Raw genomic sequence first — 216943 nt, 5'->3', positions numbered from 1 at the left:
GATGTGGTATATATACACGGTGTAACACTACTCAGCCATAAAAAAGAATGAAATAATGCCATTTGCAGCAACATGGATGGACCTAGAGACTATCATACTAAGTGAAATAAGCCAGACAAAGACAACTACCATATGATATCACTTATATGTGGAATCTAAAAAATGATACAAATGAACTTATTGACAAAACAGAAATAGACTCACAGGTATAGAAAACAAATTTATGGTTACCAAAGGGGATAGCAGAAATGGGGGAGAGATAAATTAGGAGTTTGGGATTAGCATATACACACTACTATATATAAAATAGGTAAACAGTAAGGACCCACTGTATAGCACAGGGAACTACACTCAATATCTTGTAACAACCTATAATGGAAAAGAATCTGAAAAATAACATATATATGTATATATATATGTATAACTGAATCACTTTTGTTGTACACTTGAAAGTAAGACTACATTGTAAATTAACTATACTTTAATTTAAAAAAAGATACCTTACAAAACTCTCCTGTATTTCTAATAACTGGTCAGTAGATACTTCAAAGTTTTTTTTATAGAGACAAATCATCTGCAAATAATAACAGTTTTATGTATTCTTTTGTAATCCTTAGCAATTCATTGATTTTTCTTGTCTTCTTTTGCTGGTTCGAACTACGAATAGGAAGTGGTGATTGTGGGCCTCATTGGCATTTTTCTAATTTTAGAGGCAATACCCCCGACATTTCTCCTTTTAAGACACTGTTTGTTGCATGATTTTTGTTGATTCCCTTTGTTCAGATTAAGAAAGTTCCCTTCTATTCCTGGTTTGCTAGAAGTTTTCAAGGAAAAAAAATGTGCTGAATTTTTATCAAATACTCTTGTATTTATAATCTTATGGCTTTTCTCATTTATTCTAACATGTAGTAAATGTCATTGAGAGATTTCTTATTATGAGTTTATCTTTGCATTGCTGGAATAAGCCCTGCTTGCCAATGGCATATTGTACTTTTAGACACTGTAAGATTTAGTTTTCTAAAATTTCATTTAGACTTGATGTATCTATATTCATAAGTTAAATAGGCTTTTGCTTTTCCTTTCTTGTACTGTTCCATTGTGGTTGTGATATCAAAACTATTCTAGTCTCATAAAATGAGAAACTGGAAGATTTTACATAAAATTGGAATGATCTTTTCCTTAAATGTTAGGAAGAACTGTCCTATAAAACTATCTGGTTTTGTGTTTTCTTTGTGGGACGATTTTAAATTCCTGCTTCAAATTTTAAATGGCTCTATAGATCTAGTTGGAATTTCTGTTTTTTTCTAGAGTGAGTTCCATTAATTTCTAAAAAGTGTTCCATTTCATGTGAGTTTTCAAATTTAACTGTAGTTAATCCCCTTTCTCATTCATATTATTATTTCTTCATGTCTCCTTTTTAATCTTTATTTTTTCAAAAAGTTTACATTCTTGGTTAATTTGTTTAAAAACCAAAATTTGGCTTTGTGTTTTTCTCTTTTATTACTTGTTTGCTGGCAGTTATTTAAAACATAAATTAGCCTAGAACTTTATTAAATGTATTATTAGAGTCATATGAGTTAACTCATTTAGACTATTAATATGTTAAATTATATAGACAGGTTTCATGATATTGAATCATCCTTCTATTCCTGGGAAAACTCATAGTTGATCATAGTGAATGATTTTTAAAATATATACTCTGGTTGGTTAATTAATAATTTATTTTAAAATTTTGCATCTATACTCAGTGAATTGGGCTAACACTTTTTCTTACTTTGGTTATAGTTTTGGAATCTATAATATTAGTGCCTTATAAAATGAACTGGGCAGATTTTGCTCCTTTTTATTGGAACGACTTGTATATAATAGGAATTTAGAGATCTACAAAGCTTGGTGGAACTTGCTTGTAAAACAATATGGACCTGGAGATTTATGAGAGGGAAAATTTTTACTACCACTTCAGTTTTGTATGTGTTAGTTATCTTTCTTTTTGTGACTATTTTGGCATTTTATAGATTTCTATGAGCTTATCTATTTCCTTTGTGTTTTCAAATCTATTAGCATGTAATTGTTCACTGTACATTTTTATTGTTTTTAATCTCTGTTGTATCTTATTTAATCTTCATTTTATTTACTTGAGCCTAATTTTTTAAAAAATTAGTTTTGCCAATTTCTATCTTCTTTTTTAAGAACCAATTTTCATTTTGTAAATCTTATATGTTGCTTTTCTCTATTTCATGTTTTTATTCTTATTATTCTTTCTTTATATTTTCTTTATGCACTTTTTTCCAGTTTGTGAGTTGAATGTTCAACTTTTTTTTGTTTTTAACATTTCTTGTTTCCTGATCAAATAATTTAATACCATAAAATTTGACCTATATACCTATATAACATTTTCAAGTGTGGCCCCCAAATTTTGGCATGTACAGTTTTATTATCATTCTATTCTAGCATTTCTTAATTTTCTTTGTTTCCTTTTTAAACAAAGGGGTTATTTATTAATATGTAATTTTATTCCCAAATATATATGAAGCTATTTGCTATCTTTTAAAATTAATTTCTAATTTTAGTGCATGAATTTTCATAGCAGCATTACTCATAATAACCCCAAAGAGGAAGCAATCCAAATGACCATTAACTGATGAATGGATAAACAAAATGTGATATGTCTATACAATGGATTTTATTTGGCAGTAAAAAGGAATGAAGTACTGATTCATACTATAAAATAGATGAACCTTGAAAACATTATGCTATGTGAAAGAGGCCAGACAGAAAAGGTCACATATTATATGATTTTACTTATAGGCAATGCCCAGTATAGGCAAATCTATAGAGGCACAGTAGATTTATGGTTGACAGAAGCTGGGAGGTGGTGGGTTTAGAGGGAAATAGAGAATGACTGCTAATGAGTACAGGGTAATTTTTTTGAGGTGATGAAAATATTCTAAAATTTATTGTGGTGATAGTTGCTCAGCCTTGTGAATATACTAAAAACCATTGAATTGTACATTGTAAATGTATGGTATGTGAGCTATACATCAATAAAGTTGTTACATAAAAAAAGCCTAGGGTTGTTGCAGCAAAGTATTGGTTAGACATGAGAATGACAGAAGTTTTCAGTTATCTCAAAATGGTTATTTAAGGATCTGAAGAATGCACTGTTTCATATTTGTTTAAAGTTAAATTGTTCCAATTTACTGTTTATTGATAAAAGCAGGATAAAAACATTAAATATCAATGTTTTGTATTTTTCTTAATGTTTTATTGATTTATTTTTGTTTTACTAATATAGTTTAACAAGGCAGTTTTACATAAGCTCACATCAACCACAAAAAGTAGTAAGAATTTTCTTAGACACATGGTGTAAAATTTTATATTTGGTTCCACTTAAATAGTCTAATGCCTCTTCCTAAATTTCCTGATCAACCAAACTCTCCCCACATTTTTGGGTTCAGTGAGTTTTTTTTAATGTTATTGCTGGCTACAGAAAAGCTTGGTTTTGCTTTGCACAATCTCAAAATAAATAAATCAGGAATATGAAAATTATTGTTTGAGTAGGGCAAATAAAAATTTAATTATGTGAACTAGTAGTTCATTGGGAATAAAACAGAAAAGTTGTATTAAAACGAATGAGCAAGAGACCCAACTTTTTTTTTAGTTCCCTAGTGAATTAGATCAGTTTTTGTCAAACTACAGGTCATAAATCATTACTGGTTTGTTAAATTAAAAAATAAAGAGCAAAAACTGAGTGAAAAAGTTTTACTGCCAAGCAGGGAACCCAATTCAGTATAGTCTAGGCAGGTTCTGGGATATGAGGCTGGGAATAGGAAGAACGGGATAAATCTTTTAAAGTCAAAAAATCATAGACTGTATCATCTGTCCTATTTTAGGAAAGCAAAATCTCTGAGTAGTGTTGATTGGCTGGGAGTATCTGAGTTTGTGGGTTAGGTAAACACTGGACTGGCTGGAGATGGTCTGTTTGTATAAGTAGGCCCCCATCTGGATTATGGTGCTTAATGGGGTCTGTGCCCATGTCCGCAGGACAAGTCGAGGTTTACTTTGGGATGTGAAATCATTTTAGTGGGTAGTGATGAAAGATTTTTTAAAAAATGAAATAGAGTAGAATAGAAAATAGTAGAGCACAGTGTATGCAGTATTTTGTGAAACTTGTTTTAGTTATTTGTATGTATGTTCTGGTCTATGATGTACTGTATTTCTTACTATGTTCATGGTCTAAAAAGTTCTAATGGTACTGAATTAAATGATGCTTCTTGAGTTTTTGTTTTTGTTTCTTGTCTTAATTTCATTCTTAATAAGATATGCTCATAGTAACAATTCAAACTGTTCAGAAGGGTGTAAAATGAAAAGTCCCACCCCCCCCAATCCCATTTCCACTTCCCCAAATCAAGACCATTAAAATTATTTGTGAACAAATACATATACAAATGTACCCATTCCCATTTTTATTGATACAATTTATATATATTACAAATTATAATATATAATATAAAACACACAAAATGATCATACTCTAGATACTAATGTGAAACTAGTTTTCAACCAGTTTTATTCACTTACATACCTTGGACCATACTAATTCATTCTCTTTATGTGTGCATAATCTCCCATTGCATGGGTGTACATTATTCGTATATTCAGTCCCATAATGGTCATTTCAGGGATTTCCAGATTGGCTACTACAAAATAATGCTATAGTGAATATGCTTGTCCGTATCTTTTCATGCTTCTGTGGTGAAATCTATAGCACAAATTCCTAAAAGTAGAACAGCTGGGTGAAGGGGAATATGCATTTAAAATTCTGGTAGATCTTTCCAAATTGCCTTCCAAAATGTTCATACCAGTTTCCATTCCCACAATCCGTCTACAAGAACGCCTGTCTCTCCTTGTCAGCACCAGTGTTTAGCAAGATTTTAAAGTTTGCCCAATGTAATGAAAATGATATATCAGCACAGAGGCAGGCTAACATGATAGTTAAGAGTGAGATGCTGGGGTCCCAGCAGCTAGATTTGATTCCCAGCTCAACCACTTACAAGCTGTGTGACTTTGGACAAATTACTTCAGCTTTCTAAGCTTCAGTTTCCTCATCTGAAGAATGAGGAATGACATTCCTGCCTCAAAGGATGATTGTAGTTAGAATGGTTAAGTAGGTGTCTTGGACATAGTAAATGTTAATGTTTTCTCTACCTTTCAGTATTTAACATTAACTTAAAATTCAAAGTTGTTCTTCTTAAGACTAAGAAGTAGAGTAACATAGTGGCCTAATCAAGACTTTTGAAGGTTGAAATGTGAATTCACCCACAATTCATTTTTAGTAAGTTTCTGAAACCACTTTCCTTCCTGTGGTAATGTTGGTTTAACAAAGAGAGAAAATGAATGATTGACATGTACTGGGTCCTTGCCGAGTATTGTCACCATACTGTTGCCTTCTTTAGACAACCACCTTGGTGTCCATTGTGTGCTGTGTCCATTTATAAAATTACTAACGTTAAATTACTCCTAATTTTGGGAAAAGAACAAATTTACATTGTTCTAGAGCACTTTATTAAAATATTTTATATCTTAATATTTTACTTTAAGTATGAATGCATATTCACTTGCAGGCAGTGACATGTTATTCTGAACATTTGTCTACTGCTTCTTTTATTGACGAAAAAAAGGAAGAGATTTAAAGATTCAAAAGAATTGCGTGTTTTATCTCATGTTGTTTACTTAAAGAGAAACTAAAAGAACTTTGCTAGGCTCAATTGTCTGAAGGCTTCTTCATGGCTTATCACCCTCGAGACCTGAAACCCGTTGGAAAATATTTTGATTGTTTCATTTTCCTCAAGTTATCATTCTAGCAATTCTGTTAAAAAGTATGTAAGGTAATATGTGCTATGAGTAAAAATGACCACGTATAAAATGTTACACACACACAAAAAATATGTTACACAAATGCCACAGTTATTTAATCACGTTAATTTAAGTATTAGCTTAGAATCAGATGTAAGATGAACTAATATGGAAGGCAGAAAGCCTAACTGCTGCCAAAATGAGGAGTGGAAACTTCTACTCATGTTATTAATCAAAATCACTGTTGTATGAGGACTCTCATTTCTCAATCAGTGCTTAATAGATAAAACCCTATATCAATGCATAAGACTGGATGATTGGGTTGTGGACTCCCTTCATCAGAATCATGTGTGGTACTTGTTTAAAATTAAGATTTCCCAAGGACTCACCTAAGTTCCCCTTACCCCCATTTTCTTATTCCTTATTATTTCTAGGCCTCAGTCCATATTACCTGGCCTCAGCCCATACCTGAATCCATATCATATCATCAGACTCACTGTGAGAGACGGGTGTAGGAGAATCTACATTTTCAACAAGCACCTTAGGTGATTCTTATGCAAACCAAAATTCAAGGATCATTAGTAGAACATTATGATTTAGGTTCCACTATTCAGTAGGAGCTTCCAGGAATGGTTGGTAAGTTTCTGGCCCCTCAGAAGATCATACTACCTTCTAAGATCCTGGAAAATGGGATGTACAGCAGGCTGTACTGGGATGGCAGTATAAAAGTAAAAGTATAGAAGTTTCTGGGAGTATAAAAGTATTTAGCCATGTTTTCACCATCCTTATAATGTAGCTAATTGGGAATCAAAATGGACACAGAAAATGGCCACAAGGAGAAAATCCACAGGTTCTTAGCAACAGACAGCTTTGATATGGACTTGCTAATATGAAAGTGTGATGAAAACAGTGAATCCTATGAATAAAAAGTTTTGGTGGATAATCACATAGATTAAAATAGATTACATTATTAAAGCTAAAATTGATGGATTTTTTTCACCAAAAAACATCATAAGGGGAGACCTGAAGGGGGAGGATAAGTGGAGAGTTGCATGTACAGAAACTATGAAAATGAATTTTCCCTTCCTTCAACCATTTGTCACTTATAGCTCCTAAAATCTTGGCTTAGGCTAAGGAAAGAAACTAGGCCAAGTCTAGTCAAAGCAGAGAAAGGGCCAGAGTCAAGAGTGGGGCTGGGAATGGGGCCAATAGTAGTACAGGATTTAGGCGAGGCTAGAACTAGGGGCAAGGCTAGCCATGTGGTGGGGTTGGGGGGAGCTGATATGCACATTGTCTTATGTTCTATGCATTGCAAGTCTGGAAATTCTAGAGGGTTGGACATATATAGCATGAGAGCCAGAAGTGACAGCTAGCTCTTCAGAGACGTTAAACACAATGCCCTTGTTAACTTTAAACCTGGGATAACTTAAAATAATTTGCTGCAATTATCAATGACCCTGAACTATTTTTTCCATATTGTGGTACTAAGTACATAAGCAGGAGGGAATAGAGTCACATAAGCAGGAGGGAATAGAGATTAGATATTGATGTATTAGACTGGAAGGCATTATAATGCAATGGCAAAAATGGCTTCAGATTCAGACCTGGATTTAAATCTCTGGGATATCATATATTTTCTGGGTGACCTTAGCCAAGCAGCTTACTTTCTCTGAGTTTCAGTTGCCTCGTCTGTAAAATGAAGGTGACAGTAGAACCTTCCTCACTGAGTTGTTATGCAAAGTAAGCAAGATCATGTATGTAACATGCCTGGTTTAAGAGAAATCATCCATCCATGCTGCCCCCTCTCCCTCCACTTCTCATCCCTATTTCCCCTCAGTCCCTCTTCTTGTTACTGACATAGGCCAATTAACTTCTGTATCTTCTCTACTTTTTTGTGAAAGAAAGATTGTAACATCTTAGGACAAAAACCTTCAGGATTTGTTATAAGAAACACAGGGGTTATAATATATTACTTTGTGTCTTTAGGATAAAACTCTTTTTAAACACATCTCGTAAATTACTAAAGCCTAAAAAATGTCGTTTGGAAAATTACCTTTCTTTGCAGGCTCCCAGACCCTTTTAAAAAGAACTCATTTTACTTTTTCATGTGTGGAGAAGAGCAAATGATTAATGAGCACTGTAAAGAAATGTTTTAATGAAGCTAGCTGTGGTCTCAGATGGGAGAGATGAAACAGAAACCGGCATATTAAGTTAATATTGGATATTTATTTGGTTTTCTTGGGCAAGTACATTGCCTTTCCTAAAAATCTATAACATCTGGTTTCTTTACTTTCCCTCACTTCTGATTCCCTCTGGTTCTGATTCCAGCATGAAGGATGGACAGACAGACACATGAAGCTGATAAGCTCCTATCCTGGATGACCTGAGCTGAACATTGTTGAGACTTTCAGCTGTCCTGCAACTCCACCTCAGAGTAACCCACTAAAATGATTAACTCCAGAATTTCAGGTTCTAGTTCTTAAACCCTGAGAGTCTTGGCCATGTTGCAAAGCTGCAGACCCCATGAGTGGCCTGAAAGTTGAGATAGCATATTAACTATACCACAAACTAGACTAGAGTTTCTATGTGAGTTGAAATGTAAATTACACTGGGGGACTTCCCTGGTGGCGCAGTGGTTAAGAATCTGCCTGCCAGTACAGGGGACATGGGTTCGAACCCTGGTCTGGGAAGATCCCACATGCCGCAGAGCCCATGCGCCACAACTACTCAGCCTGTGTTCTAGAGCCTGCAAGCCACAGCTACTGAGCCCTCGTGCCATACCTACTGAAGCCCGCGTGTCTAGAGCCCATGCTCTGCAACAAGAGAAGCCACCGCAATGAGAAGCCTGCACAGCGCAACAAAGCGTAGCCCCCACTCGCCGCAACTAGAGAAAGCCCACGCGCAGCAACGAAGACCTAACGCAGCCAAAAATAAATAAATAAAAGCAATAAATTTATTTAAAAAAAAGTAAATTACTGTGAACATGGCTTTTTAGTTTCCTATGATGGTAATGAACAGGGATCAAGTTCTGCTATCATATACATAGTAATGTTTTTCTAGGAATATCATTGTGAGTAATCTGACTCCTCCGTGCCTCTGGTGCTGTCCATCAGAACAAGCACAATGAGAAAGCATTAGATTCAACCAACATTTATTGAGGAGTTATTATGTGCCAGGCACTTCCACATACATCATCTATGGTTAATCCTTAGAAAAATTTGTGAAGAAGACACTATTCCAAGCAGAGTTTACATGACTTGCTCCAGGTCACAGAGCTTCTAAAGGGTGGAGTCAGACTCAACTTCAGGTCTGTATTACCTGTATTTCTTCAAACTCAGTATTCTTTCCACAGCATCACAGCTTAAATAGAATGATTCTTTAGGGAAGAGATATTTGTCCTGAATTAAGACTGTGGAGGTGGTGTTACCTTGACATACAAGAAGCAGGGGAAATAGAATTTCTGTCCCCCCACAAAATTTTAAAGTCTTTATTTTTGGAGCAGTTTTAGGGTTACAAAAATTGAGAGGGAGGTACAGAGATTTCCCATATACCCCTGCCTCCAACACATGCATAACTTCATCTCATTATCAAGATTCCCCACCAGAGTGGCACATTTGATGACCTACAATGAAACTACATCATAATCACTCAAAGTCCATAGTTTACATTAGGGTTCACTATTGGTGTTGTACATTCTATGGGTTGGACAAATGTATAATGAAATGTATCCACCATTATAATATCATACAGAGCATTTTCACTGCTGTAAAAATCCTCTGGGACTCCACCTATTCATTTCTCTCTCCCCTCCCCACAATCCTGGCAACCACTGATCTTTTTTCTTTTTTTAATTTTTCTTTTAACATCTTTATTGGAGTATAATTGCTTTACAATGGTATGTTAGTTTCTGCTTTATAACAAAGTGGATCAGCTATACATATACATATATCCCCATATCTCCTCCCTCTTGCATCTCCCTCCCTCCCACCCTGCCTATCCCACCCTCTAGGTGGTCACAAAGCACCGAGCTGATCTCCCTGTGCTATGCGGCTGCTTCCCACTAGCTATCTATTTTACATTTGGTAGCGTATATATGTCAGTGCTACTCTCTCACTTTGTCACAGCTTACCCTTCCCCCTCCCCATATCCTCAAGTCCATCCTCTACGTCTGCATCTTTATTCCTGTCCTGCCCCTAGGTTCTTCATAACCATTTTTTTTTTTTTTAGATTCCATATATATGTGTTAGCATCCAGTATATGTTTTTCTCTTTCTGGCTTACTTCACTCTGTATGACAGACTCTAGGTCCATCCACCTCACTACAGATAACTCCATTTCGTTTCCTTTTATGGCTGAGTAATATTCCATTGTATATATGTGCCACGTCTTCTTTATCCATTCATCTGCTGATGGACACTTAGGTTGCTTGCATGTCCTGGCTAATGTAAATAGAGCTGCAATGAACATTGGCAACCACTGATCTTTTTACTGTCTCTGTAGTTTTGCCTTTTTCAGAATATCACATAGTTGGCATCACACAGTATGTAGTCTTTTCAGATTGGCTTCTTTCACTTAGTAATATGTGCATTTAAGTTTCCTCCATGTTTTTTCATGTCTTGATAGCTCATTTCTTTTTTTAAAAAAATTTTTACTAGAGTATAGTTGATTTACCATGTTGTGTTAGTTTCTGCTGTACAGCAAAGTGAATCAGTTATACATATACATATATCCACTCTTTTTTAGATTCTTTTCCCATATAGGTCATTACAGAGTATTGAGTAGAGTTCCCTGTGCTATACAGTAGGTCCTTATTAGTTATCTATTTTATATAGAGTAGTGTGTATATGTCAATCCCAATATCCCAATTTAACCTTCCCCCCATTTCCCCTGTGATAAGCATAAGTTTGTTTTCTACATCTGTGACTCTATTTCTGTTTTGTAAATAAGTTCATTTGTACCATTTTTTTTAGATTCCACATATAAGCGGTATCATGATAGCTTATTTCTTTTTAGTGCTGAATGATATTCCATTCCAGGGATGTACCACAGTTATTTATCTATTCACCTACTGAAGGATATCTTGGTTCCTTCCAAGTTTTGGTAATTATGAATAAAGCTGAAAGGGAACCAGTTTCCAAATCATCAAATTCCTTTAGTACTATTTGCTAAAAATGATTTGCCTTTCCCACCTCTTTTTCCCAGTCTCTAAAAAGAAAAGCATACTTTTCAAAGGTCAGGAATCTTACTGTGATACTTTGACCCAGCCTGTAAAAACCCTTGGGTCTAAATAAAGTAACAATTTCAAATATTCATGTCCAGAAATCTTCTTTAACTAAAGGCCCTGTAACCTACCTCTTCTTCATCCATCTCACTAACAGATGTATTTCAAATAAAATTTTATATTTTATGTTTAATAATAATCACAATGTATAATATCTTCATGCTATTTTTACCCATTATGTATGCATAATAGTTGCAACTATAACTCAATCCAGAGGACTTTTTATACGTGGAGACTTATGGTCACGAGGAAATAAAAATAATTCAATTTCTATTTATGGACATATTTTGTTGCAGAGAAATTCAATATGGAGATCAATAGAGGACTTTCAAGTATAAAAATATTATAGACTATGATTCTGTAGGGAGAATGTAATAGATATTTGATTTCAAGATGAAGAAAGAAACAATGTATATTTTCTGAAGGTTAAAGAAAAGTTTACACTTTTGTGTTTAATGTTTGATGGTGGGCATCAAATTGCCTTGGTTTCTAGAATCCAATGAATATCTTTAAACATGTAATATAACAGTTTTATTTTAAATTGTCAATATGTATAGTATGCTGGAAATTATACCTCTTGCAACTGTTTAAACAAGATGAAAAAAATCTAGATGTCAACTTAACATATGAGGGAGTACATAGCTTCTCAAAAAACTTTTAGGAGTTATGTGAATAAAAATTTGAAGACCCCAGTCCTATCATGCTGTCAGGTGTTGGGTATAACGTGTGCAAAGCATCTAGAATAACACTCAATTAATGCTGCTATTATCTGAAGGACTGAGTTCTAATTTTAACCCTCTTTCTTCCTTGGTATTTGGTCCAGGGCACTTGTGTTCCTCTGCACTTTAGTTTCATTGTCTAGATAAAGGATAACACGGATGACTGTAAAACACTTTTGAGTATAGGGAGGTAGATGATACCTAACATCGATAATGTCAATGATAATGTTCATCATGATGAAAATATAGGCATAGGCTGTATAAGTCAAGGCATATAGCAGGTGTTCAATAAATGTTTGTTGAATTAGTTAATGAATGCTATAGGGAACTTTCCTAGAATGAAAGACCATGTACCCATTCATTGGGCATCTTCCCTTAGTACCTGCATTGGTGTTTATAAAGAAAATGGACATTTTCTCTTAAAGATAAAAGAGTAGGAAATAAAATCCTTTCCTGGTATGTGGCTGCCTATTAATGCTCAGAGAGTGTCTCCTCATTGGACTCTTGACCATTACTGTGATATAGTGTAGTGGTTAAGAGCAGGGTTGGCTCAAGTTCAAACTAGCTGTGTATCCTCGGGCAAGTCACTTAACCTCTCTTCAACTCAGCTATCTCATCTTCAAATGGGTATAATAATAATAATAATAACCTGATAAGATTGTTTTGAGGAATAGTGAGGTGGGTTATGGGATTATAGATTGTGTGGAAGGTAAAGAATGTTACCCCCATAGTTGTCCATGTCCTAATCCGTAGAACCTGTGACTCTGTTATCTTACATGACAGAAGGACTTTGAAGATACAAGTTAAGGATCTTGAGATGGGGAAGATTATCTTGGGTTATTCGGTGGGTCGTTATAAGAGAAAGAGGGAGGCAGGAGAGTCAGTGTCAAAGTGATGCAGTGGGAGAGAGACTTGATAGGCCATTGCTGGCTTTGAAGATGGAGGAAGGGGGCTATGAACAAGGGGATGTGGACAACTTCCTGAAGCTGGAAAAGGCAGGGAAATCGGTTCTCCCCTAGAGCTTCCAGAAAGGAACACAGCCCTTCTGACATCTTGATTTTGGCCTACAGAGGTCTATTTTTAATTTCTGACTTCCAGCACTGTAAGATAATACATCTGTGCTATTTCAAGTCATCAAGGTTGTGGTAATTTGTTACAGCAGCAATAGGATACTAACACAGGTGGGGTAGCCATTAGTACTCTGTTTACAATCCCCTTCAGTTCTGGCTTTTCTTGGCTTTCTTCACAGGGCAATGTAATCTAAACACTGCTCCAAAATTAAAATGAATCTTTTTGCCCATGTACACACTATTTCCCAGCCCCTAGCTACTCTTAATCTCAAGGCATCCACCTGTAAAAGTAGCCCCAGTTCTCCTACAATAGACAATGGACAAGAGGCCTCTCAGGGAAGCTGCAAGACAATTTATAACATCCTCTTCATAGCTTTTTCACTTACATATGGAAAATCATGTGCTTTAATCAACAGCCGATGAGATGAGTTGGATCACAAAAACCACGCTCTGAGGTCCTATTCAGGGAAAATGAACTAGTTATGGCCTCCCTTTCTCTGGCAGGAGGTTCTGAGCTTAACATGGAGATCCAAGGGCAGGAGTCAACCCTTCAGGTAGAAGGCCCATGGGAATTAGAGCTCTAGGACCCGTAGAAATGGGAAAGGGAAGAGGAAAAGAAGTGGGTTGGTCAGAGGGAGTCTGGAAAGAGAGGAAGGAAAAACCACAAACAGTCCAGCCAAACAATGAGAAGTGAGAGACAGCCTCCCACAGTCGATCCCTCCCGGGTTCTTGCTCGTTCCCGTTTTGGAAGCTTTCCAGGTAGACTCTAGTGCGGTGCACCTGCCCCTTGATGCTGGGCCGGGACAGCTATTAGCTGGGGCGGGCTGGGAATGCCTTTCGGCGAGAGCCATCGCCCTGGCGGGGTGGTGGGGAGATCGCAGGGAGGAGTCACCGGGCGCGAAACGGAAAGACTACATCTCCCAGGCCGCCACGCTTTCCAGCTGGAGTCTAGGGCGCTGACTGCTCCCCAGTTTCCGTAGGGAAGCGTCGGGCTACTGCAGCTATTGTGCGTCGCGCCGTTGCCCTCCTCTTCCCGCTTGGGCGTCTTTGGAGGAAGGCTACGTTTCATTGCCGTCCCGGCTTAACCCTTCCGGAGCTTAACAGGACAGCAGGCCGGCTCCCTTGGACCAGGAAGAATTTTGGGAGACGGAGGACTCTGGTAACGAGACCCTAGGGTGCAAGTAAGATACAGTTGAAGGAACCCGAGTCCCCAGGCTCGGTACGAGGGCTTCACCGGGGCAGGGCGGAGGCGCTGGCTTTAAGAAGGGGGAGGGGACAGTGCAATTAGGGTTGCCCGCGGAGTTCGGCAAAGGAAATCTTCAGCTGGCTCCGCCACTGGGAGCAAGGAGAGGCACCTCCCACCCCCGGCGCTCACCCCCGCCCACACCCTGGGCGGGCTGAAGTGTCACGTTTGCAATTGCTCAGGAAGGATCTGGCCGGTCTCCGGAGGAGAGCTGAGCTGCAGTTTCTGTCGCCGGTCAGGGGGGCGATGACTAGGGGGCCAGCTGCTTGCTAGGCAGCACCCCGCCAGGATCCGACTGCGTTAGTTAGCCCTCCCAGTCACCTGAAGCAATCGCCAGGCCGCCCGTTTCCGGTACAGACCAGCCAGCTGTCCCCAGGAATCTCATCTGAACAGGTACCTGTCCTCTAAAGGGAGGGAGGCTACAGCTTCCTGAGCGGGTCCTGCACTCTGCGCACCCCATCTTCTCCCTGTACTGTGCCACTGATGCTCTTGGTCTTTGTGTCTTTCCTCTCTCCTTCCAATCCCCGCCATCAGAACCATGGGGCACCCCCCGCTGGAGTTCAGCGACTGCTACCTGGACAGCCCTGATTTCCGCGAGAGGCTCAAGTGTTATGAGCAGGAACTGGAGAGGACCAATAAATTCATCAAAGACGTGATCAAAGACGGCAACGCGCTTATCAGCGCAATGAGAAGTAAGTGGAAGGCTTCGATGAGCAGTTTCCTCGAGTCGGTGGCTCTGGCCTTTGAGCTCTTCCACACCACGGGGAAAGGGGGGATTTAGGGTGATTCCCAGCCCAGGTGTCTGAGGCGAATGGGTTTCCGGACACTTTGGAGTGGGGTCAGTAGAAGTGGAAGGTGGTGGCTGCAACTAGAATTGGGGCTTTTCCCTTTAGTGTCCTTGGCTTTATAAGACAGGATCTGTAGCTGTCCCAGGGACCGTCTTGTTCTCCAACTATCCTTTCTTGTCAGACTGTTGTTCCGAAGGGACAGTCTGCTTGTACTGTCAGACATGTTTCTACCCATGTATGAGGCAAAGGGACATCCAAGCTGACTGAGGAACTGCCCTAGGACCTCCTAAAGAATTGGGAATTCAGGCCAGCAGCTTGAGTCAGGGTTTTGTTCCTGCCTGGCCTCTGGTTGCTATAGGTAAGTATGGGGGCAGTAAAAAAATTTCAGATGGCAAGTTATTTTCTAAGGAAAGCACCTTTGCCCCAGTGATTTTTTATCTTTAAGTTACTGAGTTATGGTTCTGGTCAAGGTCGGTGTAAGTTCAGAATTATTAAATGACATCACATGCCACTGAATTCTCCTCGAGGGTGGAACAAAGACCTGCCTAGTCCCTGGCAGGAGGAACCCGGCCCCCTGGGAGCATAGTAGAGAGCTCAGGTTGGGAGTCATCTGGCTGAAGGAACCTCACCTAGCTTGGCTTTCCCAGTGGTCACGGTTAACAGCTGTGGGACCGTCCCCTGCTTCCCCACTGTGTATGGAGTTTTAATTTCTGCTAGTTGGCAGAAGGCTTGGGGTAGGAGAAAGAATAATAAACATCCCCAACAAGAGTGCAGGCAAACCAATCCATTGTGCCAAAGTATATACCCAGAAGAATGGAGGTTAGTGAATGGGTGGATATAATTCATTTTTTCTCTTCTTGGTTGAAAGATGATTATGAAAAATAAAGTCAAAGTCACTGGCAAATATATTCTGTATGCCTATAACTTTTTTCTGAGTGGATTTATCCCACAAATACTGTGTCTGGTCCAGCGTGGGGACCTTAAGGCAAATGCAGCCAACCAAGAGCAGAGAGAAAGGCTTGGGAGCCGCAGCGCAGGGGTGTTTGTTGTGTAGCTCTCTTGATTTGCCCCTTGGAGTCTGTGCCTTCCCTACATATGTTGTCTGCCCACTTTGGTCAGAATAGAAGTTTTCCAGGTTCCTGCTGGTTGTTTGACTGAATTCGATCATATAATGGTTTGTCTTATTGCAGTCTGAACAAGAGTAAACTCTTGGCAGCACCTGAAAGATGGGGTATTTGAAATGCTGATCCTTAGAAACTTTAGGCCAGGCTTTGGGGTGTGTTGCCACTTAATAGAGTTCATTGAGAGGTTAAACATATGCAGGTTGTGCCACAAAGGTAGTTAGAAAGGTGGGGGTTCCTGAAAGGAAAAGGGGGAATGTTTGGATTTTCTTTTTATTTACTTGTTTCAGTAAACTGCTTGGTGCAGTTTAAGCCCCTGGAAGGGACTGGCTTTGTGAAGTGTAGGGTAAGCTGAAAGTGTTTGTGCTAAAAAATGAGCAGCTGAGGAATATCAGAGAGATTAGGATTCTTAAGAGAAAATAAACAGTTCAATAAAATGTTTGAGGAAGGGCAAAAGTTTTCTAAGCGAGGGGCAAGTTGCGGTTTTTATTCTTTCCTTTTCTGAGATTAAACGTGGTAAGAGTCAACAATTATGCAGGCTTAAACCTTTGCATATGGGCAAAAGATCCAAGAGTTATTTTGGTTCAGGGGGCTTCTTGATATTTATGGTGGTTTTCCCTTTCTGAGTATACATAGAAAGCCAAAAATAGGACAGTTAGGAAGTAAAACCCAGCAGCTAACCCACACTCCATTTCTTTCCTTTAAGTTGCATGATTCTAAAAATGTGATTAGCTAGAGGCAAAGGCGGGATGTTTCCCACTGTCTTGACCACAGTAATGTTTATACTCCCACTCTGTTTCCTCACACTGGGCTAGCTGGGCGACATTTTGAGAGTAAGTGAGGTAGATGCAAAACAAAGGTATACTTTTGCTTTGTGTGGAGGAAAAAGGAAGAGAGAGCACTGGAAGTGGATTTAGAAGACCTGGGCTACAATCTTGGCTTCACCATTTTGGGATAAGAAGGCACAAATCATTTACTTCATATATAAAATGGGGGTAATTATACGCACCTCACCGAGTTGCTATGAGGCTCAAAGGAGTTAATGGATTATGAAGGTATTTTGTAAATGGAAATGGCTAAATATTGTAAGTTGTTGATAATACGTCTTCAGGTTAATAATACATCTGCTGGTGAATGTGTACTTTTCGGTAGATTTCTAAAGGGAAATACATAAGCAGAAGTAGTTGGAAACATATTTTTTGCTGTCATCTTGTTGGAAAATGTCATTCCCTACATTGGTGTGTCTCAGCAATTAATTTTGTATATATGTGTGTGGATTCATTTTGTCATTTGGAGTCTGGCATTAAAAGTAAAGAAGAATTATTGGCACCTTTTTATTTAACTTATTAAATTGACCATCAAATCAACTGGCTAGTGTTTCTAGGAACCAGTGAAACCTAGTGCATCATGCCACAAAAACCAGCTGCAGTTTTTGTTAAAGTTGTTAAGCTAGTTGGAACTTGATTTCCTGCTTGTGTCTGATTTTGTACAGAGCTCTAGATAAGGTTTTAGTCACAACTGTGTATGATGATTAACTTATTAAATATAGGTCCTGTTTGGATATTTAGATTTTCTTAGATCTGTGCTCAGAGGTAACTGATGTTATGAATGATATTCAATATGTCTTCCTTGGGAAAGTGATTCATTCCCTCCCCCCCTTAAATGTGATCTATTCATAATTGTTGGAGTACAAAATGGTGATTATAACTTAAGCCAGTGAAAAATAAAAACACTGGCACTCTGAAAGGTGAATATACTGCACACTCTTCTGTTTGTTCTTTGTTTTTATATAGGCAGCTTTGATCCCTGGCGTTGTTTGAATATTTTCTACACACTTAGGCTAGGTATTATTTAGAACAAGTGATATAGCCTCTGCTTATATCCCGACACAACATGATACACCTAATAAATGTTATATAGTTCAGTGAACACATATCATTCATTCCATAAATACTCGTGCACATACTAAATTCAAGCCATTGTTCTCAGGGCTGTCACAGATGTGACAGAGTAAGTCACAGATGGGATCCTGCCCTCAAGGAGGTCCCAGACTAGTAGGGGAGGTAAGATATATGTAGAGATCACCATCATATAAGGTAGTAGATATGGATCAGAGCCATAGAGTGAGACAGGTGGACACCATGGTATGCGACATTAGAGGGAGAGGTCATTTCCCTGTGGAAGGACAAGGAAAAGCAAAGGAGGAAGTAGCATTGTAATTGGACAGAATTAATAACACTTATCACTTGTTTAGTTGTTCCTATATGCCAGGAATTAAAATCTTGTAAGAGCCTTAGGAGGCAAGGATTATTATTCCCACTTTATATATGAGAAAACTGAAGTTCAGAGGCGTTAAGTAACTTTCTCAACTGATAAGGGCAAGAGTGAATTAGAGCCCAGACCTGACTCTAAAAGCCCTGCTTATTTTACTGCATGGAACTGTATTCAGGACAGGGCATTTCATGTAGTAGGAATGACATAGAGAATGTAAAAGGATAGCAAATAATTCAAGTCATCTGGGATATATGGTGCAGGAAGAGAAGTTTGGGAGATAAGGTTGGAATAGAAGGTTGAGGTCTTGACTGTGCAGGACCTGTTAAGTACTTCAGACTTTTCTTTATAGGCAGGGAGTATTAAAAACATTTTTGGTAGGAGAGAGACATGGTCTGAGCTGTGTTTTAGGAAGATTCATCTGAGAGTGATGTGTAAGATGTTCCAATTCTAAACAAATATTTGTGACTTTTTAGCAGTTTATTAGGAACTTTAAATTTTCTTTGATATAGCTCAGGGGTCAGCAGACCTCTTCTGTAAAGGGCAATATTTTAGGCTTTGAGGGCCATTCAGTCTCTGTGGCAATTACTTAACTGCCGTTGTTGTGAGAAAGCAGCCATAGGTAATACGTACATGAAATGAGAGTGGCTGTGTTCTAATAAAACTTTATTTATTGACATTGAAAAGTGAATTTCACAAAATTTTCACGTCACAAAAATATTGTTCTTCCTTTGAATTTTTCAACTGTTTATAAATATAAAAACCATTCTCAGCTCATCTGGGGCGGGGGCATACAGAAATGGCTGTGGGCTGGGTTTGATTCATTGGTTGTAGTTTGCAGACCTCTGATACGAGTAGTTAACCTAAATGGATTTTTTTATTGGTAAGGCAGTGAATATAGTTATTGCTAAAACATAATGCCACATTTCACATTTTCCATCAACTAATTTTACTCTGGTGTGCTGCTACTTATGCCTGTTCTGGATTCAGGGTTTGCAGGCCCAAATGCTGTCAGTGGCCAAGGAGAAAACAGAAAAGCATGAAGCTATTGGAAGTGGGTTAATAGGGCTGGAGTGATTGGGGTAAAATACAGCAGCCTCATCCCATGTAAAAAAGCCTTCGCTTTCTTTAAAAATGTGATAGCTAAATGAAATATATTTACAGCCTGGATTCAATCAGGTTGCAACTCCTGAGCTAGATGATCTATTTCTAACAGTCTAGGAGTCTTGGATTCTAATGGGCTAGGAAAATAGAAGGTGATAGTCTCCAGACAGAGATTTCTCTAGGGAAGCACACTAGATGCTGCAAATGAACAGAGGCAGAATGATGGTATAGTGGGAAAAAACCCTAGACATGATGGGTATGGTGATGGTTCTGCTACTAATGGGGTCTGTGACCTTGGTAAGTCATTTGCTGGGGCCCTTGGTGAGGAGCCCAAAGGTAAGGGTGGGTAGGGGATCTATAAGCCCACTTTCAGATCTAACATTCCATGATTTTTTTTTCATGCATATTGTAGTTTAACCATTTGGGAAAGGAATGAGTAACCTCATTATAGGATCTTAATTTATACCTACATAAATTTTTACATTATATTAGTATATTGACAGCATTAATTAAATATAAAAATTTAAACAAAATTTTAAAATAGCCTTTCATAAACCAAGGATAACTTACTTTATATGTATGTATGTTTATATGTATAAAACAGATGTCAGAAAAAAGGAATTTTATCATTAAGCCCACACATACACATGCACAACCACAAATACACAGGCTGTCTTGGACTAAAGAAAACTTATGTCTTAAAAGAATGCAAAAATGTCACTTTCTTACATTCTATACTTTTAAAGATAAGAGTTTTAGATGTTTACGTTAAGGTTACTTTTTAGGGTACCTTTTCAGCTCTTGCTTTGGCAACCGGAGCACCTATTTGGTAAGTAATTGCTTTCCTGAAAGGATGGGTCAATTCCATCTTTGAGGCAAATTTGATATTGAATATATTTAGTGGAGCCATCTCTAGCTTTGCACACAGGGAACCTGGGTACTAGTTCCAACTGTGCCACTTCCTAGCTGTATGACTCTGAGTAAGTCTTTAGTTTTGCAAACCTAAGTTTTCCCATTTCTAAAATTAGAAGTTTGGTCAGTGAGCTTTAGGGTTCCTCCTGGCTTTCTCATTCTGTTTTCTGGGCTGCCACTGTCTTGCACAAATAGTCAAGCAACCTAAATTGATTCCATCGTAAACTTTGGAGCCAGTTCATCTTTACTCTGGGAGAGCGGGCAAAGGGAAAATCCAACTGATATGTCCAGTGTGAGTAGATGACTTGAATCATGCTAGCCTATTTGATTATCTGCTTGGTGAATGCTTCTTGAGAGGTGCCAACCTGGTGCCCTTCAGTTCTGTCCTGAATAGCTCTATAGTGAGGGAGACCAAAGCTTTTAATCCCTTTGGACTGAGTGTAGTGCTATGGTGTGCAGGGAGGAGTTGGTGATATAATATACATTCTCAGTCAACAGATATCCTGTCATTATCCTGGTGATAGTTAATCAGTGACTTGGAGGACATGAAGTTGCAATCGGCTCTCTGTATCTGCAGGTTCTGCATCTCTGGATTTAACCAATGGGGGATCGAAAATTCCAGAAAGTTCCCAAAGCAAAACTTGATTTACCACATGCTAGCAACTGTTTACATAGCATTTACATTATATTAGGTATTATAAGTAATAGGAGGATGTGGGTAGGTTATATGCAAATACTACACCATTTTATATAAGGGACTTGAATATTTGTGGATTTTGGTATCTGCAGGGGTCCTGGAACCAGTTCCCCACACATAATGAGGGAAGACTGTATTTTAGATATTCTGTAGAGTCACTCAGATCAATGTAATGAGTATGTCGTATGGTACTGCTGTTAGTAGATATGAAGCAGTGTCAAATGGAATTTGGTGGAGGCAATATTACCATATTCATAGAAGGTCCTCAGAAGACCAGATTCCACAGTAGCTGGACTGGAGTGCTGTGGGGACTAGGGTGGAAAAGTGAACCAAGCCAGCCTTTCAGTGTGACCATTTACGAGAAGCTGGTAGGTTTTTTTCTTTTTTTTTTTTATGGATGGTGAATGGTATAGGGTTAGGGTAGGGAAGATTATGGCTTGATCTTCTTATTAAGGAAAGTTTTTCAGAGTTAAGAATTATGAAGGAAAATTACTTTTCAGCTTCATTTTTATAGCATCATTTTTTAAAAGCATAACCCAAAACTTCTGTTTAATCTGGCACCTGCTTGTCTAATCAGTAACTGTAGAAATTTCCTAAAAGCCCACGATGATCTGGAAAGATACATGCTTTTCCAGGAGAGTATCCTGGAAATCTTGAGCTGATTTTTTTTCTAGTGGGATGGAGGGCCCTCATGATACGTTATTGGGCTTGCATCAAGTGCTAAAGCCCTACACGATGTAAAAATAATTAATTTTAATTCAACAAGGATTTACGAAGCACCCACTATGTGTCAGACAACTGGGCAACTGGAGATATAATGGTGAATAAGGCTTATATGGACTCTGCCCTCTTGGAGCGTACGTTAAACATCTGATTACCCACTTAAATAATTTAATTACAGTTGTGAGAAGAGCTATGAAGAAGTTCAGGATATGATATATATTCTATCACATGTTATTAAGTGGGTCTTTGTGGGGGGAAAAATGAGCTAGACTGTGAGGATGCAACTGTCCATAGGAAAAAAAAATAAACTGAGAAGGAAGAGTTCCTAAGTCAAAGCTATCTGTTTTACTACTGTGGTAGTTAATGGCCCTGATAATGAGCAAGATTCTTTAAGTGAATGGAGAGTTTGTCAGAAATAGGGTGTAGTATATCTCCTGGGGTCTTTGGCTGTGCTGTGTGGCTTGTGGGATCTCAGTTCCCCAATCAGGGACTGAACCCAGGCCACAGCAGTGAAAGCCCAGAATCTAACAACTAGGCCACCAGGGAACTCCCCTCCTTCTTCTTTTATAAGTATATTAAAAACGTTTTTTGAGTAAGTAACACATGAACATGGTACAAAATTCAAAAGGTCCTCCTTCTGTGTCCCAGTTCCCCAGTTCTTCACACTAGAGGCAACAACTGGCAACTTTTTGCTTATCTTTTAAAAAGACTTCTCCTGGTGCTTTTTTCAACTTCTGCTTCCACAGGAATGTGTTCATTGTGGGCAAATTCTCAGCCACACTGGGGCAAGATTTCTTTAGGATTGTACTTGGAGCGAATGGTAAAGACCTCATAAAATCAGCTCCTCCATAAAAGCAAAAAGGACACTGGCAAAAATTGTCAAAATCAACTCTTTCAGAACTCTGTAAATTAACCAAAAGGCTTGCAACAATCTGAAGAATGTTTATTGATGGAAACATGTTGAACCTTTGTAACAGCAGGTTTTGTGGCATTTTAACTTACCCTGCCTCCCATTCCCTTCTCCAGAGCTTTGTGGTAGCCTTGAAAACCCACAGCCCCATAACCATAGTAGCTGTGGAAACCAGTAGCCTTTAGCATCTGAGGGAGAAGAATGGGTTTGTAGTTCCTCAAAAACTCACAGACCTATAGTCTTGTCACTATCTAACCTGTCTCGAAGCTACCTAGGAAAGCCCCATTCACACAGCTTCTCATTACTTCATCTGATTTAGAGCTAGCTCAGTGGGAAAAGTTCTGACCCCGAGGTGTTTAACATCACAGGTGACTGAGACTGAGACCAGTCAGGGCAAGCAAAAGCCTGGCCAAAAACATAAAAGGGGAATGAGATGTCTACTGGGGGCTTTGAAAAACTCTGACATATTCCAGCAGATCTAGAAGGCCATGTGCATGCCCAGGGCTGTGCATGTGCCTAGAAAATACCTGAGAGGGCCCCAGTTTCTCTCCTATGGCTGAACTTGAGGCAGAGTTATAAACTGCTTGGCTGAGTGTTGAAGAAATGACCCAACATGCACACAGAACCCCTCAGAAAAAAGTGGAAGACTTAATGGTTCAAGACATTTAAGGAGATCTCTGAACAGCTACCAGCTGGCTACTAAACTAACCAAGCAGAGACTTTAGGGGCCACATACTACAAGGAATACAGACATTACAGAATTTGTCCAAGAAATATGATAAACAAACAGCAACAAAAACAATGACAAAAACAACAATAACAACAGAACCTGGGGGAATCTGATTTCCAGAAGTACCACATTACATTGTCTAAAATGTCCCATTTTCTACAAAAAATGATCAGATATGCAAAGAAACAGAAAAGTATGGTTCATACACAAGAAAAAAGATGTCAGTAGAAACTGTCCCTGATGGAGCCTAAATGTTGGAATTTAGACAAAAAATTAAATCAGCTAATATAAATATATTCAAAGAACTAAAGGAAACCATGTCTAAAGATTTAAAGGAAAGCCTGAGAACAATATTTCACCAAAGAGACAAGGAAAGCCTGAGAACAATGTTTCACCAAAGAGACAATATAAAAAGCTAAAAATTATAAAGAAGAGCCAGATAGAAATTCTAGAGTTGAAAAATAAAATAACTAAAATGAAAAATCCATTAGAGAGGTTCAACAGCAGATTTGAGCTAGCAGAAGAGTCATAGAACTTGAAGATAATCCAGTCGGGGATTATCCAATCTAAGCAAAAGAAAGATAAAAAATGAAGAAAAATGAACAGAATCCCAGAAATCGTGTGACACCATCAAGTGTATCAACATATGCATAATGAGAGTCCCAGAAGGAGAAGATAGAAAAAAGCAGATAGAATATTTGAAGAAGTAATGGCCAAAACTCCCCCAATTTGATGTGCAACGCTAATCTCCAGATCCCAGAAGCTCAAAAAACTCCAAGTAGGATAAACTGAAGAAGATCCATACCTAGATACATTATAGTCAAACTGATGAAAACCAAAGACAAAGAGAGAATCTTGAAAGAAGGAAGAGAAAAACAACTCATCAGGTGAACAGAACCCTCAATAGGATTAAGAGCTGATTTCCCATCAGAAACCATGGAGACTGGAAGGCAGTGGACTGACATATTCAAAGTGCTGAAAGAAAAATAATGTCAATCAAGAATTCTTTATTCATCAAAACTATTCTTTTAAAACAAGGGAGGGACTTCCCTGGTGGTTCAGCAGTTAAGACTCCATGCTCCCAATGCAGGGGGCCCGGGTTCGATCCCTGGTCAGGGAACTAGATCCTGCATGCCCACAGCTAAGAGCCTGCATGCTGCAACTAAAAGATCCTGCATGCTGCAACTAAAGATTCCGCACGCTGCAACTGAAGATCCCGCATGCCGCAACTAAAAGTTCCTGCATACCACAACTGAAAAGATCCCACATGCTGCAACTAGAGATCCCACATGTCACAACTACAAAAGATCCCACATGCCGCAACGAAGATCCCGCATGCCGCAGCTAAGACCTGGTGCAGCCAAATAAGTAAATAAATAAATATTTTTTTAAAAAAAGGGAGAATTAAGACATTCTCAGAATTAAAACAAAACAAAACAAAACTGAGAATTGGTCACTAGCAGAACTGCCTTACAGGAAATACTAATGAGAGTCCTTCAGGATGAAATGAAAGAATGATGTATGGTAATTTAAATCTGCACCAGTAAATGTAACTACATAGGTATATATGAAAGACACTATAACTGTCTGTTTTTTAGTAACTCATTTCTTCTCTATTTGGTTTAAATGACAGCTGTGTTGTGTAATAGTTATAAAACTGTTGATCTTATGATATATAAAAATGCAATATGCATGCAATACAGCACAAAGGATGTGGAGGAAGCAATTATATTGTAACAATGTTTCTGTATGCTTTCTAAGTTAAGTTAAAATTAATATGAACCATATTGTAATTTTAATCTTGAGGTCAGCCACTAAGAAAATAACTAAAAAATATATAGTGAATGAAATAACACGAGAATCAAAACAGTACATTACACAATATCTATTTAACACAAAAGGTAGTAATGGAAAAATAGAGGGAAAAGATGACAGCTAGAAAACAAAGTAAATGGCAGACATAAATCCTATCTTATCAGTAATAGTAAATGTAAATGGAATACACACTTCAGTAGAAAGGCAGAGATTGGCAAAGTGGGTAAATTGATCAAAAATGGATTAATTGATTGAAATATGTGCTGTCTTTTAAGAGCTACATTTTGTGTTCAAAGACACAAATAGGTTGAAAGTAGAAGGATGGAAAAATATACCAGGCAAATAGTAACCAAAGAGACTTAGGATGGCTATATAAACATCAGACAAAATATATTTTAAGACAAAATTTTTATGACATTCAAACAAAAACATTTTATAATGGTAAAACTGTCAATATATCAGCAAGATATCAAGTTATAAACATATACACCTAACAACAGTGCCCCAAAATACATGAAGCAAAAGTGGGCAGAATTGAAGGGAGAAATAGGTAATATAACAGTAATAGTTGGAGACTTCAATACTGTACTTTCAATAATGGGTAGAACTACTAGACAGAGCTCAGTGAGTAAATAGAGGAATTGAACAACACTATAAACCAAGTAGATCTTCTACAGACATCTGTAGAACACTCCACACAACAGCAGAATACACATTCTTCTTAAGTGCACATGGAACATTTTCCAAGACAGACCCTCTGATAGGCCACAAAACTTGCCTGAATATATTTATTTATACAAATTATGTTCTGTAGCCACAGTGGGATGAAATTACAAATCAATAGCAGAAGGATATTTAGGCAGTTCATAAATATGTGGAAATTAAATATCACACTCCTAAGTAACCAGTGGGTCAAAGAAGAAATCACAAGGGAAATTAGAAAATACTTTGGAATGAATAAAAATGAAAACACAATGTGCCAAAACTGATGGGATGCAGCAAAAGCAGTGCTTAGGGGAAAATTTATAGCTTTAAACACCTATGTTAGAAAAGAAGATCATAATTCAATAAGCTGACCATCCACATTAAGAAACTAGAAAAAGAACAAACGAATCCCAAAGCAAATAGAAGGAAAGAAATGATAAAGTTAGAGTAGAACTAAATGAAATAAAGAATAGGAAAATCTATTTTCTCTATTTAAAATAAAGAAAATTAAAAAAAAATCAAGATGTGGTTTTTAAAAATAACAACATTGAGAAACCATTAGCTAGACTGACAAAGACAAGAGAGAAAAGACTCAAAATATTAAAAGCATGAATGAAGGAGGAGACACTACTACCAAACTTACAAAAGTAAAAAATGAATAAATGGGAATACTATGAAAACTGTATGCTGATAAATTATATAATTTAGATGGAATGGACAAATATCTAGGAAGACACAAACTACCAAAATTGACTCCACAATAAATGGAAAGTCTGTGTAGACCTATAACAAATAAAGGCATTGAATTAGTAATCAAAATACTACCCACAAAGAAAAGCCCAGGCCTAGATGGCTTCACTGGTGAATTCTTCCAACCTTTAAAGAAAAATTAATACCCATCCTTCTCAAACTTCCAGAAGTTAGAAGAGAACACTTCTTAACACATTTTCTGAGGCCAGTAGTATCCTGATACCAAAACCAAAGATATCACAAGTAAACTATTGACCAAATTCCCTTAAGAATGTAGATGCAAAAATCCTCAACAAAATACTAGCAAAACCAAATCAAGCAACATATAAAAAGAGTTATACACCATAACCAAGTGGAATTTATTCCAGGAATGCAAAGTTAGTTTAACATCTAAAAATCTGTCAGTGTAATAGTATATATAATATACCAGATAACTAGAATAAGGGAAAAAGCATTATTATATCAATAGATGCAGATATTTTTAAAAGTCCGCTACTTTATTATGCTAAAAACACTAAGCGAACTAGGTATGTCAGGTTAGTGATTGTCTAAGTCTGGGGGAGAGGATCGGGACATGTTGTGACTACTAATGGGCAAAGGATTTCTTTTTGGGGTTGTAAAATTTTTCTAAAATTAGATTGTGATGTTAGTTGCACAACTCTGTGAGTATACTAAAAACCACTTAATTGTACACTTTAATAAGTGAATTTTATGGTATGATTGTGCTTGGAGAAACAGAGGTGCTTGGTTTATGTACTGATACCTTCCTTTGGCTCTTCCTTATAGAACAACAGAACTGGGAAGTTGTTTAGAAAGCTTCACATCCACTCTGTTGAGTTTATATCCAGGGAAAGGAAGCCAAGAGAGAGAACTGACTCTTCCAGGGATCTAGAGCTAGAGTCTGAATTGGGACCAGAATCAGATTTTCTGGTTTCCCATTCCAAGGCTCTTTCTGCACTGTACTCTAAAGCAGGTACCTTGCATTAAAACCGTGTGGATGTTCTTTACTGGGGCTGGGGGTTCTTTTGTTTGAAGTGGCCCAGTTGGCAGTGAAGAACTGTGCTAGTGGAAAGTTTCCTTTCATTCTCTTTCCTCCATTATCATGGCTGGGATCAGGTGGTTTCTGTGTTGAGCAATCTAGCCCCATTTTAATTAGGGCCTGGTTATGTTTTATTTTTGTCACAGAAGAATGACAGTATATTACATCTTGGTGGTGTGCCACCTGTCCTCTTTGTTTCCTGCTCCAAGAACCTACACCAGCTGGTTGGGCAGTTCCAGAGGCCTTCCCTCTTCTCTGCTCATCTGTTGACTTCTTACGGCAAATGCAGCTGCTTTTCACATAGTGGATAGTGTATATTGGGAAATATGTGGCGTTACTAAAGGGTGACAAAGTCCTCCCCCCATATTATTTTTATCCCTAGGCACCATGGAATTTCTCACTAGTGGCGAGCAGTAGGCCTAGCACTATAGTACCGTATTAGGAACGTCAAGGCTGTTCTTTGCAAGAGGTTTTCATTAAGGACTTCCCAGAAGCAGGAGGGCCACATTTCAGCTTCCAACTCTCTTTCCAGCACCAGGCTCTCGTGGAAAAGCCTTTCCCTGTGATTGGAAAAGTATGTATTATGCATGTGGCAGTTGACAGATGGAGACTAATCCTGAATTCATCCATCCTGAATTCATTAGGTGGGGGGAGGAGGGTGGGTAACAAGCCAGAGAGGTGTTTTATAGCTGCCCCTTACAACTTTTGCTTAAAGCAGGAAAAAAAAAAAAACTGGAAAGAGAGTTCTGAAGAGAATGTCTCTGTCACCATTATCACCATGCTGAATTTCTCTTGTTCTTAACATGGGAAATATTGATATCTTTCCATATTTGGTTTATCTGGAGTGATTTGTCTTCTAGAATCCAAGCCCAGTGTTTCAGGGTTTTTGGAAGGGGTACCAGTGTGCTAATTGGGTAACAGCTCAGCCAGGGAGTGTATGGCTGCACCAGCAGAATGAAAGGGGAGGGAAAGCTGGGGTTTCTTGTCATTTTGTTTGCGTTTTCTTTGTGAAAAGCAGATGCTGTTTAACTGTTCCCTTTTCTTTTTGATTAATGGGCAGTATCTTGCTGGGAATGGACTCATAGAGTTCTAAGGGACTTAAGAGAACATTTTGTTTAACTCTTCCATATTTCAGATGAGGAAGCAAACCTAAGAGGGGGTGTTCCTTGTCCAAGGTCACTGAGACAGTTAATCACAGAGCCAGTACGGGAACCCAGTAATCAGTCCCACTCTTGGGCTCTGTGCAATGTCACTGTGCCTTACGAAAACAGCCTCTACCCTTCACCAATCTCTTTTTGCTGAGCCAGTGATTTTTTTCAGAATCACTTTCAGCTTGTGAAAGAAAAGAATTGTTTTCTCTTCACTGCCTCTGGCCAAGAATGCACCTCCAGTGTTGGTCTGAAGGCAGCCAAGCATTTCACAGACCTGCAGGAATGGAGTAGGGGAAGGTCAGGAAATCTGAAGTCACTGCTGTACTTTTTCTGGTTGGCCCTTGCCTAGTAGGAACTTGATGAAATAGAAGATCAAGAGACAGACCTTCTATAATAGAACACTTACCCCTAGATGTGTGGAATTTAGAGAATGCAATTATGAATGAGGAAGAAGCAACTCTAATACAAATGGAGTTGGGATTTAGGTTTGGTACTGTTTGTGCTGGGCAACAGCAAGGCTGGGATCTGTGAACATGATCTCACTCAGGTTGACCAATTACCTGGATGCGGGCATAGATATAGATATGGGCATAAGCTAATATTTACAGAGCACTTTATAATATACAAGGCACTTTCACATACATTATATAACTTAATCTGGGAAGAAAAGTGTTATCTCTATTTTATAGATGAGGAAACTAAGGCTTACAGAGTTTAAGAACTTTCATGCTACTAGTCAATAGTAGAGATAAGACTTAGATTTTCTGAATATTTCCACTGTTCCACTTTGATTTTATTTCCTTTAATGATGAAAGAGAATATAAGTGCTGTTCAGAGGAACAGGTAGTTCAGAAAGTAGAGTTAATGAAGAAGAGATATGGGGTCTTCTGTAGAGAAATGGGAACAGCCATTAGTACGCATCTCCACAGGAAGTGGCCATTAGGAAAGGTTTGAAAGCTGGAGAACAGCAGTAGAGGAGTGGGTAGCTAACAGGACCGATACACCAGAGCTTGTGGTAGAGTTTCTGGCGTCATCAATCTTGGGCTATTCTGTGAGCTCCTGTGGAGAAGACTGTCTAGACCAAGGTAGAAGCCTTAAAAGCAGAATTCTCTGAAGCCAACGGAGGTGGCTAAAAGGAATTAGGGAAGCTTCATATTGTGATGAGGGAGAGGGTGACCCTAGGCCTTTTTAATTACATCTTTAGGATGGAGAATAAACCTAAAAATTGTAAATTAGTTAACAAGGAAGAAAAATAGGGGCGTATTTTAGTAGGCTGCTCGGTTTTTGAGTCTGAAAGCTTCATAGGTGGTACAGACATTATTTAGCCCAAGTTATCCGTGAATGTTGAATTTTGGGGCTAATACACATCTTGTTTAAAACCAGTTTCATTCTTAGATGGAGTTATGTGTTTGCACTGATGCCATACATAATACTGCTTCATAAAAATAATGAAAGTATAACATCTTTCTTAGTATTTTTCAGTTCACCAAACAGTTTGACCTACAATCTCAATTTGATCTTTAACAACAACCCTATGAGCCAATCAGGCAGGGTACTATTAGCGTTCCTCTTATGTAGGTGAAGTAACAAAGGGCAGATAATGGTTTCACAGTTTTACAGATGAGGAAATTGAAAATCAGAAGTTAAGTGATTTGCTCAGAGTTACTCAGCAGTGTGTGGCAAATAGGGGTCAATACCCAGATCTTCTGGCTCCTAAGGGCAGCAGATTTTCTACTGTATTCTGTTGTATGCTCTGTTGAAGGGGGTCAGTGCAGGGTGAGTCAGTGAAGGGGGCCTTGCAGGGTGAGTATGGGAAGTCTGTGCCTCTGGGCTTTCCTGTATGGTCCCTTCCTGTGGTAGTTGCCTGATCCTTCCCGATGTCTGGCTCAGCTCTGACCTGGCTTTGCACTCAGCCCTCTTCTGCCCCTTGAGCCTTTCCTCCTAACACCATCTCCTGTGCAGCTCACTCTCTGTAAAACCCTCTGTGTTGCCTGTTGCCAGTTGCCGTCTCCTTCTCCCTCCCTCTCAGAAACCTTGCCTTAATGTGCCTTGTTTTTTTGCCTGGTCACCTGTCCTTGCTCTGATGACTCACCTGCCATTCTCCAAATTGTGATTTAAATTCTTTTGGACCCCCTCATGCCATGTGTTAGGCAGCCCCCATTCAAAGGAGCTCATAAATACTGGTGTGCCACGGCGATATTTAGGACCAATCCTTTTGCCTTTCTCTTACCCCTGTGCCTTTAATCAGCTTCTGCTCCCCTGCCAGTATGGAGATAATTGTCATGTTTCTTAGGCAGAGCCCATTATATAGATTTCCTTTACAGCAGGCAATTTTGCCCTAGTCCATATCTGGCATTATTACCAAAGCTATTGCTGTTGTTTTGTCAGGTCTAACAAGTCCAGCAGGATCTGGCTGATTGAAGCCTTGAACCAACCACTGGGTAAGGAGGCACTTGCTTGGCAAGTCTCTCCAGAGAGAACTCTTTTCTTTTGGTAATGGTCTCACCCTCAAGGAGTTAGTAGCCCCCTTCAGGACTGACTTTCCCAAAGTGTGGCCCTCCAGGAGCTTCTAGGTGTTCTGAAGGCTGCTGGCCAATTGTGGCTTTGATGTTTTTTATGGGATGCTGTCTGAGTTTCTGCACCAGGCAGGAATTAATAGCATGATGTTTAATAAAAACCATGTGTCATCCCACTGGCACACCAGAGAAAGTATCTCTGGTCTCTCCATTGGACAAGTGAAGATTTTTATTTTCTAATGGTGACAAGTACAAGTAAGTAGAATGGATATTCGCAGGTCTTGTTTACTTTGAAGTGTTTTGTAGCCTCTAATTTTGAGAATAACTGATTGAAGGAAACTTTCTAGCCTTGCACCTTTGCTCTTTGTTCCTTCTCAGGAGTCCTGGGCAGAAGGGCGAGGGAAAAAGGAATAGAAACTTGATTTCTCAAAGGGGTCTCCTTGCTTTATATGAACTAAAGCAGGGGTCAGCATACTAGGGCTCATGGGCCAAATCCTGCCCACCATCTGTTTCTGTAAGTAATGTCTGTTTTTGTAAATAACATTTTATTGGCACTTAGCCACACCTACTTGTTTATATATTGTCTACAGCTGCTTTTGCCCTAAAATGGAGGAGTTGACAGCGAGTATAGCCCTTAAAGACTAAACTAGGCTGTTCATTAATTGGCTATTGTTGAGTACAGCAGGACATTGAGTTCCTTGAGTGTTCCTTGGACCTTCTTGTTGTCCAGCTTCAGCTGAGTGTGTGTAGAGAGGTATGCAAGGAAGTGGTTTTGGAAATAGCCTACTTCCTCATACATAATGAAGATTTTAGAATCCTTATGGTGCTACTAGGTGTTTTCCTGTTTGAATGGGCAGAGTCTCCATTACCAGTGTTGCATCCCTAGTACCTACCCCAGGGCCTGACACAATCTCAGCTCTGGTATCAAGAAGCTATCATCCAGGGCTTGCGCTTTCCCCAGTGGCCAGTCAGAAACACACTGCTTTTCCAGTGCAGAAACAGTTTGCCCTTTTTGACTGTCTTTTGATATTTGGTCATGAACCCCTGTTTCTTTCCCATTGTAGACAGTCATTGGGATTTTTTACAAAGCCCTTGAATAGTTTATAAGCATTTGTTGATTTTGTATTTTGAACTGGTATATTAAGCCCTAAGGTATATGGTACAACTAAGTAATACATAAGTAATGTATGGCTCTGCTGGAAGGGAAACCCATGATTTCTGACGTATTATTTATCATAAGAGATAAATAAGATAACAGGAATCTCTTTCTCTCTGCCAGATTTGGGAACTTCTGGTTCATTAAAGGGGCCAGACCAGCATTTCCCTTTATAGTTACCAATGATGTAATATACCAAGTGGTGAAGGCCACAGGACAGGAACCACAAAAGTCACAACAGGCCATGTTGTCCAGTCAGGCTTTCTCCAACTGGTCAGATATTTCACTGAGGTCTAAAGAAATGAAATGTTATGAACAGGAGTGCCTCTCAGCTTTCCTGGTTCTTATTTATTCCTTGTGATTGATTGGTATGATTCTGGTATTTTGCTATGATTATTTTGGTATGATTTAAAAGGAATTTTTAAAACGTGGCAGTTGTTAGATGAAATTTCATGTTATTGGTGGTACTTTTACTAAAATGGATTAATTTGGCATCTAAAACCTAGTTTTATAGTTTTACAGGTTCTCCTATATAAGTAGGGCAAAGAGAATAAGAACTATAGTGTTAGAGGGGGTCTGGGGGTTCATGGAGTCAACTGCTTTGTTTTCCAGCCATCTAAACCAGCCAAGATAGGTAAGAACTAGAGAAAGAATGGAATTAGATTGTTGCCTTGGGGATGTTTTTCATCATTAACTTCTGTCCTTTGGGAGCACTAGAAACTAGTTAGGGAAAATATAACTTTTGGACCCCAGGACTTTAATTAAGTCTCCTATTTTTTTTGTTTTCAATCTAACCTACATGACACTTGGGACTAAGTGGTTAAAGATATAGTCTTGGTTGAAGCTATGCTACTGAGTTTAGGTTTCAGCATATTCTCTATCTAGGAAGGAGAGCTCATCAGCAAGGCAGTATGGTGAAGCTTAGCACAGTGGTTGCTGCTGTGGGAATAAGTGTTGTCATTGGAGGAATACAGACCTGGTTTCGAATTCCATATCTGCCATTGACTAGTTGGGTGACATTTGGCAAGCTACCAGCCTCTTAAAGTCTCAGTTTCCTCAACTATAATTGGAGACGGTAATACCAACATTGGTCATTAAGTGTATTAATAAAATAACATATTTAAAAGTAACATGCCTTTAATAAGTCTCTGTTATCTAAGCGTTTTCTTAAAAAAACATATTTTTTATTAAAGTATAGTTGATTTGCAATATCATGTTAGTTTCAGGGGGAAAGCACAGCAATTTGGTTTTTTATATATATATATATATACACACACACGTATATACACACACACACACACACATAAATATACATATATATATCCCTTTTCAGATTCTTTTCCCTTATAGGTTACTGCAAAATATTGAGTATCGTTCTCTGTGCTATACAGTTAAAAAACATATTTATGGCAATACTTGTGCCATAAATAAATTTTATCAGTAGTAATCAGCAACTTGGTTGGAGTTTCGACGTGGGTGATTTCTTGAGAATTCAAGAATACGTTTTACAAAGAGAAGAGCAAAGAATGCGTCACATTGCTTTCTGTCATACAGCTCTGCGGATACTCTAATGAGAGTAAAGTAGGGACTGATCAGAAAGCCTTCTAGTCTGGCTTATGAAAGCAGTTTCACTCACAAAGAAAATATCGGTGTGCCTGGTCTTGGTCTCTTTTTCTATAATAACCATTTGAGAAAGATTAGCATTGTTATTTGTAGTGTCCTTCAGTGTGATGTTGTATCTTTGCTTTGATTCTACTGGCACTGAGAAAGGGAATACTAGTTAGGGCTGGTCAAAGTGCCTAACACAGTGCCTGGCCCTCAGTATTCTCTAAGTATTTTATTTGAATTGAATAATGAGATCTTATTTTATAGCAGATAAATTGAGACACAGAACAGTTAAGTGGCTTATCCAGGGATTAACCTTGTGGCCTTGTCCATATGGGACCTGGTCTCCTGCCTTGGTTTCTTAACACAAATCCTTCCCTTTCCAGCCTTTCTCTTGCTCCAAGCATATTGTGCAGTGTAATGTAAAGACTTCCTTCCCCCTTACCAGCTGGTGATATGCTTCTACCTAAATTAGGAGAGTGGGTTAAAAATGCAGTGAGAGTGCCATATGGCAATTCAAATGTTTTATCTAGGATTTCAATAGTTGTTGAAATTACAACAAATAGGGAGGACTCTTTTTTTTTTTTTGTCTGTTTCATCAGAGCTGAAGTTGAACAAAGGGGCTTGGGTTGGGGTGTGGGGAAGGATGGGTGGCCATGGCATAAATTTTATAGGCAGATGGTGTTGGCTTGGAAGAAAAACAAACTAACGGTGATGTGTGGGTGTGGGTATAGAGAATGTATCTCCTTCTACAGCCTGAATCTTTGAATCTGATTACATTCCCCAGGGACTTCACATTGATTAACAAAGTTCATTATTCTGATAGAGAAAGTCAGGGGGCAAGGCTAATGTACATTAGTGGAGCTGTGTGTGGAAATCTCTCCCTGAATATACAGACATCCACTGTCTCTAGAAAGCTGGCCTCTGTTTGAACTTCTCACTATGCCCCAGTTGTTGCAGAAGTAATTTAGAAACCCCAGAAGAAATACGTAAACAAGGTCTATTACACACTGGGCTTAAACAAGTTGGAGAGGAATAATTTCACATTTAATGGCAGGCTGTTTGGCTTGTTTGTCTTTCCTCTCCTTTTGCTTCCTGTCTGGCGTTGAGTCACTGCAACAGCTCTTTATGATTGTAGGGAGCCTTGGCCAAGGAAGGAATAGAGCCCAGGTATTTTGATTCCTGATCTGACATCTGGACTACCTTTAGAATGCTTCTGGAACTTGTATAAATGAAGAAATGCTTTTAAGATTAATACTAGACAAAAAATAAACACTTCCACATGAAAAGCCAGCTTTAGTCGCTTAGTTGTTTTCTCCCCTTTTCAGGTCCCAAGTGCACAGCTGAGATGAGCTTATTATCTTTCTTTCTATGTACTGTTTTAGACAAGTTCTTCTCTGTTTATAAAATTTCCTTCTGATTATCAATACTCCTTGTGAGGTCAGGAAAGAGGTATGTTTAATAGAGCCTGAAAAATAATTTGAAAATTATTTTTAATTGTGGTAAAATATGTATAACATAAAATTTGCCATTGTAACCATTTTAAGGATACAATTCAGTGGTATTAAATAAATTCACATTGTTGTGCAACCATCACCACCATCCATCTCCAGAACTCTTTGCATCTTCAAAAACTGAAGGTCTATACCTATTAAATAGTAACTCCCATTCCTCATTGCCTCAGCCCCTGGCAACCACCATTCTACTTTCTGTCTCTATGAATTTGACTATTCCAGGTACTTCATATTATGGACTTACACAGTATTTGTCTTTTTGTGACTGGCTTATTTCACTTAGCACAATGTCCTTAAGGTTTATCCATGTTGTAACATGGATCAGAATTCCCTTTCTTTTTTAATTGAAGTATAATTGAATTACAATATTATATTAGTTTCAGGTATATAGCACGGTGATTCGATATTTTTACACATTACAAAATCATCACCACAGTAAGTCTAGTTGCCATCTGTGACCATAAAAAGTTATCACAATGTTATTGACTATATTCTCTATGCCATACATTAATTACATCTCTGTGACTTATTTATTTTATAAGTGGAAGTTTCTGCTTCTTAATTTCCCTCACCTATTTCATTCATCCCCCCACCCCACTCTCCTCTGTCAACTACCAGTTTGTTCCATGTATCTATTAGTCTTTTGTTTTGTTTTATTATGTTTGTTCATTAGTTTTGTTTTTTAGATTCCACATATAGGTGAAATCATATGGCATTTGTCTTTCTCTGTCTAACTTATTCCACTTAGTATACTACCTTCTAGGTCCATCCATGGTGTTGCAGATGGCGAGATTTCATTCATTTTTATGAGTGAGTAATACTCCACTGTATATATATTCCACATCTTCTTTATCCATTTGTCTGTTGATAGGCACTTAGGTTGCTTCCACATCTTGGCTATTGTACATAATGCTGCGATAAACATAGGGGTGCATATAGCTTTTGAAATCAGTGTTCTGTTTTTTTTTGGAAAAATACTGAGAAGTGGAATTTATGGATAGTATGGTAGTGCATTTTTAATTTTTTGAGGACCCTTCGTATTATTTTCCACAGTGACTGCACCAATTTACATTCCCACCAAAAGTGCACGAGGGTTCCTTTTTCTCCACATCCTCGCCAACACTTATTTGTTGTCTTTTTGACAGTAGCCATTCTGACAGGTGTGAGGTGATACCTCATTGTGGTGTTGAATTGCATTTCTCTGATGATTAGTGATGTTGAGCATCTTTACATGCATCTGTTGGCAATCTGTATGTCTTCTTTGGAAAAATGTCTTTTCAGGTCCTCTGCCCATTTTTTAATTGTGTTGTTTGTAGTTTTGATGTTGAGTTGTATGAGTTTTTTGTTTATTTTAGATATTAACCCCTTATCAGGTATATTGTTTTCAGATATCTTCTCTCATTCACTAGATGGCCTTTTCATTTTGTTGTTTCCTTCACTGTGCAAAAGCCTTTTAGTTTGATGTAGTCCCATGTGTTTATTTTTGTCTTTGTTGCCCTTGCTTGAGGAGACAGATCTAAAAAAATATTGCTAAGAATGATGTAACAGAGCTGCCCATGCTTTCTTCTAGTTTTATGCTCTCAGGTCTTAAGTTTTTAATCCATTTTGAGTTTATTTTTGTAAAGTTTTATTTTGTGTATGGTGTAAGATAGTGGTCCAGATTCATTCTTTTGCATGTAGCTGTCCATTTTTCCCAACACCATTTATTGAAGAGACTGCCTTTCACTGTTGTATATTCTTGTCTCCTTTGTCATAGATTGACCATATATGTGTGGGTGTAATTTTGGGCTCTCTATTCTGTTCCACTGGTCTATGTGTCTGTTTTTGTGCCAGTACCATAGTGTTTTCATTATTATAACTTTGTAGTACAGTTTGAAGTGATTCCTCCAGTTTTGTTCTTCTTTCTCAAGATAACTTTGGCTATTCAAGTTTTCTTTTGTGGTTCCATACAAATTTTAGGATTATTTGTTCCAGTTCTTTGAAAAATGCTATTAGTATTTTGATAGGGATCACATTGAATCTGTAGATTGCTTTGGGTAGTATGGACATATTAACAATATTAATCCTTCCAGTCCATGTGCATGGGATATATTTCCATTTCTTTGTATCTTATTTAATTTCTTTCATCAATGTCTTATAGTTTTCAGAGTACGGGACTTTTACCTCCTTGGTTAATTTTTTTTTTCTTTTTTTTTTCTTGAAGTATAGTTGATTTACAATGTTTCTTCAGGTGTACAGCAAGGTGATTCAGTTATACATATAAGTATGTATTCGTTTTCAGATTCTTTTCCATTATAGGTTATTACAAGATATTTAATATAGTTCCTTCTGCTATACAGTAGGTCCTTGTTGTTTATACAAACTTATTCTTTTTATGTAAAGAATTAGAAACAGTAAAAAAAAATTGTGACATAATCTAATTTATATATTTCTGCTTTGTACTATTATTTAAATGTTTCCAAACATCACCTCCTTGGTTAAATTTATTCCTCGGTATTTTATTCTTTTAGATGCAATTGTAAATGGGATTGATTTCTTAATTTCTCTTTCTGATAATTTGTTGTTAGTATATAGAAATTCAATAGATTTCTGTATATTTTGTATGCTACAGCTTTATCAAGTTCATTGATGAGTTCTAGTAGTTTTTTTTTTGTGGTATATTTAGGATTTTCTATGTAAGGTATGGTGTCATCTGCAAACGGAGACAGTTTTACTTCTTCCTTTCCAGTTTGGATTCCTTTTCTTTTTCTTGTCTGACTGCTGTGTCTGATTGATAGGACTTCCAATACTATGTTGAATAAAAGTGGCGAGGGTGGTCATCCTTGTCTTATTTTTGATTTTAGAGGAAATACTTTCTTCAGCTTTTCACCATTGAGTATGATGTTTCATGTAGGTTTGTCATATATGGCCTTTATTGTGTTGAGATATGTTTCTTCTATACCAAATTTGTTAAGAGCATTTATCATGAAAGGGTATTAAATTTTGTCAAATGCTTTATTATGCATCTATCAATAGGATCATATGATTTTTATCCCTTATTCTATTAATGTGTTATATCAGGTTCATTGATTTGCAGGTGTTGAGCCATCCTTACATCCCTGGAATAAATCCCACTTGATCATAGTGTGTGATCCTTTTAATATATTGTTGAATTCATTTTGCTAATATTTTGTTGAGGATTTTTGCATCTATGTTCATCAGGGATATTGGCCTGTAATTTTCTTGTAGTAATTGGCCTGTGGTGTCCTAGTCTGGTTTTGGTATCAGGGTAATGCTGGCCTCATAAAATGAGTTTGGAAGTGTTCCCTTCTCTTCAATATTTTGGAAGAGTTTGAGAAGGACTGGTATTGTTTCTTCTTTAGATGTTGGGTAGAATTTACCAGTGAAGCCATTTAGTCCTGCACTTTTGTTTGCTGGGAGGTTTTTGATTGCTGATTCAATCTCCTTACTAATAATCAATCTATTTAGATTTTCTGTTTCTTCAAGATTCAATCTTGGAAGGTCCTCTGTGTCTAGGAACTTAAGACACTTCTTTTGGGTTGTTCAATTTTTTGGCATATAATTGTTTATAGTAGCCTCTTATGATCTGTGTATGTCTGTGGTGTCAGTTTTAATGTCTCCTTTTTCATTTCTGATTTTATTTATTTGAGCCCTCTTTTTTTCTTGGTGAGCCTAGACAAAGGTTTGTCAATTTTGTTTATCTTTTCAGGTCTCAGTTTCGTTGATATTTTCTGTTGTCTTTTTAGTCTGTATTTCATTTACTTCCACTCTGTTCTTTGTTATTTCCTTTCTTCTACTGACTTTGGGCTTTGCTTGTTGTTCTTTTTCTAATTCCTTGAGGTGTAAAGTTAGACTGTTTATTTGAGATTTTTTCTTACTTCTTGAGGTAGGCATGTATCACTATGAACTTCCTTCTTAGAACTGCTTTTGTTGTATCCCATAAAATTTCATATATTGTATTTCCATTTTCACTATTCTCAAGGTATTTTTTGATTTCCTTGTTGACACATTGGTTGTTTATTAGCATTTTGTTTAGCTCTGCATGTTTGCATTTTTTTCCATTTCTCTTCTTGTAATTAATTTCTAGTTTCATGCTGTTGTGGTTGGAAAAGATGCTTGGTAAGATTTTACTCTTTTAAAATTTTATTGAGACTTGTTTTGTGGCTTAGCATGTGATCTGTCTTGGAGGTGCATTTGAAAAGAATTTGTATTCTTCTGTTTTTGCATGGAATGTCCTGTACACATCTCTTAAGTCCATCTGGTTAATGTGGTGTTTAAGGCCAATGTTTCCTTATAGATTTTCTGCCTGGATGATCTATCCATTGATGTAAGTGGGGTATTAAAGTCCCCTACTATTATTGTGTTATTGTCTGTTTCTCCCTTTAGGTCTGTTAATACTTGTTTTATATATTTAGGTGCTCCTATGTTGGGTGCATATATAATTAAAATTGTTATATTTTCTTCTTGGATCGATGCTTTTATCATTATCTAATGTCCCTCCTTGTCTCTTGTTACAGTCTTTGTTCTGAAGTCTATTTTGTCTGATATATGTATCGTGACCCCAACTTTCTTTTGGTTTCCATTTGCATGGAATATCTTTTTTCCATCCCTTTACTTCAGTCTGTGTGTGTCCTTACCTCTGAAGTGAGTCTTTTGTAAGCAGCATATAGATGGGTCTTGTTTTTTGTATCTATTCAGCCACTCTGTCTCTTGATTGAAGGGTTTAGTTCATTTACGCTTAAATTAATTATTGATCTGTATGTACTTATTACCATTTTGTGTATTGTTTCCTGGCTATTTTGTAGTTCCTTTCTTTTATTTTATTCTTTTCTTGTTCCCTTCCTTTGTGGTTTGATGACTTTCTTTAGTGGTATGCTTAGATTCCTTTCTCATTTTTTTTTTATATATACTATAGGTTTTTGCTTTATGGTTATCAGGAAGCTTACATAGAACAATCTATTTTTATAACAGTCTGTTTTAAGTTGATAACATTAACTTTGAACACATTCTAAAACTACATGTTTACTCCCCTAACATTTTGTGTTTGTGATGTCACATTTTACATCTTTTTATCTTGTGTATCCTTTAACTATTTATTGTACTTATAGTTATTGATATTTTTACTACTTTTGTCCTTTAAGCTTCATACTGGCTTTATAAATGATTAATCCACTACCATGACCATGTTTATCTTTTCCAGAGAGATTTATATTTTCATATATTTTCTTGTTAGTAATTAGCACCCTTTTTTTCCTCTTAAAGAAGTTCCTTTAAAATTTCTTGTAAGGCCAGTTTAGTGGTGATGAACTCCTTTAGCTTGCTACCACCATTTGACTATTGTGAATAACACTGCTATGAACATAGATATACAGATATCTCTTTGAGACCCCACTTTCAGTTCTTTTGGTTATATACCCAAAAGTGGGATTTCAGAATTATATGGTAATTCTATTTTTATTTTTTTGAGGAACCTGATAAATAATTTAAATATTTTCTTCAGGATCCATAATATTTTCATGAACTGAGTCATAAAAGCATTAGTAACACCACTTTGATTCAGACCCATGATCTGTTCAGCCAGAGGTTTCTGGACATTGGACATTTGTTTTGGGCATTAAGAGATGGTTTATGGGATGAGTGACATCACCTCACAGTTGTTAGATACTAAAAAAATCTAATTTCTCTATGTCTTGATCCCATATTAATTTTTTCTTATAATTGCATTCCACATAACTTGGAGTAAAGAGTTCCCTAAGTCTACCACATGAAAATATTGATATGATATTCTTTAATTAGTCCATAAATTGATTTTTTGAAACTTCAAGAGGCTACCTCCTTAACTTTTGGGTTTTTAGACTTGCTAAGAAACAGATATTAACATTTCCTTACCTTGTGTGACTCTAAAGATTTCTATTTTCAGCCATCAGCCCATATCTTTTCTGACAAAAGAATTGTAATTTTTCTATTAGCACCTCATTTTAAAACATATTAGTTGCTTGGCCAGTTTTTTGTCCTCTTTCTGGATCCTCTCCAGCTCTCATATGACATTCTGAACATTGTCCTTAGCATTCCAGCTCATTGCCAAAGCCTAGGGAAGAGATTTTGGTCTGCAAAGTTTATAATCCTCTGCCTGGTGATGATCACCATTTTGTTTGGCTTGTATTTTGGGGGAAAGAGTCCATACCTCCTCCCCTCCAGGATTGTAGCTGATAAAATGTTCTTCAGAGATACTGCACTTACAGATATGCTCCAGTGCGTTTATAAGAGTCAGCAGCATGAACACTGGCCTGGGATTCCTAGAACTGGGATTCAAGTCCCAAATCTTTGCTAACCAGATTTTAGGTACAGCTAATCTTTTAGAGCCTCAGTTTCCTTATATGTGAAATGGGATTTAGAACACTTGCACTGTTCACCCCTCGAGATTATTCTGAGAATCAAGTGAGATCATAGAAGTTAAAGTATTTTCTTATTAAGTGCTGTATGCTTGTAGGAAGTGTTGATTAACTGAGACTTAAATACTGTAGGGTGTATCAAATAATTTTGCTTTCCTGGCTTAATTTATTCTTATTTGTAAGCCCATGGACCAGTTGCTAATTAGAATAACAAATTTATTATGCATAACATTGCTCATTGCCTCATTACAGTAATAGTACTACGCATTTGAAGGTCATTTTTCTAACCTCAACATCCAGAATATAACTGGGAATCTACAGAGGTTAGCCCAAAAAGGTCTCAAATAGCTAAAGTGGTTTTCAATTGGCACTCTACTCCATGGTAGAGGATGTGGTTTCCTACCCCTGAGAAATTTAGAAGCAGAAACTAGGGATGTGAAGGTGAAGTGGGAAGAAGTCTAGAAATAGAACTTTGATATGAAAAATGATTGGCAATTGAAGTGAAGTTAGGGAGGAGACTGGAAATACCTGAAAAACAGATATAAAGTCTATAAAGCCTTGTGCTTTGGGCCCATTTTGTGTAGGAGTCAGTAGTTCTACATACCTGAACATTCAACAAGTATATGACAAACTCAGATTAATTGGTGGTGTCATTTGATGAAATTGAGTTATCTAAAAGTCATTTAAGAAGGTAGGAGAGTATTAAATGTTAGCTTTCCATTAAAGTGGTTAAAATAAAAAAAATTCTCAGTGCTTAAAAGGATAAGCTTTATTTAAGTTGAAAATTAATTTTCTTTAATGGTTTATTATCTCATAATGCTGAATAAATAGGCTATCACTATACTAATATTTTATTAATCATTATATTATAAAAGTATTTTTATTTCTCGCAGTTGGATAGTTTTGTATCATTTTACCTAATGTATAGGTAGAGGACATTGACGAGGTATTGTTATGCCAAATTTATAGCATCATTTATAGAGGAACACATGGTTCTTATCTCTAATGGTATGTTACCAAACTCTATAAATTGGATAGGGCTTTCCTATAGGCATAGTCTCATTTTACCTCCACAGCAATCCACTGGGGTACATATTGTTACTCCCATTTTACAAATGGGAATACTGAGGCTTATAAGATCAAAGCAATCTGATCGTATAAGTGGTAAAGCACTGGATTTAAGTCTTGTCTTTTGACTCTATAGCATTTGTTTTTACCAAGTCTCCCAGCTCCCAGTGGTGGAGCTGAGACTTAAATCCAGGTCTTCTGACTCTGCATTCAGTATCTCATTTCCTCCTTTTTAGTCCCCTGCTTGTGCCATCCCTCCAGTGCTCTTGAGATGTGATTATGGCACTTCCCTTTCAGAATTTTCCTTGATCCTACGTGGCACAGCTGTACCCTTTGCTCAAGAAATGCCCCACCCATCAGGCATTGTGTCTGGTACAGTTCCTGACTTTGTAGAGGTCAGAATGCTGCCTCAGTTGAGATTCATCACTGCTCCTTTGCCTTACGCTCTTGAGCCTGGGATTGCGTACAGGGCATATATAAGGAAGCAGCCAATTGGCATAGCTCTTTCAGCAATAGGGAGTTTTCCTTTTTTAGAGTTGAAAGGCACAATTGGTCTTTGATTTAGCTGCTGAGCACTGAGTCTCCCCTTAGATTTCTGCAGATTTAAAGCAGATATCATTTCAACATCAATTCCTCCAAAAATATCTTACATCTGCACTCATGCAAAATGATTGCTGATCTGTAGGGAAGAGTGACAGTTTGAAAAAAAAAGCAAATGATTTTTATATTTCAATTGTAATAATAAACACTATCCTTCTCTCTGGGAATGCTTCCTATGAGGAGTTGTGTCTCCCTGAGTTGAGTTTTTTAGATTTGGTTTTCATTTTATTTGGTGCCTTTTTCTCCTTCTATAAGTATCATCTCAGTAACCTATTGTGCTAAGGTTAAAGGCACTTGAGGCTGGTTCTGTATCTGGGCTCTGAGGCAGTGGTGTGAAAGCTTCTAAGATAAGACCTCTGAGTCATAGATTCCTGAATAAAGTGTCCTACTGGAGTCCACAAACTTGAAACATTTGGTGCTGTGCTCCTTTTCCTATTCAGCACACAGGAACAGTTGGCAGCTTGGATTGTATCTTAATTCTCTGTCCTAGACTTTGTTTTCTTCATCATCTTTCCACCTCACCCACTTCATGCTGGCCTGTTCAAGTTCCATCTTCTAGGAAACTGTCATTTTTCTAGGCAGGCTATCAAAATGTTGAATCTTTAGAATTTTGTGGAAATCCCCCAATTTTATATTTTAATGTGTGAATATGTGCTAATGTATGTTTTTCTCAGGGAGCAAGTCTATAGTGTTCAATCAATTTCCAAAGTTTAAAAACTACTGGCCATATTCAGAAGGGAGTGGTATGATATATGTAAAGTGATGAGAGGAAAAAAACCTACAACCAAGAATATGTACCCGGCAAGGTTTACATTCACATTTGAAGGAGAGATCAAGAGTTTTACAGACAAGCAAAAATTTTAAAAGGTCAGTACCACAAAACCAGCTTTATAAGAAATGTTAAAGAAATTTCTCTAAGCAGAAATGAACAGGCCACAACGAGAAATATGAAAATTATGAAAGGAAAAATCTTCTTGGTAAAGGCAAATATACAGTAAAGGTAGGACATCAACCACTCGTAAAGCTAGAAGGAAGGTTAAAAGACAAAAGTGGTAAAGTCATCTATATCCACAATAAGTAGTTAAGGGATTCATAAAACAAAAAGATGTGAAATATGATGTCAAAAACATTAAACATAGTTGGGGGGGCAGTAAGAATGCATTTGAACTTAAGAGATCAGCAATTTAAAATAATCACATATACATACAGATTGGTATATGTAAACCTCATGGTGACCACAAACCAAAAATGTATAATAGATACACACACACAAAAAGAGTAAGGATTTTAAAAATAACACTAAAGATAGTCATGAAATCACAAGGGAAGAGTGCAAAAGAAGAAGAGAGGAACAAAAAAGAAGTACAAAAACAACCCCAAAACAAGTAACAAAATGACAATAAGTACATACCTATCAATAATTACTTTAAATGTAAATAGGCTAAATGCTATAATCAAAAGACTGAATGGATACAAAAGCAAGACCCATCTATGTGCTGCCTACAAGAGACTCACTTCAGAGCCAAAGACACACACAGACTGAAGTAAAAAGATGGAAAAAAGACATTCCATGCAAGTGGAAACCAAAAGAATGTTGGGGCAGCAATACTTATATAAGACAAAATAGACTTTAAACAAAGACTGTAGCAAGAGACAAAGAGGGTCATTACATAACAATAAAAGGATCAATCCAAGAAGATATGACAGTTGTAAATATATATACACCCAATGTAGGAGCACCTAAATGCATAAAGCAAATATTAACAGACATAAAGGGAGAAACTGACAGTAACACAATAATAGTAGGGGACTTTAACATCCCACTTACATCAATGGACAGATAATTGAGACAGAAAATCAATAAGGAAATACTGGCCTTAAATGACACACTAGATGAGATGGACTTTTTATTTTTATGTATAAAACATTCCATCCCAAAGCAGCACAATACACATTCTTTTCAAGTGCACATTGAACTTTCTCAAGAATAGATCCCATGCTAGGCCACAGAACAAGGCTCAATAAATTTAAGGGATTGAAATCATATTAAGCATCTTTTCTGACCACATTATGAGACCAGAAATCAATTTCAAGAAAAAAATTCCAAAATACAAACGTGGAGGCTAAACAATATGCTATTAAACATCCAATGGGTCACTGAAGAAATCAAAGAAGAAATAAAAAAAATACCTGGAGACAAATGAAAATGAAAACACAATGATCCAACATCTAATGGATGCAGCAAAAACAGCTCTGAGAGGGCAGTTTATGGTGATGGAAGCCTAACTCAGAAAACAAGAAAAATTTCAAATAAACAACCTAAACTTACATCTAAAGGAACTAGAAAAAGAAGAACAAACAAAGCCCAAAGTTAGTAGAAGGAAATCAATAATAAGATCACAGCAGAAACAAATGAAATAGAGACTAAAGAAAACAGTAGTAAAGATGAATGAAGCTAAAAGCTTGCTCTTTGAAAGATAAAATTAAAAATATTTAGCCAGATTCATCAAGGAAAAAAAGAGAGTGGGCACAAATCATAAAATCAGACATGAAATAGGTGAAGTTACAACTGACACAACAGAAATACAAATGATCATGGGATTACTATGAATAATTATATGCCAATCAAATGGACAATGTAGAAGAAATGGACAAATTCCTAGAAATGTATGATCTCCTAAAACTGAACCAGGAAGTAATAGAAAATATGAACACACCAATTACCAGTGTGAAATTGAATCAGTAATAAAACAGCTCCCCAAAACAAATGTCGAGGACTTGCTGACTTCACAGGTGAATTCAGAGAAGAGTTAGCACCCATCTTTCTCAAATTATTTCAAAAAACTGCAGAGGAAGTAATGCTTTTGAACTCATTCTGTGAGGCCAGCATTACCCTAATACCAAAACCAGAGAAAGATATCACAAAAAAGAAATTTACAGACCAATATCACTAATGAACATAGAGGCAAAAATCTTTAACAAAATACTAGCAAACCAAATTCAACAATACATTAAAGGGATCATACACCATAATCAAGTGGGATTTATCCCAGGGATTCAAGGATGGTTCAATAGCTGCAAATCAGTCAAAGTGATACACCACATCAACAAGTTGAAGAATAAAAATCATACGATCATCTCAATAGATGCAGAAAAATTTTTTGAGACAATTTGACATCCACTTAGGACAAAAGCTGTCACAAAGTCAGTATACAAGGAACATATCTCAACATAATAAAAGCCATATATTCATTGCAGCTCTATTTACAATAGCCAGGACATGGAAGCAACCTAAATGTCCATCATCGGATGAATGGATAAAGAAGATGTGGCACATATATACAATGGAATATTACTCAGCCATAAAAAGAAATGAAATGGAGTTATTTGTAGTGAGGTGGATGGAGTTAGAGTCTGTCATACAGAGTGAAGTAAGTCAGAAAGAGAAAAACAAATACAGTATGCTAACACATATATATGGAATCTAAGGGGAAAAAAAAAGGTCATGAAGAGCCTAGTGGCAAGACGGGAATAAAGATACAGACCTACTAGAGAATGGACTTGAGGATATGGGGAGGGGGAAGGGTAAGATGTGACAAAGTGAGAGAGTGGCATGGACATATATACACTACCAAACGTAAAATAGATAGCTAGTGGGAAGCAACCACATAGCACAGGGAGATCAGCTCTGTGCTTTGTGACCACCTAGAGGGGTGGGATAGGGAGGGTGGGAGGGAGGGAGATGCAAGAGGGAAGAGATATGGGAACATATGTATATGTATAACTGATTCACTTTGTTATAAAGCAGAAACTAACACACCATTGTAAAGCAATTATACTCCAATAAAGATGTTAAAAAAAAGCCATATATTACAAGCCCACAGCTAACATACTCAACTATGAAAAGCTGAAAGCATTTCCTCTAAGATCAAGAACAAGACAAGGATACCCTCTCTAGCCACTTTTATTCAACATAGTATTGGAGGTCCTAGCAATCAGACACAGCAGTCAGACAAGAAAACGAAAGAAAAGGAATCCAAATTGGAAAGGAAGAAATAAAACTGTCACTGTCTGCAGATGACACTATACTATATATAGAAAATCCTAAAGATGCCATCAAAAAACTTCTAGAAGTCATCAATGAATTTGGTAAAGTTGCAGGATACAAAATTAATATACAGAAATCTGTTAGTTTCTATGCACTAACAATGAAGTATCAGAAAAAGAAATTAAGAAAAAATTATCATTTACAATCACATTGAAAAGAATAAAATACCTAGGAATAAGTCTAACTAAGGAGGTAAAAGACCCATACATGGATTACTGTAAGACACTGATGAAAGAAACTGAAGGCGACACAGATGGAAAGAAATGATGTGCTCATGGATTGTAAGAATTAGTGTTAAAATGACTATACTACCCAACACAATTACAGATTCAGTGCGATCCCTATCAAAATACCAATGGCAATTTTAAGAGAACTAGAAAAAATAATTCTAAAATTTGTATGGAAACACAAAAACTGCAAATAACCAAAATAATCTTGAGAAAAAAGAACAAACCTGAAGATATCATGCTCCCAGATTTCAAACTACATTACAAATCTACGTAATCAGAACAGTATTGTACTGGCACAAACACAGAGACATAGATCAATGGAACAGAATAGAGAACCCAGAAATGAACCCACACTTATGTGGGCAATTAATCTATAACAATGTAAGCAATAATATACAGTTGGGAAAAGACAGCCTCTTCAATAAGTGGTTTTGGGAAAACTGGACAGCTACATGCAAAGGAATGGATCTCGAACACTATCTTACACCATATACAAAAATAAACTCAAAATGGATTAAAAACTTAAATGTAATAAATGAAATCATAAAACTCCTAGAAGGAAGCATAGGCAGTCAGTTCTTTAAAATCAGTTTTACCAATACTTCTTATGATCTGTGTCCTCAGGTAAGGGCAACAAAAGCAAAAATAAACACATGGGACTACATCAAACTCAAAGGCTTTTTCACAGCAAAAGAAAATATGAACCAAATGAAAAGGCTCTCTACTGAATGGGAGAAGATATTTTCAAATGATATATTTGATAATGGGTTAACATCCAAAATATACAAAAATCTCATGCAACTCAACATTAGAAAGCAAACAACCTAATTAAAAATGGGCAGAAGAATTGAATAGACATTATCCCATAGAAGACATACATATCGTCAACAAACACATGAAAATATGCTTAACATCACTAATTATCAGGGAAATGGGAATCAAAAGCACAATGAGACATCACCTCACACCTGTTAGAATGGCTATCATCAAAAAGAAAACAAAAATCAAGTGTTGGCAAGGATGTGATGAAAAGAGAACCCTCATGATCTTTTGGTGGGAATGTAAATTGTTACAGCAATTATAGAAAAGAATATGGAGATTCATCAGAAAATTGAAAATGAACTACCATACTCTCCAGCAATTACACTTCTGAGTATTTTTCCCAAAGAAAACAAAAAACACTAATTGGAAAAGATATATGCACTCCTATTTTCCTTGCAGCATTATTTACAATAGCCAAGATATGGAAGCAACATAAGTGCTCAGTGATAGACAGATGGATAAAAAAAATGTGATAGGGAATTCCCTGGTGGTCCAGTGGCTAGGAGTCCACGCTTTCACTGCTCAGGGCCTGGGTTCAATCCCTGGTTGGGGAACTAAGGTCCTGCAAGATGCACGGTGTGACCAAAAGCAAAGAAAAGAAAAAGGATTAAGAAAAAGAAGATGTGATAAATGTATACAATGGAGTGTTACTTAGCCATAAAAAAGAATGAAATCTTGCTATTTGTGACAACATGGATGGACCTAGAGGGAATTATGCTTAATGAAATAAGTCAGACAGAGAAAGGCAAATACCATATATTTCACTTACATGTGAAATTTGAAAAAACAAAAGAGCTGAACAAGCATAACAAAACAGAAACAGAAAACAAACTGATGGTAGCCAGAGGGGAGCAGGATGGTAGAGGAGGTAAGTAGGCGAGGGAGGTTAAGAGGTACAAACTTTCTGTTACAAAATAAATGAGTCACAGGCGTGAAATGTACAACATAGGGAATATAGTCAATCATAATTGGAATATCTTTGTATGGTGACAGATGGTAACTAGACTTATCATGGTGATTATTTTGAAATGTATAGAAATATCAAATCACTATGTTGTGTAACAGGAACTAACATAGTGTTGTAGGTCAATTATACTTCAAAAACAAACAAACAAATTCATAGAAAAGAGATCAGATTTTTGGCTACCAGAGGCGGGATGAGGGGGAGGGGGAATTAGATGAAGGTAGTCAAAAGGTACAAACTTCCAGTTAAAAGATTAGTAAGTACTAGGGATGTAATATACTGAATGAGAAATATAGTTAACACGGCTGTTTGTTATATATGAAAGTTAAGAGAGTAAATCCTAATAGTTATCGCAAGGAAAAATACTTTTTTCCATTTCTTTAATTTTCTATCTGTATGAGATGATCGATATTCATTAAACTTATTATGGTTATCATTTTGTGATGTATAAGTCAAATCATTTTGCTGTACCCCTTAAAATTATACAGTGCTGAATATCAATTATATCTCAATAAAACTGGAAGGAAGAACCATAATACTAACCCCCCACCACCACCACTGGCTGTATGTGGAACCTATCTTGGCCCTTTTCATTATGAAAATGTGTGGAATTATTTGCAAACTTGATCTTACAAGAACTCATCTGAATATCTTATCAGGGCTTATTTCTTTGGTCTCTAGTTCTTGGTGTAGCACTATCTATAACTCTTATTGGGCTGTTTGAAGAGAACAGATCATGATGCCTGTCGACATAAGGTATGCAACAGGATTTATTTATACCTGGGGTTTAACGTTCTGATTTATGCTGACATTTACTCATCATTTACTTTGAGTCAAAACCCAGCTATGCATTTTCCCCACATCCTGCTGACTTCCTTATTTTGGTTCATGGCATCCCCAATCCTGCAAGTTGGCCAGATTTGAAACCTTAGACAGCTGCTCTTTCTTTCTCCCATGAACCTCACATCCAATAAATGGCAAAGCCTGGGAGGTTTATTTTCAGCAGTGTCTTTTGCATTTATCTCCACCTTTCTCTTGCCTTCCCCCTCACACCACATTTCAAACCCCTTTTTCTTTTTGCCTGAGCAAAAACTGGTCCCCAGCTGTTTATCTCTTTTTCGTTTAGTTCATCCTATAGCAGTTCCAGATGAATAATTCCAAACCAAAGCACCCATCATGCCATTTCCTGTGCAGATACGTTAAGTGGCTTCTCATTCTGTGAACTTCTTTTTTTTTTTTTTTAAAAAAAGGAATGTTCAACCTGACCTTCAGCGTTTTCCAGATTATGCACTCAACTGTCTTTTTCAGCCTCATCTGCTACTTCCATTTCTATCCTTTGCTTTCAAGCTAAATTGGACTCCTCCGTGTTCTACAAACCTGTGCTCAGCTGTGTTCCACTTCAGTCCTTTTTGCTCAGGCCATTTATTTTTCCTGGAATGCTGTTACCTCCATCCATCTCTGTTGTAATCCTTCCATCTTGCAAGGCCCATCTCAAATCTCACCTTTTTGTATTCCTCCCAGGTACTCCCAACTGAATGTGATTTTTTCCTCATTTGAATTGACTATCTATGTCACATGATGCTTGTGTGAGCCTTGATGTTAGGTATTTATATACTCATCTTCATTGCTACATTGGTTACTGTCCTTGGAAGACAAGAGTTATTTCTTAATAATCTTTGTATTACTGAACAGTATGAGGCCTAGACCTTGCATATATCCAGCTTTCAGAAATTATTTGTGCAACTGAGTAGAGTTTTCTTTATTGTTTCAATAGTCTATCTCGAGTCTTTGTAGACCAGTCCCCAATACCACCTTCCCAGTTAGAATTACCCCCCCCCTTGATGGTCACTTATATGTTGTTTATACAGTCATCTATCTTGTTAGCCATATTTGTGAATATCTTCCCTACCTTCCTGCGGGGGGGTGGTTCTGACTAATTTTTGTATATCTCATGCCACTTAGCACGGTACCTGGCTCACAGAAAACATTCAGTGACTTAGTTGAATTGAGTAACTCAATACAATTATCTTAAAGTTTCTATTTTGTGCTCACGTTTCTTTTCAACATAGGTATTCTTGTGACCAATGAATTTAGGTGAAACAGTTACCTATTGCAGTCTTGATGGTTTGTCCTTAGGTGGGAGCATCCCTGTGCAGACTGCATGTGCCCAGTGCCTTTGGTGGGAGAGCTGGCTTTGATGTGGACATAAGTCATGTCTTTCTTCAGGGTGTGCTCGCAGCGATCACCTTTGTAGGGGATGGGGCTGAAGATGGAGGGGCTGTAGCTGGATCTAGGTGTGAGGTGGGACTTCCCCTCTTCGCAGTGGCCATCACCACCCTATCAGGGTGTAATCTGATCCCAAGTTGCTGGAGCAGCAGTCCTGAGGGCCAGGCCCGAGCTGGCTCAGTTTCCTTTAAGTGTGTGCTTTTCCCTCTCCCAGCACTGTGACCCTTGCCCCAGAGTGAGTAGTGCTGAAGCAAAGGTGGCCCATGTGGGCTCTCCACTCATGTTGGTTTAGACAGAGTTCCAAGCTGTCTCTGATGTGCTGCCTGTACAGGTGCCAGCGGTTGTTTCCCTCACTCTGTTCAGGTGCAGCCTTGTGTCCAAGTCCCCTTTGTCCCTCACAGCCAATCACTCCCCCCAGCCTCTGCCACCCCTGCCCTGTTTTGGAGCCGAACCACAAGGCAGGTGGGCCCCACGTGGACTCTCGGCATATAATGGGTCATGAACTGTGGTGACCGGCCACCATCAGTGTTCTGGGCTGTTGTTAGCTCTGCTTGAGTATGTGCCAACAATGGCGGCTGCCTCCTCACCCAGATGCTACCCCAGTACTGAGTCGCCTCTGTGTTCCACAGCTGAGATTTTTCCTTGGTCATTGCAGTCCTAGATCCAGTGCTGTGCTGTGTTGTTAAGTAAGCAGGACTGGGGTGTGCTCCGAGGCAGTCACAGGTACCCTGGCAGCCACTAGAGCAGTCTTCAATCTGCCCTGTCTGCCCTGCTTCAGGGGGAAAGCTAGCACGTTTATGCTCCTCACAAGTGGAGTCCAGCCTTCCACAGCCCTTCTGGTAGTCCCGGTGGCCCTCCAACCAGCCAAGGGAGCTCATCTCCCCTGTGTAGGACCACAGAACTGGGGCGCCCAATTTGTGGCTGGAACCAGTCACACCCCAGGGCGTGTCTCTGCCCGTGTAATCTCCCTTTTCCTCTGAGTCCCCTCCAGACAGAGCACAGGTGCCAACTTAATTGCTTTCCTTCTCTTCCTACCCGATTACTTGTGGATTTTTCTTGCAGCCTTGGTTGTACAGGAGTCCTTCTGCCAATTTCCAGTTAGTTTTCAGTGAGAATTGTTCCACATGCAGATGTATTTTTTGATGTGTTTGTGGAAGGAGGTGAGTTCCATGTCCTCCTACTCTGCCATCTTGATCAATTTCCCCAAAGGTTTATTTATTTTTTATCATGATGCATGTCCTTGGAGGTTTGGCTGGGCACTCTGCTTATCAGGGACTGAGGCTGATGGAGCTCCATTTTTATACATGCTTTCATGATTACTGGGGCAGAGGAAAAAGAACATGAGGGTTTGCTTTGTGGCTCTTAAAGCTTCTACTAGAAATGACACATAATCACTTCTGCTCATATTTCATTGGCCAAAGTAAGTCACATGGCCATAGCTGCCTTCATAGGAGGTGGGGAAGTGCAACCCTAGCAGATGCCTTGATGGAGGAATCAGCAATATTTGGTGAATAGCACTAATATCTACCACATATGGTAATAACTTCATGAAAGGAATATCACGAAAACCTAATTCAGGATGCTTGGGAAGGGCAGGGGAGACAGATAAGAAGTGTTTAGCTCAGTCAGAACTAAGTCCTTAAGAAGTACTTATCGAGCACCTTTTATATACTAGGCGCTGGATAGTGTGGTGAACAAGACTAACATGGTCTCTGCCTTCAGGGAATTTATATTCCAGAGGCAGGTAAACAACAAATAAGCAAACAAATAAAATAATAGTAAGTTGTGATAAAATTGTGAGGGGAATAAACAAAGCCTGAGAGAATAACAGAGGGAGGCTTTCTTTTCATAGTGTGGTCAGGGAAGGCATCTTAGAAGAGGTGATGTATTTTTAAAAAAATATATTTATTTATTTTAAAATTTTGTCTATTTTAACCTTTCTTTTTCTTTCTTTTTTTAATATCTTTATTGGAGTATAATTGCTTTACAATGTTGTGTTAGTTTCTGCTGTATAACAAAGTGAATCAGCTATATGTATACATATATCCCCATATCCCCTCCCTCTTGCATCTCCCTCCCACCCTCCCTATCCCACCCATCTAGGTGGTCACAAAGCACCGAGCTGATCTCCCTGTGCTATGCGGCTGCTTCCCACTAGCTATCTATTTTACATTTGGTAGTGTATATATGTCCATGCCACTCTCTCACTTTGTCCCAGCTTACCCTTCCCCCTCCCTGCGTCCTCAAGTCCATTCAGAAGAGGTGATACTTAAGTTGAGAAATGAATGATAAGAAGGCACCAACCACACAAAGATCTGGGCAGGGTATTAGGAAGAACATTCCAAGCAGAGGGAACAGTGTATGCAGAGACTCTGAGGCTGCAAAGAGCTTGGGTTTTTTCCCTCTTCAAGATACTAAAAGAAAAGCAGTATGGTTGGAAGGGTAGGCCAGGTAGGGAGATATAGTATGATCCCATCAGAGGGTTTAAAGCAGGAATATTCAAGTGATGTGATTTATATTTTGAGCTTACTCTGGTTGCACTGTGGAGAGTGACTTCAGGATGGGCAAGAATGGATGAGGGGAGACTGATTATTAGGTGGTAGTTGCAGTAGTACGTATGAGAGATGATGATGTCTTAGATTAGGGTGGAAATGGAGAAAAGTGTATTAGAGATATACTTATGAGTTTAAATCAATGGGATTTGCTGATGGATTGGATATGGAAGGTGAGGGAGAGGGAGATATCATGGATGACTACCTGGTTTCTAGATGGATGGTGGGGCCATTCTATGAGATGAGAGATTCCTGGAGAGGACCAGTTTTGTGGGGAAGATTGGACATTTGATTTTATATATATTGAGGAGTCTTCCCAAATCACAGTCTGAGGCAGAACACTGTCTCTTGGTTAGCACTGTAGCTCTCTGATACTGCATAAATGTTACCCTCATTCAAGGCAGGGGTACCAGAGCAAGTTACGTCTTTACAAGCCTGGCAGCCCTGTGTTCCTATGTGGTTTCTTTTCTACCGTTAAATGCATCGTCACCACAGGAATGGAACACATAGAAAGAGTTGGAGAACATTTTTGTGGGTTTGAAAATTTCAAGTGAAAAATGTTTTGGCTTGAAATATTTGGAAACCATTCCATAAGGTTATAGCTGCAGCTGACATCAATTAATGGAGCAGCAGATGAAAATCCAAAACATCTAAAGATTGTTCAAGCACTGGGGCCCTGTTGAAGAGGGTGATCTTTAGGTGGACCTTTCTCCCATTGGATAGAGCATAAGTTGAGGAAAATGTATACACATGCAGTCATGAGCAACTATAAAAGTATATCCTAAAAATAATAGCAAATAAAAGCTAGTAAATGGAGATGGAGAGAAAAGGCAGGAGGCAACATAAGATCAAAGTCAGCTCCAGTTTCTTTGCAGTACCTTGTGCCCCAATCTGGTAATTTTCGTGCACATGCTATAGTCTGGAAACAGCTGGCTTCTCAGTCTTTCTTCAGATGCCCGCCTCCCCCTGCAACCCCAAGCAAAATCATTGAATTATAGTTTTGTTAATGTTACAGTGTAGAAGGAGCCTGATCTGAGAAGAAGCAAAAAAAAGTAGCAAGGAAGAGCAACGTTAGATATACCAGTGCTAAAAGAAAGATGGTGGTGATAAAGAAAAAAAAAAGCCCTGGGAATTACGAAAGGGTTAACTAGTTAACCTAACATAGAAAAATAAAAAGCCAAAAGAAACAGGCTCTCAGGCTGTGTTGAGGCCATAATGTGGAAATTTGTCAGGTTACCTGAAAATCTGCAGATTTGCAGTGAAATGTAATTGGCTTCACTGATAAGAGGCCTGGGGCACTGGGGGAAGCCTATTTTGTAAACTTGTTGGGAATCCTTTAGCAAAAACCTGTGGTCCCTAGTTTACAGCCAATTAGAAGTTAGAAGCAAAAAACCAAAAAATGAAGGTTGTTGACCTTGCTATGATTTTGTCTAAATAGAACTTGCATTACAGGTAGAGAGAAGATTAAAGAAATCTTGGTGAACTGTGCTGGAGGCTGTTCCAACACAGCTTTTGCTAAGCAGTCTTGGTATTGTGCCCAAGGTGAGAGCTACTCACAATGGGAAGATAGTTTTCACTAGCCACACAGAGAAGATTAACCACAGGATGGAGTTATTTGCACTTTCCATGAGCCCTTCAGTCTAGAGACAGTTACATGCCTCTGGGGGCAAGTTCCCCTGAGAAGGTGGGGAGTGATGGGTAACCTTCTAGCCAGTTACTATTGACCGGGTGCTCAACCTGCAAGACAAGGGTGTTCATTAGTATTTAGAGTCAGGAACTCCCTAGCAGTCCCTCACACAAAGTCTCAAGCCCTAGATATGAGGAGAAGGCATGTGGATTTACCTAGCCTCCCCAGCCTTGATGCTTATTGGCTGTACAGGGAAGTCCTGCCTTATTCTGTCTCAGGGAGGAATGGCAGAGGGTCCTACCAGCCAACCTCCACCCTCAGTAATCTTTTGGTTGAATCCTTGAAATGCCTTCAAAGAAGGACCCTAGACTCCTCAGGTATCCTGAAATCATCCTGAAATTGCCTTCATATAAAATAGTAACAATCAGAACATATAATGGAAGGAAAGACCCCATTTAATTAGCAACAGACAGGAGAAAATACCTAAGAATAAACTTAACAAACAATATACAAGTTCTACATGAAGGAAAAAAATATTAGTGAGGAACACCAAAGAAGACTTAGACTAATAGAAAGATACATCATATTCTTAAATGGAAAGATAATATAAAAATATCAATTCACTTAAGTAAATAGGATAAATTAAACTCAGTTCAAATAAAGATACATATTTTTGTTAATATGGTTGTAAAATTCATATGTAAAAACAAGCATGAAAGCCTAGAGAAATTAGGAACAGGGGAGTAGTTAAGGGAAATTAGTTTTATCAGAGATTAAGAATAAAATGTCATTAAGCTGCAATAGTTAAAACAGTGTGGTACTGGTACATCTGATAAAGATGGCATTTCAGATTAGTGGGGAAAAAATGAATTATTTAATAAAGGTTGTTGGGACACCTTGGTAGACATTTGGGAAGAAGAGTTATTTCCATACCTCATACTTAACACCCAAGTAATTTACAGATAAATCAAATAATTAAATGTGAAATATAGGGCCATAAAACTACAAAACATGGGAATGGTTAAAACTAATTTTAGAGTGGGGAAGGATTTTTAAAATATGTTATAAAATTAGGAAGCAATAAAAAGAAAAGATATCTCTGAGAGCATGAAACTCAAACTTCTGTATGGAAAAAGAGCATTATGAGTAAAGTCAAAATTGAAATGAGTGTCATTCATACATTGCTGCAGTAGAAATTGGCACAACCTCTGGGGAGGGAGTTTGGCAGTTTAAGTCAAAATTTAAAATGCACATACCTTAACCCAGGAATTCTACTCATTTGATTTTATTCTATAGCTATACCCAATATATCCATACATGTGCAAAAATATATATATGCAAAGATCATCTCCATTGCCACTGTAACAAATTACCACAAATTTAGTGGCCTAAAACAACACAGATTTATTATCTCATAGTTCTGGAGGTCATAAGTCCAAAATTAGTTTCACTGGGCTAAAGTCAAGGCATGAGCAGGACTGGAACTTTTTGGAGACTCTAAGGGGAGAATCTGCTTCCTTGCCTTTTTCAGCTTCTAATGGATGCCTGTATTCCTTGGCTTGTGGGCCCTACCTCCATCTTTAAAGAGCATCACTCCATTCTCTACTTCTGTTGTCACATCGCTGCCTTCTCTCCCATTAACCCTCCTGCCTCCCTCTTAAAAAGATCCTTCTGATTATATCTGGGCTCATCAATCAGTGACAATCAGTGATAAATGCCCCATCCCCAGATCATTGAATTAATCACATCTGCGAAGTCCCTTTTGGCATGTAAGGTAAGATATTAATAGGTTCTGGGGATTAGGACATGAACATCTTTGAGGGAACATTATTCAACCTACCATAGGCATGTTCTTGCATACCCTATCTCTAGAAGAAGAAGAAATTGCTAATGATAAATGCCTTTTGGAAAGAGGAACCTGGGGACTGAGGGACAAGAGTGAGACAAAGACACTTTACTGCATACCCCTTGTACTTTTTGTGTTTATGTATTTGTATTCTCTATTTTTAAAAAAGTGACATATGCTCATTGTAGAAATTGTAGAAATTGCAAAAAAGAGAAAAGCATAAAATATTAGTCATAATCCAACCATACAGGCTGAACAACTGTTAATATTTTGGGTATATTTCCTTCTATCATTTTTTTCTATTCATAATTATGTCTGTGGTAAACAGAATAAATGGCTTCCCAAAGATGTCCAAGCCCTAATCTCCAGAATCTGTGAATATGCTGCTACACATGGCAAAAAGGACTTCTGTAGTTGTAAGTAGGGATTGTGAGGTAGGGAGATACTCCTGGATTATCTGGGTGGGCTTAATGTAATCACAAGGATCCTTATAAGGGTGGGGGCAGGAGGGTAAGAGAGGGAGAGAAGGTGATGTGTAAAGGGAACCAGTGGTCCAGTTATGCATCCAGGAGCCAAGGAATGTGCACAGCGTTTAGTAGATGAAAAATGGAAGGACTGAATTCTTGGACTTCTGACCTCTTTAAATGATAAGCATTTCCCCACGTGCTTTAATGTTTTTTGTGCACACTATAATGACTCCTTACTTTAATGTTATTACTTATTTATTTATTAGCATTCTTTTCTAGACTATAAGTTATACAAGGGCAAGGACCATTTATGTCTTTTCCCCCAGCTTTATTGAGATATTATTGACATATATGTATGTTTAAGGTGTACAACATGATGATTTGATACATGTATATATTGTGAAATGATTACCACAATAAGGTTAGTTAACACCTCCATCTTCTCACATATTTTTTTTTGGTGTGTGGTGATAACATTTAAGATCTACTCTGCTCACGGCTTTCAAGTATATAATACAGTACTGTTAATTACAGTCACCAGGCTGTCCATTAGATCCCCAGAATTTATTCATCTTATATCTGGAAGTTTGTAGTCTTTGACCAACATGTCCTCATTTCCCCCAGCTCCTAACCCCTAGTGACCACCAATCTACTCTCTCATCCTTTTTTTAAGTGACACATCCAGCTGTATTAAGTCAGTAACAGGTGAATTCATATTCTGACACTTTTTTTATACCTAGTAGTTTGTACCTCTTAATCCCTTTCCCCTATTTTGTCCCACCCCTCACATCTAAACCCACTGGTAACCATTAGTTTGTTCTCTATATTTGTGAGTCTGTTTCTGTTCTGTTGTATTCATTCATTTGTTGTATTTTTTTATGTTCCACATATAAGTGAAAACAAAGTATTTGTCTTTCTCTGTCTGACTTACTTTGCTAAGCATAATACCATCCAGGTCCATCAATGTTGTTGCAGATGGCAAAATTTTCTTTTTTATGGCTGAGTACTATTCCATTGTGTGTGTGTCTGTGTGTGTGTGTGTGTGTGTGTATCACATCTTCCTTATTCATTCGACTGTTGATGGACACTTAGTTTGCTTCCATATCTTGGCTATTGTAAATAATGCTGCTATGAACATTGGGGTGCATATATCTTTTTAAATTTGTGTTTTCATTTTCTTTGGATATATACCCAGGAGTAGAATTGCTGGATCATATGGTACTTTTAGATTTTTGAGGGACCTCCATACTGTTTTCCACAGTGGCTGTACCAATTTACATTCCCACCAACAGTGTACTAGGGTTCCCTTTTCTCCACATCCTTGCCAACATTTATTGTTTGTTGTCTTTTTGATAATAGCCATTCTGACAGATGTGAGGTGATATCTCATTGTGGTATTGATTTGCATTTTCCTGATGATCAGTGATGTTGAGCATCTTTTCACGTGCCTGTTAGCCATCTGTATTTATTCTTCGGAGAAATGTCTATTCAGGTCCTCTGCCCATTTTTTAATTGTGTTGTTTGTTTTTTGATATTGAGTTGTATGAGTTCTTTATATATTTTGGATATTGACCACTTATTAGACATATCATTTGTAAATATTTTCTCCCATTCAGTAGGTTGTCTTTTCATTTGTTGATGGTTCCTTCACTATGCAAAAGCTTTTAAGTTCGTTAGGTTCTATTTACTTATGTTTGAATTGACTGAGGAGACAGATCCAAAAAAAATATTGCTAAGACTTAATGTCAAAGAGTGTGCTGCCTATATTTTCTTCTATGAGTTTTATGGTTTCTGGTCTTACATTTAGGTCTTTAATCCATTTTCAATTTATTTTGTATACGGTGTGAGAAAATATTCTAATTTCATTCTTTTACATGTAGCTGTCCAGTTTTCTGAACACCACTTATTGAAGAAAATGTCTTTTCCCTGTTGTATATTTTTGCCTCCTTTGTCATAGGTTAATTGATCATATATATGTGGGTATATTTATGGGCTGCCTATTCTGTTCCATTGATCTTTTGTAGGTATTTTATTCTTTTGATGTGATTTTAAATGGGATTGTTTTCTTGCTTTCTCTTTCTTATAGTTCGTTATTAGTGTATAGAAAAACAACAGATTTATGTATATTAATCTTGTATCCCACAACTCTACTGAATTGGTTTGTTAGTTCTAATAGTTTTTTTGGTGGATACTTTAGGGTTTTATATATATATATATATATGTATATATAATCATGTCCTCTGCAAGTAGTGACAGTTTTACTTCTTCCCTTCCAATTTAGATGCCTTTTATTTCTTTTTCTTGTCTGATTGCTGTGGCTAGGACTTCCAATACTATATTGAATAGAAGTGGTGAAAGTGGGCATCCTTATCTTGTTCGTGATTTTAGAGGAAAAGCTTTCACCTTGTCACCATTGAATATGATGTTAGCTGTGGGTTTGTCATAAATGGTCTTCAGTATGTTGAGATATGTTCCCTCTTTTACCACTTTTGTTGAGAGTTTTTATCATGAATGGATGTTGAATTTTGTCATGTGCTTTTTCTGCATTTATTATCATGTGATTTTTATCCTTCCTTTTGTTAATGTGGTGTATCACATTGATTGATTTGTGAATATTGAACTATCCTTGTGTCCCTGGAATAAATCCCACATGATCATGGTGTATGATCCTTTTTGTATATTGTTGAATTTGGTTTGCTAATATTTTGTGAAGATTTTTACTGCTATATTCATCAGAGATATTGGCCTCTAATTTTCTTTTTTGGTAATGTCTTTGTTTGGTTTTGGTGTCACGGTAATAGTGGCCTCATAAAATGAATTTAGGAGTGTTTCCTTTTCAATTTTTTTGCAATAGTTTAAGAAGGAGAGGTATTATGTTTTCTTTATATGCTTGGTATAATTCCCCTATAAAGACTTCTGGTCCTGGACTTTTGTGTTTTGGGAGTTTTTTGATTACTGATTCAATTTCAATCCTAGTAATTGGCCTGTTCAGATTATGTCTTTCTTTTTGATTCAGTTTTGGAAGATTGTATGTTTCTAGGAATTTATCCATATCTTGTAGGTTGTCCCATTTGTTAGCATATAACTTCATAGTATTCTCTTATGATTGTTTGTATCTCTGTGATATCTGTTGTAATTTCTCCTCTTCCATTTATTATTTTGTTTATTTGGTTCCTCTCTCTTTTTTTCTTAATGAGCCTAGTTAAAAGCTTATCAGTTTTTTTTTTTTTCAAAAAACCAGCTCTTGGTTTCACAGATTTTTTTTTTTTACATCTTTATTGGAGTATAATTGCTTTACAATGGTGTGTTAGTTTCTGCTTTATAACAAAGTGAATCAGTTATACATATACATATGTTCCCATATCTCTTCCCTCTTGCGTCTCCCTCCCTCCCACCCTCCCTATCCCACCCCTCTAGGTGGTCACAAAGCACAGAGCTGATCTCCCTGTGCTATGCAGTTGCTATACACTACCAAACGTAAAATAGATAGCTAGTGGGAAGCAACTGCATAGCACAGATCTTTTTTTTTTTTTTCTTTTTTTTCTTTTGGTCTCTTTTATTTATTTCCACTCTGGTGTTATGTCCTTTCTTCTGCTGACTTTGAGCTTTGTTCTTCTTTGTTAATTCCTTTGGATGGTAGGTTAGGTTGTTTATTTGAGATAGGCATGTACTTATTGCTATTTTGTTACTTGTTTTCTTGTTGTTTTTGTAGTTCTTCTTTGTTTTGTTCTTCTTCTTTTAGTGTCGGTCCCTTGTAGTTTGATGATTTTCTTTTGTGTTATGTTTGTGTTTCTTCCTCTCTAGTTTTTGTGTATCTATTGTACATTTTTGATTTGTGGTTACCATGGGGTTTTAAACTGAAAATCCTTTAAGTTCAAACACATTCCAAAAGATCTACATTTTTTAGTCCTGCCCTACATTTTGTGCTTTTAATGCCGTATTTTACATTCTCATGTCTATCCCTTAACTGTTTATTGTAGTTATAGTTGATTTTACAATTTTTGTCTTTTAACCTTTGTACTAGCTTATTTAAGTGAGCGATCCACAGTTTTTACTATATATTTGCCTTTACCTGTGGGTTTTTTCCTTTCTTATAATTTATTTCTTGTAACCTTTTCTTTTTCACTTAAAGAAGACCCTTTAACACTTCTTGTGAGGTGGTTTAGTGTTGATGAACTCTTTTAGTTTTTGCTTGTCTGAGAAGCTCTTTATCTCTTTTTCAATTCTAAATCATAATCTTGCTGGGTAGATTATCCTGGGTTGTACATTTTTTTCCATTCAGCACTTTAAATATATCATGCACTCCCTTCTGGTCTGCAAAGTTTCTGCTGAAAATTCAGCTGATAGCCTTATGGGGGTTCCCTTGTATGTGACTTTCTGTTTGTCTCTTGCTGCCTTTAAAATTCTCTCTTTATCTTTATCTTTTGCCATTTAAATTATGATATGTCTTGGTGTGGGTCTCTTTGGGTTCATCTTGTTTTGGACTGTCTGTGCTTCCTGTACCTGGATATCTGTTTCTTTCTTCATGTTTGGGAAGTATCCAGCCTTAATTTCATTAAGTACATTTTCTATCCCTTTCTCTCATCTTCTTTAGGGACTTCTATAATATGAATGTTAGTGTGCTTGATGTTGTCCCAGAGGTCCCTTAAATTATCCTTCTTCAAAAATTTATTTTTCTTTTGCTGTTTTGATTGGGTCATTTCAAATATTCTATCTTCCAGTTCACTTATGCATTCTTCACTATTACCTAATCTGCTATTAATTCCTTCTTACGAATTTTTTAATTCAGTTGTTGTATTCTTCAGCTCTGAATGGTTGTTTTTTATATTTTCTAATTCTTTGTTAAAATTCTCACTGTGTTCATCTATTCTTTTCCTCAGTTCAGTTAGCTTTCTTATTGCTATTGCTTTGAACTCTTTATCAGGTAAATTATGTATCTGTTTCATTAGGGTTTTTTTCAGGTATTTTCTTGTTCTTTTGTCTGAAATTATTCCTCTGTCTTTTCATTTTGTTTAACTTTCTCTGTCTCTATGATGTTAGGTGAAACAGTTACCTATCCTAGTCTTGAAAGGTGTTCTTTTGTGGGAGCATCCCTATGTAGTCTACATGTGCCCAGTGGCTTTGGTGGGAGAGCTGGATCTTAAGTGGGCACAGACTGCATCTTTTCCTGGGGTGTGCTGGCAGCAGGTAGGGCTGGAGTTGGAGCAGCCAGAGCCAGAGCCAGAGCCAGGTGTGAGTCAGAGCTTCTCCTATTCTCAATGGCCATTATTGCCATATTGGGGAAAGTGGCAGGGCCTGAGAGGCTGGAACAGGAGCCCTGAGGGAGTTGGGTTTCTCCTGGGTGTGATGGTAGTCTCTACCTTGGTTGAGGTCCTGGTTGGGGCTTGAGGGCTTGGGGCTGCACTTTTGTGCTGGTTTCACTTTTTCTCTGATGTGTGTGCCTTGGTTAGAGACTGGGTTGGGGCCAGAAGAGTTGGTGCCACACTAATGAGCTGGTTTCCCTCCTGCTGAAGATGGCGGTCTCTACCCTGGAGCTAGGTTTGTTTCTCTGTAATCTTGGTAGGGACTCGTGCACTGGCAGTGGCTGCCTCTGCCCTGGTTAGAGGCAAGGCTGGGGTCTAAGCTGGCTGCATTCCCTTTAAGTGTGTGCACACTCATTGGCAAAGGCAGCCTCTGCCTTAGTCGGTAGCAACATCAGAGAAAGAGGGCTGGGGCAGGATCCTGGTGTGGGTTGGGTGTGTGTAGTGGGACAGTCCTAGCAAGCTGCCAGAGCCCCAGGCAGTTTTCAGCCTGCTGCCTCTGTGTGCACGTTCTTCAAGAGTGGAGTCTTAGTTTCTTCCAGCCTTTTGGTAAGCCTCACTGGTTTTCAAACCAGCTAAGGGGGCTCGCCTTCCCAATGTTGGATCCCAGGGCTGGGGTGCCTAATATTTGGCTCAAACCCCTCACTTCCCAGGGAGGATCACAGAGCCTGTGATATCCCCTTCCTCTTCTGGGTCTTCCACCATGGGTGCGTGTCCTGACCAGATCACTTTTCTTCCCTTCTTACCTGTATGGATCTTCCTTTACAGTCTTAGTTGTAGAAGAGCTGTTCTGCCAGTACCCAGGTCAATTTCACATGTAGTTGTATTTTGGATGTGTTTGTGAGGGGAGGTGAGCTCAGCCTCCTCCTGCTCAGCCATCTTGATCTCTCTCCCCTACTCTCTATTTCTGAGTTCGCCTTTTTTAGATTCAGCATATAAGTGAGAGTATATAGTATTTGTCTTGCTCTTTCTGACTTATTTTACTTAGCATAATGCCTTCAAGGTCCATCAATATTGCTGCAAAATGCAGGATTTCATTCTTTTTAAATGGCTGATTAATATTACATTATATTTATCCAGGCAACATTAGGTTGTTTCCATGTCTTGGCTATTGTGAATGAAATGAACATGGGGGTGCAGATATCTCTTTGAGATAGTGATTTCATTACCTTTGGAAAAATACCCAGGAGTTGAATTGCTGGATTGTATAGTAGTTCTATTTTTAATATTTTGAGGAATTAAATAATGTTTTCCTAAGTTGCTGCACCAATTTACATTCCCACAAACAGTGCACAGGGGTTTCCTTTTCTCTACATCCTCTCCAACACTTGTTGTATTTTGTCTTTTTTATAATCGCCATTCTAATAAGCATGAGGTGATATTTTATTGTGGTTTTGATTACATTCCATGATTAGAGATATTAAGCAGTTTTTTCATGAACATGTTGGGTATTTGTATGTCTTCTTTGGAAAAATATCTGTTCAGGTCCTTTGCTAATTTTTTAATCAGGTAACTTTTTTTGCCTATTGAGTTGTTTGAATTCATTATACATTTTGGATATTAACTTACCAGATGTATACTTTGCAGATATTTTCTCCCATGCTATAGGTTGTCTCTTCACTTTTTTGATTGTTTCCCTTGCTTTTGCTTTGCAAAACTTTTTTAGTTTGATTCAGTCACATTTGTCTAGTTTGCTTTTTTTGCTTTCAGTTTTATTGTCATATCAAAAAAATGTTTTTAAGACCAATGTCAAGAAACTTTTCCCCTCTGTTTACTTCTAGTAGTTTTACAGTTTCAAGTTTACATTCAAGTCTTTAAACCATTTTGAGTTAATTTTTGTGAGTGGTATAAGATAGGGGCCTAATTTCATTCCTTTGCATGTATATATTGTTTTCCCAGCACCATTTATTGAAGAGACTATCCTTTCCCCATTGAGTATTCTTGGCTCCTTTGTCAAATATTAGTTGACCACATATATGCATGGGTTTATTTCTGGGCTCTCAATTCTGTTCCATTGGTCTATGTGTCTGTTTTTATGCCAGTACCATTCTGTTCTGATTACTATAGCTTTGTAATAAAGTTTGAAATCCAGTATTGTGATGCCTCCAGCTTTTTTCTTTTATCTCAGGTTGCTTTGGTTATGGGGATCTTCTGTTGTTCCATAGCCTAAAAACAATTTTAGGATTGTTTTTTTCTATGACTCTGTTTATGACTTTGGGTAGTATGGACATTTTAATAATACTAATTCTTCCAATCCATGAACAGGAGATATATTTCCATTTATTTGTGTTTGTCAGTTTTTTCATCAGTGTCTATAATTTTCAGTTTAGAGGTCTTTCATCTTCTTGGTTAAATTTATTCCTAATTATTTCATTCCTTTTGATGCTATTGTAAATGGGATTGTTTTCTTTATTTCTTTTTCAGTAGTTCATTGTTAGTGTATAGAGATGTAACTGACTTTTATGTAGTGGTGCACACAGCTGCCTTCTGTTTATGTCTTGATCAGCATTATAGTTCCACTGTCTTTTCCACAGTGGGCCCTTAATAGCTGTTCATTTAAATTTTTTTTTTTTTAACTTTGGGTTTATTTATTTATTTATTTATTTATTTATTTATGGCTGTGTTGGGTCTTCGTTTCTGTGCGAGGGCTTTCTCTAGTTGTGGCAAGTGGGGGCCACTCTTCATCGTGGTGCGCGGACCTCTCACTGTCGCGGCCTCTCTTCTTGCGGAGCACAGGCTCCAGACGCGCAGGCTCAGTAGCTGTGGCACACGGGGCTAGTTGCTCCGCGGCATGTGGGATCCTCCCAGACCAGGGCTCGAACCCGTGTCCCCTGCATTAGCAGGCAGACTCCCAACCACTGCGCCACCAGGGAAGCCCTAGCTGTTCATTTAATAAGTCAATGAATTTGTCATATCTTACCATTATTTTAGATATTAAGATATTAGATATTTTTTCCAATGTTTTGCTTTTTTTAAGTAGCTCTAGCCAAATACAGCTGATACTACTACTACTACTACTACTATTATTAATCTCTTTAGTGCTTTAATTATTTTATTTCAACTTAATCTTTACAAAATCTCATGGGGGTAGACGCTATTATTCTCTCCCTTGTCCTGGGTCACACAGTTAGTAAGTGGCAGAAACCTAGTTCTGGCAGACTCCAGATCTAGCACTATTGATTGCTCCATCCTACAGCCTGTACAAAAAATTGGATCATACTGTATATGCTCATTTTGATAACTTGCTTTTTTACTAAATTACACATCATAAATATCTCCCCATATCATTACAAAATTTTTACCATCATGTAAAAATGTTGCTTAATATTCCATTGTATGTATCTACTATAGTTTATAGGTCCAAGATCTTATTACGAAATATTTTAGATTTTTCCATTGCAAATGTAATGAAATTTGTTTCCAGTTTTAACACGGAAAATTTTTAATATACACAAAAGTAGAGAGGATAACATAAAGAACACCTATGTACCCATCAATCAGCTTCAACGATTACTAACATATGGCCTATCTATTTTATCTATAACCCTCACCCAGTACTTTCCCCCAGACCTGGATTACTTTGAATCAAATTTGCAGGCTGTTACTTCATCTGTAAATACTTTAGCATTAAACACAGTTTTTATACTATACAATTATAGTGATAGTATCCTAGTAGCTTACTAATTTAAGTTACCCTAGAAATGAGTATTCAGAGACAACCTGGAAAATGAGTAGAGCTAATGATCTCACTTGGGTTGGGAAAAGCACAGCTGGATGTCCATCATCAGTGATCTGCAAATGATAATTCTGTGTATTCCAAGAGGGGAAAAAGTCCAGATCTACGGTTCTTAAACTTGGCTGAACATTGGAAATACCTGAGGTACTTTCAAGGTACTGATGACTGAGCCACTCCCAGAGATTCTGATGGAATTGGTCTAGGATGGGGGCCTGGCACTGAGAATTTTTTGTAATTTTGGTAGAATATACATAACATAAAATGTATCATTTTAACCATATTTAAGTGTACAATTCAGTGGCATTTAGTATATTCACAATGTCATGCAACCATCACCAACCCACATTTCCAGAACTTTTCATTATCTCAAACAGAAACTCTGTACCCATCAAATAATAACTCCTTGTTTCCCTGTCCCCTCAGCCCCTTGCAATCACCATTATTCTTTTTGTCTCTATGAATTTGCCTATTTTAGGTATCTAATATAAACTGGAATCATACAGTATTTGTCCATTCGTGTTAGGCTTGTTTCACTTAGCATAATATTTTCAAGGTTCATTCACATTGTAGCATGCATCAGAATTTCATTCCTTTTTGAGGTTGAGTAATATTTCATTTATGTATCACCACATTTTGTATATCTGTTCATCTGTTGATGGACATTTAAATTTTTTCTGCCTTTTGGTTATTGTGAATAATGCTTCTTTGAATATTGGTGTACAGTTATCTGCTTGAATTCCTGCTTTCAGTTCTTTTGAGTATGAACCCAGAGTGGAATTGCTGGATCATATGGTAATTCAATGTTTAGTTTTTTGAGGAACTGTCATACTGTTTTCTACAGTGACTGCACCACTTAATTTTCCCACCAGTAATACACAGGGTTCCAGTTTCTCCACATCCCTGGCAATGCTTGTTCTTTTCTTTTCTTTTTTTGATAGTAGCCATCTTAATGGGTATGAGGTGGTATATCTGGTTTTGATTTGTATTTCCATAAATGGCTAGTGATGTCCAGAGTCTTTTCATGTAGTTATTAGCTATTTCCTATATCATTTTGAAGAAATATCTATTCAAGTCCTGGGCCCATTTATGAATTGGATTGTTATGTTTTTTAAAAATTTTTATTGGAATATAGTTGGTTTACAATGTTGTGTTAGTTTCAGGTGTACAGCAAAGTGAATCAGTTATACACATACATATATCCACTCTTTTTTAAGATTATTTTCCCATATACACCATTACATAGTATTCAGTAGAGTTCCCTGTACTATACAGTGGGTTCTTACTAGTTATCTATTTTATATATAGTACTGTGTATATGTCAATCCCAATCTCCCGATTTATCCCTTCCCTCCTTATCTCCTCGTAACCATAAGTTTGTTTTCTGCATCTGTGACTCTACTTCTGTTTTATAAAAAAAGTTCATTTGTGCCCTTTTTTTAGATTCCACATATAAGTGATAACACATGATATTTGTTGTTCTGTGTCTGACTTACTTCACTCAGTATGACAATCTCTAGGTCCATCCATGTTGCTGCAAATGGCATTATTTTGTTCTCTTTTATGACTGAATAATATTCCATTGCATACATGTACCACATCTTCTTTATCCATTCCTCTGTTGATAGAGATTAAGGTTGCTTCCATGTCCTGGTTATTGTAAATAGTGCTGCAATGAACATTGGGGTGCATGTATCTTTTAAAATTATGGTTTTCTCCAGGTATATGGCTAAGAGTGGGATTGCTAGGTCATATGGTACTTCTATTTTTAGTTTTTTAAGGAGCCTCCATACTGTTTTCCATAGTGGCTGTATCAATTTACATTCCCGCCAATGGTGTAAGAGGGTTCCCTTTTCTCCACACCCTCTCCAGCATTTATTGTTTGTTGACTTTTTGGTGATGGCCATTCTCACCGGCTTGAGGTGATACCTCATTGTAGTTTTGATTTGCATTTCTCTAATAATTAGTGATGTTGAGCATCTTTTCATGTGTTTGTTGGCCTTCTGTATGTCTTCTTTGGAGAAATGTCTATTTAGGTCTTCTGCCCATTTTTTGATTGGGTTGTTTGTTTTTTTGATATTGAGCTGCATAAGCTGCTTGTATATTTTGGAGATTAATCCTTTGTCAGTTGCTTCATTTGCAAATATTTTCCCCCATTCTGAGTGCTGTCTTTTCATGTTGTTTATGGTTTCCTTTGCTGTTCAGAAGCTTTTAAGTTTCATTAGGTCCCATTTGTTTATTTTTGTTTTTGTTTTCATTACTCTAGGAGGTGGGTTATAAAAGATCTTGCTGCGATTTATGTCAAAGAGTGTTCTGCCTATGTTTTCCTCTAAGAGTTTTACAGTGTCTGGCCTTACATTTAGGTCTTTAATCCATTTTGAGTTTATTTTTGTGTATGGTGTTAGAGAGTGTTGTAGTTTCATTCTTTTACATGTAGATATCTAATTTTCCCAGCACCACTTATTGAAGAGGCTGTCTTTTCTCCATTGTATATTCTTGCCTCCTTTGTCATAGATTAGGTGGCCATAGATGTGTGGGTTTATCTCTGGGCTTTCTATCCTGTTCCATTGACCTGTAGTTCTGTTTTTGTGACAGTACCATACTGTCTTGATTACTGTAGCTTTGTAGTATAGTCTTAAGTCAGGAGCCTGATTCCTCCAGCTCCGTTTTTCTTTCTCATGATTGCTTTGGCTCTTCTGGGTCTTTCATGTTTCCATAAAACTGTAAACATTTTTTGTTCTAATTCTGTGAAAAACGCCATTGGTAATTTGATAGGGATTTCACTGAATCTGTAGATTGCTTTGGGTAGTATAGTCATTTTCCCAGTATTGATTCTTCTAATCCAGGAACATGGTATATCTCTCCATCTGTTTGGTCACCTTTGATTTCTTTCATCAGTGTCTTATAGATTTCTGATTACAGGTCTTTTGCCTCCTTAGGTAGGTTTATTCCTAGATATTTTATTCTTTTTGATGCGATGGTAAATGGGATTGTTTCCTTAATTTCTCTTTCGTTTTTAGTGTATAGGATGCAAGAGATTTCTGTGTATTAATTTTGTATCCTGCAACTTTACCAAATTCATTGATGAGCTCTAGTAGTTTTCTGGTAGCATCTTTACGATTTTGTATGTATAGTATAATGTCATCTGCAAACAGTGACAATTTTTACTTCTTCTTTTCCAATTTGGATTTTTTTAAAATTTCTTTTTCTTCTCTGACTGCCATGGCTAGGACTTCCAAAACCATGTTGAATAATAGTGGTGAGAATGGACATCCTTGTCTTGTTCCTGATCTTAGAAGAAATGCTTTCAGGTTTTCACCATTGAGAATGATGTTTGCTGTGGGTTTGTCATATATGGCCTTTATTATGTTGAGGTAGGTTCCCTGTATGCCCACTTTCTGGAGAGTTTTTTATCATAAATGGGTGTTGAATTTTGTTAAAAGCTTTTTCTCCATCTATTGAGATGATCATATGGTTTTTATTCTTCAATTTGTTAATATGGTTTATCACGTTGATTGATTTGCGTATGTTGAAGAATCCTTGCATCCCTGGGATAAATTCCACTTGTGTTATTTTTTGTTGTTGTTGTTGTTTTTGTTCTTGTCATTAAATTGTAGGAGCTTTTTATGTATTCTGGATATTAATCACTTATCAGATAAATGATTTGCAAACAGTTTCTTTCATCCTGTGGGTTGCCTTTTCAATATCTTGATAGTGTCTTTTAATATACAAAAGTTTTAAATTTTGATGAACTCTGTTTTATCTATTTTTTCTTTTGTTGCCTGTACTTTCTGTGTCATATGCAGGAAATTGTTGCCAAATCCAGTGTCATAAAGATTTCCCCCTGTGTTTTCTTCTAAGAATTTTATGATTTACGTTCTTACCTTTAGGTCTTTGATCCATTTTGATATAATTTTTGTATATAGTGTAAGGTAAAGGTCTATCTTCATTCTTTTGTATGTGGATATCCAGTTTACCCAGCACCATATGTTGAAAAGACTGTTCTTTCCCCATTTAATGCTCTTGGCATTTATATTGAAAATCAGTTGACCATATATGCAAAGGTTTATTTCTGGGATCTGTATTCTGTTCCATTGGCCTATTTGTCTGTCCTTATGCATGTACCAGATGGTTTTGATTACTATACGTTTGTAGTGCGTTTTGGAAACAGTAATTATGAGTCCTCCACATTTATTCTTCTCTTTCAAGAATTATTTGGCCATTTTGGGTTCCAAATTGAGGCCATTCAGATCTGTTATGGGATTTTTCTGTTTCTGCAAAAAAAACCACTATTGGGATTTTGATGGGTCTTGCATTGAATCTGTAGATTGCTTTGGCTAGTATTGCTATGTTAGCAATACTACATCTTTCAATCCATAAGACTTATTGGTCTTCTTTAATCTCTTTCAGCAAGGTTTTATAGTTTTCAGTGTAGAAGTCTTTTACCTCCTTGGTTAGGTTTATTCCTAAGTATTTGATTTTTTTTTTGATGTTATTGTAAGTGGAATTGTTTTCTTAATTTCCTTTTCATCTTGTTCATCACTAGTATTTAGAAATGCAACTGATTTTTGCATGTAGATTTTGTATCCTGCAACTTTGATGAATTTGTTTATTAGGTCTAACATTTTCTTGTGTGGAATCTTAGGATTCTCTAGATATAAGATCATGCCATCTGTGAACAAAGATAATTTTACTTCTTCTTTTCCAATTTGGATGCTTTTAATTTCTTTTTATTCCCTAAATGCTCTGGCTAGAGCTTCCAGCATTACTTTGAATGGAAGTGGTGAAAGGAGACATCCTGGTCTTCTTCCTGATCTTAGAGGAAAAGCCTTCAGTGTTTCATGACTGAGTGTGACGTTAGCTGTGGGCTTTTCATATATGCCCTTTATCATGATGAGGAAGTTATTTTCTACTCCTAGTTCTTTGACTATTCTTATCATGAAAGGGTGTTGAATTTTGTCAAACTTTTTGCATCAATTGAGATGATGATGTGTTTTATTTCTTCATTCTGTTAATGTGGTGCATTGCACTGATCGATTTTTAAGTGTGTTTAGATATCCTTGCATTCCAGGAATAAAACTTATTTGGTCATGGTGTATAATCCTTTTAATATGCTGTTGAATTTGGTTTGCTTGTGTTTTGTTGAGGAGTTTTGCATCAATATTCATAAAGGATATTGGCCTGTAGTTTTCTTGTAGTGTTTTTATCTGAGTTTGGTATCAGGTTAATGTTGGCCTCATAAAATCAGTTAGGAAGTGTTATCTCCTTTTCTGTTTCTTGAAGAGCTTAAAACGGATTGTTCAATGAGCATTTTAAAAGCTCCCCATGTGATTCTAATAGGCAGCTAGGGTTGATAACCAGTGCTCAGCAAAGTGTGGTCCCTGTGCCATTTGCATTGACATAACATGGAAGCTTATTAGAAATGTAGAATATTGGGTCCCACCCTACACCTACTGAGTCAGAATCAGTAATTTAAACAAAATCCCCAGGTGACTTCTATGCATATTAAAGTTTGGGATGCTGGTGTTTATTAGGATTGTGACAGGTGTCTCAGATTACCTGATAAGACTCATCGGGGTAATTGTTTCCCAGGCCAAGATAAGATTCACTGAATCAGATTCTGGAGAGGAGGAGCCTGCGAAGCTCTCTTTTAAAATATTTTAAAAAGGACCGCAGGCAATTCTTATTTTCTGTGAAATTTTGGAAAAACTGCTTAGGTGATGGAGCTTAGCAGTGCAGTGATTTTCAACCTTGGGCATTCTGGAGCAAAGGGACATAGTTGAGGGCAGGGTGGTGGGAGGTAGTGGGGGAGTGGTTGTAGTTCTTGATGCAGGAGATGGGAAGAGAGACATGCTTTTAACTCATACCCTTCTGTACAGGTTGAGTATTTTTTCCCCCCATGAACATGTATTGCTTTCAAAGTAAAAAAAAAACAAACCTAAAAGATAGTTTTTTTGACTTATATTCTGAGAGGTTTAGATTCAATAGTTCTGGGGTGGAGCTAGAACTCTATGGTGTTTAAAAAAAAATCTCGCAACTGAATTGGTAGCAGTTTTCAATTGTTCTGCCTACCTCCAGTTTCTTCCCCACTTTAGTGCACTCTTGCCCCTGTTGCCTGGGTTATCTTCCTAAAAAACAAATCTGATCAGACACTCAATAGATATTTCTTGAATGGATGAATCCCTTTTACTCTTTGCTTGCAGTTGACTCCCCATTGTCTATAAGAATTAATACCATACTTTTTAATAAGGCATGTAAGACCCTTTATAATCTGGCTGCAGCCCACATCTTCAAACTTCTTTTCCTATCATTTTCTCATCTCTTTCTATATATTTTCTATTCCACCTACCAAACTATTTACTGTTTCCTGAACATAGCTAGAATTCTTGTGCCCCATGTCCTTGCTTAAGACTCCATTCTTTGCCTGTGCTGTTCTCTTTTCCTGCCATGCCACATCACACATTTTCTCAGTCTGGAAAATGCACTCACTCTTCAAGTTACAGCTCAAGTTTATTCTCACCTGTGTAGCTTTCTGCATCTCACCCAAACACAGTCAGGAGACTACTCTGTATTCTTCCAGTGCCTTCCAGTGATTTATCCTTTTTTTATTGCATTCACAGCATTCTACTGTAATTATTTAATGTCTATGTCCCTCCTATGAGCTCCTCCAGGTCATGGACCATGTCTTCTTTGTCTCCATCACACATAGCACCTAGCACAGTTTTGTCAGACAAGTGTTCACTGACAGTTTATAGAATAATCATTTATTCATTCATACTGAAAATATTTATTGAACATCTCCTGTATGCCAGGCACTGTTCTAGTTGTTGTAGATACAGTGGTGAAAGAGACAGATCAAGTCCTTTCTCTATGGAGCTTGAATTTTAAAGGGGAGAGACATAAAATACACTAGTAAAAAATTAAGATATTTTCTGATAGTTATTAGTTCTATGAAGAAAATACAACAGGATAATGGGATAGGGAATATGATATATTTTATATTTTTAAAAGATAATTCTGGCTTCTGAGAGTTTAATGGATTATAGGAGTAAGAATGGAAGCAGGGAAATCAGTTCCAAGGCTATTGCAATAATCTGGACAGGAGGTGATGACGGCCTGGACTAAAATGCTGGTGGAGGTGGTGAGAAATGCCTCGGGATTCAGGATGTACTTAGAAAGTGGAGCTATCATTGCTTATTACTTGCCAATGTATTAGATCGGGGGGTGGGGGGAAGGGGAGGGGAAGGGGGAGAGGAATCAAGGATGAGTCATAAGTTTATTTGGCTTGAGCACCTGGATCGTGTGTGTGTGTGTGTGTGTGTGTGTGTGTGTGTGTGTGTGTGTTTGAGAGAGAGAGAGAGAGGGAGAGAGAGAAGAAATATTGAGAGTTCTGTTTTAAAATTTGAGATGCCTATTTGAAATGAATAAAACAATGTTACCTTTTGTCAGTCTAAAATTTCTATCAGCTGTGTAGCATGAGCAAAACTTCATTCCCCTTTGCTTATTGTTCTCTGATTTGTGAGAGCAGAGGTGAGCGAAGTAAGCATATTGACAGTTAGAAATCAGTTTGCTGAGGCATGAAAGTTGCTAGAGTTTACCTAGGTTTTTCTTATATCGTACCCTTTGCAAATATTAGGTGGAGACAAGATGTTGTTTGCCCCTCCCCTTCCTTATTCGGTTTACAAAATAACCTGACCCACACAACTAGCCTTTAACAAGGGCTATGTATCAATAAGTCTGTGAAGGTTAATAACAGATGTGGATAGTATTAACTAGGATAGGTTAACTGGTGTGTGGCAAGGAAAATAGCTGAATTGTCAGAGTCAAATATGGGTATTATATAGTTCCCCCAGTATAGATAAGAATTTACTGGTAGCAAAATATTCTTAGAAGTTAGACACTGCTAAACAGTAATGATGATTGTCCAGTATTGGGTTTGGCCTTATTTGAAACATTAGACCCTAGAGTTTGGATACCAGCCCAGTGAGGCCACTGGCAAAAACTACTAGCACAGACTCAGGAGTTTTAAATTTCTGGGACTCGAGGCTATATTCTAGGAGACTGCTGCCAAGGTGGGGCTGGCCACAGAGGTCTGCTTTTTCTACCACAGAAAATAACTGCTTTCTGAAATACATCCTTAAAAGGAAAGGATGGATTTTTTCACTATAACCTCTTGACTAGTTTCAGGAAGGGGTTAAATTTGGCTTAGATAAGCAATGGGTTTGGATGGAGTTACTACAATTTGTGTCCAGAAAAATCAGAAGACCTATTTTTTCTCAAAGCCATCTTCTCAAAAGATTCTGTTTAGCAGTTGGCCCTTCTATTGGGGTGTGAGAGGCTTTGATGTTCTCTCTCTGGCTGCTGGTATTGTATCAGTGAGTTAATTGCCAGTTTACAACAGTTTGTAGTTAAGATCCTGGGATTAGAATTTTTATTCCAACTGATTTACTGTCAGATTGATAAGAATGAGACACAAAGAGTTCATTGTTTCTAATCCATAAGGCAGAGTACACTATGCAGATTTGTGGGAAGAATTTCAGAGCAGGCATTAAAAATAGTAAATTATATTAATAAGCAAAGCTTCTTCAACTCCACCCTCTTGACTCTTGGGATGAAGCTGATAAACAACCACTCACACTTTTTTTTTTTTTTTGAAATTGGACTGAAACACATGGATCCAGCAGGGTGAACATTTTGCTGTTTTATGAATACTTTTCCAAACTTCTCTTACTTGCCCCTAACTCAGACTCACTTGGATTTCAAATGTGAACAAGAGTCTAATGGAATTCACTGTTTGTGGTTTTTTTTAAACAAATGGTTGTTAAGGAACATCTGGTTACAGTTAATAAAGTTCCTTGTGTATGTGTGTGTGTGTAATATGTCTCCAGTTGTAAGGTTCATTTCATTGCCAGACTCAGATCTTCTTATTGCACTGGGTTCTAGAAAAGGTTTTGTTAGTTACACATTTTAGAGCATGATGAAATGCAGAGTAAAATTTTCTTTTTCTTTTCTTCTTCTTTACCAAGCAAAAGATGACTGATGTTTCCCCATTCTTCAGACTTAATAGGACAATCACAATGTAGCGGTATTCTTTGTTACCTTGGCCAATGGGACAAAGGATTTTTAGGGGTTGATGAGATCTTAAATTATTTTATCCAGTTATTTCTGGGAGGGGCGAGTAATATACTCTTGACATTTTGGACAGCATAGTTCTTCATTGTGTTTGTCTATGTTCTGTACATTGCTAGCTGTCTAGTATCCTAGCTGTCCCTCCCTCCCCTGCAAAAAATGCCAGTAGTGTTCTCTGAGTCATGATGCCAAACCAAATCACCTCCACACCTTTCCAGATGCCCCCTGGGAGTAATGCTACCTTGAGATTGAGAACTACTGCTCTACTTTAAACCCCTCATATTTCAGAGGAGGAGACTGAGGACCAGAGAGACCTGCTTAAGGTATACAGCTATTGACAAAACTGGACTGAAGCCCAGCTCCCCTGAATCCTCGCCTAGTGTCCTTTCTTGCAATGTATTTTGTAGGGCTCATTTGAATACTTTCATGCCGATGCCTTTAGTGGTTTTAGGGAGTTTTGACTGGTGGTAAGGTATTCCTAGGCATACATATTGTCAAAGGACAGTAGAATCTGGAATTTAATTAAAGAATAATATACTCTAATTTTATTCATCAAAGAAATTTTGTGCATGTCTGTTGTGTGACAGTTTGGAAAAATGGTACCTCTCATAAGTCTCTACTCTTGAAATAATATAAATGGGAAGGGATGGTGATATGAAGAAAATTCCTGAAGCATCTAGACAGTGATCTATTTTAAGTTAATATGCAATGAAATGCTTACAATCCATTTTCTCCTTTCCTCTCCATAGGTCCTTCCCAGTATTCACTAGGAATCACTAGCATTTTTTCTTCAGTTATTCCTCCCCCATAAGTTGTAGATGATGTACAGATTTCTCCTCATTTTCTAGTTATTTAGTCCAGGTCAGAGTGTGGACTGATCAGGTGCCTGGCAAAGACTGTGGTTTCTGGGTCCTGGCTTTTTCACCAGTAAAACTGAGGCAAAAGGACTTCCCTGGTGGTGCAGTGGTTAAGAATCTGCCTGCCAATGCAAGGGACACAGGTTTGATGCCTGGCCTGGGAAGATCCCACGTGCTGTGGAACAACTAAGCCCAGCACCACAACTACTGAAACCTGCATGCCCTAGAGTCTGCACGCTGCAACTACTGAGCCCACGTGCTGCAACTACTGAAGCCTGCACTCCTAGAGCCCATGCTCTGCAACAAGAAAGAAGCCACTACAATGAGAGAGCCCACGCACCACAACGAAAAGTAGCCCCCGCTCGCCACAACTAGAGAAAGCCCACGTGCAGCAACGAAAACCCAACACAGCCAAAAAACAAAACAAAGAAACAAACAAACAAAAAAATTGAGGCAAAGAAGTAAACACAGAACAGTCTTCTGTATCATGAGGTTTCTGCCTGAGATTATTAAATGTGTTTAGATCTCTCATGGAGGAGAGAAAGAATTGAAAGTACAAGTTGGAGCTTTCTGAGGATCCCTGGGGACTTATCCTCTTCTGGACAGCCTGCTGTTTTTCTGTTTCTTTTTTCCTTGTTTTCCACGTTCAGCTTCCCTTTGGAGGATTTTTCTCTAACACTTCCTGTTTAATTCCTTTTTGATCATGCTGAAACTTTTCCTGAGTGGACTTAGGCAGTCTGTATTTGGTCTGAGATGAGAGGTGATCTGTTTCTCCCCCTTCATCTCTGATCCCATTCAGGAGCATTTTCAATGTAAGTTCCATACCATCATATGTTCCATAAGTTCCATCATACTTCAATGTAAGTATGATGACCCTCCCTCTTCCTAGGTGGGCCAAACACTACAAAGATCTTGCCTGCCACGAGAAAGGAGAGTAAACCTCATGGATTCTATAGGCTTTGAGCAAATAGTGTTAATAACTTGATTTTGAGGAGAGACCTTTTTATGTTCTACCTTCTGTTCCAACTCATCAATAGCTCCAAGGCCTATTCTTTTTTGGGGGTTAATTTTAAAATAGCTTTATTTAAATATAATTCACCTATCATATAATTCATCTACTTATTGTGTACCATTCAGTGGCTTTTAGTATATTCATAGAGTTGTGCAACCATCACCAATCTTAAAATATTTTCATCTGTCCAAAAAGAAACTTTGTACCCATTACAAAGGCCTACTTTTTAACCTAGGTCAGTGTCAATAGTAATAGCTAATATTTGGTGAGAGCTTATTCTGTGCACTGGGCTGAGTACGTGCATGTGTTATTTCATTTAATACTTGACACAACCCTGCAAGGTAGGGACTGATATTACCCCCATTTTACAGATGAAGAAACTGAGGCACAGAGACATTTAAAACAGTTTATAAGGATTCAAACCCAGGCCATCTGACTCCATAGGTTTTTTAAAAAATTAATTAATTAATTAATTAATTTTTGGCTGTGTTGTGTCTTCACTGCTGTGCGCGGGCTTTCTCTAGTTGTGGAGAGCGGGGGCTACTCCTCGTTGCGGTGCACGGGCTTCTCATTGCAGTGGGGCTCTAGGCGCACAGGCTTCAGTAGTTGTGGCGCATGAGCTTAGTTGCTTCATGGCATGTGGGATCATCCTGGACCAGGGCTCGAACCCGTGTCCCTTGCATTGGCAGGCGGATTTTTAACCAGTGCGCCACCAGGGAAGTCCTGACTCCACAGCTTTTAACAACTCATCACACTGTCACGTTTTGGTCATGTGATAGGACCAAGCACAGTTCTCCCTCCTTTTCATCAATATGAACTATGATTTGAGATGTTCTATCATAAACAGGTGAGTGATTCATTATTTATTGATTAGGCACTGTGACAAAGCAATGTGGCATGCAGAGAGGACTAAGACAGAGATTGTGTCCTCAAGAAGCTTGACTGTTTTTATAACGTAGGGCCACACTTGAGAGATGCCATATATGCACCACAGATGGTCGATATTGTTAAGCTCAGTGGAAGGAGATGTTAATGTGGACCGGAATGATTAAAGAAGACTTCCAGAAAGAAGTAGGTTCTAGCTGAATCTGGATGGGAATAAGATCAAAGGCATAGGGTTAGGAATGCCATGAAGCATGTTGGGAGGACCTTGAGATAGGTTGGAGATGGGGGAGGAGGGGGAGACCATTGTAGAAGTCAGACTATGAAGGGCCTTGTATGTCAGGCAAAGGGTTCATTCATTTATTTTAACAGATGTTTTCTGAGCACTTATTATTTACCAAGCACTCATATAGACACTGAGGGTAGAGCAGTGAGCAAAAGACAAAAAATCCCTGTCTTCAAAGAACTTGAACTCTATTTGGGGAAGTAGATGAAAAACGAGTCAGTTTTATGACCAGATGGTGTGATCAATCAAAGAAAGGGGGATAGGGAGTGTCAGGTATAGTGGATGGTGGCTACAGATTTAAAGAGTTTGAACTTTTTCCTTTAGGTAGCAAGCAACCATTGACAAACTTCACACCTCATATTTTGGCATAGCATTTATCCTTGGGATTGCCTAAGAGAAGAGTGCTTTAGAAGTGAGATGTGAGAGGCCTGGAGGCAGGTAGGAATGTCAAGGGCAAGTGGGAGCTAGGCCTGACTTCTCTGAGTCTAGCAGCTGTGGTATAGTGGAAAAAGCACTGGATTTGGATCCATATGGTTTAGACTCTGCTGGTAACTTTAGGTCACTTCACTTTTGTAAGCTTTTTTCCCCTTCGGTATTTTAGGGACAGAAATACCTAACTAACAAGAGTGTTATTAGGATTACTTGAGGTAATATGAATGAAAACTTCGTTAGTTGTATAATACTTTACAAATGTGAAGAGTTACTATTATGGATAGTGCCTGTGAAAACTGCATTTCTGTTCTTTTCAGTCATTCCAGGATTCTGATAGCAATTTAATTTTTTGTGTCAACTAAATCATAAATTAGGATTTAAAATAACAAAGTACAGTTTGTGCCAGGCGTTCTATAAGAGGTACTGTGCTAGACACTGGGAGTGCAGTGGTAACCACAACTGCGTTTACCCCAGAAAGTTTTCTTTCTGCTTTGTTCAAGACTGCCAGCATGAAAGAAGGGAAACTTCCCTGTGGAGGAGGTACTACATGTAGAACTGGCCACATTTCTCCTGCAGCCTTGCCCTGTATAGCAACCAGCCCTCCCACCACACACTAAACCGTGTATCACTGAACCCTGATATCTCTTTCAGTCTCTGTCTCTCAGTACTTGTCTCTCTCTGTCTCTCTCATTCATTCATTTGCACATATATTTCCTTCTGCCTGAAGTGCCCTTCCCTGCCATATTTTCCTGACAGACTCTAATTCCACATCCTCAACTCATGTCTCTCCTCCTCTAGAAAGACTTCACTGATGTCTTTCACACTGTCAGTTACTGCGCTGAATTGCAGTTGTTCCATGTGAGTGTCCATTACCAGAATGAGCTCTTTGAAGCCAGGATTATGCTTTGTCTCTCTCTGGGTCGCTGGTGCATAGTACTGGGAGTAACATTAAGGAAATGCTTACTGACTGAATCATAACTATATAGATACTTAAACCTGACCTAGGAAATCCTTCAAGAGGTCTGTGTTTTAAAAAAAGTTTCCAAAGTGGTTGTATTATTTTATATTTGCACCAAAAATATATGGGAATTACAGTTGCTCCACATCTTCAAATTTACACTTGTTATTGTCAGTCTTTTTTATTTTAATTGAATACAATATTATATTAGTTTCAGATGTTCAACATAGAGATTTGATATTTATATACATTACAAATTGATAACTACAAACAGTCAACTAGCCATACACTATACAAGTTATTATAATATTATTGACTGTATTCCCTATCCTGTACATTATGTTCCTGTGACTTATTTATTTTATAGCTGGAAGTTTGTACCCCTTAATCCCCTTCACACACCCTCTTGCCCCCTTCCCCTCTGATGACCACCAATTTTTTCTCTGTACCAGTGGGTCTGTTTCTGTTTTGTTTTGTTTTTTAGATTGCACATGTAAGTGAAATCATATGGTATTTGTGTATCTCTGCCTGACTTATTTTATTCACTTAGCATAATATCCTCTAGGTCGATCCATGTTGTTGCAAATGGCAATATTTCATTCTTTTTTTCATGGCCGAGTAATATTCCATTGTATACATAAATACATAAATATCTTCTTTATCCATGCATCTGTTGGTGGACAGTTAGGTTGCTTCCATATCTTGGCAATTGTATTGGGTTGGCGAAAAAGTTCGTTTGGGTTTCCCGTAAGATGCTATGAAAAACCCAAACGAACTTTTTGGCCAACCCAACAAATACTGCTGCTATGAACATTGGGGTGCATGTATCTTTTCCACATTTTTCTGGATATGTACCTAGAAGTGGAATTTCTGGGTCATATGGTAGTTCTATTTTTAGTTTTTTGAAGAACCTCCATACTGTTTTCTGTAGTGGCTGCACCAATTTACATTCCTACCAACAGTGTACAAGGGTTCCCTTTTCTCTACATCCTTGCAAGCATTTGTTGTTTGTAGACTTTTTGATAATAGCCATTCTGACGGGGGTGAGGTGGTATCTCATTGTTGTTCTGATTTGCATTTCTCTAATAATTAGTGATGTTGAGCATCAATTAGTGATGTTGAGCACCTTTTCATGTGCCTGTTAGCCATCTGTATGTCTTCTTTGGAAAAATGTCTATTCAGGTCTTTTCTCCATTTTTTGATTGGGTTGTTTGTTTTGTTGATCTTATGAGCTGTTTATATATTTTAGATATTAACCCCTTTCTGGTGACATTATTTGTAAATATTTTCTCCCATTTAGTAGGTTGTCTTTTGAGGTTTATATATAGCAGTGTGTATACATGTATATATGTATATATAATCATATATGTACATACATGATTATTTTAAGTTGCTGATCTCTTAAGTTCAAATGCATTTTAACAACCCTACATTTTTACTCTCCTCCCCTCAACAATTACCGGCATCATATTTTATATCTAATTTTTTTTTATCCCTTAACTCTTATTGTAGATATAGATGATTTCACTACATTTGTCTTTTAACCTTCCTACTAGCTTTATATGTGGTTGATGGAGATGGAGGGGATAGTGCCAGTGCCAGTGCCAGGTGTGAGCCAGGGCTTCCCCTCTTCTCAGGGGCCATTGCTACCCTATAGGGGCAGAGTAAGGTCCTAAGTTGCTGGAGCAGAAGCCCTAAATGGTCTGGTCTGAGCTGGCTCAGTTCCCTTCAAGTGTATGCCCTTCCCCTTACCAGCACTGGCACCCTTGCCCCAGAGGGGAGCAGCAGTGGAGCAAGAGGGGCTGGTGTGGGTATTCACCATGGGTCAGGGCACATGCTGTGGCACTCTGGCCATCATCAGAAATCTGTTCTGCCTCTGATGTGCCACCTGTGCAATAGCCAGTATTGCCCTCCTCCTCCCTGCTCAGATGCCACTTAGGGTTTAGCTTGGGTGATTTGCACTACTCTCTCTTCCAGATGGCTTATTTGCTTTCTGTATTATCTAATCTACCTTTGGTTCCCCTAGTTTATTTTTCTTTTTCAGCTATTGTTTCAGTTATTCTTCAACTCTGATTCTTTTTTATGTATAACTCATTTTTGAAGTTTTCACTGTGTTCATGCCTTCTCCTGAATTTGGTGAACATCTTTATGATCATTATGTTAAACTTTTTATCAGGTAGATTTATTTTCTTCAATTTGTTTAGGTCTGTTTCTGAGATTTTGTCTAGTTCTTTCGTTTGAAACATATTCCTCTGTCTCCTCATTTTGCCTAATTCTCTGTGTTTATTTTTATGTACCTGGTAGGTCTGTTATATCTCTCGATCTTGTAGACGTGGCCTTATATAGGAGACGTCATGTGGGGCCCAGCAGTATACTTCCTTCTGGCCACCAGAGCCATGTCCCCTATGTTGGCTGTGTGTGCCCTTCTGTTGTGGTGAGGCTGACTGCTGCAGGTATGCTGATAGGTGGGGCTGGCCTCTGGCCGAGGGTTGTGAGGCCCTCCTTTGCACAGTTGCTGCAGGCATGCTGGTGGGTGTTGCAGGCCCCTGGCATGACTGAATGTGATGCGTGGTGGCATCACTCATCTTCCCTGTGCAGAACCTCTGGGCTAGGGAGCCCAATATGGGGCTCAGATCCCTCCCTCCTCAGAGAGGACCTCCGCAGTTTGTGATATCCCTCTCTCTCTTGGGTTGCTGCACCGGGATTGCGGATCCAGAGTAGACCGCGTCTCCACCCCTCCTATTCATATTGTGTTTCCTTCTTTATAAATTTTATTTACTTTCTCTTTATGGATCATGCTTATGGAGTCATGTGTGAGAAGATGTCACATAACCCCATGTCACTAAGATGTTATGTTTTCTTGTAGAAGTTTTATAATTTTAGGTTTTACATTTAGATCTATGATCTATTTTGAGTTTATTTCTGTATAAGGTGCAAGGTTTAAGTTGAGCTTTTATTTTTATTTATTTGGGTTTTTTTGACCTATGGGTGTCCAATTGCTCTACACCATTTTTTGAAAACCTCTGCCACTTCTTAACTGTGGCATTTTGGGAAATGACTTAACCTCTCATGGCCTCAATTTTCTTTTCTCAAAAATGGGGATAATAATAGGTCCTACCTCCTAAGGTTGAAGTGAGGATTTCAGACTATATGTTTAACTGCCTAGTACACAGTAGATAGTAGTAGCCATTATTATTATTTATTTTATAGAGTTTCAAATTTTGAGATTTTACTTTATGATTTATAAAATTTGAGAACATATAATACATTATTCCTTTTAATCCCTTCAAAGGATGTTAGGGTGCATGGGTCAGTGCTGAGGTAGGGTTCTGGCAGATGGGTTCTATTGAGGTGATGACTGAAATCACTTATAGTCAGGAAGTGATAGCAATTTCCAGTTGGGAGGGGAGCTGAGCCCAAGGCCAGTTCAATACTGTATAAGGCAAGAGTGTGTAGTAAAAAACAGGAAATGAAAAGTGAATTCAGATGTTGTGGAAGTCAGGAGGAATTCAAGAAGTTCTTCCTGATTAAATAGGTAAGGGCAAAGGAGTTTTGGACCCCGAGTATGAACAAAGCAGGATACTGAGGTACCCTCTTGTGGAGTGCTTGCCTCATAGCTTAGTTTAAGTGTGTTGGTCTTGGTTTTTCACTTTAGGATGGTTTTCACTAGCTATGTAGGAAGCATTTTGCCCTCTGTTCTCGAAACGAATCTAGTCCAAGACTGCATTTTGCTGTGAGCACAGTTGTTTTGGTGCCAATAGCCTGGTGATGTGCCAGGTTCCCTTTGGGTAGCATTTCTAAAACATACTGCTCAGGAGAGCTGAAAAGGCTGAAGAACCCTCTCAGGAAGCTGATTGTGCCTGTGGTAGGTCTTGGTCTGAGAGCCATTTCAAAAGCTGCATACCACTGCCACTTTGTTGATCCTTACTATGGTCTCTGGCACTCCATGCCATGTTGGCCCCCCAGGAAGTCTCCTTAGTCTCCCTGAGAAAGAGCTGGCAGCTTCAATGTTTGTTTGTGTGTGTATGTGTGTGTGTGTATTTTACTTCCTCTTTGATCAGTGTTATGAGATCCTTAGGTGAATTAATCTTTTGTGACAAGCATGTGCAAGATGCCTTGAAAGAAAGTATGCTCTTAAATGGAAAAGTTGTAGTCACAACCAGTCTGACCAGAGATCCTTATCAGTCTGGTCAAGTGTAAAGTTTTACCGCTTGGAGTGGTGTCATTGGAAACTGACAGTGCTATTGAAATTACCTCTGAGCCCCAGGATATGACAAAACACATATGTTTTATTGCACAGTGCTGAAGACCAGCTTCATGTAATGGTTTATGTATGAACCTCCAAGATAACAGTAGCACTTGACTTTAGCCCTTTGCAGTTTAGAAAGCCCTGTACTGTTCTTTATTTAATTTGATCCTTACAACAAGTATGAGAGAGGGAGGACAGGGATTATTATTTATATTTTACAGATACAGTGCTGTCAGTGTGTTCCAACTGGAGGGGCCTGGGATATCACCCATAGTTGTCAAGAGCATAGGCTCTCAGGCAGATTGCTTATTTAAAACATTTTAAAAATTTTGGTAAAATATATATATAACATAAAATTTACAATTTTGAACATAAGTGTACAATTCAGTGGCATTAATTACATTTGACATGTTGCATAACTATCACCACTATCTGTTTCCAAATTTTTTTCATCACCTCAGACAGAAACTCTGTAACCATTAAACAACTTCCCATTGCCCTGTCCCCTCAGCTCATAGTAACTTCTGATCCACTAACTATCTGTATGAATTTGCCTCTTTTATATATTTCATATAAGAGGAATCATATACTATTTGTTTTTTTAATATATGGCTTATTTCACTTAGCATAATGTCTTCAGGGTTCATCCATTTTGTAGCACACTTCTTCTTATTGCCAAATAATGGATATTTTATACACACATACCCATGCACCACATATTGTTTACCCATTCATCCATTGATAGGCATTTAGGTTGTTCTACATATTGGCTTTTGTGAATAGTGCTGCTATAAACATTCCTGTACAAGTTTTTGTTTGAATATGTTTTCAGTCCTTTTGGGTATATACCTAGCAGTATATTTGCTGGGTCATATGGTAATTCTGTGTTTATGGTTCCTTAGCAGCTGCAGCATTTTACATTCCCACCAGCAATGTACAAGGTTTCCGACTTCTCAATATCCTCACCAACATTTATTATTCATTTATTTGATAATTACTGTAGTAGTTATGAGGGGGTATATTATTATAGTTTTAATTCTCATTTCCCTAATGATTAAGGATGAGCAGCTTTTCATATGTTTATTGGCCATTTGTATATCTTTTTTGGAGAAATGTCTATTCAAATCCTTTGCCCATTTTAAAATTGAGTTACCTACCTATTTGTTGTTGGGTTGTAGGAGTTCTTTACGTATTCTGGGTATTGACCCTTACGAGAATCATGATTTCCAAATATTTTCTCCCATTCTGTAGGTTTCCTTTGTACTTTTCTTCACAAGAAAATCACATTTTGTTTATTAATTTCCATTATTGATATAAAAGAAATGATTCATTGGCTTTTTTTTGGCACTTTCTTGATGATGTTCTTTTGTTACCGAGTCCAAACACATTCTGCTCACTGCACAACAGGCCAATAAATCGGGAGATGAGGTGTTGTGGCAAGGAATAACAACTTTATTCGGAAAGCCAGCAGACTGAGAAGATGGTGGACTAATGTCCTAGAGAATCATCTTACCCAAGTCAGAATTTAGGCTTCTTTTATATACTAAAAGGGGAGGGGGTGTGGTTGGTTGTTGCAAACTCCTTGGTGTCAGAATCCTTTGTTCTTGCAACTGTCCATGTAGGTCAGCTCACGATGTTCCTGCAAACCTCCAACAAGACAAATGTTATTCTCTGTTCTGCAACTTTTTATCTCTATATGAATGGAAAAGTGTTACACCTCTAAAGGTCAGAGCCATGAGAATGGACTATCCTGTATATTTCAGGCTATAGGCAACATTCTTAACTGGAAGCAAAAGGGTTAGAATACAAAGGTTAAAGTAAAAGAAACAGATCCAATATGGAGTTCTTCCCTATTATACTTTGATGCATGAAAGTTTTAAATTTTGATGGAGTACAGTATATATATTTTAATTTTTTGCTCATAATTTTGTTACCATATTATTCATTTTTATGGATGAATAGATAGATCCATTGTAGATATATACCATGTCTTCTTTATGCATTCATCCATCAAAGGACACTTAGATTTTTTCCACATATTGGCTATCATAAACAATTTTGCAATGAACATGTGGTGCAGATATCTTTTGAATTAGTCTTTTCATTTTCTTCAGGTAAATACCCAGAAGTGGAATTTGCTGGATCATATGGTAGTTCTATTCTTAATTTTTTAAGGAACCTCCACACTGTTTTCCCTAGTGGCTGCACCAATGTACATTCCCAGCAACAGCACATAAGGGTTCCCTTTTTTTCACATCCTCACCAACACTTGTTATTTCTTGTCTTTTTGATAATAGCCATTGTAACAGTGTGAGGTGATATCTCATTGTGGTTTTGATTTGCATTTTTCTGATCATTAGTGTTGTTGAGCATCTTTCCATTTGCCTGTTAACCATCTGTATGTCTTTAGAAAAATGGTTATTTAGATCTTCTGACCATTTTTTAATCAGATTGTTTGTTTTGTTTTTTTGCTGTTGAGTTATATGAATTCTTTATGTATTTTGGATATTAACCCCTTATCAGATATATGATTTGCAAATATTTTCTCCCAGTCAGTAGGGTGCCTTTTCATTTTGTTGATGATTTCCTTTGCTGTGCAGAAGTTTTTTAGTTTGATATAGTCCCACTTGTTTATTTTTCCTTTTGTTGTCTTTACTTTTAGCGTCAGATCCCAAAAATCATTTCCAAGATCAATGTCAAGGAACTTACTTCTAGGAATTTTATGGTTTCAGATCTTACATTCAAATCTTTAATTCATTTTGAGTTAATTTTTGTGAATGGTGTAAGGTAGTGGTTCAGTTTCCTTCCATCACATGTGGTGGTGCAGTTTTCCCAGCACCATTTATTGACGAGACTGTCCTTTCCCCATTGTATATTCTGGGCTCCTTTGTCATAAATTAATTGGCCATAGATGGATGGGTGTATTTCTGGGTTCTCTATTCTGCTCCATTGATCTATGTGTCTGTTTTCATGTCAATATCATACTCTTTTGATTACCATTTACATGAATAACTTTTTTCCATTCTTTTTATTTCAATGGCTCTATTTCTGTCTTTGGATTTAAAGGGAGTCTGTTGTGGATAGGATATAGCTGATTCCTGTTTTTCAATCCTTTCTATGAAGCTCTGCCTTTTTATTGGGGTGTTTAATCCATTTATACTTCAAAAAAATTTTTTTTAATTTTTAAAAATTAAAAAAATTTGTATTGGAGTATAGTTGATTTACATTATGTTAGTTTCAGATGTACAGCAAAGTGAATCAGTTATACGTATACATATATCCACTCTTTTTTAGATTCTTTTCCCATATAGGCCACTACAGAGTATTGAGTAGAGTTCCCTGGGCTATACAGTAGGTCCTTATTAGTTATCTATTTTATATATAGTAGTGTGTATATGTCAATCCCAATCTTCCAGTTTATTCCTCCTGCTTAATCCATTTACACTTGAGTAATTATTGATAGGTAAGGACTTACTTCTGCCATTTTGATATTTATTTTCTGTATGTCTTACACGTTTTTGTCCCTCATTGTCTCCATTACTTCCTTCTTTTGTGTTTAGTTGATTTTTTGTAGTGAACCATTTTTATTCCTGTCTCGTTTCCTTTTATGTATATTTTTTACATATTTTATTTGTGGATACCATGGGAATTACATTTAACATCCTTAATTTATAACAAACAAGCTTGAATTGATACCACCTTAACTCCAGTGGCATACAAATTTCTGCTTTAAAGTTCTGTTCCTCCTCTGTGTATTGCTGTTGTCACAAATTACATCTGTATACACTGTGTATCCAATAACATAAACTTATAATTATTTTTATGCATTTGTCTTTTAAATTACATAGGTCATAAAAAGGTGGAGTTACAAATCAAAAATACCATAATTGTAGCTTTTATATTTTCATATAGTTACATTTACAGGACATCTTTATATCTTCAAATGATTTTGAGTTACTGTCTAGTGTCCTTTCATTTCATCCTAAAGCAGGGGTCCCTAACCCTTGGGCCATGGACTGGTACTGGTCTGCGGCCTCTTAGGAACTGGGCTGTGCAGCAAAAGGTGAGCAGCAGGCAAGCAAGCCGCTCCCCATCACTCCCCATCGCTCGCATTACTGCCTGAACCATCCCCCCGCCTCACCCCCCTCCCTGTTGGTGGAAAAATTGTCTTCCACGAAACCAGTCCCTGGTGCCAAAAAGGTTGGGGACTGCTGTCCTACAGGACTCCCTTTGGCATTTCTTATAGAGGAGGTATAGCGGTGATGAACTCCCTCAGCTTTTGTTTATCTGGGAATGTTTTATTTTCTCCATCAGTTTTGAAAGATAGCTTTGATGAATGTAGAATTCTTGGTTGACAGTTTTCTTTTTGTTTTAATACTTTGTGTCATCCCACTGTCTTCTGACCTCCCTGGTTTCTGATGGGAAATTGGATGTTAATCATAATGAGGATCCCTTCTACATGACCAGTCAATTCTCTCTAGCTGCTATCAAGAGTCTCTCTATATTTTTGGCTTTCGGAAGTTTGATTACAATGTATCTCACTGTGAATCTCTTTGAGTTTATCCTTCTTGGAGTTTGTTGAGCTTCTTGGACGTACAGATTTATGTCTTTGATCAAATTTGCCATGATTTTGGCTATTATTTATTCAAATATTCTTTCTGTACTTTTCTCTCTTTACCTTCTGGCAGTCCCATAATGCATATTCTCCTCTGCTTGATCATGTCCCACACATCTCTTAGACTCTGTTCATGCTTTAATTTCTATATCTTTAATGTATTCTCATTTTGTTCATACATCATACTCCTGATTTTCCTTAGTTCTGTTTGTTTTCCTTTAGCATATTTAAGACAGTTGTTGTTTTGAAGTCTCTGTCTGGTAAATCTGATATGTAGATATCCTCAGGGACAATTTCTGTTGGTTAATTTTGTTCCTTTAAATGGGCAATACTTTTATGTTTCTTTGTTTTCCCTGAGATGTTGTTGTTGTTGTTGTTGTTGTAAACTGAATGTTTGAATATTATAAGGCAGTATCTCTGGAAATAAGTTTCTCTCCCTTCCACAAAATTTTCTTTTTCCATTTTTATTACTACTTTGGCAAAGACTATATCCTTTGTCCTTCTCCCGTGTGGTCACCGAAGTCTCTGTTTCTTAACTTATGTTCAGCTAGCATTTTGATACAGATTTTCTTGTCTGCCAGGAGCTAAAAACAAATAAACAAACACCTCTCCAAGTCTTTCCATATTGGTTCTGTGCCTGGATCATCCTTTAGTGGTTAGGGAGGCTTCCACTGAGACTAGGGATTGGTCCAAGGTGAAAGCTTAGGGTCTTCTCAGTTTTTTTCTGAGTATGCATCTTACCCTGGGCACGCATGTGGTTTCTTAAATTCCTCATATACACAGTCGCTTTTAAATATCCTAATTTTCTTTTTTTTATACAGCAGGTTTTTATTAGTTATCTATTTTATACATATTAGTGTATATATGTCAATCCCAATCTCCCAATTCATCCCAACCCCCCCCACCCCCCAATTTCCCCCTTTGGTGTCCATACGTTTGTCCTCTACATCTGTGTCTCTATTTCTCCCTTGCAAACCAGTTCATCTGTACCATTTTTCTAGATTCCACATATATGGAATCTCTCTTCCCTTAATCTCTCTTTCTGATCTTTCATTGTTAGCATATAGGAATGCAAGAGAGTTCTGTGTATTAATTTTGTATCCTGCAACTCTACCAAATTCACTGATGAGCTCTAGTAGTTTTCTGGTGGCATCTTTAGGATTGTCTATGTATAGTATCATGTCATCTGCAATCAATGACAGTTTTACTTCTTCTCTTCCAATTTGGATTCCTTTTATTTGTTTTTCTTTTCTGATAGCCATGGCTAGGACTTCTAAAACTATGTTGAATAAAAGTGGCAAGAGTGTACATCCTTGTCTTGTTTATGATCTTAAAGGAAATGCTTTCAGCTTTTCACCATTGACACCAATGAGTATGATGTTAGCTGTACGTTTAGTCATATATGGCCTTTATTATGTTGAGGTAGCTTTCCTCTAAGCCCACTTTCTGGAGAGTTTTTATCATAAATGGGTGTTGACCTTTTTGTTTTACTGGAGTATAGTTGCTTTACAATGATTTGTTAGTTTCTGCTGTACAGCAAAGTGAATCAGCCTCACGTATACAGATATACCCTCTTCCTTGGATTTCCTTCCCAGTAAGGTCACCATAGAGGATTGAGTAGAGTTCCCTGTGCTATACAATCTGTTCTCATTAGTTACCTATTTTATACATAGTATCGATAGTGTATATATGACAATCCCAATATACCAATCCATCCCACCCCTGGTAGCCTTCCCCCCTTGGTAGCCATATGTTTGTTCTCTACGTCTGTGCCTCTATTTCTGCTTTACAAATAAGTTCATCTATAGCATTTTTCTAGATTTCACAGATGTGCATTAATATACGATATTTGTTTTTCTCTTTCTGACTTCACTCTGTATGACAGACTCTAGGTCCATCCATGACTCTACAAGTGACCCAATTTTTTTCCTTTTTATGGCTGAGTAATATTCCATTGTATATATGTACCACATCTTCTTTATCCATTCTTCTGTTGATGGACAATTAGGCTTCTTCCATGTCCTAGCTATTGTAAATAGTGTTGCAATGAACATTGGGGTGCATGTATCCTTTTGAATTATGGTTTTCTCTGGGTATATGCCTAGAAGTGGGATTGCTGGGTCATATGGTAGGTCTATTTTAGTTTTTTAAGGAACTTTGATACTGTTCTCCATAGTGGCTGTATCAGTTTACATTCCCACCCACAGTGTAAGAGGTTTCCCTTTACTACACATCCTCTCCAGCATTTATTGTTTGTATATTTTTTGATGGTGGTCATTGTGATAGGTGTGAGGTGATACCTCATTGTAGTTTTGATTTGCGTTTCTCTTATAATTAGTGACGTTGAGCATCTTTTCATGTGTTTGTTGGCCATCTGAATGTCTTTTTGGAGAAATGTTTATTTAGGTCTTCTGCCCATTGTTTGTTTTTCTAGTATTGAGCTGCATGAGCTGTTTGTATGTTTTGGAGATTAATCCTTTGTCAGTTGCTTCCTTTGCAAATATTTTTTGCCATTCTGAGGGTTGTCTTTTTGTCTTGTTTATGGTTTCCTTTGCTGTGCAAAGGCTTTTAAGTTTCATTAGGTCCCATTTGTTTATTTTTGTTTTTATTTTCATTACTCTAGGAGGTGGGTCAAAAAAGATCTTGTTGTGTGATTTATGTCAGAGTGTGCTGCCTATGTTTTCCTCTAAGAGTTTTATAGTGTCTGGCCTTACATTTAGGTCTTTAATGCATTTTGAGTTTATTTTTTGTGTATGGTGTTAGGGAGTGTTGTAGTTTCCTATTTTTTACATGTAGCTGTTCAGTTTTTCCAGCACCACTTATTGAAGAGACTGTCTTTTCTCCATTGTATATTCTTGCCTCCTTTGTCAAAGATTAAGTGAGCATAGGTGCGTGGGTTTATCTCTGGGCTTTCTATCCTGTTCCATTGATCTATATTTCTGTTTTTGTGCCGGTACCATGCTGTCTTGATTACTGGAGCTTTGTAGTATAGTGTGAAATCAGGGAGCCTGTTTTTCCCAGCTTCATTTTTCTTTCTCAAGATTGCTTTGGCTCTTTGGGGTCTTTTGTGTTTCCATACAAATTGTGAAAATTTTTGTTCTAGTTCTGTGAAAAATGCCAGTGGTAGTTTGATAGGGATTGCATTGAATCTGGAGATTGCTTTGGGTAGTAGAGTCATTTTCACAACGTTGATTCTTCCAATCCAAGACCATGGTATATCTCTCCATCTATTTGTATCATCTTTAATTTCTTTCATCAGTGTCTTATAATTTTCTGCATACAGGTCTTTTGTCTCCTTAGGTAGGTTTATTCCTAGATATTTTATTCTTTTTGTTGCAGTGGTAAATGGGAGTGTTTTCTTAATTTCACTTTCAGATTTTTCATCATTAGTGTATAGGAATGCAAGAGATTTCTGTGCATTAATTTTGTATCCTGCTACTTCACCAAATTCATTGATTAGCTCTAGTAGTTTTCTGGTAGCATCTTTAGGATTCTCTATGTATAGTATCATGTCACCTGGAAACAGTGACAGCTTTACTTCTTCTTTTCCGATTTGGATTCCTTTTATTTCTTTTTCTTCTCTGATTGCTGTGGCTAAAACTTCTAAAACTATGTTGAATAATAGTGGTGAGAGTGGGCAACCTTGTCTTGTTCCTGATCTTAGTGGAAGTGGTTTCAGCTTTTCACCATTGAGGACGATGTTGGCTGTGGGTTTGTCATGTATGGCCTTTATTATGTTGAGGAAAGTTCCCTCTATGCCTGCTTTCTAGAGGGCATTTATCATAAATGGGTGTTGAATTGTGTTGAAAGCTTTCTCTGCATCTATTGAGATGATCATATGGTTTTTCTCCTTCAGTTTGTTAATATGGTGTATCATGTTGATTGTTTTGCATATATTGAAGAATCCTTGCATTCCTGGAATACGCCGCACTTGATCATGGTGTATGATCCTTTTAATGTGCTGTTGGATTCTGTTTGCTAGTATTTTGTTGAGGATTTTTGCATCTATGTTCATCAGTGATATTGGCCTGTAGTTTTCTTTCTTTGTGACATCTTTGTCTGGTTTTGGTATCAGGGTGATGGTGGCCTCGTAGAATGAGTTTGGGAGTGTTCCTCCCTCTGCAATATTTTGGAAGAGTTTGAGAAGGATAGGTGTTAGCTCTTGTCTAAATGTTTGATAGAATTCGCCAGTGAAGCCATCTGGTCCTGGGCTTTTGTTTGTTGGAAGATTTTTAATCACAGTTTCAATTTCAGTGCTTGTGAATGGTCTGTTCATATTTTCTATCTCTTCCTGGTTCAGTCTCGGCAGGTTGTGCATTTCTAAGAATCTGTCCATTTCTTCCAGGTTGTCCATTTTATTGGCATAGAGTTGCTTGTAGTAATCTCTCATGATTGTTTGTATTTCTGCAGTGTCAGTTGTTTCTTCTCCTTTTTCATTTCTAATTCTATTGATTTGAGTCTTTTCCCTTTTTTTCTTGATGAGTCTGGCTAATGGTTTATCAATTTTGTTTATCTTCTCAAAGAACTAGCTTTTAGTTTTATTGATCTTTGCTATTGTTTCCTTCATTTCTTTTTCATTTATTTCTGATCTGATCTTTATGATTTCTTTCCTTCTGGTAACTTTGGGGTTTTTTGTTCTTCTTTCTCTAATTGCTTTAGGTGTAAGGTTAGGTTGTGTATTCGATATCTTTCCTGTTTGTTGAGGTAGGCTTGTACTGCTATAAACTTCCCTCTTAAACTGCTTTTGCTGCATCCCATAGGTTTTGCGTCATCGTGTCTCCATTGTCATTTGTTTCTAGGTATTTTTTAAATAATGTGATTTTTTAAAAAATTATTTATTTATTTATTTATGGCTGTGTTAGGTCTTCGTTTCTGTGCGAGGGCTTTCTGTAGTTGCGGCAAGTGGGGGCCACTCTTCATCACGTTGTGCGGGCCTCTCACTATTGCAGCCTATCCTGTTGCGGAGCACAGGCTCCAGATGCGCAGGCTCAGTAATTGTGGATCACGGGCCTAGTTGCTCCGCGGCATGTGGGATCTTCCCAGACCAGGGCTCGAACACGTGTCCCCTGCATTGGCAGGCAGATTCTCAACCACTGCGCCACCAGGGAAGCCCCTCTAGGTATTTTTTGATTTCCCCTTTGATTTCTTCAGTGATCACTTCGTTATTAGGTAGTGTGTTGTGTAGCCTCCATGTGTTTGTATTTTTTACAGATCCTTTCCTGTAATTGATATCTAGTCTCATAGTGTTGTGGTCGGAAAAGATACTTGATACGATTTCAATTTTCTTAAATTTACCAAGGCTTGATTTGTGACCCAAGATATGATCTATCCTGGAGAATGTTCCATGAGAACTTGAGAAAAATGTGTATTCTGTTGTTTTTGGGTGGAATGTCCTATAAATATCAATTAAGTCCATCCTGTTTAATGTATCATTTAAGGCTTGTGTTTCCTTATTTATTTTCATTTTGGATGATCTGTCCATTGGTGAAAGTGGGGTGTTAAAGTCCCCTACTATGATTGTGTTACTGTTGATTTCCCATCTTATGGCTGTTAGTATTTGCCTTATGTATTGAGGTGCTCCTATGTTGGGTGCATAAATATTTACAATTGTTATATCTTCTTCTTGAATCGATCCCTTGATCATTATATAGTGTCCTTCTTTTTCTCTTGTAATAGTCTTTATTTTAAAGTCTATTTTGTCTGATATGAGAATTGCTACTCTAGCTTTCTTTTGATTTCCATTTGCATGGAATCTCTTTTTCCATCCCCTCTCTTTCAGTCTGTATGTGTCCCTAGGTCTGAAGTGGGTCTCTTGTAGACAGCATATATACGAGTCTTGTTTTTGTATCCATTCAGCCAGTCTGTGTATTTTGGTGGGAGCATTTAATCCATTTATATTTAAGGTAATTATCGATATGTATGTTCCTATTCCCATTTTCTTAAATGTTTTGGGTTTGTTATTGTAGGTGTTTTCCTTCTCTTGTGTTTCTTGCCTAGAGAAGTTCCTTTAGCATTTATTGTATAGCTGGTTTGGTGGTGCTGAACTCTCTCAGCTTTTGCTTGTCTGTAAAGGTTTTAATTTCTCCATCAAATCTGAATGAGATCCTTGCTGGGTAGAGTAATCTTGGTTGTAGGCTTTTCTCCTTTATCACTTTAAATATTTCCTGCCACTCCCTACTGGCTTGCAGAGTTTCTGCTGAAAGATCAGCTGTTAACCTTATGGGGATTCCCTTGTGTGTTATTTGCTGTTTTTCCCTCACTGCTTTTAATATGTTTTCTTTATATTTAATTTTTGATAGTTTGATTAATATGTGTCTTGGCGTGTTTCTCCTTGGATTTATGCTGTATGGGACTCTTTGTGCTTCCAGAACTTGATTAAGTATTTCCTTTCCCATATTAGGGAAGTTTTCAACTATAATCTCTTCGAATATTTTCTCAGTCCCTTTCTTTTTCTCTTCTTCTTCTGGGACCCCTATAATTCGAATGTTGGTGCATTTAATGTTGTCCTAGAGGTCTCTGAGACTGTCCTCAGTTCTTTTCATTCTTTTTTCTTTATTCTGCTCTGCAGTAGTTACTTCCACTATTTTATCTTCCAGGTCACTTATAAGTTCTTCTGCCTCAGTTATTCTGCTATTGATCCCTTCTAGAGTATTTTTAATTTCATTTATTGTGTTTTTCATCATTGCTTGGTTCCTCTTTAGTTCTTTTAGGTCCTTGTTAAATGTTTCTTGCATTTTGTCTATTCTATTTCCAAGATTTTGGATCATCTTTACTATCATTTTTCTGAATTCTTTATCAGGTAGACTGCCTATTTCCTCTTCATTTGTTAGGTCTGGTGTGTTTTTATCTTGCTCCTTCATCTGCTGTGTGTTTTTCTGTCTTCTCATTTTGCTTATCTTACTGTGTTTGGGGTCTGCTTTTCACAGGCTGCAGGTTCGTAGTTCCTGTTGTTTTTGGTATCTGTCCCCAGTGGCTAAGGTTGGTTCAGTGGGTTCTGTAGGCTTCCTGGTGGTGGGGACTAGTGCCTGTGTTCTGGTGGATGAGGCTGTATCTTGTCTTTGTGTTGGGCAGGTCCACGTGTGGTGGTGTGTTTTGGGGTGTCTGTGGCCTTATTATGATTTTAGGCAGCCTCTCTGCTAATGGATGGGGCTGTGTTCCTGTCTTGCTAGTTGTTTGGCATAGGGTGTCCAGCACTATAGCTTGCTGGTCATTGAGTGAAGCTGGGTCTTGGTGTTGAGATGGAGATCTCTGGGAGATATATGTCGTTTGGTATTACATGGAGCTGGGAGGTCTCTTGTGGACCAGTGTCCTGAAGTTGGCTCTCCCACCTCAGAGGCACAGCCCTGATGCCTGGCTGGAGCACCAAGAGCCTTTCATCCACACGGCTCAGAATAAAAGGGAGAAAAAATAGAAAGAAAAAAAGAAAGAGGATAAAATGTGATAAAGTAAGATAAAATAAAATAAAGTTATTAAAAGAAAAATATAAAAAATAATTATTAAGAAAAAAAGAGAAAAACAATTTTTTTTAAGTAAAAAAAAAACAAAAAACAAAGAAAAATGGACGGACAGAACCCTAGGACAAATGGTGAAAGCAAAGCTATACAGACAAAATCTCCTACAGAAGCATACACATACACACTCACAAAAAGAGGAAAAGGGGAAAAAATAATATATCTTGCTCCCAAAGTCCACCTCCTCAATTTGGGATGATTCGTTGTCTATTCAGGTATTCCACAGATGCAGGTACATCAAGTTGTTTGTGGAGCTTTACTCCACTGCTTCTGAGGCTGCTGGGAGAAATTTCTCTTTCTCTTCTTTGTTCACACAGCTCCCAGGGTTCAGCTTTGGATTTGGATCCGCCTCTGTGTGTAGGTCGCCTGAGGGCATCTGTTCTTCGCTCACACAGGACGGGGTTAAAGGAGCAGCTGCTTCGAGAGCTCTGGCTCACTCAGGCTGGGGGGAGGGAAGTGTACGGATGTGGGGCGAGCCTGCGGTGGCAGAGGGCAGCGTGATGTTGCACCAGCCTGAGAAGTGCCATGCGTTCTCCCGGGGGAAGTTGTCCCCGGATCACGGGACCCTGGCAGTGGCGGGCTGCACAGGCTCCCGGTAGAGGCGGTGTGGATAGTGACCTGTGCTTGCACACAGTCTTCTTGGTGGTGGCAGCAGCAGCCTTAGCGTTTCATGCCCGTCTCTGGGGTCCGCGCTGATCGCCGCGGCTCGCGCCCGTCTCTGGAGCTCGTTTAGGCGGTGCTCTGAATTCCCTGTCCTCGCGCACCAGGAAACAAAGAGGCAAGAAAAAGTCTCTTGCCTGTTCGGCAGCTCCAGATCTTTTCCCGGACTCCCTCCCGGCTAGCTTTGGTGCGCTAACCCCTTCAGGCTGTGTTCATGCCGCCAACCCCAGTCCTCTCCCTGGGTTCTGACCTCCAAAGCCCGAGCCTCAGCTCCCAGCCCCCGCCCACCCCGGCGGGTGAGCAGACCAGCCTCTCGGGCTGGTGAGTGCTGGTCGGCACCACTCCTCTGTGGGGGAATCTCTCTGCTTTGCCCTCCGCACCCCTGTTGCTGCGCTCTCCTACGTGGCTCCGAAGCTTCCCCCCTCTGCCACTCGCAGTCTCCGCCCACGAAGTGGCTTCCTAGTGTGTGGAAACCTTTCCTCCTTCACAGCTCCCTCCCACTGGTGCAGGTCCGGTCCCTATTCTTTTGTCTCTGTTGTTTCTTTTTTCTTTTGCCCTACCCAGGTACGTGGGGAGTTTCTTGCCTTTTGGGAGGTCTGACGTCTTCTGCCAGCGTTCAGTGGGTGCTCTATAGGAGCAGTTCCACGTGTAGATGTATTTCTGATCTATCTGTGGGGAGGAAGGTGATCTCCGTGTCTTACTCTTCCACCATCTTCTCCTCTCTCCTTGATGCTTTTTTGGTGCATGCACATTAAGGATTGTCATGTCTTCTTGGATAATTGACTACTCTATCATTATGTAGTACCCCTCTTTATCCCAGATGAGTTTCCTTGCTTTCGAAGTCAGCTTTGTCTGAAATTAATCTAGCCATTTAGCTTTCTATTGATTAGTGTTAGCATAGCATATCTTTCTCCACACCTTTACTTTTAATCTATCTGTGTTTTTACATTTAAAGTGGCCGTCTTAATAGACATGCATTGCAGACTCGTTTTTTGTTTTTCTTTTTTTAATCCACTGTTACACTCTCTCTCTCTCTTTCTCTCTCTCTCCTGTGCAGCCTTCTCTGTCTTTTAATTGGTGAATTTAGACCCTTGATGTTCAATGTGATTATTACCTGGACTAATATCTACCATATTTGTTACTCTTTTCTGTTCTTTGCCCCTTGTTCTTTATTTCATTTTTGTCTTATACTTTTTCTGCCTTCTCTGGTTATAATTGAGCATTTTGTATGATTCCATTTTCTCTTCTCTCTTACCATATAAATTATACTTATTTTAAAACTTTATTTCAGTGGTTTCCCTGGAGTTTGCAATATATATTTATAAATAATCCAAGTCTACTTTAAAATAACACTATGGTTTCATATACAGTGTAAGTATATTATAGCAGAGTATTCCTAATTCCTCCCTCTGGTCCCTTATGACATTGCTATGATTCATTTCACTTATACAGTATAGCCACTTATACATTGTTCCAATTATTATTTTGAACAAACTGTTATGTTATATTAAGTAAGAATAAGAAAAATAAGTTTTTATTTTATCATTATTTATTTGTTTTCTAATGTTTTTCCTTTCTCTTTTTAGACCCATGTTTTTAACCTATATCATTTTTTTTTCTCTCATTAGCTTCTTTTAACATTTCTTACAAGTCAGGTGTACTGGCAACAAATTCCCTCAGTTTTTGTTTTTCTGAGTAAGTCTTTATTCCTCCTTTACTTTTGAAGTATAATTTCACAGGGTACTGAATTTTAGGTTGGTGTGGTCTTTTCCCCCTCAACACGGTAAATATTTCACTCTAGTCTCTTCCTGCTTGCATTATTTCTAAGGAGAATTTGGATGTAATTTTTTTTCTTAAATTTTTATTGGTGTATACTTGATTTACAATATTGTGTTAGTTTCAGGTGTACAGCAAGGTGAATCAGTTATACATACACATATATCCATTGTTTTTTTAGATTCTTTTCCCATATTGGCCATTACAGAGTATTGAGTAGAGTTCCCTGTGCTATACAGTAGGTTCTTATTAGTTATCTATTTTATACATAATAGTGTATATATGTCAATCCCAATCTCCCAATTTATCCCCTCCCCATCCCCCAGTAACCATAAGTTTGTTTTCTACATCTGTAACTCTACTTCTGTTTTGTAAATAAGTTCTTTTGTACCATTTTTTTAGATTCCACATATAAGTGATATCATATGATATTCGTCTTTCTGTGTCTGACTTACTTCACTCAGTATGACAATCTCTATGTCCATCCATGTTGCTGTAAATGGCATTATTTTGTTCTTTTTTATGGCTGAAGTAATATACCATTGTATATATGTACCACATCTTCTTTATCCATTCCTCTGTTAATGGACATTTAGGTTGTTTCCATGTCCTGGTTATTGGAAATAGTGCTGCAGTGAACATTGTGGTGCATGAGTCTTTTCGAATTATGGTTTTCTCTGGCTATATGTCTAGGAGTGGGATTGCTGGGTTTGGATGTAATTCTTATCTTTGCTCTTCCATAAGTAAGATATTTTTATCCTCTGGCCCCTTCCTTCCTTCCTTCCTTATTCCAGACCTCCCTCCCTCATCTTTCTTTATTTCTTTCTTTCTTTCTTCTTTCTTTCTTTCTTTCTTCTTTCTTTCTTCCCTTTCTTTCTTTATTTCTTCCTTTCTTTCTTTCTTTCTTTCCTTCTTTCTTTCTTTCTTTCTTCCTTTCCTTCTCTCTTTCTTCCTTTCTTCCTTCCTTCCTTCCTTCCTTCCTTCCTTCCTTCCTTCCTTCCTTCCTTTCTTTTTCTTTCTTTCTTTCTTTCTTTCTTTCTTTCTTTCTTTCTTTCTTTCTTTCTTTCTTTCTTTCTTTCTTTCTTTCTTCCTTTCTTTCTTTCTTTCTTCCTTTCTTTCTTCCTTCCTTCCTTCCTTCCTTCCTTCCTTCCTTCCTTCCTTTCTTTCTTTCCCTTTATTTTGACTTTCTGTAGTTAATATGATTTGTCTAGGTGTGAAGTTTTTCTGGGTTTTTTTTTTCATTCATCCTGCTTGGTACTCATTAAGCTTCCTGCTGGATCTGTGGTTTGATGTCTGACAATAATTCTGGGAAATTATCAATTATTGCTTCAAATATTTCGTATGTTCCTTTCTCTCTTTATTCTCCTTATGCATATGTCACACCATTTGTAATTGTCCTCAAATTCTTGGATTTTCTGTTTCTTTTTTTTTTAATAAATTTTTCTCTTTTCATTTCAGTTTTGGAAATTTCTGTTGACATATCTTCAGGCTCACTGAAGACCTTTGCTTGGCCTATTCCAGTCTATTGAAGATTATTTAGGACTCTATTGAAGAGTCCATCAAAGGCATTCTTCATTTTTGTTTTTGATTTCTAGCATTCCCTTTTGATTCTTTCTGTGGTTTATATCTCTCTGTTTACATTATTCCTCCGTTCTTACATACTGTCCACTTTTTCCATTAGAACTCTTGTCGTATTAATCATACTTGTTTTACATTCCTGGTCTAATAATTCCAACATTTCTGCAATTTCTGAATCTGGTTCTGATGCTTGCTGTGTCTCTTAAAACTGTTTTTTTTTTCTTTTAGTATGGCTTGTAATTTTTTGTCAAAAGCCAGACATGATGTACTGTATAAAAAGAACTGAAGTAAATATACTTTTAGTGTGAGGCTTTATGTTTATCTGGCTAGGAGCTAGTTTGTATTACTGTTTCCTGTTGCTGTAGGTGTAAGAGGCTAAATTTCCTCTTGTGTCCTTGTTTTAGTCTCCTCTTTTGTCTTTGGGTTTCCTTAGAGGCTTCTTCTTAAATCAGATTTGAAAGGTACAGTAATTTCAGTTGTATTTTCCTGGTATTATACATGAGCCCTATTGATGTGGTGGTAAGTGTTAGGGGGAGGGGCAGCTGAGAAGCATTCAGTAGTCATATGATTAGGTCTTAGTGTTTTAGTGAGCCTGTGTCCCTGGGCTGTGACCTTTGCAAGTCCTTCTCAGTTCCCCTACCTTAGGTTAGATAGGAAAAGTAGTAGAGCCTGGAATTGAGTATTTCCATTCCCGCATGTGGAAGACTAAAGGCAGCTGGAGTGGGGAATTTTCTTTTCTCCACATTGCTTGCTTAAGCTTTGGTAAATCCCTAGTCAATTAGGCTCTGATAAAATAGGTTTCTTTGAGTGCTGGTCTTGTGAAGAACACAGAATGCTCTGGATGTATTTCAAAATGGCTATTTTTCCCCTTCCCCCACTGGAATCATGACGGGTTTTTTCTTTGATATTCATTGTGAGGACCTGGCAGGGTCCCTGGTGGTAAAACTCACAGAACTGTTGGGGGGCTCTCTACAACTGCCGCTCAGGCCTTTTAAATGTCAAACTTGTCCACACTGATCTTCCAGAAACTCATCAATTATAATTTTAAGTTTTCTTACTCTGATACTGGCTCCACTGGGGGTTTGTGCTCCTGAGCTTCTGCTCCACTAAGATGTGATTCTCTGTATTCACCTGTCTATCTCTCCAAATTTGGGGCAACAGTTTGCCCTGTAACCTCAATTTTCTAGTGAATCTAATAACTGTTGATTTCAGTTTGTTCAGCTTTTTTCTTGTTGTGAGAATTGTAGTGACGACTTTCAAGCTCCTCACACGTCTGACTGGAAACTAGGAAGTCCTCTCACATTGTCTTTTTTATAGCTTGAGACATTCATTTTAAGAGAGTTGATATGATTTACTCATGTCCCCCAAATGGATTGTAAGTTACAAGCACTTATTATATGCCAGGCACTGTTCTAAGCACTTTACACATATTAACTCATTTAATCCTCACCAAAAAACCTATAAGGTTAGTGCTAACATGATGCTCATTTTGCAGAAGAGGAGGCTGAAGAATGGAGAAGTTAAGTAACTTGCCTAAGGCCACACAGCTATTACCTTTCAGAGAAGAGATTTGAATTTAGGCAGTCTGGCTCTTCTCCTCTTTTAGATGATTCCTAGAGGATGAGGGTAGATATGCCATTTCTTGAGCTTGTCTGTAAATTATTCCAGGAGGCTTATGCCTCAAGGGTATTTCCTTTCCAGTCATCTCTTATATTTCCCTTCTATTATCTCTTGTGCTTCCTCACAAAAATAGAAAGCCATCCTGTTCCAAAAAAGCCATAAGACCTATGGGTATGAGCATCCTGGAGGCTTGCTTTTATTGTGAAGCATCAAAAATCCATATGTACTCCAGACTGTATCTGCAGAATAATAGTGTGAGCACTATTTTAAAAGTTTATATAAATAATAAAATGACAATGTACTTGCATTTTCTTACTTGGCGGATATTATAAATTACAACTACAATTACATGAGAAGGTCCAAAATTTGGGGGGCATCAAATATGGTTTTTCATACTTAAAGGGGGAGTAACCATTGCTGAAGAGAGGGTGAATATGAGTGAAATAATAAAGCAGAGATAAGTAGAAAACAAAACCTTAGGTTAAAAAGGGAAACCCAAGCCCCATTGGCTCTTCCAGATGAGAAAACGGCTTCCAAATTGCAGACCAGGGCTGCCATTTGCGGGGAATAGGTGGTAATCAGAGCACTAACCCTGGGGTTTTTTTGCATCAGTATTCTTGGATTTGAATCACATTTCCACTACATAATAGTTGTATGATTTGGGAGAGATTACTCAATCTGAGTCTCAGCTTCCTTGTCTGAAAATTTAATTCTTAACCTACAAGTTAAATCACAAAATAGATAAGGCAGCAAATAAAGTGGTTTAGAACTCAGGTTTTGATAGCATGAAATTGGATGGACTGGGATTCAAATCCTGGCTCTGCCACTTACCATCTCTTTGACTTTGAGGAAGTTACCTCACCTCTCTGAGCCTCAGTTTCTTCAAATGGAAGTAACAGTGGCTCCTATCACAAGGTGGTTGTGAGGAGTAATGTAGAGAATCCCTGTAAGCCACTTAACTTAGTGCTTGATGCGTAATAAGTGCTCAGGAAAATGATGGCTCTAGTCTTGATGATAATTATTATATTATTAACATGGATAAAGGCTGCCTAACATGTATTTGTAATTCTGAAAATATTTGTTTAAAGTTGAGAAATGATGGTTGTTTGTGGTTTCGTTGTAGACCATTTATTTCTAAACTTATGTACCTCTATCATGACCTCCTTTGACTTTGGGCTACCTCTAGCATGGGTTTTGGACTCCTTTTTGCTTTTACCTCTGACCTGGGATTTGATGGTGGAGACTATCACTTGTCTCCACTAAACCCCCTATAGCAAACCCTTTGTTTAGGGCCATACCCTGGAAGACATATCTTTTTCCCTTCAACTGATCTACCTGTCAAGGGAGACAGCTGTTTGAGTAAGCCTCCTAGAAGCAGTAGTTCTTAATGTTGGCTATACATTGGAATCAGCAAGGGAGTTAAAAAATATTGATGCCTGGGCTCCACAACTAGAATTTCTGACTTAATTGGTCAAGGGTACAGCCCAGGCACTGGATATTTTAAAGCTCCCCAAGTGATTCTAATGTGCAGCCAGGGTTGAGAACCATTGCTCTAATGCATCCTTCTCCTCTGTTAAAACCTTCAGTGACTCCATTACTTAATAAATGTGGACACCTGAGGCTGGTGTTCAAGCACCTCCATGAACTTGGCCTGTCCTGGTCAGCTTTTCTGAGCATTATTTTCCATTACTCCCCAACATTAGCCTGCTCTTGTTAATCTTGAAGACTCATTACTCCTTGAAAGTTGTATTTTTCCACATCTATTCTTTGGCTAATATATTTCCTTCTGCTGAGGACACCCTCCCCATTATTTAGCTGTTGAAATTTTACGGATCTTTAAAGCCCAACTCAAAAGGCACCTCCTCCATTAAGCCTCTTGTGATTACCCCAGTAGAAACAATCCCCCCTTTCTCTGCCTGCACTTTGGCAGCATGCATGTTGCACTTACCCTATACTGCCTTGTATTTTAGATTAAATTTAATAGAAATTTGCAGTATAATATACAATAAAATACAATACAATCTAGTTTATTTTATAAGGCTTAGAGAGTATAGAATAATAGTAATATTAACAATAACTCAATAAATATTAGTTGATATTATTGCATTCTAGGTACTATATTAAGTATTTTCTATAATATTAATTTACTTAATCCTCAGAACAATTGTATGAGATAGGTATAATTATTCCCATTTTACAGATGAGGAAACTGAAGCAAAGAGAAGTTAAAGAGCTTTCTTTGAAGTCAAAATGCCTGTAATGGGTAGAGCTGAAACCTAGACAAGCTATTTCTAGAGTCTACGCTATTAAGCTCTACACTATACTATCTGTTTAAAGAGAGCCTAAAGATGGTTTAATGGCAGTCTCCTAAGTGGTGAGTCTGTCTTTAGCGTAAGGGGTAGAGTGGGATTTGCATCCAGGCAGTCTTACATACTATTGTATGTCTAGATCTGCCCTGTGTATTATGGTAGCCACTGGCCACATGTGGTTGTTGGGCAGTTGAAATGTGGCTAGACTGAAATGAGATGTGTTATAAGCATGAAATATACACTGGCTTTCAAACAATTAGTATGATAAAATTAAAATAGAATATCTCATTTTTATACCTATAGGTATAGAATATCACCTTCTTATATTGATTACCTGTTGAAATAATATTTTGGATATATTGGGTTAAAATAGAATGTATGAAAATTAATTTATCTGTTTACTTCACTTTTTTAGTGTGGCTACTAGAAAATTTAAAATTATGTATGTGGCTTGCATTTGTAGCACACATTATATTTATATTGGGCAGCATTGATCTAGAACGTGTGTTCATGAATGAGGTCATTTTAATCCTTAAGAAAGAATCATAAAGCAATAAGTCAGATGCTTTTATCCCCATTTACAATTTTTTGTAGATTAGAAAACAGGCTTATAATGATTAAATGATTTGCCTAAGGTCATACATATGGAAGGTGCTGGTGATGGGACTTGAATGAAGGTCATCTTTCCAATCATGGGTACACTAAATGATGCTTGAATTTCATTTTATGTCATATTTCTTCATTTATGTAACTCTTTAGTGTATTATAGGATATACACATTTGGGTCTTGTGAACTTGATTCCTGATCACAATTTTAAAGGGCTTTAAACCGTCTGACAAATTACGGTTGTATGTAGTAGGCAGAGATGTTTTAACTTGCAGTATTACTCATTCTTGTATCTCTATCATGTTATCAAACCAGATTTTGATTGAGAATGAGTTTTCCAGATCTATTTTTTGTTGTGTCCAAGAAAGCAATAAGGTATAGTATAAAATTGAATCCAGACCTTTGCTGTGTGTGAAATTTATTCCAGTGATGAGAACTCATGTCTGAGCCTCAGTTTCCTCATTTGTAAAATAGGATAATATCAACTTTCACATAAGATTGTTAGGATGATATGAGATGATGATATGAAGTACCCAGGACAGGACCTAATACATAATAGGAAATTAGTTAACAATAGTTCCTTTCCTCCCTTCAGATGGGCCACTTCCAAACCGGAAGTTTTTCATGAGCTACCCAGGCCAAGTTCATTATTCCTTTCTAGGTACTACCATAAAACATCTATCTTATAACCCTGATTTCATTCAGGATTGTGGTGGTTTCTGCTTTACTCCACTCTCTTTATTGTAAACTTCCCAGTGGCCAGAATCACATTTTATTCATCTTGTATCCCTGCATCCCCTGGCCCAGGGTAGGTGCTCATGACCAGCCTAGAAGTTAGGAATGGAGCTTATGACCTGGTGGTTAGAATGGGGTTCTGGGGTTACTCTTAGTCTGCATTGTTTATATCAATAATAGGTACCTGTTTGAAAATGAAAATGTTAAAATATTTATCATATATAAAGTCTCAAAAAGATTACGAAACACCTAAAATGCAAGTATTATACATATATATGTAGGACTTCTCCTTCTGGAAAGATGGAGGTACATTTTTCCTTATTCTTCCTGCTAAGTATAACTAAGAACCCTCGGCATTATATATAAAACAAACCTAAGAAGACTGTGAAAAGTGGAGACAAGTAGACAGACTGACTAGGAACCTTGACCTGAGGAACAACATGGTTGTGAGTTTCCTGGATATTCTCTGGGCACCATATATCCCAGTCTGGGAGCTGTAGAAACTGGCAACCTCATAATGCCAATGGACACAAATAAAAAAAGCCCCAAGAAAATTCTGCTCTTTCTAGGGGAAGCCTAGCCAGAGAGAAAACTTTTAGACAGTAACCATTCTACTCAAGTCAGACATCTCAGAAAAAAGCTAGGGCTCTACTTCCATCACTACCAACAAAGAGCAAGTAGGGAATCTAGATCACCCTTGCCAGAATATAATGAACAAAGTACCCTACCTGCCTCTTCCAGCTACAGTGGTGTCAGTGGAGGCCTAGTGAAGCTCTGAGAAACCTGAACTCCCACCTGTATGTAGCGGTGAGAAAGAACCCTTCCTCTACGAGGTGTCAATGAAGGCTGACTAGGGATCCTTTATTTGCCCCCACACCTGGCAGTAATGGCACTTCCCTTCACCCATCAGACAAATGTCAGAAGAGTCCTGCTAAAACACAAAATTTAAATGAGATCAAGTGTCTCATAACAGAATACCCAAAATGTCCAGGATATAATAGAAAATAATCTGTTATATGAAGAATCATTAAAATCTTGTTTTAGTTTGCTAGGATTGTCATAATGAAATACCACAGAATGGGTGGCTTAAGCCATTAATTGATTTTCCTATCATTCTGGAGGCCAGAAGTCTAAGAGCAAGTTGTCAGCAGGTTTGGTTTCTCCTGAAGCCTCTCTCCTTGGTTTGTAGGTAGCCACCTTCTTGCTGTGTCCTCATATGGCCTTTCCTCTGTGTACAGACGTCTCTGGTGTCCTTATCTCCTGTTCTTATAAGGACACAAATCAAATTGGAATACGGTAACCTAATGGCCTCATTTTAACTTAATTACCTCTTTAAAAGCCTGTCTCCAAATACATTCTGAGGTACTAGGGGTTAGGGCTTTAACATATGGATTTTGGGAGAACACAATTCAAAACAAATCACAACTTGCTAAATAAGAAAAGACAATAGATGACACCACTAAGATAAGATGTTAGAATTATCTGAGAAGGACTTTAAAGCATCCATCATAAAAATGTTTTAATAAGCGATTATGAATATTCTTGAAACAAAGGAAAAATATAAATTCTCGTTAAAAATAGACAATATAATGAAAAATCAATGGAAATTTTAAAATTGAAAAATCAAATAGCTGATACTAAATACTCAATAGATAGAGCCAACAACAGAATGGAGAAGACAGGGGAAAGAATCAGTGAATTTGAAAATAAGACAATAGAAATTAGCCAATGTGAATAACAGAGAGAAAAAAAATGGACAAAAAAAAAAAAAAAAGAACTGAGCCTAAGGGCCCTTTGTGATTATAACAAAATGTTTAATATTTGTGTCATTAGAGTGGAGAGGAAAAAAGGACAGTGAGAGTGGGGCTGAAAAGTGGAATGTAAACCAGTAAAACCTGAACATAATCCTGACATTTGAATATTTGAGTTTCCAGCTGATAAATGTGGCTAAATCCCTCCCTCCCTTCCTTTCTTCCTTCCATTTAGCATAATGTTTTCAAGGTTCATCCATGTTACAGTGCCTATTCTTAGAAACTGTGTTTGGAGGCGAGACCTTGGTGTATTAGTCAGGGTTCTTCAGAGAAGTAGAACCAATAAGATGTGTATATGTATAGAAAGAGATTTATTTTAAGGAATTGGCTCACACTATTGTGGAGGCTTGGCAAGTCCAAAATCTGATGGGTGAGGCCAGCAGGCTGAAGACTCAGGGAAGAGTCACATTTTCAAGTGCAAAGGCAGTCTGCTGTAGAACCAGTATTGTAGTCTGTTAAGGCTGCTATAACAAAAATACCATAAGCTTGGTAGCTTATAAACAACAGATATTTATTTCTCCCAGTTTTGGAAGCTGGGAAGACCAATATCATGGTGCTGGCAGATTCAGTGTCTGGTGAGGGCCCGATTTCTGGTTCATAGATGTCACACGGCAGCAGGGGTTATGGGAGATCTCTAAGGCCTCTTTTATAAGGGCACTCAATAATCTCATTCATGAGGGTTCTGCCCTGATGATCTAAGCACCTCCCAAAGGCCCCACCTACTAACATCATTACACTGGGCACTAGGTTTCAACATATGAATTTTGGAGGGACATAAACATTTGATCTATAGTAACCAGGAAGAGACAATGTTGAAAATAAAGTCTGAAGGCAGTCTACTGGCGAATTCCTTCTTGCTTAAGGTGGGATGGGAGGGTCAGCCTTTTGTTCTATTTAGGCCTTCAACTTATTGGATGAGTCCCACACTCATTATGGAGGGCAGTTTGCTTTACTTAGTGTCTACCAATTTAAATGTAAATCTCATCCAAAAACACTCTCACCAAAATATCTAGAAAAATATTTGACCAAATATCTGGGAACTGTGGCCCACCGAAGTTGACATATAAAATTATCCCTTACATTTGGTCAGTCTATTTTGATCTGGGAAATAAGGTAAACAAACCTAATATTGAGGGTTGTCTTCATTTGAAGCATATACAATTCAAAATTAGCACCAGAAATTGCTGTATTTTGAATCTCTTTCTGTAACCAACTACCCTGAGATAAGACATGACTTTTGAAATGGCCCAGAAAGAAGAATATTGTTCTTCACAGCAGCCTCAAAGCTCAGCTAAGAAAGGACTTTTCCCCCCATCTCTTTGAAATAGGAAAATATTTCATCTTGAAAACATCTGGGCCTTTCTTCCTGCCATTGATAGCCTACTTCCAAATAAAACTGGAGAGGCAGAGATTAAGCCACATTTACTAGCTGGAAACTCAAATTATCAAGTGTCAGGACCATGTCCAGGTTTTATTGGTCTATGTTCCACAGCAGACATTAATCTTCCCCACTGGACAGATATAATATATTATGTACTTCTGTATTTTTATCCCTGCCTCTGTCTTATGCAGTTCCCTTTATTGGTTTCTTAAAACGAATCAATTTTCTTGCAGGTTCTAGATGCAGTTACTAGGTTTCCTGACACAGCTAGAAAGATTTTCCTTTGTCTCTGCATTTCAAAAGGAAGCTCTTGCAGTTACACTCATGTAAAATGTGAAACTCTTCAGGGTCTACAGATAAGGAGTTCTGTGGAGGTTGAATAAATATAGGCTGAATAATATGTAAGTAAACTAGTCTACTCCCTCAAATTCTCCAGTCTGATGCTGCTGACTTATGAGTACACTCCTGGGCCCAACAGTGTGTGTGTGGAGAAAGGGTTTGGCTGTCCATGCTAGCCCCCAGTGATGTGCCTAGGATATGTGTGTCCATGACATTTGAGAGAGTGCTTGGCTGAGAGGTAGGAATTATTAGGGATGAAGACAGCCTCAAGGTCACACATATGGTAAGAGGTATGGCCAGAATTTGAACCACGAAATCAGGGTTCTTTTTACCTCATCATGGCTTTTCTAACAGTGCTCAACAATGCCTTGTCCAGAGACATTATTAATGGCTAAGATGATTGCAATGTTGTTTTGTCAAAATAGATATACTGAGTTTGCATAACTTATTGTGGATTCAAAATGTATATCTGTGAATCAGAAGCCTCATTCTTTGAAATAATGTACTTTCTCTTACTTTTTGGATTTGAACATCCATTTTGCTGATTCTTCATTACTGTAGTCTTGGATGTTGCCTTGATAGCATTGAAAGATCTGGCTGCCTATTTTGCTTCAGGGCTAACTTTTTACAAGATTATATTTTATGAAGAAAAAGAGACTTACTGCATACCTTGTGGTATAGCTGTTGAGTGTATTTTAAAACAATTATGTACCTTGCCTTGAAGATGATGTACAATGAAAATTATTAGAGTAGAATAGAATCTTACAAATAATTTAGTTAGAGGGGGAATTATGAGTAATTATCATTTTGACATTATTTGATGATGTTATGCTTTAATGTTCCCACAAAATAGTGTAATTTGTTTTTAACTAGGAAACAAAAACAACATACATTTACTTTTTACACTTTAAATGGGTAAATTTTATTGTATGTGAAGTATATCTCAATAAAGGTGTTTTAAAAAGGCTACACTTAATCTTCCTTTTATTCTGGTTTTTCTTTATGTGCCTTTCTAATGCAGAAACTTTTTTTTCCCTCTATCAACAATCTTCTCTGTCCTTATCTCAAAGCATTGAGAAGCTCCTCCTGCCCTTGGATGCTGCTCTTTCCTATAACTAGTTTTAAAACATACTCTCTCTCTCTCTAATTTGTATTAAAACCCTAAGTCTGACATTGAAAGGACTTTATGAAATATTTTATACTTCAGTTTCATTAAAACCCCCAGTGAACCCTAAGTTGCTTTCCATTTTAGGCCTTGTGTTTATTTTAATGACTGTTTTCACATAGCTGGGGGAAGTGTCTAGGCCTCGTCCTCATCTTTTTGCTAGTAAATACTCACATTATAATTGCATCCCTGGTGATATTATTTCTTTACATAGAGGTTAAATCTTATGAGAAATGCATGCATAGCAATTGAGTGGGCTCTACTGATAATCTAGTTTCTATCAAATGGTGATGTGGTTTGGAGAGGCCTTTTTTTATTTCATTTCTTTGATCATCTTCATTCAGTTTCCTTTATCAATGTTTTATAGTTTTCAGTGTATAGACCTTTCACTTGCTTGGTTAAATTTATTCCGAGGTATTTCTTTTTGACACGATTTTAAATGGGATTGTTTTTTGTTTCTGCTTTTTACTTTCTGATATTTCATTGCTACTGTAAAGAAATGCATGTTATTTCTGTATATTAATCTTGTATCCTGCTACCTTGCTGAATTCATTTATTAGTTCTAATAGTTTTTGTGTGGAGTCTATAGGGTTCTCTATATAGAGTATTATGCCATCTGCAAATAATGACAATTTTACCTCTTCCCTTCCAATTTGGATGCCTTTTATTTCTTCTTCTTGTCTGATTGCTATGGCTAGGACTTCCAATACTATGTTGAAGGGAAGTGGTGAGAGTGGGTATCCTTCCTTTTCTTGTTCCTGAATTTAGCGGGAAGGCTTTCAGCTTTTCACCATTGAGTATTATGTTGGCTGTGGGTTTGTCATAAATGGCTTTTATTATGTTGAGATATATTCCCTCTATACCCACTTTAGGGAGAGTTTTTATCATGAATGGATGTTGAATTTTATCAAATGCTTTTTCTGTGCCTGTTGAGATGATCAAATGTTTTTTGTCTTTTCTTTTGTTAATGTGATATATCACATTGATTGATTTGTGTATGTTGAACTGTCCTTACAACCCTGCAATAAATCCAGCTTGATCATGGTGTATGATATTGTTGGATTTGGTTTGCTAATATTCTGTTGAGGATTTTTGCATCTGTATTTATCAAAGACGTTGGCCTGTAATTTTCTTTTTTGTAGTGTCTTTGTCTGGTTTTTGGTATCAGGGTGATGGTGGCTTCATAGAATGAATTTGGGAGTGTTCCCTCCTTTTACATCTTTTGGAATAGCTTGAGAAAGATTGGTATAAGTTCTTTGTATATTTGGTAGAATTCCCCCATGAAGCTGTCTGGCCCTGGATGTTTGTTTCCAGGGAGTGTTTTAAAAAAAATTATTATTACAGATTCTATTTCACTTCTAGTGATCAGTCTGTTTAAATTATCTGTTTTTCTTGACCCCATTTTGGCAGACTGAATGTTTCTAGAAACTTGTCCATTTCTTCTAAGTTGTCCAATTTGTTGGCATATAACTGCTCATATTATTTCTTATGATATTTTGTATTTCTGTAGGGATGGAATATTTTAAATTGGTGCTTTTTCATATTTTCTGGGACTATATACAGATAAATTGGAATTTTGCAATTCTATTTTGAGAGCACCCCTGAATGTACAGTCAGTGGTGAGAAAAGAGAAAATAATGCTACTGACTTCCTAGCCTCTATCTTCTCCCTCCTGTGACATATTCATGTGGTTGAAATCTGGTCGAGGGAACATGGAAAGAATCTTTGATAAATAAAGAAGTCAATAAAATATAATATGTGGGCTAAGGGATATGAAAATATGGCAGAGGCAATCTTACACCTAGGTAACACTTGGCATGTTAATGGCTCTTCTACCATGAAAATATGATTTGGTTATTCTTTGGTTCATAAAAGCTTTTGTAGGTTGAAATTTAAATTTCTTTGTGTGGCATTCAAGGCTGTTCACAATTTTTCTTCTATTTATAATACTTCTCCAGTTTTATTTCCTGCTACTCCTCCCCATACCCCCTACTTGCCAACTGTGTTAAGTTCTCAGAATATTTCTAATTTTTTCCCCAGATTCCTTGTCTCTTTATCTGCTATTTTCTCTGCCTGTAATTTTGTCCTCCCAGATTCATTGTCTCTTTATTTGCTATTTTCCCTGCCTGTAATTTTGTCCTCCCTTTTCACCTGGGTGAAAATCTCTTTATCCTTGAAGTCACAGCCAAATATAAATCACTCTTTTGTGAAGTCTCTCCTGTGCCAAAACAGTTGCCCTCTTGTTTATCTTTGTAGCCCTATTACCTGTCACAGTTCCTGACACAAAATAGATGCTGAGTAAATAAACATTTTGCATGAGGTATATTCTTTTTCCCACTATAATAATAATATTAATATATGCTCACTAAGAAAATTTGAAAAATACACAGGAGTATAAATAAGAAAGCAACAGTCATGGACAGTCTCAGTAAAAACCACTTTTTTGACATTTTCTTCCAGTCTTTTTCTCTCTGCATATCATATATTTTGTAGACAGTTGGTGGTGATTATTTTGGTAAATGTTTAATAAACTGCTCCTTCGATTATTTCTTTTCAGTCTCATGTTTCATTATTCCCCTAATAGGTTTCTTGCTCTGGTCATGTTCATATAGCTACTTTCTTTCTTTCCTCTCTGTCTTCCACTTTCACATTTTCTAGTTCCCTCTTCAAAACTTAGTTAGATGCTCTTCTTTCTGCCAGCTATGCCCTCCACCTTCACTAGCTTTATTTTTCTTTAAAACCGGTTATAAAACCAACACTCAGAATAAATTTTGCATGATTGAATCCATCTGCTTCTCTACCTTGTTCTGAAAGAGATTAAATTTGGATGTTTTAGCTGGAAAAAATTTTGGGGAAAATAGTTCTCCCCTGACATTTTAGATAACTCATGTGCCTGGCACATAGTAGATGCTCAGTGAATGTTAGTGCCCTCCCTAATTCTAGCCTCTTGTTCCTATTAAGGTCACACAGCTGGTAATTGGCAGCCTCAGGACTAGATTCCAGGTCTACTGACTCCCAGGCCAACGTATTTCTTGACAGGTTACTCTGTTAAAGTGTTGTTTGGTTGTTTAAGATCTCTTTTATCTCCAAAATTCACGTGCCTTTTCCCTCACCAAAATTCCTTGCAAAATTAGTGTTCCCACATCTTAGCTTGACTGATCAACTGACCCAGTGTAGAATGGCTCCTTCCTTTGGAACTTCCTCAGGCACATCCAGAGAACTTTTTAGCAGCGCTAGTAATAGAGTTCATAACTTTGGACTCCTAGATTTTGAATTTAGGCCATGAGGGCCAGCTGGTTGCTCTGAGGAGGGTTCCTAATTTTCTCATAAGGAAATACACATTTGATTATGGAGATGTTGAAGGTTTGATTATGGCAGTGTTAATTTAGTGTTCACAGAATGTGCAGCCCCCTCGTTTACTGATAAAGGAAATGGGGTGCAAGGTTACTTAGCTATGAATGGCAGAGACAGTACTAGGAGGTCAGGCCTCTTGCCATTTGTACTAAAAGACACTAGAGAATATGTCTAGGTAGGAGCCAGGGGGTAGGTAAAAGAGATGGGCTTTGGATATATGTCCTTCCTCTGATATATTATAGCAACTATCATATTGACAAATGTGAAGTGGTCCACAATTCTGCATTTGCTTCTTATACTCTGGTCCTATCTTGTATATACATATGAGAAATTATTGCAAGGTAAAGAAATTAGATTGTTTTCCCAGAAGAATTCTCTGGAGAGAAACTGAGATTACATTGCCAGATTTTTGTAATGAACACAATTTGGAGTATAATGGTTTGAGGGCTTTAGATATCCCTTGTAAAAATAGTAACATTCTCAGCATACAGCACTTTGGGGAAAGCAGCTGGTGTTTGTGGAAGAGATCTGGCCTGGTATTAGGTTTTAGAACTCATTAAGCCAGAACTCACTGTGGACTTTTCATAAGGCCCTTCCTCTTTTCTGGGCCTTGGTTTCCAATTGTGTACAATCAGAGGTTACATTAGTTACTCTCATGGGTCTTCCTGTGCTGATATTCTAGGTTCTAAGGGCATTTTTAGCATTCTGCTGAAGCAGCCACTTCTCCCAGCCACCTGCTGCATTCCAGGAAAGGCCCCCATTCTCTCCTTATTGCCTAACTTGATTGTTTCATGTTACAGACTATTGGACATGTTGTGCTTGTCATTTCTACAGATCCCTTTGTTTTCTCTTGAATTTCACAGTTGTTTCTTTGCTTGTTCATTTCTCTTCGGACTCTATTGTTCTCCTATTAATAGTGGTTTGTCTTCTTGGTCACCTCTCTCTTCAGCTCATCAGTTCTGAGAACTATGCCTTTCATTCAGTGCTCAGGGTACTCCACTCCTTTTTCATTTCAGCTGGGATGGTTCCAAATATAACAATATGTGTGTTTCAGGGTCATGCAGTTTGCACCTCTGCTGATAATAGTCTCTGTGGTTTCTTTAAAAGGGGTATTTATTTATTTACTATTAAAATACTCGCAATAGCAATGAAAACTATTTTTACCCATAAGATTAGCTTTTTAAATTTTTTATGTTCTTATCTAATTTTACTCATATGTGTTTTATTATTTGTTTTTGAATGCTTTTTTTCCCCCAAATAAGGTAATGTAGCTACATAAAAATTCTTGGAATTAAGAGGAGGAAAAGAAATCACCTCCGAATGCCACCACTCTAATTTAAACACTCTTGATATTATGGTATACCAAAAAAAAAAAACAAACCCCAGTTAGATTAAAAAATGGGCAGAGGATCTGAAATAGACATTTTTCCAAAGAAGATATACAAATGGCCAATAGGTACATGAAAAGATGCACAACATCATTAATCATCAGAGAAATGCAATGCAAAACCACAATGAGATATCACCTCATGCCTCATAGAATAACCTTCATAAAAAAGACAAGAGATAAATGCTGCTGAGGGTGTGGAAAAAAGGGAACTCTTGTGTGCTGTTGGTGGGAATGTAAGTTGGGGCAGCCACTATGCAAAACATTATGGAGGCTCCTAAAAAATGAAAAGTAGAACTACCATAGGATCTGGAAATCCCACGTCTGAGTATTTATCCAAAGAAAACTAAATCACTATCTCAAAGAGATAGCTGCACCCTCCTGTTCATAGCAGCATTATTTACAATAGCAAAGGCATGGAAACAACCTAAGTATTCATTGGTGAAAGAATGGATAAAGAAGTTGGGGTGTGTGTATGTATGTATATATATATATATATATATATATATATATATGTATGTATGTATGTATACACACACATACACACAATAGAATATTATTCAGCCATAAAAAAGAAGAAAATTCTGATAGAGATTGGCCAAAATGGTAGAGTAGAAAGACACTGAGCTCACCTCCTCTCATGGGCACACCAAAATCACAACTATCTGCAGGACAATCATTGATGAAAAAGACCAAAAGCTACCAAAAAAGATCTTCTACAACTAAAGACATAAAGAAGGAAACACAATGAGACAGGTAGGAAGGGCGGACTCATGAAATAGTCAAGTGCCATACACCCGGGCAGGTGACCCACAAACTGTAGAATAATTACATTGCAGAGGTTCTTCCAAAGGAGTGAAAGGTCTGAGCACCATGTTAGGCTCTCTAGCCCAGGCGTACAGCACTGAAAATATGAGCCCCCAGAGCATCTGGATTTGAAGGCCAGCAGGTCTTACTTTTGGGAGTCCCAGAAGGTTGAGGGAAATAGAGATTTCACTCTTAAAGGGTGCACACAAAATTTCATACACTCCGTGACCCAGGGCAGAAGCAGTAATTTTAGAGGAGACTGGTTCAGACCTACCTGCTGATCTTGGAGAATCTCCTGGAGAGGCAGGAGGCAAGCTCACCTTGGAAACAGACACTGGTGGCAGCCATTACTGGGAGCTCCTTCTACCATGTGGACACCGGTGCTACAAGCACAATTGTGGAATCCTCCCTCTAACTCATTAGTGCCAAGACCTGGCCCCATGCAACAGCATGTAGGCACGAGTGCTGGGATGCCTCAGGCCAAGAAAATAAATGGCCAGGGACACAGCTCCACCAATCAGCAGACAGGCTGTCTTAAGACCCTCTGAGCCCACAGCCACCTATGGACTCAGTCCTGCCCAGCAGAGGGTGCAGGACCCAGCCCCATCCACCAGTGAGCAGGCACGAGTCCGAGAATCCCCTGGGCCCTGACCCTGCCCTTCAGGGAGCCTGCTGAAGCCTCTGGACCAGCATCACCACAAGGGAGCAGACACAAGACTGAAGAAAACCACAATCCTGCAGCCTGCCTGTCAGCAGGGCAGACCCTGCCCTGGGGCCAGCTGGGTCCTGGCCCTGCCCATTAGCAGGCCAACACAAACTTCAGGACACACTGGACCCTGTACCTCACTGTGTTGGCAGTCACCCCCCCACAGCAGTGATCCAGCTCTTGGACCCCTGGATTCTGCAGCCAGACTCCAGGACCCAGCTCTGCTGCCAGTAGACCAGTACTGAACCCAAGACGTGGCTTCACCCACCAGTGGGCGGGCAACAGCCTTGGAGTCTTGGGGTCTTGACTCTGCTCACCCGTGAGCCAGCATAAGCCCTGGGGCCCCCTGGGGTTTGGCAGTCACCTGCTTCGTGACCTGGTCCCATCAACCAGTGGCTGGCAGCCTCTGCACAAGGCAGGGCCTGGCAAACAACTGGACCGGGGGCCAAACAAGCCTACCAGACTGCCCACATAGCCTTTCACAAGAGAAGGATACATGCAGCCCTCATAGGGGGAACCCCTACAGCATATAGCTCAGATGACGAGTGGGGAATGTGCTGCCGGGACGTATAGGATGTCTCCTACAAAAGGCCACTTCTTCAATGTGGATAATGTAACCAAACTACCAGATACATAAAAATAAAAACAGCATGTTCAGCAAAATGAGGTGACAGAGGAATACGTTAAAAGGAAGGAACAAGATAAAACCCCAGAAGAAGAACTAAGTGAAGTGGAGCTGGGCAATCTAACTGAGAAGGAGTTCAGGATAGTGATCATAAAGATGATCAAAGAACTTGGGAGAAGAATGTATGCACAGAGCAAGAAGTTAGAAGTTTTTAACAGAGTTAGAAAATATTAAAGAACGATGAAACACAGATGAAGAATACAATAACTGAAATGAAAAATACACTCGAAGTAATCACCAGTAGACTAAATGGTACAGAGGAATGAATCAGCGAGCTAGAAGACAGAGTAATGGAAATCGCTGATGCTGAACAGAAAAAAGAAAAAAGAATGAAAAGAATTGAGGACAGTTTGTGACCTCTGTGACAATATCAGGACTTATTTATATAAATAAAAGTAATCCAATAGCAATATTTTATAATAACTATAAATGGAGTAGAACCTTTAAAATTGTGAATCACTATGTTATATACCTGTAAATTATATAATACTGTACATCAACTATATCTCAATAAAATTAAAAAAAGAAGGAATTACTGCCATTTGCAACAACATGGATGGATCTTGAGGCCATTGTGCTTAACGAAATAAGTCAGACAGAGAAAGACAAATGCTATATGATCTTGCTTACGTATGGAATCTAAAAACCTGAACTCATCGGAATAGAGAATAGATTCGTGGTTGCCAGAGGTGAGGGTGAGGAGTGGGGAAATTGATGAAGATGGTCAAAAGGTACAAACAAATATATGGTGTGTTTCATTCCAGCTTTTTAAAAAAATTATGTAGTCATTGTAGAAATAAAATTTTGAGATTTTTCATGAATTTCACATTTAAAAAAATATGTTTATTTTATTTATTTATTTTTGGCTGTGTTGGGTCTTTGTTGCTGCGCATGGGCTTTCTCTAGTTGCGGCAAACGGGCTACTCTTCGTTGCGGTGCGCAGGCTTCTCATTGAGGTGGCTTCTCATTGCTGAGCATAGTCTCTAGGCGCACAGGCTCAGTAGTTGTGGCTCACGGGCTCTAGAGCACAGGCTCAGTAGTTGTGGCACACGGACTTACTTGCTCCACGGCATGTGGGATCTTCCTGGACCAGGGCTCAAACCCATGTCCCCTGCATTGGCAGGTGGATTCTTAAGCACTGCGCCACCAGGGAAGCCCCATGAATTTCACATTTTTAAGTAGTTGCAGATTTATAGAATATTTGCAAAAATCATACAAAGAATTCCTGTATAAACTTCTTACTCTTTACCTAGGTTCTTCAAGTGGTGACATTTCCCACACTTGTTAAAAATCATTCTCTCTCTCTTTTCTGAAACATTTGAGAGAAATTGCAGACATATTATGCCTCTTTACCTCTAAATACTTCAGTGTGCATGTCCTAAAAACAATGACATTTTCCTATGTAACCACAGTATAATTATCAAAATCAGGAAATTATCATTGATACTATTATCTAATATACAGATTTTCTTCGAGTTTCCCAATTTTGAGTTATTTAAAACAAATTATTCTCATTTTGAAAACCCATCTCTGCTGAGATTATTTCTGAATTAATCTGTGTTTTTGGACATTTAGATTGCTTTTCATTTTTCATTTTGCTATTATGAGTAATGCTGTGATCAATTTTGAATATATAGATTTATAATCTCCTTTCAAATTATTTCCTTAAGATGAAAATTGCCACTGAGTTTTATTGGGCCAAAGGATATAGACATTTTGGAGGTATTTGCTAAGCAGAACTTCACTGTCTTTAGAGGAAATTTGCCTAGTGGTTGGATGCAGGAGTGTTGTAGTGTAATATACCAGGGTTAGAGTCCTGGCTGTACCACTTACTAGCTCTGGGGCCCATGTCAAATGTTTCCCTTTTCTGAGCCCTACTTTCTAAATATTGATATTTATTTCATGAATGAACGTCATAGGTTATGATAATTCATAGTACCAGCGTTGATTTGAGTGTATATGTATTTTCCTGCAGTCTTGTAAGCATTGGATTTCCTTATTAAAAGAAAAACTGCTATTTCAGTGTGTTCTTAACTACTCTGTATTTTATGTGCTTATTTATTATTTCTTATGTAAATTGTTCATACACTTCGCTTGCAGCTTTTTTAAAGTGTGCAGCTGAGGAAACAGCCATTGTTTGGTCAGCAAAAGGGGCTGGATTTTCATAGAAGTTCTGTCTTTCCATCCTTAGAATGATTTTTAAACAGGTGCAGTGTCACATAAATTAGACTACAAATTTTACCTTTCTATAATTAAGGTTAACCTGGCCACAACTTTGGAGAGTCGTCACATTCCTATGCTCTTGCCTCGACTTTCTCCACAACGATGAGCTGGCTATATCAGTGCTTTTTAAGCTTGAAGGCGTATACTAAACACCTGAGAACTGTTAAAATGAAGACTGATTCAGTAGGTCTGGAGACCACATGTTGAGTGAAGATATAGATCACTCTTAAAGGTGAAAAGGTGAGAAAGATCAACAGCTATAATAGGTTAAGGGTTAAGGGTTCTTTTTTTTTAGGATGAGAAATACTTAAGTATGTTTATTGGTCTGAAGAGGTGGTAACTATGCTGTTGGTCCTCGAGTTACAAGAGCTAAATGATGTGGCAAATAGTGCTTCTCTATATACAAAGCACTTTCATAGCCATTGTCTGAGTCAGTGTTTCATAACCTTTTCTTCATTAGCATCCCCCTAAGGAGCCATGAATTTGTTTTAATATTACAGCTTTATTGAGATAAATTCACACACCATACAATTCACCTGTTTAAAGTGCACAATTCAATGGTTTATAGTATATCTAGATTCGCGCAACTATCACCACAATCAATTTTAGAGCATTTTTATCTCCCCGAGCAGAAACTTCATACTCATTAGCAGTCCCTCTCTTTCTCTTCAACCCCCACAACCCTAGACCACCATTAATTTATTTTCTATCTCTATGGATTTGCATATTCTGGATATTTCATATAAATGCAATCAAACATTATGTAATCTTTGTAACTACCTTAATTTTTTTACTCCAACTTTTAAAAATTTTTATATATTTACATTCATTTATTTCAAAAAATTTTATTGTGGAAAAATTCAGACATATTCAAGTAGAGTTCACATATAGTGAACCCAATGTGCCCATCATCCATGTTCCATAAGTATCAACTCGTGGCCACTTTCATTTGTTGTACACTCAATTTTCCTTTCCCAACTGGATTATTTTGAAGCAAGTTTCAAGACAACATATTATATTTTAGTATTTACCTCACAAAATAAGAATTAAAAAAAACATAACTACAATCCCTTATCACACCTAAAATAATTAAAAATATTTCTTTAATATCATCAAATAAAGAGTAAATATCCACATTTCCTGATTGTCTTCTAAATTGTTTTTTTATAGTTAGCTTATCAAGACTCAAACAAGGCCCATACATTGCACTGAGTTGGTATGTCTCTTAATTATGTTTTTAAAATTTCCCTTTTTTTTCACTGACAGTTTACTTGTTGAAGGAATTGGTTGTTTGACCTCTAGCCTTTCTCATATTCTGATTCCATGGACTTTACTGATTCCATCACCATGCTGTTATTTAACATACTCCTCTAGGAATTCCTGTAGGCTTGCAGTTAGATCTAGATGTTTGATCAGATTTAGGTTCATTTTTTTGGGTGTATTGTATTTTCTGTTGCCTTACATCAGGAGGTACATAACATCTGGTTGCCCTTTTGTGTGTGTGTAATTTTAAGGTTGTGTGTACAGGGGTTTTTCAGCTTGATACTTCCATTATAAAATTTATTATCAGCTTGTCCCTCACCTAATGGTTTTAGCAGCCATTGCCTAGATCTGTTATTTAATAATGGTTTGAAAAATGGTGATATTTTAATTGTCAGTCCCTCAATTTTTTTAGTTAGAATTTTTCTATAAAGAATAACTCGTTCTCATCACTATTTGGTTATCCTGAAATATATTTGTATTGAAAAGGCAGAAAAAGTGCTTGATTTTTTTCCCCTTTATTTACCAGTTTTCAGATAATGACTTGATTCTCTAGCATCCTGCAAAGGTGACCAATTAGGAGGATGGGCATTATAGAACTCATTATAGAACTCATGGATTTTCGTATTTGATGAGTTTCAATTCATTGAGATTATTATACCTTATAATGTTCAAATTGCCTTGCCTTTGGTTAGGGGGAACCCATTCAAGTTATTTCAACTTTGTTTTCTAGAAGAACCAAATCTCAAAAAGTTGTAATTTAGTTAAAGAACTCTTTGGTGTACTTTGCCCTATCCTCCGTTTTTAAATCTGAAAGTCTTTTGGACTTTTCCACCTTTAGACCTTTGTTCACACTATTTTACCTATTAAAATCCAAGGCCTAATGAATTAGGTAATTATTGAATTTGGGGAAGTGAGGGCACATGGGGGTTTGTCATTCTAGTCTATTCACCGTTTAATAGCTTTATTGATATATGTCACATACTATAAAACTCAGCCATTAAATGTGTATAATTCATTGGTTTTTAGTATATTCCTGAGTGTATAACCAACTTTACAACATTTTCATCAACCCAAAAAGAAACCCCATACCATTTAGCATTCATCCCATGGACCTAACCCTAGGTAACCACTAAGCTTAATTTCTGTCTCTAGATATTGGCCTATTCTGGATATTTCATTTAAGTAGAATTATAAAATAAGTGACCTTTTGCCACTGAGTTCTTTCCTTTAGCCTAATGTTTTCAAGGTTTATCCATGCTTTAGCATGTATCAGTACTTCATTTCCTTATATTGGTGAATAATATTCCATAGTATGGATATACCACATTTTATTTATTCATTAGTTGATGGACATTTGGGGTGTTTCCATTTTTTACCTGTTATGGACAATGCTCCTATGAACATTCATGTACGAGTTTTTGAGTGACATACATTTTCATTTCTCATAGATATATATTTATATATACCTAACCAGTAGAATTGTTGAGTCATATGGTAACACTATGTTTAACATTTTAAGGAACCGCTAGGCTGTTTTCCAAAGTGGCTGCATCACGTTATACTCCTACCAACAGCATATGAAGGTTCCAGTTTCTCCGCATCCCCGCCAATGCATGTTATTATCTGTCTTTTTACTATAACCATACTAGTGGGTGTGAAGTGGTATCTCATTATGGTTCTGATTTACATTTCCCCATTGGTTTTTGATGTGAAGCATGTTTTCATTTTGTTATTGGTCCTTTTAATATATTCTTTGGAGAAACGTTTATTCGGATCCTTTGTTCATTTGTAAATTATTTTCCTTTTTATTACAGAGTTAGATAAAAGTTCCCTATCAGATACAGGATTTGCAAATAAATATTCTTTTCCATCATGTAGGTTGTGTTTTTACCTTTTTTGATGGTGAGCTTTGAAGCACAAAGGTTTTTAATTTTGATGATTTCAGCTTATCTATTTTTTCTTTTTTTGCTTGTGCTTTGAGTGTCATATCTAAGAATTCATTGCCTAATCCAAGGCCATGAAGATTTATGCATATGTTTTCTTTTAAGAGATTTGTAGTTTTACATCTTGCATTTGGGTCTGTGATCCATTTTGACTTAACTTTTGTGTATGCTGTGAAGTGGGGGTCCAACTTCATATTTTTGCAGGTGATATCCATTTGTGCCAGTAGTATTTGTTGAAGAGACTATTTTTTCCGCATTGTGTTGTCTTGAGACCTTTGTTGAAAATCAGTTGACCACAAATGTGAGGGTTTATTTCTGGACTCTCAATTCTATTTTATTCATGTTTATGTCTGTCTTTATGGCAAGACCACACAGTCTTGATTACTGTAGCTTTGTAGTAAGGTTTTAAACCTAGTATGTGAATCCCCAAACTTTGTTTTTCATTTTCAAGATTGTTTTGAATATTCTTGGTTTCTTGAATTTCCATATGAATTTTTGGATCAGCTTGTCAATTTCTGTAGGAAAGGAAATTTTGATAGAGATTGCAATGAATCTGTAGAACAATGTAAATATTTCCGTCTTAACAGTATTAAGTTTTCTGAACATAAACATGGACTGTCTTTCTACTTATTTAGTTCCTCTTTAATTTCTTTCAACAATGTTTTGTAGTTTCCAGCATATAAATTGCACGTTAATTTGTTAAATTTAGTTCTAAGTATTGTTTTTGAGGCTATTTGTGATATTGTGATTTGTAAGGAATATATAATTAGTTGGTCATTCAGATAACCAAAATATATTTATCACACATGTATTTGGTCTTCATGTGTGGTTCCTGGTTCACAGTTCCCCAAATCCTTCAAATTTCCTGAGTAATAAAAGCATTGGGAGCATCTTTTGTTATAGTTTGTCTCTTATTCACAGTTCCTGAAATGCATGTCTTGTTATTCATAACAAAACCCTTTCCACCCAGTTGTGGAACATAAACATAACTGGGTTTATGTTAATGAGGTGACTTTTGGAAAGCACCTGAGGATGAGGTCTGGTTGCCAGGGGAACCTTCCATGATTAGAGCGTTAGAACTTTCAGTTTGATTTCTGGAGAGGGAAGAAAGGCTGGAGGTTGAATCAATCATAAATGGCCAATGATTTAATCAATTGTGCCTATGTAATGAAGCCTCCATAAAAACACAAAATGAGAGATTTAGAGAGCTTCCAGGTTAATGAACCAGAACACTTCCACATGGGGCACTTGTTGGGTCCCAACTTCCACCATGATAGAGGCTCCTTTGTTCAGGACCCCGCCCTATGTATCTCTTCATCTGGCTGTTGATTCATGTCCTTTAATATCCTCTGTAATAAACCAGTAGTCTAGTGAGTAAATGGGTTTCCTGATTTCTGTGAGCTGCTCTCGCAAATTAATCAAACTCAAGAAGGGGGTCATGGGAACGTTTGATTTATAGCCAGTTGATCAGAAGTACAGATAACAACCTGGGCTTTGTGATTGGCATCAGAAGTGGAGAGTTAGTCTTCTGGACTGAGCCCTTAGCCTGTGGAATATGATGCTATCTCCGGGTAGATAGTGTCATAATTAAATTCTTGTTGATGTGGGAAACCCCTCCAACACACACACGCACACACACACACACACATACACACACACACACACACACAAACACACACACACACACAAACACACACACACACACACTGAAGTTGGGTCCAGATTCCTTTACTCTTGTAAATTAAACTGTTTTCTTAATTCCATTTTTGGATTGTTCATTGCTAGTGTATAGAAATACAATTTGTTTTTATATATTGATTTTGAATCTTGCAGCCTTGCTGAACTTGTTTATTAGTTCTAATTTTTTTTTTTTACTGGATTTCATTGAATTTTTTGTATACAAGATCATGTCATCTGCAAATACAGATCATTTTAATTCTTCTTTTGCAATCTGGATGCCTTTTATTTCTTTTCTTTGCCAAAAATGCCCTGGCTAGAATCTACAGTTCAGCGTTGAATAGAACTGGTGAGAGTGGATATCCTTGTCTCATTCTTGAAATTAGGGGAAAGTATTTAGTTTTTCACTATTAGGTATGAAGTTAACTGTATGTTTTTCATAGATGCCCTTTATCAGGTTGAGGAAATTCCCTTTATTTCTAGTTTGTTGAATGGTTTAATAATGAAAGTTGTTGGAATTTGTTACTTACTTTATCTGAATCTACTGAGATGATCATGTGATTTTTTTCCCCCTTTATTCTATTGACATAATGTATTACAGTGATTTTCATATGTTGAACCAACCTTGCATTTCTGGGGTAAATCCCACTTAGTCATGATGTATAATATATTTTATATATTGCTGGAATCAGTTTGCTGTTTGTTGTTGTTACAGGGGTTTGGTTTTGTATTTATAAAGGTTTTTTTTGGTGGTTTTATATTTATAGAGGTTTCTTTTCTGGTGATGACTTTGTTTTGTTTTTATGCCATGGTAATATTGGTATTAGAGAAAGAGTTGGAAAGTGTTCTCTTTTCTTCAATTTTTGGGAACAGTTTAGTTAAGAATTTTTATGAATTATTCTTTAAGTGTTTGGTAGAATTTACCAGTAAAGCCATCTGGATCTGGGCTTTTCTCTATGGGAAATTTTAAAATTATAAATTTAATTTCTGAATATATCTGTTGTAGGTATATTCAGATTTTTAAATTTATTCTTGAGTTAGCTTTAACAGTATGTGATTTTCAATAAATTTGTGTGTTTCATGTAAGTTATCTAATTTTTGGCATACAGTTGTTCATAGTACTCATTAATAATTATTTTTTATTTCCATAAGATTGTAGTAATGTTCTTTCTTTTGTTCTTATTTTGGTTATTTGAACTTTCCTTTTCCTTGGTTAGTCTAGCAAAAGTTTTGTCAATTGTGTTGATTTCTTCAGAAAAATAACTTTTGGTTTTGTTGTTTTTCTCTATTGTTTTCTAATTATTTCATTAATTTCTGCTCTATTATTTAATACTTATTTGCTTCTGCTTGCTTTAGGTTTGTTTTGTTCTTCTTTTCCAGTATCTTAGGAGGGAAGGTTAGTTTAAAAATTTGAGATCTTTCTTCTTTTTTAATATAAGCATTTGTAGCTACACATTTTACTGTAAGCACTGCTTTAACTACATGCCCTAAGTTTTTGTATGTTGTGTCTTTGTTCACAAAGTATTTTCATTCATCTCAAAGTATTTTCTAATTTCCCTTGTGATTTCTTATTTTACCCATTCACAGCTTAGTAGTGTGTTGTTTATTTTCCACATATTTTGTTAATTTCTCAACTTTATTTACATTATTAATTTCTAATATCATTCCATGTTGTCAAAGACATGATGCCTATTATTTCAGCTCTTTCAAATTTATTAAGGATAGTTTTATTCACTGGCATATAGTTTATCTAGGGGAATATTGTATGTGCACTTGAGAAGAATGTGTATTCTATTGTCATTGAATGGAGTATTCTATAGATGTTTGTTAGGTATAATTAGTTTGTGATATTGTCCAAGGCTTATATTTCCTTATTGATTGTCATTCTATTTCTAATCATTATTGAGAGTGAGTTATTGAATTCTCCAACTATTATTGTTGAATTGTTTATTTCTCCCTTCAATTTTGTCATTATTTGCTCCATGTATTTTGACGGCTCTATTGTTAGGTACATATATAGGTTTATAATTTTTATACCTTCATGATGGATTAGACCTTTTGTCATTTTATTTACTTATTTATTTATTTGACTGTGCTGGGTCTTAGTTGTGGCACTCAGGATCTTCGTTGCGACATGTGGGATCTTTAGTTGCGGCATGCGGGATCTTTTGTTGCGGCATGCAGGATCTTTTATTTGTGGCATGGGACCTATTAGTTGCAGCATGCGAACTCTTAGTTGCGTCATGTGGGATCTTTAGTTGCAACATGCGAACTCTTAGTTGTGGCATGCAAACTCTTAGTTGCAGCATGTGGGATCTAGTTCCGGGACCAGGGATCAAACCCAGGCCCCTGGCATTGGGAGCGCGGAGTCTTAGCCACTGGACCACCAGGGAGGTCCCAGACCTTTTATCATTATAAAATGTTCCTCTTTATTTCCAGTATCATATTTTTTTGCTTTGAAATCTATTTTATCTGATGCTTATATAGCCACTAAGGCTTTCTCATATCTATTACATCTTTTTACTTTTGACTTACTTATATCTTTTAATGTAATATGTGTCTCCTGTAAACAGCATACAGTTGGATTTTTAAAATAATATCCAGTTTGTCACTCACTATCTTTTTTTATTTTTTTAATTTTATTTTTTTATTGACGTGTAGTTGATTTACAATGTTGTGCCAATCTATGCTGTACAGCACAGTGACTCAATTATACACATATATTCTTTTTTATATATCATTCACTATCTTTTGATTCAGTTATTTAATCAATTCACATTTAATGTTATTATTGATATAGTTGGATTTATATCTGCCATTTTACTTTTTTTATATATCTCATGTCTTTTTTGGTCATATATTCCTCACTTACTGCTTTTTATGTATTAAATGCTAGTATTGATATTATAGTTATACATGTTATATTTGTATATTTAGAAAACTAACAATACATTGTTATAATTACTTCTAAGATTTAATTAATGTCTTTTAAAGAAGTTGAGAGAAGAAAGGAGAATAGGCATAAATTTATGGAGCTTGTTATATTAATCATCTGGGGTGCAATTTCTGATTCTCTTCGTTTGTTTTTTTGGATTTAAGTTACCATTTTGTGTCACTTACTCTATTAAGGCTTTGCTTTCACCCTCCTTCTTTGTGATTTTATTCTAAAAGAGATGTTTCCTTATGTTATGGGTCCCAAAATGCAATTATATACATATAGTTTTATACAGTTGTGTTTTTATATCAGTTAAGAGAAGAAAGGAAAATAAATTATAAATGCATAATCATTTAAAATTACAGAATTGCTGTTGCAAGAGATCTCAGTTTTTCAAGTGAATTTGAATTACCTTTGATGGCCCATTGCCTTTTTTTAACTTTAATTTTAAAAATTCATCTAAAGATAAATATATATATATATTTTTCTTCCAGTTTTATGAGATGTAATGGACATACAGCACTCTTAAGTTTAAGGTGTACAGCATAATGATTTCACTTGCATACATCATGAAGTGATTATCACAGTATGTTTAGTGAATATTCATCATATCATATAGATGCAAAACTAAAGAAATAGAAAGAAAACTATTTTCTTTGTGATGAAAACTCTTAGGATTTGCTCTTTTAACAACTTTCATATATAACATACAGCAGTGTTAAATATATTTATCATGTTGTACATTACCTCCCTAATGCTTATTTTTGTGTGTGTGTTTGTAATTAAAACTTTATTTGTAGGACAATCATGGTTTTATTTCAGTGACAAAGCATGCAGCAAATAGTATTGATTATAGACTAATACATAAAGTGTCACTTTATGTATTAGATATAAAGCATCTCCTTGGCATATTGTAGAAACTGGCCATGAATCACTTCCCATGAACATCAGAGATTAAGTCCACATTTATTTATTTTTTTAAGTAGTTGTTTAGTTACAGTATAGTTGATTTACAATGTTGTGTTACTTTATGCTATACAGCAAAGTGAATCAGTTATACATATACATATATACTCTTTTTTATGGATTCTTTTCCCATATAGGTCATTACAGAGTATTGAGTACAGTTCCCTTTGCTATGCAGTAGGTCCTTATTAGTTATCTATTTTATATATAGTAGTGTGTGTACGTCAATCCCAATCTCCCATTTAACCCTCCCCCCCTTCCCCCAGTAACCATAAAATTGTTTTCTACACCTTTAACTCTATTTCTGTTTTGTAAATAAGTTCATTTGTACCACTTTTTTTTTAGATTCCACATATAAGTGATATTATGCGATATTTGTCCTTCTCTATCTGACTTACTTCACTCATTGTGACAATCTCTAGGTCCATCCATGTTGCTGCAAATGGCATTATTTCATTCTTTTTTATGGCTGAGTAATATTCCATTATATATATACCACATCTTCTTTATCTATTTCTCTGCTGATGGACATTTAGGTTGCTTCCGGGTCCTGGCTATTGTAAATAGTGCTGCAATGAACACTGGGGTGCATGTATCTTTTCAAATTATGGTTTTCTTTGGGTATATGCCCAGGAGTGGGATTGCTGGATCATATGGTAGCTCTATTTTTAGCTTTTTAGGAACCTCCATAATGTTCTCCATAGTAACTGTACCAATTTACATTCCTACCAATGGTGTAGGAGTGGCAACCACCATTTTGTTCTCTGAGTCTATGACTGTTTCTGTTTTGTTATTTCATTTGTTTTGTTTTGTAGATTCCACATATAAGTGAAATCATACAGTATTTGTCTTTCTCTGACTTATTTCATTTAGCATAATACCTTCTAGGTGCATCCATGTTATTGCAAATTGCAAGATTTCATTATTTTTGTGGCTGAGCAATATTCCATTGGATATATGTACCACATCTTCTTTATCCATTTATTTATTGATGGGCACTTAGGTTGCTTCTATATCTGGGCTATAGTAAATAATGCTGCAATGAACATAGGGGTACATATATCTTTTTGAATTAGTGTTTTGTTTTCTCCAGATAAATACCCAGGAGTGGAAGTGGATCATATGGTAGTTTCATTTTTAAGTTTTTGAGGAATGCCCATACTGTTTTCCATAATGACTGCACCAATTTACATTTCCACTGACAGTGCACAAGGGTTCCATTTTCTCCACATCATTGCCAACATTTGTTGTCTTTTTGAAAATAGCCATTCTGACAGGTGTGAGGTGATATCTCAATTTGGTTTTGAATTGAATTTCCCTGATGATTAGTTATGTTGAGCATCTTTTCATGTGCTTGTTGGCTATCTATACGTCTTCTTTGGAAAAATGTCTACTCTTCTTCCCCTTTTTAAATTGGGTTTTTAAATTTGATGTTGAGTTGTATGAGTTCTTTGTATATTTTGGATGTTAACTGCCAAATTGGTGAGAATGGGCATCTCTGTCTTGTTCTTGATCTTAGAGGAAATGCTTTCAGCTTTTCACCATTCTTTATGATGTTATCTGTGGGCATATCATATATGACCTGTCTCATGTTGAGTTATGTTCCTTCTATACCCACTTTGTTGAGAGTTTTTATCATAAATTGATGTTGAACTTTGTCAAAAGCTCTTTCTTTATCCTTTGAGATGACCATACGATTTTTATTCTTCAATTTGTTAACGTAGTTATAAATCAAATCATAAAGGAAGAGAGTGAAAGAAGAAAGGAACAAAAAACAAGTTCAGAAACAACTCAAAAACAATCAACAAAATGGCAATAAGAACATACTTATCAATAATAACTTTAAATGTAAATGGACTAAATGCTCAAATCAAAAGATATAGAGTACCTTGAATGGATATAAATAACAAGGCCCATCTATATGGGTACAAAAACGAGACCTGTATATATGCTGCCTAAAAGAGACTTGCTTCAGATCCAGCAACACACAGACTAAAAGTGAGGAGATGGAAAAAGAAATTTCATGCAACTAGAAAAGAAAAATAAAGCCGGAGTAGCAGTACTGCTATCAGAAAAAAAATAGACTTTTAAATAAAGAATGTAACAACAGCCAAAGAAGGACATTGCATAATAATCAAGGGATCAATCCAAGAAAAAGATACAACAATTATAAATATATATGCACCCATCATAGGAGCACCTCAGTACATAAAACAAATATTAACAGACATTAAGGGAGAAATTGATAGTAATTGATAGATATTAACAGACATTAAGGGAGAAATTGATAGTAACACAACAATAATAGGAGATTTTAACACCCCACATATATAGATGTAGATATAGATATAGATACAGATATGCATACAGTTTGATATATCCCACTTACATCAATGGACAGGTAATCCAGACAGAAAATGAGCAGGGTGCTGATCTTTTAAATTCAAGTGCATATTAATAACCCTGTATTTTTGTTCCACCACCCCATTTACTGTTTTTGACATCATATTTTACATCTTCTTTTTTTGCGTATCCCTTATCAACTTATTGTGGATGTAGATTATTTTAATACTTTTGTCCTGGAACCCTCCTACTAAGCTTTATACATCCTTGATTTACAACCTTTACTGTGTATTTGCCTTTACCAATGAGATTTTTCCTTTCATAATTTTCATATTTCAAGTTGTGGCTTTTTGGTGTTGCTTGTAGACGTCCCTTTAACATATGTTGTAAAGCTGGTTTGGTGGTGCTGAAGTATTTTAGCTTTTGCTTGTCTGTAAAATCTTTTTTTTTTTTTTTTTTTTTTAAAGAGCAGGTGATATACAAGCTGGCTTTTTATTTTTATTTTTATTTATTTAAACACTATCTTATTTTTATTTTTGGCTGTGTTGGGTCTTCGTTTCTGTGCGAGGGCTTTCTCCAGTTGTGGCAAGTGGGGGCCACTCTTCATCGCGGTGCGCGGGGCCTCTCACTATCGCGGCCTCTCCAGACGCGCAGGCTCAGTAATTGTGGCTCACGGGCCCAGTTGCTCCGCGGCATGTGGGATCCTCCCAGACCAGGGCTCGAACCCGTGTCCCCTGCATTGGCAGGCAGACTCTCAACCACTGCGCCACCAGGGAAGCCCTGTAAAATTTTTTTATGTCTCTGTCAAATCTGAATGAAAGCCTTGCTGGGTAGAATGTTCTTGGTTGTAGATTTTCCCCTTTCATCCCTTTAAATGTATTGTGTTTCTTCCTTCTGGCCTGCGAGATTCTGCTTAAAAGTCAGCTGATACCCTTATGGGAGTTCCCTTGTATGTAATGTGTTGCTTTTCCTTTGCTAATTTTAATATTTTCCCTTTAATTTTTGCAATTTTATTTAGAATGTGTTTTGATTAGGTCACCTTTGGGTTGATCATGTTTTGGACTCTGTGATTCCTGGAACTGGATGTCTGTTTCCTTTCCCAGGTTTAGGAATTTTTCAGCTACTATGTCTTCAAATATGTTCTCTGCCCCCCTTCTCTTTCTGGGACCCATATAATGCAGACATTAGTAAACTTGATGTTGTCACAGAAGTCTCTTAAGTTGTCCTCATTTCTTTGCATTCTTTTTTCTTTTTCCTCTTCAGCTTCAGTGGTTTCCAGTACTTTGTCTTCCAGGTCACTGGTCAGTTCCTCTGTATCATTTAGTCTACTGTTTATTCTTTCTAGTGTATATTTTTAAAATTTCCATTATTATATTCTTCATTTCTGTTTGGTTCCTCTTTATATTTTCTAGCTCTTTGTTAAAACTTCTAACTTTCCCTCTGTTCCTCCCATCTTCTCCTGAATTCTTTGGATATCTTTATTTTCATTACCTTAAACTCTTTATCAGGTAGTTTGCCTATCTCCACTTCACTTAGTTCTTCTTCTGGGGTTTTATCTTGTTCCTTCCTTTTAACATATTACTCCGTCACCTCATTTTGCCAAACTTGCTGTTTTTATTTTTATGTATCTGATAGTTTTCCAACCTTGGAGAAGTGGCCTTTTGTAGGAGATGTCCTATGCATCCCAGCAGTGCATTTCCCACTTGTCACCTGAGCTATATGCTGCAGCGATGACTCCTATGTAGGCTGTGTGGGTCCTTCTGTTGTGGTGGGCTGACTACTGTGGGTTGTCTAGTAGATGTGGCTGGCCTCTGGTATAGTTGATGCCAGGCCCTGCCTTGTGCAGAGGCTGCTGGCCACTGGTTGGTGGGGCAGGTCACAAGGTGGCTGGCTGTGGGGTCTTTGGTGGTCCCAGGGCTAGTGCTGGCCCATTTTTGGGTGGAATTGGGTTCTGGGGTGGGTGGTTGTGGGTTTGGGGGCTCTGGAACTAGTGCCAGCCTGCTGGTGGGCAGGCTGATTTTTGATACCGCTGGTTGTGGAATTCAGTGTATCCCAAAACTCGTGAGTGGTGTTGGATCCAGGGGCAGATGACTGAGGTTTGCAAGGTGTTTCACAGCTGGTGTTGGCCTGCTGGTGGGCAGTGCTGGTTTCTGGGACCACTGGCTGAGGGTCCCAAGGTGTCCCAGAGCTGGTGTTTGCCTGCTGGTGCGTGGGGCCTGGGCTTGGTGAGTCCCTGGGCTGATGCCTGACTGGTGGTAGGTGAGACCACAGCTCAGTGGATCCTGGTGCTGATGCCCATCCAGTGGTATGTGAAGCTAGTCCATGGGTGGAGTCGGGTGCCAGGGTCTCTGGTTGCAGGACCCTTGGTTTCCCGGAGTTGGTGTCAGTCTACTTGTGGGTGGGTCCATGTCCCAGTACCTGACTGCAGATCCTAGGTGGTTCCAGGGCTGTTGCTTGTGCACTGCTCTGTGGGGCTGGGTCCTGGACCCTCTGGTCAACAGGGCTGGCTCCTGGTGTAACTGTGGGCTAAAAGGATCTTCAGGTTGGTGGACTGCTGGAGAGTTGTGCTGTGTTCCTGTCTGGATAGCTGCTTGGCCTCAGGTGGCCCACTACTCATGTTGACACACTAGTAGGCAGAGCCTTTTTCTTTTGCTAATAAGCTAGAGAAAGGATTTCAAAATGGTGATTGCCAGCACCAGTGTTCTCATGGTAGAACGAGCTCCCCAAAATGGCTGTCATCAGTGTCTCTGTTCCCAAGGTTAGCTCCAGTTTCCACCTTCTTATCCAGGAGGCTCTCCAAGATCAGCAGTTGGGTTTGACCCAGGCTTCTTTCACATTACTGCTTTTACCCTGGGTCCCAGAGCAGTGTGAGATTTTGTGTGCTCCCTTTAAGAGGGGAATCTCTATTTACTACAGTCCTCAGAATCTCCCAAAAGTATGTCCTGCTGGCCTTCAAAGCAAAACATTCTGGACGTTTTAATCTCCCCTGCAGGACACCTGTGTTGGGGAACCTGACATGGGGTTTGGTTTGGACCCCTTGCTCCTTGGGGAGAACATCTGTAATTTAGTTATCTTCCAATTGTTGGTAGCCTATCCAGGGATGTGGTTCTTGATCATACCCTGTCTCTGCCCCTCCTACCCATCTCCTTGTGGTTCTTTCTTTATATCTTTAGTTGCAGAAGATATTTTCTGCTAGTCTTCAGGTCGTTCTCATGGTTAGTTGCTCTGTAAATAATCGTAATTTTGGTGTGCCCATGGGAGGAGGCGACCTTAGGGTCTTCTTACTTCACCATCTTGGCCACCCGTCTCCTCTGGTCAATTGCTTTTAGCCTGAAGAAACCCTTTAGCATTTCTTGTAAGGTGTGTCTGCCAGCAAAGGATTCTCTCAGTAGAACTTAAGTGTCCTCCTATGCAATTGAAATCATAATCTCTGAGGGTAGAGCCAGGCAAAGGTGATTTTTAGAAAATTGTATCATGTTATTCTAATAATAAACCAGGGGCCATAACCACTGGGCTAGATGATTTCTAGTTTTCCTTGTAGCTCTGACATTCTGTGATACTGTGGGCAAGAGAGATGTTTCCCATGAGATTCTTTACCCATGTTAGATCACATCTTCTTAACTTGTCAGTATGGCATAGAACTGTAGTTTTCAAAGTGTGGTCCCTAGACCAGCACCATTAGCATCACTTGGCAGTATGTTAGAAATGTGAATTCTCAGGCACCACCCCACATATACTGTATCAGAAACTGTTGGGGTGGGGCACAGTAGACTGTGTTTTAACAAGCTCCATCTTTCCAGTTGATTCTGATGCACTTTGAAGTTTGAGAACCACTGGCATAGGGAGAAAACACTGTGGGCTTTGAGGTCTGAGGACTTCCTGTGAGTCTTGTAGCTGTCACTGGGCAGTTCTGGGTGATGCTTGGCAGCTTACTTATCTCCTCTGAGCGTCCTTTACCTTTTTTTTTTAAGGAAAATAAGAATATTTATTCTATCTAATTCACACAGTTGTCATGAGACTAATCAGAGAATTTATGTCAGTGCTGAAGCCAAATCCGACCTCTGTACCCTGACACAAAATTAAATCTTGGAGGCAGAGTTTAGGGTGAAGTAGAAAAGAATAGCTTTATTGCTTTGCCAGGCAAACGGGGCCACAACAAGCTAGTGCCCTCAAAACTGTGTGTCCCAACCTGGAGGAGGTAGTGAGAAGTTTTATAGTAAGGTTCAAAGAGGGCGTAATCAGCTTGTGGACATTCTTCAGACTGGTTGGTGGTGAGGTAAGTGGGAGCCAGCATCATCAACCTTCTGGTTCCAACCGGCCTGTGGTCTATATGCTTGTGGGCAGCATATAACCGTTAACTTCTTCCACCTGGTGGGAGTTTCAGTATCTGCAAAACAGCTCGAAGATATTGTTGTGTGTATCCCTTGATGGGGAACAAGGACCTTGCTCCAAGGCTGCACTATTGTTTCTCTTGACTGTTCCTCCCTTGTCTCCCCTCCCTTCCCTAATTAACAACTGTTGGTACTTGGTCTTTGGAACTCAGGGAAGGTCATGGAGGCTGAATGCAGCCTATTTCCTGTAATCAAAAAATGGGGGACACAGGAAGACTTCTGTACCCAGGAGCCCCGCAGAGTCCTGCTTGGTATCAATGCCCCTTTGTAAACTATTAAGCCTGTATACATATGTAAGACATCATTATGAACAAGAGAAAGTACAATTTATTGAGCATTTCTTCTGAGCCAGGAACCCTGTACATGTTATCTCATTTAGTCCTTAACCGCTTTATAAGTAGTGATAGAATTATTTAGCAATCCAATTTATTTATCAACTGCATTGGAATTCCAATATTAAAATCCAATTATATCAACTACAACTGAAATCCATCTATATCAAAATCTAACTACATAAAAATTCAATTATATTAAAATCCAATAAGAGAGGTAGATGAGGAATGGTGTTTATTAAAATACTAAGAGCGTTAGTATTTTAATAATACTAACTACAACTGAATACCAAAAAAATCAATTATATTAAAATCCAATAGGAGAGGTAGATGAGGAATGGTGTTTATTAAAATACTAAGAGCGTTTTGTTGTGTTCTCCCACCTCCTCACCAAGAAAAGCACAAAATCATTTGTCTTAGCCTGTTAAAATTTAGCTCTGATACTACACTAATTATTTTTGTGATTTAGGGGAAATCGTGCTTCCTTCCTGGACTTCAGTCTTTTCATTTTAAAATAAGCAGCTTTACCAAAAAATCTTTAAAATATCCTTTATAATTTCATCTGTTAGTTTAAGATGTGCTGTTAGGTGTGAAATTTAGTGATTATTAAAAGCTATAAGAACTGCTTTCCTAGTGAACTTTAAGAATTAGAGAAGCAAGTATCTTTCTGGAATGGATTAACTATCAGCATCAATGTCAGATTAAGACTTATTGGATTGTATTGGACTGGAGTAGAAAATGACAGTTGAATTAGAGAAAATTTCCCTGTCGATACTGGTCCTTAGGAGTATGATTGGAGGCTCTTAAAAGTCAGAGGAGGTGGTTAGTCTCAAATTAATGATACTTGTTTTTTGATATAGAGTTACTCACTAGGAATTTACTGTCAATGTGAAGGTGCTTATTTTATATATTTTATCACAGCCCTTTCAAATATAGGGTTGTGAGTGTGTGTACACGTGTGTTGTCGACTTAAAAAATTATCCACAACCTAAAAGTTGGGAGTTATGTTTTATTCAGCAGGAATTTTTAGGACTTCAAGCCCGGGAGGTAGCATCTCAAGTAACCCTGAGAGAACTGCTCCAAGGAGGTGAGGGGGGGAGCCAGGTTATATAGAAGTTTTGCAACAAAGGGAAGGTAGTCTAAACATCAAAATATTATTTTTAAAGGAAAACCAGATATCTCAAGTTAAGGAATTTACTGCTTTATTATGTATAGGAAGATGCAGCAGTCTGGGCTCACTGAAATCATTCCTTTGATATGCACCTCAGCTATCTGGGGCCAGTATCCCCTGTTTTCACATCCTGAGTTTCCTCAGGGCCTACTGTATGGAGTGGCTGCACTCTGATGGCTGCTAGATGGCAGGTATTCTTTCCTTCCTTAGTTTCCTCAGGGATCACTGGGTCACGTTGCAGGGCTGCAGTCGCTGATGACTGTGACATCCTTTGTTTACTGATGTGGCAGGAAATATTCCATTTCTCTGTGTGTACACATGGATATATGCTTTGAGGTACCAGTCTTATTGGCTATATATTACTACTACATTATATGTAGTACTTTATGCATTTCTTGGCTACCATTATATATATGTAATGTAATTGTGATTTAACAGGGGCTAGAATGTAAACTTGAAGTTTTAGCATTTTGGTTCCTTTCTCTGTAAGTTTGAATGGACTAGCTGATGATGGAGTGGTCAGTCGCTGAAGAATATTGTCTTCCTGTGTTAAAGAAACAAATTTGGCCCCAAGGGACATTTTCTATTGTTTCTGCATCCAGGCAGCAGAATCTGTTCACTTTACCTCCTATAGATCTGTATATAGGCATAGCAGCAGCCTATGTACTTATGTTTTGAAGGGTTTAATCTCTCTGCTTTTTAAAAAAAATTCTACAAGTGACCAATTAGAGTAGGAAAAATGGTAGAGTGGTTATAAAGATTTCCCCTGTCCTTTTTGGCCCAGAGGTCTACTGCTTTGTTGTCTCAAAGGCTGAGTCTTTTGCAGAGGCTCTGCTGAGGAGAATTGGAGTTTTCCCTTGGGAATCAGAAAAGGGACCAGTACTCAATAAATCTGAAAAAAGGAAAGCTTTTCAAATGTTAATAAGTCTAAGCAGGACCTAGGAAGCTCTGCATTCTGGGGGGGCAGATTAAATACACAGGCAATATAACCTTTCCCTGGCCTGTAGCCAGGTTCTTACTAGTGTTGGTGATAACTGTAAGAAAGGATCACAAAGGTAGAATTCCCCCCGAGGGCATCACTCTGAACTTGGAATTCAGTGCAACTCCCAGAAGGTCCCAGTGAGTGAAAAAGCACTGACAACAACAGGCACTTATTTGGGTGCCAAGTTTTCACATTTTCTTTGGTTTTCTCTGTGTCCCTAACCTTGGCTGTTAGTGAGTGCTGAACGGCCAATTGCTGCCACAAACATTATGTAGGAAACTTGGGGGAAAAAACTCTGCTTTGGAAAGAGCACAGGAGCCACAGGGAAAACCAAATTACTTATTTTATTATTATTATCACTACTTCTATTAATGCAAAAAATTTTTTTTTTACTATCACATCCCTTTTGTTTATTTATTTTTAACATCTTTATTGGAGTATAATTGTTTACAGTGGTGTGTTAGTTTCTGCTGTTTAACAAAGTGAATCAGCTATACAGATACATATATCCCCATATCTCCTCCCTCTTGTGTCTCCCTCCCACGTTCACTATCCCACACCTCTAGGTAGTTACAAAGCACTGAGCTGATCTCACTGTGCTAGGCAGCTGCTTCCTACTAGCTATCTATTTTACATTTGGTAGTGTATATATGTCCATGCCACTCTCTCACTTCATCCCAGCTTACCCTTCCCACTCCCCGTGTCCTCAAGTCCATTCTCTACGTCTGCGTCTTTATTCCTGTCCTGCCTCTAGGTTCTTCAGAACCACTTTTTTTTTTAGATTACATATATATGTGTTAGCATACTGTATTTGTTTTTCTCTTTCTGACTTACCTCACTCTGTATGAAAGACTCTAGGTCCATCCACTTCACTGCAAATGACTCAATTTTGTTTCGTTTTATGGCTGAGTAATATTCTATTGTATATATGTGCCACATTTTCTTTATACATTCACCTGTCGATGGACACTTAGGTTGCTTCCATGTCCTGGCTACTGTAAATAGAGCTGCAATGAACATTGTGGTACATGACTATTTTTGAATTATGGTTTTCTCAGGGTATATGCCCAGTAGTGGGATCACTGGGTCGTATGGTAGTTCTATTTTTAGGTTTTTAAGGAAATTCCATACTGTTCTCCATAGTGGCTGTATCAATGTACATTCCCACCAACAGTGCAAGAGAGTTCCCTTTTCTCCACACACTCTCCAGCATATACTGTTTGAAGATTTTTTGATGATGGCCATTCTGACTGGTGTGAGATAATACCTCATTGTACTTTTGATTTGCATTTCTCTAATGATTAGCGATGTTGAGCATTCTTTCATCTGTTTGTTGGCAATCTGTATATCTTCTTTGGAGAAAAGTCTATTTAGGTCTTCTGCCCATTTTTGGATGGGGTTGTTCGTTTTTTTGATATTGAGCTGTATGAGCTGCTTGTAAATTTTGGAGATTAATCCTTTGTCAGTTGCTTTATTTGCAAATATTTTCTCCCATTCTGAGGGTGTCTTTTCATCTCGTTTATGGTATTCTTTGCTGTGCAAAAGCTTTTAAGTTTCATTAGGTCCCATTTGTTTATTTTTGTTTTGATTTCCATTTCTCTAGGAGGTGGGTCAAAAAGGATCTTGCTGTGATTTATGTCATAGAGTGTTCTGCCTATGTTTTCCTCTAAGAGTTTGATAGTGTCTGGCCTTACATTTATGTCTTTAATCCATTTGGAGTTTATTTTTGTGTATGGTGTTAGGGAGTATTCTAATTTCATTCTTTTACATGTAGCTGTCCAGTTTTCCCAGCACCACTTATTGAAGAGGCTGTCTTTTCTCCACTGTATATGCTTGCTTCCTTTATCAAAGATAAGGTGACCATATGTGCGTGGGTTTATCTCTGGGCTTTCTATCCTGTTCCATTGATTTATATTTCTCTTTGTTTGCCAGTACCATACTGTCTTGATTACTGTACCTTTGTAGTATAGTCTGAAGGCAGGGAGCCTGATTCCTCCAGCTCCGTTTTTCTTTCTCAACATTTCTTTGGCTATTTGGGATCTTTTGTGTTTCCATACAAATTGTGAAATTTTTTGTTCTAGTTCTGTGAAAAATGCCATTAGTAGTTTGATAGAGATTGCACTGAATCTGTAGATTGCTTTGGGTAGTAGAGTCATTTTCACAATGTTGATTCTTCCAATCCAAGAACATGGTATATCTCTCTATCTATTTGTATCATCTTTAATTTCTTTCATCACCATCTTATGATTTTCTGCATACAGGTCTTTTGTCTCCTTAGGTAGGTTTATTCCTAGATATTTTATTCTTTTTGTTGCAGTGGTAAATGGGAGCGTTTTCTTAATTTCACTTTCAGATTTTTCATCATTAGTGTATAGGAATGCAAGAGATTTCTGTGCATTAATTTTGTATCCTGCTAATTTACCATATTCATTGATTAGCTCTAGTAGTTTTCTGGTAGCATCTTTAGGATTCTTTATGTATAGTATCATGTCATCTCCAAACAGTGACAGCTTACTTCTTCTTTTCCGATTTGGAATGCTTTTATTTCTTTTTCTTCTCTGATTGCTGTGGCTAAAACTTCGAAAACTACGTTGAATAATAGTGGTGAGAGTGGGCAACCTTGTCTTGTTCCTGATCTTAGTGGAAATGGTTTCAGTTTTTCACCATTGAGGACAATGTTGGCTGTGGGTTTGTCATATATGACCTTTATTATGTTGAGGAAAGTTCCCTCTATGCTGACTTTCTGGAGGGTTTTTATCATAAATCAGTGTTGAATTTTGTCGAAAGTTTTCTCTGCATCGATTGAAGTGATCATATGGTTTTTCCTCTTCAATTTGTTAATATGGTGTATCACATTGATGGATTTGTATATATTGAAGAATCCTTGCATTCCTGGGATAAACCCCACTTGATCATGGTGTATGATCCTTTTAATGTGCTGTTGGATTCTATTTGCTAGTATTTTGCTGAGGATTTTTGCATCTATATTCATCAGTGATATTGGCCTGTAGTTTTCTTTTTTTGTTACTTTTTTGTCTGGTTTTGGTATCAGCGTGATGGTCACCTCGTGGAATGAGTTTGGGAGTGTTTCTGCCTCTGATATATTTTGCAAGAGTTTGAGAAGTGTAGGTGTTAGCTCTTCTCTAAATGTTTGATAGAATTCGCCTGTGAAGCCATCTGGTCCTGGACTTTTGTTTGTTGGAAGATTTTTAATCACAGTTTCAATTTCAGTGCTTGTGATTGGTCTGTTCATATTTTCTATTCCTGGTTCAGTGTCAAACAGTTATGCATTTTTAAGAATTTCTCCATTTCTTCCAGGTTGTCCATTTTATTGGCATAGAGTTGCTTGTAGTAATCTCTCATGATCCTTTGTTTTTCTGGAGTGTCAGTTGTTACTTCTCCTTTTTCATTTCTAATTCTATTGATTTGAGTCTTCTCCCTTTTTTTCTTGATTAGTCTGGCTAATGGTTTATCTATTTTTTTTATCTTCTCAAAGAACCAGCTTTTAGTTTTATTGATCATGGCTACTGTTTCCTTCATTTCTTTTTCATTTATTTCTGATCTGATCTTTATGATTTCTGTCCTTCTGCTAAAGTTGGGTTGTTTTTGTTCTTCTTTCTCTAATTGCTTTAGATGTAAGGTTAGGTGGTTTATTTGAGATGTTTCTTGTTTCTTGAGGTAGGATTGTATTGCTTTAAACTTCCCTCTTAGAACTGCTTTTGCTGCATCCCATAGGTTTTGGGTCGTCGTGTTTTCATTGTCATTTCTTTCTAGGTATTTTTTGCTTTCCTCTTTGATTTTTTTCAGTGATCTGTTGGTTATTAAGTAATGTATTGTTTAGGCTCCATGTGTTTGTATCTTTTACAGTTTTTTTTTTCCTGTAACTGATATCTAGTCTCATAGCATTGTGGTCGGAAAATATACTTGATATGATTTCAATTTTCTTAAATTTCCCAAGGCTTGATTTGTTACCCAAGATATGATCTATCCTGGAGAATGTTCCATGAGTACTAGAGAAGAAAGTATATTCTGTTGTTTATGGATGGAATGTCCTATAAATATCAATTAAGTCCATCTTGTTTAATGTATCATTTAAAGCTTGTGTTTCTTTATTTGTTTTCATTTTGGATGATCTGTCCATTGGTGAAAGTGGGGTGTTAAAGTCCCCTACTATGATTGTGTTACTGTTGATTTCCCCTTTTATGGCTGTTAGCATTTGCCTTACGCATTGAGGTGCTCCTATGTTGGGTGCATAAATATTTACAATTGTTATATCTTCTTCCTGGATTGATCCCTTGATCATTATGTAGTGTCCTTTGTCTCTTGTAATAGTCTTTATTTTAAAGTCTATTTTGTCTGAAATGAGAATTGCTACTCCAGCTTTCTTTTGATTTCCATTTGCATGGAATATCTTTTTCCATCCCCTCACTTTCAGTCTGTATGTGTCTCTAGGTCTGAAGTGGGTCTCTTGTAGACAGCATATATACGAGTCTTGTTTTTGTATCCATTCAGCCAGTCTGTGACTTTTGGTTGGAGCATTGAATCCATTTACATTTGCAGTAATTATCGATATGTATGTTCCTATTACCATTTTCTTAATTGTTTTGGGTTTGTTATTGTAGGTCTTTTCCTTCCCTTGTGTTTTCTGCCTAGAGAAGTTCCTTTAGCATTTGTTTTAAAGCTGTTTTGGTGGTGCTGAATTCTCTTAGCTTTTGGTTGTCTGTAAAGGTTTTAACTTCTCTGTCAAATCTGAATGAGATCCTTGCTGGGTAGAGTAATCTTGGTTGTAGGTTTTCCCCTTTCATCACTTTAAATATGTCCTGCCACTCCCTTCTTGCTTGCAGAGTGTCTGCTGAAAGAACAGCTGTTAACCTTATGGGGATTCCCTTGTATGTTATTTGTTGTTTTTCCCTTGCTGCTTTTAATATTTTTTCTTTGTATTTAATTTTTGATAGTTTGATTAATATGTGTTGGCATTTTTCTTCTTGGATTTATCCTGTATGGGACTCTGCACTTCCTGGTCTTGATTTAGTGTTTCCTTTCCCATATTAGGGAAGTTTTCAAGTGTAATCTCTTCAAATATTTTCTTGGACCCTTTCTTTTTCTCTTCTTCTTCTGGGGCCCCTATAATTCCAATGTTGGTGTGTTTAATGTTGTCCCAGATGTCTCTGAGACTGTCCTCAATTCTTTTCATTCTGTTTTCTTTATTCTGCTCTGCAGCAGTTATTTCCATTATTTTATCTTTCAGGTCACTTATCCCTTCTTCTGCTTCAGTTATTCTGATATTGATTCCTTCTAGAGAATTTTTAATTTTATTTATTGTGTTCTTCATCATTGTTTGTTTTCTCTTTTGTTCTTCTATGTTCTTGTTAAACGTTTCTTGTATTTTCTCCATTCTATTTCCAAGATCTTGGATCATCTTTACTATCATTTCTCTGAATTCTTTTTCAAGTAGACTGCATATTTCCTCTTCATTTGTTTCGTCTTGTGGGTTTTTACCTTGCTTCTTCATCTGCTGTGTGTTTCTCTGCCTTCTCATCTTGCTTCACTTTACTGTGTTTGGGGTCTCCTTTTTGTAGGCCGCAGGTTCGTAGTTTCTGTTGTTTTTGGTGTCTGCCCCCAGTGGGTGAGGTTGTGTCAGTGGCTTGTGTAGGCTTCCTGGTGGAGGGCACTATTGCCTGTGTTCTGGTGGATGAGGCTGGATCTTGTCTTTCTGGTGGGCAGGACTATGTCCGGTGGTGTGTTTTGGGCTGTCTGTGACCTTGTTATGATTTTAGGCAGCCTCTCTGCTAATGGGTGGGTTTGTGTTCCTGTCTTGCTAGTTGTTTGGCATAGGGTGTCCAGCACTGCAGCTTGCTGGTCGTTGAGTGGAGCTGCGTCTTAGTGTTGAGATGGAGATCTGTGGGAGAGCTTTCGCCATTTGATAGTACGTGGAGCCGGGAGGTCTCTGGTGGACCAATGTCCTGAACTCGGCTCTCCCACCTCAGAGGCACAGGCCTGATCTGCAGCTGGGACACCAAACCCTGTCAGCCACATGGCTGAGAAGAAAAAGGAGAAAAAAGGAAAGAAAACAAAATAAAATAAAGTTATTAAAATAAAAAATGTTCATTAAAAATAAAAAATTAAAAAGTAATAAAAAAAGAAATTAAAAAAAAGAAAGAAAGAAGAGAGCAACCAAACCAAAAAACAAATCCACCAATGATAACAAGCCCTAAAAACTATACTTAAAATAAAAAAAAGAAAAACAAAAACGGACAGACAGAACCCTAGGACAAATGGTAAAAGCAAAGCTATACAGACAAAATCACACAAAGAAGCATACCCATATACACTCACAAAAAGAGAAGAAGGAAAAAAATATATATTTATCATTGCTCCCAAAGTCCACTGCCTCTCTTTTGGGATGATTTGTTGTCTATCCAGGTATTCCACAGTTGCAGGGTACATCAAGTTGGTTGTGGAGATTTAATCTGCTGCTCCTGAGGTTGCTGGAGAAAATTTCCCTTTCTGTTCTTTGTTCACACAGCTCCGGAGGTTCAGCTTTGAATTTGGCCCCGCCTCTGCGTGTAGGTCGCCTGAGGGTGTATATTCCCTGCCCAGACAGGACTGGGTTAAAGTAGCAAATGATTAAGGGGCTCTGGCTCACTCAGGCCTGGGGGGAGGGTGGGGTACAGAATGTGGGGTGAGCCTGTGGCGGCAGAGGTTGGCGTGATGTTGCAACAGCCTGAGGCATGCCATGTGTTCTACCTGGGAAGTTGTCCCTGGATCATGGGACCCTGGCAGTGGCGGGCTGCACAGGCTCCCAGGAGGGGAGGTGTGGATAGTGACCTGTGCTTGCACACAGGTTTCTTGGTGGCTGCAGCAGCAGCCTTAGCGTTTCATGCCCGCCTCTGGTGTCTGCACTGGTACCTGCAGCTCGTGCCCATCTCTGGAGCTTGTTTAGGCTGTGCTCTGAATCCCCTCTCCTCCCACACCCTGAAACAATGGCCTCTTGCCTCTTACGTAGGTCCAGACTTTTTCCCGGACTCCCTCCCGGCTATCTGTGGTGCACTAGCCCCCTTCAGGCTGTGTTCACACAGCCAACCCCAGTCCTCTCCCTGGGATCTGACCTCCGAAGCCCGAGCCTCAGCTCCCAGCCGCCATCAGCCCTGGCAGGTCAGCAGACAAGCCTCTGGGGCTGGTGAGTGCTGGTCGGCACCGATCCTCTGTGTGGGAGTCTCTCCGCTTTGCCCTCCGCACCCCTGTTGCTGCACTCTCCTTTGTGGCTCCAGAGCTTCCCCCTGCCACCCCTCTCTCCTCCAGTGAAGGGTCTTCCTAGTGTGTGGAAACTTTTCCTCCTTCACAGCTCCCTCCCAGTGGTGCAGGTCCCGTCCCTATTCTTTTGTCTCTGTTTTTTATTTTTTCTTTTGCCCTAACTGGGTACGTGGCGAGTTTCTTGCCTTTTCAGAAGTCTGAGGTCTTCTGCCAGCGTTCAGTAGGTGTTCTGTAGGAGTTGGTCCACATTTAGACGTATTTCTGATGTATTTGTGGGGAGGAAGGTGATCTCCACGACTTACTCTTCCGCCATTTTGAACGTCTCTTATTAATGCAAATTTCAAAGTACAGAGGGTCATATAAAAAACATTGTTGGACCTACCCCTGAAGATGAACATTTTGTCATATTTGCTTCATTGCTCTTGTTCACTTAAAAAAAAATGCACAACGTGAGAGTTACAAGTTAAGTTTTACTTGGGACAAAATGAGGACTGCAGCCCAGGAGACAGCATTTCAGATAGCTCTGAGAAACTGCTCCAAGGAGGTGAGCGGCAGGGAGCCTGGTTATATAGAAGTTTTGTAACAAAGGGCAGGTAGTCTAAATATCAAAAGATTATTGTTAATTAAAGAAAACCAGATATCTCAAGTTAAGGAATTTAGTGCTTTTTCTATGTATGGGAAGATGCAAGGGTCTGGGCTCACTGAAATCCTTACTTTGATATGCACCTCAGCTATCTGGGTCCAGTATCCTGTGTTTTCACATCCTGAATTTCCTCAAGGTTCACTGTAGGGACTGGCTGCAGTCTGATGGCTGCTAGATGTCAGGTATTATTTTTGGCCCTGTGTTTCCTCAGGGCTTACCAGCTCACATTGGAGGGGTGCAATCGTTGATGACTGTGACATCCTTTGTTTAAATATTCCATTTATCAGTCCCTTCTCTTGGTTGGAAATTCAACCAATGTTTGGGAGACATTTCATGACCAAATTTTGTCCCACGGTACTGGGAGGCTCATCCTAGATCAGGCAAAAATTCTTGTTGATATCCCACACCAGGTGTTAATTTCTGGATTAGGCCCTGTTGACAATTAAAGATTCTCTGGATCCTCTGTTTTACTAGTCTACTATGACGCAGGAAATATTTTCCTTTGTTGCTTCTTCCCATATCTAGAATCACACTATTACAATTATTTTATGAGTCACAAATGTGATCTATTTTCTCAAGATGTTTAGCCATGATCAAATTTGTTGGAGGCCTGGTTATACATTGAGTACTGTAAGAGACAACCATCTTATAAAATAGACAGGATATAAGTAATGCAGTTAGTAATATTGACAAAGTCATAGTGCAGGAGGGAGACACAAATCATCAACAATTTGGAAACAAGAGCAAATTAAAACAATGATTAGGGGACTTCCCTGGTTGCACAGTGGTTAAGAATCCTCCTGCCAATGCAGGGGACAGGGGTTCAATCCCTGGACTGGTAAGATCCCACATGCTGCGGAGCAACTAAGTCCGTGTGCCACAATTACTGAGCCCGTGCTCTAGAGCCCGTGAGACACAACTACTGAGCCCACACGCCACAACTACTGAAGCCCACGCATCTAGGGCTCACCTGCCACAACTACTGAGACCACATGCTGCAACTACTGAAGCCTGCATGCCTAGAGCCCATGTTCCGCAACAAGAGAAGCCACCAGAATGAGAAGCGTGAACACCTCAATGAAGAGTAGCCCCCCACTCGCCGCACCCGGAGAAAGCCTGCATGCAGCAACGAAGACCCAACGCAGCCAAGAAAAAAGAAAAAAAAAAGAAAAAAACCAATTAGTTGTAAATCAGTTGCGATAAACCATCAAGGTCATAGGAGAGCCAGGTGGAGAAGCCAAATTCTGGCAGGGTCAGGTAGAGAGAAAAAGATAAATGTTTTATCTTTGTTTTACTTGTAGGTCATAGCGTAAGAGAAAAGGTTCTTCTGAAAAACAAACAAAAGATTAAAGCTAGTATATTTCCCAAAGTCATAAAGTTATAAATCATGTTCATCAGTTCATTCAGTTCCATGTAATTGATTCCTATTGTTCTGGATGAAGTATTCAGGTTTTCTGTCATTTGTTATACAGATCAGTGGTATTATCTAAAGGCCATCAGAAACTTATGTTGGTTACAAAAAAGTTCTTTTTATGAGTCTTCTTGAAAATCTTCATTTTGTAAAAGCATCAGGACAAAACTTAAAATAGCAAGGTTTAAAGATTAGAGTACAATGCAATTAGTAGGAAACTTGGATATTTCTGTGACATATAACATTTTAGAATAAATAGAATTATGACTGATAACATTATATCAGGGCATATCAAATGTTAGGAATTCCATATCAATTTTGGAATATCTATATTAATGACATTTATCCATACACTACAACCTAAGTTTGATCTCCAATCACTTGACAAATTTTCTGAAGTAATTAAACATACCAAATAAACTTAGTTTAACATTCCTCTTTAAGATGTCTCAGAGATGTTCCTTCAAAGCAGCCCAGAGTCAGCTGGAGGCTAAAAGAGCTTTAGTTGGATTTTAATATTTGGTAAGTTTGTTAAAAATATCAAAACGGTTTTAAAACACAACAGGTCACTCTGAAACAATACTTACTCATTTAACCAAAGTCTCAAAAACATTACTTAAGGGTACAGAAACTCACAAAATCTGTTATCAAAAAGGAGCACTCTAAGAAACTCTGTTCAAATCCCAGTCTTGTACCAGCTTACTTAACAACAAAATCTATTTACTTAGTTAACTTCAATCTAAATTTAGTTAATCCTGACCATGCATAAAACTTTTTTTTCCCCTCATGGTTTCTTTCCACAACCTTTCATCACTTTCTGTATTCATATCAGCCTGTCCCTTATTTTTCTATCCAAATAAACCAAGACATACTTTCTTTCTTTTCCCTCAGTAAAATGTAATTCCATTCCTCATACCTTCTTTACTAAAAACACACATTCTCTTTTCCTACTGTACACTGAAATGTTTCCATATTATTCCTATTAACTTTAATTACGTGTTTAAATTAGAATCCTCAACTCTTAAAAACCTTAATTTCTAGTGAAAGGTAAGAAGTAAGCAATTATGAACTGTCTTTTACATTAGTATTCTGTACATTGATGAACATAAATACCAGTGATAATTTCTAAAAACATTTGTTTTCTTATAGGGGCCATCTCAGGGTGGCACCAAACATTGTCATTAATAGTCCTAAATACCTTTAGTTTCTCTACTTAGTAATTGATGTCTCAGTATCTCATTTTTTTGGGAAATTATCTAGCTATTCAATAAACTTTCAGCACTTAAATTAGCACAACTCTAGAAGTTATCAGATATCTGAAGAGATAATTTTAAGTAGACATTTCTAAAATCTATTTTTAAAGAGTTTACCCAAAAGCTCTTATCTCATTTACATTCAGAGTCTCATCATATCAAGTTATTTTTCTTGCAACAGATATAAGGTCTTATTTGACTTCTATTAAACCTAGGTACAATAAAGTATTATATTTAATATTGATGACTCTAATGGCATGTCTATATTAATTAGATCAACAAACAAACTTTAATACCGGATGTCAACTTAATATTGAGTATTTCCCAGTTCACGTGAACCTGAAAGTCATTTTGTCCCGTTTCTTTATTTGTAAGTGCTTTTTAAAAAATATTAAATAGAGCTCTTATAAATTCAGTTTTCATAATACTTTCCAGAGGTAGAGATATCTCATATGTATAATGTGTACACAGACATAAACAGGCAAAACTAGAGATCTCATGGCTTCATTAAAAAAAAAACACTTAGTTATGAATCAGGTATTACAATATAAACTTACTAGTTTACAAAGAACAGTTGGAACACATTAAAGTTGCTTGCTTAGATGACTAAGGCTTTACTGTTTGTAAAGATTGGCTGAGGGAGCATTCCCAGTGGTTTGAATTTTAAAAGTGCCACTTTGCCATTTTTTCCCCCTTGGTTTCAGGTCTTGCCAGATTGAGCTAATTAGGCTCAGTCTCAGGTCCTTGTGGCCTGTATTTACATTTCTGGTTTGTAGAGATTTGCAAGAGAAAGATGGTTGCTTTTAGTTTCCCGAAGAACAGGTCTGTCACCCATAAGATACTAAAAGATTTTGTCAGTGACAAGATTTCTAACTTATTTTTTGAGTTCTATGTTCTAGAACTTTAGAGTTTATCATGCCTTCAAAGGTTTGTATAAGGCATTCAGCAAAGACCTTTGAGTTTACAAGTTAAACCCAGAGCAAAATCACTATTTTTATTTTTATTAGCTCTTTAATGTTAGTTCCCAGTTTTCCTTATTTGTATGGCTCAAGTAACCCTATTGGTGTCTTTTAGTTCGTTCAATTAATATTTCCTGAGGGGAAGATTTATATGCCTTGTCTTATAATTCCATGCAGGGGAAGTATTTCCCAGTGAAACATGCCTATCCCCCAATATAATTAACCAAAAAAGATGTATCCGTCTTATATAAAGCTCATTTAAATATACCAATTTTATATACTTTCATCTCATTTCCGTCAACTTTATACCTTTAACTTTACTTTTCATTAGGGTCCAATCAACAAGCTTACAGGAGGAGTTCTAGAAGTTTTTCTTCTTTTTGTTCCCTGTCCATTTTATCTATTTTTATATAAAAGGCTTGTTACCGAGTCCTAGCTCGCTTTGCTTGTTGGCCTGGCACAACAGGCCAATAAATCAGGAGAGGAGGTGTTGAGGCAAGGAATAGCAACTTTATTTGGAAAGCCGGCAGACTGAGAAGATGGCGGACTAGTGTCCCCAAAAACCCATCTTATCAGGGTCTGGATGCCAGTTTCTTTTATACAACAGAGAGGGAATGGAGGTGAGGCAGTAAAGTAAAAAGGCCATTTATCTTGCAAGATATCTCCTTGCTGGGTCTACACTGGTGAAGGGATATGTTAATTCCTTCTTTTCTGCAGCCATTCACAGGTGGGCAGGGTCAGAATGTCTCTCTGAGAGCTGAACAAAGGCCTTTTAGTTTAACAGTCAGGCAGGAGGGGCAAGGTTCCCTGTGGCAGGCCATTATGTATGCTTACAGCTATAGACAGTGATTATAATAATAACAAAAGCAACAAAAAGCAAAGGTTAAAGTAAAAGAAACAGAACCAACATGGACTCAGAATTTGCTCTTCCCCAGAGTGGGCTTGAGCCAATGAACTCAGACCCTTTGGCCTAACTGTTGTCCCAAATAATCGTTGGTCAGGTATCTTGGTGTAGAGAAAAAAATTTTTTCTAGCCCCTTAAATATATTTTAAAACTGGGATAGATAGAACAGACTTGTTTGGCTTTTAATGTTGAGGACCAGTATGGGGTTCCTTTTGGCCCATTTAACCTTAGGTAATGTAGTAATATCAAAACCTTGTGTTTTAATCACATAAATGTCCATTTTATTTATCCTATTTTAAATAACCATCTAAATATTTCTTTATTCATTTGAGATAATTCCTTTAAAATTTCTATCTTGTTGGAAATAGTATCTAGATTTTCCTTACAGGATTTTTCCTGTTAACATTAATTATTGTAATGCTTTTATTAGCATCTGTAAGACCCATTGAGGGAAAGCACAGACCACAAATGAAGCTTTCCAAACCAGTTTTTCTTACTTGTTTTAAACTAAAGAAGTTCTTAGGTTAATCATTAGATATATTTCCTTTTTCCACCTTTAATTTGATTTTTTTTTGTTTTTATAGGTACCAATAAAACAGCTGTTTATAATGAGAGCACTCTAGATTCACCAATTTGTTAGTTTCTCCAATTTTAAAAGGATCCATCATTTGGCCATTAATAAAGTATATATATTTATAGTGATTCAAACTATTAAGATGCAAGAGGCTTCCCCATAAGAGAGTGGGGGAGGATGTAACCTAAGTAAAATCTGGAGAGTTTACTCTCAAACAGTATGGCAGAGGTCAAGTTTTCAAAGCACATACATAAACACACACACACACACACACACACACACACACACACACACACACACACACAGAGGGAACGTATTAGAAGATCAGGTAGAACATTTACATCTGAAAGACACAGGAAGAGAAATGCAAGTTTCCCCCTAGAAGGCCTTTGCTTATCAAGCCAGCTTTTTAACCTTAATTTAACTTAACTGTGTATGCAATAAAAGAGCCTCCTCATTTTTAGGGCGAGATTTCCTTTAATTTCCAATTAAGTATATACCAATTGATATAAATTTGAAAACCCAGGCTTATAGGTCTGGATGGTTAACTCACATTCCTTAACAAATTCCACTGGATCCTGACTCAGATCGGGAAATTCTTTAGCCAAGGCTCTAGGTTCTGCTCGGGTCCATGGTGTGTACATAAGCACCGAGGATGGCTCACCTCTCCCTGTAATAGGTTTCTCCTTAAAGGGAGCTATAATCACTTCTGACTTTTTTTATCTTCCTTTGTTGGGGAAGAGGGAGCAGCAGGAGGTGGAAGAGTTGGAAGAGAAAAAGAGATAGCATCTGGGCCAGGCAATTCTGATAGAAGAGGATATATGGGAGGAGCAGAGGGAGAGACAGAGTCAGAGACAGGGTGCTAGCAGCCTTTTCTAGTTCTGATATAGCTGCAAAAAGTGACTCTATCATTTCCTCTATTAGAAGCTTCTAGGTATCAATCAAAATAAGCATTCCATTCAGTCTGTTTGATCTTGTGGCAGGCTTTTTTTAACTGTGTGCGCAAAAATAGCAATTTTGGAATATCAGAAGAACCCCAATTTGGCCATTTTAGGTTCAGATCTCCTTTAGTATAACTTCCCCAATTAACTAGGTACTTACAAGTATGAGATCCGTACAGTGTTATACATGAATCTGTCTGGGGTGTTAGTTGGAGGTTGGTTTTCTGCCGCCCCTCGTTTCTGCGTTTGAGAGATTCTATTTCCCATTTTAAGTTGAATTTGTCAGGGATAAAATTTACTAATGAAGTTGTGTGGTGGGCCAGTGTGCTCCTTGTGAGCTTGAGTCCTCTAGGTATCACCCTAGAGTCATTTCAGCGCTCTTACGTGTCTCAGTATCTCCCTTCAGTGGTCTAAAACCACTGTGGGTACTCGGATTTCTGAATGGCCAATTCTTATCTGCAGCCCCTGGATGAGCAAGTGTTTTAATTAATGAGGGGGTTTCCCTATGGAACCACTGCATGGTATGAGGCCTCTGCCTCCACCACTCCCGTAAATTTCTCAGCCGTAACCGGCTGGGAGGAGTCTTGTCCCTTTACTTTGGAGCATTGCTTTCATGTTATATCTTCATTTTTATCTTGACAAATTCTATTAAGGCAGCTGAACTGAGGAAAAGTGTCAGATCAGCCTCTTACCTAACCACTCAGCCAAGACCACTCAGTCTCTTACAACCAAGCAAACCCTGGTATCTTTCAACCAGCCCCCCCTCCCCAGTATCTTTCACCTGGGTGGGTATTCCCTGGTATCTTTCAGCTGCTCTCCCCCCAGCCCAGTATCTTTCAACTGGGCAGGGGCAGGTACCTGCTATATACCACCAAATAAAACTCAGGATCATCAACCAACATTGGAGATCTGAGAACCAGGAGAGACGTACCCAAATTCGTCTGGACTCTCCAAGTAGGCCAATGGATGCAAGGGGCCTCTGCTGGTACCAAGGCTTTGGTTCCTCGTAGAGTTCAGGTGAAGGAGAGAAGGCCACTCTGGGTCCCTTCGTGGTTGCCATAATTGTTGACAAAAAAATGCACAACGTGAGGGTTGTGAGTTAAGTTTTATTCAGGGCAAAATGAGGACTGCAGCCTGGGAGACAGCATTTCAGATAGCTCTGAGAAACTGCTCTGAGGAGGCTGGAGGGGGGAGCCAGGTTATATAGAAGTTGTGCAACAAAGGGCAGGTAGACTAAACATCAAAAGATTATTGTTAATTAAAGAAAATCAGATATCTCAAGTTAAGGAATTTAGTGCTTTTTCTATGTATGGGAAGGTGCAAGAGTCTGGGCTCACTGAAATCATTCCTTTGTTATGCACCTCAGCTATCTGGGGCAAGTTTTCACATCCTGAGTTTCCTCAGGGCTCACTGTAGGGAGTGGCTGCAGTCTGATGGCTGCTAGATGGGAGGTATTCTTTTTAGCCGTGAGTTTCCTCAGGGCTCACTGGCTCACGTTGGAGGGCTGCAATCTTTGATGACTGTGACATTCTTTGTTTACTGATATGGCACGAAATACTCCATTTATCACTTTCTTTCTCTCAATAAAACATTACAGAGATAGTGAAATCTGCTTTTACTCCTCTCTCCAGTATTCAGTATTCAATAGAGGCAACCACAATCCTGAATTTGGTGTTTGTCCTTCTTGGTCATATTCTAGGATGGATATATATATATATATATATATATATATATATATATATATATATATATATATATATATTTATTTATTTATTTCTAGGATACACATGCATACACATATATCTCCTAGAATTATTTTATATATATGTAGATTTTTTTCACAAGAGGAATCATCAACATGTACCATTGAACTTACTTTTTTTTACTCAGCATTATTCCTTTTAGATATTTAGACATTTCCACATTGGTGTGTGCGTGTATATATAGATATGTAATTCCTTCACTTTTAATACTGATTAGTACTTCTGTTATGAATATTGTTAGGGAAAATTTTAAAAATAAAATTTCCTGCTAACCCAGGAAATCTTTTTCATAAATGTAGAAAAGAAAGAAAACCATTTTATGATTAAATAAGCATTAAACCAAACTGGGATGTAAGTGACAGGCAGTCCACTGAGATTGCCAAGACAGAAGGAAATCTTACCCTATTATATAGCTAACCAGATATAATCCATTATGTAGATGTTCCAAGATAAACCATAAATTGTCCTCAAGTAAAATGACTTGACAACACTATTTGCTATACATAGTTCATCCAAAATTCACCTGGCAATTGAGGTGGCCATGAATTAGTTAATTGCCTTTGTCCAAAGGAAAAAATGATACTTTTCTTATCTCTATGACAAGCAGGCAATTAAGGCTTAGCTAGGGGCCTAGGTTAAACTTCCAGGGTAACAGGGAAACAGGACCTATATTCCTGGATGTTAATATTTCAAAAAGATTGCTCCTGGGCTCTTAAGAAAAATATTCCTGGGTTGTAACATTGGCAAGAGGCTTGTCTAGCTTTTACAGAGATTTGCATACATATCAAAGGGGTAGAAGGCAGCTTTACAATTACAAATTTTCTTAAGGAAATAACTAAGAAAAGGGAGAGAGGAAAAGGTCTTTCCCTTGTGGCAACCAGGAACCTTCAATCCTATAATATACCACATATTTATCTATTCATTTTCTTATTAATGGGAATGTAGGCTCTTTCTTATTTTTCATCATTGCCAATCAAGTGCCACCAATCAAGTGCCAATGAACATTCTCATATATGCCTTCCTGCGAAATGTGCAAGAGTTTCTCAGGTAATGAGCATTTTTAAAATTGCCAGATAATTTCCAGGTTGTACTCCTAATTGGTTATGCTCCTTTGTACTTCCACCAACAAATATGAAATTCTCTGTTTATCCACATCATCATTAACACTTGATATTGTCATACCTTAAAAATTTTGCCAATCTGATGAGTATGAAATGGAATCTCATTATTGTTTAATTTTTATTTTCTTGAGAATTTTACAATATGTTTATTGGCTATTCATATTTCCTCTTTTGTGAATTGCCTATTTTTGTATCATTATCCCATTTTTCTTTTGGGTTGTTGGCCTTTATTATTGATTTATAAGTGTTATTTGTATACTCCAGAAGTTAATCCTTTATTCATGAAATATGTTACAATTTATTTCTCCTTATTCCTAGCCTCCTTTATTGCCAAAGATGACCACTTTGTTGACCTTCCTTTTCATTTTGTTTATGGTGTCTTTTATCATACAGAAGTCTTAAACTGTTAAATATATGGTATTTTCTTTATTATTTGTTCTTTTTGTATATTACTTAAGAAATTTTTTCATACACTGAAGTTAGAAAGATATTTTCTTGTTTTTTATATAAGTTTTAAAGTTTTGCTTTTCACGTTTAGGTCAGAATCCATCTAGTTTTATTTTTGTGTATGGTGTGAATAGATATCTAAATTTTTATATGTATAGACAATTGTCCCAATATCTTTTATGTAATAATATATCCTTTTTGCACTGATTTGTAGTGTCTCCTCTGTAATATACTGTTTTTCCATATATATGTGGATCATTTTCTGGAATTTCTATTTCTATTCCATCTAGTTATTTTCCTCTCCTTGCACTTACATTATCTTAATTATTATAGCTTGTAACGAGTCTAGCCTCTTGATAGGGAGAGTCTGACCGACTTGTTCTTAAATACTCTCCTAACTATTCTTGGATTGGGACTGCTCTATTGAATGACTGAGTTTATCAAGTTCCATAAAAATTCTACTGATTAGAATTGCATCGAACTTATAGACTGACCCCTTATGATATCATGTTTTCCCATGTATGGAAATGGATAATTATTTCCTTAATCAGGGGCTATTTGTGTCTTTCAATATTGTTAAAAAATTAAACATAAAATTTATGCACATCTTTTCTTAGATGTATTTCAAGGTAGCTTATTCTTTTAGTTGCTACAATCAATCCCTTTAAACTATATTTTCTAATCGTTTATTTTTGACATATAGGAATTCTATTGATTTTTTGTGTTTATTTTTAAAATTTCTATTGAAGTATAGTTGATTTACAATATTATATTAGTTTCAGATATACAGCATAGTGATTCAGTATTTTTAGCTTATATGCCATTCAAAGTTATACTAAGTTAGTAGCTGTAATTCCCTGTGCTATACAATATACAGTATCCTGTTATTTTCTACATAGTAGTTTGTATCTCTTCCTCACATACCTCTAACCGGCCCCTCCCCCTTCCCTCTTCCCACTGGTAACCACTAGTATGTTTTCTATAACTGTGAGTCTGTTTCTGTTTTACTATATATTCATTTGTATTATTATTTTTACATTCCATGTATAGTGATACCACACAGTATTTGTCTTCTCTATCTGATTTATTTCACTAAGTATAATATTCCCTAGGTTCATCCACATTGCTGCAAATGGCAGAATTTCTTTTTTTTATGGTTGAGTAATATTCCATTGTACGTATGTATGTTTATATGTACCATGTCTTCTTTATCCATTTGTCTGTTGATGGACACTTGGGTGCTTCCGTATCTTGGCTGTTGGTGCTATGAACATTGGGATGCATGTATCTTTTTGAATTGGTGTTTTAGTTTTTTTCAGATATATACCCAGAAGTGGAATTGCTGAGTCTTATGGTACTTCTATTTTTAGATTTTTGAGGAACCTCCATACTGTTTTCTATAGTGGTTACACCAAATTACATTCCCACCAACAGTATACAAGGGTTCCCTTTTCTCCACATCCTCTCCAACATTTGTTATTTGTATATGTTTTGATGATAGCCATTCTGATAGGCATGAGGTGATATCTCATTGTGGTTTTGATTTACATTTCTCTAATAGCGACATTGAGCATCTTTTCATGTGCCTGTTAGCCATCTGTATTCCTTCTTTGAAAAAATGTCTATTCAGGTCTTCTGCCCATTTTTTAATTTGGTTGTTTGTGTTTTTTGGATATTGAATTGTATGAAATGTTTATATATTTTAGATATTAACCCCTTGCCAGTCACGTCATTTGCAAATATTTTCTTCCATTCAGTAAGCAGTCTTTTTATTTTGTCAGTGGTTTCCTTTGCTGTGCAAAAGCTTCGAATTTTAATTAGGTGCCATTTGTTTATTTTTGCTTTTATTTATTTTGCCTTAGGAGACAGATCCAAAAAATATATTGCTACAGTTTATGTCAAAGACTGTTCTGCTTATCTTCTCTTCAAGTAGTTTTATGGTTTCAGGTATTACATTTAGGCCTTTAATCCTTTTTGAGTGTATTTGTGTATATAGTGTGAGGAATGTTCTAGTATTATTCTTTTATGTGGAGCTGTCCAGTTTTTCCAGCACCACTTACTGAAGAGACTGTCTTTTCTCCATTGTATATTCTTGCCTACTTTGTTATAGATTGATTGACCATAGGTGCATGAGTTTATTTTTGGGCTCGCTATTCTGTTCCATTGATCTATGTGTCTGTTTTTGTGCCAGCACCATGCTGCTTTGATTACTGCAGCTTTGTAATATAGTTTGAAGTCTGGGAGGTTTATATATGCAGCTTTGTTCTTTTTTTCTGAAGATTGCTTGTCAGTTGCAGTCTTTTGTGGTTCCATATGAATTTCAGGATTATCTGTTCTAGTTCTGTGAAAAATGTCATGGGTATTTTGAAAATGATTGCATTGACTCTGTAGATTGCATTGGGTAATATGGCCATTTTAACAATAGCCTTCCAATCCAAGGGTACAAGATATCTTTCCATTCCTTTGTATGATCTTCAATTTCCTTTATCAGTGTTTTGTAGTTTTCAGATTATAAGTCTTTGTCTTCCCTGGTTAAGTTTATTTCTAGGTATTTTATTAGTTTTGATTCAATTTGTTTTTTCAGGTTTTCTTTCTGATAGTTCTTTATTAGGGTATAGAAAATCAACACATTTCTGTATAATAAAATTGTATCTTGCAACTTTACTGAATTCATTTATTAGTTCTAGTAGTTTTTTTTTAAACATCTTTATTGAAGTATAATTGTCTTACAATGGTGTGTTAGCTTCTGCTTTATAACAAAGTGAATCAGTTATACATATACAATATGTTCCCATATCTCTTCCCTCTTGCATCTCGCTCCCGCCCACCCTCCCCATCCCACCCCTCAAGGTGGTCACAAAGCACCGAGCTGATCTCCCTGTGCTATGCGGCTGCTTCCCACTAGCTATCTATTTTACATTTGGTAGTGTATATATATGTCCATGACACTCTCTCACCCTGTCACATCTCACCCCACCCCCTCCCCATATCCTCAAGTCCATTCTCTAGTAGGTCTGTGTCTTTATTCCTGTCTTGCCACTAGGTTCTTCATGGCCTTTTTTTTTTTTTCCTTAGATTCCGTATATATGTGTTAGCATACTGTATTTGTTTTTCTCTTTCTGACTTACTTCACTCTGTATGACAGACTCTAACTCCATCCACCTCATTACAAATACCTCCATTTCATTTCATTTTATGGCTGAGTAATATTCCATTGTATATATGTGCCACATCTTCTTTATCTGTTCATCTGTCGATGGACATTTAGGTTGCTTCCATGTCCTGGCTATTGTAAATAGAGCTGCAATGAACATTTTGGTACATGACTCTTTTTGAACTATGGTTTTCTCAGGGTATATGCCCAGTAGTGGGATTGCTGGGTGGTATGGTAGTTCTATTTGTAGTTTTTTAAGGAACCTCCATACTGTTCTCCATAGTGGCTGTATCAATTTACATTCCCACCAACAGTGCAAGAGTGTTCCCTTTTCTCCACACCCTCTCCAGCATTTATTGTTTCTAGATTTTTTGATGATGGCCATTCTGACCGGTGTGAGATGATATCTCATTGTAGTTTTGATTTGCATTTCTCTAACGATTAATGATGTTGAGCATTCTTTCATGTGTTTGTTGGCAATCTGTATATCTTCTTTGGAGAAATGTCTATTTAGGTCTTCTGCCCATTTTTGGATTGGGTTGTTCGTTTTTTTGTTATTGAGCTGCATGAGCTGCTTGTAAATCTTGGAGATTAATCCTTTGTCAGTTGCTTCATTTGCAAATATTTTCTCCCATTCTGAGGGTTGTCTTTTGGTCTTGTTTATGGTTTCCTTTGCTGTGCAAAAGGTTTTAAGTTTCATTAGGTCCCATTTGTTTATTTGTGTTCTTATTTCCATTTCTCTGGGAGCTGGGTCAAAAAGAATCTTGCCGTGATGTATGTCATAGAGTGTTCTGCCTATGTTTTCCTCTAAGAGTTTGATACTGTCTGGCCTTACACTTAGGTCTTTAATCCATTTTGAGTTTATTTTTGTGCTGGTTGCAGAGGGAGGAACACTCCCAAACTCATTCTACGAGGCCACCATCACCCTGATACCAAAACCAGACAAAGATGTCACAAAGAAGGAAAACTACAGGCCAATATCACTGATGAACATAGATGCAAAAATCCTCAACAAAATACTAGCAAACAGAATCCAACAGCACATTAAAAGGATCATACACCATGATCAAGTGGGGTTTATCCCAGGAATGCAAGTTCTAGTAGTTTTTAGTAGAAGACTTTAGGATTTTCTGTATATAGTATCATGTCATCTGCAAATAGTGACAGTTGTACTTCTTCCCTCCCAACTTGGATGACTTTTGTTTCTTTTAATTGTCTGACTGCTGTGGTTAGGATTTCCAATATTATGTTAAGTAGAAGTGGCAAGAGTCAGCATCCTTCTCGTTTTCCTGAATTTAGAGGAGCGGCTTTTCATTTTTCACCGTTGAGTAAGATTTCAGCTGTGGGTTTGTCATGGCCTTTATTATGTTGAGATATTTTTTCCCCTATACTCACTGTGATAAGAGTTTTTAACAGGAATGGGCGTTGAATTTTTTTTTTTTTGGCGTTGAATTTTGTCCAATGCTTTTTCTGCTTCTGTTGAGATGATCAGGCAATTTTTATTCTTTCTTTTGTTTTTTTTTTTTTTTTTACTGATAATTATTGAAAAAATTTTATTCTCTCTGCCTGAAAGCCTTCCCTCTTACCTGTCAGTTATTCCAATGACGGTTCACTAACCTCCTTCACGGCTTCTTTTCCAATGTCATTTTATCATTGATGTCTTTCCTGAACTCTCAGCTTAAAATAGCAAACTTACTTATATGATGAAGTGTTCTCACAAGATGTCTGTTTTCCGTGGTTTTCTTTATTTTCCTTCTATTTTATTTGTTTATTTTTTAAGCAGCAGGTTCTTATTTGTTATCTATTTTATACACATTACTGTATATATGTCAATCCCAATCTCCCAATTCATCCCACCACCACCACCTCCCACCACTTTACCCCCTTGGTGTCCATACGTTTGTTCTCTACATCTGTGTCTCTATGTCAGCCTTGCAAACCAGTTCATCAATACCATTTCTAGATTCCACATATATGCGTTAATGTACTATATTTGTTTTTCACTTTCTGACTTACTTCACTCTGTATGACAGTGTCTAGATCCATCCACATCTCTTCAAATGATGCCATTTCGTTCCTTTCCATGGCTGAGTAATATTCCATTGTATATATGTACCACATCTTCTTTATCCATTCGTCTGTTGATGGGCATTTAGGTGTCTTCCATGAGCTGGCTATTGTAAATAGTGCTGCAGTGAACATTGGGGTGCATATGTCTTTTTGAATTATGGTTTCCTCTGGGTATATGCCCAGTAGTAGGAGTGCTGGCTCACATGGTAATACTATTTTTGTTTTTTAAGGAACCTCCATACTCTTCTCCATAGTGGTTGTATCAATTTATATTCCCACGAATAGTGCAAGAGGGTTCCCTTTTCTCCACACTCTCTCCAGCATTTGTTGTTTGTAGATTTTCTGATGATGCCCATTCTAACCGGTGTGACATGATACTTCATTGTAGTTTTGATTTGCATTTCTCTAATAATTAGTGATGTTGAGCAGTTTTTCATGTGCCTCTTGGCCATCTGTATGTCTTCTTTGGAGAAATGTCTATGTAGGTCTTCTGCCCATTTTTTAATTGGGTTGTTAGTTTTTTTAATATTGAGCTGCATGCGCTGTTTATATATTTTGGAGATTAATCCTGTGTCCATTCATTCATTTGCAAATATTTTCTCCCATTCTGAGGGTTGTCTTTACGTCTTGTTTGTAGTTTCCTTTGCCGTGCAAAAGGTTTTAAGTTTCATTAGGTCTCATTTGTTTATTTTTGTTTTTATTTCCATTACTCTAGGAGGTGGGTCAAAAAAGATTTTGCTGTGATTTATGTCAAAGAGTGTTCTTCCTATGTTTTCCTCTAAGAGTTTTATAGTGTCCGGTCTTACATTTAGGTCTTTAATCCATTTTGAGTTTATTTTTGTGTATGGTGTTAGGGAGTTTTCTAATTTCATTCTTTTCCATGTAGCTGTCCAGTTTTGCCAGCACCACTTATTGAAGAGACTGTCTTTTCTCCATTGTACATCCTTGCCTCCTGTGACATAGATTAGTTGACCATAGGTGTGTGGGTTTATCTCTGGGCTTTCCATCCTGTTCCATTGTTCTGTATTTCTGTTTTTGTGCCAGTACCATATTGTCTTGAACACTGTAGCTTTGTATTATAGTCTGAAGTCGGGGAGCCTGATTCCTCCAGCTCTGTTGTTTTCCCTCAAGACTGCTTTGGCTCTTTGGGGTCTTTTGTGTCTCCATACAAATTTTAAGATTTTTTGTTCTAGTTCTGTAAAAAATGCCATTGGTAATTTGATAGGGATTGCATTGAATCTGTAGATTGCTTTGGGTAGTATAGTCATTTTCACAATATTGGTTCTTCCAATCCAAGAACATGGTATACCTCTCCATCTGTTTGTATCATCTTTAATTTCTTTCATCAGTGTCTTATAGTTTTCTGCTTACAGGTCTTTTATCTCCCTAGGTAGGTTTATTCCTAGGTATTTTATTCTTTTGGTTGCAATGGTAAATGGGAGTGTTTCCATAATTTCTCTTTCAGATTTTTCATCATTAGTGTATAGCAATGTAAGAGATTGCTGTGCATTAATTTTGCATCCTGCAACTTTACCAAATTCATTGATTAGCTCTAGTAGTTTTCTGGTGGCATCTTTAGGATTCTCTATATAGTATGTCATCTGCAAACAATGACAGTTTTATTTCTTTTCCAGTTTGTATTACATTTATTCCTTTTTCTTCTCTGATTGCCATGGCTAGGACTTCCAAAACTATGTTGAATAATAGAGGCAAGAGTGGGCATCCTTGTCTTCTTCCTGATCTTAGAGAAAATGCTTTCAGTTTTTCACCATTGAGAAAGATGTTTGCTATGGGTTTGTCATATAAGGCCTTTATTTTGTTGAGGTAGGTTCCCACTGTGCCCACGTTCTGGAGAGTTTTTGTCATAAATTGATGTTGAATTTTGTCAAAAGCTTTTTCTGCATCTATTGAGATGATCATATGGATTTTATCCTTCAATTTGTTAATATTGTGTGTCACATTGCTTGATTTGCATGTATTGAAGAATCCTTGCATCCCTGGGTTAAATCCCACTTGGTCATGGTGGATGATCCTTTTAATGTGTTGTTGGATTCTGTTTGCTAGTATCTTGTTGAAGATTTTTGCATCTATATTCATCAGTGATACTGGTCTGAAATTTTCTTTTTTTGTAGTATCTGCCTGGGTTTGCTATCAGGGTGATGGTGGCCTTGTAGATTGAGTTTGGGAGTGTTTCTTCCTTGGCAATTTTTTGGACAAGTTTGAGATGGATGGGTGTTAGCTCTTCTGTATATGTTTGATAGAATTCACCTATGAAGCCATCTGGTCCTAGACTTTTGTTTGTTGGAAGACTTTTAATCACAGTTTCAATTTCATTAATTGTGATTGGCCTGTTCATATTTTCTATTTTTTCCTGGTTCTGTCTTAGAAGGTTATACCTTTCTAAGAATTTCTCTGTTTCTTCCCGGTTGTCCATTTTATTGACATAGAGTTGCTTATAGTAGTCTCTTACGATGGTTTGTATTTCTGCGGTGTCCGTTGTAAATTCTCCTTTTTCATTTGTAATTATATTGATTTCAATCCTCTCCCTCTTTTTCTTGATTAGTCTGGCTAAAGGTTTATCAATTTTGTTTATCTTCTGAAATTACCAGCTTTTAGTTTTACTGATCTTTGCTACTGTTTTCTTCGTGTCTATTTCATTTATTTTTGCTCTGATCTTTATGATTTCTTTCCTTCAATAACTTTGGGTTTTTTTTGTTCTTCTTTCTCTAGTTCCTTTAGGTGTAAGGTTAGATTGTTTATTTGACATTTTTCTTGTTTCTTGAGGTACGATTGTATTCCTATAAACTTCCCTTTTAGAACTGCTTTTGCTGCTTCCCTTGCATATTGGATTGTCTCGTTTGCATTGTAATTTGTTTCTAGGTATTTTTTGTTTTCCTCTTTGTTTTCTTCAGTGATCTCTTGGTTATGTATTGGTATTGTTTAGCCTCCATGTGTTTGTGTTTTTTACGTTTTTTTCCCTGTAATTGATTTCTAATCTCACAGCGTTGTGTTCGCAAAGGATGCTTGATATGATTTCAGTTCTCTTAAATTTACCAAGGCTTGATTTGTGACCCAATATGTGATCTATCCTCAGAATGTTCCATGCACACTTGAGAAGAACATGTAATCTGCTGTTTTTGAATGGAATGTCTTATAAATATCAGTTAAATCTATCTAGTCTATTGTTTTATTTAAAGCTTGTGTGTCCTTATTAATTTTTTGTCTGGATGATCTGTCCGTTGGTGTAAGTGACGTGTTAAAGTCCCCCACTATTATTGTGTTAGTGTTAATTTCCCTTTTTATAGCTGTTAGCAGTTGCCTTATGTATTGAGGTGCTCCTATGTTGGGTTCATATATATTTATAATTGTTATATCTTCTTCTCTTCTTATATGCTGTCCTTCCTTGTCTATTGTCACATTCTTTAATGTCTATTTTATCTGATATGAGTATTGCTACTCCAGGTTTCTTTTGATTTACTTTTGCATGGAATATCTTTTTTCATCCGTTCACTTTCAGTCTCTATGTGTCCCTAGGGCTGAAGTGGGTCTTTTGTAGACAGCTTATATTTGGGTCTTGTTTTTGTATCCATTCAGTGAGCCTGTGTCTTTTGGTTGGAGCATTTAATACATTCAAGTTTAAAGTAATTATCCATAAGTATGTTCCTATTGCCATTTTCTTAATTGTTATGCATTTGTTTTTGTAAGTGCTTTTCTTTTCTTGTGTTTCCCACTTAGAGAAGTTCCTTTAGAATTTGCTGTAGAGCTGGTTTGGTGGTGCTGAATTCTCTTAGCTTTTGCTTGTTTGTAAAGCTTTTAAATTCTCCTTCGAATGTGAATGAGATCCTTGCTGGGTAGAGTAATCTTGGTTGTAGGTTCTTCCCTTTCATCACTTTAAATATATCATGCCACTCCCTTCTGGTTTATAGAGTTTCTGCTGAGAAAACAGCTGTTAACCTTATGGGAGTTCCCTTGTATGTTATTTGTCATTTTTCCCTTGTTGCTTTCAGTAAGTTTTCTTTGTCTTTAATTTTTATCAATTTGATTACTATGTGTCTTGCTGTGTTTCTCCTTGGGTTTATCCTGCCTGGGACTCTACACTTCCTGCACTTGGGTGGCTATTTCCTTTCCCATGTTAGAGAAGTTTTTGACTATAATCGCTTAAAATATTTTCTCAGGTCTTTTCTCCCTCTCTTCTCCTTCTGGGACCCCTATAGTGCGAATGTTGGTGTGTTTAATGTTGTCCCAGTGGTCTCTTAGGCTGTCTTCACTTCTTTTTTTTCTTTTTTCTTTATTCTGTTCCATGGCAGTGAATTCCACCATTCTGTCTTCCAGGTCACTTATCCGTCCTTCTACCTCCGTTATTCTGCTATGGATTCTTTCTAGTGTATTTTTCATTTCAGTTATTTTATTGTTCACTCTGTTTGTTTGTTCTTTATTTCTCCTAGGTGTCTGTTCTTTAATTCTTCTAGGTCTTTGTTAAACATTTCTTGCATGTTCTTGATCTTTGCCTCCATTCTTTTTCCGAGGTTCTGGATCATCTTCACTATCATTATTCTGAATTCTTTTTCTGGAAGGATGCCTTTCTCCACTTCATTTAGTTGTTTTCCTATGGTTTTATCGTGTTGCTTTATCTGGTACATCGCCCTCTGCATTTTCATTTTGTCTGTCTTTCTGTGAATTTGTCTTTTGTTCCACAGGCTGCAGGATTGTAGTTCTTCTTGCTTTTGCTGTCTGCCTTCTGGTGGATACGGCTCTCTTAGAGGCTTGTGCAAGCTTCTTGGTGGGAGGGACTGGTGGTGGGTAGAGCTGGGTGTTGCTCTTGTGGGCAGAGCTCAGTAAAACTTTAATCCACTTGTCTTCTGATGCATGGGGCTGGTTTTCCTCCCTGTTGGTTGTTTGGACTGAGGCGACCCAGCACTGGTTCCTACAGGCTCTTTGGTGGGGCTAATGGCACACTCCATGAGTCCTCACAGCAAGGAGTACTTCCCAGAACTTCTGCTTCCAGTGTCCTTGTCCCCATGGTGAGCCACATCCTCCCCCTGCCTCTGCAGGAGACCATCCAACACCAGCAGGTAGGTCTAGTTCTGTCTCCTATTGGGTCACTGTTCCTTCACCCGGGTCGTGATGCACAGACAACTTTGTGTGTGCCCTCCAAGAGTGGAGTCTCTGTTTCTCACTCCTGTCGAATTCCTGGAATCAAATTCCACTAGCCTTCAAAGTCTGATTCTCTAGGAATTCCTCCTTCCATTGCTGGACCCCCAGTTTGGGAATCCTGGCGTGGGGCTCAGGACCTTCAGTCCAGTGGGTGGACATCTGTGGTGTAAGTGTTCTCCAGTTTGTGAGTCACCCGCCCATCATTTATGGGATTTGATTTTATTGTGATTTCACCCCTCCTACCATCTTATTATGGCTTCTTCTTTGTCTTTGATGTGGGGTATCTTTTTTGGTGTGTTCCAGTGTCTTACTGTCGATGATTGTTCAGCAGTTAGTTGTGATTCCAGTTCTCTAGCAAGAGGGAGTGGGTGCGCGTCCTTCTACTCCGCCATCTTGAACCAATCTCTTTATTCTTTCTTCTGTTAATGTGGCGTATCATGTGGATTGATTTGCGAATGTTGGACCATTCTTTCATTCCTTGAATAAATCCGGCTTGATCATGATGTATAATCCTTTTGATATATTGGAATCAGTTTTCTAATATTTTGTGAGGATTGTTACATCTATATTCATCAGAGATGTCGGCCTGTAATTTTCCTTTTCTGTACTATCTTTGTCTGGTTTTGGTATCAGGGTGATGGTGACCTCTTAGAATGAATTTGGGAGTGTTCCCTTCTCTTCAGTTTTTTGGGAATAATTTGAGAAGGGTAGGTATTTGTTTTTCTGTATATGTTTCATAGAATTCACCAGTGAAGCTGTCTGATCCTGGACCATTGTTTGCTGGACCTTTGTTTGCTGGAAGGTTTTTATTACAAATTCAATTTCTCTACTAATGATTGGTCTGTTCCAATTCGCTATTCCTCTTGACTTAGTTTTGGCAGGCTGTGTGGTTTTGGAATTTTTTCCATTTTTTCTAGATTTTCCAAATTGTTGATATGTAACTTTATAGTATTCTTTCATGAATTTTTGTATTTCTGTGATATCAGTTCTTACTTCTCCTCTTTCATTTCTCATTTTGTTTAATTGGGTCCTCTCTTTTCTTGTTGGTCAGTCTGGATTACGTTTTATCAGTTTTGTTTTTCAAAAAACCAGGTCTTGGTGTCATTGATCTTTTTTATTTTTTAATCTTTAGTTTCTTTACTTACTCACTGATCTTTATTATTTCCTTTCTCCTAACTTTGGTCTTCGTTTTTCTTCTTTTTCTGATTCCTTTAGGTGGTAGGTTATGTTGTTTATTGAAGATTCTTGTTTCTTGAGGAAGGCCTCTTTCACTATGAACTTCCTTCTTAAAACTGCTTTTGCTATACATCCCATAGATTTTGGGTGTTGTGTTTCCATTTTCATTTGTCTTGAGATATTTTTTTCATTTCCTCTTTGATTTCTTCATTGGCCCAGTCATCTTTTAGCATGTTTTTAGTCTCAACGTGTTTGTGCTTTTCCATTTTTCTTTCTGTAATTGACTTCTAGGTTCACATTGTTGTGGTCGGAAAAGATCTTGATATAATTCCTATCCTCTTAAATTTGTTGGGAATTGCTTTGTGGCCTAGCATGTGATCTATCTTGGACGATGTTTCATGTGCAGTTGAAAACTATGTGTATTCTGCTGTGTTTGGATGTAATGGCCTGTAGAAATATTTTAAGTCCAACTGGTCTTTTGTGTCATTTAAAACCACAGACAGAGACCTCATGCACTGCCTGTGCAGGCTCCTGCATCTCCCTTCAGAAGCAGCCTCTGGTGCAACTCACCCCAGCCTAGGCAGTTGCTGCCTTGTTGTGGAATTGCTCTGCAGTCCAGACAGGGCCCGTGTCACCTCTCTGTGCTTGTTGGTGGTGGGTGAGCTGTTGTGTAGCCTCTGTCATAGATATTGGTTGCTTCTGAGGCACCGCTTGAGTGAGCAACAGCAATGGCTTTTGCTGACCTGTCCATGCTCTGCCCTGGTTCCTAGCCACATGTTTATCCCATGGTTGAGTCTTTTTCACAGTCATGGCCATCCCACCTCCCGTGCCATGCCGTGATGTGGAGTGACTGGGGCTTGTGCATTTGCTTGGCTTGGGCTAGGGGCGGCGAGGTTGTTGCAGGGAACCCAGGAGCCACCAGCGCAGACCTCTCTTTCCCCTGCCTCAGGGGTAGGCATTCATGTGTATGCTCCTCATGAGCAGAGTCTGGACTTCCAACAGCCCTTCTATTAATTTCAGCAGTCCCCCAACCAACCAAGAGGGCTCATCACCCCCTGTGTAGGACCCCAGAATGAGAACATCCAATCTGTGGCTCATACTGCTTATTCCCCAAGGTGGGTCTCTGCCTGTGTAAACTCCCTTTTCCTCTGAGTACCCTCCCAGGGGCACAGGACCCAATCTGATCTCTTCCTACCTGATTACATGTGTATCTTTCTTACAGTGTTGTTTGTACAGGAGTCCTTCTGCCAGTTTCCAGTTAGTTTTCAGTGAGAGTTGTTCTGCATGTAGATGTATTATTGACGTGTTCATTGGGGGGAGGTGAGCTCCATGTTCTCTTACTCTACCATCTTGATCATAACCCTGAATTCTATTGATTATTATATGTTGATCTTGTATGTCATAACCTTGATGAACTCTTATTAGTTCTATTTTATCATTTTTTTTTTTGGCCACACCACACAGCATGTTGAATCTTAGTTCCCTGACCAGGGATCAAACCCACACCCCCTGCGTTGGAAGTGTGGAGTCCTAACCACTGGACCACCAGGGAAGTCCCTATTATTAATTCTAATGGTTTGCCTGTAGGTTTGCTTGAATTTTCTATGTAGTAAACCATGTCACCTACAAACATTCACAATTTTAAGACTTCCCTTCCAACCTTTATACTTCATTTTCTTTTTTCTTGTCTAACTGCAATGGCTAGGATCACCATACAGTGTTTATTAGTAAGAGCTGTAGTGGCACCCTGTACTTGATCCACACTTATATGGTAATGCTTCTAAAATTTAACTATTAGGTCTGGTGTTTAATGCATTTGGTAAATAGTGGTTTTAAGGTTAAGGAAGTTCCTTTCTAGTCTGAGGCTGCCTTTTTTTCCCTTTTTGGTAATAATGATCATGAATGAGTGTTGCATGTTTATCAAATGCTTTTTTGTATCCATGGTCTTTAAATGTGGTAAATTACACTAATAGATTTTATGTTTAATTATTCTTGAAATCTTAGAATAAACCCTACTTGAACATAATATATAGTGACTTTCTTTTTTTCTTTTTCTTTCACTTTTATTGAGATGTAATTGATATACAGCACTGTATAAATTTAAGGTATACAGCATAATTACTTGACATACATATATTGTGAAATGAATATAGCAATAAGTTTAGTTAACATCCATCACCTTCTATATGTATACCACAAGATGAGAAACATACTTCTTTTGTGATGAGAGCTTTTATGATCTATTCTTTTAACAATTCTCAATTATACCATACAGCAGTGTTAACTATAGTCATCATGTTGTACATTATATCCCCAGTACTTATTTATCTTATAACTGGAGGTTTGTGTCTTTTGACCATGTTCATTCAGTTCCTCCACCCCTTACCTTTGCCTTTGGTAACCACAAATTTAATCTCTTTTTCTACGAGTTTTTAATTTAATTTTATTTTTTTATTCCACGTATAAGTGAGACCATACAGTATTTGTCTTTCTCTGTCTGACTTATTTCACTTTGTATAATGCCCGCAAGTTCCATCCATATTATCACAAATGGCAAGTTTTCCTTCTTGTAGTGACTTTCTTATACATTGCTTATTCACCCATATTTTGTTTTGTTTCGGATTTTTGCATCTATATCCATGAGTGAGATTATTCTATAGTTTTTCTTTCCCTGTACATTTTATCATTCACTCATTTGACAAGTATTTATTGAGTATATACTGTGTTCCATGTACTTTTCTAATAAATTGGGTATAGTTGTAAATAAAATAGGTAAAAATCCTTGCTCTTTTGAAACTTGTAGTCTACTGGGAGGAGACAGACCATAAACAATTAATTAAATATATATTATGTTGCATGTTGGCAATAAGAAATAAGTAGGAAGGGGATAGGATGTGTATATGTGTGGGTATAGGAGATACGCAATCTTAGATAAGGATTTACAGAGAAGGCTCTCTGAGAAGGTGACATTTCAGTAAAGACATCTGGGGGAAAGAGAAGTTATAATGGCCCTGAAGTGAGCAGGTTTCTGGTGTATTCAAGTAACAGAAAGGAAGCCATTGTAGCTAGAACTAGTTTTGCTATCAGGACAATAAATAATTGGAAAGCTTTCCCTCTTTTTAGAAATGTGTTAGTTTGAAATAATTATGGATTCACAGGAAATTGCAAAGATAGTACAGAAATATCTTTTGTACCTTTCATTCAGTTTATCCCAATGGTTACGTCTTATATAATTATAGTACAATAGCAAAATCTGAAAAATGATACTTGTACAATGTGTATGTATAATTCTATGCATTTAATCACATGTAGATTTGTGTGACTATAACCTCAATCAAGATTTATAATTAGTCCATTACCACAAAGCTCTCTTTCATGCTACCCCTTTATATTCACACCCAATCACCTCCCTGCCAACATGTTTATCTCCTGGCACCCAAGAATAAATTCTTCATCTCTATATTTTTTGTCATTTTGCGAATGCTGAATGAATGGAATCATACAGTATAAAATCTTTTGAAATTGGCTTTTTTTTTTTTTTTAAATTTTATTTATTTATTTATTTATGGCCGTGTTGGGTCTTCGTTTCTGTGCAAGGGCTCTCTCTAGTTGCGGCAAGTGGGGGCCACTCTTCATCGCGGTGCGCGGGCCTCTCACTATCGCGGTCTCTCTTGTTGCGGAGCACAGGCTCCAGACGCACAGGCTCAGTAATTGTGGCTCACGGGTCCAGTTGTTCCGCGGCATGTGGGATCTTCCCAGACCAGGGCTCGAACCCGTGTCCCCTGCATTGGCAGGCAGATTCTCAACCACTGCGCCACCAGGGAAGCCCGGCTTTTTTTTTATACTCAGCACAATTTTCTGGAAATGCTTCCTAGTTGTTGCATGTGTCAATACTTCATCCCTCTTTATTGCTGAGAAGTATTCCATGCTATGAATGTCCCGCTTTTTGTTTAACCATTCATCTGATGAAAGATATTTGGGTTGTTTTCAGTTTTGGCTATAATAATGCTGCTATGAACATTCATGTAGAGAATTTTGGGCAGGTATGTGTTTTCATTTCTCTGGGGTAAATGTCCAGTAATGTAATTGCTGGGTTGTATGGTAAGTTTTAAAGAAACCATCAAAATATTTTCCAGAGTGGTATTAAAATTTTACATTTGCAAGAACAATGTATGTGACATTCAGTTTTTCTGCATCCTCACCAGCATTTGGTATTGTCAGTATTTTTTATTTTAGCCTTTCTGATAGGTACAGTGTTATCTCATTGTAGTCTTAATTTGCATTTCCCCAATAGCTAATGATGTTGAGAATCCTTTCTTGTGCTGATTTGCCATCCATATAGTCTCTTCAGCGAAACATCTCTTTATTTCTATTGTCCATTTTCTGATTGGACTGTTATATTTATATTTAATTTTCAATTTTGTCTATTCTTTATATATTCTAGATATGAGTCCTTTGTGAGATATGTGGTTTGTAAATATTTTCTCCCAGTCTATAGCTTATCTTTGCATCCTCTTAACAAGGACTTTTTGCACAGCAAAATTTTAAAGTTTTGATGAAGTTCATTTTAAACATATTTTTCTCTTATAGATTGTGCTTTTGTTATCAAGCCTAAGAACTCATAAACAAGGACTAGGACCTAAAGATTTTCTCCAAGCTTTTTTCTAAAAATTTTACTGTTTTAGGTCTAAGTCTGTGATCCATTTTGAGTTACTTTTTGTGTAAGGTATGAGGTCTGTGTTGAGGTTCATTTTTATGCATCATTTTCAATAGCTTCAGCACTGTTTGTCGAAAAAGCTATCCTTCTTTCATTCAATTGCTTTTACACTTTTGATAAAAATTGGTTGGACAATAACTTATATAGATACCTTACCCTCAAGCAGGTGAAGCAGAACTCACCTCTACTTAAATGTGGGCTGCACGTAGTGATTTTTTTTCTAAAGATACAGTATGGAATGGAGGAAAGAAAGAGGAACTTTAGAGTGAAGAATTCTGACAAACACTGCCTCATCCAGGTTACTGATGTCAACATGAATGTTAACATCTGTGATAAGTCATGTTGATAGTGCGTACCCATGATATGATGTGATGAGGGTGGCACTTTACTTCTATGTCTTCCTCCCAGAAGCCTATAACCCTAAGCTAATCATTAGAAAAACCTCAGAAAATTCCAACTGGAGGATATGCCACAAAATAGCTGACTAGTACTTCTTAAAACTCTCAAGGTCATCAAAAAAAAGGAAAGACTGAGAAATTGTCAGAGGAACCTAAGGAGATTTGACTACAAATGTAATGTGATAGCCTCTGTGGGATCTTGGAAAATAAAAAGGACATTAGGTAAAAACTAAGGAAATCCAAATAAAATATGGACTTTAGTTAATAATCTTGTATGATGGTTGGCTCATTAATTGTAATACATGTACCATATAGTATACAATGTTAGTGATGGAGAATTGGGTGTAAAGTATATGGGAACTCTGTAGTATCTTTGCAATTTTTCTTTAAATCTAAAATTGTTCTAAAGAAATTTATTTTTAAAAGTTAGACATATTTATTTGGGTCTTTTTCTGGGTTATCTTTTATATGTCATTGATCTATGAATAATAACATACATTCTTGATTACTGTTGCTATATAATAAATTCTAAAATCAGGCAAAGTGATTCCTACCAGTTTATTGTTTTCCAAAATATTTTAACTATTTTATTCTCTTTGTCCTTCCATGTAAATTTTAGAATTATTTTATATATCTATTGAAAAATGTCTTGGTGGGAATTTTAATAAGAATTGCCTTAAACCTGTATATCAACTTGGGGATAATTGACATCTTTACTATGCTGAGTCTTCCAATCCATAAACATGGTAAGTTCCTTCATTTATCAGATATTTGATTTCTTTCATCACCCTTTTGTTTTCAGCATACAAATCATGTATATGTTTTGTTAAACTTATACCTAAGTATTTTTTTTGAGCAGTTGTAAATAAAAATTATATTTTTAATTTTAGTATCTGCATATTCATTGCTAGTATATGGAAATACAATTGATTTTTGTATGTTGATCTTGTATCGGGAACCTTGCTGAATTCACTTAATAGTTCTAGGGGTGTTATTTTAGAGTACTTGCTGTTTTCTACATAAGCCTTCAGTTATCTGTCAATAGGAACAGTTTTGGTATGTTGTAATTTCATTTTCATTTGGTTAAATGCATTTTTTATTCCTTTTGAGATTTCCTCTTTGACCCATAAATTATATCAGAGTGTGTTGTTTAGTTTCTAAGTGTTTAGAAAATTTTCTGATATCTTTCTACTATTAATTTCTAGTTTGAGTCTGTTGTGACTAGACAACACTCTCTATAGAATTACAAATCATTTAAATTTTCTGAAGTTGGTTTTATGGCCCAGAATATGGTTGTGGTAGGCAGAATAATAACCCTCCAAACATGTCCATACCCTAATCCCTGAAATGTGTGAATATGTTATATTACATTGCCAAGGGGAGTTAGGTTGCAAATGGAGGTAAGATTGCTAATGGGATGACCTTGAGATGGGGGGGGTATCCTGTATTATCCAGGTGCACCCAGTGTTTTTATAAGGGTCTTTATAACTTGAAGAAGAAGCAGGAAAGAAAGAATTAGAGATATGGCAGTATCCGAAAGACTTGATGACTTGTTGTGACATTGCTGACTTTGAAGGTGGAGAAATTGGGCCACAAGCTAAGGAATGTGGGTAGATGAAAAAGACAAGGAAAGAGATTCCCTCCTATCGTGTCCAGAAAGAATGCAGCCCTGCCAACACTTTGATTCTAGCCTGGTGAGACCTGTTTTAATCTTTTGACCACCCATACTGTAAGATGATATATTTGTATTGTTTTAAGCCACTAAATTTGTGGTAATTTGTTATGGCAGCAAATAGAAAATGAATACAATGTTATAATATCAGTACATGTTTTATGGCTGTTTGAAAAGGATATGTGCTCTGCTGTTGTTGGGAGAAGTGTTTAATACTGTTGATTAGATCCTGTAGGTTGATGGTATTATTGAGTTCTTTTATATCTTTGCTGATTTTCTGTACAGTTCTATCAATTGTTGAGAGAGGGGTGATTTATCTTTTTCTTCTTAAGGTTCTATCAGTTTTTGCTTCATGTATGTTGAACATCTTGTGCATTCACATTTAGGAATTCTGTGTCTTCTTGGTGCATTTCTTTATCATTATTTAATGTCCTTCTCTGTCCCTGGTTTTTGAAAGTTAATGTTTGCATAGTATATCTTTTTACATCCCTTTACTTTCAACCTACTTACATATTTCAAATGAATTTCTTATAGATATCATATTCTTGCATTGTGTTATTTTCTTATTATATTCCACCAGTCTCTGTCTTTTCATTGGCATATTTAGATCATTTACATTAAATATAATTGTTTATATGTTAGGGTGTAAATCTGTCATTTTATTGTTTGTTTTCTATTTGTTCTTTCTGTTTCTGTTTCTATATATTTTCTTTTTCCTGCAGTTCTCTGGGTTACTTGAACTTACTTTAGAATTCCATTTTGATTTATTTGCAGTGTTTTTCAGTGTATCTCTTTTTAAAAATTTAATTGTGATACAATTCACATAACATAAAATTTACCACCTTATTTTAAGTTCAGTAGTGTTAAGTATATGCACATTGTTGTGTAACCAATCTTGATAACTTTCATCTTGCAAAACCAAACTTTATACCCATTACCCAACAACTCATTTCCCCCTCTCCAAGCCCCTGGCAGCTACTATTCTACTTCTTGTTTCTGTGAGTTTGACTACTCTTGATACCTCATATGAGTGAAATCAAATATTGTCTTTTTGTGACTGATTTATTTTACTTAGCATAACGTCCTCAAAGTTCTTCCATGTTGTAGCATGTCAGAATTTCCTTCCTATTTAAGGCTGACCACTATTCCATTGTACATATATGTTCTATATTTTCTTTATCCATTAATCTGTTGATGGACACTTTGGTTGCTTCTACCTTTTGGCTATTATGAATAATACTAATATGAGCATGGGTATACAGATATCTCTTTGAGACTCTGCTTGAGTGTATCTCTGTATAGATTTCTTAGTGGTTGCTCTTGGAATTATATTTGTAAATATATATTTCCATATATACATATGTTTGTATATTATTATGTATATATAACATATTTGTATATATACACTCATACTTTCTCACAGTCTATAGGTGTCCACATTTTACCATTTCTAGTGAAGTGTAGAAACCTTCCCACTTTTAGGTCCCTTTCCCTATCCCCATTTACAATATGATAATATGTACTAAATATACATTGAGATCTATAATAGACAGTGTTATAATTTTTGCTTCAACTGTCAAAAATAATTTAGAAAACTTAAGAGGAGAGGTAAATTTACTGTATTTAACCATATTTTTGCCATTACCACTATTCTTTCCTTCTTCATGTTCAAAGATTTCTTCGTTTTGCATTTCCTTTCTGTTTAAAGAACTTCCTCTACCCATTCTTTTAGTATAGGTCTGGTGACAAAATCTCTTAGTTTTATTTCATCTGCAAATGTCTTGATTTTGCAATGGATATAGACTTCTGGGTTTACAGTTCTTTTCTTTTGTGCTTGCAAAATGTTGTGCCACTTTCTTTTTGCCTTCAATTTCTGAATGAGAAATCTGCTATCATTAGAGTTTTTTCCCTTATAGGTAAGGCGTCATTTCTCTCTTCCTGCTTTTGAGATTTTTTCTTAGTCTTTTATTTTCAGTGGTTTGGTTATGATATGTCTTGGCATGTATTTTGGGGGGTTTATCTGGTTTGAGGTTCACTTCTTGAATCTGTAGGTTTTTGTTGCCAGATTTTTAAAAATTTCAGCTATTATTTCTTTGAGTACTGTTTCATTGCTCTCCTCTTTCTCCTCTATTTTTAGGACTATGATGTCATGAATGTGTGGTCTTTTGTTTTAGTTTCACAGGTCTCTAAGTACCCACCCTTCCCAATTTTTCAAATTGAGTAAATTTTATTGCTCTATTTTCAAGTTCACTGATTCTTCCTTTGTCCTCTCTATTTTGCTGTTGAGCCTATCCACTGAGTTTTAAAAATCTTAGTTATTGTATTTTTCCACTTAATTATTTTTAAAATATCTTCTATTTCTTTATTGGCACTTTATTTCTTTGCTGAGACTTTCTATTTTTTTTTAATTTGTTTCAAACATGTTTGTGATTGTTTATTTTTATGATTGATGGTTTACAGTCATTGTCAGATAATCCTAGCATCTGTATCATCTCTGTGTCTATTGATTGTCTTTTCTCATACAGCTTGAAATCTTCTCTGTTTCTGATATTACAAGTTATTTTCAATTGAATTCTGGACATTTTGGGTATTATGAGAATTTGAATCTTATTTAAATCTTGTGTTTTAGCACACCATCATGACACCACTCTTCTGGGTGACACACACTACCTCATTACTGCCAGATGGGGGCAGAAGTCCAGTTTTCCTACTCTTCATCTTTTGTGGCCCAGAGATACTATACTCCTTTCTGCTGGGGTGGGGGGATAGATATTCAGGTTCCCACTAGGCCTCCACTAGTACTGTCTTTTCTGGGATGGGCAGGAGTGGCTCAGTACTGCTTCCCATGGGCCTCCATTTACATTATGGGGACGGGATGGCCTTGTTATTACTGGGTGAGTGTGGAAGTCCAGTCTTGGCTCTCCATTAGGTCTCCTCTCACACTACCCTAATGGGGAGGGTGATAGGTACAGTACTGCTGGGTGAGAGTGGATGTCCGGGCACATCTTTAGTCTACAATGATACCATGTGGAGTAGGTGGCTTGTTACATCCCTGCAGGGATGAGAGTCCCACTTGGCCTTCTCTGACATTGCCATGATGATGTGATTGGGGTTGGGGTACTATGTTACAGGCTCTCAATTCAGCCTTTGGTGCTGTGGGGAGGGGGGCATGATTTTTTTCCTGTGGTGTTTCCTGGTATAGACTGGTTATTGTCTAAAGGTTTTCTGTCTTGCTAGGCTGCTTCTTTTCTGGTCCTTGGTCTAGAGAGAGCAGGTTTTTCATGGCCTGTATTTTGCTTGAATCCTTTGGCATTTCCAGATTGCTGGCTTCTTCAGCACCTAGGCTGGGATATATGAAGCCAAAATGTAACCCAGAGAACTCAACCCAGGGTCCTTTGTTGTAGTTGATAGAGTTTTTTTTTTTAATTTTATTTAATTAATTTTTTTATACAGCAGGTTCTTATTGGTTTTCCATTTTATACATATTAGTGTATATATGTCAATTCCAATCTCCCAATTTATCACACCACCCCCACCCCTCCTGCCACTTTCCCCCCTTGGTGTCCATACGTTTGTTCTCTACATCTGTGTCTCTATTTCTGCCCTGCAAACTGGTTCATCTGTACCATTTTTCTAGGTTCCACATATATGCGTTAATATACGATATTTGTTTTTCTCTTTCTGACTTTCTTCACTCTGTATAACAGTCTCAGTTTTCTAATAGAGTTTCTATCAGGGTTTCTTGTTCTATCTTTTTCTCTCTCTCTCTCTTTTAATATGTATTTTCCAGCTGTTTTTCTCTCTGTGTTGTACTCTGGGTAATTTCCTCAGATCTGTTTTCTAATTTACTACTAGTAGGTTGCTAGCTTTTCTCTTTCAGTACTTTAAACCTAGTACTATTACTTTTTTCTCTACTTTTCAGAGTCTTATGTTTTTTTCACATATAATATCCATGGTTTTTAACTTTACTTAGCAGGAGGAATAGGGAAAAGTATGTCTACTTTGTCATTCTAGAGACAGAAATCCTTTCCTCTTTTATTTTTTTAGTTCTCTGAAACAACTTGTAAAACATTTAGATTATTTGATTCTTGAAGTCTTGTTAACATTCACCTGTAAAACTGCCTGAATTTTCTGTCTTTGTTACAGGAAAATGGTAAAGGTGCCAGTGGGGTGACTGTAGTTTATACTGAATATTTAACTATTTTAGTGTTTATTTGTCCTATTCAGATTTCCTGGCTTTTGTTGTTTTTGTTGTTGTTGTTAGTTTACATAATGATGATGTTGAATTTTCCTGTCTGTGAAAATGATTTACCTCAATGTTTATTAAAGTGAAGCTTTTTTTGAAAATTATTTTAGAATTTGTAAATGTATTTACCCCACTTTTGTCTGACTTATTCCTAGTTACTTTACATTTTTACTGCGATTGTTTGTCCTGATGTAAATAATTCTGTAAACAATTTTTAAGTGATTGCCCATTTTACTATTTTTGAAAGTATTTGCATAACTTTTTATATAATTATCTTATGCTTTTAAAAGCTCGCCTACATCTGTAGTTATATCCCCCTTTCATTTCTAATCTTGCTTATTTGTATTTTCTTGATCATTCTTGCTAGATGTTTGTATTTTTAGTCTTTTCAAAAACTAGTTTGTAATTTTGTTGGTCCTTCATATCTCTTTTCTTTTTCATTATTTTCTGCTTCTATATGTATTATTCCATTTCTTTTGCATTCTTTTGAAGACTAGTTTCTTTTCCTAGTATTTAAAATGGGATGCCAGTCTTTTCACTTATTTCTAATACATCCATTTAAGGTATAAATCTCTCATAAAAATCAGTTCAGCTGCATACTGCAACTTTTGGTATGTAGTGTTTTTGTCATTCATTGTATTTTGCAATTTTCATTTTTTTATTTTATTTTTTAAAGATTTATTTATTATGTATTTATTTATTTTATTTATTTTTGGCTGCATCAGGTCTTAGTTGCAGCATGTGGGATCTTTGTTGAGGCATGTGGGATCTTTGGTTGCCGCATGTGGGCTCTTCGTTGCGGTGCATGGGCTTCTCTCCAGTTGTGGAGTGTGGGTTTTCTCTTCTCTAATTGTGGCATGAAGGCTCTAGGGCACGTGGGCTCTGTAGTTATGGTGCAGGTTCCAGAGTGCATGGGCTCTGTAGTGTGTGGCATGCAGGCTCTAGCTGAGGCACGTGAGCTCAGTTGTTGTGGTGTGTCGGCTTAGTTGCCCCATGGCATGTGGGATCTTAGTTCCCTGACCAGGGATTGAACCCATGTCCCCTGCATTGTAAGGTGGATTCTTTACCACTGGACCACCAGGGAAGTCCCTGTATTTTGCAGTTTTTAAAATGATTTCTTCTTTAATGTATAAATTATTTAGAAGTTTATCTTTCTTATATTGTATCTTTTTGCTATCTTTATTATTGCTTTCTGAATTTGTTACTTTGTGGTCCCAAATTTGCCTGGTAGTTTTGGGATCCTGTTGAGACTTTTCTGTGGTCTCTTATGTGGTCAGTTTTTGTTAATGTTACAAATACATTAAAAAAATAGAATGTTGGGCACAGATATGTATATATATCACACCAAAACAATATATGTATTTATTATTTAGATTTTGCTTGTCTTCGTGTTCAAATCTTTAAATATTCATACAAATAATTTTTCTTTTTGATCTATCAGCACAGTTAAATTCTCACATTATGATCATGAATTTGTCAATTCTTTTAATTCTGTCAAATATCTATATGTATATATATATACATGAGGACATTTTATTAGGTATATATAGATTTTAGACATATATTCTTGGTTCATTATTCCTTTTACTGAGTAAAATCTATTTTTAGCCTTTTTAATGTATTTACTTGCTTTATTTTTGTCTGATTCTATATTGCTATTTAAGCTTTCTTTTGGTTGGTATTTTCCTGGTATATTTATTTTCCATTATACTATTTTCAACCATTTTTAGTATTTATGTTTAGTTGTACTTCTAATAAACAGGATATAGCCAGACTGTAACAAAAAAATATTTCTATCTCTGTTTCATTACGTGAGTTTACATTTATTGCCCTTTTTATATAGTTAGATTTACTTTTACCATTTTATTTTATTTTTATCCTATTGACCATACTTTTTATTTCCTTTTCTCTGACTCCTGCCTTCAATCTTATTGTATCTTATTTTTTCCCACCAATTCCACTTGTTTCCTTTTAATGGATACACTTAAATATTTTATGACTAGACAAGGACCTTAGAACACCTTAAATTGAGCTACCGTTTCCCATCTTCTATTTCACTGATGACTGGTATTTTAGTTTCACTTTACCATTTACTCCCCCCATTAGATACTATTTATAATTATTAGAGTTAATTTTGTTTACAGTTAACATAACATCCTTGAATATTTTCTTGCCCTATTCTCTTTTTTATTGTGATAAAATATGTAAAATAAAATTTACCATTTTGATAATTTTTAGCGTACAAGTACATTCATAATGCGGTGCAATCTTTACCACTATTCATTTACAGAACGTTTTCATCATACCTGTTGAAACTCTTTACCCATTAAACAGTAACTCCTCATTGCCTTCTACCTTCAATGACTGGTAGCCTATATTCTATATTCTGTCTTTATGAATTTGCCTATTCTAGATACCTCATATAAGTAGAATCATACAATATTTGTCCTTTGGTTTATTTCACTTAACATTACATTTTCAAGGTTTATCTATTTTGTAGCATGTATCAGAAGTTCATTGTGTGTTGTCAGGAATAATTATGTTACTAAAAGTGTTTTTTTCCCTTACATCAGTCAGGTGCAAACGTGGAATAACACCAAGGAGAGTTGTATGAAAGTGAAAGAGATTTATTATCCTCACAGGACCTGGAATAGGGAGGCACTGCCCTCCATGAAGGGGCCATGTGAGAGTAGCTTCAAGTGAATGGGCTCAACCAAGCAGATGGGGAGCTGAGAGAGAGAAGGGAGGAGAGGAGAAGAGAAGAAAAACTAAGAGAAAAGTGGCAAATGACTTTATTAGGTTTAAGGTACAGTACACCAACAAAAGGCATGATGGGATTTCATTGATGTGACTGAACGTTGCTAAGTCACAATCAGGGGAGGGCAAAAAGGGAAACTTGTGGTGGGGACCAGCTTTATAACACTGCGCCACCTTGTTGCATGGTCAGGGGGCTCACGGTTTGTGGGGATGTTGAGGCAGCAGGAAAATATGAAGTTTTAAAAATTTATAATATGCATTCCTTTTTTCCCCAGTTTTATTGAGATACAAGTGAGATAACACATATAAATTTAAGATGTACATCATAATGATTTGGTATATGTATATATTACAAAGTGATTACCACAATAAGCTTTGTTAGCATCCATCACCTCACGTATTTAAAATTTTTTTTTCTTGTGATGAGAAATTTTAGCATCTACTCTCTTAGCAACTTTTGAATATACAGTATGGTATTGTTAACCATATTATGTTGTACATTGCATCTTCCGAACTTAATTATCTTGTAACTGAAAGTCTGTCCTTTTTGACCACCTTCACCCAAATGATAGTTTCTAAATAACTTTTCCAATTAAAAAAAAATGTTTAAGACCAATTTAAGCATTTTTCCATCTCAGAATTATTGGCCAATCCTGTATCTTTTTTTTTTAACATCTTTATTGGAGTATAATTGCTTTACAATGTTGTGTTAGTTTCTGCTGTATAACAAAGTGGATCAGCTATATGTATACATATATCCCCATATCCCCTCCCTCTTGCATCTCCCTCCCACCCTCCCTATCCTACCCCTCTAGGTGGTCACAAAGTAAATATTTTCTCCCATTCAGTAGGTTGTATTTTCGTTTTGCCAAAGGTTTCCTTTTCTGTGCAAAAGCTTTGAAGTTTAATTAGGTCCCATTTGTTTATTATTGCTTTTGTTTCTTTTGCCTTAGGAGACAGATCCAAGAAAATATTGTTGTGATTTATGTCAAAGAGTGTTCTGCCTATGTTCTCTTCTAGGAGTTTTATGGTTTCCATTATTACACTTCTCATTGTTTTACATGTGGCTGGCCAGTTTTCCCAGCACCACTTTTTGAAGAGACTGTCTTTTCTCCATTGTATATTCTTGCCTCCTTTGTTGTAGATTACTTGATCATACGTGTGTGGGTTTATTTCTGGGCTCTCTTTTCTGTTCCATTGATCTATGTGTTTGTGTTTGTGCTAGCAACATGCTGTTTTGATTACTATAGCTTTTCAATATAGTCTGAACTCTTGGAGGTTTATATATCCAGCTTTGTTTTTTTTTTTCTCAAGATTGCTGTGTCACTTGGGGTCTTTTATGGTTCCCTATGAATTTTAGGATTATTTGTTGTAGTTCTGTGAAAAATGTCATGAGTATTTTGATAAAGATTGCATTGAATCTGTAGATTGCTTTGGGTAATATGGCCATTTTAACAATATTCATCCAATCCAAAGGTACAGAATATCTTTCCATTTCTTTGTATCATCTTCAATTTCCTTCATCAATGTTTTATAGTTTTCAGAGAATTTGTCTTTCACCTCCTTGGTTAAGTTTATTCCTAGGTATTTTATTCTTTTTGATAAAATTTTAAGTGATATTTTCTTGACTCTCCCTTTCTGATACTGCATTATTAGTATATAGAAATAACAGTTTTCTGTATATTAATCTTGTATCCTGTAACCTTCCTGAATTTATTTATTAGTTCTAATTTTTTTGGAGTGGGCACTTTAGGGTTCTCTATATAAAGTATCATGTCCTCCTCAAATAGTGAGAATTGTAGCTCTTCCCTTCCAATTTGGATACCTTTTATTTTTTTTTCTTCTTTGATTGCAGTGGGTAGGACTTCCAGTTAAGATAATTTTTCTTGATTCGGCCTTTGCTTGGATGCAGTAAACCTTTGTTTTCCAGAGCTCCTTCAAAGTTGGTTTAGACAGATTCTGGTTATTTTTTTTTGTTTTTAATTTTTTTAATTTATTTATTTTTGGCTGCGTTGGGTCTTTGTTGCTGTGCACGGGCTTTCTCTAGTTGCGGCGAGCGGGGGCTACTCTTCGTTGTGGTGTGCAGGCTTCTCTGTCATTGCGGTGGCTTCACTTGTTACGAAGCATGGGCTCTAGGCAGGCGGGCTTCAGTAGTTGTGGTACACAGGCTCAGTAATTGTGGCTCACGGGCTCTAGAGCGCAGGCTCAGTAGTTGTGGTGCACGGACTTAGTTGCTCTGCGGCATGTGGGATCTTCCCGGACCAGGGCTCAAACCCGTGTCCCCTGCATTGGTAGGCGGATTCTTAACCACTGCGCCACCAGGGAAGCCTCTGGTTATTTTTTGTTTGTTTGTTTGTTTTGATGTTCCTGTGGGGAACTAAGAGCTTGGAGCTTCCTAGGTTGCCATTTTACTGACCTCTACCCCTATGTCTTTTACTCCCTTCTTTTGTTATTCCTATTAGGGCCTCTTGTCCTTCTGTCTCTTTTATTTTCTTTTATGTTTTCTCATTGCTTATTTCTCTGTGCTGTTCTGGGGGTGATATCCTCAGATCTGTTTTCCAATTCAGTACCAGTAGGTTGATTGTTATTTTATCTCAGCATGTTAAAATTAATACTTCATTTTATTAACATTGGTTATTGCTGATGAGAAAATGTATGTCTGTTTATTGTCCCTTCTTAGATGATTGGATTTTTTACTTCATCTCTGAATATTGTAAATATACCTATTAAAATACCTTTTGGATTGCACTGTAATTCTCATTCTCAAAGAAAGGAATCCACTCATTTATTTTGGCTCTCATGTTACTTTCCTAGTATTATTTGTAATTTCTGACTATTAAGTTCTCCTGGGTGGGAGTTGTTTCTTTGAGATTTCCTCATGTACCCTGGTTTGTGGAGGCATCCTTAGGGGGCAGTTTTTCTTTTACTTCCTCTTGAGCTTGCTGGTGCTGGTTCAGGATCAGTTTTGAAGTTAATTGCTTTTAACCTATGTGTGCAGTACAATTTTGAACTTTAATCAACAAAAGCTTGTGGTTCTGGGTCACTGTTGATTTTAGCTCAGTGTGAGACTGACTGTCTGCTATATTCCCTGCAGCATCCTATGTCAGTGGGTTTCATGCAGGAACCTCATTCTAGCTCCCAACTCCACCAGAATGTTCCCCCTGCTTGTTGATAAAATCCCTACTCCTACATGCAGTCACTTCATTTTATTCATGGTAATTATACTTTTAAAGTCATTAGAAACACTGAATTTGTGAATACTGAACCATTGCTCCTTGAGGGAATACAGAGGTTTCTTTAAGCTTCTTGTCACAACATATTCATCAACTGATCAATACATAACCTTGTTTTTTGTGTTCCTTTTAAAGACATTGAACTCATGACCAATAGTACTATAATGCATGCCTGATCTAAGCTTATCTAATGTATGAAATTCCTCTGTAAGGCACAACACAACCTTCTTATTTTTACAAACATGAGACAGCACTTAAGCAGTATGCTTAGGGGCAATATTAAACAGCTCAATCACCAACAAAAAGCACAAAAAATATGAAAATCATGACAATAAACAGACCACAAAAAGGACACTTGTTTAAAGTATGAGAGTTGAAACAAGAAAGCAATGTTGATTTTCATGACCTCTGCTGGGAAAATATATGTCAGTGAGTAGGCAAATTCACAGATACAGAATCTGCAAATGATGAGAATCAACTGTATCTAGTTCTCATACCCTTCCACTGGCTACTTGGTCTCAGCTACTGCTCTCTCCTCTGGTTTTGAATTTCCTCTTCTCCTCTTCATTTCTGGTAGTTGAGAGTCCCCCCCAAAAAATTTATTTATTTATTTATTTATTTTTGGCTGCGTTGGGTCTTAGTTGCAGCACATGGGATCTTTCATTGCTTTGTGTGGACTTCTCTCTAGTTGTGGTGCATGGGCTCCCTAGTTGTGGTGCGCAGGCTCTAGAGCACGTGGGCTCTGTAGTTGCGGCATGTGGGCTTAGTTGCCCCATGGCATGTGGGATCTTAGTTCCCTGACCAGGGATCGAATGCACGTCCTCTGCATTGGAAGGTGGATTCTTAACCACTGGACCACCAGGGAAGTCCCGAGAGTTTTGCTTGCTTTCTAGGTCTGTTGGATATTTTAAAAGGCACACGCACACACACACACACAACCACTCACTCACTTGTTGCATTTTACTTAACATTTCTATGTGTTTGGATTAGGAGGAGGGTTTATTGGTTGAATCAATCTGACTTATTGAGTGGGTACTTTAAAAGGGTCAAAGTCATACACTTAAGGCTGAGAGAGCTAGGAGAGACCTTAAAGATTTTCTTGTTGGAGAGTTCTTAAGTTGGACATCACGGCTTCTTGGAACTTGAGATTTTACAGATGTGTATATATATACATTTTTCTGGGAAGAAAATCTGTATATTTTATCATACTCTCAACAAGTCTTTAAAATGCAAGAGCCACTGTTTGTCTAATTCTATTTTAATTTTTATAGGACATTTTCATTAGATGTTTATAGCAGTCTTATTAATAGTAACAATAGCCCAATTTTAAAATAAAAATAGTTGGCATTTATAAGGTGATCTCTAGTTTTTAAAGTATGACATCTTAATCTCCCCAATAACCCTTTGAGGTAGATGATATTATAATTTTACATATAAACTGAAGGCAATCATAGTAGCTAGTAAGTAGTAAGGATTCTTTTAAATCAAGGCCCAGAGAGGCGAAGTAACTTGCCCATACCCACAAAGCTGATTAGTTCCAGAGCCAAGACTTAGAACTGCAGTCTTAGTGATCTTTCCACTACCTCATTCTGCCTTGGAAAAACACACAGCCCTACAGGTGTTAATATGAGGATTCATTTAAGCTAATAAATTGTTGAGTGTAAAGGGATGATTATGTTAAGGGAAGAACTTTTTTTTTTAACTGAAAGCAGCAAAAACCATCAAGCCTGGCAATCCCTTGGGCATTCCACTGTTTAATATGCTTAAGAAGTAGAATTGCATCCATCAGGTTTTGAGTCATAATGAAATTTGGCTACTTGAGTTTCATCCCAATTAAAATATGGGTGCAGTCTCTATTTCATTTATTTCTGCTCTGATTTTTTTTCCTTCTACTAACTTTGTGATTTGTTCTATTTTTCTGATTCCTTTAGGTGTAAGCTTAGGTTGTTTATTTGAGATTTTTCTTGTTTCCTGAGGTAAGCTGGTATTGCTATAAACTTCCCTCTTAGACCTGTTTTTTGCTACATCCCATAGATTTTGGATCATTGTATTTTTTGTTTTAATTTATACATCTATTTTACCACCCCCTGGCTTTGATTGGAATTTTTAGTACATTCATGTTTAATTTAATATTGACAAGGTGGGATTTACATCTACCATTTTGCTATTTATTTTTGGTGTGCCTTGTATCTCACTTATTCTTCTATTCTTCCACTATTGTCTTCTTTTGTGTAAAAAAATTTTTTCTAGTACACGATTTTAGTTAGTTTGTTGTTTATTTTACTATATATTTTCAGCTGTTTACTTATTGGTTGTCCTGGGAAATACAATTGATATCTAACCTTAATAATGTAGGACAGATTAGTACCAATTCTGTAATATATAAAAACTTTTCTCCAATATAGCTATGTTACCTCCCCTTTCTTTTGTGCTAGTATTTTCATACAAATTACACTTTATACATTATAATTTCATCAACATAGTTTTATAACTATTGCTATGCACAGTTTTCTCTTTACTCATACATAAAGAGAAAAGAGTAACAAACAAAATACATTTACTCTATCTTCTATATTTGCATATATTTCTTTTGCTGGTGCCATTCACTTCCTCATGTGCATCAAGTTACTGTTTAGTGTCCTTCGATTTTCACTTGGAAGACTCCCTTTAGTATTTATCATAATGCACTTTTGCTAACAACAGATTCTTTCAGTTTCTGTTTATATGGGAATACCTTAATTTTCTCTTCATTTTTGAAGGTTAATTTTGACAGATATAGAGTATTTTTGATACTTTTTATTCCCCCAGAACTTTGAGTATGTCACTTCACTGTTTTTGGGCCTTCGTGCTTTCTGATGAAAAGTCAGCTGTTAATCTTATTGAGGCTCTCTCTTGTACATACTGAGTCAATTTTTCTTGCTTTTTTTAAGCTTCTCTTTCTTTTTCTTTCAGTAGTTTGTGATGTTTCTAGGTGTGTGTGTTTTTCAGTTTGTCTTCCTTAAAGTGTGTTGAGCTTGTTGGGAGTGCAGATTAATGTTTTTCATCAAATGTGGCAAATGTTATTTCTTTCCCTTTCTTTCTCTCCTCTTCTGGGATTCCCACTATGTGTGTAGCATCACTCTTGTTGGTGTCCCACAGGTCTCTGAGGCTCTGTTGATGTTTCTTCATTCTCTTTTCTTTCTGTTTCGTAGACTGGATTATCTCAATTGACCTGTCTTCAAGTTCACTGACTCTTGTGCCTGCTCAAATTTAATCTTAAGCCATTGTAGTAAAATTTTTATTTCAGTTATTGTACTTTTTAAAAATATCTTTCTGGGAGTATAATTGCTTTACAAAAATGTTGTGTTAGCTTCTGCTGTACAACAAAGTGAATCAGCTATATGTATACATATATTCCCATATGCCCTCCCTCTTGCGTCTCCCTCCCACCCTCCCTATCCCACCACCGGAGGTTGTCAGAAAGCATCGAGCTGATCTCCCTGTGCTAAGCAGCAGCTTCCCACTAGCCATCCACTTTACGTTTGGTAGTGTATATATATCAGTGCTACTCTCTCACTTTGTCCCAGCTTCCCCTTCCCCTGCGTGTCCTGAACTCCGCTCTCTACATCTGCATCTTTATTCCTGCCCCACCACTAGGTTCATCAGTACCGTTTTTTTAGATTCCATATATGTGCGTTAGCATACGGTATTTGTTTTTTCTTTCTGACTTACTTCACTCTGTATGACAGAGTCTAGGTCCATCCACCTCATTACAAATAACTCAATTACTTTCCTTTCTATGGCTGAGTAATATTCCATTGTATATATGTACCACATCTTCTTTATCCATTCATCTGTCGATGGACATTTAGGTTGCTTCCATGTACTTGCTATTGTAAATAGTGCTGCAATGAACATTGTGGTACGTGACTCTTTTTTAATTATGGTATTCTCAGGATATATGCCCAGTAGTGGGATTGCTGGGTCGTATGGTAGTTCTATTTTTAGTTTTTTAAGGAACCTCCATACTGTTTTCCATAGTGGCTGTATCAATTTACATTCCCACCAACAGTGCAAGAGGGTTCCCTTTTCTGCATACCCTCTCCAGCATTTATTGTTTGTAGATTTTTTGATGATGGCCATTCTGACTGGTGTGAGGTGATACCTCATTGTGGTTTTGATTTGCATTTCTTTAATGATTAGTGATGTTGAGCATCTGTTCATGTGTTTGTTGGCAATCTGTATGTCTTCTTTGGAGAAATGTCTCTTTAGTTCTTCCACCCATTTCTGGATTGGGTTGTTTGCTTTTTGATACTGAGCTGCATGAGCTGCTTGTATATTTTGGAGATTAATCCTTTGTCAGTTGCTTCATTTTCAAATATTTTCTCCCATTCTGAGGGTTGTCTTTTCGTCTTGTTTATGGTTTTCTTTGCTGTGCAAAAATTTTAAGTTTCATTAGGCCCCATTTGTTTATTTTTGTTTTTACCTCCATTACTCTAGGAGGTGGATCAAAAAGGGTCTTGCTGTGATTTATGTCATAGAGTGTTCTGCCTATGTTTTCCTCTAAGAGTTTGATAGTGTCTGGCCTTACATTTAGGTCTTTAATCCATTTTGAGTTTATTTTTGTGTATGGTGTTAGCAAGTGTTCTAATTTCATTCTTTTACATGAAGATGTCCAGTTTTCCCAGCACCATTTATTGAAGAGACTGTTTTTTCTTCATTGTATATTCTTGCCTCCATTGTCAAAGATAAGGTGACCATATGTGTGTGGGTTTATCTCTGGCTTTCTCTCCTCTTCCGTTGACCTATATTTCTGTTTTTGTGGCAGTACCATACTATCTTGATTACTGTAGCTTTGTAGTATAGTCTGAAGACTGGGAGCCTAATTCCTCCAGCTCTGTTTTTCTTTTTCAAGATTGCTTTGGCTATTCAGGATCTTTTGTGTTTCCATATGAATTGTAAAATATTTTGTTCTAGTTCTGTGAAAAATGGCATTGGTAATTTGACAGAGATTGCATTGAATCTGTAGATTGCTTTGGGTAGTATAGTCATTTTCACAATATTGATTCTTCCAATCCAAGAACATGGTATATCTCTCCATTTGTTTGTATCGTGTTTTATTTCTTTCATCAGTGTCTTATAGTTTTCTGCATACATGTTTTTGCCTCCTTAGGTAGGTTTATTCCTAGGTAATTTATTCTTTTTTTTGCAGTGGTAAATGGGAGTGTTTCTTTAATTTATCTTTCTGATTTTTCTTTGTTAGTATATAGGAATGCATATATACTAACAATGTGCATTAATTTTGTATACTGCTACTTTTCCAAATTCATTGATTAGCTCTAGTAGTTTTCTGGTGGCACCTTTAGGATTTTCTATATATAGTATCATGTCATCTGCAAACAGTGACAGTTTTACTTCTTCTTTTCCAATTTTGATTCGTTTATTTCTTTTTCTTCTCTGATTGCTGTGGCTAAGACTTCCAAAACTATGTTGAATAATATTGGCGAGAGTGTGCACCCTTGTCTTGTTCCTGATCTTAGAGGAAATGGTTTCAGTTTTTCACCATTGAGAATGGCGTTGGCTGTGGGTTTGTCATATATGGCCTTTATTATGTTGAGTTTGGTTCCCTCTGTGCCCAGTTTCTGGAGAGTTTTTTTCACAAATGGGTATTGAATTTTGTTGAAAACTTTTTCTGCATCTATTGAGATTGTCATGTGGTTTTTATCCTTCAGTTTTGTTAATATGGTATTTCACATTGATTGATTTGCGTATATTGAAGAATCCTTGCATTCTTGGGGGAATCCCCTCTTGCTCATGGTATATGATCCTTTTAATGTGCTGTTTGATTCTGTTTGTCAGTATTTTGTTGAGGATTTTTGCATCTGTGTTTATCAGTGATATTGTTCTGTAATTTTCTTTTTTCATGACGTCTTTGTCTGGTTTTGGTATTGGGGTGATGGTGGCTTCATAGAATGAGTTTGGGAGTGGTCCTCCATCTCCTGTATTTTGGAAGAGTTTGAGAAGGATGGGTACTAAATCTTCTTTAAATATTTAATAGAATTTGTCTGTGAAGCCATCTGGTCCTGCGCTTTTGTTTCTTGGAAGATTTTTAATCACAGTTGCAATTTCAGTGCTTGTGATTGGTGTGTTTGTATTTTCTATTTCTTCCTGATTCAGTCGTGGAAAGTTTTGCTCTTCTAAGAATTTGTCCATTTCTTCCAGGTTGTCCATTTTATTGGCACATAGTTGCTTGTAGTAATCTCTCATGATCCTTTGTATTTCTGCAGTGTCAGTTGTTACTTCTCCTTTTTCATTTCTAATTCTGTTGATTTGAGTCTTCTCCCTTTTTTCCCTGATGAGTGCAGCTAATGGTTTATCAATTTTGTTTATCTTCTCAAAGAACCAGCTTTTAGTTTTATTGGTCTTTGCTATTGATTCCTTGTACTTTTTAACTACAGAACTTTGAATTTTTTCTTTTAAAAATATCTCCAACCCTCTATTGTTGTTGTTTATTTGGTGACACATCATTCTCATTCTCTCCTTTAGTTATTAGTCGTGGTTTACTTTAATTATTTGAACATATTTAAAATAGCTAATTCAAAATCTTTTTTTTTTGAAAGTCCTATGTCTGGGCTTCCTCCTGAATGGTTTCTATTGATAACCCTTTTTTTCTTGAGTATGTGGCAGTATTCTCTGTGTGTCTCATAATTTCTTGTTGGAAAGGGTACATTTAAAATAATATAATGTGACAACTCTGAAAATTAGATCCTGTCTCCCTCCCAGGGTTTGTTATAAGTGACTGTTACTGTTCTTTGCTTTTTGACCTCTTGGACTAAATCTGTATTAAAGTCTACTTTTTGTTGTGTGAAGCCACTGAAATCTTTGATAGGTTAGCTTAGTGTTCTGCTAATGATTGGGCAGTGATTTTATTAAATAATTTTAACCAGTAAGTCTCCCAGCTTTTGCTGAAAGGCTTTGTGTGTGTTTTAAGGCATGCCTTCAACATTTGGGCAGTAAATTTACAACGCTGCCTTACTGTTCTCTCCCTGCTTGGGCAGGGCCTCAAATTCAGGCAGAAGAGAAAGATTAAGGCCTTTTCAAGTCTTCTGTGGGCAAACACACAACCCAGAGTGTGCATACATTTCTTTGCATGTATGTGTCTTTCTAGATTTCTTGGAATAGTGTTCAGCTTTGCAAAGACCCCTATGGGTATGTCATTCTCTAATTTGTCATTCTTTTTTTTCTTAGCAGGTGTTTTGTTCAGCCACTCTATAAGTCCAATTTGTACATCACCTCAGGTCACCACAATCTTAAACAATTTCAGACGATTGTTTTTGTAAATGCTCCAAAGGCAGCATACTTTACACAGAATGAACTTTGCGTTAAGAGAAGCAAAGACAAACTCTAAGAACGGAGCTTTCTGTACCTGTCAGACTGGACAAATAGTAATCATTCTCTGAGAGTGGGGCCTTGTGAACCTCCAACCCGCTCTGCCCTCTCCAGTGGCTGCTAAACTGTTGGTTTTCATAGATACTGTAGTTGTGAGGCTGTTGGTTTTTAGCGTTATTGAAGAGATTGCAGAGCTGGTGAGAAGGTGATTTGATTAGGATAATGTAATATATCACAAAATTCACTGTTTTTATAGAGATTCACTCTTTTGTCTTGAATATACAGCCCTTAGATTGTTAAGCTTTAATTTAGATAGTACTTGATATATATATATATGAGAGAAAAAACTTGTATCCAGAATATATAAAGAAATTTTATAGCTCAATAATAAGAAAATAAACAACTCAACCATAGAACAAGCAAAAATTTGAACAGACCCTTTATAAGAAAAGTTATTACAAATGTCCAATAAGTACATGATAAGATACTCAGCACCATTAGTCATCAGGAAAATGCAAATTAAAACTATAGTGAAATACCACTACACACCCATTAGAATGGCTAAAATTAAAATTAAGAAGTAAATAACCAGATGCTGGAAAGTATGTGGATCAACTGAAATTCTCATACATTGTTGATAAGAATACAAAATGGTACAATGGCTTTGGAAGACAGTTTAACCTTTTCTTACATAGTTTAATATACATTTACCAACTAACCATAAAACGCATTCATTGAGCTCCTAGGGTGCACTCCTTGGGAGAAGTGAAAACATATGTCTCAGAAAGAATTTTACATGAGTGTTTATAGCAGTTTTTATTCATAATAGTGAAAAGCTAGGAACATCAGAAAAGTCCTTGAATAGGTGAATGAATGAATTATGGTATATTTACACAATAGGATACTACTTAGCAACAAAAAGAATGAATTACTGATTCATGAATTTCCAAGACATCCTGCAGACTTAAATAAGTTGGAAATAAAAGAGGATATTCCGTATGATTCTGTAGAAAACTATAGTGATAGAAACCAAATTGGGATCTATATAATATGAATTAGTTAACTAATCGATCCCGTTTATATTCTGCCTCATTCCCCGGAAGCTTCAATTGCCTAAAAGGCACTATCCAACTACATTCTAAAATAAGTTAGGAAAAGATGAGGGAAAAACATCATAGAAGACACACGAATAAATAAGAAAGGGATTGAGGGAGAACTGACAAAGATAGCTTGAAAAATTACGAGAGAGTGGCTTTGTGGGCGGGGGTGGGGCAGTATCAGGGAGGATATACGGATGAATTTACATGGTTTGGAGTGGTGCAGCGAATTTTAGGATGATAAGGAAATAAATGTCCCATCCATGATAAGCATTTCTAGGTTATCTGTTGATTCTTTGTAGTCAAGAAGTCACCCAACACATTTATCTAAAATATATGAGTCTTTCCTGGCATGTCCCTCAGTGCAGAGGCCAAATAAATGAGACCTTCTTTCCATGAAGAGCTGTTAATTTGTGTTTGTATTTTTGTGCATGTGATTTGCTTCATGGTCTCATTTTTTGGATTTGTTTATAAGGTGAGGATAGTAATACCTACCTTTAGATACTTGGGAAGAGTAAATGAAAAGTGTTTGTGCAAAGTCCTTCATAAACATTTTCAAGCTCTGTGCAGATGTAAGGTAGTGTTTTGAAGTCCAAGAAATCTGGAGAAGAGTGTTGGTGCAAATAATGAGAAAGGGAATGAATATAACTCCTTTCTCACTCCATGCCTTTACTTACAAAATACTACAAATGTTGAAAATCATAATATTTGTGGTTTCTAAAATGTTCATATAATTCTAAATGAGGAGTGATTTATAACTGTACCTTGCTCAGCTCAATTTACGAAATCCTGGTATTTGTGAAAGGACAGTACAATGAATATTATATTTAATTTCCCTGAGTAAAACAGTGCACATGGGAAACTCTGGCCTTGTTTTTTTTTTTTTTTTGCTGCTGGCCAAAGAGGCCAGAGAAAAGTTTTCCAGATATGGAGCCAGTTTTGTGTCCTCTTTGCTGATGAAATGTGGAAGGCAGGGTGTGCATGCTCCTCTCACATTTATGTGGCCTAATTTGAAGTGGAAAATGTGATTCTAAAATGTGGAAATTTGAAAAGGAATGGTAACCTGGTCTGCAGTCTCCAATGTCTGTAAAGTATTATTATTATTGTTATTGTTGTTATTATTGCCAATGATGTGTTCAGAGGGTCAAGGATCTACATACTAAAAATAAGTACTTCTGATAATGGGACATAGGCAAGAAGGTAATAAAATTCTTGGCATGTTTATGTGCTCCAGACAAATGCCTAAGCATGTTTTACTGTGTTTAACCATGATAGCCTAGCCATGATAACTTTTCATTGAAAGGACTGTTGTTTGCATTGTCTCCCTTTCTGTTAGGGTGAGAGCAAAAACTTTAAGTAGCTTGTATATCTGATAGATATGAAGGTGGAGGATGATGAAACTAAGGAGTGAAAGAAGAAATAGGAAAAGGGGACCAAAAATTACCAAGAAGCTTGATGTTTCCTAGAATATGGTCTTAATGTGTTACTTTAATTGGTGAGAGCAGTGCTCCTCAAACTCTAAAGAGCATGTGAATCCCCTAGGGATTATATAAAAATGCAGTTTCTGATTTTGTAGGTCTGGGGTGTGACCTGGGAATGTGTATTTCTATCAAGCTCCCAGGTGATGACGATACTGCTGGCCTGAGAACCACTCTTGGCATAGCAAGATTGGAGGTTTGGCTGGATATACTGGTGAAAGTCATATTTTAAAAATTTCAATAAGGATAATTTGTCAAAAGGGTAACTAATTGTGATTTAATTTTATATTATCATTAAACTTCTGTGTAATAAAATTCAAAATCATTGACCAAAAATAAAAACATCTGTCTGGCCATACCACCCTCAATTTTTCATCAATTATCTCCTTATTTTAGGTCCCTTAGTGAATACTCTGTGAGCAAGTTAAATTTGTCCCTCTGCCAGACAGTATCTTAACCCAGGCTGCCATCTGGTTAATGTGTAAAATGTCCAGCTGTTACCTATGTTGTCATGGGAAATGCCCTAGAGATGCAGACACACCACTGGACTTCTAGTTCCAGCTCTTCCAGATAGCTCTGGAACCTGGAGCTATTTTTTTCTTTGTACAATGATTGTGGATGTTTGTTTGGTAGAGGTAAGAAAGCATCTAGTCCATTGTCCATAATAGGCACTCAATAAAGCTTAAGGAGACTCTATTAGGAGTACAACTAAGTAGCTTTAGGTCTTACAGGCTTTGGGTAGAACAGGTCATATAGGACAGGGATTGAAGATAAAACATGTACCATGACTTAAACGAAGGACTTCACTAAGTTGCCCTACTTCATCTTTAATATGTGGTTTTAGTTGCTCAAATTTTCTACTGAAGGTCTGGTCTTTGGTTTAACGGTCTTGTAATGCAATTTGCTACCTGCTAGGAGCACTTCCCTTTGTTTTTCTCCTGTCTGCTCTAACAGAGATGAGGAAATCAGACAAAAGGCAGCAGTATTGACCATTTCTCCTGTTTCCCTTCCTTTACAGATTACTCCTCTGCTGTTCAGAAATTTTCCCAAACGTTGCAGTCCTTTCAGTTTGATTTCATTGGAGACACTCTGACTGATGACGAGATTAACATTGGTAAGTCTTCAGCTACATATGGCCATGTGCCTCTCATAGCAGGTCTGAAAAAAAGCAGCCTCCTTGGTCTGTGGGTATAGAAAACTTGGGCATCTTTATTCCCTGTTGTCCCCTGTTGTGCCAAGCTCCTGGGAGGCTGCTTAAGAAACATAAAGAAACATTCCCTCGTAGTCCCATTTCCTCCTCACACAAAAGCAATCAAAAGATATCCCTTAAACCTCCATTGAGGTCTTTGACTCAGTCTGCAGGGGAATTTTTCTTTAAAGAATCTAACACACGAAAATAGATGTTTTTGTGAAGGATAAAGAGTGATTTTGTTTTGTTGTTTTTTGCAAAATAATTCAGAGTAAGGTTCTTCTAAGGAACAAATTCCCCGAAAAAGTTTAAAATTAGCATTTATATATGTACAGCTTTTAAGGCAACAGGAGATTTGGCATCTCTCTTGGGAGCTGGATTTAATAACTCGCTTTGTGAGCTGCATGATGTTGGACAAGATATTTCCTCTCTCTGAGCCTTAGTCTTGTCCTCTGTAAAATGTGGTTAATATTTATCTCTCACAGATGTTACAATTAGGAGATTGAACAGTGGAAGTAAGAACTTTGTGTTTGTTATGAAGTTAATTATGGCCCTTGGGCCAATCTTCTCTGCCACATTTTTTTGTAAATAAAGTTTTGTTGGAACACAGACTTAACTGCAACACAGTTAAATATTGTCTGTGGGTGATTTTGTAGTACAACGGCAGCATTGAGTAGTAGTGGCAGAGACTGCATGACTTTCAAAGCCTCAAATATTTGCCCTCTGGCCACTGAAAAAAAAAGTTTGGTAACCACTGAGTTAATTGTCGTGGTCTGAACGCGGGTTGGAAAAGAATTTCCAGACACAAGGCAGAATGTAAAGAAGGTAGAATTTATTAGAGGGAAAGGTCGCTGCCAGAACGGCAGGCCGACTTCCTAGTAGTCTGGGAGAGTTGAGCCGGAACATGTGCTATTGATCAGTTTTTATAGCCAGAAAACAAAGGAATGGTCCGAGGTGAAAATTTCATTTACTTATTGGTCGAGGCACATATACCTTCCTTCTATAGGGTGGGAGTGGGGCAGGGCATATGCCTTTCCTTATTTGGGACAGGTCCCGTTGCCCAGGTGGGCGTCGCCCAGGTGGGCTCAGGAATTTTGTAACCATCGTGACATGGTGGGGAGGGAGATTAAGAGTCGGGTAGGGGGTGTAACGCTGAAACTTTTTCAGGCAGGGTTGTCCTTTGTCCTTGAAGCACCATTGTCCTTGGAGCACCACATTAAAGAGTTAGTGTAAAGCATTTGCTAGATGAGAGCACAGAAGTAGTGTGAACGATCTAATTAATGTCATCAAAGCAATTATATTTATGAGCCCAAGAACTAAAATATATTATTATTATATTAAATGCTCTTTGCAGTAAGAATGAATAATATATAAAAGTATAAAGATACCTGTAATAATAAGATATTTCAGCACAGAAGCAATGTATTGGATATATTAGCATATTGTCTTTTAACTCTCTTTTGTACATGTATCTGTTTTGTGTATGTGTAATTTAGTTCATACTAAATACATAATTTTATCTAATTTTAACCTAACATTTCATCAAGTATTTTTTCATGTCATTTAAAAATTTTCATAAGCTTCATTGGATGGGGAAAGGACATTGTTTTGTTCATTACTATTTCCCTAGCATGTAGAGGAGTACCTAGCATATAGTAGGTGCTCAATACATGTTTGTTGAATGAATGAGTAATGGATGCATTTGAGTTTCATTATTATAGGAGCTATGCTTTATATACTCTTCAACTGTTGTTAGAAACTTAGCTTATTTCCGATTTTTCATGATTATAAATAATACTGCAATGAGTATTTTTATGAGGTTGATGACTAATGTTTTAGATAAATGTGGCAGTGTAACTAGTGAGGCAGACATTTGCATTTGGATTATTTCTTTATTCACTCCACTTCATTCTACTTCTGCAAATCTATCTTGGTCTAAGGGCATGGCTTATTTAAAAGTTAATATTGTGAGAGTCAGATAGTCCAAGTTTGAACACTAGCTTTGCAACTTATTAGCTGTGTAACCTTGGCAAGTGACTTCACCTCTCTGAGTGTTACATTTCTCATCTGTAATATGGGGATGAGGTGATCAATGCCACGTGTGCACAGTGCCTAAATAAATGTTAGCTATTTAATCATTATTGTTAATATAAGGTTTGGTTACTTTGTACCTTGCAATGGACTGAATGTTTTTGTGTCTTCCACAAATTCATATGTTGAAATTCTAACCTCCAAAATGACGGTATTAGGAGGTGGGGCCTTTGGGAGGTAATTAGGTCATGAAAGTGGAGCCCTCATGGATGGGATTAGTACCCTTATAAAAGAGACTCCAGAAAGCTCTCTCACCCTCTTTCCATCATGTGAGGATACAATGAGAAGTTGGCAGTCTGAAACCTGGAAGAGAGCTCTCAGGAGAACCTGACCTTGATCTCAGACTTCTAGCCTCCAGAACTGTGCAAAATTAATTTCTGTTGTTTATAAGCCACACAGTCTATGGTATTTTGCTATAGCGTCCTGAACTCAGTTAAACACGAATTGGTACTGAGAAGTCCGGGGTGCTGCTATAACAAATACCTAAAAATGTGGAAGTGGCTTTGGAACTGGGTAATGGGCAGAGGCTGAAATAATTTTGAGGTGCATGACAGAGAAAGCCTAGATTGCTGTGAGTGGAATTTTAAAGGTGATTCTGGCGAGAGCTCTGAAAGAAGAAAGAGTGGTAGAGAAAGCTTCAGTCTTCTTGGAGAATACCTAAGTAATCATGGACAGAATATTGGTAGAAATGTAGATGGTAGAGCCCATTTTGAGGAGGTCTCAGACAGAGATGAGGAACATGTTATGGGACAATGGAGAAAGGTGATCCTTGTTATAGAGAGGCAAATAATTAGGCTGCATTGTTTGTGTTCTGGTGTTTTTTGGAAGGTGAAACTTGCAAGCAATGAAATTGGATATTTGGCTGACGCGGTTTCTAAGCAAGTGTTAAAGGAGTGACTTGGTTTACCCTGACTGCTTATACTAAAATGTCAGAGGAGAGAAATGAAGAGAAGGTGAAATTTTTAAGCAAAAAGGAACCAGAACTTAAAGATTCATCCATATTACAAAAAATGAGAAAGTGTATTTGGAAGAAAACGCTAAAGGTATGGTAGACGTACCATTTGATAAGGAGATTAATGCGGGTGTGAACCATGGATTTAATCAACCATCTCAACAAAAGCTAGGAATAGAGATGGGATTATACCAGCAGAAACACTGCCAGCTAGGACTAAAGGAAACAGAGAAAACAAGACAAAATGAAGGAAAACTTATTAGATCCTATAGGACCAGACCATAGAGCAATGTGAACCTGCACTATTCTTCTTCAAAACAAGGGAAGAAGGACCCTGAAGGTGATTCAGAGATCATCAGGGCTGCCACTCCCACCCCAGGCGTAGGGGTGGGGCCGCTCTGCAGAACCCTGAGGATACACACAAACCTCTCTCCCCATGCCTCCTCCAGACAGAGAACCAAAATGTGTGGGGCCACTGCAGAGAGCCACATTGTGGGCAGCCCTCCACCAAACTGTGGGGGTGATGTTGCTACTCCAGTGGGTCCAGAAGGCTAGACTGCTGCCCCAGTGGGTCTAGAAAGCAGAGCATCAAGCCAAAGAGCATTATTCTCAAGACTTAAGATCATATGGAACTTGCCTTGCTAGATTTTGGGCTTGCTTGGGACCTATCACTCCTTCCTTCTTTCTTTTTGGAGTGGGAATGTCTATCTTATGCATGTCCCATCATTGTATTTTGGAAGCACATAAGTTGTTTGTTTTCACAGGTTCACAGCTAGAGAGGAATTTTGCCTCAGTATAATTTGTACCTTGAGTCTCACCCATATTTGATTTAGATATTTAGGTGAAATTTTGGACTTTAGACCTAAGAGTTGATACTGGAATGAGTTAAGACTTGTAGGGCTGTTGGAATGGAATTAATATATTTTACATGTGAGAAGGACATGAATTTTATGGAGCAGGGGATGGACTGCAACAGACTGAATGTTTGTCTCTCCCCCAAATTCATGTTAAAAGCCTGTCTCCAAAGTGATGGTACCAGGATGTGGAGCCTTTGGGAAGCGATTAGATCATGAGAGTGGAACCCTCATGAATGGTTTTAGTGCCCTCGTGAAAGGGACCCCAGAGAGCTCTCTAGCCCTCTTTCCATCATGTTAGGATACAGCAAGAAATCAGCAGTCTATAAGCTGGAAGAGGGCACGCTCCAGAACCCAACCATGCTGGCACTCTGATATTGGACTTCCAGCCTCCAGAACTGTGAGAAATTTCTATTGTTTATACACCCCGCAATCTATGGTATTTTGTTATAGCATCCCAAACTAAGTACATTTCTTTCTTAAAAATAACTACTACTTGCCTATCAATTGGTAACCTTGAAGATTGCAGATGCATGGTATGTGGAATTTCGTAAATATGTCTTTTTTCTACTAAAAAAAGTCAGACTTTGAACAGATGCCCATTTTCCCTAAAGCCAACCAACAGATCTGAGATGTGTCCCATATCTTCTTTTATGTTGAACTTTGTGTTTCAACTCTCTCACCCCTCTGAAACCCACCATAATTGTCAACTAGTACCAGCAGCATAAAAGAGTGTGTGAGCTTGAGCATAATGGCTTATAAACAAAAATAAAAATGATGCCCTGGTGCTGCCAGGTTCTTGTGGATGTCTGCTGGCTGTGACACATTTGCTTCTTAATGTATGCTTTGCAGTAACCCTTTGACTCAGTTGTCATTTGCCTGCCAATTCCAGAAACTCCTAGTTATCATCTGACCATTGGCTCTTAGTGATGCTGACTCATGAACTGACCTTTATTGATGGGGACTGAAAAGAGATTTTGAGAATTTCAATGGCCTGTCATAGTCATTGGCTTTGTTGATTTTGTCATTTTGAAAGCTGGGACGTGTGGTGTTAGTGAGGCAAACAACCGATGCTCCACCGGCTGAGGCTGAAGCTCCTTAGAGGCTCTGAGAAGCAATCTTCGAGATCCTACTGGGAGGCTATTGTTGGGAAAGAACAGTTGCTTTGGAAGTGGAAAGAACAGAGTGTGCCATGCCCTCCAATTGCCAGCACTACTGGCCCTTCTGTTTCACTGGAAAAAGTGGTAAAGGTACAGTTAGGATGGAATTTTGGGCTGAGCTTTTAGATTTCACATTACATGTGAAGAGGGCCTTGCAGTTCTCCCCATAATAGATTTTTCATGGTTGCTGCAAGAGGTAATCAGTAGCATTAACCCCATTGTAGATTCCAGTTGTGTAACAGAGATGGTAGTGATTCCTAGAGGATGTAAGGGAAAGCCTGAAGCTTCTCTGAAGAATTCCTTCCCTTGATGGTCAGCTCTTGGACCTCACAGTCTGTGTACAACAGAGACAAGTGGGAGGAAGTATCTCACTGCCCTGACCATGACATTTGTCACTGCTTTAGAGTGCGATATCTATGCTTTCAATTGGCATTGCCTGGCCTTTTCTCTACCTCTATGGCCCAGTAAGAAAAGGAAATTCAAGTGTTTAGGTAGTGTTGTATCTCCTTCAGATTTGAGTTTTATTTATTGGCTATGAGATCTTGGCAAAATTACTTGAGCTTGTTGGGTCTCTGTTTTCCTCATTTGTAAAGTAGGCAGTATAACCTACTTCCCAGAATTGTGAGGAATAAATCAGATAAATACATGTATCAGAGGGTGTATATAAATCATTTGTCTCAGTGCCTGGTGATCCTACTAGGAAGGTGGTAGAACCTAATTTTTGGAGAAAGATGTTAGTTTGAAACTATATTTCCCGAGTTAACTACAAGAAGAAAATGTAAAATGAGATGTCGGTGTTTACAGGGATCTAGTTCAGTTATTCCTAATATAGCTTTGTATCAGAATTACCTGGAGAGCTTGTTGATCCAGAGTCTCAGGACCCGTGTTAGGTGAAATGAATCAGTTTGTTTGTTTATGCCTGGAGAAAGAAAATGCTGTGTTTTTAGATCTCAGACTGCAAATCAAATTTCTAGTCTAGTCATCATAACATATTTGAAGAAACTCCTTTGTGGACCAAGCAGATTGATTTAAGGTCAAACTTGCAGGTAGAAAGTTCCATCAGCCATCCATTACTGCTTTATAGGAGCAGAGGACTCAGGTAAAGTTCTTCATTATCTATTCCCCCCAGCCCCCACACTTGTATTTAACATGAATATTATTCATTGCTGATAGCTCACAGGCAATCATAAACCTGATTGGGATGCAGCAGGGCTTAAGAAATAGTCGCTTGAGGCCTTTTGTTGGTGTTTTTCTGACCACCTTTTGAGGTTGCAAAGGTCAGTTGTTTTAGGGTCCTGAAAATCAGACATCCTAAAAGAAGAGGTATACCCTAAATGAAAAAGAAAAATATTAATATAAAAGTTAAAAAATTTTAAAAAATTTTATTTATTTTTTATTGAAGCGTAGTTGATTTACAACGTTGTGTTATTTTCTGGTGTACAGCAAAGTGATTCAGTTTTATATATATATATATATATATATATATATATATATATATATATATTCTTTTTCATATTCTTTTCCATTATGGTTTATTACAAGAAATTGAATATGATTCCCTGTGCTATAGAGTAGGACCTTGTTGTTTAACACAAAAGTTTGTATTAAAGAAAAGAGCCAGGAGTTGAACCCTGAGGGTCCAGTGATTTCTAAGAGGTCAGTGGTGGAAATTTTTTTGATTATGTAGTGCCACTCATTGGAGTTTCTTGAAGCTCTCAAGGTGGGATGTCAGTCCTCTTTGTGACATTATCCACAGTCCTGGCAATCTTTCATATAAGGGCATATATGAATTGAGCATTTCACCCGACTTCCTTAGTCCAGACAGTGGTTTGTCCAGGGAAAATACTAGCCCAATGCATGGTCTGCTGTGGTGGTGAGCACTTAGAGGTTTATATCAAGTCATAAGGTTTCAGTTCACAGGTCTTCTTCATATCATGGGGAAAGAGTCAGTTACAAGGTGACCTGGAATCCTTATAGGGATCTGGATCATCAGGTCTTAGTTCTCCATGACTCCAGATCATATGGGAAGGGGAAAATTGGAATTGCTAGTTTGGAGGATTATAACTAGATATTGGAAAAAAATAGAAGGGATTGAAAATTTGCTAAATATTTACAAATTGGGAAAGGTGGCTGGATCCAGTTCAGTGTACAGATAGATACCAAAACTGTTTTTTTGACAGAAGGGGAGGAAGTCATTTAAATCTCAACCAGACAAGACAGGGTGTGCATGTTTATAAGTTACCCTCAATTAACAAGAGATGCAAAAGTTCAACTAGCTCAAAGACAAAGAACAGGGCAAAACTCTGATAATCCAAAAGGGTGTGCTATAGACAATGCATCATTTTCCATTGAAACACAAAAATTCTCCCTTTTGATGAAAGTTAATCTCAAAGAAAAGATATTCTTGATTAAAAAAATAAGGCTGGTCTCATGAGATTTGGCCTAATTATTTGTACTCACAACAAGGATAATTATTTGCCATATGGGTCTATTTAAGTTTGCTTTGCTGGAAGTTTTCAAAAAGATTCTGAGATTGGACTTTTAAAAGCCCTTTGAGGCTAAGAAGCCAAACCAAGAATTATCCACCAGATTTCACCTGCAGTACCTAAAAATTTGGGTGAATTCTTCTCTAGATGCCCAGCATATCCTAAAGTTTTCGGGTCTGCCAGGAAGAGACTTTCCTTATTCACCTATAAGGCCAAGAACTCTGTAAGCCAGGCGTCAGCCTGGTTTTTCCATGAGGGCTTTGTAAGCATTGTTGGCTCCATAAAGTCAACCTTGCTCCTTAAAAGTATCTGGTCATATCTGATTCAATGAGCATCATTTTCATATATGTCATTCCAGGTAAGGCCTTGGTGCAAAAACCAATGTTCCAACCCTTTCCTGATAATAAAGAGGACAGACTCTAATTAAACCTATGTAAATAATTATATTGTTATGGAAATAAGAATAATATGAGTTTCTGAATCCTAGATGGGATTAGGCAGAGATAATGTCACTTACAAATGTCATTTACAAATGAATGTCATTTCATTTCAAGTTACAAAAGCATAATCTTGTAAATTGTTATGAGTTATAGATAACTTACAAAATAAGAGAAATGGGTTCCTTATATATTCAAAACATAGAACATTATAACATCAATAATATTCCAAACAAAACCCTCAATCATCCTTCATTAGTTCATTCAGTCCTAAGTAGTTCTTGTTTTACTAGACCTTGCATTAGCAAACTCATGAATTCATCTGATTCTCAGAGTTCTCAGAATCCTGACTCAATTCACTGGTATGATCTCAAAGGTCTTTAAAGGGTGCCATCAGAAATCAGTACACAAAAGGATTGGTACAGTCCTATTCTCTGGGGTTCTGAGAAAGTCCTTCTTTGTTAACAATGAAGTACTCTGGCCTGTAGACAATTGCAAGTGCTTTCAGGGATGCATTAGAATAAAACATAAAGTATCTATAGATGAGGAAGAGATTTACATAGCTGTGACTAACTTACTACTGGTAATTTTCAAAAGTGAAAGATATGATGAGAGTTCATTATAAGAATAATAATGCAACTGACAAGGACATGTGGCTGTTTCTGTGGTATGCAGAACAAGATAAAAATTAATCCAAAAAAGGTTTGGGACAAAATATTTGTAAACATAATGATGTCTATGTCCAAAGAAGAGTGGATATTACATCTAATTTATAAAAATGGATGAATACAATCTTTACAAAAAATCTTCAGATATACGGTAATTATACTGGCATAATATGCCAACCATATAGTTAGAATATACCAAGAATACATTAAGAATATTATGTAATGAGAAACAATAATCTGGAGTAGTCCTAAATATCTCTATATTAATAAGATTCCAAAGGTAAGAGAAATGAGTGCCCAATTAAAACCACTGATTTGAAGATGCTGATTTCAAGTTAAAGAATTAATGTTACAATTAAGTTACCATTTAAAAAATAAATTGCAACTGATGACACTATACTGTTTTGTAATATCAGGCAAGGTAGCACCAGGACTCTGATAAATAGAAACATATCATGGACAGTGAGGGCATTGACAATTTTCTAGGAGCTTCCTGTACAGCACATAGTATCTGAAATATGTGTATTAAAACATTTTACCTATACAGATTTAACCCAGGGAAGACTAAGAATTTCTTTTGATTTGACAATGCTTCCTGTGCAACTCAAATGATAAAATCCAAAGTACCAAAACTGTGCATTAGCTAGTTTAAGGAGGTCATTGTATTCAGACTGTTACCATAGGGAAAACCTTCATTAATGAGGAACATTTTAAAGAAAAGGAAGGAAACTTGGGGCTATTATAGAGGCAGGAAAACAAGGAAGTCATCTGTGAGTCTTACGGGAGTCATGAGGGAGGATGGAGATGGTCCTTTGTGGTTTAGTTGTTTTTCAGAACATGAAAGGGTGTTTCTTAATAGTCTCTGCTGTCCTGGAGCCCAGGGTTCAAAGTAAGTTCAACATTGTCAGTGATCTAGGATTCACAAAGCAGGGCATAACCCAGAGTGCTTTCAAAGGGAAGTGCCAGCTCCCAGGGCCCTCTGAGTTCTTCCCATGGAGGTGTTGATTGAAAAGATGACACCCATGCAGAATGAGGAGACTGCAAGGCATGAGTGTCACCATCTCCAATTCTCATGGACTTTTCATACCCTCCTGCCATGCTTCCCATCTAACTTATCTGTAGACTGCTGCTTAGGTGCCAGCTAGCATTGAGTAAGTGGTCTAAAACAATTCCAACACATTCCTGATTGTGGACTGGGAGATTAGGTGAAGTGAATGTCAGTTTCCCAGGAACGTCCTTCAAGAGGCTCAGGCTTCAGGCCTGCCTGCCATTCACTCCTGCCCCATCATAAAGGTCACATAGACTCTTGTAATTGCACACTCTGAGCTTTCCTCTCTATCTTGTCTTTGCCACTATCTTATATCCCTGGTAATGACCCTTCTAACACCTTGGCTCACTGGTTCTCTATGGAGAGTTGATAGGAGTTGGGCACATGGTCTTTTAGGTGGCTGGATCTGGGTACAGATTTTGACCTATCCATTTGTTAGCTATGTGATCTTAGTTTTCATTTAAAAAAATAAATACTGAGTTTATTGGAATTTCTGCATTATAATAAAAATATGGAAAAAGAGAAAACATAATATTAAAAGTTTCATTTGCTGAGTACCTACTATGTGCAAAATGGTTTGCATGCATTATCTAATATTCAGAGCAATTCTTAAGAGGTTGACTGAGGCTAAGAAAGGTTAAGGAACTGTTTGCAGATGACATAGAAAGTCCTAAAGATGCCACCAGAAAACTAGTAGAGCTCATCAATGAATTCAGCAAAGTTGCAGGATACAAAATTAATATACAGAAATCTGTTACATTTCAATACACTAACAATAAATTATCAGAAAGAGAAATGAAGGAAACAATCCCATTTACCATTGCATCAGAAAGAATAAAATACCTAGGAATAAACCTGTCTAAGGAGGTAAAACACCTGTACTCGGAAGACTATAACACACTGATGAAAGAAATTGAAGATGGCACAAACAGTTGGAAGTATATGGATTGGAAGAATTAATACTGTCAAAATGCCTATACTACGTGAGACAATATACAGATTCAATGCCATTGCTATCAAAATACCAGGGACATTTTTCACAGAACTAGAACAAATAATTTTAAAATTTGTATGGAAACACAAATAGCCAAAGCAATCTTGAGAAAGAAGGACAGATCTGGAGGAATCATGCCTCCTGACTTAAGACTATACTACAAAACTACAGTCATTGGCACAGTATGGTACTGGCACAAAAACAGACAAATAGATCAATGGAACAGTATAGAAAGCCCTGAAATAAAACCATGTACTTATGGTCAATGAATATATGACAAAGGAGACAAGAATATACAATGGAAAAAAGACAATCTCTTTAATAAGTTGCGCTGGGAAAACTGGACAGCTACATGTAAAAGAATGAAGTTAGAACATTCTCATAACACCATATACAAAAATAAACTGAAAATGGGTTAAAGACCTAAATGTAAGATCGAAACCATAAAACTCCTAGAGGAAAACATAGGCAGACCACTCTTTGACATAAATCATAGCAATATTTTTTGGATCTATCAACTCCAGCAAAGGAAATAAAAGCAAGAAAAACAAATGGTCCTTAATTAAACTTAAAAGCTTTTGCATAGCAAAGGCAACCATTGACAACATGGAAAGTCAACCTACTGAATGGGATAATGTATTTACAAATGATATGCCTGATTAGGGATTAATATCTAACATATATAAACAGTTCATACAACCCAACATAAAAAAAAAATTTAAAAATGGGTGGAAGAACTGAATAGACATTTTTCCGAAGAGGAAATGCAGATGGCCAAGAGGCACATGAAACAATCTCAGCATCACTTACCATCAGGGTAATGGAAATCAAAACCACAATGAGATATCACCTCACACCTCTCAGAATGACTATCATCCAAAAGAACGCACATAACAAATGTTGGCAAGGATGTGGAGAAAAGAGAACCCTTGTACACTGTAGGTGGGAATGTAAATTGATGCACCACTTTGGAAAACATTATGGAGGTTTCTTTAAAAAATGAAAAGTAGAACTACCATATGACTCAACAATTCGATTCATGGGTATATATCTGAATAAAAAGAAAACACTAATTTGAAAAAATACATGCACTGAAGAGTTCATAGCAGCATAATTTACAATTGCCAAGTTGTCGAAGCAACCTAAGTGTCCATCAACAGATAAATGGGTAAAGAAGATGTGGTGTGTGTGTGTACACACACAGAAACACACACACACAAAAAATGGAATACTACTCAGACATAAAAAGAATGAAATTTTGCCATATGCAGCAACATGGATGGACCTGGAGGATATTACGCTAAGTGAAATGAGTCAGAGAGAGAAAAACAAACACTATGTGATATTACTTATATGTGGAATCTAAAAAATACAACAAATTAGTGAATATAACAAAAAAGAAGCAGACACAGATATTGAGAACAAATTAGTGGTTACCAGTGGGGAAATAGAAGGGGGGGGCAATATAAGTGTAAGAGATTAAGAGGTACACATTATTAGGTATAAAATAAGCTACAAAGTTATATTGTACAACACAGGGAATATAGCCAATATTTTATAATAACTATAAATGGCGTATAACCATTAAAAATTGTGAATCACTGGATCCTACACCTGTAACTTATGTATTGTACATCAACTATACTTTAATTTAAAAAAAAGAAAAAGAAACTTGCACAGGATAATATAACTAGTAATTAGCTTAAGTGGGATTTTAAATCAGTTCTTCTTGCATCTAAAGTTTATATATATATATAAACTTGTGTTTTCCACTCGAAGAACCACAGTTGTGGTCTGAAGGAACAGCTGCGAGGCCTCTTCACATGGCTCCCTATGAGCAAGTGAAACTAGACTAAGAGCAAAGGAATAAAAGGACATCAGAGAGTCCAGGAGTCTATGTGACCTGGTGGGACGCCTTGCCCAGGAGCTCCCTTGCCTTGCTTATGCCTGAGAGAGGGTGGGTGCAGCACTTCTCCACACGTCTGCCCCCAGAGCTGAGGTGTCAGCACAGCCATTTCACCGTGCTAGGAACTATGGTCTAAAGTTCCAGGGGCAAGGCTTCTGCACACAGCACTCTATAGGCAAGTGAAACTAGACGAAACACAAAGAAGAGAGGCCTTGGAAGTGACTGTCCTCACTCCTGTTTCCTGTGGAGAATCCCAGGATTTAACCAGCCCTCTGGCCAACTAAGCCTCTCCATGCAGAACAAGTGAACAACTGCAGGAGAAGCTGGTTATTTGGACCATCTGGATGTTTCACCTGAAGAGCAGCCACATCAAGTTGGCCAAGGTCCATCTGAGTATAACAAGTCAGCTGACTGGGCCAAGCAAATCCTTCAGTTCAATTTTGCTTTCTGAATTTGATTTGTTTCTGGTTTTATGTATTTGTTAGTTTAGTTTTTAGTGTTTGTTTTTGTTTTTGGGTTTCTTTATTGGTTTGGTTGCTCTCTTCTTTGTTTTCTCTTTTTCTTTACTTTCTGTGAGTGTGTGTATGTTTGTCTTGGAGTTTTGTCTCTCCGTTTATTTTTTTTCTTCTTCCTTTTATTCCACGCCGTGCAGCTTGCAGGGTCTTGGTGCCCCGACTGGGGAAAAGGCTTGAGGCTCCGAGCTGGAAGAGCTGAGTCCAAGATGTTGGGCTACCAGAGAACTCCCGGCCCCATGGATATTAATCATTGAGAACTCTCCTAGAGATCTCTGTCTCAACACTAAGAACTGGCTCCACCCAAGGGCTGGCAAGCTCCAGTGCTGGACGCCTCATCCGAAACAACTAGCAAGACAGGAACACAACGCCACCATTAGCACACAGGCTACCTAAAGTCATACTAAGCTCACAGACACCCCAAAATACACCAACGGACGTGGCCCTACCCATCAGAGGGAAAAGATCCAGCCCCACCCACCAAAACAAAGGCACCAGTCCCTCCCACCAGGAAGCCTACACAAGCTTCTGGACCAACTTCACCCACTGGGGACAGTCAACAGAAGTAAGAGGAACTATGACCCTGCAGCCTGTGGAAAGGAGACACCAAACACAGTAAGCTAAACAAGATGAGAAGACAGAGAAATATGCAGCAGATGAAGGAGCAAGGTAAAAACCCACAAGACCAAACAACTGAAGAGGAAATAGGCAGTCTACCTGAAAAAGAATTCAGGATCATGATAGTAAAGATGATCCAAAATCGTGGAAATAGAATGGAGAAAATGCAAGAAATGTTTAACAAGTTCCTAGAAGAACTAAAGAGCAAACAAACAATGATGAACAACACAAGAAATGAAATTAAAAATTCTCTAGAAGGAATCAATAGCAGAATAATGGAGGCAGAAGAATGGACAAGTGAGCTGGAAGATACAATGGTGGAAATAACTGCCACGGAGCAGAATAAAGAAAAAAGAATGGAAAGAATTGAGGACAGTCTCAATTGAGGACAACATTAAATGCAAAAACAATCGAATTATAGGGGTCTCAGAAGAAGAAAAGAAAAAGAAAGGATCTGAGAAAATATTTGAAGAGATTATAGTAGAAAACTTCCCTAACATAGGAAAGGAAATAGTCAAATCAAGTCCAGGAAGTGCAGAGAGTCCAATACAGGACAAACCCAAGGAGAAATACACTGAGACACATATTAATCAAACTATCAAAAATAAAATACAAAGAAAAAATATTAAGAGCAACAAGGGAAAAGCAAGAAATAACATACAAGAGAATCCCCATAAGGCTATCAGCTGATTTTTCAGCAGAAACTCTGCAGGCCCGAAGGGAGTGGTAGGACATATTTAATGTGATGAAAGGGAAAAACGTACAATCAAGATTACTCTACCCAGCAAGGATCTCATTCAGATTAGACAGAGAAATCAAACGCTTTACAGACAAGCGAAAGCTAAGAGAATTCAGCACCGCCAAAACAGCTTTACAAGAAATGCTAAAGGAACTTCTCTAAGTGGGAAACACAAGAGAAGAAAAAGAGCCATAGAAACAAACCCACAACAATTAAGAAAATGGCAATAGGAACATATGTATTGATAATTACCTTAAATGTGAATGGATTAAATGCTCCAACCAAAAGACACAGACTGGCTGAATACATATAAAAACAGGACCTGTATTTATGCTGTCTACAAGAGACCCACTTCAGGCCTAGGTACACATACACACTGAAGGTGAGAGGATGGAAAAAGATATTCCATGCAAATAGAAATCAAAAGAAAGCTGGAGTAGCAATACTCATATCAGACAAAATAGACTTTAAAATAAAGACTATTACAAGAGACAAGGAAGGACACTACATAATGCTCAAGGGATCAATCCAAGAAGATATAACAGTTGTAAATATTTATGGAAGCAACACAGGAGCACCTCAATACATAAGGCAAATGCTAACAGCCATAAAAGAGGAAATCGACAGTAACACAATAATAGTAGGAGACTTTAACACCCCACTTACACCAATGGACAGATCTTCCAAACAAAAAATAAATAAAGAAACACAAACTTTAAATGACACATTAGACCAGATAAACTTGATTGATATTTATAGGACATTCCATCCCAAAACAACAGAATACATTTTCTTCTCAAGTGCTCACAGAACTTCTCCAGGATAGATCACATCTTGGGTCCCAAATCAAGCCTCAGTAAATTTAAGAAGATTGAAATCACATCAAGCACCTTTTCCGACCACAATGCTATGAGACTAGATATCAATTACAGGAAAAAAAACTGTAAAAAATACAAACCCATGGAGGCTAAACAAAATGCTACTAAATAACCAAGAGATCACTGAAGAAATCAGAGAGGAAATCAAAAAATGCCTAGAAACAAAAGACAATGAAAACACGATGATCCAAAACCTCTGGGATGCAGCAAAAGCTGTTCTCAGAGAGAAGTTTATAGCAATAGAATCCTACCTCAAGAAACAAGAAAAATCTCAAATAAACAACCTAAACTTACACCTAAAGCAATTAGAGAAAGAAGCACAAAAAAAGCCCCCAAAATGCTAGCAGAAGGAAAGTAATCATAAAGATTGGATAAGAAATAAATGAAAAAGCAATGAAGGGAACAAGAGCAAAGATCAATAAAACTACAAGCTGGTTCTTTGAGAAGATAAACAAAATTGGTAAACCATTAGCCAGACTCATCAGGAAAAAAGGGAGAATGCTCAATTCAACAGAATTAGAAATGAACAAGGAGAAGTAACAACTGATGCCTCAGAAATACAAAGAATCATGAGAGACTACTACAAGCAACTATGTGCCAATAAAATGGACAACATGGAAGAAATGGAAAAATTCTTAGAAAAGTACAACTTTCCTGTACTGAACCAGGAAGAAATAGAAAATATGAACAGACCAATCACAAGCAGAAAAATTGAAACTGTGATTAAAAATCTTCCAGGAAACAAAAGCCCAGGGCCAGATGACTTCATAGGCGAATTCTATCAAGCATTTAGAGAAGAGTTAACACCTGTCCTTCTCAAACTCTTCCAAAATGTAGCTGAGGAAGGAACACTTCCAAACTCATTCAATGAGGCCACCATCAGCCTGATATCAAAACTAGACAAAGATGTCACAAAAAAAGAAAATTAGAGGCCAATATCACTGATGAATACAGATGCAAAAATCCTCAACAAAATACTAGCAAACAGAATCCAACAGCACATTAAAAGGATCTTACACCATGAACCAGTGGGATTATCCCAAAGAATGCAAGGATTCTTCAATATACACAAAGCAATCAATGTGATACACCATATTAAGAAACTGAAGGATAAAAACCCTATGATAATCTCAATAGATGCAGAAAAAGCTTTTGACATAATTCAACACCGATTTATGATAAAAACCCTCCAGAAAGTAGGTATAGAGGGAACTTAACTCAACATAATAAAGGCCATATATGACAAACCCACAGCTAACATCATGCTCAACGGTGAAAAACTAAAACCATTTCCTCTAAGATCAGGAACAACAGTGGGTGCCCACACTCACCAATATTATTCAACATAGTTTTGGAACTTTTACCCACAGCAATCAGAGAACAAAAAGAAATAAAAGGAATCCAAATTAGCAAAGAGGAAGTAAAACTGTCACTGTTTGTGGATGACATGATACTATACATAGAAAATCCTAAAGATGCCATCAGAAAACTATTAGAGCTAATCAATGAATTTGGTAGAGTAGCAGGATATAAAATTAATGCACAGAAATCTCTTCATTCCTATACACTAATGATGAAAAATCTGAAAGAGAAATTAAGGAAACACTCCCATTTACCACTGCAACAAAAAGAATAAAATACCTAGGAATAAACCTACCTAAGGAGACCAAAGACCTGTATGCAGAAAAGTATAAGACACTGATGAAAGAAATCAAAGACGATACAAACAGTTGGAGAGATATACCATGTTCTTGGATTGGAAGAATCAGCATTGTGAAAATGTCTATACTACCCAAAGCAATCTACAGATTCAATGCAATCCCCATCAAATTACTAATGAAATTTTTCACAGAACTAGAACACAAAATTTCACAATTTGTATGGAAACACAAAAGACCCCGAATAGCCAAAGCAAACTGGAGGGAAAAAAACGGAGCTGGAGGAGTCAGGCTTGGTGACTTCAGACTATACTACAAAGCTACACTCAACAAGACAGTATGGTACTGGCACAAATAAAGAAATATTGATCAATTGAACAGGAGAGAAAGCCCACAGATAAATCCATGCACATTTGGTCACCTTATCTTTGACAAAGATGGCAAGAATATACAGTTGAGAAAAGACAGCCTCTTTAATAAGTGGTGCTGGGAAAACTGGACAGCTACATGGAAAAGAATGAAATTAGAACACTTCCTAACACCATACACAAAAATAAACTCAAAACGGATTAAAGGCTTAAATGTAAGGCCAGATCCTATAAAACTCTCAGAGGAAGACAGAGGCTGAACATGCTGTGACATCCATGACACCAAGATTCTTTTTCACCCACCTCCTAGATTAATGAAATAGAAACAAAAATAAACAAATGGGACCTAATGAAACTTAAAAGTTTTTGCACAGCAAAGGAAACCATAAACAAGATGAAAAGACAACCCTCAGAATGGGAGAAGATATTTGCAAATGAAGCAACTGACAACGGATTAATATCCAAAATTTACAAGCAGCTCATGCACCTCAATATCAAAAAACCAAACAACCCAATCCAAAAATGGGTGGAAGACCTCAATAGACATTTCTCCAAAGAAGATATACAGATTGCCAACAAACACATGAAAGGAGGCTCAACGTCACTAATCATTAGAGAAATGCAAATCAATACTAAAATGAGATATCACCTCACCCTGGTCAGAATGGCCATCATCAAAAAATCTACAAGCGATAAATGCTGGATAGGGTGTGGAGAATAGGGAACCCTGTTACACTGTTGATCGGAATGTAAATTGATACAGCCACTCTGGAGAACAGTATTGAGGTTCCTCAAAAAACTAAAAATCGAACTACCATATGACCCAGCAATCCCACTAATGGGCATATACCCTGAAAAAACCGTAATTCAAAAAGAGTCATGTATCACAATGTTCATTGCAGCTCTATTTACAATAGTCAGGACATGGAAGCAACCTAAGTGTCCATCAACTGTTGAATGGGTAAAGAAGATGTGGCACATATATACAATGGAATATTACTCAGCCATAAAAAGAATTGAAATTGAGTTATTTGTAGTGAGGTGGATGGACCTAGAGACTATCATACAGAGTGAAGTAATTCAGAAAGAGAAAAACAAATACTGTATGCTAACACATATATATGGAATCTAAAAAAATAAAATGGTTCTGAAGAACCTAAGGGTAGGACAGCAATAAAGATGGAGATGTAGAGAATGGACTTGAGGACACAGTGAGGGGGAAGGGTAAGCTGGGACGAAGTGATAGAGTGGCATGGACTAATATATACTACCAAATGTAAAATAGATAGCTAGTGGGAAGCAGCCGCATAGCACAGGGAGATCAGTTCGGTGCTTCGTGACCACCTAGAGGGGTTGGATAGGGAGGGTGGGAGGGAGTTGCAAGGGGGAGGGGACATGGGGATATATGTATACATATAGCTGATTCACTTTGTTGTACAGCAGAAATTATGACAACATTGTAAAGCAATTATACTCCAATAAAGTTGTATTAAAAAAAAAGAAATCAAACAATAGGAGATACCACACACACAGAACAAATAACCTGAACTATTTTGATGTATTTCCTTCCAGTGCTTTTTTGGGGGCCTGGACATAATTTTCTATACATATTTGTAGTTATGTATACTTTTTGTGTACATTTTTTTATTCTACTTTTTCATATAATTTTTCACCAGAGGCATTCTACTTTGTTCATAAAAGTTTGTGTACTGCTCCTTTTTGATGGCTGTAATAAAATCCATTAAATTGGTGTACTTAAGCTTTCCCCAGTCATTGGACATTTTATTTGTTTTCAATTATTCATTATCATTAATACTGTTGAATGCTTATCTTCGGGCATAAAGTTTTTCCCCTGTATCCAGGATTATTTTTCAGACATGGATTCCCAGAAGTGAGTTTACTGGCTAAAAGGAGATAAACAATAGTAACTGTTTTGGTCAGTATTGTTAGCCTTCATTGGAAATTTACAGCTCCTTTCAAAGACACTGTATTATTTGACCTTGCTGAACCTCAGTTTTCTCTTTAATAAAGTGATAATGATAAATAATAGAAGACTTGAGAAGCATCTACTGTAGTGCCTTTCCCTTCCTCTCCCCTTTCTTAAGTTTTTGCTCTTTTCTCCCTTGAAATTTTCTGAAGATAGTTAATTCTTGCTGGGCTATCTTTTTAATGCTATAGGACTGCTAGACATTATTGAAGAGCATCGCATTCAGTTTTCTAAGCCATGCTTTTTAGTGCTGGTAGTGCAGGCAGTGTTCTTGTTGATGGTCGTGGTGATGACAGTGGTGGTTTTGCAGGCCTGTTTTCTTCCTTCTCTAGGCAGGTTTCTTAGTTACCCTTCCTCTCATCTGAAGAGAGGGCAAGCGTTCAACTCCCTCTCCCTGCTCTTTATTCTCTCCCACAGCACTCTAATGGATAGTTTGATCTTACTAAAGCTTTTGTTTTTATTCCATTGACTCTAGAGAGCCATTTGCAGGGCTGTCTCTCAGAAGGGGATGTAATAATCCATGAGTTTGTTTAAAAATATACCAGTAAGAGGTCTTACAGGACTCCATGACTCTAAGGTATAAGTAACTATGGTCCAAACTTCTTGATTTAGCCCTTGAAGCATTTCTCAACTCACTATATACATGAGCAAAGAAGAATGAATATGAGACCTTTCGGGTAAGGAAAACACTATTTGTGGTGCAATTAGATAAGGAAAAGTATATCACAGAGGTACTTTGGTTGTGACTGGAGACACATTGTTATCTTAAGGCAGTTAGAGCAAGCATTGATTTAAGGTTCCTTTATGACTGTACAGCTAGTTGTGTGACCTCGGGCAAGTCAGTTCCCATCTCTGGACCCCAGTCTCCTTACAAATAAAATGGAGTAGGTAGAAAAAGGTAGAGAATCTGTAAAAGTCTGAGCCTTTTAAATAGTAGGGGACCAGAAGGCAGAAACTACCTTGACTTTGCAAATCCTTCTTGCCTGTTGTCATATACCTCAGTGAGCTTTTAAAGTCTTCTGATCATCAATATTTGGCCTTATATTAAGGCCTTTTAGAAACCAGATATTGAACAATGATATTTTCCTTGACTCAGTAACTTAATTGATTTAACAATTATTGAAGTTCTTGTTAATTGAAAGTAAGGATCAAAAAGCTCTGACCTCAGTGGAATTGGTTAAGACATGACCACTGAAAAGCTGCTCCTACATAAAAGCACTCAAAACACTGGCAAAAATTACCCCAAACAACTTTTTAAGACCTCTAGAAATTAACAGAAATTTGCAACAATATAAGGTGTGTTTATTCAGGAAAAATGCTAGATAATTGAAAGAACAGTGAACTCTGTGATGTTTTAATTTCCTTTATTCCCACCCCCTCTCTCCAGCTCCACAGCACCCTTGAAACTAACAGCTGCATAGTCATGGAAGCTGTAAAACCCATCACTCTAGCAGCCATTGGAGAGCGCAGAATGGGTTTGAAGTTCCTCTAAAGCTGAAAAGTATGATTGTAGGTCTTGTGTTATTTGAAATAACTCAGAGATGACTAACTGCAAATAGATTTTTTTCAGGGCATTTTCAAAAACAATTAGTGATAATTGTTTAGCACCGCAGCTGCCTCAGGCAGCAAAAAGAATAGTAGCAAACATGAAGCTGAAAAATAAACCTGTCAGGAAAAACTGGAGAATGAGATGTCCATAGAGAGCTTGGAAAGTTGCAACATATTTCTGGAAATATAGAAAGTCATGCACACGTGTAAGGCTTTGCTCATGTCCAAAGAGACTTGAGAAGGCTCTAATCTTTGACCTCTGGCTGACCTTGAAGCTCTGTACAAGCTGGAAGTTAAAACTAATGCAGAGTTATAAACCAACTGGGTAACTATTGAAGGTGTACAGCAACACACACACAGAGCCCTTCAACAA

General features: G+C 37.4%; 1 protein-coding gene across 1 annotated transcript; it reads left to right on the top strand.

Moving 5' to 3' along the window:
- Positions 1-13891: 13891 nt before the first annotated feature.
- On the top strand, positions 13892-196102 carry LOC118888293 (oligophrenin-1-like). Its single transcript, XM_036839279.1, has 4 exons — positions 13892-14084; positions 14703-14860; positions 195496-195591; positions 196002-196102. Exons 2-4 carry the CDS (start codon positions 14707-14709, stop codon positions 196100-196102), a joined length of 351 nt encoding a protein of 116 aa, XP_036695174.1. The 5' UTR covers positions 13892-14084; positions 14703-14706.
- Positions 196103-216943: the final 20841 nt, after the last annotated feature.

The sequence above is a fragment of the Balaenoptera musculus genome, chromosome X (genome assembly GCF_009873245.2).
Source record: "Balaenoptera musculus isolate JJ_BM4_2016_0621 chromosome X, mBalMus1.pri.v3, whole genome shotgun sequence".
Taxonomy (NCBI): Eukaryota; Metazoa; Chordata; class Mammalia; order Artiodactyla; family Balaenopteridae; genus Balaenoptera; species Balaenoptera musculus.
This window is presented reverse-complemented; position numbering and strand designations above follow the sequence as displayed.

What these genes read in the sequence shown, in the direction of transcription:
- LOC118888293 (XM_036839279.1), top strand. Translation starts at nt 14,707, where the DNA reads ATGGGGCACCCCCCGCTGGAGTTCAGCGACTGCTACCTGGACAGCCCT. An exon ending in GCTTATCAGCGCAATGAGAA is followed by an intron (nt 14,861 to 195,495) that starts GTAAGTGGAAGG and finishes CTTCCTTTACAG; the next exon opens with ATTACTCCTCTGCTGTTCAG. An exon ending in TGATGACGAGATTAACATTG is followed by an intron (nt 195,592 to 196,001) that starts GTAAGTCTTCAG and finishes ATATATGTACAG; the next exon opens with CTTTTAAGGCAACAGGAGAT.